Source organism: Plectropomus leopardus, chromosome 17 (assembly GCF_008729295.1).
Source record: "Plectropomus leopardus isolate mb chromosome 17, YSFRI_Pleo_2.0, whole genome shotgun sequence".
Taxonomy (NCBI): Eukaryota; Metazoa; Chordata; class Actinopteri; order Perciformes; family Serranidae; genus Plectropomus; species Plectropomus leopardus.
The window spans coordinates 2860402-3148759 of record NC_056479.1 but is presented as its reverse complement, the minus strand read 5'-3'; the positions used below and the strand labels follow the sequence as shown (position 1 = coordinate 3148759).

General features: G+C 39.6%; 4 protein-coding genes across 5 annotated transcripts; 1 reads left to right on the top strand and 3 right to left on the bottom strand.

Annotated features, from left to right (window-relative positions):
• Nucleotides 1-3723: 3723 nt before the first annotated feature.
• LOC121957056 (hydroxyacid oxidase 1-like) lies at nucleotides 3724-13548 on the bottom strand. Its single transcript, XM_042505561.1, is given in 9 exon segments — nucleotides 3724-3900; nucleotides 4041-4110; nucleotides 4539-4697; nucleotides 8510-8601; nucleotides 8865-9037; nucleotides 9232-9272; nucleotides 9275-9498; nucleotides 9964-10115; nucleotides 13339-13548. Coding segments are annotated over 9 exon segments (1110 nt in total). The 5' UTR covers nucleotides 13476-13548; the 3' UTR covers nucleotides 3724-3838.
• Nucleotides 13549-16152: 2604 nt separating this feature from the next.
• Nucleotides 16153-80921, bottom strand: smg1 (SMG1 nonsense mediated mRNA decay associated PI3K related kinase). The gene is made up of 64 exons (XM_042505560.1): nucleotides 80692-80921; nucleotides 75392-75540; nucleotides 74539-74691; nucleotides 73749-73885; nucleotides 72610-72668; nucleotides 71329-71542; nucleotides 71070-71195; nucleotides 70915-70987; nucleotides 69035-69132; nucleotides 67948-68121; nucleotides 65731-65952; nucleotides 65088-65189; nucleotides 64365-64655; nucleotides 64003-64133; nucleotides 62115-62273; nucleotides 60435-60553; nucleotides 60226-60313; nucleotides 60023-60124; nucleotides 58879-59019; nucleotides 58479-58705; nucleotides 57644-57843; nucleotides 57332-57493; nucleotides 55647-55801; nucleotides 55334-55467; nucleotides 54159-54470; nucleotides 53794-53932; nucleotides 52587-52737; nucleotides 52078-52198; nucleotides 51521-51766; nucleotides 51016-51167; nucleotides 49509-49644; nucleotides 48850-48994; nucleotides 48519-48657; nucleotides 47689-47907; nucleotides 46322-46502; nucleotides 44964-45125; nucleotides 43664-43881; nucleotides 42564-42718; nucleotides 41724-41946; nucleotides 40409-40655; nucleotides 39028-39257; nucleotides 38659-38904; nucleotides 38352-38490; nucleotides 38086-38195; nucleotides 37147-37365; nucleotides 35827-36020; nucleotides 34540-34712; nucleotides 33144-33423; nucleotides 32639-32911; nucleotides 32230-32464; nucleotides 30220-30431; nucleotides 29927-30083; nucleotides 29045-29234; nucleotides 27530-27810; nucleotides 26414-26623; nucleotides 25461-25598; nucleotides 24963-25115; nucleotides 24679-24858; nucleotides 23526-23753; nucleotides 21716-21927; nucleotides 21534-21634; nucleotides 20377-20553; nucleotides 18968-19074; nucleotides 16153-17424 (listed from the first exon to the last, which is right to left on the bottom strand). Exons 1-64 carry the CDS (start codon nucleotides 80766-80768, stop codon nucleotides 17347-17349), a joined length of 10962 nt encoding a protein of 3653 aa, XP_042361494.1. The 5' UTR covers nucleotides 80769-80921; the 3' UTR covers nucleotides 16153-17346.
• A 17964-nt stretch (nucleotides 80922-98885) lies between these two features.
• On the top strand, nucleotides 98886-131721 carry fbxl16 (F-box and leucine-rich repeat protein 16). Of its 2 annotated transcripts, none has more exons than XM_042505651.1 (7): nucleotides 98886-99223; nucleotides 118192-118906; nucleotides 122837-123079; nucleotides 124078-124343; nucleotides 128781-128865; nucleotides 129191-129254; nucleotides 131416-131721. In XM_042505651.1, the coding sequence occupies exons 1-7, from the start codon at nucleotides 99195-99197 to the stop codon at nucleotides 131562-131564; spliced, it is 1551 nt and encodes a 516-aa protein (XP_042361585.1). In that variant the 5' UTR covers nucleotides 98886-99194; the 3' UTR covers nucleotides 131565-131721. The 2 variants fall into 2 exon arrangements, with proteins under 2 accessions (XP_042361585.1, XP_042361586.1); XM_042505652.1 differs by lacking the exon at nucleotides 98886-99223 and adding an exon at nucleotides 115120-115197.
• A 9040-nt stretch (nucleotides 131722-140761) lies between these two features.
• LOC121956082 lies at nucleotides 140762-240649 on the bottom strand. The gene is made up of 11 exons (XM_042504171.1): nucleotides 240415-240649; nucleotides 219646-221217; nucleotides 164910-165323; nucleotides 161488-161616; nucleotides 154881-154962; nucleotides 152035-152172; nucleotides 151277-151394; nucleotides 150429-150524; nucleotides 148389-148485; nucleotides 147637-147688; nucleotides 140762-145548 (listed from the first exon to the last, which is right to left on the bottom strand). Exons 1-11 carry the CDS (start codon nucleotides 240467-240469, stop codon nucleotides 145383-145385), a joined length of 2919 nt encoding a protein of 972 aa, XP_042360105.1. The 5' UTR covers nucleotides 240470-240649; the 3' UTR covers nucleotides 140762-145382.
• Between the last annotated feature and the right edge of the window lie 47709 nt (nucleotides 240650-288358).

Below are 288358 nucleotides of genomic sequence, written 5' to 3'. Positions count from 1 at the left end.
ATTTGTTTTCTCATTTTTCTTTTTGCCAATTTTCCATTATTTTTGTTGTTACTTTTTACTTATTTCTTGCATTTCTTGAATTGTTCTTGTTGCCTATTACTTCCTCACCATATTTTGATAGAAATTAGGCCAATTTGCTCTGGTTTCAAAGGGCTAATACAATGACTGTTTTTTTTTTACCACATAAATCTGTGGATTACTGGTGCAATAAATGTACTATGTGTCATCCCGGTTAAATAAACAATACAATAAATAAATCATATAATTAAGGTACTGAAAGAGACAAAGACACAAACAGGATCAGACTGCAATCTACAACAGAATAGTTATGAGGCACGTGTGCATTATCAGAATGTGCCTGATTTCATCTGATGTCAAATTAACAAAGTCTTCAATCTAGAATATTAACCCCCCCGCCACCAAAAAAAACCCAAAAAATCCTTAAAATTATAATTATGTAAAAGGATTTTGAATATATAATTTCTATAATTCAGGATATCATAATAATAATAATAATAATAATAATAATAATAATAATAATAATAATAATAATAATAATAAAAAAAATAAAAATAATACAAAAAAGTAGAAAAACAGTTCTCTGGAAATTTTCCCCTAGCTTTTAAAAATATATTCTGAACAAACAATTTTTTTGCAACTTTTCCCCATGTTTTCTTTTTTAGCTGTCTTTTTTAAGAAATTGGTTTGGGGTTCAGTTGAAAGGTTCAAAAAATGAAAAACACTTTTGCCAACTACCTGGCTCAGTTATTACAGCACTAACACAGCACAGCTTGCAGTGAGGATGGTAACTTAAATATTTATTATTGGAGTCAACACACACAAAATCTTCTCATCATTTCCTTGACGACATCAGTCAGTTACAGTAGTAGAACAATCATGATATTCAGGCACGCACGAACAAGGACGCATAGATGTAGAGTGGCATTTTTTAATGTGAAAAAATATATAAGACATATTTAAGCTCGTATATGAACTATTTTGATTTACATGACAGAGCTGTTATTACATAATTCACACATCGTGCACTGTAGGTTGGTGTGGATGTCTCAGCCTCTGAGGAAAGCTTAACACGAGCAGTCAGTAACACAGATTTATCTCCCTTAATAAAGTCATGTCACTTTGACTCATCAGTGGAGTCTAGTCTCTTCCGTGACTCAGTCTGCAGCCTTTACGCCACATTATCATCACACATGAGCCAGCTTCAGGAAAAAGCAGAGTGGATTTTTTTATTTTTTACATTTGAGTGGCTGTGAGACGAACAGCACATCTGACACCGGTGGAAAGCACGGGGGGATAAATCCATCCATAATGAATGGAGCACAGGCACATCCTCACAGCTCCCATCACCATCTCTCAGGAGATAGTGACGGTCTCGCAGGCAGGGTGCAGGGATGGTGATGATAATGGTGTATGTGTTATCAGATTATTATATATATATAGTATATATATAATCTATATAAATCGTATCATCTTTTTTCTCTCTCTGTCCTGTTTTCCATCATTACGCCAGGTCTCCTGATGGCCTCACAGTGTTAATGGGAGGTGGTGGGGAATTTTCTCTGTTTATATACACATTCATCTTAAGGGTAATAAAATTAGTTCCCTCCCACATGGTATTAGTGTGAATAGATGGATATGTTGTGTCACAAAGGAGAATGTGCATGGTTTGTTTTATGCCATGTACTGTGTCACTGTAGCCCATTTTATGCTGCATGTTTGAGGCGGGAATATCGGGCTGTTATGCCACCTCACTGTTCTGTATAAAAGGTACGATTGAGTGATGGGGAGATGGCATGTCATCCAAAAAAATTATAAAAACATCATAGTAGAGTATGCTGTCAAAAAAACCCCCCAAAAAACAAAACATTAATATATCATGGTATAGTATGTTTTTTTTTTTTTTTTTAAAAATGACAAAAACATCATAGTTTGTATGGCTTCCTAAAAATGATAAAACTAGTATAGCATGTAGCCTGAAACATGATGAAAACCAAAGAAAATAGTATGTTGTCTGAAAAATGATAAAAACATCAGAGAATGTGTCAATCATAAAATGACAACAGCATCATAGTTTTTATGTTATTCAAAAACATCATAAAATCAATCTGCTACACTGTCCAAAAAGTGAATAAAAGTCATAGAATGTATGTAGTTTAAAAAAAAAAGATGTCATTCAAAAACTGATGCAAAAAAAAGCTTAAAATGTCATAGTAAAGTATGTCTTCAAAAAATAATAATAAAGGCATAGTATAATATGTTGTCCAAAACATAATGAAAATGTCACAGTATAGTATGTCATTTACAAAAATGATTAAAACTTCATAGTAAGGTATGTGTTAAAAAACTGGAAAAAAGTTCATAGTTAAGTATGTTGCTCAAAAAATGTTAAAAACATCATAGTATAGTATGTTGTCCTTGTTAGTATGTTGCCCATAGTATAGTATGTTGATTAAAAAAGTCACATTAAAATATATTTGACAGATTATGGAGGGAGCTTGTGGTCCAAATAAGAGGTGAAAATGTCACAGGCAATGATGAAGGGCAAAAAGTGACCAATGAGTGTCTGCTGGTGATGTGGACGGGGACACTGAGAGGTTGGACAACAGTGTTATCACTCCACAAGGTGGAGCTGGTGGGACATTCCAGAATTGGAGGACAAATTAAGCATCAAAACATGTGAAAAATGTCCCTGTTTTGTAATTTTCTGTCATGTTTTGTGAGAAAATGGGTTATGAGGTATCGACAATTTGTTTAGTCCAGCTCAGGCATAAATGGTGCACTTTTTTATGATTTTCTTTTGTTATGGATTATGCTTGATGCAACCCTGTTACCAATACACAGGAATCTGAAAAAGTGCATTCTGTGACCTTGTTTCAAATGTATTCTTTACCACAACTGAAAAAGTCACATTCATGTTGAATCCTCACTATTAACCCTTTGAAACCAGAGCAAATTGGTTTTATTTCTTTCAAAAACATGAGAAGGCAACAAGCAACTTAACAAGACATAGTCCAAAAATAAGCAAGAAATTAGTAAAAAAGTTTTAAAAAAATTAAAATCCCTGAAAATATGTAAAAAAAAACAAAAAAAAAAAACAAATAAATATTTTTTAAAGAATACCCAGAAAAAAAAATTACAATTGGTTCAAATAAAAAAAAGTATTTATTGCTGCTGAAGCACACTATTTGCTGGTCAGTTTCATGTCTTCCTATGGATACACAGATAAACCAGTCATAGAAAACCGTAGAGGCTTGGCTCTCTTTCCCCTGCCCCTTTATTTCACAAGTGGGAAGACATGGATGAAAATGAAAACACAAGTTTGTTCCCCCCCAAAAAATTCAACATCGATATTATTTTACCTGACAAAAGATATGGTTGACACAGATTAAAATCTGTTCAAAAAGGTACTTTGGCCTAAATGTTCTGTAATCCTTTTTTTTTTTTATTTTAGGGCTATATTGTTAGATTGGGAAATTAGCTTGGTTGTACTGTTCAGTACAAAAAATCATGGTGATTTTTTTGCCTCTGCCCGGGACACAGACCTGAAGGAAGCTGGAGAGGACTCACTGTAGCAGTGACAAACTGCTGGTGGTAAAATTTTGGAGTCACGAAGGACATAAAGAGAAGGCAGACAGACAGACAAGATGACTGAAAAACATTTTTAATTTTCTTTTATCTTCAGTCATTTAAAACATTCCAGTCTTACATCAGATTTGATGATATTTAACAAACAAAGCCTAAATACAAAAAAGAAATGAAATGAATTTGGCAAATGAATGAGCAGTGAGCCAGCGTGAATGTATGACTGATTCTTCTCTCACATCCTGGAGAACTCTCTCCTGACCAGAGCCCTGCTCACCTCCGACACAGAACGACAACCTGCACACGCACGCACGCACGCACACACGCACACGCACACGCACACACACACACACACACACACACACACACACACACAGAAAAATAGTTGATAAGTGGGTATTTACACAAAGTAAATGCCATGTGTGTGTGTGTCTTACCTGACAGGGCCATAGCCAGTCGCAGCTCCTCCTTTAGCAGTTCCAGAACCTCAGTAACTCCCTGCTCCCCCTATGAATAAGAACACACACACACACACACATACACACAAACACGTTTGCTAAGCCGTCTGCCATGTTAGAGAGTACTTTGTAAATCACACTTACAGAATCTGAACTGAAATCTGACTACCAAAATCTGATGTCCAAAAACACACATAAAAAAACAAAAAACAAAAAAACCCCATAATAATAATAAATAATGTCCATTTGAAGTTTGTTTTTTTAAAGAAAATGCATAATGTTATTCTTTTTATTATTGTCATTATTATTATTATTTTAAATCAGAATTAATTTTCACTCTTGCATGCAAAAAATTGAAATAATAATTCTAGAGCTAGTGGCGGCACACAGATTGTAACACTTCATGACATCAGAGTGGTTGGGGGTGGGGCTCTGTGATTACGACCAATGAGACTGCAGATGAGTGCAGAACTTCACCTGGCAGGCGAGGCCCCACAGCACTGGTCGACCGATGAACACAGCCTTGGCTCCCAGAGCTAAGGCCTTCAGGACGTCTGTCCCTCGCCGCACTCCTCCGTCCATGTAGACATCACAGCGTCCCTGCACAGCTTTAACCACCTCCTCCAACACATCCAGCTACACACACAAACACACACACACATTTACTTTACTGTGTATATATATTGTCAAATTAAGTAAAAGTTACTATGTTCAAAAATAAAATCACTTATAATCAGCATCTCTGTATCCATGGCCTTCTGTTTCATATTCCTGTGTGTCCAAAAACTGCGAGAAAATAGATTTTTTTAATTTTTTTATTTAACCTTTATTTAACCAGATAAGAAGCCCACTGAGATCAAGATCTCTTTTATAAGGGTGACCTGGCCAAGAGGTCAGCAGCACATGCTATGATAAACAAATATAAACAGACAAAAAAAAAAAAAAAAGTTAAGACACACACCTATTTTAAAAGTGCAAACTAGCTCACAATTTCAAGTGCAGGAGTTTTAGACACAAACGGCAGTTTAAAAACACAGGCACTGTTCAATAGTCTTGCATTGTCTATTTTTTAGGACAGAACAAAAGGCTCCAAATGAAACAAGTTTTGACAGTTTCAGTTCAGTGTGGAGAGTATTCCACACAGAGGGGACCGCATAAGTGAACGCTCTTTTCCCCAATTCAGTTCTCACACGAGGAACAGACAGATGAAAAACGTTACAAGAACGCAAGGCATAGTGGGTTTTAGTTCTTTGAAGAAAAGCACATAAATACATAGGAACTAAGCCAAGAAGAGCCTTGTATATCAGAGTCCGTCAGTGTGTAGACCTGCGTACAGTCAGATTTAACGTACAGGTCACAATGATGAGTGAGGCGACTATAACAAAGTGACAAACCTCAAGGCACAGAATCAGAATCAGAAATACTTTATTGATCCCAGAGGGGAAACTGCCTACAATGACAGTATTCAAGGACTGTAGGCAGTTTGAGGAAGAATTCATATACAGCACATCACCATTATCAAGTAAAGGAAGAAAAGTTGCAGTTACAAGAAGTTTCCTTGCACTGAGGGAGAAGCAGGATTTATTTCTGTAATAAAAACCAAACTTCACCCTGAACTTGGTTACCAGGTGTGTGCTATGCACTTTGAATGAAAGCTCACGATCAATGAGAAAACCGAAGTACTTACAATTTGAAACAATTTCTATAGGTTTACCTTGGGATGTTAAAAAAGATGGGGTATTCCCAGGTCACTGACTTGAGTTAGCGAAAACCATAAGTTTGGTTTTTATCTGCATTTAAAACCAACGTAAGTGTTTGCAGACGATACTGAACCACATTAAAAGCAGATTGTAAAAACTCCTGAGTAATCGATGTTGAACAGGTTGTTAATATAAATGGAGAGATAAGATGGGTCCTAAGACTGATCCTTAGGGAACACCTTTAGAAACCTCCAAAAAAGAAGAGGTGGATCCAGCCATCTGAACACACTGTGTTCTGTTCAATAGATAAATGGCAAACCGGGAAGCTGCTTGTTTAGATATGCCAGTCTGATGCAGGACATTTATTAACAAACTGTGATCTACAGTGTCAAATGCCATTTACAGTCCAGAGTCTCAATAGCTGTAACTGTGCTGTGCTGCTTTCTAAAACCAGACTGTAATGCAGGTTGTCAAGTTATTTGAATCTAAAAAATCTTTCAATTGATCGCTAACTATCCTTTCAAAAACTTTTGCTAAAATACACAATTTTGAAATTGGTCTGTAGTTATTTACATCAGAGCGTTCACCCCCTTTTAACAGGGGGAGAACTAAAGCAGATTTCCAGACTTTTGGAATTTTATTGCTGGTGAGACTTAGATTAAAAATGTAAGATAGAGGCTCAGCAATAAAATCAGCAGCTATTTTAAGACAGGTGGGAATTTTATCACGACCAGCTGATTTGCTGGTGCACAGTTTCTCCAAAACACTCTGAACGTCGGAGGCAGACAGGTTTAAAAGGAAAAGTGCAATCGAAGGGTCTGCTCACAGTCAGTGGGGCTAAAGGAGCATTTTCACTCGTTGAGTCAGACTTAAAATCAGGGTGTAAGGAATCAAATAAAAAGCCTGCAGAAATAAAATGTCCGTTAAAATTCAGCATAACTGTTTTGTCAGTCAGGGTGTGAGAATCTTTAATTAAAAAGTTTGGAAGATCACTTGCTAACACCTGGCCAGAGGAAGATTTTATGACATTCCAAAATTTCTTTGGGTCATTAAGGTTCTTGGAAGACTCAGAGAGAAAAAATTCAGATTTGGTTCTCTTAATTAAAGATGTACATTTTTTTACGAAGTTGTCGAAAATGAAGCGAGTCTGACTCCGTCTCAGTTTTTCTCTCCCTTGCCCATGAAACATCTCTTTGTCTAAGGAGATTACCAATCTCTGGAGAAAACCAGGGATTGTTTCACCCCTTTACTCTAAATTTACGAAGTGGAGCATGTTTGTTTATCAAAAACAGGAATTCATCATAAAAGTATTTCCATGCCAGCTCCACATCATCAAAGAGAGAGTCTGCTCCACTCAAAGGAGGCCAAGTCGTGAAGAAAACCTTGATCATTAAAATTATTAAAATCTCTTTTTATCTAGTAGTGGAGGCTTAGACTTAGGCAGTTTGGTGTTTCTAAAAGCTGCACTGACACAACGATCACTCAAATCATTAGCAAAAACCCCTACATCGGTGTACTTGTAAGGAACATTTGTTAGGTCAAGCAACGACGACCTTGTGGGATTTTTAGAGTATCAATTAGTTGTGTAAGGTTTAAGGAGTCACAGATAGATTTAAGATTATCTGATGAGCCTATGAGAGTGATGTTATGCCCCTGAGTGAATTCAAGCTTCAAGGTAAGAAGTTCGTATTGCTTACAGATGGACATGGAGGACAGGGGGATAACATGGAATTTATTTTTTATATAAATAGCCACGCCTCCACTTTCCCTACAGCGATCACAACAGAAGACATTATAACCTTTGAGATATCCTTGTCAGAGACTGCTTTGTAAAGCCATGTTTCAGACAAAATAAGAATGTCCGTGTCGCTTGACTGGATCCATATTTTAACGAAATCCAGTTTTGGGAGGAGGTTCCGAACAATCACATGAATTATGCCGAGGCCTGATCTGGCTCTAAAATCATCAGGAGTACCAATATTATGTAGAGCAGGGCCTGGATTGGGCTGAACATTGCCTGATAGTAAAAGTAAAAGCAGGATAAAACATTTTCGCTTTATATTAAAAGATGACACAGTGTTTTCATTATTGGACTTGACAAGTTCAATAAGTGTGGTTTCTGTGGGAGTAAAAAAGTTTTTTAAAAACATGAGTGCACAAAGATACCTTTGTCTGATGTGGTTTTAAATGGACTCTGGTGGGTTTGGTGATAGTGATTGCTTGGCTGTTTCTGGTGAAACAAAAGGATCTAAGACCTGGTTCAGAGGTGAGTCTCTGGTGATATGATCACAACTGGTTAGCTCTAAATACAGATCTGAGCCAAGACGCATTTCCAGTCCAACCACACACTGTGTATTTGGCATGTTGTGATGTGGCATTACTTTTTTAACATATTATACTATACATATTGCCATATTATAACTTTTTTTTTTTAGTTATTTCAACAAACTATACTATGACTTTTTTCGACATATTCTACTGTAAAACTTTATTCAGTTTTTTTTAGTTTGTAAAAAAGTCATAATTTGCAAAAAAAATATGTATATATATATATATATATATCATAGCATGTTTTAAAAACTAAAAAATACAAAAAACATCATACCATAGTATGTCTTAAAAAGCAAAAAATGTCATAAAATAGTATATTACAAAAACTTGGAAAAAAAAAAGTTGTGGTATGCTAATGCTTGTATAGTATGTGATAAATACTTCAAGAACAACAAACACGCACACACACATACGAACCGTGGCAGGAACTCCATCCAGTTGTCGAGCTCCGTGATTGGACACCAGGATGCCGTCAACACCGTAGTTTAGAGCTTGGACAGCATCCTCACCTGAACACACACACACACACACAAACACACACACACACGCAAAGAAACAAATAAAGAGTTGTTGGTTGATTGTGATTTTGGTTTTAATATTTTACATTAGACATTAGATATGTCGGCATAGCTGATAATTGGCAAGCTAGAAGTGAGGCCCTGGTGACATAACTGAGCTTTTACCAACAACTATACAACACTGACTTTAATCAGTGGGGTAAACAAAAGGTGTGTGTGTGTGTGTGTGTGTGTTTGTGTGCGCACGCACATACCATTAAGTACTCCTTTCACAATCACAGGAAGGCGCGTGTGTTTTTTCAGCCATGTGATGTCGTCCCAGCACAGAGTGGGGTCTATTGCTTTTGCAACATAAACCGCCAGACCACTGTCGTTGCCATAGTTTCCCTCAGAGAACGCCAGGGAGGCTGATGAGAAGTTAGACATGCTGGACACACACACACACACACACACACACACACACACACACACACACACACACACACACACACACACACACACACACACACACACACACACACACACACACACACACAGGTGATTTAGCATGGGGCACACTCTGTGGTTTCCATGGTGGAATTTGGGAATTTGTTATTTCCCCGTGTTGTTTCTGGTTCCTACCTGGAGGTGCGAGGGCAGTTTAAAGCGTTGCGCATGTCGTCCCATCTCTCCTCCCCAGGTATGGCGTGTCCACGGTAACAAAGATGGCCTTGTAGCCCGCCTCCTCTGCCCGGCGGACCAATGACAGTGTGAGCTCTCGGTCTTTGTAGATGTAGAGCTGCAGCCACAGGACGCCGCCTGCCGAGGTGGTCATTGCTGACATCACTTCCTCTATGGTGGAGGTGGCCCAGGAGCTCAGCATCATCCCTGTCCCCACTGCTCGGCATGCTGGGTAGACACATAATATTTCTGGTGTTAATGGTGCTTTCTGGAGTAGTTAAAAAAAGGAGCTGCAAGGAGCTAACTTAAGATAGATTCTATCTAGAATCTTATCAAATCTTGAACATGAATCCTTCCACAGATCTAGATGACTCAGATAACTTCCACTGTAAAATCTGAATTATTCTCTCAGTTATTTTCATATTCTAGTCACTGTTATGTCTGTGTCTGTGCAAGTTCAATTCTATATTATGTTGCGTGCATGACGCTAATTCGACATTATTCAATATTGTCTTGTCTTTCTATTTAATGATATAATCAAAAGATGCTGTTATGCTATTAAAATTAGTTTCGTTCTGTCTTCTCAAGTTACACTCTGTGTTCACAGTGTTTGTGTCTGACAGAAAACTATTTTGATAATTGTCATAAGTATATATTTTCTATATTGTTTTACAGAATTGTGTGTGTGTGTACCTCTCGCTGTAGCTGTCTCTCCGTCAGGATGAGCCATCCTCTGCATGGCTGTAGCTGCAACACAGAGCGGCATGCTAAGCTTCTGTCCCAGCACGGAGACAGAGAGATCCACTGAGGACACATTCCTCAACACCCGCGGGACAAGATACCACCTGCACACACACACACACACACACACACACACACACACACACACACACACACACACACACACACACACACACACACACACACACACACACAGTGGAACAACAACAATAAACCAAACTTGGCATGAGGGTTAGGAGATACTGACTGAATTTTCTTTTTGGGTGAACTATCTCTTTAAGTTTCACGGGGTTGATTGTGTTGAATGGAGCAGAAATCATCCTAACTTTCTGTGTTATTAACTAAAGTCTGCAGTGTGGAGAGAAGCTGTATTCTATTTGCTTTATCATATTTTCGTGTATTCATGCTGTACGAGTGGTTCCTGCTGCATCTGTTCAGTGTTTTACATCTGCAGTGACACTGTGGGAACACCGTGAGTATCTAACAGCTGGGGACCAAACCGTCTCGTGTGGAAAAAGTTGGTTTTAATCCTTTGAAACCTGGATCAGCATCAGTTTTCTAGTGCCGCGTTCAGACAACTTCCCCAAGGTCTTTAACCCTTTGAAAACTGAGCAAATTGGATCAATCTCTTAAAAAAAAGAGGGAAGGCAAAAGGCAATGACCAATTCCCCACAAAATGTAAGAAATTAGTAAAAAAAAAAAAAAAAAGTTTTAAAAGTAACTTTATGGGAAAAAAATAAATGGGAAAGATGTCCAGACAACTTTAGTTTTTAGAATCATATATTTAAAATGCTGTTTTAGAACAAAAAAATGTTTATTTTAACCTTTTGGGTTTACTTTTTTAAATTAAATTTAAAAGTATTTTTTATTTATTTATTTTGAACAAATTTCTTGCGATTTGTCTTGTTACATTTTTTTAATAAATCAACCAATTTGCACAGATTTTAAATGGTTAACCCCCATCAGTGTTGAGGTGGGTAGTGAGCTGGGTTTGTAAATGGTTTGCCTTTTATTCTCATCAAACAAGAAGTCGTGATTTACATCAGTGATGTGTGATATGTTTGCTGAACCAATGGAATTGTAATCATAAAGCTCAGCACACGCACGCACGCACGCACGCACGCACGCACGCACGCACGCACGCACGCACACGCACGCACACACACACACACACACACACACACACACACACACACACACACTCTGCAGTTTGCCATGAGCCATAAAAGTTTATCAAAACTGTAATCAAAGCTTTGATCTCACAGCAGAGTCATTAAAACAGTTTGTTTTGTCTGTGTAGGAGACGGTCAGGCTCGGACACTGTGGGACTCTGGACTTGCTGCACAGTTGATGAGTGAAAATCCTGAGCAGAGATCTGTAATCATTAACCTGCAGGACGATTCATCTGCCCTGACCTTTTTTTATTAATTCTTTGAAACCTGGATTGACATCACTTTTCTTGTTGCTGCACTCAGATGCTGTTTACAGATATTTACACCTCTGAACCCCAAGCACACTGGTGCGATTTCTCTCAACAAAAAGGCCACTTGGAAAGAAATGTCCTGCAAATTGAACAGAATTAGTTCATTTAGAAATATATTATTTATTATTGTACTTTTATTTTAGGAAAAAAATGTCCAGAGAACTACATTGATAAACATGATAGTTTTACATTATAAATTATCATACAGAATTGTCTTAATATTGAAGCAGTTTTTACGTCATTTCCTTGTTTGGCTGAAATGGCCTTGAAAAAAGTGCTAAAATTGTACGTTTTAAGTTTAAACGTAGTCTGTTTTAAACATAGTTTAAACGCCTTTCTAAACATAGCTTAAAACAAAATAATAATTTAAACAACAGTTTAACACAAAAGACAAATACCTTTTCAGAATTATTTTTCAAATAGTTTTCTGTCTTTTTTTTCTTTTACTAATTTTCAGTTCATTTTCTTGTCACCTTTTCCCAATTTCTTGCAATTTGGAGGACATTTCTTGCCAAATTGCTTATTGCCATTTTAGCCGTGTTTTTAAATAAAATCAAACTCATTTTAAAAGGATTAAACTCTTGGAAAGGCGTCCAAACGTAACACAAGAAACTGATCTCCATACAGGTTTCGAAGGGTTAATCGGGACTCGGGGGGTGGGGGTGGGGTGGGGGGGGCTCAGCTCAGCTGACATGGCTAAAGACGGGTTATGAAGGCCGGAGCAAAGCCAGAGGATTGTGGGTAATGTGGTCACACACATTTATATACACATGCAAACACTCTTAGAAACAAAGGTTCCAATAGAGTTCTTCCTGGAGGACTGAAGATCTACCCAGAACCATTTGTTTCTGAAGAACCTTTGTCTGAAGAAAGGGTTCTTTAAGGATTTTTTTTAGGACTAAAGGCCTTTGCACACCGAGTCTGTTTTCTTTCGGATTTATTTTTTTTAATCATCCAAAATAAAACCTTGACACGCGGAAGCACACTGAGTGCGCTGCATTTTATTGTTCTGTTTGTTGTGAAAATTTGCAACATAAGACAAAATAAAAATACCTATTTTTTCCCTAGCTCCTCTCCACTGGAGATCTGTCTGTCTCCACCCTGTCCCTGTGTCTCGTATTCGGCTGTCCTCTCTCTGTCTCATCACTAGATGGGTTTCCATTAACCCTCAAATTGTGAAAAATGAAATTGAAAATATAAAATACGTTAATTTCGGAAAAAAAAAAAAAAATGCAATGGAAACACTCTTTTTGTCTTTTCTAGGTCACATGATGCTATGGCTATGAGCTTGTCAGTAGGAACTGGCTCCCTCATGATGCAGCAGGAGCTACAAGAGCTGTTATTGCATTGTAATAATTCTGTAACATCATTATAAATATGCAATAATTATAATCGGAAAATTGTTTATTTCGCTAGCTTCTCTTTTTTTCCCCAATAACATTTCCCATAGCTTAAAAAAATAAATAAATCTAAATCTTCTTATATCTGGCAATTTATGGAACAATTACCTCATTTCCTTCTTTCTCGTGCTTTTGAAAGACACTGCACCAATGTGCTCAGAGTTCAAAGTTGAAATACTCGTGAAAAGCATTAAAGAAGAAAAGTGATGTCACTGCAGGTTTCTAAGGGTTAAGACCTGCGCACACTCTGCTTACACCATATCCCAAATAAATCCCAACATTATCTGATTGCTTTTTTTGTACTTTTTTGGGTCTTTTTATGCATCAGGTCTGAGGCTCAGTGCTGTTTGGTGGAACCTTGTGGAACCTAAAACAGTATGTCCTACAGAACTTCTTAATGTGTGTGTGTGTGTGTGTGTGTGTGTGTGTGTGTGTGTGTAGTACCTTTTAAACGCAGCCACATTGTCAGCCAGTGTGTGTTGCTCGTCAGCTCCTGAGCGGTAGTAATCATACACAGCTTTGGGAAGAACTTTCTTGGCTTCCCTCTCAAAGTCCTCGACACACACACGCTGCCCCGACATGTCCGTCCACTCTGGTGTGTCTCAGCGTCTGTCCCTGGGACACACTGTGACACACTGTGAGACACAGACAGTGTGACAGGCAGCGCAGGACGAGCTGGGATCAGCAGAGCTGCTGGAATCATTAACCTGCGGGAGCGTCTGCCTCTGATCAGGACTCCTGAGGGGTTTCTGCTCTCACCTGTTTACACAAGATAAAGTGCAGTTATGAACAAACCCAGAGGATTGTGGGTATTGTGGACCTTTGCATAAAGCATGTGGTCAGATCTTACCTGTTTATGAGACAGAATCCTCGTTGCTCATGTATTCATTTCACATGCAGTACAAAGTGCTGTGTAATGTTTCAGCAGAAATAAAAGCTGTGTCAGAGTCCGAGTTAACCCTTTGAAACCTGAGCAAATAGGTTTGATTTTGTCCAAAAATACTGGAAGGTGGCAATGAGCAACTCAAGAAGAAATGGCCCAAAAATTAGCAACAAAACTGTAAAAAGATAAAGAAAGGTATCTAAAAAACAAAAAAAGAAAAATAAAACATGAAAAAAGTGGGCGGGGAGTTAAACAACAAAACAAAAAAACTATAGCAAAACAAGGAAATGACAAAAAAAACTGCTTAGACATTATGACAATTCTGTAAAACTATTTAAAATATATAATTAAAACTTCACAAGAACTTCATAGTGCTAGAAAACAACCTGAAAATCAGCAAAAACAAATAACCAAAACACAAACACACACACAAAAAACAGGAAAGTAAAACAACAAAAACAACAGCAACAGAACAATTATCAATATAGTTCTCTTGACATTTTTCCATAACCTTTAAAAAATATTTTTTTTAATGTAAGGATTCTGTGCAATTTGCTAATTGTCTTTTTTCCACTGTTTTTGTACATATAACTTTTCTTAGTTTTGTGTGTTTTTACTAATTTTCATGTAATTTTCTGGTGCTTTTTAAAACTCTTGCTATTTTTTGGTTCATTTTTTCTCAGATGGCTCTATGCCTTTCTTTTTTAAAGAAATCAAGCCACTTTGCTCAGGTTGCAATGAGCTGAGATGCAGAAGAATAGTCCCATCAGGAGGTTCCAGCTTGCAGCAGCTGTCTCACTGTATGTCTCCATGTTGCAGCTTCTCCCTGTGGCACCTCTGAATGATATTTGTACAGAAACTGGTTATATAACTGCAGCCTGGAAACTGTGCATACATCAGTTAATGCCTACATTTACCAGACCTGATGTTTGCCCTCAATGACAGTGTTTGTCAGTACAATGATTTCCTCTGCAGCCGTCGCTCCCAACCTTTGGCTCAGGTCCAAGGGCTCACAACAATAATATGAGGGCTTCTTTTCTTATTATTTTGGAAAATATGACTATTTTTCCACTTTGGGTTCTTTAAAAATCCTACATTCTGAGAGGGCAAGCCAACAATAACCAGCTTTTCTAACTTCTAACCTCTTTAACCCTTTTAAACCTGAAAATGGCTTCTACCAAAAACATGGGGAGAAAGCAAAGAACATAGTTATTATAGATTTAATTAAAACTTGTCCCTTAATCGTGCTACATTTTTTGGAGTTGAAGGAGTAGTAGTAGTAGTAGTTTAGGATTCTAACAGCCTGGAGAAAGATAAAAGTTATGGTAATTTTAATTGTAAATATCATTTTCTGGGAAATTTTCCCTAGAGTTTTTTGTACAACTTACAACATTTTTTAGCAAAGTTGCTCCTTTCCCCCATGTTTTTGAAAGAAATCAACAGCTCAGGGTTCAAAGGTTTAAATACTGTAAATGCAGATCAAGAAAATGCATGATGATGCAGGTTGAAAGAACTCAACATGCAACAGTTTTCCCTCTCATGTTTAACCCCTTTAAAACTGACAAGAACAAGAATTTTGTAAAAAAAAAAAAAAAAAAAAAAAAAAAAAAAACAAAGGAAAGGACCAGAAGAAAGGGGCTTAAAAGTAGTAATTCTGCAACACAATTATAAATATGTGAATATGACAATTATAAATACTGGATGTAGTGGATGTTTTTTTTTCAAGATTTACTAATTTCTTCCAACTTACAGAACATTTCTTGCAAAGCTTCTCATTTCCTTTTCCCCACGCAAATCAAATTTGCTCTGGGCTCAAAGGGTTAACTACACCTGAAAGGCTCCTGAAAGCAGCACAAGAAAAACAATGCTGATCCAGAAAGGGTTAATTAGTCGGTCTGAAAAGCGGTGATTTATGTAAAATACCATGTAAAAGTGTTATTCTGACCAGTTTAAAGCTTAGTTCAAGGTATTGTAAAACAGTTAATATGTTACAAGTATATTTTTAGATTTTAGCTTAGAATTCTAACGAAAAAAACAAGGAAATAAAAAGTATGAGATAATTAAAAACTTTTTTAAAAAATTATAAAAAATATTTTTTGATAGCTTCAGTTGCTATAAAATACTGATTAAATGTTAAAAAGGGATTACTGTGACTGTTCACAACTCATGTCTACGCCACAGCCAGATTCTGTGACGAGCACAAATTGAGGATGCTTTATTTTGATCTAGAACAATGTTACCAAATGTCATCTTTAATTCCCTCTATAAAAGCTGTAGAGATGTATAATAACTGCAGATTCATACTTGTGAGTTTTCTGATTTACATGCGGTTGATGTCATCAGGTCGATCTAAAGATGTTTGAGAAAACACTAACTACGTCTCAGTTCCACGTTTATTTGGCATCCAACAAAATCCAATAAAAGCTTTAAGAATTAACATTTTTCACCATCACCAAAAACAGAATTTCTCCCACTAAAAATGTAAAACTAGAAGGTCAAGGTTAATAAAATGCAAGCATTAGGGCTGGGGAGTGACTATGTATGAGGCGAGAAACAGCTCCTGACAGGCAAAGTCAAAAAAGGCAGAAATCTACTTTCCTACAGTTCCGTCTGAAGGACTGAACAGAGTTACAAACACAGACTAAAGATGCACGCCGAAGAAAAAGAATCAGACGGAGGTCCTTCCTCGTCCAAGAGACTCCACCTTTATGTGTCCGCTCCGCGCTCGCCGTCCAAAACTGTTTTCACAAGACGCGACGCTTCAGTTTTATCCACAAAAGCACAAAGAACCTTCCTGAGAAAACCACTTTATCTAAATCTTCAGACACGTGTCAAAGTCTTTACTGTTTTTCAACCAAAGTACAGTTTGATTCCCACCATGATCTCTTTTTGTTTCAGGTGGGTGTCCGTGTAGCCGCGAGAGTCCCGTTGAACCTTCGTTCTCGTCATTGCTGCCCAACCGTGGAACCCCCTGGCCAATCAGAGCCACGACGCCATCCAGGAAAAGATAAGAGAAAAACAAGTGTGGCCATGGTGACGGCCCATCCGTCTGAACCCCGGTGAAGTCCCATCCACAGCGTGTGGGCCGTGTGCTTCAGAGGGAGACGGCTCACTTCCTGCTTCCTCCTGCCCTCGGTGGACTGTGATTGGCTCAACAGGATGCAGTGATGTTTATGGGTACAACTTGACAGTGAGCTATGCAGGTGAGGGGGGAAGGTATTTCTAAGTTGAGGGTGAGGAGGCCTTTTGCCCTCCTCCCCCCCCTCCCCCATTCGGCGCTGCTTAGCCTGGTCAAACCCCAGAAAGGAATGCGGGGGGGGGGCTGCAGGCCCACTAAGCGTTGTGTTAGCCCGATCGCCGGTGGTTGGGGGAGTGTGGTTGCAGCGGTGCTACGAGGACGCTGCCCCAGTTTGGGTGCCCAGGAGTTTGGGAGGGCGGACTAAGCCATCCGCCTCCCGTTTCCTCCCCCCAGTGTGGCCCGGTGCTGCTGTTCCGACACCCCAGACCCGCTGGACTCTGGTGGATCTCCAAGCCTTTCGCTGGACCAAAGACATGAAGCGGCATGGCGTTCACACCCAGGCGGTCCAGCCCTCATACAGCTGGGCCAGGTTGTCCATGTTGGTAGCCTCCTTGATGACAATGTCCACCTGCAACCAAACAGCAGGACAGCTCAGGAGACATGTCTCACAACTTTAAGGTCTTTTTACACAGTGATTGCGCCGAAGAGCCGCTATGAAGTCCGATCTTCAGAACATGACCTGACATACAACTTCTTAAAGAATTTATTTAAAAAGATTTAGGGCCACGTAACTGTCAGTCAAGTTGCACTTACAATTTACACCCATGTCTTTAAAGACATGGATGCACCCAAGGTTCTTCAGTTATGGCCCAAAATATGTTTTATGAGGTCACCGTAACCTTGAATTTTGACCTTCAACCAAGAGATTGTAATCAGTTCATTCTTGAGTCCAAGTGGCTGTTTGTGCCAAAATTGAGGAAACTCCCTCAAGGCCATCTTCAGATTTTGCATTCATGAAAATGAGACAAATGTAAGGTCACAGAGGCCTTGACCTTTGAACACCAATTTCTAATCAGCTCAACGTTAATTCCAAGAGAATGTTTGAGCCAAATCTGAATAAATTCCCTCATGGTACTCTGAGATATCGCTTTCTCAAGAATGAGACGAATGTAAGGTCACTGTGACCTCGTCTCTCTCATTCTTCTGAGCGTGATATCTCAAGAAAACCTTGAGGGATTTTTTTTTTTTTTGAATTTGGCACAAACATTTGAGTAGGCTCAAGGATGAACTGATTAGATTTTGTAGGTCAAAGGTCAAGGTCACAGTGACCTTACATTCGTCTCATTCTTGAGAAAGCGTTATCTCAGAGTACCATAAGGGAATTTATTCAGATTTGGCTCAAACATTCTCTTGGAATAGCTCATCAGTGAGCATAAGTGAATGTTTGCGTCAAATTTGAAGAAATTCATTGAAGGGGTTAATAGGAATGTCCCAAATGTACGACAGACAAAAACATAATGCCTCCGACCACGGCTATCGTTGCCGCAGAGGCACAAAAACAATTATTTAAGAACAGTAAATATCAGATACTTTTAGACTTTTCCTTAAGTAATATTCTAATAGGTTACTTTAACTTCTACCAAGGTCATTTCCTGGTCAGAAATCTGTACTTTTATTCAAGTAAAAGTACAGATAAGAACACTTTCCCGTCGTTTTGGTCCTGTTACTACCTCCACTGCGTGCTTAAAGGCGCGTCAACTCCACCCCCAACTTCACGATTATCCCTTTTACATAGAAAGGCAAGGATGCATAATGGCTTAACATTTCTGCCTTGAAGAGGGAGTGTAAATGGAGCTTGTGTCTCATTTTCAGAGGTCATTGAGTACATCAGAAAGGCAACGCAACATGTTTGGGAATTTGCGAGCATATGACCGGATAAATGACACTTGGATTCCACTGAGAAAGTTAATTGTGAGTTTGTTAACAGATCTTCTGATCGAGTTTTTTCTAGTATTAAACCTGGTCCCCATTTACTTCAATTAATCAACAATGTTTGCTGTTTTTGGACTCTTCGTTCACCATAGATATGACATAATTTGAGTTAACGTGCTATAAATAACTTAAGTACTCCCTTAAATCCGTCATAAGAGCCAGTGTGTCTCCAGGGTTACCTGCTCTGTGACGCTCATCCTCCTGTTGGGATCGATGTCTCTGCCCTCCAGCTTGGCTTTCACTCTCTTCCACACGCTGACAGCATACGAGTTCCTCTCCTGGACAGCTGCAACACAGCAAGCAGAGGTTCAGAGCCATGCATTTCACCACAATCACTTCACTCACAGGTCTGAAATCCAGGTTCAAATAGATCCAAACCAAGTCTCCCTCAACCATCTTTAACTTAACATTTCTGCTAAAGATTCATGTAAAAAATGTTAAGTCTATGAGCCAGGTGAAAACTTGCAGGTGGGGCCAACGGGAGAAACACTACAGAATCAGTTTATTTAGTGGGCTGCATGCTCTGGAATAAAACCCAGAAGCTAGGGGTAGGGTATGTGCAATTTCCTTATTCTTCATTGTAATTGTTAAATTGTTGTCTTTCCCTTTATCTGTCGAAGTGTATATTGTTTGTCTTGCGGGTTTATTTGTTATCATGTATTCCGTAGCTGCACTCAGCATTTTTGCCCTACACAAATTTCCTTTGGAGGATTTTGTCTTATCTAATCTTATTAAAAAATCCATGATTAGGATACACCATTGTGACTCAAATACATGCATGACTTGACTATGTATTACAAAAAAACCCAAAAACAAAACATGGAGCATGGCTTCATTCTCTGCTCAGGACGCCATTACTTAACTGAATGCATAGAAACTAGTGGTTTACTGCTATAATAATGCTGTAAATCCAGTATAGAATGAGCGCCACAGTGGAGCAATGGTTAGCATTGTCACCTCACAGCAAGAGGGTCCCCGGTTTGAACTCAGGGTGAGGAGACCCTTCTGTGTGGAATTTGCATGTTCCCGCTTTGCCAGCGTAGGTTTTCTGCGGGTTCTCCTGCTTCCCCCACAGTCTGAAGAAATGCAGGTTTATTGGTGAATCTAAATTGACTGTAGGTTTGAATGTGAGCGTGAGTGATTGTCCGTTTCCTTGCGGTGTAATGGTTGACCTGTCCAGGGTGTCTCAGCTGGGATGGACTCCAGCTACCCCGCGACAGAATAAGCCATAGTTGAAAATAAATGAATGAATGAATGAATGCAGTTTGTCACTCCTTTAACTAATGACTTATGCTGGCCTGTTCATTTGTCGAAAATATCAGGTGCCACATCACTATCAAACTATTTATCTCTGTCTCTCTGTTTATCATCTTGCTCTACAGAGGGTTTTTTTTTTTAACAACCTAATTTCAAGGTCATGTGATGCTGGAAGTCAAACGTGATAAATCCTGCGGGTGATACACACGTAACAGGTACTGCTTTGTAGTGTTTGCTACACTACATGTATTGCACTGCATTTAATTTGTGAAAAAAAAGATTCCCAGCTGCAGAGCAGTGAGCAGTGACTGAAGATGGTGAAGAAGAGTACCTCGTCCTGTTTTGGGGTCTCGTACAGCCCTCTTGGGGCTGGGGTTGAGGCCTTTGTTGTTCATCAGCAGGGTGCTGGGTGGGGTATCAGTGGGGGTTCCCAGGTTCCGAGGCAGAGCTTTGCGTGCGTTCTGGGACATTGAGTCTGGCTGAGTCTTTATCCCACTGCATTTCACAGCTGCAGTCAAACCACATATGAGAAAAACAGTTAATTGACACACTTTGATCAGCAACAGATTAAACGCATCTAATCTATCTACATTTTATGTACAGGGTTTATACACATTTTTACTAATACATTTCCATGACTTTTAGGTTAATTTTTGAAACCATACATTCTCTGAAATGACCATTACTATATGATAGTCTTTTAAAATATATATATATATATAATAAAAGAATGAATTCAGAGCAGGGTTAGAACTCATTATTTAAATATAACTTATGGAATATTTGTTATTTATTCGTTATAACTTTTTAAAGAAAACATGCCCTGCAGACCTGTGGTTGCCATTTTTAAGGGGAAACAACAACAACAACAACAACAACAACAACAACAACAACAACAACAACAACAACAACAACACAAAGTGGGTTTGGAAGGCAAAATTTTCTCCATTATATTTTTTTCAATTTTTTTAAAGAATAAAGAAAATCATGATATATATATATATATATATATATATATATATATATAAAGAATAAAGAATATCATGATATATATATATATATATAGAGATATATATATATACACACATATATATATCTTCCAAACCTATAGGCCCACAGGTTTGGAAGGCATGGTGTCTTAAAAAAATATTGGTCATTTTTTCCTTCTTTAAAAAACTTTTTAAAAAAAATTATACTGTACAAATTTTTTTTGTGATTTTAAGGATGACGTGCATTTCAAACCCTGGGGCTTGTGGATTCGGTGGATTTCCAATGGTCCTTGAACACCTTATGTGTTATTATACATGTCTGTGAAACAAAATTCCATGACTTTTTCTAAACTTTTACAGTATATTTAGATGTCTATACCTTTTCCAGGCCTGGAAATTGCTATTAGCCAATTCCATGACTGAGTTTTTCATGACCGTACGCACCCTGTCTTATTTTAGGCATGCCCTGTGCACTTGGCAGGTGGCTGCAGTGTCTTACCTGCTGCAAAGCTCGTCTGTGCTGCAGAAACAGGACTGGCACACTCACTGTCTCTGTCCGTCACCAGTGGGGAGGCAAAGCTAACCAGGCCGTTATATACACTGAGGTGAAGCACACACACAATATTAATACAGGGAAATTAAATGTGTGTATGAGAATACAGTATATGTGTGTGTGAGTACCTCTGGCTCTGGGAGTGCAGCTCCTTCAGAGTAGCAGGAATCTCCTCCAGCAGTTCCAGCTGCTCCTGGCTGCGCGGCTGCCCGCTGGCCTGCACCACCGTGAATAAGACCAGCTGGATGTTGTCCTGCCACGCTTTGTACTCCAACAGGAAGTGACGCACGCTGCCCTCATATGCCACCTCTTCGCCATCCGCCAACGCCGCCTCTTCATCCTTTATGACAGAGTAAACACAGACGATGACTGAAACAGACTCCATCCATGATGGGTCACCATCAAACTAAACTGCATGAAAAAGACAGCAGGTATTGCAACACGTGTCTGACACAGACTGACGCACTTTATTGTGTAATTTAATTTCAGATTGATTACATTTATTTTTTACCCCTTTTCTGCACTTTTTCCACACACACACACACACTAACACACACACACACACACACACATATATATAAAGAATTAAAGCACGTTTTTGCAGAATTATGAAAAATCATGTGCATGTGTTAAAAGGTAACTTTTGAAGTAAGTTCATGTGAGGCATTCATCCATAGACAGTGTATTATAAACAGCAGAAGTCAGTCAGCACGCCCCCAGTTTGAAGAAGACAGGAGACTGAGTTGACTAATGTGCTGCTGTGGACGGATTCAGCAATAAAACTTATTTCAGCTGAGAATCGCTATTTTAACACTTATGGTTGAATAGGGATGGTAAATGAATTTAGAGGAAGAAATGAGGATTTGTTATTTGGCTGATATTGAAAGTAATTTAATTAAATTTGTTTTTTACTGCCCTTTTTATGTAGCCTGTGCATTTTTTTGTTTAATAACAAAAACAGATATTTTTTTAGTACATATGGATGATGCACAAAGATTAAATTGGTTAACATACGAAATATTTACATTAGCTCATTATCTGGAGAAAGCATGGGAAAGGAAAAAACAAGCTCTTTTTTGCAAGAATGTTGGTCAAATATTATTTTGTAACTTTATTTTATGTATTTTGCTGATATCTGTAAAACCAGAAGATGACAAGTGCTTAGTACTATGATGGTGTCTTGTAATCCCATGGGGTGGGCCAGATTGGTATGACACAAAAATACAAACAAATAAACAAACTGACTAACTATTTCAGCCACCTAAAAAAAAAAAAAAATCAGTATCAGTTTAAGAAAATGCTATATTTGGAATATTTTCACCAATATTGGAATATTTTTACCTTTCTGTCAGAGATATGAAGTTGTGTTAACACTCTCTTCAAAGCCTCCATTGAGAAAAACAGTGATTTAACATCACTGAAAACAGGAGCTGCTGGTCTACTGCTGCCTCCATCAGATAGTTAGTTGGTGTTATTGTGTGGCTTTGGCATTTAAAAAGGGTTAGTAGATTCAACAAAGTCACGGGATAACACAAACTAGCTTACTGATTGAAGCAGTAGACCAGCAGCTCCAGTGTTCAGCAAGCTAAAATTTCTGATTTTCTCAATGGATTCTGCCTTTGAAGAGAGCTCAGATGGGGAAATGCAGCTGCGGCTTTGGTGGGACAGGGCTGTCTGACGCTAAGATAAAGCAGCAAGAATCCTCTCAATGTAGTGCACATCTAAACTGACATTTTAGAATTCTGTTTTAGGGTGGTTACGTTTTGCTGCTACCCCAGTCCACAGCAGCACATTGCTTTAGCTTCTGAGTCAGCACTCCTGCTGCTTCTCAATGCAATTATCTACTGAATGTAACACTCTGACTATTGATAAGCTTGCACACATCCCCACTTCCATAAATCCAAACTCTTCCTTTATGTTACTGGGTCCTGAGTGTACCTTGGACATGGCTCTGAGCAGGTGCTTGACGTCGGCCAGTTGGCGGTTGTGGTTGGACAGGATGGTCTTGATGGAGTCGACCAGGAGCTGCAGTGTCTCTCCACAGGACTCCAGCTGCTGCTCCCGTTCCTCCTGGGTCCTTCGCTCAACGCTCAGCTCATCCTCCAGCTGCCTCTGGGCACAGCTCAGCCAATCAGGACTGCCAATGGGCAGGTCCAGCACTGGACTCTGTGGTACAAAACAGCGAGAATAAGGTACCGTGTGGAGTTTCTGACCTGCAGTTGAACTGCTGAGTGAGACACCATTTTTGTGTGTGTGTGTGTTGGTTGAATCTCAAAAACACACAATGTTTTGAAGAGAATATGCTGATGCTTTTACTGCAAAGAGGACTCCAAGCAAGAAAGATGACTTTTAAAACTTGAGCAAATCAGCTTGATTTCTTTAAAAAAAAAAAAAAAAAAAAAAAAAGGCAGAAGGCAATAAGCAACAAAAGAAAAATGACCCCAAGATGAGCAAGAAATTAGTAACAAAAAATACAAGAAACGTACCTGAAAATGAGTAAAAATTAATATAAATAAATAATAACAAGAAAGAAAGTAAAACAAAACAAAAAAGGATATGGGACCTGGAAAAGGCACTGAAAAGTCTAATAATTTTGTGACAAAATTTTAATATATACTTAGGATCATTGGAAATACAATTTTTCCTAAGCTTTCTTCTTTTTCCCTAGATATTTTTTCCTGGCTTTTTTTACAACTTTTTTAATCTACTAATTTCTTGCAATTTGTGAAACTTTGCTCATTGCCTTTTTTTCATGTTTTTGAAAGAAATTTGCTCAGGGTTCAAAGGTTTAAAAACTTGTGAAAGGCATCTGAGAGCATTGAAAAAAAACTGAAGTCGCTCCAGATTTCAAAAGGTTAAGAGAGGTTCTGTTTTCATTTTAGAACATTTTAGGAGAAAGCAGAGCAGGAACTATTGAAATTGATCTTCCAGTGACAAATAACTTTTACAAAGAACAAAATGAATCATCTATTTAAAATGAAAATGTTGAGGATCTCTAAACCTGTTGCCTCTGATGCAGTTGCTGTTAAGTTACAGCGTCATTGTGTTTTTTACAGGACTATAGTGTGTAGAGGTCAGAGGTCAAACCCACCAGTCTGTGCAGTAGCTGGAGCTCCAGTGGAGACACGGTGCTGCTAAACTGTGCAGCGTAGGAGCAGGTTTGCTGGCAGCGTTTCAGTAGCTCAAACAGCGCAGCGTCCATGTTGAGGGCCTCGGGGGATCGGGTCCGAAGGCCTTCGAAGTTCAAGATGGTGGAGCACAAGAAGGTGACCTGGAAGAGGAGGCTTTTCTTCACCACTGGTCATCCATCAAATGTTAGGGCTGGTAAGAAAGAGCCCAGTCAAGTAAGATTTAGTAATGGGCCCTTAATTTTACCTGGCTGGTGCGCTGGTTCTCTCTGGCCACCATGGCACGTCTCTCTCTGATGGTCATCTCAAAGTCCTGCAGGACGGGGGCCAGTGCCGGGTTGGCTCCACCGGCCCACTTCAGGCGCTGCTCGATGCTAGCCTCCAGCGACGCCAGCTTCTCCTGAGGACACCAACAGGCAAATAACATAGAATATTAAAATCTTATTTTACAGTCAAATTACAGCTACCTTTAGAGCAATAAATACATAAATAAATAAATAAATAAAAGATTCCATTTTCCCACATAATGACTTCTGGAGGAGATGAAGATGTGTAAAAGGTTAGCTGCAGTGTTGTTGTTCACCCATGTAGGCAACTTTTTAACAATAACAAATATCCATATAAAGAACACAATCAAAAGTGGCATTTTTCTGAACTGTTGAAAAAACCTCAAGACATCTAACTGATTAATTGATTGGTTCCTGTCGATTAAACACAAGGGGCTGTATGAGGGTGCGACACAGACCTGAATGGCGACAATGGATCCCTCATCTTGACTCAGCTTGTACAGCTTCTTCTTCATGTTGCTGAGGATGACGGAGCGAGGAGGGATGCTGACACTAAGAGGCTGATTATTGGGACCCAGAACATCCTCATGCTGCCACTGGAAGAGGAGACACACTGAGTTAGACCTGGAAGAACTAGTGCTGACATTATTATTATTAACTTTTTTTAATCAAATTTTTTTGACATTGAAACATACAGCAATAACGAGTGACACAAATAGTGCAATTCAAGTGACGACATGAAAAAAAAACAGCATAGGACAAGAAAAGCAGGGCAACAATTTGAAACACTAGACAGTTAGATTGTGTGTGTGTGTGTGTGTGTGTGTTTCTGTGTGTTTTTCTGTGTGTGCGTGTGCGTGCATGGATGGGGAAAAAGGGGAGTCAATAGTAACTATAGAAATTACTAACTAAAGGAAGAAAACATGAGAAATACTATATGAGCAAAGAAGGACGAGACGGTCTTGGGGGAGGGCTGAGAAAAATAAATGAACTAATAATAATAATATTAAAAAAGGAAAATTAAAAAAGAAAAAAAGGGCATGTTCTTTGGGAGCATCTCCGACAGGATGTCAAGTTTGGAGAACGGGGAGGGGGGATCTGCGGCTGGTCAGGACAGCCATGGCAAGGAATTCTGTCGTGTTGTGTTTAAGCAAGCAAACAGCATTCATTCCCTTTATTACAGGTCCATCCTAACTTGCACGTGTAGCTCACAGCTATGCTATGTTGTAAATGCTGTCAATCAGCTGCTAACACACAAATGTTAACAAATAAATAAAAATCTCCAGCCTTAAGGTTGTACTTATATGCATAAAAGGTGTTTTTTGTGGCTGCTGGTTATCTAGGCTACCACTGGAATCAATAGGTTTGAAGTCAGGTTATTGGAGGCATCAGCACACTCTTGTGTCCGTACCTGAAACATGGCGATGTGCAGCTGGCTCCTCTGCAGGCTGGCCTTGGCGGCCTCCAGGTTGGCGTCCAGCCTCCGCAGCAGGTCCACTTTCTTCCAGGCCGTGTCGTAGGAGGAGGCCAGCACCGTGGCTCTGTTGAGCAGCAGCTGGGAGACCCGGCCCGACGCCAGGCCCTGCTCCACCGCCTTCTTACACAGCTCGTCCAGAGACACCTTCAGAGCCAGAACACACCGTGGGTTAGCTCATCATCAGGTCATGGTCAGATATGTGGTACACATTAGGTACACAAGCAATAAAAGGGTCTATTTGTAAGATTTTCCTAATTCTTACAGGACCACAAGTGACTTGCGACCATGACAAGTTTGTTAAAAACTGTCTTTTTGTGGACCCTTTTTTATGTGTTAAAAGCAATTTAAATTTTAATGTTTCTGGCTGTGTTAAATGGTGTCATTTAGGCAATTCTTATTTCAATGGGCCTGCGCTCTGGAAGGCATGTTTTCTTTAAAAACTGCCAAAAATGTTCAGAGAAAAAACAAACTGCCCAAAAATTTTTAGAGAAAAAGAATATCATCAAAACATTTTAAAGTCCCTAAAATATTTATAAAGGGAAATAAAATAAAAAAAAAATTAAAATGTGGCTTTTTATGCCCTTTAAAAAAGCCCCAGTGTCCTCAAATATTGGTTTTAACTAACTGCACCTTATTCTTGCAATGTGTTTCGTTTTATTGTATGTTAAACCTACGTGTTATTTACATATTGTCAAATAAAACTGATTACGTGGTAATTTGTCTTATGTGCAGACCTTGAACTAATGACTAAGGAGAAATCTGGACCCAATGGCTGGAGCACTTAAGAACCATTGAGTTAGTTTATCATATTTCCAGTACAGTAGTGAAAAAGTGACCCAGAATGTTATCTAATGATTTACAGTATAAAAATAAAAAACACACCATCTTTTCCTCACTCACTCACATACTCACAAACACACACTCTCTCACTCTCTCTCTCACACACACACACACAAAAACACACACACACACACACACACACACACACACACACACACACACACACACACACACACACACACAGAGACAGACACACACTCTCTCTGGTACCTTGCTCTCTGCTCCAAAATCTTTGGCCTCCACCTGGGCCACTACATCCAGGCCCAGAGCAGACAGGGTGCTGCAGAGGGCCACACCCAGCGCCTGGCTGGGCAGACCCATGAGCATCTGCCGAACAAACTCCGCCGTAAAGGCCTTGATGGGGCGGGTCATCTGCTCCTCACTGACCACCGCCACGCCTGACCCCGTGGCACTGGGACGCCGGTACAGAGGCTTCCCCAAACCAACTGGTCCATTTGTAGGCAACAGGTCCTCAGCTGGGGGACACGTACCTGAACACAAGATGTGGCACACACTCGTCAGACAGCAGCAAGTAAAAAGCTGGCCAGTGAAGCTCCAACACTGATGGTTTTTGATCATGGATATCACTGAAATTTTCATTCTCAAACAGCCAAGCCCAGATATTAAAATTTCTCTGCCTCAGAAACACTCCTGTACAGTTTGATTCGGTCTCAGCAAGCAGATATTTAAACTGGGTATCCCCTGGGGTTCTCAAAGTAAAATTTAAGACTTTTTAAGACCTTTTTAAAAAATACCTGAAGTGAAATTTAATGCCAACTTCAAGGCTATACTGGCAAACGTTTAAAGGATATAATACTAAAATCTGTTTTGGTTTTTTAGCCCTAAAAATAATTATTTACCAAATAATCAAATTTAATAAAACATCTTATTACTACTCACATTCATATGTGATTTATGTGGCTTTGTGAGGTGTGGGTGTGTCTGTACTCTAAAAACATTAAATGAAATAAAAGATCGTTACATGAATAAACCAAACCTTTCTCAATGACCTAACTTAGCACCTTCCAGTCACAAAAGCTCCAAAGTGGACTGAAGCTGACTCAGTTAAAAGTAACAGACATAGCCTGAAGTAGATTCGGATCAGAAAGTGCAGCAATCCACTCCTGCTGTGAGGTGAAAGTGTTTCAGTGGGCGTCACCAAATACAAGAGACTACAGTTTTTGGAACTCTGCTCTCTATATATGTGTCTTTATTTACAGTCAAACATAGAAACGTCACATCTGAAGTTGAGCATAATGAGCACCAAAGCAATCTAGCAGCATCAAGTCAGCCTAAATAGAGTGTGATATGATTTTATGTGAAATCCATGAATATTTTGATTTGCAACTGTATAAATTTAGTAGTTTAATATTTTGTGAAATAAATAGTCATCGGGTCATCATCAAGATGCATGAATGTCAAGAACCCCGTAAGGAGCTGTCAACGTCGCCGCATCACCCCACAGAGCAGAGAGCCGGTGTGACTGCGGGCAGACGGGAGTCAGATGTGTGCAGAGCGCCTGCGTGAAAACACTGACCGTCACCAACTTTCTGATAACATCCAAAACACAGCAAGGACGCGTAATGAGCAACATTACCGTGAAAGGACAGAAACATTTTTTAAGACCTTTATAAATTAAATTTGAGACTTTTAAATTCAAGGCTTTTTCAGACTTCCAGGAAGCTGTGGGTACCTTGTTAAAGTGTGGCAGTGAAGAGCTCTTACCTGACAGAGTCTGAGCGAAGGAGGCGCACAGCCTGAAGAAGTCCCTGATGGTCTGCAGTCTCTTGAGGAAGAACACCTCCTCCATGAGCTGCCGCTGATTCAGGCTGTCGAAGAAGTGGAGCTGTGTGGCTCGAGCTTCCCTCAGAACATCCACCTTCCTCCAGGCCAGAGGCACCTCCAGAGAACTCAGCTGAGGAGAACAAGGAGAAGAGGATGTTTGTATATGGGTAACCATAACCTTTATTCAACCAGGAACTGTCACTGACAGAAATAATTCGGACTATTGGATAGGGTAAAAGCAAATTGATATCACTCAGGTATATTTTTGACCACACCTCCACTGTATCAAGTTCAGTTACAGGCCAGTATCCTTTAGTAAAAACTTCATTTCACAGAGAAAACTCTTTTCCTTCTTCTTTTCCATGATGAAAAAGAGAGTTTCTTCTTTCATTTGAGCTATTCTGTGTTTTCAGAGCCTTTGTACAAAATATTCTGTGGGTCTTGAAAGAAGACTCAAAATGGCCAAAAAAGCTGGCACAAGCCACTTTCCATTATATAATAGGGGTGGCACTCAATGAGTTAAATGATGCGGTTACTGAAAAGTGAGACTTATAATTTCAAATGGCTCAAACACATGTCTACTTGTTTTGGTCAATGGTTTACCTTTTGGATTACATTGTGCTCAATTTTGACTCTTTTTTGAATATTGCCCTGCTTTACGATGAGTCGACTGATCCAAGTTTAAACTTCTGTTTAAATGTTAGGGATATTAGTCGTTAGAACACAGAACATTAACAGGCTTGATGCAGGATAGAATATATTGTATGTCATTTGCAGCCTATGATTACGTGTATGAAATCTGAAGGCAAGCTTGGGTGCTACCTTCTCTGTGAGCTGTCCAAAGGCAGTCTCCAGCTGGGTGAACATGCCGTCAAAGGCCACCAACAACATTTGACCCGCAGACATCTTTGGTGTGTCCTGGCTGGGTCCGTCCATGCTGCGGGGCTGGATCAGCTCAGAGTATTGAGCACGCAGCATCCTGGGCAAAAAAAAGACACTGATTTTAGACATCACACACACTTTGGATTTTAAACATTTGCAGGTTGCTATCAGTTAAGCCGATGCTGCGTCTGATCAGATTCATGACAAGAAGAATTCAGTGCGCAGCTGCGTACCTGGTGATGTGGAGGCAGTGGCTGTGCCCGTCGTGGTCCAGGCCTGTGGTGGCCTGCAGACTGTCAACCAAACCCTGCAGGCCGAGCCCATCAGAGCTCTGCTCCACCAGCTGCTCCAGCTCTGCCAGCATGGACTCCAGGGTGGGTTCTCCTTTCACCATACAGCGTAGAGCCTCCGGGAAGATGATCTGACGGAAGTTGGTGTTCAGCTCCTGCAGTGAACGAGGAGACGCAGCAGTGTCAGGAATTCCTTTAACCTCTTTTTCCCCAGTGGAACATCCGACTTTAATAACATGACATAAAACTGTATGTAGATCCTGTCTGATACTGGATTTAAGAGGCCGATACTAATGTTGGGGATTAAAAAAAAAAATTAAATCTGATATTTTGAGCTGTATCATATATATATATATATATATATGTATAGCAATTATAATAATGCAATTATACAATGCAATCATCACTCAGAATGATCATCAAATACCTGTGACAAAGGCAGGATATTTTACAGTTTAACAATAAACTTCAGTGTCAAAAAATGGCATCAGTGCACTGAAACAATACATTTATTTACATTAAGCATCTTTTTTCTGCATTATTAGGGCTGTGCTACATAAGGAAATAGATTGTCTGACGATAAAAAACTTGTACTGTTTCATAGTATGCCATATTCTTAATTTTATTTATGTCATCTGAACGCTTGGCATCCGTCTGTGTGGCCGAGGGGGTGTCTACACAATGCACAGCACCAAAACAAGCAAACATGGAGGAGCTGGAAACCCATACTGAATGTGGGGATTTAGCACGAGACACTGACATCGACCGGCCAGCTAAAAACCAGGAGGAGCTCGTACCTAAACAACGCAATCTCTCTGTTGTTTGGACGTGGTATGAGTATGCAAAGTCAGACATAGCACCAGGTGTAGGTGAATATACAAAGCACTCAATGTATTGCAGCTTGTTTCACGTGTGATGTATAAAATGACTTGATCTCCAACACTGAGTATAAACTGCCTCGTTCATCAGCATGAGACTCGCTTCGCCGTTTTGTTTTTCCCTCTCTCTCCTACGACTCTCTGCCTCTCACAAGGCGGGTTTCCATTAACCCCCAAATTGTGCAAATATAAAATATGCTAATGGAAACAGATCTATTTAAAAAAAAAAAAAAAACAACTCCCATTTATTGCAAAAAAGTTTTTGCGCTCTCAAGAGGTGGTATTTCATCCGATTTGAAAAGGTCATATTTCACAAAAGTGCCATGGAAACACTTATTACTTTAACAGGTCACATGATGTACAACAAAAAGTCAATCTGCACAGTTAGCCAGTTTATCAATAGCTATGGCTATGTGCTTGTCAGTATGAACTGGCTCCCTCAGACATGAGTGTGGTGGCTGCGATAGGAATAAAACTGCTAATGTTTTGAAAATCCATCATCATGCTTCTTGGAATGTTACGAGAGGAGAAGTCGCAGAATATCACTCGGTGGAAACGCAGTCATCTCAGTGTTTTACTGACAATTCAAAATATTGCTGTAAGTTTTGCACAAGTCTGTCATGGAAACCTGCCTGCACACAAAAGAGCAGTGCTTTTGCAGAGCTCCAGTCTGTGGCTTTTTAGTTGCATATTGCTACCATGGAGCACCACTATGACCTGCAAATATCATTATTTAAAATTCTAACAATATTTTATTCAGTTTATTATAAAGGTAGGTTATGTAACTTTATTTTTTAAAATATTGGGATAAATACTGTGCATTGTGATTTAACCGAAAAAATACTATTTAAAAGCCATATCGCCAAGCCATTTACATTACCTTATTCAAAATAAACTTTTCATGTCGTGCATATCGGACAACATATTTGCTGATGCCCATGCTGGTTGATAAATTCCACTGACATATATATCAGCCACACTCTTGTAAGAAGCTTCTTTTTTCCACAGAGAACAAACAGGTTGTTTCTAGTTACAGATACGGCCTGATATTTCTCTGTTTTGAGGGAGCACCTACCTGCAAGCAGGTGTACACAGCGTTGGCCAAGTATACAGCCTGGGTGGTGGCTGAGGGTGCAGGCAGATCCAGGTCATGAGGCAGGAGAGGGCAGCGCTGGAGCAGAGTTGCCAGGGCGCTGACGTTTCCAATCATACTGCAGAGCTCCTCCAGAAACCACGCCCCGTCCCGAGATACCAGGTCCACCAGCTGCTCTCCTGCACTGGCTGCTGCTCCCTCCATCACCAGGTTACGCCTGGAAACAAACAAAAAACACTCAGTGACTTCCTCCTGTTCACTTTCAACTTTCATCTTTCAGTTCCACTTTCCAGAAGCACCACATTTCTTGAAATAATTGGGCAAAACAGCTACTTAGGAGTCGCAGTTGAGAAATAGTACAGTGAAAGATGGAGTGAAAGCTGTGTTTGACCTGCAGAGTGTGCACAGAGCTGAGGTGATGATTCCAGCCAGGCTGAGGGAGCCCAGCTCTCCATTCTCCCGGAGGAAGACTGTGATGCAGTGCTCGATCTCCTGCAGCTGCTCCTCGCAGGCTGCAGCAGTCGTGCCCTCGGCCTTCAGTCGCTCCGCTTGGTGCATCACGCGCTCGTTGGTGTCGGCCACTTGGTGCTGCAGAGCCAACTCCACACTGGACAGGAACTGGCAGGAGGCAGCAGGAGGCTGGGGGGCAAACAGCACCTCATATCTGTGGAGGGAGGGGGAAACAAAGCTTAGCTGTGAGCTGGATAAATCACAAGAGAGTTTAACAGCATAATGTTACTGATAGAAATGTTGTGGTCTGGTCAATGAATTATCCAGAGCAGTCACTGTGGTCAGAACTGTATTGTATTGTATGTACCAACTGGCAATGGAAATGGTGTAAGGGATCCTCATAGTTTGTATGATACCGTAAAGAAAAGCCTGCTGCAGCTGCTTACTGTCTGTAAATGTGCTGGCAGTGCTCCACTGTCATGTCTCTCAGCAGCTCCTCCAACCAGGCCTTCCACTGGTGGGCCCGGTGGAGCAGCAGGGTGGTCCTCGGGTACAGCAAAGCCACTGTAGCGTAGCTGTGCAGCTGTTCCAGGCAGCCGCGAAGCGCCCCACGGCGCTGCTGCAGCAAGGAGCTCACCTCTGCCTCCAGGCTCTCGCACTGGCTGATAAGGTGGGCCTGGCCCGCATTCTGCAGGAAGGCTGTAGCTGGCACATAGCTGGGAGGACCTGAGAGATGGACAACCAAGGACATCATGTAAGGAAACTAAAATACAACAGTCAATGTGGCATTTTCACAATACATTTTTTACCACACCCATTCAGAGACATCAAATTTAAGTTAGCCTGAAAAACAGCAGCCTTTACATCACATCTTGCAAGGAATGTGATGGTTTTTTTTTTTACAGGAAGAGGGCAGTGTTGTTTCAGCAAAAACACGGTTAAAAGGAGACACTATGAGTGAAAAGTCCCAAAAATTGAAACTAACAGATTTCACCATGAAACGTTCCCAGTTGATAACTTAAATGAAGACAAATATTTTTTGTTACAAGTTTTCTGACATGTTATGATTTTTATGCAAATGATTTATTAATTATACACTGATTTGGATACATTTTCAGAATACAAATCTGAATAGTGGATAAAATTAGATTCAAAATTTCTGCTTCATTTTGATTTCATATCAGAAACAATGATTTTTACAGAGGGAGTATTTTATTCATAAAATGTATATATTATATAACACAGTATATAATTATAATTATAATTATAATTAGTTTTTTTACATGCTGATTTCTGGCTCAGAGTATGAGGAAAAACTAATTTTTTGTCTTAAAAGAGGAAAAAAACCAAACACAATACACAAGCGGGTAACAGGGTAAAAATAATTACAACTTAGTTGATTACTTACATTGACATTTTTTGTGTTACAGGTTTTCTAAACTTGTTTGCTTAAATATGCATATAAAGAATTATCTAATTAAATATGTTCTTTTGGCAACCATTTCCAAACAGGAATCTGAACTAAAATAAACCTAAATATGTATTTTGGAAATGTCTTTCCACTAGTCTGAAAGAAGAAAAAAAACAACCAGTGTTGTAAAACCTATTTTCACCTGTAGTGTCTCTCCTAAATGAATAACTGTCAAATGTTGTCAGTCCTTCTTTAGACTTAAAATGTCTCTGTAAGACTAAATAAACCCAATAAACACCTAATGGTAACTTACTAATTAAACACACCATATAAGAAACTTGACGTGATAAAAATGAGTGTTTCTTTCAAATTGCTTGTTTTTAACCTGTTCATCTACTGATCCTGCTTGCATCGTTTGCAGTGGGACCCACCGAGATCTATGGGGCTGCTGATGTCCTTCAGTAAGCTGGCCAGCTGCGTGGCCTCCAGGTTAGAGAATGCTGCCTGGTACTGGGAGATCCACTGGTCCAGGTCAGCCAGTTTGCTCTGAATGGCCTCCTGCACGGTCCGCTGCCGCGACTGCAGCTGGGTGTGTTCAGAGTACCTGAGACCAGGAGAGACATACTTTCTCAGTGTGGTGCTTACTGGGCCTCATGCAAGAAACAATACAACAACTATTTTCTCTTATTTCCGTTTGTATCCAGGATTTGTAATTATTTTCTTAGTACCCAGTGATTTTCTGGACTCACCAATCTTTTCTTATTTTTGCTATTCTGTTGCGTAAGAAAAAAATGTTACGAGTGGTCGAGAGCCCTCGCACCAAGAAAAGAAAAAAAACATCTCATCTTCCACAAGTTGTTGCCCAGCCCAAGGAAAATAACATTTTTATTTTGAGGAAAATTTAAAAAACGCACAAATATTTCAACAAATTTGGATTATGTTTTGTAGTAACTAAAATGACTGGTTTATTAAACTTTAGGGCTATAGAACCATTACTATACTTTGTTCATTGAGGCCCACTGCTGTAATTTCAGTTACTGTGCATCCCTCTGCTGACCAGAGCTGGAATGTAACTAAGTACATTTATTTTGGTACTGCACAAATCTTAGGAATTTTTACTTTACTTGAGTATTTTAATGTCATGCCACTTTCTATTTTATATTGTGCTTTTTACTCCACTTCTATTATTAGATAAATATTTTAAAAATCAATTTCCGATATAAACTAAATGAAAGTGTGCAAGTGCCACTAAAACAATTAGTAGATTAATTATAAAATAAATTGGAAGCTATTTTTATAATCCTGTTAGTCATTTTTAAGGCTTATCATATTTACTGTGTATGAGGACTTGCTGCTTTTCCTTTTGATATTTTAATTATTCTGATTTCTTAAATTAATTTTAAACCTTTTTGCATGCATACCTTTACTTTTCAATACATTTCCCTGAAATCACATTTACTTTAAGTTTATTTAACAGAAAATCAGTAAATCTTACTCCTGCTGAAATTCTTCTTACAGCCTTTTTTAGTGTCATATCTCCAGTCTTTGTGCTAGACCACGGCCTAAATCCTGCCCATATACAGTGTTTGGGGCCAGGTGTTTTATACTGTATCATTGTAATGCTCCCTGCAGTTAAAGAAGGGAAACTGGATACACAAAAACCTACAAATAGTTGCTTCCTAAAATGTGAATGGAAAATGACTTGTTCTGTGTCAGACCTCTGCTCCAGAGTGAGGATCAGATGGTCCGGATGGTTCTCTGCCCCCTCCAGGAAGGCCATCTCCTCTTGAAGTTTGGTTTGTAGTTTCTCTCCCTGACAGAGCAGCTCCTGCAGGACCAAGTACTCCTCCACAGCCTCCTCCACTTGTGGCAGCACTGCCAGCATCTCGTCACGATTCTTAAACCAGTTCACCTGCACACAGACCATCGATCACAATCAAAATCCTTAGAAATGCTTTGGATCTGGATCACTTGTGTGCAGTACTTTAATAAATCCTGGCTTTCCTTGCTGTCAAAGAAGCTGGACATTAAACCCTTAGGCACTGTTTGTTTTTGATAATTCTAGCTGTGTTCATGCGAATGGCATACATTTTGGGAAGATTGTGTACTTTTGTTTGATCTTGTCATTTCCAGCTCAGCTCCGACAGTAAGTGTAAACAAAATTGTCACATTTGTACTGGTAAGTGAAAAAATGCGCCATTTGAAGGGCTGGGATTTTTAATTGAAATGGTCATTTTGACAATTTTTTACCTGATGATGTCATTTTGACAATATTTGGCATATTAAGAAAATACATGCTATTTCCACTAGGTGCACTGTCTCAATCAGTGTTTCTGCTAATCACTGACATATACACTGAATCTACTTTGCACATAGAATATTCAAAACAATTCTGTGTGTGTGTGTGTGTGTGTTTGTGTTTGTTTTTTTTAAATCAAAAAACATAGTGGCATTATGACAAAAACCTGGCATTTAAAGGGTTAACATTCTGAAAATTAATGAATACTTGATATTTATTATTAGGGCTGATGTTGATTAATTTATTTATTCTGATTTATTACATATATTTAAACCTTTTTGCATGCATACTTTTACTAATTCAATACATTTCCCTGAAATCACATTGACTGATTCAGACTGATGTTGGGTAAAATAATCTCAATGAAAGTAGAAAATCATATTAATGTATTATATTTTTTATAGCTAGTGCATTTTGTGTGCAGAGCTGTATAAGTGTGAGTATTTGACACTGCACAACAAATTATAACATTATATATGTGTGTGTGTGTGTGTGTGTGTGTGTGTACTTGTTTTTGCTGTTTTCATCTAAAAACCTAGTGGCATCATGACATTTGAAGGGTTTAAGTTCTGAAAATGAATGGATATTTTAGATTTATAATCAGGACTGACTTTGGGTAAAATATTGACTCAATGAAAGTATAAAGATAATATTAATGCTTTTTGTTGTTTTTTTTTAATTCTGCATGTAATAACACACTGAGTGTGTGAGTGTGTGTGTGCTCCTGTCATGCCCTCACCTTGATCTCAGCCACCCTGGAGGAGAAGAGAGAGCGTGTGATGTCTCTCTCCATCTCCCTCTTGCTCTGCTTGCTGTCAGCCTGTTGGCCTCCTCCTCCATACACAGCACCTGCGAAGCCCACCTCCCCCCCAGCGGTCCAGTCCACCAGGGGATCATAGACGAAGGCTTCCAGCAGGGTCAGCAGGGTCTCTCTGCCCCGACGCATCATCTGAACCACCTGAAATGACACATCTGACTTCAGCACTTATTCAGCAGAGCAGCAACTGCCTGCAGGACACAGCAAACGCCTTTCTTAGAGATCGAGACCAGATTTGAGCACCAGTATGAGATTGGACTGGCCATGTGCACGAGCGGAGAGGGAGAGCGCTGTGCTGCCATCAGCAGTTATCCGCTATTCATTTTTCACTGCGCAAAAATGCACTCATGGCGTGAATGTGTGTGTAAAAAGTCAACTGCATGTGTCTCATGGTCACTGCGAGAGTTGGCAGCCCTGTCAAGTTACTATATTCAGAATTATTGGGCATGTCACACAGGTGCTCCGTGTAAACACCAGATCGTATAAGAGGACATCCCATGTAAACAGTTGGCCCCAAAATCTTCACTCACATTGATTTCAGTCAGATTGAGAAAAAGTGTGCACGTAAACACAGCTACTGTTTCTTCTGGAGAGAAAGAGACCTCTGTGGTTAATTTAGCTCCTGTAAAAACCTCCTGAACACTTACGGAATTCTAACCAGGAGAGGTTTCAGCTGGTTGCAATCAGCAATTCATTTCTAGATGCCTCCAAATCCCCCTAAATCCCCCATACTTCATCTTTAAGGTCATGCCTTGAAGATATGTAAATATAGACAATGAAGTCCTAAATTCTATGTATATACACAATGGGGTCCAGTACAGTGAGACTGGGACCCAGTTTCATGTGAAATAAGACAGTAACCTGTTCACAGGACAGCCTGAAGATGCCCTCCACCCCAGTGACTCCCAGAGCCGTCTCAATGTTGTGGGTCATCCTGAATGGGACCTTCTCTGGCACCCGCAAACTCTTCCCTGGTGACACACACACAACAAGAACACCAGAGCAGCTCAATAGACGTATGGTAAATGAATATAGCTTTCTGCAATAAATGAGACAGAAGTTCATTTTCTCAATGCTTTTCTCATTAAACTGACACAACACAGAGAAGCTAAGCAGTTAGGACCGACCTTTCTCAAAGCATACGTTGTAGTCGATGTGCACCACCTCTCCAGTGGTCATGTCAATCAACACATTGTCGAGGTGACGGTCACCGAGGCCGATGATGTATCCCACCATCGACATGACAGCAGTGGATCTGGCGTAGGACTGAAGCACAAAATAAAAAAAAAAACAGTTGGAGCTAAACAGAACACTGATAGTGGATGGTGACAATTAAAAAAAACGATAGATGAAATGAAAAGATATTGTCATAGTAATAAAACATTTTTTTTAATCAATACTGGTTATTTTCAAAATGCTAATAGTCGTGGTTACCTGAGTGACCCTCCACCACTCGCTGGGTGTGGTGCAGGAACACCACAGCTCCTTGGCCAGCAGGTTGGAGGGCGTAGCTTCCATTAACTCCTTCAGCACCTCCTTCATGACACTGAGAGGCCAGTCTCGTCGAGTCACATCCAGACTAAGCCCAACTGCCTTCAGAGCCGGCCCGATGCGGCTGTAGTAGAGCTCACTGGGGCGGGGTACCGGAGGCACTGGCTGCTGCTGGAACGAGTCCTGGGCCTGTCAGGACAAATAAAAAACACTTTGGTTTAGCTCGGACTAAAAACTGTGTGGTTATAACAGGCCTGTGAGGTAGTATGTTTACTTACTACTTTACAGTGAAGCATAGTAAAGGGATGTTACCTTCTGAGCCTGCAGCACAGCCTCTCTCTGCTGCCAGCGCTTGTAGAGGCCAAAGAGCGGCGTGGCTCCGTCCACCCACTGGATGAGTCCTGATCGGGTCCCGAGTGGGGTGACAGAGTAGTGGCGGGCGTGGAAGTGCGGCTGCTCCTGCTGGTTGATCTTAGTGAACATGGTGTTGACAATTGACAGGAACTGCATGATGCGCTCATCCAAATGCAAATCCTCAAGACCTGAAAGAGACAACTTTTTAATCACTGCTTCACGACTACTGACATTCTACAACTATTAAATCAGATACAGCGTCAAGCATTCAGAAGGAAAATGGCAGCATAGAAGAACGACAACATGTGGAAGACAGCCACGTGTGCAGCTGCAGCTACAGCTCCGCCTCACTCCTTTTCTCATCGAAAATAAAAATGTTTTTTTCCTGAGGCCAATGTATTTTGTTCATTCTGTGCCAATGATGGAAGAACTATGTGGTTCCTTTACTTAAATAAAAGTACTAATACCACACTTTGAAAACACCCTCTTTGAAGCAAATGTCCCGCAATAAAAAAACAGGGATGCATGATATTGGATTTTTTGCCAATATCCTATGTGCAACAACTAATCTGGCCGATCACCGATACAAATATCAATATATCCACTTTTTTTCCCATCTAATTTTACTGATCATCAAGTCTCCTCTTTAGTGGCATTAGCATCATATTATGCAAACCCTTATTGTGAAAATTGATTAATCATTTTAGCTTTACTTGTAAAAACTGGTTGGTAATTTAATTTAGAACAAAGAAAAAATGTACTTAAAAGTATTAAAAGTAAAAGAATACAATGCAGAAAAATAAATAATAATAATAAATAATAAAGCAACCAATATGTTCATCAAAATAGTTTGCAATTAATATTCTATCAATTGGCTAAATGGTTTATCAACTATTCATTTCAGTTTTACCTGTATAAACTTTTTGCTAATATAATCTATAACAAAACATCACATTTTATAAATGTTTCTGTCTTTATGCAAAAACGTTTATTTGTATAGTAACTTAAGCTTTCAGATAAATGTAGTCAATTAAAATATTTCCCTCTGAAATGTAGTGGAGTAAACGTATAAAGTAGCATAAAGTTGTAGTAGTACAGTGCTTGAGTAAATGTACTTATTTACATTCCACCACTGTTAATTGCAATGAAAGCGCCGTGTATTTACACTTGGCTACAAATGCCAGCAGCATGACGAGGCCGTGAGTGTCTTTACCTGCAAAAACAACTGCTATTCCTGGAAGAACATTCTTTTTTTGTGAATATACGGTATTTTGTTTCTATGTGACACAGAGTTGAAATATTTCCCAGCGATACTTGCTGCTGTGAGCTGCTCTCCTACCTTTAAAGAGGTACGGATAGTTGCGTCCGTCTGAGCCCAGGAACAGAAGCTTCTTGGGTTTGGTCTTGGTGGGCAGGATGGTGATGGTGTTGCCTACGCTCTGTATGGTCACGGCGTCTGATGCCGACACCTCGCCTGGCAGGGCCATCTCTGTCGTGGTCATAGACACCAGGCGGGGACTGATCTCGTCCAGATGGAGCAGATAGCTGGCTCGTTTCTGAGCGCGCTGCTGCAGGCTCATCATGATCTGACAAACACACATGTATTTGGAAAATAAAATTTACAGCGTAAACTGTGTTTAATATAATGTTGTCAGTGTCTCTGTACCTGAAGGCAGCACACAGGACAGAAAAGGCAACATGTAGTCTACTCCATAGATACAGAAACATAGATACTGCATTCCCGGTTTGTGGTGCGTCTGCACTGCGTGAATTGAGTGATGCAGATTTCACTACAAAACTGACTAACTCGCTTATTTTCTTGAAAAGCATTTTGTTATAAACATCAGAAAGTGAACAGGAAAGTGGTCACTTGTTTGAATGAATTTCAGTTACTGGAGGCGATCTAATCAGCTCTATGACAAAACTTCAATCTTCTGAACAGCTACAACACATGCAGGGACATGCAGACTCCGACTTCTGAATAAGCAACATCCAATGATGGAGTGTCACAAAGTACATTTATTCAAGAACAGTACTGAAGTACAATTTTGAGATACTGGCACTTAACTCAAGTACTTGCATTTTCTGATACTTTAAATTTCGTGCAATTTGATTTGACTTAATTTCATACTTTTACTACAATACATTTCATGAACATTACACTTTTTTTTTTACTTTCGATTTGCTACAGTTAAACCTGTCAGCTTTATTATTACACGTGTGTGTAATGTTTCTGCTACGCTAAGCAACACTATTACCAGACTAGAAATACGGGATCCTCTAATAATGTTCAGGTCTGGCGTTTGCAGCCTCTTTGGCTTCACTGTGAATTATGAGGACAATGGCGAGAGAGTGGTGGATAAAAAAACTACTGTATAAACTGAGCTAATGAGCCGCCGCCAGCTACAGACTGTCCATGGCAGCTGAGTCGGTATAACAGTAACATATACGACACCCCGAGCTGAAGCTGCAGTGACAGACTCTCTGGCAGCTGACTCACTCCCTGGCATTTTTGTTTTGCTGTACTGAACACCGAACTGAACTGTGACACCACTGCACTGTACTGAACTGTTAATGAGACTAGATCCATGCAGATGCATCTTTGTGAAACCCTGAGTGAATTATAGGCAATGCAGGTGCATACAAACACACACCTGTTTGAAGGGCAGCCAGCTGCTGGCGGGGTTGGCGGGGTTTGTGGGGTTTCTCAGCCGCTCCAGGGCCGAGGTAATGGCATCACCGTATGTCTGCTGGAACCAGGTCTCGTGTGGCGTTTCGGCTGGAGCGGCTGTGATGCTGCATACGTGATCCAGGGCGAAAACCACGGGACGCATGAGAGCAGAGTGCTTCTCACGCATAATAGCAATCTTCTCATCCCTGCAGCACAACAAAAACTGTAAGCAGACTTGCAAGCAATTATTACAGAGTCCAAGCACCCCAACACATTTTGAACTTGCAGGCTCACTGACCTGAGGCAACTGAGAAGCCAAGATCTTAACACAGATCTGCATGTACAGACAATCCTCCAGTGACACCCACCTGCACTGTAGTTTAGTCAATTTTTCCACTTCTATACATCAGTGAAGGATAGGATAACATTTTAAATAGGGATCTTTCAATCACATTTTTTTTGGCTCCCAAACCCGATCTGAGTCATTTAATATCTGCTGAAACTGAGTCCAGATCTGATACTAGGAGTATCAAATCTGGACATCCTGCATCATGAGCAGCATTGAAGCCCTAAATAAATAAAAACCACTTGCAGGGTTGACTTGTTGTTTTACATCATGGGTTTAATGATGCGAACAAACTGAGTCAGAATAAGGGAACATATACAGTCATAAGAGAAGGCAGTGCTCATGATCTCACCTTTTCAGTTTTATCCAGATCCTCATGATTTATGAATCAGACCATAGACTCAAAGGCTACATGCAGACATTAGTGAAAAGTCGACTTAAAGATCTGGAAAGGGGTTCAACTCCTGAGTGACTCACCTGCGCAGTGTGTTGTTGTTCTGCACTCTCTTGACCTCATCCTCCAGCTGTTGGATCCTCCGCAGGACATGCATGTGTTGCTGCTGTAACACTCCCAGCCACAGTTCGTCCCACAGCAAGGTCACTCTCCTCAGCTCGCCCACCAGCTGCTGGACCTGAGCATCACACAAAACCAGTTAGCAGCTTCTTAAGACTTTTTTTTTTTTTTTTTTTTTTAAATTTAAAGGCACAACATCGTCCACCAATAGTTCTGTTATTTATTCTGATTTAAATTCCTCTCACACTGTTCTTGATTGACAGCTCCCAATGGTGGACAGTGACAAAGTATATTTACGTAAGTGCTGTACTTAAGTGCAGTTTTTGATGGTCAGAAAATGCTGTTGTCTATCGTGACAGAAAATCGTCCTAGATGTGGCTCAACATACGACATACAGTAAAAAACAAACTCAGATGATAAACACACAGCATGTGTTCCTAAACACAGTAAAAATACCTAATACATATAACTTTTATTTATATATATATATATATAGAATATATATATATATATATAGTAAAAATTACAATATACTACTGTGTGCAAAGTAGCATAGTGTTTATGTAGATGTGTGGATCATTACAATTTATTTAAGATTTTTATGGTAGTGAGAATGAGTTTTTATAAACATATTCAACTAAACTGGCAATGTGTGGATCCTGTCAGAACGGTGATGTCAGGGTTGCACTTTGCACGTGTGCATTGTCTTCTTCTATGGTGTGTCATTACAAAGTTACACCGCCAACTACTGGCCTGGCATTCATACTGCAGTGTTTTTCGGTTGTTTTAGCGGATCCATGTACACAAGGATCATTCTCACAATGTTATCATGTGAACATGACATTAAAAAGGCAAAGGAAAGACTTTTCTGCTTTTAGTCGGGCCATTCTCGTCTCAACGTGGCCTAAGTAACATGAACACATAATGTAATGTTGTTACTCTGCTCTCTGATATTACAGGTCATTTTTGACAGGGAAGAGTTTTGACACAATCCCTTCCAAAGTCAGCTAGAGTGAGAATGTAGAAAGTCTGTGAGTAAACAGTGCAGAAGTTAACTTCTTACCTGGAGCACCATGGTCGGGTTGGCTAAGGACAGCTTCTCCACGATCTTACTGTAGCAGTCCTGCATCATGGCCTGGTCCTGACTGGAGCAGAAGGTTGCCAGCTCCTCTGAAGCTCCTCCTTGCCCATCACTCTCCGGCTGCTCCTCCTCCTCCCCGCCCAGGCTCTCTGCCTGCATGCTGCCCAGGAAAGTGGGCAGTGCTGACGGCAGTTTACTCCCTGCCAACACATCATCATCAATTAACACATCTACAGTATTTACATTACTACACAGTCATTTGCACTGTTGTTAAAACTACTGAATTTTTATTTTCAATTGAATTTTTATGGTCAAAACAAATATGGCCGTTAGCATCAAAGCTAGTCATGATAAATGATCAATTATGGATAAAATGTGGACAAAAATACAATCAATATTGGATCTGTTAGTATGGATTTATTATGCAAAGTCCACGAAAAGACACACGAGTTCTGGGCTGAATAGGAAAGCTTCTGTAAGGGCTACAATCGCACTACGAGTAGCATTGTAATGGCATAGTTGCAAGCTTCCAGCAGAAAAAAAAGTAAGGAGCTAGGATTTATGGTTAAAACTTTCTGATAAAATAGTGATGGCACCATAAACTCAGAAAGAAAAACTCAAAAAAGAAAGAAAAGTTTACAAACTATTAACAGAAAAAGTTCAAATGAAAGTGTGTGGCATTACTTTCTGACCTTCCTGCAATCGCACAGGAACCTCTGATTGGTCAAAAGACTCTTGTATGCAAAAACATAATATGGCTGTTAAAAAATACATTCAAAGCAACATTCCAATAAAGTTCAAATGTTTTTTTTTACTTTTCGTGTGTGGCATTACTTTCTGACCTTCCTGCATCCGCACAGATCTGATTGGTCAAAAGACTCTTGTATGCAAAAACAAATATGGCTGTTAGCATCAAAGCTAGTCAATAAAATGACAATTAATGGATAAAATGTGGACAAAAATACAATCAATATTGGATCTGTTAGTATGGATTTATTATGCAAAGTCCACGAAAAGACACACGAGTTCTGGGCTGAATAGGAAAGCTTCTGTAAGGGCTACAATCGCACTACGAGTAGCATTGTAATGGCATAGTTGCAAGCTTCCAGCAGAAAAAAAAGTAAGGAGCTAGGATTTATGGTTAAAACTTTCTGAAATTATTTATAAACTATAATACTTTTATATTTATAAACTATTATTTATAAACTATAATACTATTTATGTATTTTTTTTAATCGCATGCCACAAGCTAGGATCCAGAGTTAACAGAATTGAAGAATACCTGCATTCTGAGCCTCTCCTCCCAAGGAGAGGGAACCCACGATGGCTGGGTACAGGATGAGATGTGGGGAGTCCTGGGCCACTCGACACAGCAGGCTGCATATGCTCTGTCGGATGTACGCTTCAGGATGGTTGAGGCGGGAAAAGAGCTGGGGGATGATACCTGAGGAGGACACAAAATTGCAGTAGAGTTTAGAAAAGGCAGCAGTGAGGGCTGGCTGATGCTGGAATGGAGCCCGTGTACAACTCTGAGTTTCTGACCATATCAGAAGTGTTAACTACTGATCGGGGCAACCTGGGCAAATTGGCTTTATTTCTTCTATTAACATGGGAAGACGGCAATTATTAACTTAAGGAAACATCACCTAGACATTAGAAATATATATATTTTTTTTTTTTAAAAAAAAAGCACCAATAAAACAAAAAAAAAGAAAAAAAAAAATCTCAAACAAATAAAAGTAAAAGAAAAATGTAAAACAATAAAATGCTCTGAAAAAATATTTTTTCCTGTAAGAACAATTTTAAAATATGTATATATAAAAAAATGTTAACTATATTTCTAATTATCATAATATGTATATATAATGATAATTAGAAATATAGTCAACATTTTCTCCTAGCTTTTTAATTTGTTTTTTCTTTTCTTAATCTACTAAATTCTTGCATTTTGCAGAACCTTGCCAAGGTGTTCTTTGCCTTTCTCCCTATGTTTTTGTAAGAAAACAAACCAATTAGCTCAGGGTTTAAAGGTTTAAAGACTTGTAAAAGGGGTCTGAATGCAGCACAAGAGAAGTGCTGTCAATCTAGGTTTCAAAGGGTTAAATATGCTGCCCCTTCTTCTTGAAATAATTTATAGAAGGATCTGAAATTTGTTTGAGCTGATTACCATGGGGGGATTTAAGTAACTAAGACTGTTTTAATTCTTGACTGATACTTACGAAATAAGGGAATATAAATAATTATAGAATGGACGCATATTCAGACTTCATGAATGCTTCAAAGGTAATCAGTCACAAATGTTTTTTGTATACTAAAATTAATTGATTGATTGAATTGTGAATCTAATCCAGTGACGAATCTCACTATGGACATGGATTATCTCCATAGTTACAAAACTTCAAACGTTAATATCTGTAAGCAGCACAGAACAAGCTCAAGCAGGTTGCCGTGGTCATTAGTAAACATCACTGTGTGCAGGAATTTCACGCATTTTAAGTGCTAGATTTGCAGGAATAAATTAAAATTATATGAAGTACTCGCAATCCTTGAGTCCCTGACACAACACGCACACACACACACACACACACACACAGGACCAGAACCCTGATATATGGCTACTTATCCTGCAGGATGACCTACCCCTCCATGGTGCTGTAGGGGTGGAGGCTAAGCCCAGCTCCAGCCCCTCCCTCAGTTCCCCAGCATGCTTCACCAGCAGACGGAGGAGACGTAGGGTTGCCATGACAATCACATCATCATTGCTCTGTTTGTTGTTTTGACAGGACAGCAGGAGTTTAGGGTCATCCTCGTCTATAGGGACCTAAAACGCACAAGAGACACTCCTGATAAGTCATTAGGCAGCTTTCCATTACAGATTTGACTTAAGTGATATTTTCGAAATGTTGCTAAAATACAATTATGAGATGACTGCATTTCCACTCTGCGGCTTCTTCTCTGGCGATAACTTTCCGGGAAACACGGTAATGTTTGATCATACATAGCAGGTTTATTTTTGTTGCAGCCACCGCACTAGCTGTCATTATTTCCAATCCAAGGCCACGTAGGCCTGTTATGTGAGCAATAATGAAAAGGAAAGCCCCTTATATGTGGGAGTGGGCCACATATAAGGGATTTCTGGGAGGTCCACGATTTCACAGAGGAATTGTGGATTAGAAACTTCTGGATGCAGTAACATCTCTAGCCACTCCTGCTGCATCATGAGGGAGGCAGTTCCTACTGACAAGCACACAGATAGCTTCATGTGACCTGTAAAAGTCAAAAAAGTGTTTCCATTGCAGTTTTGCGAAATATGGCTTTTTCGAATTGCATGAAGTACAACCTCATGCAATAAATCTGAGTTTTTTCGAAATTGTGTTTGTGTGTAGTGTTATGTGTGTTTTCCCTTTGGCATATTTTGTATTGGCAGTTTCAATTTGCACAGCTTGTGCAATTTTAAATTCAACAACAACGGTGTTTAGGGGGGCCTGAAATCAAAAAAATCTGAAACTGGACTCCAGAGTGTAAAAGTTTCTGAAAATGCCATTCCTTTTGTCGTGGTGTAAGCTGGCAATGTGCAGATCCTGTGACAACAGTGACAGGCTGCACCTTGTCCATGTGCATTACGTTTCAGATGATAGCCATGCGTGAGTAGGGCGGCAACAATAACAACAATGGCGGACTACTGAGTCAGGGTGTTAGTGCTGCAGACTCTACTGAGGTTATTAATGCAGTCGGCTCTCGTGCATGTGTTTCCCCATGTTCTTCTTCTTTGTTACCGCTTTGTAGTAGAACGCCTTTATGCAGAGGCGCGTGGTGTTCTTCTATGGTGTGTCATTACAAAGTTACACCACCAACTACTGGCCTGGTAAGCATACTACAGTGTTTTCAGTTGTTTTTGCGGATTCATGTACACACTAAGATTCTCACAATGTTATCATAAAACACAACAGAAAGACTTTTCCGTTTCTTGAAGGGGCAGCCTCGTCTAAACGTGGCCTGAGTCTAACCTGTCCAGCGTTGAGCTTAAGGAAGGTAAAATAGGCCTGGCAGGAGACCCGGTAGAGGCCAAAGATGCGGTCCACCACCCGTCTCCAAACCCGAATCAGACCATCTGTGACAGGCTGTCCCGCCTCCGCCAGCCAGGGGCACGAGGCAGTGAGCTGCCGCCAGATCACGTCCACCATGTCGTCCTCGTCGTCTTCCTGCTGTAGAGCCATGTCCTCATCCTGGCACAAAACAAAACAGCAGGATCAGAACAATCTGCACCGTTCAGCAATGAGCTGTTAATAGAAGCCCCGATAAAGATGGAACGAGGTGAACAGCTATCATTTTCATTTCGGAAGACTCTCAGGAAATTAAAGGATCAGACCCGCTGAGGTGTGTACGAGACATTCCGAAACCTGAGAAACATGTTTAATTCTTTTCAAAAACATAGGAAATAGGCAAAAAAAGGGAGGGGGGACATCCAGAGACTATATTTATGATCATTCAAATTATATATTGAAATTACGTTACAGAATAAGTATGCTTTTTAAAAAAATATTTTTTTTTTGGGGGGGGGGGGTGGCCAATTCCTGGTTTTTTTTTTTTTTTTTGCTCATTCTCAAGAAATTTTCTTGCAACGTTGCACACATTTCTTGATTTTTTGCTCACTGCCGTCTTCTCATGTTTTTGAAACAAATTAAGTAGATTTGCTCAGGTTTCAAAGGGTTGAAAGATGGAGTGCACTACCCCCTCTTCTTCTGTCTGGGTGTGAGCCAGTTCCAATTAGAGAAGGGAATTTTTATATCCCAGGATAAATCTTTGACATTTTTATTATCTGTTCCTGCGACTCTACCTGTATGCCAGTAGGTCGACACATGGCCTGTCCGAGAATGCTGAAGATGGTGTCCTTGTCTTCTTCACTGGTGGTTGCTGGCAGCAGCTCCTGGATCTCCTTCTTCTCTCCTGGAAGGAGAGGCAACCCCTCCCCTTGGCTGGAGAAAAAAAAGAAGAAACATTCCTTCAGTGTGCCGTTTCTAGAGCTGATGGACGATTGACTGAGTGACTGAATTCAATCAACCTCTCTCACAACAAAAGAACAATATCAAGTTCTCAATGGCTGACTTAATTACAATACATAATACAGGCGAGGCTACTAACACATGCAGTACACGCAGTACACTGACCTGGCATTATCCACCACTTTCCTGCCCCAGCGGTAAGCCCAGCTGGCCAGGGCTGCCCAGGACTTGGCCATCTCCGGAGCCAGGCTGGTGGAGAGCTGGTAGAGTTGGCCCAACACGAAGTCTGGCTCCCCGACGCCCACGCTCACTGCACAGGGACCAACGTTAAGATGGAGCCAGAATCAAACAACACTGCTACACTATTTGACTGAAAAATCCTCTGTATCACAGCAAGCGTACCAGACACTGATAGTTTAGATGTTAATGAATTCATTCGGACATATCCGGTAAGTGCATGTCTCAGGGTATGAGGACTTAAACGTGTGCTGACTGTGGACACACTGGCATAATTGTGTCTTAAGGACCGATCACACTAAGATGCATCGCTAGAAGAGCATCACCAGCACAACCATTGTTTCCCTATGATACAGCTGCTGTGTGACGCGTTTTTCTGGCAGTTTTGGGGCACGCATAAATTTAAAGTCGCACCACTCGTCAATGTCATTTTTGGTCACGCACACAAGCCCCGCTCCACAGGCAATTCCAGCTGTTTTTCCAGATGTGCTTCTAACGTGTTTTTTGGAATGGTGGCGCCTGGCATGTTGCGTCTTGGTGTGATCATCCCCTTTTAAATCGAGATGAGCACATGCTGTGGGTGTTACCTGATGTCTCAGCGACAATGTGGGGGATCCCCTGGTCCTCGAGGGGCATCTCCAGCAGAGCAGCGATGTTCCGGCTCAGAGGTGACATGTTGCCCACAGTGTTGGATGAGTTTACTGCTCCTGACCTCTTTACAACCTAAATCAAAACATCACTGGTCATTAAATCGTGTTATGTATTTCCTTCATAATCCCACCGTCCAGTACACACTGAGTGTGCAAGGAAACCACAAGACCACAGATTTATCGGCTGATATTCGCCTTGTTGACGGCTCTCTGCCTATGGGCAAATAAGATGACATTCACTGATGGCAGTGGCCAATGTTTTTCTGTTGCATCACATCAGTTTGGCGCAAACTAAAACACAGGGCTCCTGACTAACAGTGTCCCGTCATCACGGGAACAATAGTAACTGTTTTGGGGCGACCACAGTGAAAGGAAGCAGTAAACTCACTATCAACCAGTCTTTTGTTTTTTTCTTATAGAGCTATGTTGGACAACAAATTAGCACGAGGAGAGCTAGTTAAATTTGGCTTATAGCAGCTGGTGGCCGGAGATACAGTAACTGCTAACAGCGGTCACACTGAGTTACATTATGATGTGTTGAATCTCTTTTCAGTAAAAAGAAAAAAAAAGTACTGGGTGATGTATCGTGATATGAGACTAGCTATAATCTTAGATTTTGGATGTTGTAATATCATAACTATTGTCTTTTTCTGGTTTTAAAGGCTGCATTACAGTAAAGTGCTTTAATTGTTGGAATTTACCAGACTTGTATTATTTGTCTTCATGTAATTCGTCATTATATCCACATTACTGATGATTATTTGGTATTTGATAAAAAATATTGTGATTTTTTTCCATGTCTCTTACACTATGTTATCATGATTAGTTCAAATGCAATCATGTACAATTTACATTTTAGAGAGAAACTTGAATAAATACAACAGTTTGAGGGAGAAATTTGTTGTTTTCACAGCAACAAAAAGGTAAGATATTAGAGTGGGAATTATGACTTATAATACTGTCAATAGTAAGTGTTTGTTTAAGATGTTTTTATATGAAATGTCATATTAAAGGTCGTTCCATGTATTTGACTGAATCTGTGCCTATTTAAAGGTAGTACAATGAGTGTCTGGATGACCTTAAAACAGTTGTTTTCTTTTTTAGTGATGATTCTTTTCTTTTTTCCCCAGCACAAAAGGAGAAATAAATAAAAAATAGAATAAACAAACAAAAAAAAGGTAAATTTGTTTTTGTTTAAACATTGATATCTTGATATCATTAAAATCTTTGCATCATAGGAACTAAATTACAACAAGCAAAGCAATTTTAAAGTTTGGCAGCTAAATATCATAAATTAGTTGGTTTTTTTTTTTACTTTTACAAGAAAAGTAGAGGTTACTTTTTTACCAATAAATATCTAAGTAATTTCATGTAAATGTCTCCCATTTAAAAAACACTGAAATTTGAAAACGTAAACGTAGCACTTTACTGATAGGGAGCATGCCTGTTTAAGCTGAGGTGTCATGTCCTTCCAGTCAGCCAGCAACCATTTGCAGAGTGTCAGCAGCGAGCGGCACGCGGCGCCTTCGTTCTTCCCCACGTGGCAGTAGGACAGGGCTGCTCTGCTCAGCATCTCCATGGCTGCCATGGACTGGCCTGTGGACAGAGACACTGCTTAGAGGAGACTGAAGACAGTCTTAGCAACATTATGAAAAAAACTGCAGAGAAACTGAGGACACCTGGCAGTCAGCTTGGATCAGCTTTAATTTCTGTATCAGCACACATTTTGTGAGCCGTGTGCCACTTTATAAGTTCACAAGAGTTTTCTTTGTCACTGATCTGCATCATGATGCTGGGTGTGTGCTGGATGATGCAGGCTCGATCTCTGTCAATAATCTGCTGTGTGTCGAAGTTGCTCCACACAGATGTGATGGAAACTCTCCTTGTTAAAATCACTACTCTACCCCTACAATAAAAGTGTGCAGCTTTTGATGTGTCCTGTTCCTCACCTGCAGTTCTCAGGACTTTGGCCTTTTCGATCTGCAGCTCTGGTCCCCACTTCTCCCCCAGAGTGCCCTCCAGGGTGAGACGCCTGAATGCCTGGCACAGCTCGTCCTGCTGCTCCTCTTCTTGTGTCCCGTCAATGCACTGGCTGAGCAGGCGGGACGCCAGGGCGATGTTGCCTTTCTTACGAGCAAATTTGACAGCAGTCAGACAGAGCTCCGTGAGGTGGCCGTCGATGGAAGAAGAGTAGCCTGGACAAGAACGGAGATGGCAAAATCTCAGAGCCTCATGTGGATGAATACAGGGTGTTTTCATGGGCCTCTATCGCCCACAGAACATATCAACCTTGTTTTACTGTTTGCTCATTGCCTGCAGTGAGATCAGACCTGTGTTAAGTCAGTGTTTCCCATTAATAACCAAGACTATGGTGGGCCGATGTAGTCTAATTTGTACCGCCATAGACTCAATGAATGGAGCTGGACTGTTTATTAGGAGCGGTATTAAAATATATACACTGTCGGGTTAATTATAGCGCAGCAGAGGCAGAGACGACTATGATTACCTTTGAGTTTTTGGAGGAGCTGCCTCTGGAACATGGTGTATCTGAGGGCCTGAAGGAAAGGCTGCACATCCTGCTGCTTACAGGAGCTCAGAGCCTCACTGCTCAGAGGAATCACACAGTCCTGCAAAGAGCAAAAACACAGGGTGGAATTCAACTTCAGCTTCTTCACTTCGCTCAAAATAATGGTGAAGTTTACTTTGTTGCCCTTTTTTTGGATCTTTTAATAATAGGTTAACACTGAATTTGTACAAGCCAAACAGGGCATTTGAAGCAATGCACTACATGAGTTTGCAAGCAGCGCCATAATTCAACAGTGCTGTTATTTTGTGTTTGGAAAAGCATCAAGGATCTTTAGCTGTGCTCTTTTTCTCTCGCCAAAAATTTACGTTCTCTGGTGTCCAAACCAGTAAACACTTTGGAAATACATTAAGCAAGTCGTACAAACTTTCCTAGTGTAAATGTATTCCATTTATATCACACAGAGTCAAATGCAAAGTGTGTGTAAATACCTCTTGTCCGGTGAGTGTGTTCTCAAGGGCGGCGGTGCAGTGGAGCTGCAGGGTGGGCAGGGTGGGCAGGGCATCAGACAGAGTCAGTGTGGACAGGCGAAGAGGCCCCAAGCAGATCCGGCCAGTCTGTTTCAGACAGCGCACCAACGTACTGCAACGTCACATCACATGATTCATTAAGAGACTGCAAAACTGTGAAAAACAAGCTGTGCTCACATTGATATTAAAAAAGCAAGTCCAACAAGGCTGTTTTCTTTAATTTACAGAAGAAGGCTTCTGAATATTGACTGATTTTTCTTTAAAAAAAAAAACTGATAGCCCGTCACACCAAATAGTTGTATTCAATCATATCTGACCATAAGGGTAACCTGAATGATTCCTGAGTCCTTCAGGATCTGATACTGGTTTCTGTTTTCAGTGCACCTCAATATCTATGACAGGAAGTTAAAAACAGGGCTCGCACCATTAGCGTGCGCCTGGGGTGCGTCAAGTAGGCTGAGCCTGCTCAACATTTCACAGGTATCCCAGCCGGCAGATACAGTAGATCCGCCGCTAAATTTCAGCGGCAAGAGTGGTGTTTGTGTTGCCACGGACCACATAACCCAAACAAACACAAACCAAGTCAAGTGAGATTAATAAGTGAAGAGAACTGATCAATGTCCCTGTAGCAGGATTTAGGATCAACTTCAATTTCATTTCTTCTTAAACCACATTTAAGAAAAATGACAATAAATCTATCTTGTACCTTGTCATTCTATAATCCTTTACCAGCTCTCAGATCTTCTGCTGCTGGGTTTTTAAATACACAAAATTATATGCAACAGAAAATAGGCAGTGTAGCTTTTACGACACTCCAAAATGATAGAATACCCTTCCAAAAGCTAGAAGAGAAGCAGGCTCTGAAAACATTTTTAAACGACAGCTGGAAACCTATTCATTTAGTCTGGCTTTTGATTCATGCATTTCTTGTAATTGTTATTTTAAATCAACTCTTTTTTAATATCCTTCCCAGTCTCTGTGCTTTGACTTTTATATCTTGTTCATCACCACTTGTCTTTTAATCATCTAATCTTGTTGGTTGTTTTATTTTAAGTGTGTTGCATTTTTATTGTGAAGCACTTTGAGCCGCGTCCCTTGAATGAATGTAGTAATCTATAAAAACAGTTTATCATTAATATTATGAGCGAGTCTCCGTGTGAATACTCACTCTGGATTGGCTGTGGTCCTCTGCTCCTGTTGAACTGCTTTGGTCATGGCGCTAACGGCACTGCGGAGGAGCTGCACCTCGATGGCTCTCTGCAGCTCGGTTGGATCTGGGCTCATGGACGGCAGGAGCCTCTTCAGATCTGACAAACACACAACGTGTTTCAGGCCAGCCAGCAACTTTCTTACTGTTTCAAGACACCTTACTGTCACTTTTCAGATCCCGGTCATTTTTTTTTCTTTTAACTAGATTTCTGATTTCAGTGCCCCCCAACCCTTGCTTTCAACCACAGAATGTCAGGAAGATACTGATTCTTACCATAAAACTGCTTTATTTAGCGTTTTAACAGGTTCCTGTCCCATACTCACCCAGCTTGTCCTTGCTGCTGGACAGTGAGCTGCAGTCCTCTCCTGGCAGCAGCTCTAGCTGAGTCCCACACTCTGCCAGGTCTCCGTCCTCGAAGCGGCTCAGGGCCTGGATGTAGTTGAAATCTGTCCTCAGGTTGATGCTGACTGGGTTGGTGGAGTTCTGTTTGAGGGAGTGGACGGTGGCCTGCCACTCCTTCACAGAGGCCCAATCACAGAGCGCCACGTAACACTGACACGCTCTGTTGGCCAGGAAGTTAATCACCTCAGGAGAGCACTCGCTGGACTTCAGCAGCACCGTCTTCCTGTTGTCACCTTTTCAGAGGAAACAGCCCCAAAAAAACACTCTAAGCAGCAGACCTATGTTAAAGCTACAAAACTATCAAAAACGATTCATAAAGAATACTTTCTTGCCATGTCAAACCAATAAAGACACACTGAGCCAAGGGTTCTCAAACTTAATAAACAAAGGTCCAAATCTGATTTGTATTCAAGGTCACAGGTCCAGAATGATTGGTGATAAGGTGACAAGTTTTTGCTCAGCAGCCAGGCCACTGGCTTAAGTAGCTCTCTCTGCTGTCACTGATTTCACAATCAACTTTGTTGATTCATTGGAAGATTTTACCTGTCTGAGTTTTGTTGTCCTCACCTCTATATTCTGAATATATTGCTTTTTGAAATGGCTGTGCTTTTTGTCATAGTGGCATCTAACATTTCCACTCATCCACTCGTCCACACAACTCCAACTGAGTTTTGAATGGACTCCTGTTTGCTGACCCTTGAACTATGACACATGATGACTTAAATGTGATGATGTCAGACAGGAAAACAATCATGTTTAAGGCTTAATCTTGTGCCAGGAGCGCTGTAACAATCTCCAAATAGACAATAATCTACAAAACTAACAATTTATAGATGAGTATAAAACTTTTTTCCCCCCAAAAAAAGAATTTTACACTTCATTACATTGTATTATTGCATTCCTTATACAAAGTGTGGGCTGGGTCTGGATTGACTTGCCGTACGGTCCAGATCTGGTCCAGATCCAGACCAGAGTCCAGACTTTGAGCTGATATGTTGATACAATATAATGACTAGTGGTGGTGAACCTAATGACCTGAGAAACCTGTTGTTATACTGCAGCTGGACTGCATTAAAGGTGGATATCAGCTGCTTACCGTTGCTGGTGTGTTTGGGGCTGCTCGTGTTGCTGGAGAGTTTGAGCAGACAACACTCAGAGCTTTTGATGCTGCAGTCCATCCCTGTGACCGCAGACAGCTGATCCTGATACTCCAGAGCTGCCTTCTCAAACCTACACACACACAAACACACACACACACACACACACACACACACACACACACACACACACACTTGCTACTTAGTAGAGGGCAACCACAAATGAACTACAGACACATGGCTATAGATGGTTTCGTTTGAGTGTCTGGCTGAGCAGTGAGAATGTCTGGGTAAGGTGGCGGCGTTGCTTACCGTCCCTCAGCCTGCAGGGCGACTGACGACAGCCAGCCCAGACTCCTCCCTGTGGTGAGGAGGCTCCAGGCTGCCAGGCCCTGGATGGCCTCAGGACAGCGCAGCTCACACAGAGCCTCCACCAGCAACGTCAGAGGAACCTCCAGCTCTGGACCCTGAGGAGCGCATCAAAACATGCTTTTCATTAGAGCTGGGTAGATATCCAGTTTGCTGGTCAGGTCTAGTGAACCAGCTTAAACCGGTTAGATTTTACGCAATCCTACTGATAGGTATATGTTACTATGTCACATTCTGACAAATAAACTTGAAATTTCTACCACACGGTTATATGCCTTCGCACAGTCAAGCTAAACTCACAGTTAACATCCCTGTCTGTGAAAACATGGATGCTTTACACACAGGTGGTTCTTAAGTTATGGATAAAACATGTTGTATGAGGTCACAATGACCTTAACCTTTATCCTTCCCCAACCAGATTCTAATCAATTTATTCTTGATGGATGCCACTGATTCCATAGGCCTTTTAGTTTCATATGATACCAGTATCATGACTCTCACTTCAAAATTCACCCGCTTACAGCCTCTAATACTGTCTGTAAACATGGCTTGAAATGGTAAGAATTCACATATTATATCAAAGTTGAGTGTCTCATGAAGTATCTACAAAAATGTGAGTAAAAATAAGTGTTTCCAACTATTTTGAGAATAACAGCATTTCTGCAGACTGTGTGGGCGTGGCACATCAGGTTTTGATGAAAACCTTCTTTGATCCCACCTGTCAGGTGTTTTCCATCTCCATGGCGACAGCCATGGAGCAAAGCATAGTTTGCGTGGTACAGCTCAGTCTGTTTCAGCCCTCTGACTCTGGCTGAGTTCCTAAATCCCAATCTGGCGCTGTATACTAAAATTAATGCGTTAATGCTGACAGTCCTAATACAAAATCTTAAAGTTTGAACGGGTTCAGTGGAACATTCACTGTGACAGCTGGAGTCACATAATATAGTAAAGAAGCTACTTGCACTAATGACAGATCAGAAATGTGCAAACAAAAGCCAGAGACAGCATCATTTTAAGCTGCTCTGAGTTGTACATTCAATTCTAAGCAGAGGAGACAAGATAATGCTGGTTTGGAATTGGGGTCGACAGATTATTGGTCTGGTGAATTATTATTTTTATTTGAATTTCCACTAGACTTTATTTAAAAAAAAAAAAAAAAAAAACTTGCTGTATTTGATATTGAACGATTTTGATTAAACATTTACTAAAGGCATATATACAAAGCTTTGTGTTGGAGTTTGTTGTATTTCAAATTATAAATATTGACAAAAAGTATATTTTTAATGTAAATGCATATCGGTTCTGAATATTGGTTATCAGTCTCATTAACTACTAATAATTGGTATCGGCCCTGAAAAAAAAACAATATCTGTCAACCCCCTAGTTTGGAGTCCTACGGCGCACAGTCTCTCTTCCTCTGTGCCGCTGCATTGTGTTCACAGATGACTGTACCAAAGAGTAGTGTGAAAGTCAGGAGCACTCACTCAGCAACAAATCTGGGGACCAAAACATTCCCAGGAGTACACTGCATAGCACACTGACCAGCAAAAAAACACAAAAACAACTGCTCAACTTGACACTCTGGTCTCCGGGGGCAGCCCAACATGTAACAGTATATTTATACTGACCTGTGTGCTGCTGTTCTTTATCTCTGTGAGCAGGTCAAAGCCGTGGCGAATGGTTACTGCTGGTTGGCCGGACAGAAGACCGACTCTCATCAGCGCCAGGCGGATCCTTGTCAGCCAGTCCTGGCACGTCTGACGGTTGGTGTAGAAAAACGTCCTGATACCCTGAGACACAGAGGAGGAGGGAGGATTCATCACATTATTGATAAACAGGCTAATGATTATAAAGGTAAGTGGTTGCCAGTCTGATGCCCATTTTAATAATAATTTTAAACACTTATATCTTTAACCAGGGTGGGGTGTGAGACTGCACACCTTTGGCGGGGCAGTGAGAGCATTGGCGCAGCCCTCATAGGCGTTGTACATAAGCTTCTCCAGGTTCTCCACATACTGAAGCAGCAGAGCGAGACGGAGCTGATTGGAGTGGTGGCCATCCCCGTCGCCTCCAGCACCGGCCCACGCTCCAACATCCTGCTCTGGGTTCAGACTGTGGGCAGCCAGGCTCCGAATCATACCTGACACACAGGGACACACAAGAATAAGAATACCAGAAGGCTGCAGTGCACTGGGGGCAGCAACATGTTGGTTCATGTCCAACAGTGTTTCCCCATCTCTTTTTCTTTGTTTTCAGTCACCTCTCTACTGTCTATCGAACATTTTCAGAATAACAAAGTTTTTTTAAGTTAATAAATTAGCCTTTTTTTCATTTTTTTTATTATTTTGTTTTTTCAAAGTTAACATACAACTAAAAATGGCATTGGAGTGAAAATACAGTTTCTGCTAGTAATGCATAGAGAACATTGTTTGACAAAATAAAAAAATACCCTAAGTATAAGTTGTCATACATGTTTAGCATCTCAAACAAGTTTACACATATATTTTTCACAAATAAACTTATATTATTGAAAAAAAGAAAAATAGGAAATCAAAATAAAAAAAGGGTGAGAGGAAGAGGAGAATAAATTATATAAAGAGAAGAGAGGAAAAGAGAAACAATAGTGTATGGACGGGTTTAGAGGGACCTTGAGGAGAAAACCATGGGCTTTGCACAAGGCATGCCCCATGTCTACTATGTCCTTTCTTTCCTCTACAAAAGCCTGCCAAAGCAGTCTGAGGTGAAACTCAAACAAACATGATCTCATCTCGTTACCTTCAATGGTCTGGAAGGTGTCCTGAGCTCGGCCCAGCGGTGTTCGGAGTTTGGACAAAACAGTGAACTGTGCAGCCTCCCACACCGCCCACTGCCACAGCACCGCCTCCGTTTTCAGCAGCACCCGTGGAACCACACCTGGCCTGCTGCCGTCTGCCCCTCCTCGGCCGTCCCGTTTCTCCAGCCGCTGGCAGCTGTAGTACAGACGCTCAAGCCAGGGATCCTTGCTGTGGATGGAGAAATATGGATTCCAGCATGAATAACATTACTTATAGCATTACAATTTGGCAAACAGTATGATGTTACAGGCTGAGTAGCCATAAAAGTTGTTTTTTGCCAGTACTGTTTTTTAATTATTCCCAGTGAGGAGAGAGTGCATGTGGCAGTCTGTGACACATACCCTCCGCGGTGCAGGATTCCATACAAGATGAAGCTGATGAGGTCGCTGAAATCCTGGGGGTGGAAGGTGCTGCTCGGTGCTCGGCTCATGTGGTGGCGGATGGCCAGTGAGATCTCCCTCATCTCAGGGTGACTGTGGTTACTGTGGATAAACATAATCACACACACACACACACACACACGATTAATAAGTCACAAGGTCTGTCTGTGCATGTGAGTGTGTGTATCTATCTAGATCTAATTTTTGCAAACTACTGGACCAATCAGCTTATTATTTTGTGAGTACTATTATTTTGTGGTGATACACAATTGAAAAACCTTTTTAATTGTCTGTTTGATATCGTCATTGACAGCTGAGTCCTCAATCCTCTTAACTCACCACACTGCTGCAGGCCTTTAGTAAATCATCTTCTACATGCCAAAGTCAGGGTCTATCTTAGCTGGTCTTATAACTGTCTTGTTTTTATGGTTTACTTACAGCATATATTGGCATACTTTTTTAGTTCTTTCTTATGGTATTCCAGCTGATGCAACAGGAGTGTTCCCAAAGGAGTGAATTTTTCTTCATTTATTTCATACACGCATACATGCAGATTTTCTGTGGTGTCACTCGAATATCAGACGTTTTTTGCAGGTCCGTGAATGCGAGGCAAGGTAGCTTTAAGACTTTTAAGATGTTTTTAATAAAAATTTTATACCAATGGTTATTGTAACATTAAGAATGACCCGTTTGGTCAATTTAAAAAGTCAGTTCATCTACTTAAAACGTTAAAAAAAAAAAAAAAAAAAAGAATTCTTCTATTCTGATCTGCATGATGTCAATGTAAGAGGCAATGTAAGAGGCATTCAGTAAGTAAGTATTCAAAAATACCAATTTTTTACCAATTATTTTGAGATTTTACAATATAACATCAGAAAAAAGATGAATAATATCCTTCTGGCATTTTTTTTAGACCTTTGAAAAACTGATTTAAGACAGTTTATGCTAATGAAAGCCTTTTTTGATAAATCAATTTAATGTCTTTGAAGACTTTTTAGGGATCAGCGGGAACCCTGCATACAATATGTCAAACAGATTTGTTGCTGCATGTAGAGAAGAGATCCATTTTACTATAGATACCCTCAAGACATATTATAAATCTTACCTCAGAGCCACATCAAGGGGGATTGTCCTGAGCAGCTTGCCGTAGGCCTGCCTCACCCTCACTGCTGAGTGGACCAGCTGGACTCTGGACACATCCACACACCTAATGGACAGAACAGAGCGGTAAGAGAGCAGCCTGCTTTACAGATCACATTTTAAACAGTGCCTGAGAGCAGTGTGTTAGTGTGTGTGCATGATGTTCACCTCTGCAGCAGCTCAGTGGATAGAGATGAAGACAGGACCTGCAGACTGTGGCATGTCTGAAGGCAGATACTCTGATCTTCATTCAGACCTGTCCAGAGAGACATGGAGGGAAAACACTTAATAACAGATGATAATAACACAGCCTGTCAGCCTGTGGAAGCAGAAGGTTACAAAGGCCTTGCTGGAAGCACTGGACAGACTGGGCTCACCATTAGCCAGCAGGCCCCTGCAGAACTTGTTGAAGGAGGGGAGGGAGAAGAGAGGACTGTAGGTGTCGGACTTCTTCATCAGCACAGAAACCTCCTGAGCCCAGGTCAGCAGCAGCCTCCTGTCAAACCAACACAAACGCATCACAAAAACGCATCCAGGAATGTTTGGGTGTTTGTTTGTTTTTTTTTGGGGGGGTCCTTATCAGCTGTGAGAGTCCAAGAACAGAGGGATGGCTGTAAAGCCTTCTGAGGCAAATTAGGATTTTTGATAATGAGCTTTCCAAATAAAAGCATTTGTTGAAATATGGGTTCACTTTGCATCGTTACATAGCTACTAGTCACATAAACAGTTGCTTCTATGGGGCTTGTTAGCACACTGACTGTCTTTTTGGCTCAAATTAAAGGGTAACCTCAATGTTTACCAACCTGGACCCTGTTTTCCCATGTTTTTCTGTCTAAGTGACTTACGGGAACGACAGTTTTTGAAATTACATACTAAGCAAGCCAGTGAAACACGCTGCGGATAACTGAACATCATTAATTTATGTCCACTAAAAGTGCTTGTTTTTGTCACTGACAGGCAGATTGTTGTAAAGGTGTCTGACCAAATTAATGAAAGGATCCCTACTAAGGTCTATTTTTTTTGTTTAACCAGGAACAGCCCCAAAATTGCAATTGTCAAACCCACCAGACTTCATTTAAATAAACAATTATTTTATCATTGTCAAACACACTTCAAAGTCGATAGAGGCAAAATAAAACTCACAGGAAAATCTTGGTTCATCTCTTTTCTATTTCAACAAACACCACAAACACACTTGTTTGTGCTGGAATAAACTTAGTTTGCCCAGTCAGATGTGAAATTATGCTGACTCTATACACACTTAAATTCCTTTTTATTTACAAGAAGGCCGGTGTGTTCAACGATGGGAATTTTGGGGCTGTTTCTGGTTAAACAAAAAGGGTCTTACTTTTTTAACAAAGATATCTATCTCTGTAGGTGTTCTTTTTCAAAAATGTTGACAGACACTTAGAATAACAATCGGAGCCTGTTAGTGGCAAAAGCTAATTTTTAGTGGATGTAAACTGACGGTGCTCGATTGCATGCAGCAGTAATATTTGAGCCTCTTTCGTAGCTGCTATCTGCAGCAGTCTCACTCAATACTGGACCAATTTAAAAAAATGTAATCACAAAAACTTGAGAAAATATGGTCCAGGCTGGGTTATACTTTACTATTTAAAACATCTAAAAATGTGCTTGTGTGTCAAACATTCCTTTACTATGTCTTTCACTCAACTTCCATGCCAATTACCAGTTACCTTGATGTTTTAAATACTTTTTCAAGCTCACGAACATGGATTTTTGAGCTTTTTTTGCACAAATGCATTTAAACAAACTATGTAAAGCAACTAGTATATCATTGTCTTAAAATCGTATAACAGGTGTGCAAAAAAAAAAAAAAACAAAAGGTGTGTTAATGGTGCCAGGTGTGCATGTGCGAGAGAGGTCAATTAAAAGAACAGCTCTCCATGTGGATCATTTGTTCATGTCTATTTCGTTGTTGTGCGCTAATGAAACTATGTTAGTAAAGATGATGTAACTGTTAAATATGTGTCCTGTTCAAATATAGTTCAGTGTTGAGATCAGGTTGAATTTGTTAAATTAGCATGATGTAGCACCTGGCCTCGGGGTATAGGTGCTCCTTCACCAGCAGACCTCCCAGTAGGCTTAGCAGCGTGCTGAAATGTTTCTTTGTTGCCGTGGTCACGGTGCTGATGACGGCGCCATCAAACAGGGAGGGAGAAGATGACAGGCTGGATGAGATGAAGTGATCGTGTCTGGACAAACAGAGGAGACGCCAAGGCTGGTTAGGAACAGCTTCAACAGGTGACTGTGGTTCAGAGCATTTACTTAACCCTTCAAAACCTGGGCAAATTGGCTTGATTTCCTTAAAACTAACCTAGCAGAAATGGACAAAAACTTAGCAAGAAATTTGTATAAAGTTTCATGAAAATTCCCTGAAATTAGAACAAAAAAAACATGAATATTTAAAACAAAAACATGAAATAACCTGAGAAAAGTCAAAGATTAAATTAAGTATGTATAGTATGTATATATATTAAGTATATAATTAAGTAAAATTATGATCAGGGCATCTAGCTTCTGTACTTCAGCTGGCACACAGAGCTTGTGATGCCACAGTCAGAAAAACAATACATGTGGTTTGTTTTTCTTTGGTCTGCATTTATTTTAACTTGAAAAACAGAAGGCACCTCAATGCTGTAAATCTGTGTAGAGGGATGGGAAAATCCATATAACCTTAGGGCTGCCTGCATTAATACCTTAATCACCCTAATCTCTTTAAGAGGCGGCACCGGGCTGAGTAAGCTACAAACGATGATACTGGTATTATATGAAACAAGCAGACCTGAGGAATACCAACCACATCATGCTGGATTCTCAAGTAAGGGGGCAAAATAATGCTCAGAGAAAGGCTAAAGTTTGGCAATTAAAAAAAACGCATGGCCATCTTTCAGGGTTCAGATATCTGAATGAAAATAGTTCCTGTGTTTCTGTATAGAACTGCCTATTTTATGCTCATCCCATGCAGGTTTTTGCTGACATTTAGACAGTCTGTTCAGAATTGCATCACCATGTCAATACTAACCACTTTGTAATGCAGAAAAAATTAAGTAAACACAAGATCAGTTGTTTTAGGTTGGCTTTTAATTGACCTTTATTTATATATATATTACAGTCTGGGGGACAGTTTTACTACTTTCTTTATCATTTTATAATTTTAACGTATTTATTCGCTTTACTTTCTGTTTTTATCCTTTAATTTACCTCTTATTTACAGCTTGCATATTTTGCCTGATTACTCATCTACTTATGTATTTATTTATTTATTTGTAATGCTACTATCATGTGATTTATTAATCTCTTTATCTGCTTCCTTATTTATTTACTTTTTCATCTTTTGTCTGTTGGTTTTATCCTGCCTCTGGTGTTTCCTCACTTATGGTAGCGTTTCCTCAGGCCGCGGTTTTAAGCACAATTCTGCACTTGTGCATGCTTGTGCGTGCTTGTGCGTGCATGTGCGTGTGTGTGCGCGTGCGCGCGCACGTGTGTGTGAGTGTGAGTGTGTGCGTGCATATGTATGTATGTATGTGTGTGTTTTGGATTGCTCTTTAGATTTTGGTTTTATTGTATAAAGCGCTTTGTGTTACAGTTCATTTGTATGAGAAGTGCTATACAAATAAAGTCTGATTGATTGACTGAGTCTGAAAAAAGTTGATTAAAATGTGATTAAAATGCAATGAATATGATTCACTATTTAAATTCTAGGATTAATCGCTATAAAAAAAATCCTAAATTGAAATTCTGTCTGTAACAATGCAAAAAAAGGATGTGAGGACTTTAAGTAAATGTATTAATCTAGCAGCTTCTTCTGCAAATACACATATGAAACAAAGTGAGGCCACTTGGTCTAATAGGTGAGTAAGAGTCAGAATGTTGTGGTGGACAGCAGAGCTGCTGCTCACAGTACAGGTGTGCATGTATTACCTTGTGCAGTGGGAGTACAGGGTGTAGAGGACAGCATACTGGATAGCAGGATAGTAGACTGCTAACTCAGAGTGGACCAGCATCAGGTTTTGACTGAGCAGAGCGAAAACCGTCGGAGACAACGCCCACATCTAAACAGATGAAACAAATTTCAAAATGAACATATGACAACATAAAAGAGCAGATTATCAATTTATGCTGCTCAAGCTTTTTATCAGGACAAATTTGTGACCGAGCACCTTTGTGTTAAAGAATATTATGTAGGAAAGGGATACCTTCACTCTGACTGTGGCATTTTTTTTTTTTTTTTTTTTTTTACAGTTTAGTACTATTTAGTGATCACTAAAAACGCAGTGGCTCACCCCGATGAGAGAGTTCTTGGTGTTGCCGATGGTGGTGAGGGTGCTCAGGTTGAAAATGAGGATGAACTGAGCCTTCTCCTGGGGGAGAGTGAGGGAGGCAAAAGCAGGGTGCTGGATGCTGGGGCAGGGGCTGCCGGGTGTTGGGGCCCTGCCACTGGGCTCCAGGGTTGCCATCAGGCTGGACAAGGCACATGCCATTTCACCCAGGACCATCTTATAAGCTGCCTCTAGTGTTGGAATGTTTTTCAGGCTGAGCAGCGCCTGGTACACACCATGAACAGCTGACATCACCTGTGAGTCCACACACACACACACAAAGAGAGGTTAGCAAACGTTTGAGAACATTATATTGTTTCATTTCATTTGATCAAAACTATCGTCAACCACAAATAGAGCAGCCTTCACCCTGACCAAAAGCCAGTTTTCAATTATCCCTCTCTTTACCACATGACAGTGTCCCTGTGCACAAGCTCCAAAGAAAAATGTTTATCTCAGGCCACGTTCAGACAAGAACAGCCTTACTAAAAAAGGAAAAGTCTTTCCTTTATATTTTTAAAAATCCAGACGGTCTTCTGATTTCCCTTTTTGAATGATAATTACAGATAACAGCCACCTGCTATTTTGGCTGTTGGTTTGGTGTGTTCTCTGATTCCAGTTTGGTGTGTCTGGGCCTTTACATGTAGGAAAATGAGCTTTTCGATTAAGCAACACACGCTCGCATACCTCTTTCTCTCGATGAAAGCGAAGCTTCAGCAGCTGGGAGTCGGGTGCCAACAATTTTTCAACAAAGGACGCAGGCAGCTTCGTGTTGATCTGGTCCACAATCTAAAACCACAAGCATAGTCAAAATGACTGAGGAAATGTAACAGAAAAAGGTCTAACAGAGAAGTAAAGCTCAACTGTTCTCTCTGTGTGGAAAGGCTCTCTTGAAACTGTATGGCTGCAGGAATTCCCAGGCCTGAGAGTTCTGCTTGACAGAGATATCTTCTTCTTAGAAATTAATATTCATACTAGGTGCATTCACACAAACATGACTGAAGCTTCAGGCATACACTTGTCAACCTTATCTCTCATCTAACAAAGCTGTGCAATTGTTTAGTAAAAAGAAGAATAATACTCAAGCCAAAAATGTAAATGGCCCCAGAACAAACTTTCCTCAGAGAATAAACATAACAAAATAAAAATGAAATTAAAAAAACAAGGCTGAAAATTGTAAAGTAAGGTCCATAACAATTGGTCCATCTTGCACAGCGAAACAAAAATAACCAGATTTGTCTGGACCACCAAATGACAGAGACGAACACTGTGGCTGAGATCGACATAAAACTAACTACAGGCGTGATCGAAATCTTAAAGTGGCTGTTACCAGAGTAACGAGGCTGAGCACTGCCAGGTTGTAGTCTGGACCGCAAGCCCGGCAGCAGTCGAGCTGGTCCAGGCCGTAGGCGAGGACGGCCTCCATCAGCTGACCACAGGGCTCCACGCTGGCCAGCAACACACCGACACACTCATTCCCTGCTGTGAGCACCGCCTCAGAGAACTGAACCTGCTTTGCCGTGGTCACACAGGCCAGAACCCGGTTCAGAACCTGAAGAAAACACACAACAGAAAGGAGAAATAATCCTGATACCATAATACAACTGGTATGGCATTTACAGTCACTGATGGAATGTTCTTAACTTCATTTGATATATTTTATATATTTCTACCACTGAAGTAGCAGTAAGGGAGATTTTAACTGATCCTGGCCTCTTATCGTGCCTCTCACGTAATCGTGCTTTCTACATTTGGTTGCAGCAGAAAGAAACAAATGTATTCATGCAAAAAATGTTTTTAAAAAAAAGGTTTTGAAAGACATTTCCATAACCTAACAATATTTGCTATAGGTCTGTTGCTTGGGAGTACAGATAGTACATAGAATACCCAATATTAATCTTACATATCCAAAAATGTGAGAAAGGTTTAGACAAATTAAATGGAAGTATTGTTGAGACCACTTTAAATCGAATTAAAGATATAATTCGCAATGGAAATACACACCAAGTAAACACATTGATGTCAGTTCGAAATGACAAGTAAGGTAAAATGACACTGGTAATACTCTGAACAAAGAACGAAGAAAAAATAAAGTAACGAGCATGCTGGCTACCAAGGCCTCAGTTTAACGGTGCAGACTCATTGTATGATCTAAATGCAAAAAAAAAGGGCATTACTCAAACATTGGTCTTGTGTTGAATTCTGTTCCCCTGTCAAACAGTGTTTTCTTCCTGATGAAATTATGTTTCCAGTAGCACTAACTAAATAACTGACTAAATACAGACTAAATAACATTTAACGCCTGGAACACACTGCATGCGTGAGAGTCGTGGAACCTGTTCATAGAGCAACCGAACTGCCTGCATAAGCAGCGCTGGTCAGGCGCGTCGCAGCTGTGGCACATCTAGAGAAACAGAGGCTTGCTGATTTTTTCTGTGTGCTGTGGTCAGCAGAAACAGACAGTGAAAATGCTGTTTTGGTAATTATACTGACTCGAGAACGCCTTGTACTACAGTTTCAATGTCTTTATCAGTCACAGACATAAGGATATACAAATATACTGTATATCTGTTCTACTCAAACTCTCCTGCTTCCATTTCAAAATAAAAGTCTTCTGACAACATCTCTGCCACAGAATCCCATCAGTTGTTGACACAAGGTATTTTATTGTGAAATATTTGCAGGGCCTTATTATTGACAATGCAAGAGCTGCACAACTTCATAAATGAGCGGAATATGTGCTTATAAATGTTGAAATACAGAACTCATAGCAGCAGGCAGCCGTGCAGATGCATCACAGCAAACACAATGTGAGTGTGGACACCGCAAGCGTGCAACACGCTGCAGTTTGGAGAGGTTACCATCACACACTGCTAACCCATAAAGCATGTTCCAGGTGTAAGACCCATCCAATCTGAATTAAAGATGTCTTGTGTGATGTACTTTTTAAGGTCTTTTTAAAGTAAATGTGCTTTTAAGACATCTGAAGACTTCTTAAGGACCCCTTGCCACCCTGTAATACAACACCAATGTTTACTTGAGTGCCTTCACCATTATGGTTTGCATTGGCATCCCTAGTTTGCAGCTATTCTAAAATGTGATAATTAGCTAAAACTCCATTATGGGAACCAAAACAATAATTTTCTCACATATCGGTCAATATTATATCTATCTAAAAAGAACATTCATGTTTATCTTCCAGTCTTCTGAGTACTAAATTGCCTCTTTGTGTCTCCTGAAACAGTTTTCATGCAGAGCTGCAGAGGGGGTACTGTAACACAAAGAATGTATTTAGGGCTAAACAAGGCTCTAAGTTTGAAGATCACCTCTTTATTTGTCTGACACAGACTGCTGAAGCCCCATATTAGCTTCAGTTGAACTTCAAAGTGACTCTTACACGCAACAAAGAACACTTTTGTATCTAACACTGTCGACATATTAGAAAGGGATCTATATTTCATCTTAAATAAACATCACGTCCCCAAGGAGTTGACTACTGTTCAGTGCTTCTCTTACAACAGTAGGGTGTGTTAGGTGTGGTTCTTACATCGGTGACATAGGCCTCGGTGATTGGTGGTCCTCTGAAGGGGCTGAATCGCTCTCCGATGCTGCGGACCACCGTGCTGAAAACCCTCAGTAGAGCTGCCAGCTTGGGCAGTGACACTGAGGGAGGGGGGATGTCTTCATCCAGCACCTCACCTGACATCACATGGTTCAGATCCTAAACAGACAACACACTCAGTCAAGTCTTTGACAAAGTCCCTCACCACTTCTATGGGACTATATTTATTCTTGAATATCATTTAAACAAGATTTCTTGTTTAGTATTACAGTATTTTGAGTGACAATAACAAAAATGTTTATTGGCTTTGTCTCAGTTCAAATATTGAAAATATTGATATTTAATTTATAATTTTGTCCCACTATATATAATTTGTTGTCCTAGCCTGTAAAATCATTAAAATTTCCAAAACTTGACTTTATGATACTTGATGACTTAACTTGCATTTAAGCGCGGCTCGCTGTGGCTCGGTTTAAAGGTGTGTTCACACCAAATGAGATGTGAGGGATTCGCACTGCGACTTTACATACAAAGTCAATGCAAAGACACGTATTCATGCCAAGCGGTGCAATGGACGCGTTTGACACGGTACACATCAATCATGTCTTCACATCCATCGTGCAAATTGAAATTTCTTAACTTGAGCAAGACTTTGGTGTGACGCTGTGTTGCGAAAGTATATCTGTGTTAGGATCTAGTTGAGATTCTCCTAAAGGACAAACCGTGTCGCTTTCTGTGGACACACTGAGCTACACTCAGCATCAGTACTGTACTGAACAAATAAGGACGTGAAGGGCTCAGAGATCAGTGAGCAAAGCTAGAAAGTTACATGGTCAGCTCTGAAAATACACTGTGTGTTTAGATCCGGCTTTCTGTTGTATTTCACAGCTTACCAAGTTAGCCGTTACCTGCCTCTTCTTGCCAACACAAGCACAACTAACAGCTGTGTTTTTTGCGAGTTGCAAAATGCTCCAGATAATACCCCGGTGGACGTATACACATGAGTAACGCGACACAAAAAAATGTATAGCGTTTACTGTAAACACGGCATAAGACTCTGGACCAACTTCACCTCTGCATATGCCTCCATGTCCTCCAAGAACTGTCCCAGCAGGGTGGTGGAGAAGGTCAGGTCTGCCACCCAGAACTGCTCCAGACTCTGCAACCAGACTGAACACAGACAGAGAGAACAGAGAGGCAGACGGTTAGGTGCCTGACTTCAATTACACTTTCACACCTCATCCACACAGGCAGCGTATTATGCTTTCAACATGACAGCAGAGCAGCAGCAGGTTATGTTCAGACACAGTCCACCTATGTTGGTCACCAACATTTTGGTAGCACTTACAACCCAACACTATATTACTAAATGAATGTGTGTGTGTGTGTGTGTGTGTGTGTCAATAAAAAGAAAAAAAACTGAATCGCATTGGAAAAACATGCTTCAGGTCACACACATCCTCCCTCCAGGCAGACAAGATCTATACAATCAGCACAGATTCATGGTGGACACCCAAAATTAGTCACCAATTCTTGATATGACCACATATCTCCCCTTCTGTTCCTGAGATATGATGTTGAGTGATGCCCAGAAAAGCATTTTTACAAAACATTATGACTTCAAAGTAAAGTTACCTTTGACCTTGATATGATATAACATTTTGTCACTTTATTATTATATTAGACTTTTGGGTCATAATTAGCATGTATGTGAATGCAACGGCCTGAAAAGATGATTTGTGAGATTATAGTGACCTCTGTCCACCAAATTCTAATCAGTTAATTCTTGAGTCCAAGTGGATGTTTGTGCCAAATTTGAGGAAAGTCCCTCAGGGTGTTCTTGAGATATCACATTCAGGAGAATGGGATGGATGTAATGCCACAATGACCTTGACCTTTGACCACCAATATCTTATCAGGTTGTCCTTGACTCAAAGTGGACATTTATGCCCCCCCAAAAAAAATCTCTTTAAGGTGTTCACAAGAATGAGGCATACCAGGATCAGTGGTGTTGACCTCTGACCTATGATCAACAAAATTGAAACAGGTCATTGTCGAGTCCAAGTGGACATTTGTGCCAAATCTGAAGAAATTCTCCCAAGGTGTTCTTGAGATGTAACGTTCACAAGAATGGGATGGACAGACAACCCAAAAACATATAATGCTTCCATCCATGGGGACAGCCGGTGAAGAGGCATAAAAAATGGCTGAAACGCCTCCTCTGTAGACAGGCTGTTAAATGCAATTGTTAAATCAACTCAATAAATTCATAAACTGTTACATTCATACTGTTAAGAAAAAAATGCGCCACTGAAACTCATTCAATTGCAATTTTTGATCCCACAGCCATCAAAGCATAAAAACATGCATTCTATTATTTCTGGGTGTCATTCTGGTCTTTTGCCTTGGAATTTGACATTTTTACTATATATGGAGAAAATACATGCTATTTCCACTAGGTGCATTGTCACAACCAATGTTGCTGCAAATCAATGACATATACAAAACTGTGATCATCATAAAAAAATCGAGCATGTAGTATATTGAAAATATTTTTTTTCATCTAAAAACAGGGTGGCATCATGACAAGAACCTGGCATTTAAAAGGTTAACATTCTGAAAATTACTGAATATTTGAAATTTATGATTAGGACTAATGTTGGTTGAAAAATGAACTTAATGAAAATCATATTGATGTATGTGTTGTATAATATTTTCTAAAGCCTGATTTTGAAAAGCACATTTTATGCACAGGGCAATACGAGTGTGTGTGTAATATTACAGCGAGCCCAAAGGGTTAGTTAAGCCACAGGCAGGCGGCACAAAAATAGACCAAATTTCAAGGCGGAAAAGAAGCATAGTATGAGGTAGACAGACATATCAATCCAACTTAATTACCAGAATACAGTGCCAAAAAGTTTTCAACCTGAACCAACAAGAAATCCAACTGACCTGAAACCTGCTGAGTGAGTGACTGCTTCTGTGTGTGATCAATGTGCCATCCCACCAAGATGTCCACTGTGTCCTGTGGAAGAACAGCAAACCCCTAAATTGACCCTGTGTGCCACTTACATGAGCAACAACACGAATCACAGCTGAACACTTACCCGAAAGTTAGTGCTGAAGACATGCGGGTAGCAGCGAGCCACCTGAAGAATACACTTTACGCTCTGACAGAGTAGCTCTGGTGTGTCCACGTTCTCCAGGATGGACTGCAGATTGCTCATCACCAGCTGAAACACACAAAACACTCAGTTCATGAAATCATCATGCTCCATCTTTATGAATCTGGCCACAGAGTATTTTAGGAACAAAGCCCAGCCCGGAGCTGTACGGAAATTAACTGGCGCCTCCATGTGCGATTACCTGCATGACGTGAGAGAAGGCCTTCCTCTCTCCTGCAGCCTCCAAAGCGCGCTGTGTTGCCACCAGGTACAACAGCTTCACCTCGTCCCGACTGCTCGAGGTGAACTTGAGGAAGAGCCACTTGAAGATGCGCTCAGCCTCGTAGCTGAGCACTGTGCAGAGGAGACCCAGACAGGCTGCAGCGTCCTGACGCAACTCCCACAGCAGCTTACTGCTACACACGTCAACAACACGGGGGAGGAGACTACATGTTAGAGACTGCAGGGCATGTGGGACGAGCAGAGCAATCATTGTTGATAAAACAGGGGCTGCAGTGAAGGTTAAAATGCTGCGTTCACATGAAATCTGGCAGATGGCAGACCAGCAACACCTCAGGGACGGCACGGAAAAAAAGGAAAAAATCTGACGGAATGGCAGGATGGCAAAATACAATACGCATGGCAATATGTTGCTATGGTGATTTTTCAAAAAAATTGACTAAATGTTTTAAGTAAAATGATTTCATGTCTATTATTTCATGTCACTACTGAAGTAATTTACATGGCCATGAAAGGAAACGTTCTCTTCATATTGTATTGCAAACTTACAATGATCGTTAAATTCCCTCCAAAAGTCATTTATTCATTCATTATTCTGCCATTTGTGCACTTGTCTTGTAACATTAAAGTAGGATTTAATTTTTTGATCATACAATTCTGGGTGCTGCTGCACCAAAATTATTAGCTTTTCGTCCAGATTGGCCATGTTTTCTCCTTCAAAATTCAGTTCAGGAGTATGCCAAAAAAAATTTAAAAAATTAACTTTGGACAACAATGCCGTCTGCTGTTGCTGGTTTTCTCTGCCGGCCTCGCCTAATTTACCGACCTGCTGTCGTTCACTCAAATGACATCCGGTTTGCCATCTGCCAGATTCCATGTGAACACAGCAGAAGTCATGGTGCTTTTGAGACAGAGGTGGTGCATATAGTAAGGACTGCACTAACTGAGCACAGTCTGCAGACCATCTTGTCATGGCTTAGACAGATGCATGTCTGTTTTGACTGAGAATTAACCTCTTTTATTCATTGGATATCTACATCCATGTGCAACCGGACAGCACTTTGCTGAAATCATTTTTTCATGCAAATGTTTCAGACAGACACACTTCCTCAGAACAAGTTTGCAAGTTTTGCATTATCAAAACCTAAAAACATACAACAACCTATTCTGACCTCTTTCTACAGTACGTCTGTAATGCAGCAGCCCTGACCCAATCAACCTAAAGCACGCCCCCTTCTCTTACCTCTCGTTCAAAATGTCATTCAGTGTGCTGAGGATGGTGTCCAGCTGTTTGACCAGGGTCTATGTCGCAGAAAATACAGAATAACAAGACAGGAATGTGTTAGTCAACATTTTCATTCTATTTCAACACTTTTCATTTAACCCTTTAATACCTGAGCAAATTTTCTTTAACAAAGATGGGAAGAAGAAAATGAGAAAGGAAAAAAGAAATGACCCAAAATGAGCGAGAATCAGTAAAATGTGAAAATTACACCAGAAAATGAGTAACAAGAAAGTGAGTGAGTGTGAAAGAACACTGTTTGGCCGTCAAGGAACTCCCCTCACGGGAGTGTGAGAAAGGGGTGTGTGTGCAAAGAAATTATCTCTATTTAAAAGAAAAATTCTGATATATTTCATCCTGGCACTTTTCCTATAATGTGGCTATAATATACTACCTTTGCACCCACCCTCACCGATAGATTCACGAGAACTCATGCAAAACAATGTACATCAGGACAAGCTCTGCAGGCCTCCTACAGTTCAAATACACAGTTTCAAATATATTGGAATTTTACGAGAATAACTCCAAACACTTGTCTGTGAGTCTGACCAAAGGTTAACATAGAAAGAAGCTGCCTGGATCAGCCATTATTGCTAACTGCATAGGCATCTACCACCAGCTTTTTCTCTAAAACTGTTATGTTGGACCGCAGTGAGTAAGAGATTTTTTATTACAAGGTCGATGGTTTGACTGATGATCAGTCATATATATCTTAATCCCTTATACAAAAATGTATTTTTTGCATTGTAATCAATCTTTTTTCTTGTTTTTTTAATCAAATGGAGAGGTAACTAGTTGTTGTGTCCAGGCTCTGTCTTTGCTCTCAGATGATTTGGGGGGAGGTAAAACACAGTAAGCGGGCTTTCATTACAAATTTGTGGAAAACTTGAGTCTCTAGTCTCAAGACTGGAGTCGAGTCTGACTCCAGTGTATTCAACACAGTCTGAGGCAGCAGGTCAGTCACAGCTGACACCCGAACACTGAAAAATATCTCAAATGTAGATCCCAGGAGATTTTTAACAGTATTTACTAGGTCTGATTTTTATAATGAATTGGTTTTTGGGGAAATGGGAAGATAATCTTGACACAATGTGACTGACCACTTTGCTCTCGCCATGGCTGATGAATTCCTTCAGCTGTTTGAGGGTGGCCAGCCTGCGGTCGCGATCATCCTCCCTGGAGACTCGGCGCAGGAGGTTGGCCAGCCGAGACTCCTCTGAGTGAGCCATCCCTCTGTCTGCAACAAGAACACGGCCTGTCAGTTACTTATTCTCTGTACCATCACATGCTGCCATGTGCAGCTTCAGTCTGCTCATTAAGTGCTGAGCATCACATATGCCTTGACATCATGAACATATATCTTAGAATGCTAGACATTATGGAGGACTGAAATTGACAAAAGCTGATCCATGCACCCTGATGTTGATCAACCAATAGGTGAAAAATTGACAACCCCATTGCACACAGGCCAGCCCCCCTCATTTGCACAACTGGGCATTTGGAAATGTTGGTGGAAAAGGAAAAAGACAGGCAAATATCTTTGAAGAGATAAATCGAGGGGGAGGAAAATAGGGAAAATAATACATAAATAAATGCAAAAATAAATGAAATGAAATGAATAAATAAATACATTTAAAAATGAATAAATAAATATGTAAAATGGAAAATAAGATAGGTAATTAAATAAATAGGGCAATTTCTATGCAAAGTGGAAAATAATAATAAATAAATAAATAAGCAACTAAATATGAAAATGAATTAATTGATAAATAAAATGGAAAACTAAATAAATATTGTCATTTTTGGCATTTTCATCATTTTATTAATCATTTATTGATTTTTGGTTTTGTCAGTTTCAGTCCTCCATAAGACTTTTGTCAGAGAGCTTACCCTGCGATTTCCTCATGTCCTTTGAAGCTAAAGCACGGTTTCCATGCTGAAAAGGAGTCAAATCCGTTGTCACGTCATTGGGCCTCAACTCTTGCCCCACCGACTTCCAACCAAATGTAGTATCACAGACACCTTGTCCAGCTTCGTATCCATCTAAGGGACAAAAAATTGGATGGATTGGATCACACCAATTTATCACACAGAAAGCTAGGACAGACACAACAATGTCTGACTGCACAAAGCAAACAACGATTTTTTATTTTTTTTTTTATTCATCTTTGAAACTTTAATTAGAGTTGCAAAAAAAAAATACAGTTTGTAACAGGTGGGACTGACTCACTAAAGCATGACAGTAATCATACTAGCATTTATCCAGCACTCCTAACAAGGCTAAAGTCTGAAATGAATACCATCAGATTAACCGAGAAGCTGCAGCACAGGGGTTATCATCATCTCTTATTTTATTAAACAAGGAAACACATTGGAATGAGCCACCATGTTACTTTGGATTTTATGAATGATCACCACACAAGCACACTTCATACACCAGATGAGCTGTATGACTTTGTCAGCCTATCTAATAAATCATGAAAATGAGACTTTACAAGTGGATTCACAGGTAAAAGTGGGGGTAAGAAGGTAAGGTAAAAGTTAGTGAGCTAACTACTATGCTATCAGCTGTGCGATAAAAGCTCATTATGAGCAGAAAAGGCTGTTTTTTTACAGACAAAATGTGTGTGCGGTTTTTGTAGTGGCTTTGAGACCTGCAGCTACACTGTACTTTTACTTTTGATCCTGATATCAGAACAAACCAAGAAATTGAGTAGTAAGAAATTGAGCTTAGAGGCCTCACCCTCTTCCTGGTGTGTATCTGCAGCAGCGTAGGCATCGCTGGGCACGGCGGGCTGGTCAGGGCAGCTGGGGGGCAACACGTCGTACAATGCTGCTGAACTGAGCTCTCTGGACTTCACTTCGTCCTGGCTGGATGACACACTGTCAACTCTGAAGACATGGATAGACACGTAATGAAAAAAAAGACAAATCATAAAACTGAAGCGACTGCACCGTTTCACATTGCATTTAGCTTTTAAGTCAGAATTTTACCAATTAGAATATTTCACTCTACAACCAAAAGGGGTGAGAATCTTTGAGATCTTGCAATTCAGTGTTCACTTTTGATTCTTCGTGATTTAACTCAAAATCATCCATGACTCAAAATCAATTCAATAGTTAGTCCACTGCATAGTTATATGACAAAGGCAGTTAAACTGAGAGGTCTCAACGTCTGACCAAGCAAATAAACGCGTTGGATTATGCTCGTATTGATTTCAAAAACGTAACTGCAACAGTTTGCAGGAAGGCTACAATCTCTTGCCTTCACGACAATAATCAAGTGAAATTGATTTTTAGGTTTCGGTTTATCAGGACAGTGTTTCCCCTACGCTTGTACAGACCTGGTGGGCCACCAGGTCAACAGGAACCCCTGCCTGACCAAAAAACACTGCTTTATCAATTATCCATTCAAGTGTTTCCCCTGGATCCATTCTGTAGTGGCACACTATGTGAGCAGCAGCCGTGCATCACAGTGAGTCCATGAACAAGGCAGGTGTCTCTGATTAGTTCATGTGTGCAATAACAGTGAAGGGGAGTAAAACAAACCACAGTCAGTACATTTCCATGCACAGTTTAGTAGAACTATGGTCATAGTTCAGTTAGATCATTTGACTGGTCTACTGTCCTTGTCCAAGTATAAAAGCACCAGAATGGATTTATTGACGGAAGTATGTCCGACTCCACCACGGCAGGTGGACATATGTCCCCTTTTCAGCTGGTTACAATAAACTTCTATCATTTATACAGTCTGTGATGTAGACTGCATCACAGTCATAACTGTTTATTTATAATAACTAAATAACGGGGTATAAAACTGCCTTGTCACATGCATATAATCAAATAGTGCTAAGCAAACTCTGCCTTCACTGATTAGTTTTAAACCACCTAGAAAAAAACAATCAACATCAGTTTAAGTAGAGCCCTTTAGAATATTTTCATGGCTTTACCTTGCTGTAAGACAGCCCTTAACGACAGGGATTTGAAGCCATTATATCAACCCTTGAGAGGATAAGGGGTTATAGACAGTGAATGAATATAAAATGCTACCTTTCAAGTTTTATGTCCCTTACCCAAGCTAAAATTAAAAACACAAGTCCCTCCTCAGTGCTTACTTTTTTTTTTTTTAAATGGCTGACCTGTTTTGCAGCACAACTTAGCCACTCATACGTGACAAGCAGTTCCTATCTGTAAACACAGAGGGAGGAGGAATTTAAGTCCAGTTTCAGTCAGACTAGCAATTATTATTCTTAATAATTGCTTTTTCTAACATCAGTTAAACATATGGTTTATGCGGCAGTGTATGTGACGCTGACCTCTGCCTGTTTTGTTTTTTTTTTATTCTCATCTTATTTTGCTATGTTCGGGACATGGCTGGGCACAAGGTGCAGGTGAAGCCAGAACATGATAAAAAAGGTAGTAACCAGGTGCCAACTGCAAGCAATATACATCCAAGAGGAAGCTATGGAAATAGCTGTCACAGCGCTGAAAAAAGCAAACAAAGCAAGGCAAAACACCATGCAGACAAAACTGGGCTCGGCTTTCACTTTCATTTTCCCTGGCAATCCTATTCACAAACAGCGGCCCACAATTCCTGTCTTATATCTTTAACCCTTTGTGTCTAATCAAGTGTTGATGGTACTGAACATAAACGCAATACATGTGGCCTTAGCGTAAGGCCTGTGCCCACCAAGTAGCCGGTCAAAAATGTAAAAAGTTGACAGGATGTCTGATGAATACTTGGTTAACAAATTTAATATTCTTCTGCTGTCATCTAACTGCAGGCTATTTCATTCAGTGCGTTTACACGCACAGTTAAGTGGAGCTGCGGTTATATTTATATCTATTAGGCCATTTAATTGGACTAGTCGCTATATTGTCAGAGGTATGTCCGACTCTGCAACGGTAGGTAGAGATATGCCCCCTTTCAGCCAGTTGCTACTGGACCTTCTTCCAGTTGATCTATTATGTCACACACCACACAAGTTAGCAAGCACCAAATGAGTCGCATGTCAAATAGTAAAAAATGAAATGCATGATTCTTGCTCTAGCACTCGTCATGTTGATACCTTCATCTAGTTTTGTTATCGTCCCTTCTTCTTTTTCTGTTATTTTTCTCCGCTTCCTTCTATGAAATTGTGCTGTTCAACTTCCGCGTCAAAGCCCCTTGCAGGGACTATGGAGCATGCACAGAACACTTACGCCAGTTCAGGTCCAGTTGAAGCTTATACATTTAAGATTAAATAAACCCCTAACTGCTTTTTCTATAGCCCCATTCCCACTGCACAAAAAACCCCACAAACACTCAGCTTTTTAATGCGAGATGCAATGATGTGCTGTCACTAATTACTGTCCATTTCCTCCTAAGCAGCGCTAAAACACAGATTCAAATACATCTGCACCAAGTTTGAAAGAGAGACTTGCTGGACAAGTAAGAAATAAGTAATGAGAAGAAACCACTGAAAAGTTTTCAAAGACCTCCATTCCTGCTGCTGTCTGCTGTTTACCTGTTCTCCTGCCTGTCCATGACATCGCAGGGATGCACCAACAAGACAACATACGCAATCACACACAGGCCAGCTGACAGAAAGGCTGGCTCGCTCTCCAGTGGTAAATTCAGCAGCAGGAAAGATATGGGCTCATTTAGAGCAACACAATATGATACCATTCAATGACTAAAAATGGATTTAGTAACTTTTTATTAACTTTTTTTTGCCAAAATAGACAAAAGGAAAATGCCTATTTCTATGTAGCGGTAGTGAAGATAAAACAATGGAAAAGCATGATACACTGACCTACACAAACATTTAGTTTATATAATGTGTGCAAGGCTTGACACTGACTTTTTTTTCCCAAGGAGCACATGTGCTTCTCGGTCAAAAAAAAACTAGGAGCGCATAAATAACTTTAGGAGTGCAATGAAAAAACTTTATGCACATTCAAAATGTTTCCCACATATGTCAACAACTGTACCCTTGTAAAAACTGTAGCACTACATGTACAAGACAGAAACATTCACACTTTACACACAAAATTAAGCAATGAAAATATGAAATAAAATATGAAATAATAAACTGTCCAGCACTGAATAAGAATTAAGAGGTCAACTTTGACCAGTTTTAGGTAAATGTAATACATTGTGCTAATAATCCCTCTCGTAGTTTTACAAAAGAAAAATGTTTTGAGTACTTCTTCTAACAGCTGCAAACTGCCTACCAACATTCCCTGTTAAAGAAGGAGTGAAACTTAAAGCAGAGCAATGTGTCTGGGACCCCAGGCTCCTTCAACGCTAGGAGGACAATTTGCCGTTAACCTATCAATGTAGTAAATGGTAAATGTAAGTGGACTGCACTTATATAGCACTTTTCTAGTCTTCTGACCACTCAAAGCGCTTTCATACTATTTGTCACATTCACCCATTCGCACACACTCACACTCTGATGGCTGAGGCTACCGCAGATGGTGCCACCTGCTACTTGGTATCCATTTATATGCAGCAACGGGAGCAATTTGGGGTTCAATATCTTGCCCAAGGACATGTTGACTGGAGGAGTGAGTAGGGCTGCAAAGGCTGGTTGGATTTTAATTTGTGCATGTATGATCACAGGAATATAAATTGGTGCATCAATATATTGGATGTATCATTGCACCCCTAGTGTTCAACTGTGACCCTGGAAACAGTGGCATAAGGGGAAGTTATACGCAGGTACACAGGGTATCCCCCCTCTCTTTCTGGCTGTTTACAGTATACCCACCTTTCGGCCAAAAACGTGGAAAATGTTTGGAATATGATTATATGAGCATAACCACTTCCTCCTCCTGTAGTCTATCAATATTCATAGTAATACATCCACCTCATCAACTACAACTACACTATTGTGTATGTTTAGGGCCTTGTTGAAAATGATTTACAAATGGTACCCAGCCGATGTCCAGGGTTGCATGAACCCAGTAGAACCCAAGGGGCTCACACAAAAATGAGCTATGATGCCTGTCTCAAGCTGCCCCACCCTGCGTCCCCAAATTTGTTTGTAATAATATAGGCAAATTTGGTCATATTCAGATCTGTGTAGGAATATTTGCGCAGTCAGCATACAGTCAGCACTAAAGACAAAAAGGTATTGTTGTCCCAGAGCTTCAGGGTCAAGACAGGGTGTCCAGGTTTGCTACAGATGCAGGACCATGACACTCAATATTGCAATCAGTGGTACATTTTACAAAAAAAAAAATTGCAATTCACTAAAATTTTACAAACTCTTGTCACAAACTGAACCTGGGGCCATTTGGGGCAGTGAAATAGAGACTGGGGCCCTTTTGCAGTTGGTACCCCACTAAAAAAGGAATGCTTTAACGGTTAACGTTACACTTGATGTTGCAAATGTCGTGAGGGACGTGAACACATGTGATGCTAACTCGAGAGTCTCATACTTCAATACCACCTGTGTTGACTGCTTCAGTCATTTATCAGCAGTTAAAAAAAGTTCGAAGAGCAATAATACCAGATATTTTTATGTTTTCTATCCGGAAGTTTTCTGGAAAGTTGATAGCGTTACAATAGGGTGGCGTCTTTCTCGGCTAACGTTAACTGGCTAGCGAAACAGTATCGTGGTAATGCTAACTAGCTAAACTAATACAGCTTATTAAGAATTTATATCACCTTCTGATTAATCCAAAACCACTCACTGGGTTCATCACAGCGGCTCGTGGGGCGTCATTATTGTTTTTGCTAACTGGTATCGCTTGCTGTCAATTAACAGTAGCAGCAACGTTTAACGTTAGCTAATCAATGCAGTCTAAACAAAACGAGCTAACGTTAGCGCCGGGCTCAACGCTCAACAGCGTTTCTGCTTAGTGCGCGCGTGACAAGCTAGGGCAAGATTACGATTTAGACGACATTTCCACAACTGAGAACGTTTTGTGTTAAAGTCAAGAGACACAAAACATTTCCCTCCTATGTGGTCATCATTTGATACATCAACACAGCACAGGCCCACAGAGTCACCGCTTTATTTTAAGCAGCTTCCTCGGGAGCAGAGCACCAACCTGGGCTGCCAGTCATTCCAGTGTGGCTGCAGTTTGTGGGCGCCGCTGAGCCGAGACCCCGAGGCTTTACGGCTCATTACCTTTTAGCGAGCTGCATGACCCGCTGGCCGCGGTAACCGTGTCGCTCCTCGGGGTTACTTTTCACTATTATCTTTTGTCAAGTCTTACAAAATCGGTTAGCAACTCGTCGTTGTGGTTAGCTTCTGGTAGTGTTTCTTCTTCTTCTTCGGTGAAGTTTTACGGCAGTTGGCATTCCTTGACGTCGCATCACTGCCATCTTCTGGAGTTAACTCCCATAGCAGCGACACTCAATTTAAGGCCAAATCTTGCTCCCCTTTAGGGTACCGGGTGACCCCCCAGTCATTTTCAATTCAAAATAGAAGTAAAGTCATTCACACTAGGAAATGTTTGTGTACTTTTAGTATACATAAGGTCCCAGAGTGCGTAACATAGCATCAAAAAAAGACCATGGTTATTGAAAATAAAAGCGCCATCGGAGGACCCCCCACACCCCCAGCAGAGGTCCTAGCTGAGATCATATGTTCTATTCTAAAATCCTAAAAACATTCTACAATCCTAGCAATGTATTAAAATCCTAGAAAGTTCCCTTAATTCTAAAAACATCCTAAATCCCTCTGAATATCCTAAAATCCTAAAAACAGCCCAAAATTCTCAAAATGTCCCAACATCCTAGAAACACCCTAAAGTCCTATAGAATGTCCTAGAATCCTAGAAATGTTCTAGAGTCCAAGAAATGTCCTAAAATCCCAGAAAAGTCCAAAAATCCGAAGCATCCCAAAGTCCCAGAAATGTTCTAAAATCCTAGAAACATCCTAAAGTCGTAGAAATGTCCAAAAATTCTAGAAACAACCAAAATCCTAGAAATATCCTAAAATCCTAGAAAGATCCAAAAGTCCTAGAAGCATCCTTAATGTCCTTGACATGTTCTAAAACTTTAGAAACATCCTAAAATCTAGAGACATCCTTACAACCTGTAGTGTCCTAAAATCCTCGAAACACTCCACAGTCCTAGAAACCTCTTTAAATCCTAGAAACATCTTCAAGAAGAATTGTCCTAACAGCATTAATCATAGAAATGTCCTGAACTCCTAAAAACATTTATTGGGTCGTTGCGATTGGCCCCTGGCCTCCTGTCATTTTGCAAAAGTGGCCCCCAAGCAAAGCAAGTTGAGTATCCCTAACCGACAGTGACCACTTGGTTTGTCGTCCTTTTCCAATCAGTGCTGTCCTGTTTTGGAAACTATCCAACTTCTCTGCCTTGTCCACTTTCACCATAATACTGGAGGCTTTTTTTCTGCACCTGTTAGCCCTAATCTTGTTGTTTCCTCCATCATGTCCTTTCTCTGTGATTTATCGGTTATTTCCTGCAACTGACAAACACGTACGCTTAAACTGGTAGGCGAAAATGTCCACAGACACCAATTTTCTATGTAATGTTTACCATTGAGTTTAATGTGTTTTTAGGAAATCTAGTCATAAACTTCTTCTTGTCTACAACTGCAGTTTCAAAGAAGTTTGGACAATGGGGAAAAACATGAATAAAAACAGAATGCAATGATTAGCAAATCCTTTTTTGACATATATTCAATTAAATACAATAAAATGACAAGATATTTGACATTCAAACTGATAACCTTTTCTCTTTTGTAAAATATACACTTATTCTAACTTTAATGCCTGCAGCACATGCCTTTATTTTAATTTTTATTTTGTAAAATTTTGTAATGCCCAACAATCCAGTCTCCCAGCTGTTATATTTTTATAATGTGCCACACATTTTCAACAGGAGACGGGTCTGGACTGAAGGTAGGCCAGTCTGGTACCTGCTCCCCTTTACCACAAAGCCACGCTGTTGGAACGTGTTTAGAATGTGTCTCATTGTCTTGCTGGAATAAGCAGGGATGTCTCTGAAAAAGATGTGGTGTGGATGGCAGCATGTGGTGCTCCAAAACCTGTATGTGCATTTCAGCTTTCATGATGCCTTCACAGATGAGTTACCCATGATACCATGGACACTAACACCCCCTGTAACATCACAGATGCTTTGAAGTTGGTGGCTGGTAATAATCTGGATGGTCCTTTCAAGAATCTAGTTTATTGCCGTGTTTCAACATAAGAGGAATTTGCTTTGGTGTTTTGGTGTATAGACAAGAAACATAAATATAGAACAGAAAATAAATAAATAAATAAATACAAAAAAAAAAACTGCATTCATGTTATGTTAGAACAATCAGTATGATGTCTTCCTCACTGTGAAAATTCACATAAACTGCCTCTCGTGTCAGAAAAAGAACTCATTTTATAAAACAAGTTGCTTACTTGACATCATAAATGCATCAACATGGTGGGCAAAAGTCAACGTTTGGTCTATGGTATAATTTTTTGATCATATATAAAGTGCTATGTTTCAATAAAAAAAGATTTTTATTCTAATTTTTGATAATTTCATGGTTGATTTTTTGTGATGATTGGGTTTGATGTTTTTTTCTAATTTGATTTTTTTGGGATGTTTTTCATTCTACTTTTTTAAAACCATTTTGAGATTTGGGGTGTATTTTTTCCCTATTTTTTTTTTGATAATTTTTAGGGTGTTTTGGATGTTTTTTTCACTATTTTAATTTTTTTTCAGTTTTCTTCTTTTTTAAAATTTTGAGTTTGGGTGGTTTATTTTCTTTTTTATTTATAATTTTGCTGTTTGGGGTGTTTTTTTTAAATAATTTTGAGTTTTTTGGGTGTGTTCTTTCTTTCTTTCTTTCTTTCTTTCTTTCTTTCTTTCTTTCTTTCTTTCTTTCTTTCTTTCCTTTTTCTTCTTTTGTTTTCTGCATCAGGAACTTTTACTCTTTATACTTAGTAAATTTTCCTGATTGAACATACTTTTACATAAGTGACATTTTCAATGCAGGACTTTTACATGTAGAAGTGAATTTTTGCATGGTATGGTGCATGGTGGTATTAGTACTTTTACTTAAGTAGATGGTCTGAATACTTCTTCCACCACTGTTAATTTGTCTTTTTGTCTGTTTGTCTGTTGTCTGTAAACAGAAGATACAGTGACGAAACTACAGGTGTGTAGCTGAGATCACAATGAAGGTTGAGTTTGAAGATGGGTATAGTCCAAGTCATGGTGCTTGAAGTAGAGGGTAGGAAGTAGGGCAGGGGCCATTGCCCCTCCACTTCATGCCTCTGGCCCCCATTCATTTTAAGCTGCAGATCTCTGTATCAAGGCTGGATTGATCCCAACGCAAGAGTTTAGCTTAGTGGCCTCATTAGCTGCTTATGTCGCCTATTGAGAGATCTGCCACCGCTTTTATCCTTTCACATGTGAAGGAGTGAAAGGGGAAGTCATATGGCTCCCCGAGTCTGTAAAACATTTCACTCACACATAGAAAACAACGACACAATCCTCCGCTGCTTTCTCTGTATCACGGCCCTGCAGCACTGAAAGGACTTTGATTATACTAGCGATTCTTGTCATCCCATGTTAGAGAGGCAAATTATTCTGTATTGGCTCTTACTTATTTATACGTAACATAAAGAGTCATTTACTTAATAATGCTGTTGCAATGCCTTTTTTTCTTGTTATATTTAATCAGGATGTTGTCAGTAATCCTTATTCTGAGTTCTCAATGTATGCAAGTATGCACATCCTCTCAATGCCCTTTAACAGTGAAAGACACTTTCACCTCAAAGTCATGACTGACTGGTAAGCAGCACTAAAAGGATCTAGGCTGCATCTCTGCCTGTCACCAGCAGAGGGAATCAGACCTCAGATAAACTCCACTCCAGGCCACATCAGTGGAGATCTCTTCCACCTGCTACTCAATGATTCAATCAGTGCAGGGCCCTTTCTGACATTTTGGTGCCCTGGGTGAGATATCAACCGGTGCCCCGGAGGGCGTTAGCTTTTAATATAATAATTAATAATAATAGCGGCATGGTGACGTTGTGGTTAGCACTGTTGCCTCACAGCAAGAGGGTCCCTGGTTCGATCCTGGAATGGGGTTCGGTCCATGGACGGGGGCCCTTCTGTGCGGTGTTTGCATGTTCTCCCCGTGTCTGTGCGGTTTCTCTCTGGGGTCTCCGGCTTCCTCCCACATTCCAAAGACATGCAGGTCAGGTTGACTAATGACTCTAAATTTCCCTGTGAGGTGTGACTGTGAGTGGGAAAGGTTATCTGTCTATATGTGTTGGCCCTGCGATAATCTGGCGACCTACCCAGGTTGTACTCTTCCACTCGATTGACAACTGGGATTGGCTCCAGCCCCCCGCGACCCTTGCAAGGACAAGCGATTATGGAAAATGAATGAATGAATGAATGAATTAATTAAAAAAAAGTTTAAATGAGCAAAAAAACCAAACAAGGACATGACTTTAAAAGTATTTAAATAATTAGAATAAATAAATAATAAGATATTTTTGCAACATAATTTTACATATATAAGAATTTTCCCATTTTTATAAATATATTCTTTTAATTACAATGTTTTTAACAGAAATCCAACCACTTCACTCATGTTACAAATTTTTGAAGTGCTTGTGAAAGGTGTCTTTCACAAGCACTGAGTATGTGTCACTGAGTATGTCCATAGAAAGATGATGTGATATGGTCAAAAGCTCCAGAGCAGCTAGGCTACTAAAGAGACAATGAGGTCAGCGTGTCTAAGTTTGAAGGTGCTATCAATGTAAAGTCCAAATTGCAGGAAGCTCCACTTTGACTTCCAGTATGCATGTCATCTTTTGAATTTTTTATCTGTGTAAAAATGTCACTTAAGAAAACATAAAGTACCTGCATCCTCTGCATCATCCTCTATCTCAAGTTAGCTCTTATTACCTTGTGAGTGCCACAGAGCAAACAGTGACAGCGTGTTATTCTGCTGTTCACTCCACAGCCCCCCCATAGTCCCTCCATCCCTCCCCTCTCCTCCCATTCTCTCTGTTTATCTCTCCCCCTGCTGGCTAATAATACCTCTGTTCAAGCCCAAGCATACAGGCCTTTGATGGAGCCGGCCACTCCAGGCTGCCGTGCGTCAGCCGTGACGTCAATGCATACAAACACACAGGGCTCTGTGTGGAGGAGAAGCCTGCTGTGGGTGGCTTAGCTGGGCCTGCTAGCTGCTGCCTGTAGCCTCGCTCAGTGGCAGTGTAAGAGTGAATGGCAGAGAAAAGACAACAAGTCATGAATGCTGGGAAGGAGGAGGGGTGCAAAGAGGAAGGAGCATGAGTGAGAGGGCTGATCAGGGTTGTAATGAAGTGTCTGCCATTTTCATACTGCAAAAATCTGACACTGTGTTTCTGTTATTGTGATGAAAGGTCCAGTGATTTGGGTTTAGGGGGATGTATGGGCAGAAATGCAACATAATGTAAAATATTTTTGTTACCTTAGAATGAGACATTAATATCTACATAGCAAGTGGGTTCTCGTATATGAAAATCGTCTGTTGCACCGTCATGTTTCTTCAGTAGCCCAGAACGGACAAACCAAACAGTGGCTTTATATAGGCCATTCATGTTTTCGCATTTTCATGTCGCCCACCAATATGATGCGTGGGACACACGGCAGCACTGAGCACTGAGCAGCGCTGCTCAGGTGCATCTTAGCTGCTTGTCAGTCGCAGCATATCTAGAGAAACAACTGGCTCCCCAATGATTATTATATGGACTCTATGCCACCTTTTACAACAGTTTAAATATCTATATCTGTCACATAAATGAGGAAGTACAAATATATTTGATTTACTCAAACTTTCCTGCTTCTGTTTCAAAATAAAAGCCCTCTGACAACGACTCTGTTGACAGAATCCCATTAGTTGATGACACAAGGCATTTATTGTGAAGTATTTGCGTTGTTGTTGACATTGCAGGAGCTGCAGGACATCATAAATGGGAGGAATATTTGCTTTTTTATTGTGGAAATACAGTACTCATAGCAGCAGGCAGCTCTGCAGAAGTGTCACAGCAACAATGTTGCCAGCCTGGACATAAGTGTGCAACATGCAGCAGTTCAGCAATGCTGCTGTCACACACTGCTCACTCATGCAGTGTGTTCCAGGCATAAGAAGCCCATCTGCAGTTAGCAACATTGGAAAAACCATCTGTTGCTTTTACACAGAGATGGCGCTACAGAGCCACGAGGAATTCCCCTCTTTGTACCATACCTGCACTTTTACACAGAACTAAAGGGTGGCAGCACAATGGCATCCCGATAACAAAAGAGGCATGACGAGCATGATGTTTGACAAGAGCGTCCGTCCCTTGAGTGACATATAACATACGCATCAGCAGCACTTCCTAAGCAATAACAAAGGCATTAACCCTTTGAAACCTTAGAAAAGTGACCTGACTCCTTTCAAGAACATAAGAAGAAGGCAAAAAGAAATGACCCAACATATTGCCAACAAATTACCTAGAAATTAACTGAAAACTTGCAAAAGAAAAGAAAAAAAAACAACAAAAAAGAAATTACCTGACCCCTAAAGAAGCACAAAAAAGATTTTTTTTTTTAAATCTATAACATAATTTTAAATACATAATTCTAAAAAAAAAGTGTGAATACTGTTTTCAGTCATTTTTTTCCTGTTCTTTTTATATTTTCCAATTATTTTCTCTTTCTCTGACTTACTTCTGTTACATGCCATTTTTCTAGTTGCCTTTTATTAATTTCTTGTATTTTTGCAGGACATTTCTTGTCAAATTGTTCATTGCCTTTTTGCCATGTTTTCAAAATACATCAAACCAATCTCATTGGTTTCAAAAGGTTTAAATGCTTTTGAAAGGTGTCTGAGTGCAACACAAGAAAAGTGATTATGATCCAAGTTTCAAAGGGTTAATGTGTAAATCACAATAATTTACCGTCTCTGTTATATGGCGGCTGATTTTTTCTACTGCTAGGAGGGTAACGAGCTCCCGAATCTCACTGTTATCCCAGTTTGTGGGCATTTCGAACCACAGTTCTTCCTTGAATCAGCCGCTTCGCTAACATCTGCTTTTAAATTCTCCCACGCATAAGTTATGCTTGTGGACCTCGATGCAAGCCCCTCGGTCCTAATTGCACACCCTCTTGTGTAATATTGCTTAATTGCGGACTGGTAGACGCGTGTGCGATTTTAGAAATCAGAATATGTTTTGACACATGCCATGTTAACAGCTTTTGTCAGCTCATACACTTTTAGTATGAATCCTACATGCTGTTTTATTAATGAGACGCCTAGTCAGGTAGTTTATGAGAGGAAGGGACCTCTGTGGCTCCCCATGAAAACCTCCTGAACATTAAACACTGAAGGAATCCTCACCAGGATAAGCTTCAGCTGGCTGCAATCTGCAGTCCTCACTGCTGTACCACTAAAGTCCTTAATATTGCACACAGTTCCTTTAATACATTTTGTTTTCATTCAGAGTTTCAATTCATTTAGAGTTGATGACTCTTTCGTTGTCCTTTGCAGTGTTTCATTAAATGTTCGGTTATTAATAATCACCAACACTATCTACGTATTTATTCATAGATGCCTCTAAGAACAGTAGCTTGGTTTCCCACGTGACAGCCGCAGGATGTTGAGTCATGGTTTGTGATTCATTCTTCCTTTGGTCAGTTGTGCTACATGATATCATAGCGGTCAGGTCAAATTTAAAAGATGAGAGCATTTCAGTAAATGTATTCAGACCTCGTCATTTTTTCACATTTTGTTACTTCGCAGCCTTGTACTAAAATAATTGAAATTTAACAATAAAACAAAATAGAGATTTTAAATTATTGCAAACATCTTAAAAAGAAAAAAGAAAAACATGAAAAAACTTGACATTGACTTAAGTATTCAGTATAGTATTTTATTTGACACTCACAGTGGTCTCTGAGCCACTCCTGTGTTGTCTCAGCTGTGTCCTTAGGGTTGTTGTCCTGTTGGAAGGTAAACCTTTAACCCATGAGTTCCTGAGTGCTCTGGAGGAGGTTTTTTCATATAGTATATCTCTTTGCTTTGTTCCATTCAGCTTTTGCTCAGCCCTGACCAGACCCTCTGTCCCTGCCTCTAGAAACCAGTTACAGTGGCCTCTGGGCCTCTGCTCTGGGAACCTTTTTTTTTATTGGTGCAAATGGACCGCACTCAATGCAGACAGAAAGCGGGTTTCCATTTCAGAATTGTGAAAAACAATTGCAAGATGACTGTGTTTCCATTGAGTGATCTTCGACTTCTCCTCTGGTGATAACATTCCAAGAAGCATGGTGATGGATGTTCAAAACATTAGCAATGTTATTTCTTTTGCAGCCACCGCACTAGCTATCATTATTTCCAATCCAAGACCATGTAGGCGTGTTATGGAGCCATAATGGAAAGGTAAGCCCCTTATATGTGGGAACGGCCATGTATGAGAGATTTTTGGGAGGTGATAGTCCACGATTTCACAGAGGAATTGTGGATTCAAAACTTCCAGATGAACCACTCAACTTTTCAAGAGTTATGTGATGCAATATCACCTCTTGTAGCTCCCGCTGCATCATGAGGGAGCCAGTTCCTACTGGCAATCACATAGATAGCATCATGTGACCTAGAAAAGCTAAAAAAAAGTGTTTCCATTGCAATTTTTTCGAAATATGGTTTTATTGAAATGGCATGAAATATCACTTCATGTGAGCGTCAAAACTTTTCTGCGATAAATTGTTGTTTTTTTCAAAATTGGCATGTTTCCATTAGACTTATTTTATATTTGCTATTTCATTTTTCGCAATTTGAGGATTAATGGAAACCTGCCTGGTGAGATACACAATACATAGAAAGAAACAGAGGTTTACAACATATATCATGATGTGCACATTCAGTCAGAGATCAGGGGACAGACGAAATGATAAAACTAAGCAAGACAAAAAAGACAATAATAAATAATACCAATCCAGTTATTGTTGCAAAATTAGTTATTCAATTAAAACCTGTCTGTGTTTGTGTGTGTGTGTGTGTGTGTGTGTGTGTGTATGTCTGTAAAACCTAGGAAACCTAGGAAAAAGACATAGAGAAGAGTGAGGTGTTGAGTGTACATTTTGTACATTTTCTGCTGTGTTGTGTGGGCCTCCTCTGTGTAGGATGCGTTATTACATGAGTTGTATTTTAGTGTTTGAGGACATTGAGAAATATTGTTGCAGATTGTTTCTAGTAGTTAATACTGGTGGTAACACTAGTCATGGATTGAAAGAGAGATAATGTCTCCTTTTTATTACAGAAGCTTGTAGATTTTTTTAAAAAGGACTATTTTGAATGAATAATTGTTTGATAGAATCAATTTGTGGTAAAAGCATGTTTTTTGATCACTGGCTTTACTCGTAACTGTATAAAATATGTAGCTATTGTGACGTCACCTATTGGTTTATGAACTCCCATTTTGAAGCATTGAGTTTGGCATTGGTTTTCACCATCTTGTTTTTTTTTTTTGTAACCAAAATTGATTGTTTTTGGACGAGAAATTGAAGATGTGGAGCAAGGGCTAGATCTGACTGTTTTTTTTTGTACCAAGCTGTAATCATTTTTATTTCTGCTGTAAAGTTTGACATTTTAACATCGGGGTTTTTTAGGGATTTACTCACTCCTGGACTTAGCCTCTCTGATGGTGGTGGCTAGCGATGTCTGCGTTGTGTTTGGATGATAAGGCAAACCAGACAAGGATACCTTTGGAGGATATCGTCTCTGTTTATTCTGCCAACTGACAACAGGCAGGACAATTTCCCTTGGTAAATATGCCCACAAACTTCACCTCCTACACAACTTAAATAACACAGCAGTATTTCAGCATGTCCACGATGTTTAAGCTATCAGCCAAACTTTCAAAATATGTCTTAAACATGGAAATGTGGGACAGCAATGCAGCGTACCTCTCCCATGACGCACATCAGCAAAAAGGGGAGAGGCCAATGTGAGACACGCAATATACATGGGGACCCACAAAACTGAATGGAGGGGTACAGGAACTAAACCTCGAACGTTCCACATATTGACTTTGGATGCCTAACACATCAGGTAATAAATATTTATACAAAGATTTTGTGTAATTATGATAAAATAAATTACAAAAAAAGTCACTCTGTTACGCTTTAATCCTGTTACACTTGGAGGAGACATAGTCCAAGTTCAAAAGCAGAGCACCTATATTTTCTTCTCATTTCTTGGTGGTTTTCTTGTGCTTTTTCATGTGTGTGTGGTTTTAGCTCTGCAAAGAGATAACAAATACAAATATAACTTTAAAAAATCTCAACAGAGATAGTGTGCATCATTAGGCAAACGACTCCCAAATGTGGAATTCAGCTTAAGCATTGCACACAGCATGGCTGAGGTAAAAAAGAGAACAAAAGGGAGGAAGATAGTATTTAATGCCTCTGATTAAGCTGAAGTGATTCCACCTGAGGGGGGCGTGTCCCTTCCAGCCAGGAGCGCTTAATCTGTTTTTCCACTTCTCAGGTGAAGTCTTGTGATCCCTATATATGGTTTTCTGACAAAGAAAGCGCAGTTTTTGGCATTTATGCACTGACTGCATTTTTCAGCCTCGGAGGTTGCCGCCTCTCGCCCAATGACAGCTGGGATGCCCCCCCACCCCCCAGCGATCCTGAACAGGATATGCAGTTATGCATAATGAATGACTATTTTTTTAAGCATCATGGTTGCATATGGCTTTTTTATGTTTCATCACTTATTTTATGTCTCAATGCAGTCACTACATGTGATGCAAGGTTTTTGTTTGTTTTTGTTTTTAATCTCAACTCAACATATTCTTACCCAACATGTTTTAATGTAATAAAGTATTGAACAGCCATGCAATAGGCTGGCGACCTGTCCAGGGCATACCCAGCCTCGTGCCCAATGACAGCTGGGATAGGCTCCAGCCCCCCCATGACCCTTATGAGGAAAACTGGTGACAGACAATGTATGAATGAATGACTGAATGTTACGTATTATATTGTATTGTATCTTAATGTATTGTAATGTATCGTATTGTATGGCATGGCATGGCATGGCATTGTATCGTATCACATCGCATCGCATCGCATCGCATTATATCGCATCACATGGCACCGTATCGCACCATATCACATCATATCACATGGTATCACACTGCATATCATATGATATCATATGGTATTGTGTCATATCGTATCATGTCGTTATCATATTTTAGGATTCCTGAATGTAAGTATTTTGGGGGCCCAATCATATTAATGCTTTGCAACTTGGTAGAACATATTCCATGTTCTTATAAGAGAAGGTAGGATAAGTGGACGGTTGGTATTCACTTACATTATTATAATCCTTCAGATTTTTTTTTTTTGTTTGTTTTTTCACAGGATCAGAGCCCCCTCTCTGACACACTATTCAAGCTTAGTCACATCACACCAGTGTGCGAGGTATGAGTAGAGTCATCACAGAATATGATTATCATAGAGTTTACACAATAACATTGAAGCAGATTCATCTGAGAAAAGCAGCTACAGAGCTGCTGACCCCTGCTGTGATGTGATAAAGATGATATGATGCTACAGTGTATGAAGGGACAGCTCCCTGCACTGACTCCAAGTCGTGTTGGATGACGGTATGTCTGTCAAAAAACTGAACTGTTGAATCAGGAAAAGTCTCTGGTAGGTTTTACCTCTCCTCAAAGTTCCTTCCTCTAAGTATTTTCTAATAAATTTAAAGACAACTGATAAATTTTTGGATCTTGATGCATTTGAAAAGTTATCTGTTCATAATTGCTCTAATTTTCATATCCACTCAATGAACTACCCATTTGCATCAATTGCTGAGTGTCATTACACACACACACACACACACACGCACACACACACACACACACACACACACACACACACACACTCAGGTTCCTGCCTAAGTAACCGCACAGTTACTAAGAGACTGATTGCAAAGAGGCAGTGTTTCCATGGTAACGCTAGTGGCTGAGTCATCTCCACCGCAGTGCGTGCTCTCATACGAGCACACATGTGTTGGTCTGTTTGTATATAAGTGTTCATTCATTCACCTTCACATCGTTTTGAATAGGATTATAGAATTGTTGAAACCCAAATAATTGCATGTTTTCATAAACAATGTCAGTGAGGGGACAAAGCCAGTGGCTGATGCTGTGAAGCAGTGTTTCACTCGTCTCTATACGTCCAATAGTTTCCAGGGGTAAGATGAGCTTGAATTTCTTTTATTTATTTCTTTTACATTTTTTCCCAATTAGAACTGACAGTTACCTACATCATAAAATAAACATTTTTTTAAATTTATTTAACCTTTATTTAACCAGTAAGGTCCCATTACGAATCTGTTTTTCAAGGAAGACCTGGTCAAGACAGTTAGCAGTGAAAACACAAAGCTGGAGACGGAGACGCATAGGAAGACAAAATACAGTTCACAAGCACTAAAATTTGTATCAGATGAGTACATTCCATGAGTCAAAAGAACTTTTATGGGAGTCATTTGATCAAAAAGTCATACTAAAAACATTGACATTCCACAGAATCTGCTTCTAAGTCTTTTTGTTCTTCAGTCTTTTTCATTTTAGATTTAAAAACATTTAACAACAACAACTCCTACAGTTTCGAGTCATTCTGTAACAATTCCAGACTGAATGTGTAGAAGACCCAAAAGCCCTTTTCCCAATTTCTGTCCAGGTATTTGGGACAGAGAGCAGGGTAAAATTGAGCATGTGATGTTTGGCGCAGCGTCTGCAGTGATGCAGGTGTTGCGCTGGACCATCCTTGTAAAGAGGGAGCTTAGCCTGAAGGTAATACTATCAATATACCGGTCCATCTACGTCCCAACCCTCACCTATGGTCATGAGCGCTGGGTAGTGACCGAAAGAATGAGATCGCAGATACAATCAGCCAAAATGAGTGTCCTTTTAAGGTTGGCTGGGCTCAGCCTCAGAGCTAGGGTGAGGAGCTCAGACATCCAGGAGGAGCTCGCTGCTCCTTCACATCAAAGGGGGCCGATTCCAGGCATGTCCAACTGGTAGGAGGCCCCAGGGCAGACCCAGAACACACTGAAGGGATTATATATCCCATCTGACCTGAAAAATGCCTCAGGGTCCCCCAGGAGGAGCCGAAAAGTGTTGCTGGGGAGAGGAATGTCTGGAGTGCTTTGCTCAGCCTGCTGTCCCCATGACCTGGCCCCGGATAAGAAGATGATGGAGCTCTGATTGTTCAAAGGAAACGCCACAGGGTTCCTAAAATAGACTAAAACATCCCAAACACTGTCATTCTTCATTAGACCACAACTTGCAGAATACTGGGAAAGTGGACCCTATCAGCTGATTTAACTTGTGTACTGTGGGCTAGTCCTTTTTGTCCTTTTTGCACTGTGAGGGCATTTATGGGTGCAGCATCTGAGTCCAAGACAAATTTTGCCATGGGGACAAAAAAGTATATTGTATCGTATTGCATCGTATCATATTGTATCATATTGTATCCTATGAATCTTGAATATTGTTGTCATATTGTTGCTTTGCTACGTAATAAAACACATTCTATGTTCTGATAAGATAAGGTAAGATAAGATAAGATAAGATAAGATAAGATAAGATAAGATAAGATAAGACAAGATAAAATCAGACAAAACTGTATTAATCCTGAGGGAAATAGCTGTGCAGCAGTTGCAATACCAAATCAGATGAGTGCAAATACAAAGCATGCAAAAGGTTTACATGGACTAAAAGAAAGAAAGCAAATTTGTAGGAAATATAAAATACGAAATATGATAAATTTAGACCAAAAAACTAGATAACAAGAAAGTACCTAATATAAGAACTATAGCTGACAGTAAAGTGCAAACAGTAAGTTACAGATAGGTGCAACCAGCATGTGGTTTTGCATCTTCTTACATCTTTGCCTGATGCTTTATAATTGGCTATCTGCACTATGACATGCAGGTACAAGCAGCTGTCCTTCACATATTGACATGATGGACAAGAGCAGATGAGACTTCACCTTGTTGCCATCACAACAAGGTGCTGCTTTTAGTGTTTGTGCAGCAGGTGCATCTGAGAGTAATAGGCTAAATGGATGAGGGACACATTATTATAACTATTACCACATACACACACACACACAGAGGGCATAAAGAACAATATAGAAATAGATGGGTAATCATAATGCTACACTGTAGAAGCTGCAAAGGAGTGAAAGCCCCCTCCCCCTCTATCCATAACAAGGAGTGTTCCTCTTTCTCCACTAGGAATCCCTGCATTATTAATACTATAGTATGTACACTATGGTGGGTATTTCTCTGCTTTTTTAAGCTTTGCTTTTCACTTGACATTTTTACGCCTGCATTTATTCATGCATGCACACAGGGTTTCATTCTTTCATTATCTACAAGGTAAATGCATGAATATAGCTTAATTATATATGTGTGTGTGTGTGTGTGTGTGTGTGTGCGTGCGCGTGCTTGGTACATTATCGTGCAACGCCCTGTGCGTTGTGCTTGCATGCGTGCTGTCCGCGGATGCTCTTTGTGTGTCTGTGGGTGTATCTCTTTGTGCCGAAGGGGGTGGGAGGCTGAACAGGCGGGTAGGATTCTATAAATAGAAAGCTCTCCAGCTCCCTACTTCTTTGGACTCAGAGACACACACAAACACACACACACGCACACAAAGAAAGAGAAAGAGAGAGAGAGTCAGAGGCGGCTGCGCTATGCTCGCCTGGAAGATACAGAACAAACAGAGGAGGAGAGGCAGTTGGCCATGCCGTCACTTCCTTATCGAGGTGATGCCCATAACAGGGCAAACCCCCGGAAGGAGCTTTATGGCAGTGATTCCCAAGCTCCCCTTTCAAATGATTCAATGTCTACTTCTGACCTCACAACACAGGTTATGGACTTAGGGTGGACATGCACTAAGCACTTCAACAAACACTATTTGCAGGTCATTTATACTCTGCTGCAATCATCAGCTATTCAGGCTAATGCCATTTCTTAATAACTGTCTTTTGCTTTACATTTTGTAAGGCTGTACTTATATTTTGGTGCCTTCTTCAGATTTTGTCTGTGATTTTGGCACAAACATGAACAACATTTCCTCCTCTGAATAACCTACCTTGCTGCTGTGGTCATTTAGATAATAAACTGCCATTAAACATATCTTCATCTCTGCCAAAATATCCTTTTAATGTCCCCACTAAAAAAATGCAATGGGAAAAAAATATGGTCTATTTTTTTGTATGTCATCAGGGCTATAATAACAGAAATATTTTTAATTTGTTTAATTTTTTTAATCAACAGATCCCATATTCATTTCTTAAATACTGATATAATTTCTTTCATTAAATATACATTGAAATAACATCACATATAACAACAGTGATTATTCATCTTTTTTGTGTCATAAATTTATTATAAAAGCATCCCTACCTTTACCATAAACAGTAAAAAATGAACTTACATACTAAATTATTTAATCATTTATATAATAGATCAAATTAAATGTACCATTTAACAATAATCAATAATTTGAAGCAGCTTAATTATATCTTAGCAAATCACTTTTAATGACATTAGCTTAGCTGCACATTAGTCTGAGGTTCCAAGAATCCTAAATTTAGCTTTTTCAGGAACCTGAGTTAATTTGGTAGAAAAAAGCCATGTGTTTGTTGCCAAATGCTGCAAGAACCAGACAAAAACTCATAGTTGCCAGTTTATTAATTCATCTTTTTATCTGCAAAACAGACATCTTAATGACTTAATATAATTCTTCAATTCATAGTAAATTTGATCAAATTATCATCTATTAATGATTGTGAAAGTCATTCAAGAATATAGAAAAATAACCCCTTTAAAATCTGTGGCTTCATGTCTTTCAAAAAAAAAAAACACAAAAAGACCCAGATGTTAGCAAGAAATTATTTAAAACTACAAGAAATTAAAATAAACAAAAACAAACAAACAAAGGAAAACAGGAAAGCAATGAGGAGATTATCTGAAAAAACATTACAGATTATATTAATTTTATTAAAATATTATCTCTTTTTGAAAAATAATTTTCTAAATGTAAATCTACTCCTTTTTTTTTTTAATTTGCAGAACATTTCCAATTTTTTAGGGGTTTAAAGGTCTCAAATATACTTGTGAGCAGTGTCTGAATTCAGTGCAGAAAAAAACCCCGTAATCCATCCAGGTGTAAAAGGTTAAACTACAGGCTTCAAATATAGCACTGATTTGTGTTTCTGTGTTATGTACAATTTTATTCCTCATGTTGATTACTGACTCTGGATCACGGCTGACTCATTTTTTTTATTGCCTAATAGATCTATTGATGGGCCATCAGGACCAGAACTGCAGAACAACTGGATTACAGCAATTCAGTCGTCATAATGCGCTAAAGGATAAGTTAGGATAAGGATGAGAAGGGTAAGATATGATGATTGTACGATGAACATGGCTCTCTCTTTGATTCAGTGTTAACTCTATCAGTCCCAGCATGGAAATGATGGCATTCTGCCCACTGTTTAGATGAGGTTGTTTGGTGTATCTTGTAGTTAGTAGTAGTGTCATTTTGTGCTGTTATATAAACGCAAGCATACGCACATCAGGTTTGTTTGCATCCCACTGGGTGAGGAGGCTGTAAACGGTGTGGTAATGATTTATTTTACGGCCCAGAGTTTCCTGAAAATAACCACTTGAATTTGGTCCAAATATAGGTTAAAATAAAACTTTTCTCAAAAGAAAAGCTTCCAAAGTTTACATATTTCACATACAGTATTTGCATGTTCATGTATTGACATGCCTGACATGAATAAACATAGACATTTTTATTGCACTTTATCCATTTGTTGCCAGTGTTCTAAAGTGGGTTCCAAAGCTATGGATCTAAATTTTGCATTCAAATAATATATCATAGATTCAATTTGCAATTTATTACGTCAAATGTTTCTTCACTTTTAGTTTCATATCTTGAAAAAAGAAAATGTGCAATATATTCATATTTGGAGAGATGTGTATTTTAATCATCTTGTAGCTTACGTGTTGAAAGCTTAAGTCCATTGAAATTGTACATTAAATATTGGACGTTGACATGTTACTTAAGTCAAAGTTAGTAAAATATACTTAAACACAACGTAAAATAATCCAATGCAGAAAATTTAAAAAAAAAAAAAAAAACCCTCCCAAACTTGTGGCTAACATTACCCACAGGTTGCAATAATGTTTAAAGAAAACATTTTGATCTAACATTACCCACAGGTTGCAATAATGTTTAAAGAAAACATTTTGATCTAATGTTCAAAGAACGTTTTGATGTTTATCTTTCAAATTATGTCGTTATAAGGTTAAATGCGGACTAACACATAATGTTATAACTGCAGCATTTGAGGATGCTTTGGTGATGGTGTTTTATAAAACATTTAAACAATGTTACATGAGAACAAAGGAAGAACATTTTCAAAGCAAAATTTAGAACATATTATTGAGGCCTGAGATTACAGACTATTTTTTAATGAAAATGTATAATATAATGTAAAATATAATTTGATGTGTTAACTATATATATTATATATATATATATATATATATATATATATATATATATTGATGTTTACAAAAAACATTGCATTGCATGCATTGTACCGTTCTCAGAACATTTTCAGAACCACAAATTACTAGCTGGGTAAATAAATAAATAATTGTTACATCACATAAAGGCGTACAAGTGAGTTTTAAGAAGTGATTTCAGAGAAGCTGCTGGTTCTGCAAGCCTCACTTGAGTAAATGTACATTCCACCATAAGTCAAAAAGTAATCAAAAGTTGCAAGTTAAGTAATCAAAAAAATAAATACATCACTTTTTACTTTACATTTGAACGAGGTTACTAGTAGTCTGTAACCTGTTAGGCCCTACATTTCTAGAGTAATGAGAAGAGGGGCCCTTAATAGGCTGCATTTAACCCCTAAGAGACCCTGTGCATGCACAGTGTTGCACACACACGTGCACGTAGGTAAAGCAGCAAAGAGCGCTTCATTTACAGTATGAGTGCGTCTGGGCTGCAAGAACAGTCACACGCGGCTGCTCGGGTTACATAAGAAGCAGACAGAGTGGCTCTGTGCACAGCTCCGCTCCAGCTGCCCTATCCTATCTCTTTAAATGAGACAGAGCTGCTCCGCTCTGCGCGTGTGTGTGGTGTGTGTGAGAGTGTGTGTGGAGGAGAAATTACGAGACAGAGAGAGGGCCACTCTGTTGTGGAGGAGGACTAGGCGATCGAAAACATAACATATTGGATATATTCGCTTTCGATTCGAGCGCCTTTAGGCAGCGGAGGCTGTGGGTCGCTTCTCCCGGACTCTTGGTGATTTTGGACCCGGCTGCTCTTCGTGTATCTATGGGCTCGGTGGGCGCATCTCTCGCCTCCCGATAGGACATAACGGGCAGGGCTGCCTCTCTAATAATTATTTATTTCGCTCTCTCTGCGCCGCAACGTTGGGAGAAACGTGATCGAGAGGCAGAGAACAGCGCGCCGATCATGGATTAATGCTCCGTGTGAATTTTCAATCTGAGAGGTAAGGGATGCTGAGAGAGGAAGAAAAAAAAGGCCGGATGAGGAGGATGCGTCCATGGGTGCAGGATGTGTGTGTGTGTGTGTGTGTGTGTGTTTGTGATGGATGATAGGGTGTTGGGTTATGGCAGCAGCAGCAGCATCCACACTGCAGTCAGGCTGCCGCGCGCAGACGAGGCGGAGGAGACTGCGGAGGGTGCGGGGTGCTGAGGGTGCATGGCGCTGGGTGTTCCTGCTCTTTGTGTGCACGGTGGGGCCTTTGGGAGACGGAGCTGATCAGCCGCATCGAGCTGCGTATTATTAACAAACACAATGACGTCAGCGTCTCCCGGTGACGCAACCTCTTTCGTTCTGGTTTGTGCAGCAGTGTGATTTCTTTTCATTTCAGACCCTTTTTTTCTATCCAGGTGTTTTCTGTGGTTCTGATGCTCTGTCAGCTTTTTTCCTCAGTCACTGTGAGCTGCATGATGCGTGGAAGATTATAATCAGCCTCTGAAACCTGGACCCAGATCACTTTTCTGGTGTTACCTTTTAACATTTACGTATTTAAACTTTTGAAAACTGAGCAAATTGTTTGATTTCTTTTGACAAAAATAAAAGAGAAAGGATTATTAGAAAATAATCCCCAAAAATACGGAAAAATACCCAGAAAACTATATTTATAACTATAATAATTTCATATTTAAATTATGTTGCAGAAAAAAGTAATTGCATGTATAAAATAAATACACATTTTCAGAACTTTTTTGTTGGATCATTTCTTGTATTTTTTTAATTAATTAATTAATTTTTTTTTTACTTTTTTTTTATCTTCGGGTAATTTTTTTGTATTTTTATTTTGCTATGTTTATTTATTTATTTGTTTTATTTTTGCCAATTTTGGGGCCATGTTTTGTTATGTTGTTATGCTTTTCACAAGTATCTCTTCACATGCCTTTCACAAGTATAAACTTTTAAAAACCTAGCAAATTGGTTTGATTTATATTTTGAAAATGTGTGGACAGGAAATGACCAACTTGGCAGGCAATGTCCCACAAATTGCAAGAAATGTTACCTTTTTTTTAAAGGGCAAAGGATTATTAGAAAATTATTTAAAAAATAATAATAAAATGGAAAAATATCCAGAAAACTATATGGATAATTGCAATAATTATAAAATTATGAAATAAAAATATTTTAAAATAAATTAATATTTTTTTCATTACATTTCATTCTTTTTATAACTTTTTTTTGCCAATTTTTGGGCCATGTGTTGTTATGTTGTTGTTTTTTTGTTTTTTTTATTGGAATTGGAATTTGTGTACAGCATACAACACAGCATGCTTACATCTCTTTCTATTTTTAACATTTAAGTGGGAAAAGATAAAATCAAGTCAAAAATAAACTAGAAGTATATGTTGCAAAATTGTTCATACCGGCAACAGTGATACCACTAGTATGTTATGTTTTTGAAAGAAATCAAAACAATTTGCCAGGTTTCAGAGGGTTAATGATCTTTATGTAGCCACTTAATATAATGTCCCCTTTTCCCATAAGTGGTGTTAAGGTGGGAGTCATCTCTGTGTTTCAGGATCTCCTGTAGATTTCCTGTGGGTTTGACCAGTGTCAGACTGCAAAGCATAACTTTGTAGTGACCGGCCCACTGGTGGTGCCTTGGGGGCATGTGGGTGCTACACATCCCATACTGTCATTCATTAGAGATTACTGTTTGGTTCTGCTCTGTAACTCTTTCAAATTCCACCCCTGTAGGCCTGTAACTCAGGGCTTCTGTAAGAGGCCTACATATAGACCTGTAGTCTCCAAGCCCGATCAAGTCAAGTCAGACTTCATGATTTCATTTAATTTGGTTGCAGCAGGTACACAAACACATTTATCATAATTACATTATGCAACAAACTAGACAAATCACAGGGACAAACAGTAGAAATGTGAGACTACTTCAAATGAAGATAAAAACTGCTGAATGCTTAGTACAAGCAATCTTTAGTGCAAATTCAGGCTACTAATTAGTGTGCAAACAGGGGCCGTAGACTTTCAATACTTTTCACTCAAACATCAAGAGCTGGACCTTAAAAAAAATTAACGACCACACTTAATAGCCATATATTTTGCTTTTCAACTGGAAAAAAAGTTGGTTTGGGGGTTATTCTTTATCAGAGTGGAGGAGCAGCTCATTCACAAACCAAACACCTAAAATACCGCTGTTTTGACAGTGCTTTTGGCGTAAGAAAAAAGCCAAAAGCCGTTTTTCACCTCCGTATGAAATGGAGAGCGTAGGGTGAGAACACAACTGGAGAGCACCTGCTACATCACTTGAGAACATGGCCAAAGGAACATGGCCAAAGGAACCTGGCGCATGTGCATGAAATGCAGCAGGATGGCATCAGGTGAAACACTGCTGCTAACAATGTAATATAAGGAGTGCATGGGTGCCTTTAGGGTGGGCGGGAGGGGTGGTGGATGGGTACAACTAATCCCGGACCTTCGTTCTGGAGTCCGGTGTTTGCTTCCCATCTGAACATGAAGTTTTTTTCTACACCTTACCATGTGCCTCCTTCTCCTTGTTCTAACCATCCATGCCAGCATGTGTGTTTGTTGACATCATGGTAGCGGCATCCTGGAATGTAAAAAGCAGAAGGACACCTGGAACTTAATATGTAGATGAAAACGCGTTGCAGGGACCATTTTTAATGTACGCTTTCTGCAACCCAACCCTGGGAATTCCTCTCAAAAGAAATAGAAACACAGGCTACTTAAAGATCTAGTGTGTGGGATTTAGAGGGATACACTGTAATACATGTTTAATTGGTGTATAATCACCTGAAAATAAGAATTGTTGCTTTTCGTTAGCTATAGGAAGCAAGGCCTCGTTTATGGAAATCTCCATGTTGCACCCATAGACTGTATATAAAGATGGAGGACATGACAGCTCCCCCAAAGTGAGCCTATTCAATCTGGATTGCCCCCTGGTGTCTGACTGCAGTGCAGGTCTTAAGACCCGCCTCTCCATGTTAGTGAATGGTCATAGGCTGAACTAATAAGTCAAAGTACACACCAAATAAATTTTTCTCAAAGATGGTTTCTGTCTCTAAAGTAGTTGTCATCTCTTGGATGTTTGTTCAAGTGTTTGTTTTAAGTTTGGTTTTAACAAGTTATTAAATTACACAAAAGGGGGCTTTTCCGCCATAACTGACAGCCGTGACAGCCAATCCATGCACTAGCATTTAATGGAGCTGCTCATGACTGGTCAAACAGGTGTTTGGGCGGGAACTCCCCCATCACTGATATCGCTACAGCACAGATGCAGAGCTCCCAATGACATCACCCTCACAAGATGGCAACGCTCGTATCCGGGATGTGTGTCCAGCTCTCAGTGCTTTCATACCTTTGTTTGATGTTTCTGCTTACAGCCATACAGGGGTCATGATAAGTCACTGCTTATCAAAACCCAACATTTCCATACTTTAATGCTTCACAATAAAAGCTTATAAAAGTTTTTCAAACCTCTTTCCTCATTTTTTTTTCTTTTCTTCTTAGAATTCTTGGGACATTCCTGTAAAACTGAAACCATATCAATGTCCTTGAGTATGGAGGAATTACAGTGTCATTAGGGGGAAGTATAAAAAAGCAAAGGGCATAAATCTGTCTACTCTCATGGGATACGCATAATTGTGTGCAGCTTGATAGGCTGGTCATACCAGCATGTCCGGCTGGTGGCCAGCTAAACCATCAAAGACCAGCGAGAACTGGGTCAGGACTAAAACCATACTAGACCAGCTAAAACCAACTAAAAAACAACTACCAACTTGTCCCTCAATATATAAATGGAGAGAAATGGTTCAGTTAATACATCAAATGGAAAACTTCACTTATAGAATGAGGGGAAACTTGAAACTATTTGAAAAAAAGATGGTCTAAGTGGTCAGTGTATGATAATATTTTTAAAGAGTAATGAACTGAAATCACTGGATTGTGGTTCTTCATGTTAGGGCTGACAGTCATTTAGGGAGCACTACATGAGCCTTACCTTGAATGAGGCTCTGTATTCTCTGTTCTTGTTCTTTTTTTCCCTTCTTTTTTTGTCTTTTCTTGTGAACAGTTGATTAATTGTATTGTTTGTTCTGTCTTAGCTGTCCATGCCTGATAGAGGAAAAACATGAATTTATGAAATACAGAAGGTAGATTTTCAAAGATGTGAAGTGTGAGGTCAAAATAATAATTTAAACCTCCTGTAAATTGTGCAATTACTTATGTCAATTGGTTGTCATAGTGTCTATTATTAAGATGAGGCTATCACTGGGTGATGCACCTAATATATCACTGTTTATGTAAAAAAGAAAAAAAATTATATATTTAATTTATATATATATATATATTGTCATCACTACACAGGTTAAATAATAATGCTTATGTATGACAAGATATGATAACAATAAACGTATTGAAAAAACAACTACCAATACAAGCTGGTTTTTAGCTGGTTTTTTTCAGCAGGGGGGTTTGTGGTGGAAAGACGGAGAAGAGTGACGGTGGACGAGCTCAGAGTGCACAGGTGTTAGCGATTGACGCAGAGGAGAAATTAGGAGTGTAAGAGCCATTTTGTTTGTGGTTTGATTTCTCTTGATGTTTTTGTTGTTTTTCTTTGTTTGCTTTTCTACCACCACTTGGGGGCGCAGTGTGCCAGTTGGCTGCTGGTCCTCGGGTCAGAGTTTATTTAATCAGTGAATGAATGGACTCAGGTGTTGCTTGAGGGTAGGAGCAAACAGTTTTAGAACGTGAATAAGAGGAAAAAATCGTGGAGTTTTTTTGTGGTAAAATCTGACTTTAATGGAAAATAAGTGGATATTTGGCCCACTTTATTTTTTGTTATTATATTTACATTACGTTTGTTGTTAACTGGAGCGAATAAATCTACATTAGTTTTGGAACACATTGGACATTTCATTTTCATTCACGCGTCAAACAAATGCCAACAAGCAACCAAGTGACTTTTTTATTTTTGAATGGGAGAGAGTCACTACAAGGAGTAAAGTTGCTAGAGTGTAGGTTTCAGTTTGTCTATGAATAATGCAGCTCCTCAAGACCCAAGCAGTGGTGAAGGAAGTGCTGCGATCATTTACTGCTCTGTACAATCACTCTTGTTACAAGTGAAAGTCTGACATTCAAGATTTCACTGACAGCAAGTACTTGAATCATTCAATTAAAAGTAGAATGGCTCCTCTCTTAAACTGCATGTGATGTAAATATATATTTATATCATATTATTGGAGGATTATACTGTCACTTATAATTTTAAACACACAAGCTGCATTTTCGTGTTACAGGTGATTGAGGTGGAGCACATTTGAACTTCTTTACTGTGGGATAGTTTCATATACAGCACAGTAATATATCTTAGAAAAACGATCACATGTTTGGTTGGCAGGGCCCCACGCTAGCTCTTAAAAACGGGCCCCCGGGTGCTTAATATCTGGTCTGTGCTGTGCACTCACTCAGACTGCCTACTCTTTCACACCGACCCTGAGGCTGACCTCTTAGACTGAGTCAGAGAAGAGCATGTATTCTGTGACACATGGGTTGATTTGATGTATTTGGGGCACAGTCTAAAGAGTACAGTAACTGCAGTACAGTCACCCAGAGAGGAAGAACCAGACTCCCTTTAACAAGTCATTGATGAGTGATGGGGGATGCGTTATAAACTTTGTGGAACTCTGTGAACGGCAAATTCTTAAGTATTTGCTTATAAATTTGTCTGCTGCTGGTGTGGGGGGTTACACATAAGCTCTGTGAAGAATACAGTTTTATGATACTTCCACGTTTTTTTTCAGCATGATAATCTTTACAGACACTTTTGTTTGTTTTTGCTGATAACTGCACACACCCATTAACCTATATATGCATTTCTCTATCTTCCATCTCAATTTTTTTGTTGGTAATCTCTGATTATTTGGTTCACTTATAAAATGAATAGTTCATTTGACTGGTCATCAGTCACTCGAATGCACTGTCAGCTGTCGATGAGCTGTCATCTGTTTGCTGCTCAGTTGGTGTGACAAATCTTTCACTGTGCAGAGGATTGTGGGTCAGAGTAGCCAGAAAAGCATGCTGGTTTGCATACTGCAAAATCCTACCGCATGTAGTAGCACATCCTGGTATTTTTTGCATACTGCATTTCACATTCTATGTATAAGGACATACTAAATCTTTTTTTTCCATACTATATAGTATGATAGTGTGGGTACTGGAATGCACAGTGAGTCACTCCTCTCCCATTATGCATTTGTAGCAGTTATTATAACATGTTGTTGTAGACCTTTCTGAAAACAGAGTGAGCAAAGTTCAACCTCATTTTTTTTGTAAAATGGAACTTGATTGTTCAATACTTTAAGAAAAGGAGGACCTAGTAATTCATAAGAGACAACAGAGTTCTATCTGAAACCAGGTCAGTTGGATTTCGGTTATGACACATCAGCACGTCTGTCCACCTGGTGTCCTCACTGTTAAATATACATTAAAAAACAAACTTAATGTCACTACAGTAGTTGTGTGTGTTTTCATTATTTTATGGGTTTTATTAATGATTACTGCATATAGGAGTCAATAGTCCAAGAAGACAGCCGATTCTAGAACATTAACTGTCCAATAAAAACATGGACCTTGTGGAGACACGTCAGTTAAAAAAAACTCCCATTTATCGAAAAATGTTTTTACGCTTGAATGATATTTCAGCTGAGTTGAAAAAGCAATATTTTTAAATTATTATATTTTTTCGCTTTACAGGTCACATGATGCTCAACAAAGAGTCACAGTTTATAAATAGCTTTGGTTATGTGCTTATCAGTAGGAACTGGCTCCCTCATGATGCAGCAGGAGCTACAAGAGGTAGTACTGCATCACATAACTTTTCAAAAGTTGAGCAGATCATCTAGAACTTTTGAATCCAGAATTCCTCTGTGAAATCATGGACTATCACCTCCTAGAAATCCCTCATACGTGGCCACTCCCACGTATAAGGGACTTGTCTTTCTTTGGATTGGAAATAATGACGGCTAGTGTGGTGGCTGCAATAGAAATAAAGCTGCTAATGTTTTGAAAACATCCATCACCATGCTTCTTGGTTATCAAGAAAGGTTCAATTGCATAACATTGTGAGAGAAGTTGCATAACATCACTCAGTAAAACAGCAGTTATCTCGCAATTGTGCTTAATCATCATTTCGAAAATATCGCTAAAGTTTTGTGCAAATCTGTAATTGACAACCGCCTCATGAGACTAAAGTTGATCTTCTAAAAGGAATTATAGTTTGAGCCAAACCGTTTTGTAAGCATTTGTATGCTTTTATTAGAGATGCTGACAGTATAGAGTAGGGACATGGAAATGCAGAGAGATGAGCAATGGCATCAATGTTCAGTCTGCCTCAAGCTGGGTATGGTTCGCAGCTTCATGCCATGGAGGCGCCCTTTAAGCCTGACAAGTTTTAAGACAACTTTTGAGCCAACATGGAAGAGAAGCTCTTGAACTGATGAGAAAAATGGAAAGTCAGAATAACAATTACATGAAACATTGCACACTACATCTCCTGATGATGCCATAAACAACCTTGAGTTAAGGCTGTTTTGTCCAAGGTCAAGAATTAAGTTGTGATATCAGAATTATATCATCTATTTAACATTCTACAGTGGAATCAGAAGCTTTCACTAGAACAAATATTCAAGTAAGCTCTATTATGATGAACTGACCACCAATTTGATTTTTTAGAATACTATTTTCTCACTTGAAATAATGCCAAATTTTAATTTGGCGGTGCAATAGTTGAACTAGTTGATGAACAAACTACTAGTTTTGAGTTTTGACCATATTCTCCTCAGTGACAAGTGGTTGCTGGGAAATGCATGCAGGTATATTAAAACTACAAACCAGAGTTTAGGTGTACGTATTAGCATGCATTCTGGTCTTTGCTTTAAAGCTAACAGTAAAGCTGTTTCAGTGCACATTACATGACTCCTGTGCTTATCACCTGGTAAAGGGTGACTACATGTTGAGGGCTTTGATATCTCTCCTATTCCATAATCTACTGATGGAAATAAATAATCAGTTATTGCTAAAAATGTCTTCATGTGTGAAATATTTGTGGGTTTGGGTATTTCTAATATGGCCTTTACTCTATACTCTTCAAGAACCTGATAATGTGTGTGCCCAATACAAGATGACATTTTATAACAGCTGAGCCAGCTGTTCTCATTCCAAAGTCATCAAATACAGCCATTTTTGCAGTGCTTTTGGTGTAAAAACTCGACGCCGAAAGCTACTTTTCACACCTGCAGTATACGCCAATGGACAGCGTCAGGAATGTGGCTAAACAGAACTGTTAGTGGTGTCATCATAAGCCAACATGTTTTCATTCCAAATGGTGCCGCTCTGTCAGTGACCTTCTGTGTCTACTTATGACATTTTAGGTGTTCTGCATCAACTGTTTTACGCTCCGGGATGCCATTAAGGTGATGTCAACAAAGGCACATGGTGGAGTGACACAGCATGGTCCTTAATTTTATAAAACAGTCACAATGGTAAGAATTAGGCAACAAAGTAACAAATGGTTCAGACAAAGGAGACACATGATAAGGTGAAGAAAAAAACTCAAATCCACAGGAGAAGTGAACTCCAGACTTTCCAATGAAAGTCAATTGTTTGTGGGACCCATCCACCTCCCCACCCACCTGCCCTATAAGTGCACTCATGCACCTTATATCACCTATGTTGCCAGCGGCGTTGTAACCTGATGCTATCCTTCAGCGTTTCATGCACACGCAACTGGTTTTGTCTGTCTGTGCTCTCAAGTGATGCCGTCCATGTACGTTAATGTCCGCCTGCATATAAAAACAATGCCACCGGCTCTGCCGAGCATGTTCTTAACTGACGCCAGCCAGCTGCATCCCAGTTAGACACCAAAGGAGGCTTTTGGTGTCACTCTCATATGCCAAAAGCACTGACAGAGTGGATGTATTTACAGAGTTTGCAATGAGAACGTGTGCTATATGCAGGTGGATGAAGAGACTTCTGCACAGCACCTGCTGCAGCAGTATGATATTGAGACACACTCAGTTGAGAACGTTGCCGGGCAGAACCCGTTGTGTCTGCATGGTACACCTTTGAACTGTATCAGGTTAAAACGCTGACGGTAACAATGTTATTTATTGAGCATGAAGGTCCTGATACGGCGGGTGAGAGGTGTGGTGGATGGATCCAACAAACAATGTGATGTTTTTTTTCTACACATTACTATGTGCCTCCATCCTCTAAACCTGAACATGCGTGTCAGCATATGTATCTGCTGGCGTCTCGTCATCGGTTGCCATGCACTTTTGCTGCCTAAACATAACCACGTACAGCATAATCCCACCATGTGCTTGTGTTGACATCCTTGAAGTTGCATCCTGTAATGTCAGCAGAAGGATACCTAAAGTGTAATATATAGACACAGAAGTCCACTGCAAAGCAGCAATATGTGACGACTTGGGATGAGAATGTTTTGGCGGAGCCTTCTGTAATGAGGCCTGATGACCCGTCACAGTCAAACCCTTTGAAGGACCACTGTGTCAGTCTGACAACTAGAAGCAGAGGCCAAAAATAAATCATCCACATTTTGTATCAGAATAAACTGTCCTACTGTAAAACAGATCTTTGAGGTAGTTACTGTATGTAGGGCATGATGAACTCAGAGATGTCTCAACATCATTACTCAGTGTACTCTTGGGGTAATCTTACAGCAGTAAAAAGACGTCTGTTCCAGGTAAATGCATACAAATATTGACTTTCTTTATGTGATGGAACAGAAAGAGTGCGCTGCAGAGATCATTTATAGTACAGTGACTCATACTGAAGTCATGATAGTGGAACGATTTGCTACAGAAAGAAAGCAGGAAAGCACAGCTGGATTTTTCTACAAATAGGTACTGCTGTTTGCTTTTTAACAGGATGTTTAAGAAACTTGCATGTGTGTCACATGGCACTATTATTCCTCGAATCAAGAGCCGTTTAGCTGAATGGCAGCAGAGCGAGTAGCCACCACTGGTTGGAGTGTTGAACCTTGCAGGACTCCACTCATATCTGGACTGTAGAACTCTGATCAGGTCCAAACAATCAGGCCCTACCCACATGAACCCACAGTTTCTGTCCAAGCTCTACCTGAGCATCAGTTTTTTGTTTTTTTAATATGAAAACATGTGTTACATGGGATGCCCAGTGGCTCAGTTGGTGGAGCAGGCACCCCATATACAAAGGATACTTCCTTGCAGTGGCTGCAGGTTCGATTCTGGCCTCGGGCCTTTGCTTCATGTCATCCCCTCTCTCTCCCCCTTTGATGCCTAACTGTCCTATCAAATAAAGGCAAAAAAGCCCTCCAAAAATCCATAGAAAAAAAAGCAAAACATGTATAACATGCAAAGGGCTGGCGTGTTTCCTGGCACCACTTCTTCTCTTCCTTCTGTTAGTTTGTCATCTTGTGCATGACAGGTTCAGCAAAGCATGCGGCGCCCCTCAGTGCCTGTAGTATGCACGGCGACTCATGGTGATGTAGCATGCAGATGATGATCACCACTCTCTGCTGCATGTTACGCACATCTCTCCCGCTGCTGGGGAGGCAGAAGCAAATACTGCCATTTTCCGTCCCTCCCTTGCATGTGCTTTCTCTCTCTCTTCTCACCATGCTCAGCTGCTTCATCACTTTCTCTCTCTCTTTATTTCTCTCTCTCTCTCTCCCTCTTGATTCAGTCAAGTAAAACTCCTGCCAAAGTACCATTTAACCCTTTGTAACCTAAGTAAATTGATTTGATATCTTTCAAAAAAGACAGGGAGATGGCAACATCAACTTAACAAGATGTAGCCCAATAATTAGCAAAAAAACTAGTTTAAAAAAAAGGACACATGAAATTACTTGAAAATATACAATAAACAAGACCCAAAAGAGTGCTGAAAAAACAAATTTGGATAGTTGTCTAATAATCTTCCCCTCCCCCTCCCCTAAAACTAAATTTTAGGTAGTTATTCTCTGCATCTTTAGGGACATGTCTTGCCAAATTGGTCATTGCCTTTATCCTGATGTTTTAGAAAGAAATCAAACCAATTTGCTTTGGTTTCAAAGCGTCAAAAAGTTTGTGAAAGGTGTCTGAACCCAGCACAGGAGAACTGATGGCTATCCAGGTTTCAAAGGGTTAAGCACGAGATAGTTCATGTCATTTTAATTTATAAATAAATAAATGAAGAAATCAGGGACAGTCCAGCCTGATTCAAGCCCGAGGGAAGCACAGTTTTTCTCTGACAGCTTAATGTCCAGTTTTAACCACATATGTGGGTTTAACTGTCCAGACTAACTTATTGCAGATTTGGAAAGAATTCAGACTAAAATCAATGTGTTTTTCTGCTTCTTAACAATGAGACTGATAAGTCCGAGTTTACAGTATAAAGGGCCCCGGGGTCAGAATTGAATGTCGGCTGCCCCCTGTCAAAACTTTTCACATTTCACACGCCTTTTGGTTTATCCAAAGACAACTTTACTGCTGTATTAGAACAGCTTTTCACCATGTTTACTCCAGTCCTCTCCCTCAGGACTTGTCCTGTCACAGCCAGCTGTCCTTGCACTTTGTCGAAGCAGAGTGTCAAACATCCCTTATTCGTCTTTCCATTTTATGGAAAATTGCAGGCACTGCCTTTGAGGTTATGTCCTCCTACATGCTTTAAAGGGGACATTGTTGCATCTATGAGTCACATTGAAGGGGTTTTCCAAAATAAAGTCTCTCTGACATGATACATCTGTATTTGGGAGCTGGACTATTTAATAGGAGCACTGTTGAAATGTATATAATGTTCGGTTTTATGTATATAGCATCAACTTGTCAGATTTCAGTAGTTAAATGAGAGCAACAACAGCCATGTAAATAAAATAAAACTATGTTCTTGATCAGATTTTTTGCATCACTGATAAACTGTAGGTCCCTGTGTATAGTAAGCTTAGTAGAAAACTCTACTGTTTATGCAATGGATCAACAATTAGATAGAATTTTTGTGTTTTGTTTAATTGATCTGATTATAGAGTGACACTACTCAAAGAAGCTGTGAAAAGCACTTTTCAGCAGATTTTAAGCCGAAACTCAGAACATAACCTGCTTGCTACCAGGTTAATTTTCCAGAATAAATTACCATGGTGATCTAGACAGGTTGTAATAGGGTAAACCCTGGCTTTACACTCAACATACTTCGCTAAACCACTCAGATATGATAAGATTGTTCTTTATTCGCCCACAATGGGAAAATGTGCATTATTACAGCAGCAAAGGGATATAAAATATGAACAAGATAAATAAAGCAAAAAGAATAATATATAACAGTATAAACAAGGTGCAAAACTCAACATTAAAAAAATAATACATTTACATCAATTGCACATTGTGATACGTTGCATGTGATTATAATAATAAAAAAGATAATAATACTGATTCATGGTGCAGCCCTCCAGTCTATGATGCACTGTAAGTTTGTTTACAAACAGTTTAGACAGCATGCCTTCCCTATAGTGATCGGTAAGCTGTAAAAATATATGCCTAAATTCTTGATTGAGTTGATTGAGCAGCAGCCTTTCACTATTTCTGTTTGCTGTCTTTTCCTGCTTGAATAATAATGACTGCATTGTGCATTCACATTGGGGGGGGGGGGCTTTGTGTATGGTTACATCATTTCAGCTCCATTCCTCATTTCCATTCATTACCACGCATAATCACATTTTAACATTTGCATCTTGCAAACATGTACCTCTGTGGCCTGTTATTGAAGGCTGACTTAACACTGTATTCATTGACACATTGAAGGTCAGACAGGCACAGCTGCACAATAACACTGTTATCTCACCATCTCATTATTAATGCCATGATACAAAGAGGGATTACACACCACAGCGACTGAGCTCCAGCACTGCATCAAGTGCTGATTTTTCTATTTGTTCAGTCACTTATCTAGTGCTAGCTACAATGTGTTTGACTTGTTTTTTATGGGATCACTATTATTTTTTCTAAGAAATGAACCACATTAACAACTTTCTACCCTAACAGTGCTGTTCTACACATAACAGCAGGCTCAGATCTTGACCCCGTCATTATACAAGCACAAAAGAAAATACTGAAAATGTACGTTTATATCAAGGTTACTAAAGTGACAAAGTACATGAGCTGAATTTGTGGTCACGAGGTGGGGGAGATGGTGGATGGTGTGTCAACGGCCAAGCTGCAGACCACTGTTCAAGAGCAACAAACAACAACCTTTTTTTTTTTGTGAATTATTGTCTTTCCGGCAGCTTTTTTGCCCCTGAACACTTCTCTTCCCAATGGTTTCCAACTGGTGTTTTTAAATCAGTCATTTTATCTCTGCTTACTATCTTGCTATCACAGTTTCACTTGTAACTTATCATGGATGTGGGCTTTGGATGTGTCTACAAAGAACACTCTAGGTATCCTCCTGTGTCTGCTGTTGATGTTCTGGGATGCCGTAACCAACACGGATGTCAACAAAAGAATTTTGCTATTGCCTTATCCTGGTAGCAGAGGCCTGCTTTCATCACCAACCCAGCCCCCTGTCGTCACCCCATCACACCGTCCTCTCACTAATTGATAACTTTGTGTGTATGCAGGGAGCAGGGAGGTATTGTGGATTGAGAGGTGGCACAATTTGGTGAGTGGGTGTGTCCTAGCACCCATCCCAGCCGTGCCACCATTTTTGAGACTTTTTTTCATTCCAAGGAGGATGCAGTCATGCCAAAAGTGTGGGTTTAATTACTCTTAAAGTATCTTTATTTGATATGTTAGGGTATTTCGGTAGCATTGTATACATTTAAATTCATTTATTTCATTTTTAAAAATATTTTTGGAGATTCCTCAGTGTACACTATACTTTGAGAACCAGTGCAGTGACAGACAAAGTACTTTACACTTTTCTCTCTCCTTCACTCACACACTGATGGTGACAGAACTGCCAATAGCGTGCATCTGGAGCAACCTGGGGTTCGGTATCTTGCTCAGACACTTGAACATGGGGACAGGAGGAGCCAAGAGTCAAAACAACAACTTGCCCTTACCTCCTGAGCCACAGATGGCCCAAGTCAGAAGGTCCTTGAGGGACAGAGTGGCTTGAGGACTCTTATGCTGTTGGTGGTGAAGGTGATGAATTCAGCCTTACCAGCAGTTCCATGAATCACTGGATTCAGATGGACGGAGGAAAAACAGAACCAAGTGATTCATGCAGCTCTGTTTCACAGCACATGTTGCCTCACGTCGGAGGTATTTTTGCAGTCAAACCCAACATCACTATTTGTAGTAAGCCTGTGTTGGAGGGGACGTGTTGTTGTGGTCATCTTTAACCCCAGGCTGTGTGTGAGAAACATAGTGAACAGTTTGTTTAGCTCAGTGACAGAGCTGTTAGCTGACGAGGTTCAGCAGGGGAGAGTCACCTTTACAGAGCAGATGGGACTGCTCACTCTCAAAATATATATTGAATGAGTGTTGTAACAGGGCTATTCTCATGCACTAAATTTAAACATAATGTTTTATTGGGGCCCTGTTTTAACATTAAAGTCCAATTTTTCTTCACTATGTATTCAGATGAAGATCAGTGCTGATTTATTATAGTAATATGCGTGGTCAATAAGCCACAAAGAAAAGAGTCTGGGGTAGTAACTGAATTATATTACTGTTACTATTCATCATAAAAAAAACACAGCCATTCAGTTTTTTTTACAGTACAAGTGAAGGCAAGAGGAGGGACATATAAATAGACAAAAGAGATTGTATAAAGTGACACAAAGACATAAAATAAAAGTACAGGCAGAGCAGAACAATGAGAAAACAGAATTAAACAAAACTAAAGAAAATAAAAAAGGGGATAAGACAAGCCTTCAGTTTGATGGGTAGTCATGCAGCATACTTAACAAAAATACAATATGCTATAATTGAAAGCTACTCTTCAGCACAAATTATACATACAGTTCGACAAAAAGGATTGACAATTTACTCAGATATCACGTGAGCTATCTGACAAATATAATGTAATAAAGACATTAACATAAAAACTAGGGCTGTCAGTGTTAACATGGTAATTGTGATGTGATTTAGGTCCGTAATTAAACTCGTGTTAATTGTCAGCCAAAATTCCCATCTTTAAGAGACTGTACTGGGCTGAGTTTTAAAGCTATAGTGATGATTCCAGAGTCATAAGAAACTAGAAGACCTGATGTAATACCAGCTGCTAGCCCCTTCTTATGGGGATGGAATAATGCTCCAAAATTAGGTTACATTTTGGCAATGTAAAAACAGCATGGCCATTTCACAGGGGTGCCTTGACCTCTGACCTCAAGATATCTGAATAAAAATGGCTTCTGTGGGTACCCATGAGTCTCCCCTTTACAGATATGCCCACTTTATGCAGTTTTTTGCTATCATGTGATTCCTAATCTAGACAGTTTGGTAATAATTGCTTCACCTTGTTATTGTTGATTTCAAAACTGTTTTTCAGTACTAAACAATGGAATTGAAAACGTGATTAAAAATGCAATTACTTATGATTAACTATAAAAATTCTGCCAATAGTCACAATGAAAAAATAAATAACATCTTGACAGCCCTAATTAAAACACATAATTATAGGTGCATGGGTGATGGTATGAACAATTTACTAGATTTTTAAGCATATTTGAATATGTGGAGGCTGTATTATAAATATAGTGTGCTCATTGGAGTAAATCTGCCATAGTTATCAGTAGCAGTGTTTGTTTTACAGTGTAGACTGTTAGATTTGTGGGGATGATGAGGGTTTTATTGTGAAAAGCCGGATGTAGCTTGTGGTGGGTGTCAGTCAGCAGAGCTCACAGATGCTTCAGCATCTCTGCCTCCCTGCCTGATAGAGACTCCACAGCCACATGACATAACGGACGGAGGAATGGTAAATATAGATTTTGCTTTAACTATGTATTCATTACCTTACAATGAATTTTATCTTAGTGTGCCTGTGACATCTTATCTTCTGTATCTGTGTCCTGATGGCTTTGCCTGACACTGCTTTGAAACATGTCTGCTTTTGTGAAACAGTGCTCGCTGTAGCCGGCCTAGCTGACAACATTGCCGTATTATGTAATGGATGAACCTCTGTGATGCTACAGCAGAGGCAGAGCCAGTCTCCATCTGCTAAGGGACCGACACCAAATGCTTCAGAGTAATAAAACGTAGAATGCTGCTGGATGTGGTCATTCTGAAAAAATGCTCTTGCCAACTCACAGACAGCATGTGAATGTATATAGATGTATGGGTAAATGGGTGTAGCAGGTGGTAAATAGCGCAGCTGGTTGCATCAGCGGAGCGGGACAGAGAGATGGTGTTTTGTGTGAAGCCCTGGAGTCAGCATGTTACATAAGTGAGCGGTTTGAGCCTGTGAGCTGTCCTCCTGCTGCTGATACAGTGAGATCACAGAGAACAGGCTCGATGAGGCCACGGGCCGCAGCATTCATTTACACTATCATGTCTTTTCACTTGGATACAACGTCCAGCTTGGCTGAATGCGAACCACAAAAGCGAAACCGCCTATTCAAACAGCGTGCTGATAATAGTCACAACATTGTGACTCGGCTGACTGCAAACTGATTCTGAGTCATAAGCCAAATATTTCTTTGTAAAAACTGCTCAAATATAATCATTTGCTAGTCTTTTCTTTTCTATATATCATTATGAATAGAATACTTAAAAGAAAAAAAAAAGATTGGTCGGACAAAATAGATTATATTTATTGGGGGCTCCATGGATAAAACCTATTGCCCATGCAAATATATATCATTATATGCACGCATATCTTGAGATAGTACATTTTTTTTGAAAAATTAACCCTGCTGTAAAAAAAAAACAACAGTTAAAAGCCAACTTGTAAAGGTAACTGGTTTTAATTGGTTTTAGCTGGTTGAAGATGGTTTTAGATGGTCCTGACCCAGTTCTTACTGGTCTTTGACGGTTTAGCTGTCACCAGCTAGACATGCTGGTGTGACCAGCCAATCGAGCTGTGCACATTTATGTTTTTTGCATAAGCATAACAGGAGACTTAACTGATTTATGTCCTTTGCTTGTCATACTTCCCCCTAATGACTGATCTTTCTCCATACTCATTGATTGGGTTTCAATTTTACAGGAACTTCAATGGATAAACCAACTAGTACAAGCAGGAAGCAGGAATGACCAGCTAAACAATCCAAAATGACGCAAAAATATACCTTAGGATGGTCAACCACCTTAACCATTTTAAGATGGCAAAGCTTTTGTTTTGAGCAGGGAATTGACACACATGAGAGTGGAAATTCATGCGTAATCTTGAAAATATTAGTTTGACAAAACAATCTTAATTACAGGTCCACTAAAAGGCTTTTTTTCAAAAGCTTATAACCACATCTTGAAGTCTACTCAAAGTCTGTCTAATCAAAATAGCTTTGTTAACGTCAAACACTGTATTGCAGACTTTTGTTTTAAAGCCCAAGTTTCGTATTTTGGTTGTTGCCATCTCGTTTCTCTGGAGCCAAAAATGACAATCTATGGACAGGAGTGTTGAGCTAACCCCCAATGCTATCTGCTAGCTTGTTTAGCATGATTCATTAACAGCAATAGTTAACAGTGATAATGCTAATTTTTGATAGTGAAAAACAGGCTTAAAATCATTACAACACAATGCACTTGCTGGAAAAACTGAACATCTGACTCCTTACAGGGCCCTTTAGTGCAAACAAACGCTGAAAGAGACTTTTAGGTAACAGACAATCAACTTTCATGAGCTGAAAATACATTGACGAGGAAAATTAGCTAAAGAGACCAAAACAGTTTTTTGTACCAGGCTGTAAACATGTTTATTCCTGTTGTAAAGTTGGGCATTTTAATATGTGGGTCTATGGGGCTTCATTTTTCAGCCCTGGAGGTTGAGTATAAAACAGTGGATAAAGTTTTTTTGGTTGCCATGGAGCTGGTATTAGTGTCATCATGTGATATATGATGGCACTGAGGCCTCACTGATTGGTAAACAGGTGGCAGCAGCAACAAAGTCTGGGCCCTATGCATAAGCAGTCGCTGTGGCCCTCCCTCTCCTCGTACTTTTTTTTTTTTTTTTTAACAAATTCAGTTTTTCTTTCTCTCTTTCTTTCATTCTTTCTTTCCTAGAATCCTGATTTCCCTCTCTTGTGGAAGACATGACAGTGAATTTTGGTTCTCCTGCCGCATAGGCAGTTACTCAGTTGCTTCTAGCTACAGTATATTTAGAGAGGAATTCTAGTACAGGTGTGGACTAAACCATTTTGTGCATTTAAGGGGTGAGTGGGGCTTTAAAGAGTTTCACCAGTTTTTATTTATTTTTTAAATTTTGTTATGACACTTGTGAAAGTGAAAACAAAAACAAAATTATTATTCCAGGCTTTTCAATGGCCCCTGGGGCCAGCTATGGGAGGGATCCTGAAACTAAGATGAAGTATATCTTTTAGCACACTGTGCTCAAATACTTTTATCCAAGAAATTTAAATTTGTCTTTCTTTAACATCACGAAAATCTTTCAGAGCAAAAAGTATAATGATAGAGCAAAGGATTTTTAAATATCAGTCAAAGCAGATACTTTTTGTGCATTTTAAAGCACACAGCATTTCCTCTTCCAGCTTTTTCAGTTAATTAATTTCAACTTCCACCTTTTCAGTTCAGCCTCCTTACGGTTATATAATTTAGTTTCCAGGTTTTCAAGCAATGCAGTGCAATACATCTGCACTTTAACATTCCTGTACTTTCAGCAACGCTTTGCAATGTCAGCTGTTAGCATCACACACATTTTCTGCAGGAAATGCTTTTTGCAGTTAATCTTGCCTTAGTCAAAAAAATATTCTTGTGTTTTTTAACAGTACACTTCACTTTTTTCTCTTTTCTCCAGGTTCCCAATGTTGAACATGTCCACCCCCAGCGAGCTGAAGTCTCCCTGCGTGACTCGCAACGGTATGGTAAAGTTGCCCCCCAGCCAGCCCAACGGTCTGGGCAGTGCAAGTATCACCAAGGGGACACCTGCTGCCAAGAACCGTCTGTGCCAGTCCTCCTCGGTACCCTCGATCCTGCCCCCTCCGCCGTCCTCCCTCCCCTACCATCACCACCACCACCTGGACGGCCCTGGCATGCCCAACTCAGCAGCCTCTCTCCTGGGCTCTGACATGGAGCCTGGAAAGCCTCTGATGGGCTTGAAGCCGTCCCTTCGTCAGCTTCCCCCTCTCACTCTACCCAAACCTATGCTGCTGGAGCGCCAGCTTGTCCTGGATGAGAAGCTGCTCAACCGATTGCTCTGGTACTTCACCACAGCTGAGAAATGTGTGTTGGCGCAGGTATGCAAGACATGGCGTAAAGTGCTGTACCAGCCCAAGTTCTGGGAGGGCGTGACACCCATCTTGCATGCCAAGGAGCTATATACCCTGCTGCCCAACGGGGAGAAGGAGTTTGTCAGTCTGCAGGCCTTCGCCCTGCGGGGATTCCAGTCTTTCTGCTTAGTGGGCGTCTCAGACCTGGACATTTGTGAGTTCATCGACAACTACCCGCTGTCCAAGAAAGGTGTTCGCTCGGTCAGTCTCAAGAGGTCCACCATCACAGATGCTGGTTTGGAGGTGAGTCCAGATTTGTTTGAAAAAGACTGAAGTTATTGGATGAGAATTTTCCCTGAGTTGAGCATGGTGGGCAGTAGAGGGTGCCTGAGAGATTACAGCATTCCTACAGTCCCTTGCAGTCTCAATTAAGGCGGCAAAGGCCGCGTTTCCACCAAAAACTTTAGGTAAAGTACCTTTAGATCCTTACGTACAAACTTATACCTAAGTGCAATATCACTTTAGCATTTCCACCGCAGACAGTACTCTTAAATGTAAGCCGAATTGTTGTTAATCACTGCTTTGTCCAGTTGTTGCTTTACTTCCTCTGATGATGTAGAGTAATATCTGCATATCAGGGTTACATGCTGACATTTTCAGAACAAAAAAAGAACAGCCTGGACTCAGAGTTTCTCAATGGGATATTTCAAAATAGTGGGTTTGTGCATTAAGTCTTTGTCCAGCAAGAACAGAGATGTAATGCTGCCAGGGTGCACAGATATGCCATGGTTTTTCCTCAAGTGAGGAAACAGAACATTTGCAGATCACATAACATGGTAATAATGTCATCTCAGAGAGACAATTAAATCAAATGAAATGGTCAGAGTTATCACATTGAAACTTAAGGTTTGTTGATAGATTCACATTGTTAACTCAGTCAATGACTGACATGTGAGAAAACATTTCACCTAAAAAGTTGCCAGTAGATGCCAGCAGTAGCCTTTGAGCGGCACAGTGAGTTAAATCATTTTTTGTCAGTCTATCACTGCAAACTGTTAACTTGTAGAGATGAAGAGGCAGCAAAACATCCTTTTATTTTTAGTGGTTACTTTAGTCTTGAAAAGCAGCCACAACTCACTCAGAAGCAACAGAATAGGTTCTCTATTGACCACTCAACGGACTGCAGTGTTTCCAACTCCATTTTTTAGCACTGGATCAGTGTGCTTGGTAGGGTTGGGCTGGTGTGAACATTTTCATACAGGTTTTATATTAAGTCAAACAACAGACTGGCCCAAATTTTACCAGGTGTCCCACTTGACTCAGCAGTCGTTCCTCAGTTTAACACGATACCGTGTCCCCGAGAGAACATGAGTATCTAGCTGTCACGAAGCACCATGCATCATCAGAGCTCTTTGTCCAGACTTATTTAATTAATGTGCATCTCTGTCACTTAATGTTAACATACTCAAAACAAACCACAAAGCCATCAGCCGTGCACTTGAGATCAGACTAATGTAATGAATCGGCCAGTCCTCATCCACTGCGGTGCTTTCAAAGTGAGCATCAGATATAAATAGTAACACAACATCCAACGAAAGTTTAGCTCACACACCTGCAGCCAGTAAAAACAGCTCTTTTGTGGACTTTAGATCCAAAATGTTGTCATATTGCCAACAGCAACGGCCTAAATTGCACACAACCTGTTGGACACTAGTTGCCCCACTAGTAAGTATAATAAACATGATACTTTACTAATCATATCGTCATATTGCTTATTATTAATGCAATTTGACATGGATACAGCGATGTGGCAGGCTACTTTTAACATTGCCAGGATGTGCCATAATGATGCTAATAGACTGATTGCAATAAGTGAGAGGAATAACAACAGTGTTACCAAGATACAGTGAGACTTTAATGTTTAAGGTACTTCAGTTCAGTGTCATCTCTTATGAGATGAAAGATGAAAACATATATTTCCCAGTTAAACCAGTTACCTTTTAATCTGCATGTATGTGGATATGTTGGGTAATTATCCAACATAGGTACCTGTTATTTGTGTTCTGGTAACAGAGCATTTTAATCAGCAGTGTTTGAAACATTTGATGACACTATGATTTTTGCTCTACTTTTATTCTCATAATGTCTACCTTCATCTTGTTTTATTTCACGGGCTGGAACAAAAGAGGCATAATGCTTGCAGAGTGTTTCTCAGATGGCTCTTCATACCTGCTAGGCTAGGCTGCTATTCTGGGATGAGTGGATGGTTGCCATGGAGAAAGCTGGAATTGTTGGCTGCATGAACTATATATGGACTTTCCTGTTACGGTGTGCTGATTTGTGCATTACCATTTTGTTGCACCTCTAAAGGGAGAATTCCATTTCTCAAAAAAAGAGAAAGGGAAGTCAAAACCAATTGCAAAAAAAAACAAAAAGTAGGTTTTAGTCTAATAGCACAGTATTGTTGAATAGATGTCCATGCTCTGAGAGGATGGACCCCCAGTGTTTAATATAAATGATACTGCAAAATAATTCAAATTGTATTATGAAATGGTATTTAATCCTGTTTCTTTTCACACACTAAAAAAAGTTTCTATGTTGTTTATATGTCATTCCAGTAGTGTTATTTCAAAAAAGTCTTTTGGAAAGTTTATGTGTTAGTTGATAAAAACAGGCAAGAGCCAATGTGATAAAAGACTAAATGAAAAAAATGACAAAAATATATGAAAACAGATAGGTTATGTAACATTTCATAATAGTGAGCTAAGTCATTTGATATGTTTTTCTTTTAAACATATCTTTTATGTATTTCATTATTTCACAATATTATGGTTAGATTAAATATATTGTGTATTGTTATGCATATTAATAATTGTTTATTTAATACAGTATTGAACACATTAGCTCTCTGTGTAAGAGTGAACTTTAATCATTAATGAAGAGTAAAAAAAACAACAACATATATGTCATATATTTATATAAAACATTTATTTATTTTTTAATCTACAGTGTTTGTAACTGATGTGTCTGTGAATTATCATCTCCGGTGAACCATTTAATTAGACAGAGGGTTAATTTCTCCATAACTAAGAATATTTAGGCACAATCTGCATTTCAAAGCAAATACTTTGCATTTACATAAAAGCTTTATTTCCCAAAAAAATTCAAAAAAAGCTCCACTGATTTACAGTCTTCTTTTTTTGATGTAAGTCTAGAAAAAAAAAGTCTTCTTAGGCTGAATGAAGTTGTAGTTCTATGGAAGTTGTAGTTCTATGGTTGGGTCACTATGTCAACTTGGCTTTAGAGTACAGCACACTACTGAGGGCTTGGTTAGGCTTATAGGAAAGATCAAGTTTTAGGTTAAAATAAGAACATTTGTTATGTAATGTTTGTTGTTGACGTCAGTGCACAACCACTGTGCGTAAATTACAATGTGTTACGTCAAAAAAAGTCAGTATAATTACATGATGTCAGAAAAGTTTAATTATTGTATTTGTCTGACTTTAACTGGACTTAAAATACATGTAAACATTTTAGTCTGACTGAAATCGGACTAAATCGAATTTCTTGAAATCGGACTAACACACCCAGACAATGTGATTGGAAGATGAGTTATTAGGTCATGTAAACACCTCAGTCAAACTTCAACTGGATTCGGCATTCTGTACGTGCTCCTTCAGTGGTTAGTGATAGGGACCGCAGCTCAACTAAACTGTGCATGTAAAGGTATTGAGTGACTTTTAGTTTCAGAGAAGACACAGACTGCAATCTCCTGAGTGAAAGTCCGGTTTTGTTTGCCCCATCTACCTTTCCTCCCTCTCTACTGCCCTACTAGACTTTCTCACTTTTCGTCAGTTCCTCCCAGTATCAAGAACTGCCCCAAATGGATATAGATTGGATTTAGTTGAAAGCCTGGAGCATCTCATGATGCTTTGTGGTGCCTTTGGCATTGGCATATTTGACAACTCGTGAATAAGATTATGCTGCGTATACACCCACTTTTCCACTGGTGCTTGCATTGTAACTAATATAGCATCAAGCTGCTAAGACACATATGCTGACTCATTTTAGATAATATTCTATAGAGATAATTAGTTGGGGGTGGAAAACTGAATACAGCTGCACATATTGATGATAACATTGTACAACTGCAGACATGAACTCTGAGTGGGGTTCCTGTGTTTCTACATCAGCAGCTGTATCAGTGAGTTAAACTGTTCCTCTCTGTTGCAGGTCATGTTGGAGCAAATGCAGGGCCTGATGCACCTCGAACTGTCGGGCTGCAACGACTTCACAGAGGCCGGCCTGTGGTCCAGTCTCAACGCCCGGCTAACTTCACTCAGCGTCAGCGACTGCATCAATGTGGCGGACGACGCCATCGCTGCTATTTCACAGCTCCTGCCCAACCTATCAGAGTTGAGCCTGCAGGCCTACCACGTCACAGACACAGCCATGGCCTACTTCACAGCCAAACAGGTAGGACGGCTCATGAGGAACCGGCACAGTTCTCTACAGCTCACAACCACACCTTTATTATCATTATTGATCTCAGGTGTATTTGAGTTGACACACAGTATGGAAGTAATTTTTTGCTATTAGTAATCCTAAGGGCTCACTTTTGTACAACACACACTTGCATCTCTCAGCGCACAAAATGCGCCTTTTAAAATCAAGCTTTAAAAAATATTATGTTCATATTATTTTCTACTTTCATTGACTTATTTTGATTTTTTTGTCGATTCATTCATTTTGAACATGTAAAAAAAAGCAGACAGATAAAAAAGGAGTATTAATTACAGACAATTAAAAACATAAAGCCAAAGAAATGGTCAAATACATAATGACTTTGGTTAAATATTCAAAAAGGGGTGAGGAGAAGAAACAACTTAATTTCACTTCATTGGGTTAATTTTTGAAACCAATCAGTCCTAATCATAAATATCAAACATTAATTAATTTTCAGAATTCTAAGCCTATAAATGCCAGGCTTTTGTCATGATGCCTCTATATTTTTAGATGAAAAAAACACACACACACAAAAAAAATATTATCACTTCTTTATTTATTTATTTTGTATTTCAATAGCTTACCAAATGAACAGTCCAGTTAAAATCAGTGCGTGGCAGGAGATGTTTTAATGGTGGCAGGCTACCACATATAACTGAATCTGTGGGAAATCCTGTATTGAGCCTGCATCAATGAAAGGTTTTAATCTGATTTATTTTGAGATTTTTATTAACCAAGGTATGGAGGAGGTTGGTTGATAAATGAAAACAGAGGATGCCACAAGTGCAGCATTTTCAACAGTTAGAGGTCAAAAAGAGTCATGCAGAAGTAGATCTTTGCCCTGCATGGATTTAAACTTAAAGGCCTATGATCAGCTCATCCTCAATAATAATAAAGCCGCCTCAGGTTGTTATCAGTTTCCTTTTATTCACTTTCATAATCACACCAAAACTACCTTCCACCCGCAGGGCTACACCACCCACACTCTGCGGCTCCACTCCTGCTGGGAGATCACCAATCACGGTGTGGTCAACATGGTGCACAGCCTCCCCAACCTGACTGCCCTCAGCCTCTCCGGCTGCTCCAAGATCACTGACGACGGTGTGGAACTGGTAGCTGAGAATCTGCGTAAGCTCCGCAGCCTGGACCTGTCCTGGTGCCCTCGGATCACTGACATGGCCCTGGAGTACATCGCCTGTGACCTGCATAAACTGGAAGAGCTGGTGCTGGACAGGTCAGTGATGCTTTCCATCCATGTTTCTGGTTAATTAAGTAGTAACCTTTAAAGCAGGGGTTCTCAAACTTTATATCCAAGGGTCCAAATCTGATTTCTATTCAAGGCCAAAGGTCGGACACCTTAAGTGATAAGGTGATACGTTTTTGCCCAACCCCCTAGGCCATTGGGAGAGAGGCTTCAGTGTTTATAGCATAACTTCATGTGATGTAAATACGTCTTGTGAGTGATGGAAGTGAATGACGTATGTTAATAGCGTAATGTTATATTAAACAACAATGAGTCATGGCTTCACCCGGGACACAAACTGCAGTCTCCTTGGTTAAAAGTCCTGTTTTGTTTGACCCGTCCGCCTCTCCTCCCTCCATCCGATGATGACTGACTCACTCTTTATACTACATCAGTTGCTCTTAGGCTTTGTTGTATCTCCATTTTTCCACTGCTCATACCTTTGTGTTGGTAATCTGCATTACCAGCGCACGTACTGACGCCTACGTCGTTACCACAGCAACCCATGCAGATAGGTCAGTACAGAGCGCTGATGTGTGGATGCAACAAATCCGATCTGATCTCTTGCAAATGACAGTGCAGACAGTCTGTCTTCAGGATTTGCCTGCAGTCTGAACGTAGCCTTCAAAGAATGCTGTGGATGGGGTACACTGAAGCATCTCATTAAGATGCTCAGTCGTTCCTTTGGTATCAATATTACACACAGAGGCTTGTGACAAAGCAGCAGTGTTTGACAACCTTAGAATAAGAACAGGTGGTGTATGTAGGTGTTTCCAATATTATGCCCCTTCATGTTAAAACTATGACCTCAATAATCAACAGGAATGTAGACATCAGAGTATATTTGTTTATGTGTTTGAGCGACATGTTCTCACTTCGAACTCATCACATGGTGCCACTCTGTCAGGACCTTATCTCATCTACTTATGACGTTTTCTGCATCAGCTGTTTACACTGTTACAGTAATGTCAACAAATGCACATGGTGGGATGATGAAGCCTTTTGCTATGATGTCACAGCATGCAGAAAGCAGCATGTACCTGTACCTATGTTCACACAACTGCATGGACTGTCAAGATAGTTTGGATTAGGTAACAACGTCATGGACAGTTAGATTTAGGAAAAAGAGGCACATGGTGAGGTGTAGAAAAAAAAGCCCACACACACACATCCACACAGAAAGCCAACTCTGGACTCCTGGTCTGTTCTCATGTGACGCCGCCCATGTGCATTGTATGTGGACATGCTTGATGCCTTCCGGCCATCTGCCAGCATGTACAATAACAATGCCACTGGATCTGTTCAACTGTGTTCTCGACTGTGGTGCTTTTTGACGAGTGAGAACAGGCTGGTTTGAGTATATATAAAGGTATGTGTGAATGAAAACATGCGGAAGCAGAAGAAATACAGTAAATTAAAGTTTGCATGAACCTCGATACACTGTAATGATTATAATTAATCTTTGAAATGTACAGTGCACACTGAGGACAATACTGAGAGAGTCCATACAGACTGGTCATCAGAGCACATTGTGGCGCTGCAGATGGGAAGTGGTTGAAAATAAATCACAGTGTGATGTGTGTTCTGAGGAAGCGGAGCTCTGTAATGATGAAGATGGTACTTCTGCTGAGCTCAGTTAAAAACAGTCGACTCGCTCATCAATTCTACTCACAAATGTTGCCGTCTCTAGCAACAGGGCTGCAGGCTGCAATGCAGGGACAAACTGAACAAGGAATTTATATCCAAATGTTGACTTTTTTTTTTTTTGTTTAATTCCTTTTCAAAAGCAGTTGATTTGTTGTACCCTTTGAAACCTGAGCAAACTGTGGCTGGGGTGGCATTTTGAACATCAAACACTGAATTGTCCTGCATTCTGGTAAAAAAAAAACATGTCCAGAGAACTATATATCATAATTATATATTTAAAAGAGTTATAAGCAGTTTAACAAGTCATTTCCTTTAGTAATAGTTTTAGTAGTAGTAGTGTCTTTGTCTCCGCATTTTTTTCTTTCTTTCTTTCTTTCTTTTTTTTAATCATTTCATGGCATCTGTTTGTGGCATGTTGATGGTTTGTGATTTGTTGGTATTATGGAGCATCTTGTGTGATTTGTTTTAATGTTATGAATATAATTGAATAAAAAAAATACATAATTAAAATAAGCAAAAAGTACTCACCTTATGAACTCATCATGAGAACAAGACGCAGCTGGAGCAGGCGGGCACTGGCAAAAGGGGGAAAAGACAGGGACTGGCTGAAAATGGAGACGACAACTGTGGCGTGGGCCACATTGGAGTGGAGTGTTAGAAGCTCTGTTTTAACCCTTTGACACCCATTCTGACACCTTTAACACGCATTTAAACCTCTGAAACCTGGTTAATTAATTGGGTTGATTTCTTTCAAAAACAAAAACAAAACACAATTAGGCAAGAAATGTCCAGCAAAACTGCAAAAAAAATTATTAAAAGATGACAAGGGAATTATCAAAAAATAAGCTGGGGGGATGATTTGATAGATGAATAGATAGATAACTAGATAGATAGGGATAGATACATACATAGATAGATAGATAGATAGATAGATAGATAGATAGATAGATAGATAGATAGATAGATAGTAATCTATCTACTAATTTCTTGCCATTTTTTTTTTTTACCAAGTTGCTCTTTGCCTTTGTTCCCAGGTCTTTAAATAAATTTGCTTAGGGTTCAAAGTTTGAAATACTCATGAAAGGTGTCTGAATGCAGCACAAGAAAACTGATGTTGATCCAGGTTTCAAAGGGTTAAAACCAGCGTGTTAGTGAAAAGCCTGGAACATGTTTTGCCCTTTATTATTTGTCACTTTATTTAAAAACCAGTGCTTATATCCATGTCGGGATCCTGTTGGAATGATGATTCATTTTCAGACCTGACTGGTCAGTGCTCCGGCTGTTGACAGCTTTTGATATGATCCTGTGGATCCGGCTGACTAGCAGCACAGGTTACCATGGTGATCTACCTTGGTTTAAGAAGAACCAGCTTCATGATACCAGAAAACCTGAGTTTGGTCCAAAGATAGCTGTCTGACTCACTAATCTGTCCTCATGGTACGAGCCCCCGTGCTGTGGCATTGCAACCAAGCTCAGTTGGTGTTAAGGGGCACAGTGTGCTCCGAGCAGATATTTCCCACACTGTTACACCTTCAGTACCATCCTGAACAGGATGCATCTGTGGGTTCATGTTGTTTATGCCAAATTCTGACCATGTCATTTACATTTTGCATCAGAAATTTGGATTCAGCAGATCAGGAGGCAAAGATTTTCTCTGTCACTGGAGCCTCAGTTTCCTGTTTGACAAATGACATGTCCCAATTCATTGCACATATTTCTCTTCTGTACACTGAGTGCACTATCTTAAAATGTGTGAGGTTGTAGTTTCCAATTTGAGTAATCGTTCTTCCGACTTTGTTGTGTTCATGAGTTTTAAGGTCGTAGAGTGAGGCTGATAGCTGTTTCCAGTTTATTTGTATTTTCATATATATATATATTTTAATGTATTTTATATATTATATTTCTTTATTCAATCTAGGTCACTCTGCCTGGACAGCAGTTATCATTAATACCATATTACACTTTACATGTGATCAAAAATTGATATTTCATAGTGAATTAATAGTTTCCTACCATTGACCAAAAATTGTCTTTTGCCTGCCATGTTTATGCATTTATGACGTCAAGTCGGCAAATCATGTTCTAAAATTACGATGGTGTCAGTGTTAGTACTGGCCTGGCATGCTTTAGAATTTTGCTTGCTGTGCTTTCTGCAATTTCTGCTGCCCTGAAACGTCAGACATATGTTACAACTCAGCAACTCGGGTAATAATGACCTTTGAGGGCGGTTTATGTGCTTGTAACTCGTTAACAGGGTGAATATGAAATTTCCGAGGAGCTCATGAAGGCAGTATTAGTTTGATCTTTTATGTACTTGGTTATGTGTGTCCGGGCTTATTTAGGTTATTATCACCTCTCCATTCTGTCCTTTCTTCTCTTCACCGCTCACTATTCTCAGTAATCTTCACAGACTCTTGTGCCCCATCTCGCACCAACAGCTATTCTATGATAACATTGATCACTTTAATCATTTTCGCTGGATATATGCTACACAGTTAAAAGGCCCAATTCCAATTTTTTCCTCTCATTTGGCACAGATCGGATATGTATGATGCACTTGAAAGCAGTTAAAAACAGAAGCAAACATGCTGTTAGATCACTTTTTTTTCTATTTCTTTCATGTTTGGCCTGAGCAACATTTGACCCTTTACGTTTTGCACTAATAGGTTTAACAGGTCTACAGTACATAGTACAATTGGCCAGTGAGTGTACTGATTTTGGCATGAAATGAAAAAGGCAAACTGAAGTGAATTTATTCTTGTGTGTTGTGTTACCTTTCAGGTGTGTGCGGATCACAGACACCGGGTTGGGCTACTTGTCCACCATGTCATCATTAAGGAGTCTTTATCTGCGCTGGTGCTGTCAGGTAACACAAAACACACACACACACACACACACACACACACACACACACACACACACAGACACACAGACACACACACAGACACACACACAAATATGTGAGGCAGCAAGAAAGGAGTTCAACATTTGTAATTTTTTTTTGCATTCTAGACAAACAGATGTTCCACTATTCATCATTTATCAACTGTGGTTACAGTTGTGAAAAACTGTTTGTCAACGTAAACAGACAATATCTGAAAAACACAAATATCCAACATCAGATTGCCGTGGAATTTACAAAGTACATTATTATTATTATTATTATTATTATCATTATTATTATTATTCAGGTGCAGGATTTTGGGCTGCAGCATTTGTTTGGAATGAGGAGTCTTCGCCTACTTTCTCTTGCAGGTATGACTTTTCGCTCCATCTCCACACAAAGCTCTTCCTGCTGTTGACATGAGCCCCAACCTTTCTATAAGCCATTAACACTGAAATGTTTTAAACCAGAAAAACATTAATATTTTAAGCCTTTGTTGTTCTCATATGCATTAGATACTGTGTAAAGAAGCAAGAACATGTATGATCATGTACATTTTAATATGACTTTCTTTCTCATTTGTTCATGATACAAATCTTGTACCATTGCGGCTGGCCTATGAATGTGCTTCAAATTACACTGTATCTGTATTATATTGTGTCTGTAATGAGCAGATATAATGTAACTCAGCTCTGTTCTTTTTATTTTGGAGGCTTTTGGTGCCATCTAGTGCCTGTTCCACTGACTCAGAATTACAGGGCCCAGATGACCACTTCCAGTTTATACCAACTATGCACAAGAGATATCACTTGATCTAATGATCAGATTGTGATGGAATTGCGTAAATAGACCCCTGACCTTCCATCTGCTGTTACACTGAGGACATAATGGCAGATAGGTCATTTAGCATTTTGTAGCTGTAATTAAAATGAAAATCTGATCTAGGAAATGCAAATCTTCTATATTTGCTTATAGAAAGTTGATTCACTTTACAGCTAAGAGTCGTTAAGAGTTTATCATTTATTATACATTTATTAGCAAATCCACAAAAATATAATATGAAACTATGAAACATTTTCTAATTCCAGCTTCTGAGGATTTTCAGCTTTTGGTTGTGTTTTATGATAGTTCAGTGAATATTTTTGATTATGATATGATATTATATTATATTATTAACATTTTCTTGATCCGCATTTGATTATATCATGTTTTGATAGCTATTTTCGCTGACATTTTTATTTTCTAGACCAAAGATTTAAGCTGTACTTGATAACTGTAATATAAAATAACTTTTTTGTTATATGTGCTGAAACTGTCACTGTATCCACACTGACAGTGTGCATAAAAATTCATGTTCAGGAAATAAAGGGGAACATATTAATTTGTGGCAAACTTTTAAAATTACAATTCAAAAACTCATTAAAATTGGGCTTGTTTGGAAGGTTTCAAGTATTCTAAAGTAAAAAAAAAGCCCAAGTCCAAGTGAAGTCACGAGTCACTGGTGTTTTGTTGCAAGTCTTTTTTTAATCGTAAATTGAGTCTATAGTCATTAGATTTGTGAGTTGAGTCTGCATCAAGTCCAAGTCATGTGACTAATCCACATTTCTTCTAATCAGTGCACTAAAAATGCAGTGTGAGAAATAAACAATGCAACAATTTGACTGCAATTTTCAAAAATATCGAAGGGTGGCAAGCAACTTAATAAGAAATGGCCCCAAAATTACCAAGAAATGAATAAGACATTACAAGAAAATTACTGGAAAGTAGGAAAAAAAGAAAAATGTAAAGTAAAAAATGAACATACGAACAAACAACAGCAAAACAAGATAATAACCTCAAGAAAGTGCCAGAAATATTATTTTTTTCTAACTAAAATTATTTGCTTTTTTTCCTTTTCTTTCTTTCTGTAACACACGTTTAAATACATATGAAGAGATTTGTAAATATAGTTTTCTGAACATTCTAATTTTGATCATTTCTATATCATATATATATACTGTATATATCTGTTATGATATAACATATATGGTATGATTTGTGTTTTGAAGAAAATCAAACCATTTTTTTCAGGTGTCAGAGGTTAAAATGCCCGTGAAAGGCATCTAAATGCAGCACAAGAAAACTGATGATAGTCCAGTTGTTAAAGGGTTAATGGAATAAAGAAGAAAATAATCCAAAAGTAACTGGTGCAAAGTGGTAATAAGGGAGATTGTTGGTGGCACTGCAGATAACTTTTGTAACCTTTTAATAATGATGATGATGATAACTATAATAATAATAATAATGTGTTATTTGTAGGCACTTTACAAAGCAGAGTTTTTTTTTAAAGTATAACAACAGATCAGTGTGTAAAATCATTCTGTATAAAGCTTTAATGTGACCACGTTAAGCTGAATAGGGATCAAAATGAATATGCAAGTTTAAAAAGGAGTGTTTTAAGATAACAGAAAGAGAGTCAGTGTTACGTATGGCTGGATCCTGTCCCCCAGCCCTCAGCTGACTGTTGTCCCTCCCTCTGTGTCTTCCTGTCAGGCTGTCCCCTGCTGACCACCACTGGTCTGTCAGGCCTCATCCAGCTGCAGGAGCTAGAGGAGCTGGAGCTGACCAATTGCCCTGGAGCCACGGCTGAGCTCTTCAAATATTACTCCCAGCACCTGCCCCACTGCATGGTCATCGAGTAAGACCACTGACCCACCCCACTGACCAACCGACCGACCGACCGACCGCCATCCTTCTACCTTCCTCCTCCTTACTCGTCCTCACTCTTTTCTCAAATGCTAACCGGGAGACTGAACTGCTCCCACCGTACCACACCGTTCCTCATTACCCCCCCACCCCCACCCCCCTTCCACCCCTCCCGCCCGTCTTCCTCCACACCCCATTGAGTAGACTGACCCACAGGCGGACAGAGAGGCAGGAAGGCAGACGATGGTACATGCCAGACCCAGAGGATGATGGGATGGCGTTTGAGCTTCATTTAAGAAGATGCCGGAGCAAAGAGCTTGGTGTGACGTCTTGTCTGACAGCAAGTTTCTTTTTCAGAATCAAGAAAAAGGTTTTTACCGAGGGGAGCTTCTCTAAAGACTATGATGATTTTTTTTTTTTTAAAGCAGAACGCATACTGAAAGGAGCGCATATCCAGATGCGGCGCAGGGGAATTAGGAAAAGGGAACTTTTGTGTTTGAGCTGATACGGTGGAACTCACACATGCGCTCATACACTGTAAACACACTCATACACATACTGTATATGGTAAGTGAAACAAATGTACAAGACCATGAGTACTGGCGTTTCTATTTCCATCACTCTCTGTAATATAACTGCTGTTATTTATTTATTTTTTTTCTTAGAAGGTATAAAAGGTTAAGTTTCCTCTTTTAGAGAGAGACACCAAATGCCAGCTGGAGACACAGGAATCAGAGAGGACTAAAGATGTTCAGGAAGTGGTTGACAGGGATGGAACTTCTCTCTCTCTCTTTTTCTCTCTCTTCCTCTGCGTGTGAAGTGTGTGTCATGGACTCACAGGTTCCCGTCTTTTTGGGATACCGCCACCTTTTTTCCATTTCTGTGTCTTAATCAGAAATACAAAAAAAAGGAGAAAATTTGAAAAACAACAGTTTACATTTTTTGTTTTTGTGTTGGAGTTGATTGGCTCATTATTTCACTTTTTCCCCTCATTTTTTTGTACGCATATTATTTAATTTACAGATCTGGAGGATAAGCTGTCGTAAACTGTGAATGTTGTGTTTTTAAAGGGAAAATGTGTCGCTGAGGCAGCGCAACATGAACAAGCAGTCAGTCAAATGGAAAGCAGAGTGTGCAGAAAGCATCTGACTTTATTGTGTGAGAGTTTATGCTGACGATACAATGCTTTTTCTCTCAAATAATGACTAGGAAATAATCATGAATGGGAAAACAAGATGACTGTGGAGCTTAGAGTGACAGTGAATACTTCATATTTCTGGACTCAAACTAATAAATAACTCAGTTAGCAGGGGGAAGTTTTGCAAGCAAGCTTTCTGTTTAATCAAAATTTGGGGGTAAATCTGGTTTTTGGAGTTCTTCTTTCCGTTTTTTAAAAATCTGATAGAAAAACATAATGTTTAGTGTTTGAGTTGTGTGGTTCTAAAGCTGCTAATGCATTGTGTGACCACCTTGACGAAGGTGGGGTTACTTCAAAAAGGGAGGCATTTCATTCAGTATTTAATATTAGAGCACTACAGACCGGGATCAGAAATAAACAGGAGCTAAGGGCAATGTGTCAGGTTTTAAAGGATCATTAATTCTGTGGGAATTTGACAAATTTTCCTACAAACCCAGAGTCGGAGATACTTAATAGTGGCCCTTTTGTGTTGATGTTTGAAGTCTAGCCTAGCTAAGCTCAACTAATGGATGTCAGTGGGATCAAGTAAGAAGTACTTTTAGTCCATAGCCCCACAATTGTCAGCAGGTCTAACTACACTAAATGTTTGACTACAAACTGAGAAGTGAGTTCATATCAAACTTAAAACAACAAATAGCCTTCTAAAGACAGACCAGCCTTTGGGACTGAATGAAATGTGGACAAAAATCACTATCACAAAATAAGCTATACAACAACCTGTCACTGTTCAGGAGTATGCTTTTGTTGCTTTTCAATCGTTTGATGTAACATCTGTCTTGTTGAATGATGCGTTTTCTCTCTATAGTTTACAGAAATGTGCAAAGGCCTAAGTAGTGATGTCCACAGCATTAGTTGTATTTGCTGACCTCACTTGATGGCACTCCTGGTTTAAAGAAAAGGGATCAAGGAATGGCAATTCAGTGTGCTTTCAACCCTTTGTTGAACAAAGAGTACCATCTAGTGGGCTAAGAAAGTAAAGGTAATAGTTCATGAAGCTTAACTCAGCCATTGTTACTTTTAAGGTGTTCTTAGTCCCCTTCTGTTGGGCAAGTCGGGGGGACACAAGCCCATCCAGAGTTGAGCTACTAGCAATGATGAACAGAAATGGTGTTCCTTTCCATGGCATGGTATCAATGGATGCCTTAAATGTTTTGTAGTCTCAAAAGATACCTCTGCTTCTGCTAGCTTAAACAAATAAGTGTGCCACAGTCCCTTAAACACAGTAATATCAGCCTCAAATTATTTTCTATTATTTTCTTGTGGCTGGTTGGGCAATTGTATCAGGGTGGCCATGGACACCCACTAAGGGCTACCTGGCAAAGATGGACATTATGCCTGACAGGTTCAACTGATTGTCTTAAAGCATATTTCCAATTTATTTAAATGCAACTTCAACCATTGGTTTTATGACTAATAATGACACCCTAAGAACTAAGGTACAACAAAATATGAAGAGACTTTAGCAGTCATATGATCACACAGGTTGTAAACAAACCATTAAGTTAGCCAGACTTATTTGGAAGAAAAGTTGAAGGTGAAAGCTAAACTTATTAACCAAATCTAATTTGTAATAAATCATATTTTTTCTCAAATCTTAGATACCACATCCATAAACTGAGCTAAGCTAGGCTAAGCTTTGTTGCCTTTGTACTGCTAAACTGATCCTGAAAGTGTGTCTGACTCTGGGTAACAAGGCAAAATAGTAAATTTACCACAAATCAAAGTATTTATTTAAAATGGAAATAATTTATCGATGCTACTAAGGGAAAACTTTAAAGCTACTTTAGAGTAGATGTGTTTCTTTCCCGTGATCGTCTGATATTAAAAGGAAACGAATGAGCCCAACAGTTAGCCGCTGTGCCGCTTTTTGCCTCTTGTGTGTCCTCAGATGTGCTGACTGCCAACTGAAGGGATTGGATCAGTGTCAGCCAGTATTAGGTTGTGCCAAATGCATCCGCAGCAGCACATAAAATGTGGCTGGTTGCCTCTCGCTGACTACACTGAAACGGACTGAGCGTGTACTGTACGTGCACGGCGGACCATGCATGTTTTTAGTTGGTCTGCGTTGTGTCTCAAGAAGGCTCATTTCAGAGGTTGTTCCGAATCTCTTCATTGTACATAAGTATATTTATTTATTTATCTATTTATTTAAATTAATTTGTGTCTTATTTACGTGATTTATTTATTGAAGAGACATTCTTCTGAGGATTTTGTTTTATGGAACTTGCTTCAAATTTGGGCCTGAATTAGCTTATGCATTGATTGTTGTTTTTTTTTTTTTTAATTATGATTTTCTGACATTTCAGACCCTGCAGTGAAATAATGTACTTATTACACATTTAACAACACACTTTTAGACACCAGTGACAATTAACATCATTAACACTGACTTAAAGTTTTTAAATCTTCATAATGCGCAAGAGTATATTTTCCTCTGTGCAAGTATGTGTCAACTTTGTATTGCTGTCAGATCCATCATTAAGAATAAGGGGGCAAACAGTGGTGATAAGTTATATTTACTGTCATTGTCCTGAATGTGGAAATACAGAGTATGATATACATAAAAGCATTTGAAGTCTGAGATTGACCTCTGTCATTGCTAAGCAATGTTTACACTGTCTACTAACATGACAAAGGGCAAGATCTCGGAAGATGAGGATTCTATGGAAGCTCATTTCTGACAAGAACAATGAAAGAAACACTAAGTTAAACAAGCTTTAAGCATGACCCAGCAAGCTAACTTTAGCACTAGCTCTATGCTTATTAGCTGTGGTTTGTTAGAGCATAAAGGGAAACTTAAGTGGGCTTTTTTTTTGGATTTTATTTTCCTATGTTTTTGTGTCCAGGTTATCCATTGGAACAACTGTTTTGGAAATTGTTCCTGTTTTGAAGGAGACCATTGCAACTTAAAGTGCAGAAACAGGCTGTAATGTAACCACTAGGGGCATTTGGCACTGTCAATTTACACCCACGAAAAGTGTTTTTTTTTTTTTGCCACTGACAGGCTCAGATTGTTATTTTAAGTTTCTGACAAATACTATGGAAAGGATCCTACAGAGGTCGATCTTTTTGTTGAAAAGTGATTTTTTTTAAAGCACCAGAAACAGCTCTGAAATCGCCATAAAATAAAATAATTTTATTCTCGTAAAACACACTTTATTCAAAGTCAGTGGAAATAAAATAAAACTCACAAAGCCATTTTGGTTCATCCTGAGGTTTCTTCCATTTTTTCCCCTGTGTCAGGGTTGTTGTTTTTTTTTCTGGAGTTTTTCCATAGGCAATTTGAGGGCCTAAGGGCAGAGGGATGTTGTATGCTGTAAAGCCCTCTGAGGTAGGTTTGTGATAATGGCCTATATAAATAAAATTGACTTGACTTGACTTGACTTTACACTGTTTATTATAAGTTTGACAGCATTATGGAGAGACAGAGCTTTTTGCCCAAGACTAAAATTAGTTTTGTTTAACTAGAATCAGACCCGAAATTGCCATCTCCAAACAGATCAAGCTTGTTTAGAGCTAGCATATTTTCACAACTAACGAGGATTTTTTTTTTTTTTTAACTAAATCAAAATTAGGGTCTGATGAAACAGTTAAAAGGTAAATCAATATCATCTCTATAGGTTTTATGTTGTTTCTGTTGACTGAATGAAGTGTGTCTCACAATGATAAAATTACTGTTTTTTTTTAAATAGAGTCTGGTGGCTTTGGCAATAGAAGTTTTGAGACCATTTCTACTGAAGTAAAAAGGATGTTACTCTTTAACAGGAAAAGTCTATCTCTGGGATCCTTTCCATAATGTTGCCAGGGTCTTAAAATAACAATCTGAGCCTGTTAATGGCAAAAACAAACACTTTCCGTGGTAGTACATTGACAGCACCTTCACAAATGCCCTAAAAGTGGTTACAGCCTGTTTTGTGGCAGTTAGCAACCGCAGTCTCACTCAAAACTGGACTATTTTCAAAATTGTTTTACTCCATAAGTCACTTCGACATACAAACATGGGACAGTAGGGTCCAGGATGAAAAACACTAAAGTTACTTTTTTTTTACCGCTTTATGATGGGATGACACATACAAGACAACCTGAGGATGGTAAGCGTGCTGACTTTGTTATGACTGTAAAAATCCACATAAGTGGATCCTCGTGAATGAAAACACCTTACTCAAGAATGAAGGCCCTCACATGGAGCAACATCAAGTGTTTACAACTGCATTTCTGCCAGCATGTCAGTTCCAATCAGTTCAGTACGCACTGTTTTGCATTTCCATTGTAAAAACTTGTGGATTGTACCTAGTGCCCTTGGAACTGGCCCCATTTTTTGTCAAAACTCGACTTGTGCAGTGTTTCTAGCTCCACCTGTTAGTACCAAATCTGTGTGCTCGGTACCCCAAGAAGAAAAACTGGGATGGTTCCAAAGGTAACAAAAGTACCATTCACAACTTTTCACAATGGAAACGCTAAAAAAATGCATATTGAGCTGAACTGAACTGACCTGCTGGTGGAAACTCAGCTTATTACTGTTCCCCCTGGGACTAGTTGCACAGTAACTATACCAAACCTGTAAAGAAGACTCTCATTGTTTGTACTTTGGCCAACTCTCAATTATCATTAATTTGCTGCATCTGGTACAATGTCATGTAAGTTTTGTTTTTTGGGGGCTTAAGACTAAAAGGCCTTGTTATAACGAAAAATGACAATATTTAAAGTTATAATTTTGTTTTTAATAACTGAAATAAATGGTTTCCATCAAGCAAACTTAAAAGTCATTTACTTTGTTTAGTTTGAAGCATCAGAACAGCATGCAAAATTATTAATGTGCAAAAATCAATCAGTAATATGGAGTTGTCAGTAATAAATTGATGGATCTCTAATTGGTCCCTTAAACAGGTTCTGCACAAACTAATTCTAATGAGCTTCCAAAGGATTCTGATATTAGTTTACATATTATGAACTCTGACATACACAGTCATGCATTTCTCAGTTACAGACGACTAACAATAGACCTTTCTAAGGTACATTTTCTAAGGTAAATAATTCTGTTTACTTCTCTTACTGTCTACAGTCTTTGGTCTACATATGTCACCATTTTGTTACAACCCTTGTACAGCACAACTTTAAGTAAGCAGTAAAATAAATACTGACAGTTTACTGATAATATTGAAACTGGCAGATTTTGTGTGCTCTTTCAGTCTGAGTGTTTCTGGCCAAGTGCCTGTGCGGATCTTACTTTGACTAAAGATCTTTGCACTGATTGCCAGTGGCTTTTGTGTTTTGGTACCAGCACATGACCCTTTTAAAAGAAAAAAAAATATTGGGCCTCATGCAGCAACAATTTCTCTTGTATTTCCTCTTAATTTTCTTTAAGAAAAAATAAGACAAGACAACTTGAGATGCACCAAACGTTTATAACTATCCAAATTTGTTCTTTTCCAGATATACTGAATGATGAATCCCACTTGATCATAAGTCACCTACTGGCATACTGTAGGTAACATTATATAAGGACAGGTTTTGTGGCTTGTGCAAATATTCTGGCGCATGCCCAAAAATTGGAAAGGTGCCACCCAAGAAAAAGAGACTGTAATAGGAAGAACTTTAGTGTGAAATTGACGTATATAGGTCAGTTAACTTAAAGTAAATGTGACACACAGTAACTGAACTTACTGCATTTAGGACACAGACCAAATATAGTAGGTGAGTATTTCTTTAGCTTGCATTTGTAATCAAACATTCATCATAGATACAAAATTCATGCATTTAAAAAAATTCATACATTTTCCTCACTTTGGGCAACAATTTTTGGGGTGTAAAAACAAGATATCTTAGCAAGAGTGCTCTAGACTACTTGGAACATTTGCTCTTACCTAAGAGAATCTCAGAAATCAATGTGTACTAACAAAATACAAATAAATGTGGATATGAACAAAAAAGAGCCAGAGCCAGATGTGTTGAGGTAACAAGTGGTTTTGATATCTATCAACAAGGACAATTAACTGATGCTAAAACTTCAAATATAAGCCTACTCCCAATAGACCCCCAATCCCTTTCACTAGCATGCAAATGTGGCACCACACTTTGACCAATAAAGACCTGTCTCAATTAGAGGCCCAGTTACCATGCACTTCATTTTTCCACAAGTTCTTTGGCTGTACAAAACCTGGTTGTTGGCTACCTGCTGGAGATAACCTTAGTTAGCTGCTTAGATCACACATGCAAATGTAAATGTTTAAACTTTTGTCAATATGGACATGCTACACACATGATTTGCTTGTTAAGATTCTCCACAATTTTAAAGAAGACGGCATTACTGGCAGGGTAAACAAAAGAGACTAAAGACAAAATGATTTAATGAAACAATTTTATTTCCCATCTTTGCTGAGTAACAGTTTCATATGAAGAAAATAAAAGTGTGTCCTATACAGACATCTGTCTAAAATATAAGCCTGTTGACTTCAGGGTTTTTTTCTTGTTTTGTTTTGTTTTTAAGCAAATAATAGCTGGGGCTATTAATTTAGTTTTACAGTATGCCAGTATTTTCATGAGCAAGGTGAAATGTTGCAAGTAGTTATGCAACTACAGACAATATGTATCTTTTGACATATTACTCCTAACTCAAGGTCTCAACCACATCAGCTTACTCTAACACCTTTCCCTTTAACATAGAACTGGTTCCGTTTTCAGTCACCCCTCCTAATTTTGAACTGTTTAGAGTCATTCAACCCAAAACTAAACTGATTCAAAACCTGAAAAAGTTGGTTCCCTGTTAGTAAATTGACCCAAACATGTAGGACAGTGGGCAGAGACTTGATAGCAGTTTTAAAGAGCTTTATTGAAAGGTCCAAACTTGAATGGAGTTGGAGGCTGGTGGTGGGCACATGGAATGAGCAGGAAATCTGGATGTGATCTGGAGCAGACTGAGAGCTGAGTGAGGCAGGTGAGTGAAAAAGGGAGATAAACCTAAACAGAGGCAGATCAAGCATTAGAGTAAATCTAGAAAATATAGACTGAACTCTCTCTAAAGAGACTTATGTTACCAAGCAGGGAAACAGACAATCTGGCAGTGAGTGAAGAAGAGCCGGTAGATATACTGCTGCTGGTGATTAGTGGATGGGAGTCAGCTGTGCAGGTGATCAGCCAAAAGTAGGACGCCAAGCCCAGACACAGACAAACAAGGAAATAGACTGACAAGTACCACACAGGGACACAAGTGGAGAGAACATAGGGAAGACAAGGAAAGGCAGGGGGAGAGGGCAGCACCCTGGACCAACTCTTAATGAAACCACTGCATGCTCTGTTTTCTGTTAATTTCCAGTTAACTTCTCCATCCTCTCTTTTCAACCCCTAAAATATGACACGCCCACTGATGTCATCATGGTTCGCCCTTCAGATCAAAGAAAACCCTCTATTGTTTTGATTGAGAGCTGAGCTGAGAGCCAACTTCTCAGGCTCTGAACCAATTTATTTTTGGTCTAAATGCCTCAAATGCTTCAAAATTAGGAGCAAGAACTGGAACAGAACTGGTTCCATCTTGGTGGAAAAGGGGTATTAGAAGTATGGCTGATTTTATTTTTGAAAATATCCCTACAAACTTGCAATTCATCAAATTGCCAAATCCTCTGGAACAAGTGCAACTTTACTGTGAAAATCTAGATGGCACACAGTGACCCAGGATTGTTTTGAGTCCCCTGATAGTAAATGGACTATACTTGTATAGCGCTTTTCTAGTCTTATTGACCACTCACAGTGCTTTAACACTACATGCCACATTCACCCATTCACACACACATTCACACACTGGTAGCTGAGGCTACTGTACAAGGTGCCACCTGCTACTCAGTAATCATTCACACACACTCACACTCCGATGACGCAGCATCAGAAGCAATTTGGGGTTCAGTATCTTGCCCAAAGATACTTCGACATGTTGAGGCCCCGGAATATTTGCCCTATTTGTAGTTACAGCCTTAGATGTGATGAAGTGCAAAAGGCAACAGAGTGAATCAGTAGGTTTATTACAATGACTCCACACTGAACTGAGAAAGTGACAAGTATTTAATTGTAAATCAACAGTGTTAACAAGTTTGACATTAATACTATAAAAATCAATTTCATACAGGAACTGTTAGTACATGCTGAGTATAAAATACACGGGCAGGAGGCTGACACAGAGGCTCAGGATACAGAGCAGAGCTGCGAGGGACGAGGACAGTAACACTGAATGTCTGACAGGCCGTATGAATCAAAGTGAACTGTGGCTGTGGACGGTTTGGTGTCATGGGTGGCTTCAGACGGACATTTTGGTCAGCAGACAGTTGAATAGTTTTGAGGATTTATCTTCTGTTCTTTAGTTGCGTGGAAAAAATGCAGCAACTGGATAAGGTGAGACCAACACTTAGCCTGATTATGCTCAAGTGTGTCCACTATTACTGCACTCTGTGTATGCTAACATATTAGCATATGCACATATTATGTGTGGTTGTGTTATAGTGAGAAGTTTGATTAGCTTCTCTAAAAGTTTATTTCTCTCGGCACCACAGTATGCAAAGAAATGGTGTAAAGCTAACAGAATGCCTGCAGCTTGTTTAAAACATTAAAAAAATAGTTTACTTCAACCTCTACAGTGTGTCTGGTCACATATAGCAAAATAAATGCTGAAAATGCCACACTATGTGTCAGGATCCCAAAGTTTCCCCTTTTTCCACTATCTCTGCTGATCCCTCACTTCTGTTTTCACTTTTGTCCTCTTAAAGCTCAGTTTATAAAAAAGTTTTGGGAGTTTTGAGTTCTGGATTCTTTCCACTGTTAGTATTGCATGTAATCACATAGCAGCTTTTAGGTATTTTTTCTGTTTTTGCTAACAGAGGGTAACGGTATGGAGACATTTTCACTCAATATAAAGTCAATAAAGAGTGATGGATTGTTTTCCCCTTTGGGGGTGGGGGGGTGGGACTTCAATACGCTGTCTTTGTAGCTTACTGGGATGTTCCAGTTATTGGTAACACTTGTGCATCTCAACAACTCTCACATCTGCATTCAGTCAAAATAACTGATTTGTGTCATTTTAATATTGACAAGATTGTTGCTAAAGGTTGGTTAGGTTGGTTTGAGGCTTCACTGTAGCCGCAGAAGACATTCGGCTTCATTAGAACACAATAGAACACATGCTTTTATCACATGCCTTTTACTCCCCTGAAGAAACTCTGAAGTTCTCTCAGTGGTTTTGTCTTTAGTCCTTATAGTTAGGTAGCTGCAACAGCAATAGCAACGCACCACCAGAGGTCTGCATCAAAATAAACACTAATTACCAGCACTTGTAAGGCCAAACATGACTTAAACTGACTGTGCTGCCAATTTAAGACCCAAACAACACCTTTGACCTAAAGCTTTATTTGCTTTATTTCATCTATTACCTGCTAGGCTAATGCCATCCATTGACAAACACTTTCGCTCAACCAAGATTCACAAAAATACATAAAATGACCCTGGCTTCTTGGCATCTCATAATAGTACATGGTAGCTGAGTGTATTGTATTAAAGAGCCAAAAAGTCTGAATAGGGCAGAAGACAGGGTGATGGATGGGTCAAACAAAAACAGGACTTTTACCCAGAAGACTGCTTTTCTTGTCTTGTGTGAAAAAAAAGTCACCATGACTTCTTTTAACTGAGGTCACTGTACAATGTACTTACATCCCGTACATAACAAACACAGTTACTATGTCGCCACCGTGTAATTTAACACATTATATGCAACTAGCATGTAACACTGTGATAAGAGGTTGTGGTCATTTCATATAGTTTTGTGTGATTACCTAGCTTTCGCTTCATCCAATGGTCATTGCAACTCTACTTGCATATGACATGGGGATGAGAAAAGATGCAATCATTGCACCACGTCAACGTATAGAGCCTATACATTAAAACTATAATTTTGTCAAATTCTGATGATTTCTTACAGCTTGAAAGCAAATGTTCCACGGTCCTGTACTGGTCTGCAGCCATTCAGGGTTTTGAAATTTTCATAACCGGGTTAAACTGGACTTGTCTAGAACTGTCTGAGTAAACATTGAACACTGTTTTTAAGCTACATCCTTCCCCGTCTAAAATGTCTATGATAAAGCCGGTGAGGAAAATGTTATTTTCATAATGCATGATGACAAAACCAAGGCACATATAGTCAAACTTGACAAATTATACATATAATCCATCTCCAGCTGCTCTGTGGCCACCAGTCTACTACTGGTAATCATTGTAAATGTAGAATGTAAAACAGAAAACATGCATGAACGGATTTCCTTGGATTAAGAAAAAAATGTTAAAAATGCTTTTTGGAGAATCTGTATAATGTATTTTGAAACTCAAGTAGATTAATATCATGTAAATTATCACTTAAGCACAACAGATGATCAGTTAATACTTAACTGTGTGTAAACTAATGATGGCCGGCAGTAAACAAGAGGCCATTACATATAATACAGCACAAGTTTAACGGTTAAAGAGTAAACTGGAGCTGACTGAACATGAAATGACAATGAAGATGTAACAGGCCATGCTCGCACTAATGTGGATAAACCTTAATATGCACTTTTTTTTTAAACAAATGTCAGTCTTTCCTCCATTTATGACATTGTTATGAAAAGAGGAGTGTAACCAGGCTGAAAATCCTGCCTGTGCTGCCATCTAGCAGTTGCAGCGTGCTCTGTTCACACCCCGTACACTACAGCACCTTATTGTGCAATTTTTCTCACACAAGTGGTCACAAGTATAATGTACCACGTCTGGCCAGACTCAGCTGTGATGTGGTTGGTGATGAAGCAGGTATTCCTCCCCAGAGAGATACATCAATGACAAAACACAGTGTATGATTGTGTGTGATCAGCTCCACTGAAACACCCAATATGTTTGATGAGACAGAAATAAGCTTTTTCCTGTTAAGACAAAGTGGAGTTGCGTTTTTTTTTTTTGTTGAAACAGTCACACCATCCAACTGACACACCTCATCTGATGATGGTGTCATGGCACATTTTTATCATTTGTGAAATTACATTACTTTCCCATTTTTAACCAGGTCTGTGTTGCCATGGAGTGGGGGGTGTGTGTGTAGATGAATGGTGCTTGCCCCCTTCCCCATGTCAGCTGCAATGGGAACTCCCTGTTCAGAGTCAGCTCACATACTGAGTCACCTTTGAAACGTTGATACAATACAGTTTGCATAACTGTACAATGCCAACATGTGCTTCTGCTAACTGGATTGGACATGAGCCACAACTCTGAGCTGACAGTGTAGTTATGTTGATTTCTTCTGAATGATGCTGTTTTTTCATACTGCCATGTGGCGCTGTCAAGATGGGATTTACTACATTGGAAGTGCAGCATGAACACTTTTTGCACAGAAATATAATGAAGGGCTTTAGTGGCTAGATTATAAAAGGTTATTGCATGCATAAATTGGTTTAATAAGAAAATCACATTGAAGCAATACAGTGAATTTTGTATGAGGGTCATAATGCAACAAGTGCAGCAGCCACTCAAAACAAAAAAATGATCATTCTATCTCTGAATTCTTCCTGGCAATATTCTTGAAACAAATGAAAATATTGAATTTTTTTCAGTTAAAGCTCATTGTTTTTAATGAGTAATGAATGCAAAAAAAAAAAAAAAAAATAGGCACGTCAGGGGATGTCAGATGCCCGTCCAGTGAGTTCCCTCTGGCTATGGGCCTGCGCAGCTGCAGTTCTGACAAGGTAACAGGATAAAATTCACTAAAAATACCACTAATTATAAAAACACATCAGCTATCCTCTCCTAACCCTAATGTAACAATGAAATGTGAAACTCACACTTGATTATAATCTTGCAAAGTTAATGGTCATACCTTCAACACTTAGATTTTACATCGTGCACATACTTGAGTTACTAAAGACTCAAAATAAACCCTCGCTATCATTGTCTCCACTGGGTGGAGTACTGAGCACCACTGTGAGCTAAATATTCCCACCGGCGCATTATGTACTCAAGCAATGACATAATGACTAGTTTTCATTTGTGAAAAGTCTGAGGACACCTGAACATTCCACCCACATGCCGTAGTTCCAACGTGTGATGCTGACAGCATTACGTAATGTGCTGCTCTAACAGCTCCCACTCTTCTGTTTTTTTCCCATTTTGGTTGAAAAGACCTGGGCTGTCTGCATACTTTTGGCCATTTGTGTACAATTTATATAGCAGATACCGAGCGTCTTAGACACCACTGGGAGACTTATTTTTGTGTTTCCTCTCACTGTGCTGCCTGCTCTCCCCTGCCCTGTATATGTCAGAATCCTCACAGAAAATACATGAGCTCACATTTGTTTCACATAGATCCATATCTGATGCATTTCTTATGTCTGTGTAAAAACTCTGAATTTCTCATTTTAAAACAATCCACTAGTTTGTCCCATACTGAAGGAAAAAAAAAAAAAGGAAAAACGATTTTAAAAAATTCTCCATCTCATTTTTTATGTTGGGGGGAAAAAAAACATAAAAATAGCTTTCTTTTTCACATCTCTCATTCTGATTGGTTGAGGAGAATCAGCGTTCCTTTGGGCAGGTGCACAAAGAAAGGAGGCTGATGCAGGGATCAGAGGTGGCTCTCTGACTCCCATTTGTCAGCAGTTCCGTTCTCCACCGGCCAGGGGGACAGTCCCAATTCACTGAAGTTCACGTTGCTCTCGTTGAGCCGTCGTATGCGGTACGTCTCATAGTGGATGTTGTGTGTCACATCTTTCAGGTCCTGCAAGTGAGACCTTTGTGGAAAAAACAAACAGAAAAAACAATCTGAGAGAGATTAACAACTTGATATTCTCTGACTGATTAATCTGATTCAGACCCATATGTAATTCATGGAAGTCCCAATGGACTAAGCTGTTAGGGGCTCCTTTTGTAGCGAGTCATACATTTGAAATTTCTAATATATCAATCCCCCAGGAATCGATCGAAGAATCGCAAGAATCAACTGATCCCAACTTTATTTAGAGTGTGCAATCAGTCTACCACATATGCTCTCATCAAAGGCACCAGACTCCATTGACTAAAACATTAATTTTACATCGCTACACACAGGAGCTTGAGCGATTGAGTGATTTCATTTTTCTCAGTCTGAAAAAACATCCTTTCATTCCATAATGAGTTAATAATGTATAAAAAACTTGTCACGGTATGGTAACAGAGGTTAAAGCAGCCACAGCTTAGCTCTGAGCATGAAGTGCTGATTCTCTACTGACCAATCAGACTGCAGCATCTCTAGCTCCACCTTTTAGTACAATCAGTGTGCTAGGTACCCCGGGCAGAACAGTGAGGAACAATTTCACAACTTTTTGCAATGGAAACACAAAATAAACGCTAACTGCACTGAACCGACCTGATGATCATTAGAGTCATTTTAATGTAGATTCTCACAAAGTTTCTTGTCCCTAACCTAACCACCTAACCAGTAACTTTTTTCGCCTAAACGTAACCTCAGTAACTTCACATTAAATACCTGACTTTTATTAAGGACATGCCAACTGTGGGGTGCTAATTCACAGGATATTATGAACTGTTGTAAGGAGGATACATTGACTATGAATAAGTATCTTATACAACCCAACTTCAAAAAATTCCAACTATCCTTTTAACTTCCTGTTAAGATTGCTGACAAAGCTCTTTCTTTCTCTTGGGTTATACATGGAACAAACTTCTCCAGTCAAACCAAGCAGACTCCCAACGTGGTCATAAGCCTTCTCAAGGTGCCCTTGAAATTTTGAAGACAATCCCAGGGGAATAGATATCACAGTGCAAACCAAACTGCTTGACTGTAATCTACATTTACCAGTAAAAAAAGATGAGAGCTGAATCGTAAAAGGTGTTTTGTATCAGTGGATTATCTCCCTCTCACTGCAGTTAGTGGAGAATAATAGATTTGATGTTATGTAAGAGATAATCCTTGATGAGCTGTGCGGTTCAGAGGACGGTCTGCAGTACTTTTGATAATCACATGGCTCATCAGGGATCACTCTCTTTAATTGTAATCTTTGTAAACATCGTAACTAACATTCATTTCATGCTCTAGCATACAGGAGAAGCTGTGGCTTATAAGGATGAATTTATGAACTTTGAGGACACACCGTCGGATCTTTTCACACATCTCAGGACAATCAGAGCTGGATGTCTTTTGTATGTGGCAATAACATGGAGAACTGTAGATTTTTTACCACATCAACAGAGACAGAAGTTGGCCATATACAGTATAAATATGCTACTCAAATGACACAATTCATATGACATATCATCCATCAACATCTAAACATAAGACTAAAGATAGAGATTTTTCAGTAAATATAAAGATAAATTAAACTCTAATTTCTGGGGATAATATGGTGAACAGAAAGCCAGTTACACTTGTGTTTTCTTGTCATGTAATGTTAGAAGTGGTTTGTGGGAGAGTTCAGTAAAACAAATCACTAAAATCTTTGGCACCTTCATGAGCAAAAACACACTATGTTAACTTCTAGGGAAAATACCAGAAAAAACTGAGAGGACAGACTCCTATTTGTTCTAATAATGAGGGTATTGATAAACAAATACATAACAATAAATTGGTTAAAAATGCCCACTTAAATAATCATAAATGGAGAGATCTTGTGAATAAAATATATGAAATGCGAACACAGCTATGAGACAACAAATCAAATACAGAAAGATGGGAGAAATGCATTAAATATATGACATAAAATCATATTTTTCTTTTTTCTTCTCTATTTGTCCCACCTGAATGGTTATATATAAACAGTAACAGCGACTCAAATCATGTCTCTTGTGTGATGAACTGTGTAGAAATATTCAGTCAAACTCACCTGATGAGTAGATCTCTCAGGTTGGCAAACTCACAGTGTGCCACATTTTCAACTGCGGAAAGAGAAAGAACTTTCTAAAGCAAAACCATTAACATAGAAGTGAGCTCATTAGAAGAGTAACAGGAGTGTTTTGGACTATTCAGTAATAATAATTAGCCTACATTAGAAATGAGCAGCTGAAGAAGAAGTTACCAAACATTTGCAAAAAATTAGTAAAACCTGCAAGAAAGAAATAACTGAAAAAAATAAAACTGATAATTGTAAATATACTTTTCTAAAAATTTTCCATTGCTTTAAAAAAAGTATAAATCTACTAATTTCTTGCAATTTGCAGGACATTTCTTGCCAAGTATCTTAATGCCCTTTTTTCTCCACGTTCAAACCAAACCAAGTAGCTCAAGATTCAAAGGTTTAAATACTTGTGAATTAAGACTTTGTCTGTAATAAGACCACCTAGAAAGACTAGACTGTGTTGACTCAAGCTGTTTGCACACAAAAAACAGCATTATACAATTTAGATGTGATAATGTAGACATTGTAACATGCACACACGTGTCCAGGGGTTGTATAAATGTTGCCGTCACAAGTTTGTGTTGTGGTCAGAGGCAGCTGCTGCAGTCGTTGAGGGCTCTGTTGTACCTAATCGTGTGCTTTGCCAAAATGAGATCACAATCTGTGCACGGGAACTGCAGGATGTAAATGTTATTGCCAGGTGTGAATGATGTCATGCTGATGTTAAACTGAGTCTTTACCTTCAATGATTCCCCACTTTGTTTTGCGTCCCAGCACCTTGTTTCCATTCACCTGGTGCTCCTTGTCTGTTCCCACCACAGCAAAGGGAATGTTTGCCTAGAAACACAATGTCAGCATGTTTTAGTCCTTTCAGGCTTCAGAATGCTTCATTCAGCCAGTATGACACATAAGATCTGCAGGCTCAACACACTCTGAATAAATGACTACAAACACTAGTCCCTTCACTGTAAAAACAATTATCTTATAAAAGAGTTAAACATTACGATGCAGTATTATTTTCTGACCATTAACTGTGATGTTCATTTATAGTATTTACTCCTTTATTTCAGCTCATTAGGGTGATTTTAGACAGTCGCTTGATTTTATAATTATAATTTCATAATTCTCTGGTGTTGGCAATCATTTCTGATTTATGATCTGTTGTTGACATAGTCAGCAAGCATTAGCTGAGTGAGCTAACTTTGCATTTTTACTAAATTGCGTGAATGTCACTGTCAATCTGAATGTCATGGCAAACCCCATTCAAACTCTCACATTGTATGTAGAGAGAAAAGGAAAAAATAGTGCAATATTCTTACTGAAAAGTCAAATCCAATTTGACTGAAAATTCTGAGCTGGGTACAGTCCTAAAAAATATGCTGACTTCTTTTAACTTAATGCGCTTACGTCCTTATCCTAGTTACTTCATGTTACTTACTACATCACACATAATTACATCAGTTTACAACTTACTTAAGTCCCGTATGTAAGAAAAGTATTTTTTTAACCAAAAACATGCCATTTTTCTAAACTTAACAAGTATTTTTGGTGCCTAAACCCAACAATGGCTCCATGTTATTTCAAAACAATGTGTCCTCAGCTTAATGCAGTTTTAAGAGGTCATGGTCATTTCACATGTTTCTGTGAGATCACGTTGACAAAATCAGTTCCCAAGAATCAAGCCTAATTGCTCCTCATGGCTGTTACATTCGTGAATAACACTAATCGTGTTCCCTTGCTCGGAAACCCTGGCATCCATGTAGATGTCTGTCAGGCGCCATCCACCCAAACACCATTACAGACCATGTAATCCCCCCCCCCATTGGCAACAGCGCTCCCTGATCGCAGTGGCCCCACCCAGCAGGACAATGCAGCATGCCACACCATCATTAAAACTGCTCAGGGATGGCCTGAGGGACATGACAGAGAGCTCAAGGTGTCAACATGGCCTACAAATTCCCCATGTCCCAATCTGTTGAGCATCTGTGTGATGTGCTAGTACTCCAGAGTTACCCTCAATCAACGGTGGGGCCGTCATGGACTTCGTTATGTCATGTCAAGGCATGGACACTGGATTTCTGGAGGGTCCTGTGGTGTCTGGCATCGGGGCATTGGTGGCATAATCTTTGAGTCCCATGGGTTGTGTGGTGGGGCATCAGCATGTCCTACAGACACTCATTCAGATTGGGATCTGGGGGATATAGAGGCCAGGTCGATGCAGTTTTTGCAGTGTGGCATGGTGCATTGATCTGTTGAGTGGGCAACTGCTATTGAGAAGTGCTGCCCCCATTAAGGTGGGCACTTGGTCTGTTTTAGTGTTTCGGTGGGTGGAGTGTGTCCAGCGGCATCCATATGATTGCCAGGACCCAAGGTTTCCCAGCAGAAAACCAATATTATTCACTCTGTCTGTCATTTATTTGAATGTTTTGGCTGATTGGTGTATGTACCCTGTTGCTTGCAAGTTCCCTTCAAGTGGGGTGCCCTTGCAGACTCAGACTGAGGTCAGTATAAACTAAAATAAATCAGGTTTCAAAGTTCTATTTTGGCGAAGAGTCCCTGTGCAAGACAGGACAACAAAATAAAGAAGAGAACTGTAGTGTGCAAACTGGATACAATAACACATTAAAAATGTTTCTGCTTAAGCTCATACTGATAAAAAAGGCAGCCTGTGTGTGATTGATCTCTGGGTCAGCTGTCATTTGATATTCATTTTCATTCCCAAATGAAGTTCTAGTAAAATGAAGAGTAACAGAAGACCGAATCAGGAGTGGAGATGTTACCCTGATCCTGTCGTTGATGCTGCGTTCCTCTGGATCCTCATCGTACTCTCTCTGGGGGTAAACGTGGATCCCATTGGCTGCTAAGTCTTGCCTTATCTGTCAAAAGGTCAAAACACAAAAAGTTCAGGGAGGAAATATTAACTGGAGCACAGGCATGATGACAGGTGGTGAAGTGAACATTTACAAAAGCACTAGCGTTCCTGCGGCTTAAGGCAAGTTAGATTTAAGACTTTTTATGACTTTTTTAATGCTGTTCGGACTTTAATATAAGACCAATTCTCTAATGTTAAAAACTGAACATGGACAATTTTATTCTGCCCAAATGTTTATTGTAACATAAATGCGACTTTTTTTGTCTCTGAAAAGGTAAGATTATCTTTGTCAAATGTTGTCTCTTTAGCGTAGTCTTACGACAGAAGTGGGAAATATCTGGCATCTCTGACCAGTTTTCTGGATGCTTTTGTGTTTTTCAGTCTGCATGTGAGATTCCACTGCTTGGATTCCCATCATGACCATTTTAAGAAAAAGAATTTATAAAATTATTTAAAAAAAAAAAAATTATTTTCAAGATTTTACAATGCAACTTCAGAAAAAAAAAGATTAATAAAATCCTGCTTCCCATGTCCGAGTGTTCTTAAGACTTTTGAAAGATTCATTTAAATCAATTTAATACCAATTCAGTCTTTATTTTATGATTAATTAATTCAATGCCTTTTAAGACTCTTTAAGGATCCATGTGTACCCTGAAGCAAGGAACCAGATTTTGTTTTTTGACACAAAAGGGATCTAAAGAAAACAAGCTTTAGTGGTGTTTGCATATGTGTGTGTGTGTGTGTATGTTTCCTCACCCTCTCTTTGAACTCCTGTCTTTCCTCGATGGTGAGTGTGTCAGCTTTGGCGATGACTGGCACGATACTCACTATCTTTCCCAACCTCTTCATGAACTCAATGTCGATGGGGCGTAACCTGTAGACAAGCACAGAACTCTGCTCAGTCTATGGCAAAAGTGCCCTAAAATTGTTAAAAAAAATAAAATATATTCTAACAAACAAATTGCTGGTGTCATCAGTCTATTGATGGCAAGTCTGTCAGACTGTGATATGTGTTACCTGCTGCAATCTAATTTAAATTCAACCTGGTTTGTGAGTAAAATATGTGACTATAAAATCTAACATTAGATAAATTATCAGCCTGGCTGATTATTGGGGCCAGTATTTGGCATTTGGCCGATTACCTGTAACGGCGTTTTTTTTAATAATCACTGATAAAATTAATTCTTCATAAAGTGCAAAGCAAGTGTCAGCATAGTAGACACTATGACTTTGTAAAACTTAGGGAGAACTTTTATTAAATGTTTTACTTACTTACAAAAAAATCAATGCAAAGAACTTGCTAGTTTTATGTTGGAATTTGTTATATTCTAAATTATAAATACGGACAGAAAGATTTTCATTTTTATTGTAAATGCATATCAGCTCCAAATATCGGTTATTGGTCTCATTAACTACCATTGGTCTCTAACACTAGAGACCAAATTAAACCAGTGAGTATGGTGTCAGTGCAGAGGTGTGATGCTGAACCCAGCAGAGACAGAGAGAGCACTGACCTGTGTCCGGTGGCAGGGAGGAAGTAGATGCAGCAGTGGACTCTGCTGTCTGGTATTCTCCTCTTGCGGTTGATGTGCAGCTCCTCTCTCAGGTATTTCTCATACTGCTCATTGACGTGCTTCACGATGGGCTCCCAACTGAAAGAGGAGCAGCGGAGATGAGTCAGTCAGCAGTATTCTGAACATTTCTTTTAATCCAATTCTTTCCAAAATGTATTCATAAAGCACATTAAAAAACAACAGAGTTGACCAAAGTGCTGTACATCAATAAATAGCTTAAAAATATTATCAATAAAAAATTGCATAAATATCGTCATATATAAATAAATAAGACAAAAAATGGTCTAAAAAAGGGGGCACCTTGTTCCAGAGTCTAGGATGCCATGACAGCAAAGGCTTTGTCTCCCCTACGTTTCAACCTTGCTTTTGGGATGACAAGGAATGATTTGTCAGCAGCCCTCAGTGACCGTGACTGAATACATGGCTGTAAAAGGTCAGAAATGTAGGAGAGCCAGCCTGCTCAGAGCTTTATCAGCAAACAGAAGGAGCTTATACTGTATTCTCAGGTGTACTGGGAGCCTGTGGAGAGACGCTGGTACAGGCATAATGTACTCTCACTTGTTTGCAACAGTTAGAAGTCATGCAGCAGCATTTTGAACCAACTGCAGGGATAACGTTAGCATTATTCTATTATTTAATTTTTGTCAACCATTCCCTTAAGTCTGTTGTTTAAAGCCTATTAGTTTCTATTGAAGGCATGCATGTTTATATGTGGCTCAAATATGTATATATATATATATATACTTCCATTTTAACAAATCATTTACTAAAACAACTGGAACTATTTTCAGCAGTGGATTATTACACATTGGTTCCCTAGTGAGTGTTAGCAGGAGAATGTATGTGGGATTACGTTAAAGCCTCTGGTGGCTTGAAATAGTGAGAATGCACATATGATACCAAAGCTGAGTGTCATGTTCTAGTATATACAACAATCTGAGGGGAAAATAAATGTTCCAAACTATTAGAAAAGCGAGTTAAAAACAGCTCATTTTGAGGATAACAGCATTTCTCCAGATCGTCTGTCACTCCCAAAGTGTCGTGCTCTGGATAACTGAATGGTACATTCCAACAGTGCTCCTAATTTACCAACACTCCAGTTTGTGTCAGAGTACTCCAGCACTTACGAGTCAGTGTTTCTGAACGCATCCTATTGAAATGAGCGTAAAGAGATTTCAGTTTGACGTGTTAAATTTGTATCAACTGATGTCTGACTTTGAATTTATGATTGTCTTTATCCCTATTTTGTGATATCGATCTGGAATAAGCACGCCCAAATCAACCCAGCTTCAGGAAACTAAAAAAAAAAAAATGAAAAAAAAAACTAAAATGACAATATTTCAAATTTTTTAATCATTTTTATGCTTTTTCTTAAGCATATCAGACCCTAAATTACATATTAGGAAAGTTTTTGGGTGACTTGGGTTCCCAGAGGCTTTAATATGAACTACAGTGTGTGTGTTCATGGTAATGAAGGAACAGGTTTTTTAGTGCAACAGTGTGGCTCAGTTTTTATTCTCCAGCACTGTGGATTTAGAATGAAAGGCTGACTCTGAGGTTTTAGTGCTTCCTCTCAGCTCTGAGGCTGTTTGAGACGCACTATTTACAACCATATTAGGTGAAAAGAATCAGACTCTGTTGAGGACAGGGCAGGACAATAATCCATAACAAACAGGCAAGACAACTAAAGAGATGCATGTGGCCAAGTCCTAAATTCAACTGACCGAGTGCTCCACTGCTGCAGACCAGACTGAAGGCAGAGAGCCTCTCAAAGAAAAGCAGTGGGTCCAAGATTTCAGACACTCGGTGAGAATATGACACCAAATACAATATATGACGACTTTGTTGGTGTTTCAGCAGCCAACAAGATGACACATGTCCCAAACTCCAAATTCTTTCTCAATACACTGTCTAAAAAGTCTTAACAGGGAATAACAAAAAAGTAGTAAGTCAACACCAATATTAACAGTTAGCCAGCTAACACTAAGCTAACTTTAGCGGAATAGCCTAGTAATTTTTTTACAGACTTCTTTTAACAAATAAATATATAAATTAAAATTAGGATTTTAAATTTAATATATTATCACTAAAATGGTATTGCATTTGGAAAAGAGCGCATTATGACTTGTTTAGAACTCGAAACTCAAAGTTTAGGACTTGGGACTTGAATGCAAAGACTTGAGACTATAAGGCTTGTATAACTTGTGACTGACAACACTGTCCTTCCTCTAATGTTTGGGTGTCTTCAAATAAAAACTTAATTTCCCGTAAACTTTGTTGCCTTCCGGTTGGGATTACACCAACTTTACTAAACTAAATGCTATGGTAGCCAGATTTAGGCCAAATTTAGATAAGAGCAGCCCTGCTAAATTTGGAAAAGTCTTTTCTTTGGGTTTTAAGAAAAATCTGTGTTCATATGAACATTGTGAGAATGGTCCTTGTGTACACGGATCCGCAAAAAAACCAAAAAAACACTATAGTATGCATGCCAGGCCAGTAGTTGGCGGTGTAACTTTGAGTTGACACACCGTAGAAGAACAACGCGCTGATGCACAAAGTGCGGTTGTGACGTCACCATTCTCACAGGACCCACACACTGCCTGTTTACACAGCGACAGAAGGGAAGGCGTTTTCAAAATATTACACTGTGTAGCCCCAAACTGCAACAAAAGTTTAATGTTTCATGCAAGAACTGTTGCTGTGTAAACAGCCTCTTAGAAAAGCATCATCTTCTTCTCTGCCTCCATCCTTCTGTCCACTTGTGTCTCCGTCCTCTCACTACTCACCAGTTCTCGTTGTTGATCTGGTCTCCAAATCCTGGAGTGTCGATCACTGTCAGCTTCATCTTCACCCCCTTCTCCTCGATCACTACACAGAGAGGGAAAGAGAGAGAGGGGTTACACGTGCATTCGTTACAATTTATGCCATTAAACAGGAATCTGGACAACAGGTAAGAGGAAAAATATGTTTTTTTGATTTATTTGGGGCTGAACTGTTCTTTAAAGTTAGGTCATGGCTATAAGAATGTCATAGGAGCAGTAGTTTTAGGCTAGGTTTGGGGGAAGAAAGGGTTAGGATTAACTATGGGAATGGTAAATCTTTGTAAGCACTGCAAAGCAAAGGTGTGATAATGAGATCAAAGTGATACCTGGACTGAGTCTGTGTAACGCTCGCGTGTGTGGCGAGGTGCGGATGTTTGAGGGAAGCTGAGCAGCAGAGTAATGACTATCATTTGAGTCCATTTCCATTGTTGAGTAAGCACTCAGGAATCACATCAGAGTGGAAGCATGTGAGCAAACATCTGGAACCTAATCATTAAGACTCTCACCAACCTGCAATAAGGTAACACTTTGTGGCTGCCTAAACCAGTCAGCCTGTCAACGCAACAGCACAGCAACTGGTTTCACTGGTTTACACAAATTTTACTGGAAAGAAAAAAAAAAATAGAAAAACACATTCCTGTTTTGTTTGTTCAACATACATGTCACAGCTGAAGTGCCGGTTATGTTGATCTGAATGCAGTTTTTGCTGTTTGTAACAGCTGAGTTCTAGCTGAGGTCTGCATACGATGTACATGAACGGGGCTTTAATCCGTGATATAACTTAACCCTTTGAACACTGAGCAAATTGATGCAATTTCTTTCAAAAACATGGGTAAAAAAAGGCAATAAGCAACTTGGTGAGAAATGTTCCACAAATTGCAGAACATTAGCAGATTTAGAAAATTATTTTTAAAAAGCCTGGGAAAAATTATATTTCTAATTATTATAATTACATATTTTATGTCAGGTTATGGAATTATTGCCATTGTCTTGTTAATTTTTTCTATTTCTTGTCTTTCGTTTGCTTATTTTCATTTTCTTGTTAAGTTTCTCATTGCCTTCTCATGCTTTTACAAGTATTCAACCAAATTGCTTAGGTTTCAAATGGTTAGATATTCAGACACAGGGACAGTTTGGTTAGGGTCACAAAAAGCGTGCTTGCTGTGGACCTCAGTGCAGAGATCATGTCTACAAAATGAGGGTGGTGTGATGAAGAGATGAGGAAGTGAGGCTCGCCTCCACAGAGCTGTAAGAACAAGACTGTCTCTGGATCTGTGCTTCTCTTTAAATGTCAGCCCCACGAGCTGATATTTAACCCTTTATCACAGGCCAAACACTATATGCTCATTCTGCTGTGTTGTGTACAGTATACAGTTATTATCATTACTTAATAAGTCAAGGCAATAAACTGTTTAGTGATCTTTCCATTTCCCTCCACAATTTGAGGTACAAACTGAAAGATATTTACAGTCTCGGGGCCTCTGGCTACCTGCTCCTGTCTCTGTAAAAATACTTCTAATGGAAACTTCCCAGCAGCTTCAAACCTGGAATAAGACATCTAAAGTTACTAACTCCTCAACGTTTCCCAAAAATCAGTCTGAGGCCATGCTGACCTCACTGCCTATAAATCCAGTAGAATTTGGGAAGTGAAAAACAGTTGTGACCCCTCAAGCAACTGTAAAGCCCATTAGAAACCTAGTAAAAGGTGTGTGTGTGTGTGTGTGTGTGTATGTGTGTGTGTGAGAGAGAGAGAGAGACAGAGAGAGATCATCTTCCTGGCTTTACTGCATTGTGGGCTGACTCTAAGTGTCAAATAAAATCTGAGACACCTCTGAGCGAAGACACTGAAAAGACTGACTGAAAAAAGACTGTCACCAAACACATAAAAACATTCACACAACAGATGGAGAACAAACTACTGTAAAATGTTTGATTAATATTCATAACTACAGAGTTATTCACAGATCAGTTTACCATTATTTAGGTAAATTATTGTACCAATAATAGCACAATGATATGTAAATATGGTGCTTATATATGTGCAATGCTTATAGCTCACCAAAACACATTTCACTGAATCTGATCATGTGGGTATTAAACATGGTTTAGAGCAGGCATGTCAAACCAGTCCACAGGGGGGCCGGTGTGGCTGCAGGTTTTGTTTCCAACCAAGTAGCAGCACACCAGACTTGACTCTTTTAATCAACTGATCTCCGTCTTCAGACAGTTGATTGGTCAAACTGTGTGCTCTTGGTTGGTTGGCACACAAACCTGCAGCCACACCGGCCCCCCTGTGGACCAGTTTGACATGCCTGGTTTAGAGACTGTCACATTTCTTCATTCTGACTGTTTGTAAAATAAAATGTCACTCTGAGACACAAACAGTTACTATCAAAGGTAATTCAACTGCATACTGAGTTAAAGGGACAGTTCAGATATTTTTTAATGGGGTTGTATCAGGTAGTTAGTTAGAACATAGTCAGTGTATTACGTACAGTAAAATTATTTGGAAGAGTCGGCTGGAGCCTACACAGAGACTAAGTGATGTACTGCTGTGGATGGGGGCCAGCAACAAAATGTATTTTAGCCCCCTATAAAAAAAAGAGAATAACACTTTAAGTGTGTGCTATGTTTGGAATAACTTCATCGCTTCACCTTGCTGTCAGACTGTGATTTCTGACAGGGAACTAAAACCGTTATATCCCTCTACACAAAGCCAGACTCCGCTGAGAAAAACAGTCAGTATGTTCACATGCACAGTTAAGTAGATTGGGCCATTTAACTGGACTACTCTCCTTGCCCCAGTATACAAGCATTGAGGGAGAATCCATTTATTGACAGAATTATGTCGACTCCTCCACAGTGGGTAGAGATATGCTCCCTTTCAGCTAGTTGCTACTGGACCTTCTCCTGGTTGATCCAGTATGTCGCATACAAAACATGTTAGCAAGCAACAAACAGGTTGCATATCAAAGGTGTAGGGACTATGGAGCATGTGCAGAGCACTAAGTAAGTTCAGGTCCAGGCGTATACATGAAAGAGTAAATTGATCCCCCAACATCATTATCTAGGTGTGTTAAGCCTCATTCCCATTGCACAAAAAAACCACTAACACCCACTAACATCTGGCTTTATAATGCTATGGGAATGCATATGATCAGCATTCACACCCAGGTCAAATGACTCTGCAGTAGACACACGTCTTTATCGCCTCCAGTTTCGGCAGCTCCTTAACCAACGAGATGCAATGACATGCAGTCCCTAATTACAGTCTGTCTCCTCTTAAGCAGCTAAAATAAATTAGATAAAATGAGATAAATAAAGAGAAGAAACCACTGAAAATTTTTCAGAGACCTGCTGCTGTCTGCTGTTTACGTCACAGACAGAGGGAGGAGTTCTGTCTGTGACGTCGCACGGACACACAAACAAAGCAAAAACAAAACAAAACAACACACACACACACACACACACACACACACACAAAATACTTACAAAAAAGACTTGTGTGGTGTGTTCATGGGTAGTGGGAAATCAGTATTTTGTGGGTTTACCCATATTTGAAAAACCAGCGTGCACTTGTTAATTTTGATGGGAAAGGGGTATTAGTCCGATACATGTTTACATGTATTTTGAAAGGCCAATTTCAGCCGGACCTTCACAATAATTAGACTTTTTCTAACATCATGCACACATACTGGGTAAAATGTGTTACATTCTGTGATCTAATTATGAATAAACTTGGTTTCCAAATGAAACATGCGACCGAGATAATAAAGTGCAACATACCTTTTGGGAAAAAAAAAACCCCAAACAAGTCATGGTGAAAGCATGGATACCTTTTGGTGCTGTACATTTCATATGCACTCTACACTTTACCTTCGTCGGACACACAATAATTCAGCTTTAACTAACATCATGTAACATAATGAATAATAAAACATTGCTGTACACAAGAGCTGCTCACTAAATCTTTGGATACTCACCCTTTGGATGACATGCTGTGATTTTGCTTCTGAATCATGGCCATATTTAGGCTTTTTGCTGCAATGCTGTGCTCGTTATACCTGGCCAAACTTCCCCTGAGCATTTTCTTTTTCATGTTTTCAGTTTCACAGTGTGCAGAGTTTAAATGTGACAAGCATTTACACACGAGCTGATCCGTGTGAGAGTGCAGGGGAAGATGTTTATGGAGGATGTCATGGTCGGCAGCCGCTTCACATTCTTTGAGTCACAGACGAAAGAGAGCATTCCTCCAACAGAGAGAGACAGACTGCCTGTGTGTGTCTGTGTTTGTGTGACAGATAAATGTTTCACGTCTTTCACCTGATGTTTTCTTTGGCAGCACACACACACACACACACACACACTCACACACACACACACACACACACACACACACACACACACACACTACTTGTCTCTACTGGTGAGGATTACACCCCAAGTACTTGCTGAAATGTCCCCCAGTGCTGCTGACAGCTTGCAGTTGTGATTTTCACCACTTTTATAAATGAGTTTCTCTGGGAAGTTGAAAAAAATAAAGAATCGAGAAAATAGATATACAGCCACATGGTTGGATGCCTCCACATATCAGTCAAGTTGCACTTACAGTTTACATCCATGTCTGTGGAAAGATGGATGCTTCAAGATCTATACAATTAGCACATATTCGAGGTGGTTCTTGAGGGCTGAATTGTGGCCAAAAGCATGTTTTATGAGGTCACCACGGTCAGAAATGAACTTTTTTGTCCACAGATTCCAAAATCTACCAGCCACTCAACAGATTACCATTGTTTTTGCAGCTGGTAAATGAAGCAAATCTGGCAGCAACTTGTATATTTCACCAGCACTTGGCTGGTGGCTGGTGCTAATTTCTAAACCTGGAGGTCACCGTGACCTTGACCTTTGACTTTCTACCACCACATTCTAACCAGTTCATTCTTGAGTCCATGTGCATGTTTGAGCCAAATTTGAGAAAATTCCCTAAAGGCCATCTTTAGATATTGCATTCAGGAAAATAAGACTGATGCAAGGTCACAGTGACCTTGACCTTTGACCACCAAATTCTAATCAGGTTATCATTGAGTCTAAGTGAATGTTTGTGTCAAATTTGACCTGTGACCATCAAAATCTAATCAATTCATGTCTAGTACCAGTGAACGTTTGTGCTAAATTTGAAGAAATTCCCTTGAGGTGCTCTTGAGAGAATTAGACTGATGGGGTCAAAGTGAATGTTGACCTATGACCACCAAAATCTAATTAGCTCTTCATTGACTTCAGGTGAATGTCTGTGCAAAATTTGAAAAATTGCCTCAAGGCTTTCTTTCGATATCAAGTTTACAAGAGTGTGCAGATGCATAAAAAATAATTAAAATTTTTTAAAAAAGTGAAACTAAGTTGTTACATCCAGTTTGTCTTGATTGAATGTCGCAAATTAATCTTCTGAAGAGGAAAACTGACAATGATTTTCTCATAAAAATGCAAGTTGTATTAGTGTAACTTCAGTCAGGGGAAGCCTGAAAGGATGCCACTATTGTAAAAAAAATTATCCAGAGAGCACTGGGCAGACAGCACAGGGGCGTGTTTAGGGCCCGCCCCTCTGGGAAAAAGTCACAGGTCTTTATCTTCTGCTGTAAAATGAATATAAATTACATGAGCTCATACAACTACTGACTCTTGTGTGGCAAATGTACCTATTTCGCCAAAATATATTTATAATTATAGTTATTATGTTATATGATTATTAATATTCAATATTCATACAACAGAATAATTATTACTTTTTAACCACCTATTTTTTCAGGTTAATTCCTTGTGTGTTTTTTGTATGTGTGTGTGTTTTTACGTTTTCTTTCCTTTTCTGCCAGTTTTTGGGTATTTTTCTTTTACTTTTTACTAATTTCTTGCAAATTTTTGGATCATTTCTTTTTAAGTTGCTCATTACCGTCTTCTCTTGATTAAAAAAAAGTCATGCCAATTTGCTCAGGTTTTAAAAGGTCAATGATGAAAAGACAAATAGGTTTTCACAACAGGACAAAGAGGGTGTTAAATGTGTTTCACAATAACTACAAAAAATATATCGTCTGAGAAAAAAGAAATCTTCCCTGTTGAAGCAATACAACGCAAGACATTTTGAGTGGACTGACCCTTTAAGGGAACACAACGTTTTCTGTGTTTAGTCATCCAGATGGGATATGCTAAGTGTGAAACTGATATATTTTGGATTTATCTGACAACAGGTAGCCCATGCAACACTTTTAAAATCTAGAAAACGTTTGTCCCGAGCTGAGATTCCTGGTCACAACACAAGAAGTGAAAGGAAAAGTGATGTGAAAGAGGGATGTGAGTGCTGTCTGCTATTAAATCATCAGTCACAGCCTTTCCACTCTGCTCTGCCCAAAGCAATCAGTTAGAGGCAGAAAGAGGAAGAGAGAGAGTGCAGACAGCCATACTGACAGACGGGGAGGTCATGTCATGCCTTCAGGAGCCTCAGGAATCACAACACATTCTCTGTGTGTGTACCTGTACAAGGTGTGTGTGTGTGTGTGTGTGTGTGTGTGTGTTTACTCACTGTGGCTGATTGAATGCAGCTTCACTGTTTTGAAGATCTTCTCTTCGTAGTTGGGCATGCAGGATTTCCGGCTGACTTTGGACTTGAAGAGAGTGTTGACCAGTGTGGACTTCCCCAAACCACTCTGACCTGCACACACAGAAAAATGCATTTAATGTCTTGTTGCACATGAGAGTAAGAGTCGACAGATTATCAACCTTGGCCTGACCAATTACTGGGGTCTATATTGGACATTTTACTGATTATCTATATCAGTGTTTTGTTGTAATGCTCGCAGATTAAATGAATTAATTAAAAAGGGCAAAGAAAGTAACAGCATGGAAGGAACTCTTACTTTGTAAATGCTCAGATTTTTATTTAATTTTTCAATTTGTTGGTGGTAACTTGCTGTATATGATCTTGACTATTTAAGTGTTGATTAAACCTCTGCTGAAGGTATTTAAACAAAGTTTTGTGTGTTGGGCAAACATGTTTACAGCCCAGCTCCAGATTCACTGAGGTGGATCTGTGTACACGGGGATCTTTTCATAATGTTATCATATGAACACAGATCTTTTTTAAACACACAAAGGAAAGACTTACATTTTCAGTAAGGCCCTTCTCGTCTAAATGTGGCCTAAAAAGGCACTTATTAAGTGTGTGTAGCATGCTGTCTCCAGTCATACTCACATCTTCAGTTCACATCTCACTCACATCCTCTCAGTTCCACATATTATTCAAACAGTTAAGAAATTCACAGTAAGAGCCCTCCGCTTATGGTAAGTTGTAGAAAGTGTGTAAAAACAAAGTGAACAATTTGCATGCTTGAATTAGAAATAATTATCAAGAGGACACTTCCTGTTTTCAATCAAACGGCAGGGGAAGTTTTTATCATCTGTGTGTGTGTGTGTGTGTGTGTGTGGCAGGAAAGAGCAGACAGCTCCAACTCTCGAAACCACTTCCTCCTCACAAAATCATACTTCCTCTTCCAATACAAAAAACAAACTACATTTTCTTAAAGAGGAAGAGACCCAGTGACCCATCACACACACACATACACACACACACGCAGTGAGAGTAACAAACTTAAAGTTTGCATACATAAGATTTAATAGCATATGCAGGACAATGATGTGGAGTTTCTTATACCTGAAAAAGGAAAAACATAAGGAACCCTGTGACATTTGGGTGACCTGGTGGCCATCACGTCAGTCATGCCATTGGTCAACCTGTGAGCTCACCACAGAGGAGAGCTTTGCTTTGAGTGGCTCAGAAGCAGATGACCTCTCTGTGGAGCTCTGTGATTGGCCAAAGCACAGCAGGGTGGCTGCTTTGAATCAGCAAAGATTTAAGCAGTTGGCAAACGCACATGCACACAAATTAGCTATGCAATTTTACAGCCCAAGCCCGACCTGGCCCTGGACCGACACCAACAAGCTCTCTCTGACGTGTGCGCTCTCTGATACACACACACACTAAAACACAGTTAACAATGTGCTATGCTTTGTTTGTGTAAAACATAAAGCTGGAAAGATGTGACCATGGGTGGCATGAGGTGAACTTTTGACAACATGTTTATGTGTGCGACCCAATGAGGAGATTTATAAAGCAGCTGTTAGCATCACAGCTAAGTCACAGAAGAACAGCGTCCGTAAATGTCCGCAAACTGGGAAAAGAAAGAGCTTCAGGAGCTCTTTACCCTCCGAGCAGAGGACCAGATCAGCTTTCATATAACAGAGACGGTAAATGATTCTGTTTGATGAGTTATGCCTTTATTGTATAAAGGCACTGCCAACGCATGTGTCTTATGCCACGCCCATCATGCCTCCTTTGATGGTGGGATGCCATGATGCAGTGTGTACTCACACACAGGAGCGGAATGATGCCGCCATTGTTTGGTTCTGTGTAAAAGTACAGGGGCGGTATACGGGGGGACTTCGTTGCTCCTCTGTGGCTCTATAGCGCCATCTCTGTATAAAAGCGGCTAATGTCATATTGGATAATATGTGAATCAGAACAGATTCCAAAGTGATCCAATAGTAATTTCCTCTCTCTGTAGTTGTCATACATACTTACACTGCATAGAGCTTTGATCAGGTCTCAAAACTCAGGTCCAGCCCTACATGAACCTGCACAGTTTCTGTCCAATGCCGACCTGAGCCCGGTCCACAGTGGCAGAGCTTGATTAAAAACCCAATTTGTACTGTAAAAATAGACCTATAATATCTTACATTTGATAGATTATAAAATAAATATTTTCTAATATTGAAACATGTATTACAATCTGGGGGCTAGTGTGTTTCCTTACACCACTTCGACTTCTTCACATCTTTCTGTTTGTCTGTTATCTCATACATCACATGTTCGGGAAAGCAGGCAGCGCCCCTCCATGCTTCTAATACGGAGCGGCGATGACACATGCTGTGATGGTGATGCATATCTTAATCACCACTTTCCGCTGCATGTTATTTACACCTTGGTACACCTTTACACATGAGGCAATTCTTGGTTTGCTCCCACACTACCTACGTGTTCTTATCATGCAGGAAAGTACCGGCCAGTATTTATCATTTTCTCAGAACCTCTTTATGCTCTTTGTAACAAATGCTTAGACAGAAACTGGGAAAAGGGTTTTGGGGTATTCTGCACATTCAGCCTGGAATTTGTTGCAAAATAACTCAAGGAGCTGGTGTCGTTAAATGTTTTTAAATCTAAAATAAAAACGAAGCAGATTCTGTAGGATGTGTTATAGTTCTCTTTTAATACTAATTTTGTCTTTTGTCTCCCTTTGTGTCTCTGTCTGCAGCTTTGTGTTTTCACGGCTGTCTGTCTTGGCCAGGTCTCCCTCGGAAAAGAGATTCTTAATCTTAGTGTGACCAACCTGGTTAAATAATGACTGCAATTTAGTAATGACTGCAAACTTATTTTAAACTTGATTTTAAATCATTTTAAATAATCTTTTTATCACTGCACCTCTTGTCTGCACGTCTGCTATTTTAATGGTGATTTTCATTTTCGATTTTTTTTTTTTAATAATTTGTTATTAATTTTACCTGTTTTATCTTATCTCTTCACTCTTTTATTGTAAATCTGTATCCTTTATTATGTTTTTATATTTTATTGCTCTGTAAAGCACTTTGAATTGCCCTGTTGCATGAAATGTGCTATACAAATAAAGCTGCCTTGCCTTGCCTAAGTAAATAAATAAATACATTTACATCTCTTCCACTGCTGGAAGAGGCAGAAACAAAAACTGTCAACCAAGACGCCTTGCAATCCTCTTTTCTCTCTCTCTCTCTCCCTCCTCTTTCGCTCCTTTTCCCTCTTGATTCAGTCCGTTTAAACTCCTGCCAAAATGCCATGTAAGCACAAGATAGTTCACAACACTTTCATAAAGTTATTTGGAGAGAACCCTAATGGAACAGGCACTGTGTGAGACTCACCAACCACCATGATGTTGAACTCCAGGCCGGCCTTCATGGTCTTGCGCCTCATCTGGTCCAGTACTGCCTCGATGCCCACATAGCCGAACAAGTCCGAGCCTCGGATGTAGCTCATCTGCAGGCCAGGCACAGACTGGCACAGCTCCATCTTCACATCCGCCTCCAGCTCCATCTCCACCTCTTTCTTCATCTCTCCTTCCTCCATTCCTTTCTCCTTCACTTTCTCCTCCACCTCTGCATGAACATCGACACCATTCTCCTCTTTCTCTGTCGTGGAGTTGTGAGTATTCTTGCTGGCTGGTTGTCCTTGGCACTTGCCCTCATCTTCATGCTCTTGTCCCATGATGCCCCTCTCCTTCTCCTCTCTCTCCTCCATTGGGCCGAGTGGGTCTGTCTCCAGCTCTCCAGCAGTTTCTGTGGGTACACAAAGAGAGAGGAAGATTAGTTTAGACACCGTTTACACTGATGTGTATTTCTGGAGGTTCATGTCTGAAGTTTGGATTTGGATACAATATTTCAAATTTTGAAAACCTGATTATGCACTGCAATGTTTGCTTAAAATCATTCATAATACTGCTGCGCCACAAAAAACGCATTTTTACACTCAGCTCAGAAAAAACAACATGAGCCAGGATCAGGTCAGGATTAAGGATTGTGCAGCATTGTATTTATTAATGTTTTATTGTGCACTGTCCCTGACTAAATACATTTACATTACAATACATTACATTACATTGCACCAGATGATAGTCAGCAACAATCATCAGTATCTTAACAAAAAGTGTTCTGTGGTGGACAAGCTATGTAATGAAGAAACTGCTTCAAAATTACCATTAAAAAATATTAAATACAAACGTGTGTGTGTGTGTGTGTGTGTGATAGGTCCACTTCTACATGCAAAGGCATGTCCTGCGCTCTCAGTTCACTATTTTGCACCCTCACTTAAATTTGCTCAGTAGGCGCACGGACTGTGTGGGTGTCTCCATGCACACCTTTTATTTTGGTTCATGTATGTGCAGCAGCTCACTGTGAAAAAGGCTACACAAAGGTGAAAATAGCTTCGATCTGTGGGTGTGGTGAGTATTAAATACTTTCACAGTCGGTCACGTCGCTGGTCTCTTAGCCCTGAAAGAGCTGTGCTAATTGCAATTGAACATCGAAACAACAGCTGACTGAAAGCTTCACACCACCACAAATGTGCAGAGACAGATGGAGTATGATTTCCTATTAGGTAGTTACTACAGTAACAAACCCCTATCATAAAAAGCATAATATCTAGTCTGATGGTGTCTAGACAAAGCGAACAGTAGAATAGTTGAATGTGCAGACATTAAAAAAGCAACACAGAAACATCACAGCTATAAAAGTCACATCTGTATACTATAAAACAATCACACACACACATGCTCATCCACAGGTGACAGGGAACTATACATGGTTCTCCAAGGCTATTAGTAGCATGTTCACACACACACACACACACACACGCTGTTAGACTTAGCTGGTCTTTATGTTTTGTCATACTGAAAGTCTGCCCTTCTCTTATCTGTGTGTGTAGTCTGGTCTGTGCAGTAAGAGGATTGGACGGCACTGACAATCCCCATGATGAGAACTTGCACCTGTATGTGTGTGTGTGTGTCTGTGTGTGACTTACAGATACTCTTGAATGCAATAATAACACAGTTGCCTGAAACCAGCATGACGGAAGCTAATGTGTGTGCGTTTGTGTGTGTGTGTCTGTGTGTATGTGTGTGTTTTGCATGACTCGACAAGCTGTGCAATTTTACAGGGCCTTACTCTCACAGCACACATACACACACACACACACACACACACACACACACACACACACACACACACAGAAGCCGTTGGTTAGTGTTAGTCCACATAATTTAATCAGCTATAAATATCCAACTGTACAACCATTTGGAACAGAAACAGAACTAATCCCCATGAGTCAGGACAGAGAAGGGCAGAGTGACACACACACACACACACACACACACAAAAGTCTGTCTGTTTTTTAAGCATCATGAAATGCCACATGTAGGAAGTAGGAAGTATTTTACTTTTAAAAATAATAAGAATAACAGAGTGACTTTGACCTCTAGCCACCGAATTCAAATCAGTTCATAAGTTACTTTAAGTGGACGTTTGTGCCAAATTTGAAGAAATTCACACATGGCATTCTTGGGATATCTCGTTCACAAGAATCAGATGTACACACAGAAAACCTAAAAAAACATTATTGTACAGTCGTACTGTAAACAGAATCTATGTTTATCTATATATATATATATATATATATATATATTACTCATTTGCTCATGTGTGATGCACTTTTTCTAAAATGTATATTGGTGCTCTAAAATTATTCCATGAAAGATATGAAATTATATTCTGATGATATCCTCAGGCAAGTTTTGTGGTAAATGATACTGATATGTAACTGTACAGCTCAGGAGAAAATAATGGCATTTCTGCAAACCAGTAATGCATGACATTTGCACATTATCACCATTTCTAAAGTGATGCAGTATATAAGCTGACTTTGTCACCAGGCGGTGGAGGGGACGGTGGATAGAGTGACACCTAAGCAAGATGCCTGCTGAGCTGAAGACCACTGTTCAAGTCTAACAAACAACAAAACAAATTTTAATTTAGCAAGTTTTATTGTTGAGTTTCCAGATGCTTTTTAGGCACCAAACTTGGGTGTCTAGTGGTGAACTGTTTGCTGTTTTTCCAGCCAAACTGAGTATTTTAAGCTGAAACATTATCATTTTCTTGGGGTTTGTCCTGCGCTTTTGCAACATGCATTTCAACATAACCACAACATAATAATGTACAAATGTAATAAATCTGTAGTTTGCAGTAACGTACAATGCCAACTTTTTTTTCCTGGTGATTGAGTTGAACTGTAAAGACGTGGACACAAAAGCACAAAAAATAATGTGGAGACCCAGACACATGTAAGAGACAAAGTAACCCAAAAGGTTTGCGTAGACTGGAGATGCATGTGAAATGCAAATAGTGTGTTCAACCACAGCGGGAAGAAACTGGCAGAACCCCAGGCAGCGTTTGCTCAGGGTGGCAAAAATACAAATGAAAGGCCAGAGAGAGGCAGACATAAGGAGACTCTCTGTCTTTTCTGTCTCATCCAAGGCAGTCTCTACAAAGCGCAACTCACACTTCTAGCAGTAATGCATTTGTAAGGTTCTGTAAGAATAAACTGTCAATATAAATTATTTTTTTCTGTCTGTCAAAACTATTTATTCTCATTTTTATTATCAGGTGGTTTCTAATATTTCTTGATGGGACAGCCATGCACTGGAATGGACAGTTGAAGTAACACATAATGAAGAATTCTATTAACCCTTTGAAACCCGAGCAAATTGGTTTGGTGTCTTTCAAAAACATGGACAGAAGGCAATGAGCAACTAAGCAAGAAATTGTGAAAAAATTCGTAAAACGGGTGACAACAGATGACCTGTAAATTGGGTTATTTTATTTTCTATTCTTTTTAATAAGGGGGTATATTATTAGAAAATTGTTGAAAAACTAGAACGTCTAGAGAATTATAACTATCATCATTATACATTTGATTTTATGTTACAGACAAACACATACCACTTTTTTTTACTTATTTTCAGCAATTTGGGGGTTATTTTCTTGTTTGTTACTATATTTTTTGTTGCTAATTTTTGTGTAATATTGCTGTAAGTTCCTTCTCATTTCTTTCTTAATTTTGGGCCACGCTTGATAAATTGCTCATCACCTTCTCCCATGTTTTTGAAAGAAATCAAATCAATTTGTTAATTAGAGAGAAAAGACCTGAAAATAAGCAAACGATTAAAGTAAACGATCGAAGTAAAACAAACAACAAAATGACCCGAATGGTGCAATTTTTTTTTTTTTTTTTTTGTAACATAATTTTAAACATATAATTATAATGATTATAAATATAGATTTCTGGACATTTCCCTGTAGTTTTTTGATAATTTTGTTACCCCTTTACCCTTTACTTTATCAGGTCATTTTGTCAGTCACCTTTGACTGATTTCTTGCAATTTGCAGGACATTTCTTGCGAAGTCGGTCATTGCCTTTTCCCCCATGTTTTTGAAAGAAATTAACCGATTTGCTCTGGTTTCAGAGGGTTAAAACGTTTTTTTACTTATGATATATGAGTGCATTTAGAGTATAAATCCATCATTATAATATTTATAAACGGATTAATAGCAGAACAACAATGTTTATTCATTGTGTTCATACGTTATATAAAGAAAAACAACAAGGCCGAATTACTGTGCAACATTCCTGCATTGAACAGGCTGTTTAAAAATCTGAATACTTCAGCAAAAATCACATCTGACAGGGGAGGGGGCTCTCCATGAGTTTTTTTTTTCCTCAGCGGCAGTTTGTCACTCACAGGGTGAATAATTGATCCATCGATCCTTTCACAGCTGATCAGATGACATGGATGGATAAGAGTGACTGTTCGTATTCCAATAGCGCTCCTAATAACCAGTCCAGCACCAAAAATGTTTATGTACCGGTGGATGATATAGTTGTGGCCATCCGCAACAAATAAATTAATGTGTGGGAAACCCTGTGATTGCAAAGGGCCCAAATGCTGAAACCTCACAACTTAACATGTTTTAACCTGTAGTTTTCAATGTTTCCTAAACACCATCCTCTAACTACATGTCTAAACAACGTCATGACAAAGATCAGACAATGACAAAGAAGCAGATCACCCACAGGACCATGCAGCAGCAGCCTCGCCCACTCAGCTCTTTGGAGGTGTTAATGCTCTCATGAATATCAAATATGAACGTGGTGTTGGTTAAATAGAGGGGAGGTCATCGGCCATCACATGTGACAACATTTGGGCTCAGAGAGTGACTGTCCTCTCAAACAATAGACAAAATGTTTGCATTAACCAAATGGTGTGAAGCCACAGTAGTACATCAGCTATGATGACAGCACACTGGGATAGGATCAGCAGGATGACTGGGAACATTACTGTATTGGGTCAGTGGTTTTACCAGAGAAATATTGAAAGTGACTGCAATATTCATGCATCATCCCTATCGAGACAATCCTATGAAGACTCTATACCTACAGAAACTATACCCATATCATACTAGATTCAACCCTTTGAAAATTTAGCAAAAAGGGGTTTTTTTTTTTTTTTCAAACTTGCCTATTCTCTGTAATTCACTTTTGTTGAACTTTTATGTATTCATTTGTGATTTTATGCAGTTTTATTGCTGCTGTTCCTTGTAAGGTGACCTAGAGAGTCCTAAAAGGCACCCATAAATAAAATGTATTATTACTATTATTTATTATAAGAAGCGATGACTGACTTAGCAAGACATTGTGAAAAATTAATTCAAAGAGTGGTAACAAATGACCTTAAAATTAGTGAATTAGAGAATTTGTTTGTTTTTTAATATGGTGGTGGTGAATTGGGGGGAGGTCAAGGGAAAATGTCCAGAAAATTCTAATTATTAACTATAATTACTTTATTTTCAGCACTTTTGGGTTACTTTTTGTTACTTGACCTAAAATGATTATTATTATTTCTGGGTGTATTATTAGAAAAATTATATTTAAAAAAATTACCAAATGTATATATATATATATGTGTGTGTGTGTGTGTGTGTGTGTGTGTGTGTGTATGTATGTATGTATGTATGTATGTACATATAACACTATATACACACATATAACACACTATACACACACATATAACACACTGTATTTATTTATTTTTTTATTTTCCAGAAAACTCCAGTTGGTATAATTATATATTTGAATTTATGTTACAGGAAAAAAACAAACTCTCATAATTCATTTTCAGCATTGTGCAGAACACTGAGGCCAGTTCAGGTGTGACTGAGGCATATACATGAAACAGTAATCTACCCCTAACAGCATTATCTACGTGTGTTGGTCCAGCTTCAAGTAATAAGATTTAGCACGATTTCAGTGGGACTAACATGTATACGTGTATTCTAAAACTCCAGCTTTAGTTGGACTGATTCAACTTTTTCTAACTTTATATAAACATATTATATATATATATGAAACTACTGATTTTAGTAGTTTAGTAATGAATGGAAAAAAAGAGAAAAGTTCAAAACCAACCTATTTTCTCACCTCATCATGAAGCACGTGTAACTGTTTGTCTTCCAAAAAGTCAGACCTGACAAGTTCTGAAAGTGTGATTGTGCCCTCAGAACAGGGATTTAAGATGTTCTTAGCCAATCCAACAAGCACTTTGTTCGAAGCAGACACAAGCCTAGTCAGACTCTCCACCATGACATGCCCGAGCCAAACCCAGCTCACTCAAGCCTCGTCAATAACAGACCATGATAGCCACAGCAACTGAATTCCCCCAGGGCTTTTTAAGTCCCACTCAGCTTGACCTGACACTCCGCCTGAACTTACTCCACATGATGAGTCATGATTAACAACGGTGTGTGGAGTTCAAAAAGGAATTGGAGCATTTAACAAAAAACAAAGTGAGTTTGGAGTGAGGAAAAACTCTAAAGTAGACAGATTTAGTGCTGAGCCAGCAGAGCTCACAACAAATAATCTTGCAGTGAACCTGCTGAAGTATAAAGCATGAATCGACATATCCACAGGTACTTAGAGGCACTATTTACACTGTAGCTACACATACAGATATTATGCACTAGTCGGGAGTTTCTGAATTTTCGTAACTCTGTACTTCTGTGACTGAGGCGTCCTAAGCAATTTCTGTATGCCTCATCTCCACTGAATGGTTTAGCTTGACTCGACTCGAGTTAGCATCTGCACTTCTTTGAGTGAGGTGTATGACATAGTTTTGCTAGCTGACAATCCTTAAAATTTTGATTGAATTAATTATTTTTTTTTAAAAAATGTGGGTGCTATTGACAGCTGCTTTACTGTTAAAAGTGGCTGACGATACTAAAAAATGTCGGGTTTGTGCATAATGTCTCATGTCACACAAGTGACAATTCTAAAGATGCAATGTGTTAAAGGGATATTTTGCAGATTTTCAACCAGTTTTATAGCATAACATAATGGGTAGTAGGTGTAAATTGCGCAAATTAAAATAGTGGATATAAAATGCGCCTACTGGAAATACGTACATTTAAAAAAAGAAAAAAAAAATCCCATCCCATTTATCACAGAAAAGATTGCAAAACTGCAATGGAAACAATTTTTTGGCTTTTCTAGGTTTCGTGATGCTATGGCTATGTGCTTGTCAGTAAGAACTGTCTCCCTCATGATTGCATCACATAACTCTTCAAAAGTTGATTGGATCATCCGGAAGTTTTGAATCCAAATTTCTCTGTGAAATCATGGACTATCACCTCCTAGAAATCCCTCATACATGGCCACTCCCACGTATAAGGGGCTTGCCTTTCCATTATGGCTCCACAACACGCCTTTTGCTCAAACTACAGATTATACTTCTGCATTTCCATAAACCTCACTAACATGAACACAAGGAGTAAGGACGCTCTCTTAATAAGACCAAATCTGATTTAACGGTAAAACTGAGCAGCGCTGATTAAATATTAACCAAGGTTCCTTAAATGTATTGCCCTTTTTTTCCCACCTAAAAAACTTTAGGAAATATATTTTAGTGCACTCTTTAACTATAATTTAAGAATTTATGAACAGGAAGTGTGTGCCATGCTGTTTCCTATATTGTAAAATTAGAGGCTAAAAGAGATCAAACAGTAAAAGTAAGCAGTCTGATAAAATATAAACCAAGATTCTGTTAGTGAGTTGCATATTTCTCGCCTCAGATGATTTAAGAAACATGTTTAGCTGGCTGTTTAACTGTAATTTAAGATTGTTTGTTACCAATCTGCCACCATATTGTTTCCTGTGGAAAAAAAACTGGCTTGCATTATGTCACCCACCAAGAGGGGTGTTTAATGGTTGTGGTGCAGCGTATTCTGGTAGATGCAGAATTTCTACCTCATGAGCAACTATGTCAACCATGTCAGTTTCCTTATGTTTTCTCCGGTCATGTAGCACCAATTTCAAAAGTATTTGCTTCTTTCTACTACAGAGACAGCCCAGGTTTACCAAAAAAAAAAACCCAAACAAACAAAAAAACATCTTTCCAGCAGTAAAGGACTTCTTTAATTCCCACTCAGCTCAATTAAAACCTAGACCGAGGTAGTGCCAACAAAAGTACTGAGTACTATCCACAACTCCATCTCTCTGGTGTTCTCCAATGTCAGGATTTTTTTTAAAATACCATTTGGTCAAAATAAGTTGTATAGAACGGCTTACTTCTATTTATCTTAAAAAACAAACAAACAATACGATACTTCCAGTTTATGTCAATTTAGTTCAGCGAGTAGTTTTGGCAATACTGTCTCTGATTTATAATGACATTGTACTCATCAAATGAATTGCTAAGAGATGTGGGGCAACATTACAGCACATTAAATCTGCTGCTGAGGCATCGAACACGAGCAGTCAGATGATCAGACAGGTCGGAAACAAACAAACCGTTTATCCAGATTATGTAAACTTCTTAATTTGGAGGTCAAACTGAGTCATCACACCTGAAATGTCATCACACCTGACTGCATGGAAAAACAGTTTACAAAAGTACAGTAGGTGAGTTGAAACAGAGAGATTGTGTGTAAAATTGTCATGGATGTTAATAACAGTTTGGGTAATCATGTAATAAAGCTGCTTTTCATCTTCATTTTCTTCTCTCAAACAGCTTGGGCTGACCAGATGCTCTAATTTCTCTGAACTTCTGATGTTCTGTAGTAATATCACAGTGTTCCCCTAAACACTGTTTTGGTGAGAATGATGTTATCATATATACTGTAAACCAGAACCAGTAAAAATAAGATCCAATTCTTAATAAACCAGATTATCCTTTAATTATCCTTTTTTTTTTATTATCCTTTTCCTATGGATTTTTAAGAAGTATTTGGCATTGACTTAAAAATTTACCTAAAAATGAGGCCTTCTTTGGCATTAAATTGACTTCAATTATTCTTCCAAAAGTCTTAAAAATGCTGACATGGAAAGTAGGATTTTATGCATAGTTTTTTTTCCTGATGTTGCACTATAAAATGTCAATAATTAATAAATTACCAATAATAATAATAGTAATAATAATAATAAGAAGAAGAAGAAGAAGAAGAAGAAGAAGAGAGAAAGAATAATTATTTTTTTGTTAAAGAATTTCCTTTTATTAAACTCATCATGATGGAAATCCAAGCAGCAGAATTTCACATGCAGATTGACAAATACAAAATCGGCAAGAAAACTGGCCATAAATACACAATTTCCCATGTTCATATTTTATGGTACAATAAACATTTGTTCAAATAACTTAAATTTGGTTATTAGAAACTTGGCCATAAACTTATTTCTGTGTGGCATTACAAAAAAAGTCTTGAAAAGTCTTAAATCTACTGTTTTTTGTCAGTCTTTTGTTGGGTGGTGCTAGAAATGCTGCAGACTGTTGATTGGTCAGCAGAGAATCAACTGGACTGAGCTGTGCTGGTTTAACCACTGCTCACAAAGTTTCTCATACATTAGTGAACTATACCTATACAATAAAATGATCTTTGCAGCCTGTAGCATTTCAGTTTACAATTTAATTTTTAGGATATTTCTAGGATTACTGGCGTTTCTAGGAATTTAAGACATTTCTATGATTTTACACTGTTTCTCGGATATACAGACATTTCTAGGATTTTAGTTTCTTTCTAGGACTTTGGGTTGTTTATAGGATTTTAGGACATTTATAGGACTTTAAGACATTTCCAGGATTTTAAGACAAATCTAGGATTTTAGCACATGTTTAGAAATTTAGACGTTTCTAGGATCTTAGGACAGTTCTAAAATTTTAGTACATTAAAACAGAGCTAGGACCTCTTTTTGGGTATGTGGAGGATCCTCCACTAGCCCTTTTTTTTAATAAACTAGCTCTATTTTGATAGTGTTTTATGCACTTTTATGTATACTAACAAAAAATCTCCAGAGTGAATCCCTATTTTTATTGTGAAGTAGAAAAACGGTTGAGGGGCCACCTGGCACCCTATCAGGGGCCAGATTTGGCCTGCGGGCTGTAAATTGAATATTACTGGTCTAAAGGGTCTGAAAATAACAATGCTTGTGGTCAATAGGCACTATACAAACAATTAAATTAATAAAAAACAAGCTTTATACATTAAAATATGTCATGCATGAAAACTGATCTTCATTTAGTTTGCAGTTATGCAGTTCCATGACTTACAGAACATGTTGAAAAAGTGGCATTTGGATGAAGTGAGTGACTCAGTTAATTGAAAATGTGCCTGATATTCAAAAGCAGCGCAGTTCTCAGTTGAACATTCGTTTAAAACCAAAACAAAGCAGAAGTTATAGTACTGCCTCAGCCGTGCAAACCACAGTGCGCTTCAGTTTTATACAACATGTCTGTTGTGTAGGATGTGTTTGATTCAACAGTTGGTAAGAAGCCAGCCGAGGCCTAAAAACCCTCACACCCCCATCCTGACCGCCAAAGTGGACCAGTCCTGTCAGCTTTCATTGTTAGCCCTGAAGACTGAAAGTACCCCATTGATATCCACAGGGGATGAGACACACACATACACAAAATAATCCTACCTTCTCTCATTCACCAAAGCCAGATGTGTGACTCTCTTGGAAGCGAACGGCTCTCTGAAAAGACTGAAGAAAGTGTCTCTGCACTCTAAACTCCTCTTTCTGCAAAGTTAGTCCGCCTCAGCACTGATGGTCCTGCACTCTCTCTGTCACAGTTTTCCCTCTCTTACCGCCTCTCTCCCTCTCTCGCTCTTTGGTTCTCCCTGATGGCAGGACGAGTGTGGGGAGTGGAGAAAGGGTGAGGGACAAGAGGAGAGAGACACAGAGAGAGAGAGAGACAGAGAGAGACTGAGAGAGAGAGAGAGAGAGAGAGAGAGAGAGGGAGGTTGTTGGTGGCTAAAAGCAGCTCCAGGATCCATTCACATGCAAATGGCCCGAGAAGCTTCCACTAATCCCTGAGAGGAGAAGGACTACGCCTCCCCACTTCTCCCCCATCCCTCCTCAACCTCCTCCTCCTCCTCCCCCTCCCCCGTCAGAATCATTTACCCCGCCGTGGCTGAGCTGTCAGTCAGTGGGATGGAGGCACAGAGCAGCTCCAAGTGGCTCTGTGACTGCCCCATAAAACCAATTAGCTGAATTCAAGTGTGATTCCTTAAAGAGACATCATTAGACTGTCTCCTGCACACACACACACACACACACACACACACCTGCCTCCTGTTTTTTATCACTTCCCTAGCTTGACCTTTTCAAATGTCTATTTTTGACTGTTAAACATTTTTGTTATTGGTTTACAATCTCCGAACAGCTTCCTCTTACTATCTGTTGAAAAATATGCTGATAAATTAATCTGGGGCGAGTTCAGTTATTACTGAGAACTCTCAGCCCTGGGTTCTGCCTGCAGGCAACATGTTCAGGCAGTCCTGACCATCTGATTAGTGGAGGTTATTGGGAATGTCTGCAGCCTGAGTAGAAGACCTGCAGACACTCAGTCAGCCCCCCTAGATGCTGCCATGCTAAGACTGCAACAGCTGAGACAAATTCAACCAATCCCTGTGAATCCTGTCCAATCAACACAACTTCTCCCCAAATGTGACTAATCATCACAGTTTCCTGGGAGTTTCACCACTCATCGTGGTCCCTAGCCAAACTCAACAAACTCTTCTCCTTGTTTCTGGTTGTGAGGATGCAAACATGTGCAACATAAACCTCTCACATTTACCAACAAAAATAAACACTAAAGACAGTGAAAAGCAACTCCCTGATGCTCTGAGCAAAAAAACCAAACAAACAAACAAACAAACAAAAACAAAAACCTTGCCAAACACATTTCTGCCTCAAAACATAACCGGAGAGCATAATAAATAATAATTGAATTGTATTAAATTAATAATATGAATTACTTAACCCTGCTTTGCATTCAGGAAGAGGCAGAGACAGAGAGAAATGGGAAAGCGATGTGTCAGGGGAGAGAATTGGGGAAGTGTGACTGTATTTGTAAATTATTTCTTTTATTATGCCATCAGACACTCACGTTCACACTCATATAACTGCTTTTAAGTCAGGAGCACAGCTCGGCGCCGTGAGCAGAAGAATCTTATCTGATTTCCAAAAGTGCACTGTACTGCCAGGTAATCTTATGACTAGAAACATTTTCAAATGACTCACCTACGTTAAAATGGTTTGAAGCAATATCAGGTAATTGATCAACATTTCCAGTTAATTTCACCTCTCCCCTCCAAAAAGCTGCTTTGCCACATCTCATCATAGCATGCATGTACCATCATGCACTGGAACTGTGCTCTCAGTCGAGAAGCAGCAGATCAGCAGCAGCTATTCTCAGAAGATACTTCAGAAATCAAGGATATTTAGAGCCACATTGAGAAAAATGAACCAAAAATATATATGTAATGTGTTTTAAGACGTCACATTATATATTGATATGAGCTAATTACCCACTGAAAATCAATAATCTCACATTTAGTTGAAAAAAGTCTGTCAAAACCATTTTCACTGGGATTCTACATTTAGATTCCTCATCCATTGGAATGGACAGGAAACCAGGAAACCCAGTAAGTATCCTGACTAAAAAAATGCAATTCATTTATGAGAGAATTAAATGTAGAAATCCATCACTACAATATTTTTTGGGGGTGTTAAAAGTATATGGGTTCTGAATGGGTTATCTCTTTGAAAACAGCATTGAAGGCTGGAACGCAGGGACAAATTAGACTAAGAATTTATTTCCAAATGTTGTTGACAATTTTATTTTTAATATTACTATGGCTAACATAGTTTTTAACATAGTTAATAAAACTGTTGGTATAGTCAAAACCTGTTGACTTATTTGTTAAACTCTTTGAAACCTGAGCAAACTGGCTTGGTTTATTTCAAAAACAACAACAAAACAAGAAATGACCAAAGAATTTAGTGAAAAGTGCAAGAAAATGACCTGAAAATTAGTAATAAATAAAGAAATTAAAGTTTGAAAGTTATAAAAACAAAACAAACTAACAACTTGAAAAAAGTGCTTCAAAATTATAATAATTAAGTCACTTAATTTTAAATATGTAATTTTACATATCATTTTACATAATTTTTTCCACTAACTTTTTTTTTTCACCTTAGACATTTTCTCCCTGTTTTGAGGTGTAGGATATTTGTGCCACTCTGAAAACTGGGTGTTTATTTAATCTTTTTCTGACCATAACCAAATAGTTTTGTTGTATTAACCTATCCGCCGACCCCTCTGTATCACGGTACTATGCAAACGGTTGCCCCGGGCAACATAATAGTTATGCCAGGGCTTCTGCCCAGGAGGCATGAATTGCCAAGTGGGGATGAGATCACATTGAGCCTTTGGTAAATAATAGGAGTTGGTTGTGCATACAGAAATATCCTGCCATGTGACCTACATCACTGCTGGAGCTAAAAAATATAAACTATTAGTCAAAATTATTGTTATAATTATCAAAATATTTACCCATTATTAACAGTAAGAAACATTTCCTACAAGTTGAATCTAAATGCACAGTCATGATCTTTAAACACTGATGTTATTTTGCAACTTCTTTGTGACAAGCAGCCTTTACAGTAATCAAGACTGTTAGAATTGTGCAATGTAAAGTTTGTTAGGAAACCCAGAAGACTTCACTGCTGCATGTTCGTGCCACTCAAAAGTTAACCAAGCTGATGAAACTCGGGAACAGGAAATTCAGCTTTACATAGAGAAAACTCAGTAACAGACTCTGAAAAGGCAATGTTTCTCTCTTTGAGGTGACTCAAAAGTATCTCCAGTTGTTATTCTAAACTTTTCCTCATTCCCATGTTAGTAAAAATGTCCCATCTGCAGAGACAAACTGTCAGTGAATTGATTCCAAGTATGACTGTAAGCTGACATATTGTATTCCTCTGTATCATAGAGCTCTATTGTTGTCCAAAACTATTAGAAACAAATCAGTGAGCCACATCGTTGCACTTGCTGACATATTTGTTTTGACTCAGTCCCTCATACACCACCCTGCTGCTGGAAACACTCTCTAGATCACCAAATGTTTTTTTTTGTTTTTTTTTTCCCTAGTTAATCTTATAATAAATTTTTCTCAATCTATCTTCATTGGTTTTATTATTATATTTTCCTTATTTTTATGTCTCATGTGTAACTGTTTTAGTGTTTACATCTGTACTGCCTTATTATCAGCTTGTCAGTCATCTGTAAAGCACTTTGAATCTTTCCTGTATGAAAGGCATCATACAAATAAAGTCTCATTGATTGAAATGTGTATTTATCCACCACTGAAAATAGTCCTAAACAAATGCACTATTTCCACGGGTATGAGCAATTTGTACCTGACAAAAAGTGCCCACTTTCAGCATATTCCTGAACTTTTTGTTTGCTTGTCTATTTATGAACTGTTAATAAGTTGTATGGCTTAAGTAAAAGTGAATGGGCTGAGTGCAGCATAGAGAACTGAGTGACAATGAACCATTCATGCGATTTGTCGATAATTTATAAGAAATAATCAATGCATTGCAGCAAAATTCTATGAGAATTATATACATAACACAGTAGGCTTGGGCAGTGTGTAATATTTCATACCTACTTGCAATTTTACCAGGGTATTCAGTATATGACTGTAAGTGTGCAGCACTAACATGCTATTAATCCCCACAGTCTCTCTGTCATTGCTGGTCACCGGCTGTTTACAGATCTGTAATTTCTCTGTCCACCACTAGGTGTCGCTGTGTCTTTCAGCTCAGCTGGCTGTTCCACCATTAGAGACCAGAGACTGAGCTCTGGTGGTGCGTGCTGTACACTACGAACAATGGGATTAATAGAAAGAGGAGCATCTGTCTTTATGATAGCACTGAAAAACATACCTCTTGGATTTCTAAATACCATGGTATACTGTAATACCGGCCAAGCCTTAAACATAGTGACACAGCATTAAACAAGCTGTAACTGCTGTTATGCTGCCTCATTGTTCTGTATAAAAGGTACTATCACAGAATGGAGGGACAGAATTGTCCCGCCTTTGAGCTGAAGTGTATGATCTACATTCACTCCTGCTTCAAATGAATGCAGTAGACACAAGTATTTATCTCCTCTGGCTCTGATTGGCATTGATGAAAACACAACACACAGGTGAATGTACTACTTTGTGCTCCTTAACTGGCGAGATGCAATGATGGGCCACAACTAACTATTGTCCGTCTCCACCTTGTTAGCACACTAATGTGCAGACAAATTTGGATTTGTCTGCACAGAGTTTAAAAGAGAACACTGAATAATTAAGAGATATATGAGGGGAAGTAACCATCATGAAGTTTTTACAGACCTCTGTCTGTTCTTTCTACTGTGTACCTGTTCTTCTGCCTGTTCGTGACATCAGATGGACAAACCAAAACAACCCACACACACATGCCCATCTTCGGTAGAGCTGTGTAAACTCTGCTCTACTGGCAATGGGAAAGCAGTGTAAAGCCTACTTCTAGCAGTTTTACCTATGATTAAAAAAAAACTGCATGTACGCGCTGATTTTGTTGGAAAAGTGGTATAACAGAGAAGATAAATAATTGCTATTGACATGTTATGCCATTGTTGTTGTTTAAAAAGTGCTTCCAATGCATATGTTATATGTCAAACTAGACACAGACGCTGTTGGGTTAAACGTCAGGCCTGCCACACCTCTTTTGATTCCTCACTGCCGGCATGCTGTCTTAAATCACTGAAGCAACATGATGCCGCCATCATTTGATTCTGAGTCCAAATGTAAAGGCAGTGCACAGACGGCACTACATAGTGGCTCTATAGTGCAATCTCTGTGTAAAAATTATGGTAATTCTTTTTAACAATTATTGAGATAGATAGTTGTTCATTCAACACCACACATCAAATGCTTATTCATAAACTGCCAAAAAAACCAAAACAAATACCAACCCAAAACTACAATATCACCACAATGAATGTGTTAATATTAATCTTCAATGTGAAAAGAATTAGCCTTCCAACAGCCATTTCATTTGTTTGCATTGTAGTTACTACTATTTTTACTAAACTTTGTTCCCTGTGCTAAGACACCCACACACTCACAGCTGACAAGCATGCAAACTAGTTTTCACATGTTCAGATCCTCAAGTGCCAACCCTGAAACATTTTCACCACAGAATAACAAGTGCCTGACCGACAGAGTAAATAAAGCAGCACATTAAAAAGAGTCTGGCTCTGAGGACTGTGGACACGTTAAAAACTGTTTAAAGGGCCTGAAAACAGGAAGGAGAGAGAGCTGTTCTTTACCTGGTGTGGAGACACAGCAGTCAGCAGTGACACACATATACAACTAGGCAGGATGTCATATCACTGCCTGTGTGTGTGTGGAGGGGCGTGGCACTGTGTGTGTGTGTGTGTGTGTGTGTGTGTGTCAGAGGATGATGCATTTCCTGGCCTGTGGGGGAAACTGTTTCCTGGTTAGATCTTCTGCTGGCAGTTTAACTGAACAATAACATACTGTTACATGACAAAAACATTATGTGTGTATCACCATGTGTTTTTATTCCTATTATGTCACTATTTCCATGCAGGAGCCATAAACAACAAGCAGGGGGCAAAATTTAAACTAAACTAAAAAAAAAAAAGGGAACTTATGAAGACCATGGAATTCTTCATAAGACATGACACACGTCACCCCTACTCTCAGTACCACAACATTGTTTTCAGGAAGGTATGAAGAGCATACTCTGGGCACAGATGAAGCTGCAATGCATCAATATTGAAATATAACGCTTTATTTCTTAGAACAACATGCTCCATCATTTTTCCAACCCACTTCTGATAAAACCTGTTATGTTTTCACCAAAACTGTGTGCATGCCACTGTCCAGGTCTAAAACTTTGCTTTCACTCGCCTCTGCAGCAGTTGCTCCTCTACTTCAACAATCTGATTTGATCAGCTCTGATCAATCTCACCACATTCCACTGACTGATCCAGTTCTCCCTCCAGCAACTCAAACTCAACAAACTGCCTCCAAAAACCTCAAAATCAGAGAGGGGATGCAGAATGTTCACAAAAGGACACAAACACACACACACAACCTCCCCATTTGATGTCACTCACCACCACACATAGATCCTCATTCTGTGGGAAAAACTGCACTGCATGTGTGAAAGGAGTTAGGGGAAACTTTGTGGCTCCAGAACGGGCTGTGTGACTCAAGTATTGTCACTTTTCAGCTGTATCTGAAAACTACAGATCTGAAAATGGAAAAAATATGGTGTTAGTCTAAGTTGGACAGATCAAGTGAGTTTCATCCAAAGTAACATTTTAGGGAGGAATAGTAAGACAAAGAGGTAATTTCACATGACAGTGGCCTTCACTCTAGAGGATGACCACTTGATTTGTCTAATTTCTACTTGATTTCTTTATGGCTTGTATAGACCGGAGGTATGCAACTAAAAAGAGCGTCACTCTACATATAGGCAGGTGAGTATTAAGATAAGAAACTATCCTCTAACCCTTTGAAACCTGGAGCAACATTATTTTTCGTGTGCTGCTTTCAGGTGTTTTACACAAGTATTTAAACCTTTGAACCCTGAGCTAATTTCCTGTGATTTCTTTCAAAAACATGGGATAAAGGCAATGGGCAACTTGGTATGAAATGTTTCACAAATTGCCAGTAATTAGAGGATTTAGAAAAATATAAAAAAAAAAATATAAAAAAGCTAGAGAAAGTATACTGATAATAGTAACCATAATTATATATTTAATATTATGTTACAGAATTATTATCATTTTTTAACACTTTTTCCAAGTCTTGTTTGCCTCATTTTAAACTTTAAGAAATTATTTATTTATTTATTTTAAACACATTTTTATTGGCTTTTGGGAGTATGCAAACTGCCACACAGCATAAAAGAAAGACAACAGTAAAATGAAATGAACACATACCCATATGCATACATAATCACATATATAGACACTGACGCACAAACAGAAACATAAAAAAACAAAACAAAAACATGTAGTTGCACAAAATAAAGAAATAAAAGCCAATTGTGATTGGCTATCAAAAGACGCAAGTAGATGAATAAATATGACTTAGTTCATTTGGAGTTATATTAAATAAGGTGGGGGGTTAAAGTTTAGTTAAAATATATTTCATGACAGGATTCCAGATTCTTACAAATTTATCATTTATTTTATTTTTATTTATTTTATATATTTTTAAACTAATTTTCCGGTAATTTTCTGTTATCTTATACTAACTTCTTACTAATTTTTGGGTCAGTTTTTATTTCGACATTCATTGCCTTCCTCCCATGTTTTTTGAAAGAAATCAAACCAATTTGTTCAGGTATCCAAGGGTTAATTTGAGATTAGTTATTTTATTTTTTATACTATTATGTTGCCAATAAATGGACCGTGTCTCAGTTAGCTCCTTTCCTGTTCGTTTTTGCTGCAGTGATAAATGTAAACATACGTTTGTCCTGTTGTGCCCATAAATGACAGCGAGCTGATGGGAGGACTTTGCTAACTGAACACTGAGAGGTGACAGCATTCCTGCATCACCCACATTATATGATTCCCAGACACTTCACATTCCCATCCCACTCCTCCATCCTACACTACAGAAACACAGCTGCTCAATGACTGAACCCTGTGAATATCGTGAGAAAATACTGATCCCCAGAGACTAACATAAAACATTTAACATAATACACCAAATAATGTCCTTCCACTAGTTGTGTCTGTCCTAAACACCACATTGGATACACATGAGAGAGACCTAATATCACCTAATTCAATTCAAGTTTGACACAGTTCAACAAAAACCTGCAGTACTTAGTGCAAAACTATCTTACAATGAAAACACCATTTCACACAATGTTCAACCAACTACTGAGGTCAGTTTAATTTAAATTTTTATGTACTCGTAATTAGACAGGTAAACATGATGGATTCATTATAGGAGTAGATACAAATTAGCTAGTGCTGGCTGATACCATACAATAAGTCAAAGACCAGCCAGCTAAAGGCTTGGGTGGTATCACTGTATTACGGTATATTAAGGCATTTAGAAATCCCGAAAGCATGTTTTTCAATACCGTAATAAATAGCGCTTCTCTTTCTATTAAACTCATGGTATGTAGTGCACAGCATGCACCACCAGAGCTCAGTCTCCAGTCTCTACTGGTGGAACAGGTAGTTGAGCTGAAGGACACAGTGACATCTAGTGGTAGAAGTTACAGGACTTTCAACAGCTGGTGGCCAGCAGGCAGAGAGACTTTGGGGAATAACAGCATGTTTTTTACATCTAACTTGGTGAATTAAGGATTTATTTCGACCAAACCAGAGCTGGTGATTGTTGGAACAGTGGACTTACTGACTAGATTACCAGCAAGAGTAACCAAGATGGTTTGAGTGAGTTTTATTTTGTTTCTGTCCAGTTTGAATAAACTGTGGTTTATGATGAGTTAATAAAGCAATTAAGCAATAAGTAGCTCAGTAGTAGTAGCTCAGTTAATTAGCGGGCGTCCCATGCACAGAGTGCTTGCCACAGCTGCTGCAGGTTTGATTCTGGCCTCGGCCCTTTGTTGCACTTCATCCCCCCTCTCTCCACATTTCACGCTTAACTGTTCTGTCAATAAAAGCAAAAAGAAAAAAGAAAAAGCCAGCAAAAATAATCTAAAAAACAAACAAACAAACAAACAAAAATCAAAGGCAATTAAGCCTCATCAGTCTTCTGTGACCGAGAGAAAGTTGGACTCAAAAGATGTACAGTTGAATGTCTCTGTTTAATAGGCGTGAGAATATTACTTTTCTAAACACGTTGTGAGTGTCTGTTGGGAATTTATCAGTCTGAAAAAGGGGTGGGGGGTTTTAACGCTGCCCACTGAAACCATTATATAACTTTTACCTCGATGAAATTTCAGGAAGGTAGAAAGATATGAAATATTGCATTCCCTCCAAGCTTACTCAGTTACATGGAAATTTTCACATTTAGCTGTTTTAAGCTACTTGGAATGAGAAAGGAGAAGAGGCGGAGGAAGTATTCTGATCCTTTACTTTAGTAAAAGTAGCAATAAACCAGTGTAAAAATACTCCACTACAAGTTCTGCATTCAGAATTATACTTAAAAAAATGTAGGAGTATTATCAGCAAAATCTACATAAAAGTAAAAGTAATCATTCTGCAGCCCATGTTGCAATATTCACAAAAATTAACGCAAATTCAATTCAATATTTGTAGTTTTCACAGCTCACCAAACTTACTTTCTTGTTTCTGGCTGTGACGATGCAGACTTGTGCAACACAAATGTCTCACATTTACCAAAAAAGGTACCTCTTAAGATAATGCTTGGCAATCCCCTGATGTTCTGCACAAAAAAAAAAAAAAAAAAAGTTTTTCCATTGCGTGCAACATGCTGGTAAAGCACAGATACTTTTCTATCACAAAAAACACCCGGACACACTTGGACAACAGACAAGATGAACCCCCATGACAGTCGCCTCTGGTTTTGAATAACCAGAGGCGGTCATTGGTTTTTTTGGTTATCATGTCGATATGATATATATATATATATATATATGTATGTATATATATATATATATATATATATATATATACATATATAATTTATTTATTTATTTATTTTATATATATGCTAGAAGACATATCATGAGCATAATAAGCAGTCAACACACCATGGCTGAGTATTTTCACTTTGAAATTGCTGCATAACAATGACAGTCTCAAGAACACAGACTTCCAGGGTTTATTACAAAACAAATGTAAGGAACCAATCCCATAATGCTGCAGAGAAGGCGTATTTTGCAAACTAACTTTCCCTTTCACTTCAACATGTCAGAGCTGGCAATGGGGAACAAACTTTATCTGGCATTAGCAATTCCATGCGTGCTGTTAAAAATTCATCTGAGAACAAAACTCCATAAAGCAACACAATTTTACTAAAAAAATAATGTCTGCTAATATCCAATTATCACACAGTCCTTTCATAGACACACACACACACACACGCACACACACACAGAGGTTAGGAGAGGAATGTGGAGTGTGTGCCTCCCTGCAAGTGTCAACATGCAAACACAAAAGAACAGGCTGCAGCCAGACGATACCACTGGTTCCCCCCCCTCCGTTTCTGTTCTCTCCATCTCTCCATCCACACAATCCTCCCAGCTCTCTGCTGGACGAGCACAGTCTGCTATCATGCTACTGTTTGTTGTATTTATAGGAAAAGTCCTAAAGTCACGATAAAACACACATTCTTCAAGTTTGTGCGATGGCTGAAGATGGGACATCAGATTGTATGACTTAATTTACAAAGCAACACACATACACACACACACACACACACACACACACACACACACACGTATATATAAATGATGACATGGATGCAGACAAACTGTGCGACATCTACAAAATACAGATTTTTGTCTGTTTGGTCCAACAAAAACATAGTAGGCTTTACGATCTAACTGTTAAATGCATCAAAGGAGGTGTTTAAGAATCTCAAATTATGTATAATCCATGTAAGGGCTGTAATCACACTAAAAGTAGGTGAGGCCAAGTTATTGTTGTGCAAATCACAAGTCCCAACACCTAAACTTTGACTTTCGTGTCTTTAACAAGTTTTAATGCACTCGATACCAAACGTAACATTATCTGAACAACAGAGTAATAATATAATACATTTACAGAAATCATGAATGCTTTTGTTACAATAAATTTGTTGGAAGTTGCTTCGTCTCTGTATTACATATTGCAATTTGTTATTTGATAACCAGCCACAGTTTTTGTTTGCTAACAAAATTATCTTTGGCGCCCAGTAACATAATGTTTGTTCTCCCATGGTTCTCTGCTGCAACCTGGTTGGATGCTGTCAGATTGGCTCAACCAAAGCAGATCATCTTGGAATTAAGTGTCACATTTTTAAATAACATTCTTTGTAATCTTTGGGTTTGGAGGAAGGTATCAAATGTTTCCAAGTCAAAAGACTCAAGTCCAAGTGAAGTCACGAGTCATTAGTGTCCAAGCCAGGTTACAAGTTTTTTTTCTTTTTTTTAATTTTGTCAATCTTAAGTCATCAAATTTGTAGTTCAAGTCTGACTCAAGTCAAAGTCATATGACTTGAGTCCACACCTCTTGGTCTTTCACTGCATGTGTAATTCATTGTCATAGACTGTTGTGGCCTGTCTGAAAGCAAATATGAGACATGCACACACTTATCAAGGCTTATTGCCTTTAGCTTGAGCTCCCATAACATAATATGGTCAGCTCAGAGCTGAACACACTCTGAACTCCTCCAGATTCATCTGTGGTTCATTAAGTATTGAACAGAATAGGCAATAATTTTGAGACTAGAACTGAGGGTTAAAAAGTCAATGGGCAACATACCAAAAAATGTCTGGAAATTACAAGAAATTAGTAGATTCAGACATTTTTTTTAAAAAAAAAAAGCTTGGGAAAATGTCCAGAGAACTATGTTTCTAAAATTATATTTTTAGAATTATTTTTGAAAGAATTACTATAATTTTAAGCAGTTTTTTTCCAGGTCGTTTCCATGTTTTTTTCCCACTTTCCTTTGTTTTTTGTTTTTGTTTTTGTTATTTGTCAGTTAATTTTTATTATTTTCTATTTTTTTATACTAATTTCTTAATTTCTAATTTCTTACTAATTTCTAGGTCATTTCCTCTTAAGCTAAGAGAGAAATCAAGCCAACTTGCCCACTTTCCAAAGGGTGAATGTGGTTCAAATGTGTGGGACATAATAAAGAGGGAGCTACCGCTCTGCAGGATGGTGGTGAATTCCATAAGGGTTCAGTGCTTCCCCCAAGTGGTGAAAAGGTGTACACATGAAGTCACACACAGACCTGTCAAGAGATTGGAGCAGAGATTGGAGCAGAGACATACTGCGGTGAAGGGCCGGTGAAGAGTGTGGGCTATTTATTCAAACTATGTGAGAAACTCTGTGAAGCAAAACTAAACTACCTGACTGATAAACGCAGAGAACAACAGCAGATAGAATCAAAATCTCCTCTCACAGGAATGTTTTTCTCAGCGTACTCACTCCTCCGATTAAATGCTCTTGCTATAATTAACCCTTAGGGCCCGCTTTAATATTACACACACTCATTTTGCTCTGCGCACAAAATGCGCTTTTAAAAAGATTATATAATATTATACATGAATATTATTTTTTACTTTCATTGAGTTAATTTTTTAATTAACATAAGTCCTAAATATAAATCAAATATTCATTAATGTTCAGAATTTTAACCCTTTAAATGCCAGATTTCTGTGATGATGCTTCTATGTTTTTATAGTCGAAGAAAACACAAAAAAATATATCATTTTCAATTTACTACATGCAAAGTAGATTTTTTTCATCAATGTCAATGTTATGTCATGTCAATGATGAGCAGAAACATAGACTGTGACTGCACCTTGTGGAAATAGCATGTATTTTCTCCATATGCAAAATGTGGTAAAAAAAAAAAAAAGGAAAAAAAAAGAAAAAATTGATGTCATCAGATGGAAAATAGTAAAAATTACAAATTCTGAGGCAAAACCCCAGAATGACACCCAGAAATAATACAATGCATGTTTTTATGCCTTGATGGCTGTGGCATCAAAAAATGCAGTTTGAATGGATTTCAATGGAGCATTTTTTGCACTTAACAGTATAAATGTAAAAAATGTGTTTACACAGTGTATTTTAGACTTATTGTAGGAGCTGAGCTGGAAAATTCCAAGATTATTCCAAAATGTATGCCATATGCATGAACACAGCCAAAATTATCAAGAAAAAAAAAAGAATGAAAAACGCATAAAATGCGCCAAACAGTCCCCAAGCGTTAATCAGAAGATTTGTTTGTCTTCTTTAGAGCAGCACATCATATTTATGACAATGCACATGTGAAGAACATACACAGACTGTTGAAAACACAATTATCTTATCAAAAGGACTCTGACAAAAGATTCAACAAGGTTGTACTCAACGTGATGGTGATCATGGTTAGTCAGTCTGTCAGTGCAACACGTCGGCCCGCTGAAAGACATCTTGACGACTGCTGGTGCTTGAGCTGACCTCCTGACCTTTCCTTTGACACTTTGCACAGTCTGAGTGCTGTCCCATGTGAGACACACGTCTCCTGTCTATGGACTACATATGGTGTCATCCATGTCCATCATTGGGCACACCCCCTAACCTCTCTGTCAATCAGAATATTTTCATCCACAGTTTAGCTGAACTACGGTTTTAGCTTGATTAGGTCATTTAATGGGACTATTGTCCTTGTCCCAGTATACCAGCATTTGTTGATGGAGGTATGTCCACCCTCTTTCTAAAAATCTTAAAACTTATTTTCTTAATATCTTAAAATCTTTTGTGAATGTTCATGGTCACCAGTGTTATGTACTCAGTTGATGGGGGTATATAATGCATTCCTTTGTATTCGAGTTTCTCCCAGCAACATTCTATCAGTTTTAAGGCCCATCCCTGTTTGATTTTTGCAATCTAAGAAGGTTAATGCAGCTTCACTCTGCAAATTGGATCTAATAAACTTGGGTATGACATCAAGTTTGATGTATGCAGAGTGTGCAATGACCTACTGATTCACAGGCTACGATATACGTCCATCGATGTCAATACACAAGAACAAACGTCATCAGTGTGCGTCATCCATCTACACTGCTGTAGTGTGGAGAGAGAAATGTAAATAAAGAAATGGAGCGCTTGCTATCGCAGCGTTTATGTGTCCAAAAAAGTCAGAAGAGGAGGAGAATGTGGATGCGGCTGTGGCTACAGGAAGAAAGACGAACTTGGCACAAGAGTATCAGCATCTACTAGCATTTCATGCTGTATTTCTATTGGTTGGTTCGTAGGTTGTTACAGCAGTCACACAGTGAGATGGTCGTCGCAAATTTCTAACACTGTCAGAATTTAATCCCAGGCTGTCTTTGATCGTACAAACATGACAGTGGCTGTCCGTGAACCTCTCTCACTGTGCGACGTACCACCTTTTTAGAGCCACGACCAAAGATATTGCCACATTTCCTTCACAATGATCATCTTTTGTCTGAGATAGCCCAATAGCACAGTGTAGACTGAGTTTCAGATTCATAACTGAAATATATGTGAAATAAGTGTGTTAGTATGTAATTGAATAAAAAAAAGGTTACAATCTGCAGTGATACTTGGATTGAAAAAAGAAAACAAAACGGACCAGACGCTGACCCAGATGCACTCTCAGGTGCCAACATTTGCCACCAATTGATTTAAAGTGAACGTGTGCCTGACCCTAGGGTCCTCCAACACGAGCAGGAATTTATTAACTTGAGATATTACTTGTGCTATGATTTGCGGTGACAAAAACATGTTTAGGTCGGTGCAATGACTAATGCAGCTATCACATTGCTCTTAATGAGCTACTTTGTACCTCTGCAAAAAACTGTCCAGATTCTTTGCTGCCTTGCTCTTGAACAGATGTTTTTTGTGGCATTCAAACATCTACTACTCCACTCGCCCCTGTAAGTATTCATAGCAAATATTTGTACGACAGAGTCTCTGAGATGTTCATTTGCAACCAAAGCCGATATTAAAGGCATAGTTCAGCAGCCACAGTCACATAATGTGAAGACTAGAGACAGGTCCTCTATTATACTGAAGTCACCATCACAGGGAGGCTGAGTGTATCACAGCATGCTCTGAGCTAACTGAGGGAAAACATTCACAGCAGGGATAAACCAAGCCCCCAGAAACAGAGTGCACTGTGGAAACATCGGTGCAGAGGCTGAAACCAAAACTGCACATCATGCAACCAGTTAGGACTTTTGCCGTGCTTATTTATTTCACTAAAAACAACTGTCAATACTAAAAAACTAAATTCCATCATCTCCCCACACATTGAGAGATAACTGATCAGATACATACATGGCTGAAATGATCCAAACTAGCAGATTATCTATATTGGCATTTTGTTTTAATTATTGGTAATAAAATTAATTAATTAAAAAGTGCAAAGAAAGTGTCAGGATTTAATTTTTTTTTATTTTTTAATTTAATTTTCCCTTGACTTTATAAAAATAAAAACATTGCTGGGAGCTTGCTGCATATGATGTTGAAGTTTTGATGAAACATTTGCTAAAGACATTTGAACAATTTTGTGCTGGAGTTTATCATACTCAAAATTCTAAATATTAACAGAAAGATGTTCTGTTTTACTGCAAATGCATATCAGTTCCAAATATTGGTTATCGGTCTCAATAACTACTAATATTCAGTATCCCTACAATATGCTTTACCTAACTATGTAATGCCTTCAAAATGCATTATGGATGTGCTCTTCATAGAAAGTGTTCCTGGTTATTCCTTTAGCTGTCAGATTGTGGTGGTTACTGCGAAGCAAAAGCAACAGAAACACACAGATTCCACCCCAGAAGCCTTTTCAAGTAAGGTGAACATTGAGCCACTGTATGTCCCTCTCTGTTATACAGAGGAGACATACCTGAGCCTCACCCTTACCAGCAAATCTGATTTGATGTTACAGGAAAACAAGATGAGAATGACAGCGGTCAGATACAGGAAACACATGTGGTGGATGACCCCATGTTTTTTGGCTTTGAACAAGCTATTGGACGCTGTTTCCACTGTGTGTGTGTGTGTGTGTGTATTTGTTAATGTTTCCATGTGTTTTGTGTGTAGTTAGTTTTTTTGTGAGTTTGTGTGTGTGTGTGTGTGTGTGTGTGTGTTTGTGTGTGTCTTTATCACATTGTGGGCACCTGTTGGTGTTAGCCCACGCACAGAGTGGGGACTGAAAATATTGTGGGGACCAAAAACCAGGTCCCCACAAAATAACCGTTAATTCAGTAAAAGGATGGTTAAAAAAATGCCCTAACAAATTTTCAGGGGTTACCCCATGATGCACATTTACCAACATAAGTGTGCTAGACTGTGTATGACTGAGGCAACTCAGTGCTGGCCCCCAATGGTGGAAAGCGGTATTGCATCCACACACACTTTGATACACACTGGACTAAAGTAGACATATAAGCAGCCATCTGAAGTAAAGACTTGCTTCTTTTAACTTATAACAGTTAATTCAGTTGCATTTAAACATTTGAAACAATTAAATAATTTAATATAACTGATTGTGATATAATTGCAATACAAAGTGTCATTGGCTTCTTGTTAACATCATATTTAGAGAACCGTTTGAGGAATTCTTTTCAAATGTTGCAGACATATACACTTGGGTGGTAGGATCAAATTGTGATATTTTGGAGGTCAAAGGTCAGGATCGTGGAGTCTTATATTCATCATTTTCTTGTGAATATGATATCTAAAGCATTTAGATATACCAGCCCCCTATAGAAATTAATTGCCCAGGGCTGATTTAGACCCAGCTAAAGCATTGTTGTGTGACCTTTGGCATCCATTTTCTGTTTTTTCATGTTTTTCTTTCCTCACACTACTCGCTTGGCTGTTCAGTACGGCTCAGTATTATAGAGGACCAACTCTGCCAAAATTAAAAATAAAAAAATAAATGAATGAATGAATAAAAAAATATCTACAGATACATTCCATATATAAATAACTGAATACATAAATCAGTTAATACCTAAATATATATGCCATAAATAAATAAATCACCTAATACCTAAATATATGCCATAAATGCTATTAATTTATCTATTCACTCAGTTGACTTGCGGCACCATCTGAATGGCAGCCTGTAACAGCAGCTCCTGCACACCATTGAGCTTTTCTTTTCTTTACTTTCATACTTTTATACTATTTCTAGTTTTCCTACTTTTTGTGTTGTAAAATTTTCTTTTCATCGGGAGTGCAGCTTCCTGCTGTTCGCAGAGACGTGGCTAACTGTGCGAGTTAGCACAGTTAGCCACAGGGCTGCTGAACTGCGCGGCTTCACACTCCTACGGGTGGGAGAGTGGTAAGAGGAAAGGAGAAGGGCTGGCAGTGTTTGTTAATGACAGATGGTGTAGCCCTGGGCACATCACTATCAAGGAACAGCACTGCTGCAAGGACATTGAACTATTGGCCATGAGCATGAGGCCTTACTACCGGCTGCGGGAGTTCACACATGCCCTCGCAATGGTAGTGAACGCCCCCCCCTCTGCTAACGCCAGTGCAGCCTGTGATGTCCTGCTCTTGGCAGTGAGCATGCTGCAGACACAGCACCCTGATGCCCTCCTCCTCATCTCTGGAGACTCCAATCATGCCTCTCCATCCTCCTCTCTGCCCAAATTCACCCAGTATGTAACATGCCACACCAGAGACAATTAAATACTGGACCTGTTTTATGCCAACACCAAGGAGGCGTACCAGTCACACATCACATGCTCACATTCCTCTTCCTCCCCTGGGCCGAGCCAACCACAATATTGTGCACCTCCTGCCTGTGTATACAGTAAACCTCTTGCGCACAGGCAGCCTGCTGGCAGAAATGGTCTGAAGAAGCTGAGGAGGCCCTGAAACACTGTTTCAACATAACACTATAGGATGTTTTCAGTGACGCCCATGGGGAGGACATTGACAGCCTCACCCACTGCCTAATGGACAGGAGCATTGTGTCAGTGTACAGCACCAAAAGTAACAGCATATTAGTCGGGTTTTCCACTGCAAAATCTAAATAGCCCTGACTAACAGTGTTACTTTCTGTAAACATCAGCTCAGCGCATCAGCTCTGTAACAGTCTACTGATTTGAAGTGGGGTCGCCTGCGTCGGCTTGATCCGTGCATTGCTGATCAACCAATAGGTGTCTGTGAAGGTTCTCATTCATCCAAGTCATCGTTCATCGACTGTAGTTAAGTCAGGTCAACCGGACGTACAGTTTTCTTGAAGACGTTTCACCTCTCATTGAAGAGGCTTCTTAGGTAGGTGAAAAGCTCAGCCAGCATGGACAGCCCCCTCATCTGCATTACATTTCTTGGTGCGTGCGTGCATGACATAAATAAATAACTAAATAGCATTTATAGCATATATTTAGGTATTAAGTGATATGTTTATTTATTTATTTATGGCATATATCTGGAGGTATTTTTTACTTATTCACTTAATTATTTATTTTTAATTATGGCAGAATTGGTTCTACATACAGTATGAGGCTCTGTATCAAAACTATTTCAGTAGTGGTCTTTAACAGCCTTCCGTGAAAAGACCACGTCACATTTACAGGGAAACATGATATCATCTTCTTTTTTTTTAAATTAACTTTTTATTCAGTATCAAAGTCTAGCAGTTACATTCATGAAAAAATACATTTCCAACATTTCAGACTAATGGAGGATAACGTTTACATCATGGATGTATTATAAGGAAGTCTGGATACAGCCGTGGGGGCGGGGCCTCATTCATTCCTATGAGAGCTGCTCAGTGGCGCATGAAGCAGAGAAAACTCTTTTTCCGGGTTTAGAAAAGTGTAAAATACCTGGATCTACTGGCCCATAGAGCATGTGTGGAAGTGATTAACGACAGCCAAATGCAGCCGAGTGTACCCAAGCATTGACTCCAACTCACTGGCTCGCTCACACAGATGACCCGAGTGCTTGAAGTAGCTTAGCTTATTAGCAACAGCAGCTAATCGGCGGTATAACGACAATGCTGTCGGTTTTAATATTTACATGATTATCAGATAATGGTATATTTATCTCTCTCTCTCCACACACACACACACACACAAATATACATACAACTCATCAGGGGATGATATTGTAATCACGACCAGAGAAATCAAATTAACAGAATCAGAACGTGTCGTGCCCATAAAAAGGTAATAAAAGGTGGTGCCTTGTAATATTGCCCCATGTTTTATTACACAGCTCAACTTAAAGTAAATACTACATTCAGTACCTTTCAGTAACTGTCACTAGTGCTCCGCACTGCTCACTGATAACTGGTAGTTTGAATACAGACCACAGACTGTACATACGGTCTCTGACACAGACACGGTAAGACGTCCATATTACAGGCTTTACAGCCAACAGTGTATGGATGTGTTGTGAAATGGTAAAAATTGTGAATTGTGATTAAAAAAAAGATGAATTACAGCAAAAAATATCCATTACTATGGCCGGTGCAAAGCCTGTGCTGTGTCAGAAACTCTTAGAGTTACATGCGCGTTTATGCGGTAGAGTCCCGCGGGTTCGATGCGCATTCATTTTATGTCTGGAGAAAGACCGAATTCAAAATCTTGATTCGGAAAATAGCGCATTTTATGTCATCTGGAGATGAGGGAGGAGGAGGCTCCTGGTTGTTCAAGCTGGACAAGTCCTTCAGACGCCTCCCTACCTAGATCCCTCTACCGTCCATCAACCATCCGCTACTGTCCCTCAACCATCCGCTGCCGTCCTCCCATCTGCAGCTGTGTCGCAGGACCAGCATTATGAGGATAGCCCAGACTACCCGCTCCCTTGCAGTGCTTTCAAGATCGTCCTTCCCTACTACAGATGGCAAATATAATACCTCCAGTGTGTTCTAGGTCTGCCCCAAGGAAGATCCGTTCTTCTACTCCCCTTCCCTTTTCCATCAACATCACCCCCACCTCACCCACCACCCCCTCGACACAGTGGCTTTGTAAATAGCACTGCAGCCTCATAGCACCTCCACCTGTCCATCTGTGTGGACTTTGTATATTCTCCCTGTGTCTGCATGCGTTGTCTCCTGGTTGTCTCCGCGTTCCCAAAAATATTTACTTTAGGCAGATTGGACACTCTAAATTATCCCCCAAATATCAACCACATCAGTGTTCAATGGTATTTCCATGTGGGATTTCTCCTGGTGCTCAGGTTCCCCCACTTCAATCACATAAAAATGTATCCCCTAAATATCAATCACATAAAAGTCAATGTTCAATAAAGAATTGGCCATTCTTAACTTTTATGTGACTGACTGTTTGGGGATAATTCATTAATATTTTTTGTGGGTTTTCTCCTGGTGTTCAGGTTCCCCCACTTCAATCACATAAAAAAAAAATACATTGAACACAAATTTATCCCAGCAGAAGTCCCCCAGCAGAACGAGGGAGTCCCCAGAAGGAGCACTCTCCAGCACCCCCTCTATGGACTCCAAAAAGGGTGGATACTCTGAACTGCTGTTTGGACCATAGGCGTGATCGGGAGGAATGGCCCCCCCGATCTGAACCCAAGTGGTGTTTTGTTATTGGAGCTTCAACTCCCACCTCCCAACTCCCACCTCCAGGAGAGCTTTGACCATGTCCCGGGGGAGGCGGGGGACGTTGAGTCCGAGTGGGCCATGTTCAGTGCCTCCGTTGCTGAGGCTGCCGACTGGTGCTGTGGCCGTAAGGTGGTCAGTGCCTGTCGGGGCGGCAACACCTGAACCCGCTGGTGGACACCGGCGGTAAGGGATGCCGTGAAGCTGAAGAGGTAGTCATATTGGGACTCCGGAGGCAGCAGACAGGTACCGACAGGCCAAGCGGAATGCAGCTGCGGCGGTTGCTGAGGCGAAAACCCGGGCGTGGGAGGAGTTTGGTGAGGCCATGGAGAACGACTTCCAGATGGCTTCGAAGAGGTTCTGGACCACCATCCGGCGTCTCGGGAGGGGGAAGCAGTGCTCTGTCAACACTGTGTATGGTGGGGACGGGGCGCTGCTGACCTCGACTCGGGACGTTGTGGATCAGTGGAAGGAATACTTCGAAGACCTCCTCAATCCCACCGACACGCCTTCCGGTGAGGAAGCACGGCCTGGGAACTCGGGGGTGGACTCCTCTATCTCTGGGACTGAGGTTGCCGAGGCGGTCAAAAAGCTCCTCGGTGGCAGGGCCCCGGGGGTGGAAGAGGTCCGCCCGGAGTTCCTCAAGGCCCTGGATGTTGTGGGGCTGTCATGGTTGACACAACTCTGCAACACTGCGTGGACATCGGGGGCAAATGCCCTTGGATTGGCAGACTGGGGTGATGGTCCCTCATTTTAAGAAGGGAGACCAGAGGATGTGTTCCAACTACAGGGGGATCACACTCCTCAGCCTCTCTGGAAAAGGTCTATTCGGGTGTACGAGAGAGGAGGGTGCGCTGGATAGTCGAACCCCGGATTCAGGAGGAGCAATGCGGTTTTCGCCCCGGTCGTGGAACTGTGGACCAGCTCTGGAACCTTGGCAGGGTCCTTGAGGGTGCATGGGAATTTACCAAACCAGTCCACATGTGTTTTGTGGACTTGGAGAAGGCATTCAACCGTGTCCCTCAGGGAGTCCTGTGGGGGGTTCTCCGGGAATATGGGGTTTTGGACCCCCTGATACTGGCTGTCCGTTCCCTGTATGACCGGTGCCAGAGCTTGGTCCGCATTGCTGGCAGTAAGTCGAACTCGTTTCCAGTGAGGGTTGGACTCCACCAGGACTGCCCTTTGTCACTGATTCTGTTCATAACTTTTATGGACAGAATTTCTAGGCGCAGCCAGGGTGTTGAGGGGGTCCGGTTTGGTGATCTCGGGATTGGGTCTCTGCTCTTTGCAGATGATGTGGTCCTGTTGGCTTCATCAGGCCGTGACCTCCAGCTCTCATTGGATCGGTTCGCAGCGGAGTGTGAAGCGGCCGGGATGAGAATCAGCACCTCCAAATCTGAGGCCATGGTTCTCAGCTGGAAAAGGGTGGAGTGCCCCCTCCAGATTGGGGACGAGATCCTGCCCCAAGGAGGAGGAGTTTAAGCACCTCGGGGTCTTGTTCACGAGTGAGGGAAGGATGGAGCAGGAGATCGACAGGCGGATCACGACAGACCAGTGCAGAGTCCGCATTACTGCAGATGCCGCACCGGTCTGTCGTGGTGAAGAGGGAGCTGAGCTGAAAGGCAAAGCTCTTGATTTACCGGTTGATCTTCGTTCCTACCCTCACCTATGGTCACGAGCTTTGGGTAGTGACCGAAAGAACAATATTGCAGGTACAAGTGGCCGAAATGTGCTTCCTCCGTAGGGTGGCTGGGCTCTCCCTTAGAGATAGGGTGAGAAGCTCGCTCATCCGGGAGGAGCTCAGAGTAGAGCCGCTGCTCCTCCGCGTTGAGAAGAGCCAGATGAGGTGGCTCGGGCATCTAATTAGGATGCCTCCAGGACGCCTCCCTGGTGAGGTGTTGAGGGCACGTCCCACTGGTAGGAGGCCCCGGGGAAGACGTAGGACACGCTGGATAGACTATGTCTCACAGCTGGCCTGGGAACGCCTCGGGATCCCCCAGGATGAGCTGGACAAAGTGGCCGGGGAGAGGGAAGTCTGGGCTTCCCTGCTTTGGCTGCTGCTATACATCATTTTGTCATCTACTGTAGTTTATTTATTTATTTTTTTTTTTTACGACATCTATTGCACGTCTGTCCGTCTTGGAAGAGGGATCCCTCCTCAGCCACTCTTCCTGAGGTTTCTCCCCATTACAGGATTTTTTGGGGAAGTTTTTCCTTAGTCGATGTGAGGGTCGAAGGACAGAGGGATGTCGTATGCTGTAAAGCCCTCTGAGGCCAACTGTGATTTGTGATAATGGGCTTTATAAATAAAAGTGACTTGACTTGATTGAGGAACTGTTTGGGATAATTTATTAATATAGTTTCTCCTGGAGCTCAGGTTTCCCCACTTCAATCACATAATATCACAATAAATAAAAACACCAATCTAATATTTACTGTTTCTGCCTTGCTGAATAAATACATAAGAAGTAAAAGCACTAGTATCTGTTTAAAGTTAAGTTTGTCAAATTGGCTTGATTTCTTCAAAAAGTGAGAAGGCAATGAGCAACTTGAAAAGACATGAACCAGACTGATGATGCAAGCAGGAAATTAGTTAAATAAACAGCAACAACAAAAGACTACTTCGAAATAAAAATTATTTTTTAAAACAAGAAATGACCTGGAATAACTTCTGTCAAGTCAAGATCTCGCCCCTGCTTCAAAAAGTGGCTAAATGACATCTTGAGCAGATTAGGTACACTCTGTCAGACTCTCACGCCAAGTTTAATAAGATTTAGGGTCAGGAGGGAGAGATCACAATCTATGAACTGATTGTCCTGTTCAGTTGTACTGTACTGAGATTTTTGTATACTTACCATGGAACTTTGCTACCCTATCTTGCACAGGGCCTGCCTTGATCTCCTTTGATACTGGTCCCTTGGACTTAATTTCTGACTCCCAATTTTAGGAATAGTTGCTCTGGGTGATTGCGTTCAAGATTTGACATGTGTACTTGTACATTTTATTTTCTCTGGCTTGTCTGAGTTCTGGCAGTCTGTCTATTTTTTATTTTTTGTTGTTTGCTGCTCTTTTTTGCATTCTCTCTGTTGTATTTACTCGTAAGTTTGTTTCATTAAAAATTGTATAAATACAATAAATACAATTTATTTTAAAAAATGTTCCAAATGGTATTTTAGGCGCTGGTTCTGTAATAAACTGATTTTCTGTAGGGCAAATCATGTGACTTTTATCACTGACAGGCTTATGAGTATTTTTAACATTATTTACCCATAATTATTCATGATATTTATTTATTTATTTATTTATATGTACACAACACCAGCCGAGGCATCAAGAGTGGAGTTCAGGGCTGACAATCAGGATGGCACACTGAAAATTGGGTTTGCAGATGTCATCCTGTGGTTTTCTTTTTAGGTCACAACTTCATCAAAACAAAGCAGCGTCTACTTGTGACCCTTCATGATAACTTGCTCATACCGGCCCTCATGCAGCAACACGGCCTTAAATTTCTCTGATATTTTATCTCTTGGGGCGGCACGGTGGCGTCATGGCGAGCACTTTTAGGGTTAGTCACCTGTCAGCACAGGTAACGCCCCCTAAACACCTCACAGAGAGGTGAAGTCATTTCCGTCTTGTTTCTTTAGTGTTTGGTGAATATCGGGGCAGAAATTCGGAAAGCTGTTGTTTAAATTTTTTAGTAGTAAGTGTCATTTCCTCCTTTTTGGACATGAAATACTTCCGTTTGTTTCCTGAATCTGTCCAAAGGACATTCTGCTGTTTTTCTTGCACAATTGTATTGTGTTCTCCTTTTTTGATTCGACATGTCTGTAATAAAAATCTAAACCGAAAATTGAATTGAAGACTGACGCTCTCAGTAAGTTTCCAGCTGAACGATGAGATGACCTGCAGGACACTCTGTACGTGACTGAGGACAAAAATATGAAGACACACTGAAAATATGAAGACACACTCCGACCTGTCCAGACACATCGAGTTACATAATGCCAAACTCATAGTGAGACAATCTGATGAATTAAGGGACAAACATTTATCATCTGGAGGGTCAAATCAGGGCTCTGTCCTCTGGGGGACATTTGATCAATTCAGCATCCTGGTGTTGACATACGAATCAGGACAGCAACAGAGGACGATGTTAGGAGTCACCTGTCCTCCACCTGTGTCTGTCCTCCACCTGATAGACTTGTGTTGTGAGTTTGAGTCCATCAGTGCTGCAGTGGTCAGTGTGTCTTCTCCATCCTCTGCTGAGGGACATCAGACAGGAAACAAACTTCACTACGTCTTGTGTGTGTTGGGTACAAAGACGCTGCAGTAATGTCCTCTGGAAAAGTCCACTGGTTGTGTCCAGTGATGTCACAGGATGTCCGTCTCTCTGAGGACACTTTCACTTTGAGACCTGAGAAGTGAAATCGCTCAAAAAGGAGACATTTTTAGAACAAGGGGACATTTTAGAGACACTTTTAGAACACTGGGAGTCTTTTTGAGAAGTGAGGACATTTTGGAAAAAAAGTAGATATTTTTAAAGATGTCTGGTGACGGTTTGGAAAGTGACGACGAGGAAATTTTGGATATATTTTACATTTTAGGCAGCTTTATTTGTATGGCACATTTCTGCTTCACAGAGCAATAAAATATAATGAAGGAGTCAGATTTACAATAAAAGAGTCCAGCGATGACATAAAACAAAAAGGTCAAATCAGTTACTAAATGAACATTTAAAATTAAAAATCACCATTAAAAACAGCAAAAGCACAGACATGAGCTGCAGAGATAATTCATCATAATCCAGTTTGAAAATGTTTGCGGTCATTACTGGGGAAAATGTTGTTTGTTTGGTTTTTTTTTTTTTAAGTGAAGATGTTTTGAGGACAGTGAGGACATTTTGGAAAAGAAAAAAATGTATTTAGAGACAGTTGGGAAAGTGACAAGTGAAGATATTTTGGAGATATTTTAGATTTGATGTTTAGATAGATGTTTTTGGAGACATTCTTTCTAATTCTGAGACTGACAGTAATTAAAATTAAAAATTAAGTTGAAGAATCGAATGTGACGGTCCTCACAAGATTAGGAACGCAAACGTGTGTGTGTGTGTTTGGTGGAGGAGGATATGAGGATACTGATGTTGTTGGACAAGTGAGATGAAAAAGAACTCTCTTCTCTCTCCTTCAGAAGCACAGTGCATATCAGAGGTAAGATGTGTGCATGTCTGTATGACGGCTTGAAGTTAATCATTACTCTGATGTGTTTACAACCACAGCAAAAGGGCTAAAGAGGGACAGAGTGGGAGAGACTGACAGCAGAATGACAGCTGCTCCTTTTTTTTTTATGCCTGCAGGGATCCTGGTTGCAAAAATGTGTCAAGTGCGACTGAACATTTTCACTGCACCCGACATATTACACTGGTGCTGTAGACTGTATTGATGCACGCAATGTGGAACTTAAGTTAATAAGTGCGAGTTCCACCCAGAAAGCTGTACACTCTTAACAATATCTGCTAAGGTTAGTACAAGCGGATTAGCATGCGACTTTCTTTGACAAAAATGAATGCTATTTCTTTTTTTTTTTCATTTCTATTTCAATTTTTCTATCTTAATTCATCTAATTTAGATTACATTTTATTTTATCTTTTAATTTATTCTTTTATTCTGATCTGATCGTGTTCAATTCTACTATCAGTACTATTATTTTTGTGTTCAGTGCTAATATTCTAAACAGCATTTACTCTCATTAGTATGGCTTGTTGTTATTTTTGCTCTGTAATTTGTCTCTCTTGTCTGTTTTCTTATGAAAATGCACAAATTCAGGTGTTGATACAAAAGGAGTGGAAGAAGCTAAAATAAAATGTTTTTCTGGGTATGAAAACAACAACATCTGTTATTTAGTTTGATGTGATTATTGTTTATATATCCACTCCTTTTGTATCATTAGTCTGAAATGCTGTTTTTCTTATGAAAATGCACAAATTCAGGTGTTGATACAAAAGGAGTGGAAGAAGCTAAAATAAAATGTTTTTCTGGGTATGAAAACAACAACATCTGTTATTTAGTTTGATGTGATTATTGTTTATATATTCAAAACTCTAAGTAGTGAGTAAAACTCTGGCTGGGGAAAGTACTATTAACTTCGCTGTTATCCACGTATGTTATCCTACCTACAGTGTAAAATCAATCAACATGGCTGTGTTTGGAAATAAATAAAGCAAACAGCTGAACAAAAGGACACGTGCTTATTTCATGTTGGCAGAACAAAAGTGTCAAAAGTGCTGACGCAGTGACAGTGAGGCAGTGAGGGTCAGAGAGTTGATGTGGCTGAAGAGGAGAGCACACACACACACACACACACACACACAGACTGCAAACAAACAGACACACCCAGATACACAGCAGTATGTACACACACAGCTGCACCTCACAAGCACACACACACACACACACACACACACACACACACACATTCACTCACACATACACACACACAGACACACACCAAAACACAGATGTCTTATCTCGGGTATTTCCTCATAGTCAGGAGGAGGTTTATGAGCTGTTGATAGGCTGAGAGGAAGGCAGGTAACTGTTTCTCCATCCGTCTTCTATCTCTCTATTATTTTCTGCTTCCTCATCCTGCTTTCTTTTCTCATCCAGCGGAAGCATAAACACCAATACATGCTGTGTGTTTGTGGTGTGTGTGTATGTGTGTCTGCATTCACGTCCCTGTATGACCGGGTTTGCTGTATGAAACTGTCAAGCTGAGGATGAACACAAACACACGCACGCGTGCCACAGTGGGTTCAGCACTCTTCTTCTAGTAAACAAGACAAGACAAGATATTTATTCCTGCAAATTACCTTCACGGTGCAACATTTTTGTGTCACCACAATTTCTGCAGATGTTAATGAGCCCAGCTGCACTTCATCTAATGAGCAATAAAATAAGAGCTGGTGCCAGGGCTGTTTGAGACTCATTGTACACATGTCTGGAATCAATCAATGCAGAGTAGAAAAAGAAAAAAAACATTTTAACTGTTGAAGTTGGAATATTGGTTGGAAAGACATTTTTCAAACTGAATGTATTTGTTGATGGCTGTATGTGAGGAATTTACGCTATTAACCCTTAAAACTTTCTGGGAGCATCTTGACATGCTTCATATCCCTAAAATCTGTACAACCTAAGGTAAAAGGTTATGTAAGTCAATAAACCATAATAATTGATAAAAGTCATTAAAATCGAGTCATTAAAAATAAATGCAAAAATCAGACTATTTTTCATCAGATTTCAAAATAAAAAAAAAAAAGTTGAATAAAAAATTCAATGTAGAAACATAAACAAAATATTTCTTAAATCGATAATCCCTTCTGAGAAATAAATCTTGACCAGCTTAAGATGGTTAAACTGGCTGACCAGCATGTTTGACCAGCTTAAGGTATGTTTTCACATAACTTTTGATGGCTTAGCTACTCATATCAGCGTGTGATGGACACTCTGGCTGGTTTATCTGTTGAAGTTACTGTAAAATTGAAACCAGACCAATGTCCATAAATATGGAGAAATAAGAAGTATGAAAAGCAAAGGGCATAAATCAGTAAGGTCTCCTGTCATGTGATATCCATAAAAATAAATCTGCACAGGCTGCTCACACCAGCATGTCGAGCTGGTGGCATCTCAACTGTCAAAGACCAGTCAGAACTGGGTCAGGACCATCTAAAACCATCTTCAACCAGCTAAAAACAATTAAAATCAGCTACCAGCATAAGCTGGTTTTAGGCTGTTTTTTACAGCAGAGATGTCCTTTCATTAGACTCTTCCTATCTGGTAATCACCTGCCCTTTATAACTTGTCTGCAGTGAAGTCAGCTTCAGTGCTCCATCTGTGTTTACACAGTTTGAGTTCAGCCACAGTTCTGAGAGTTGGTCCCTCTCATTTTGACAGTGCCAAAAACCCAACGCAACACCTTTGTAGTTCAGATGGACGCCTGAAAATGCTGCTAAAACACCACCTGTGCATCTCCAGTTTATAATGCTGGCCTTCTGTTATACATTTGTAGTATCTCAGCCCAATATGAGATATATCTGAAACCACTATGAGATCATCTGTTTTGTTTTGCCAGACTTTGACAAAGCTCCTTCACAACACATTTTATAACTGTTTTCCTGAGCTGAGTAGTACTCGTCACGACTAATAAACTGACCCTAAAGAAGAACATCTGTGGAGGGAGCCTTTTCTAACTGCAGTCCATGTTTCCCTGCTGAATGGATTCTCTGCTGTGGATGTCAGAGCGGAGCCAGTTTGTCCTGTAAATCTCTCCGTACAGTTTGAACTCAGACACAACCATTATTATACCAAAGAGGATGTCTCACAAACAAGTGTCTGTGCACACTCACTTCCACAGACGTAGGGGTTTATTAAAGATGAGTCAGGCTTGAAAGCTTTGCTCAGAGTGGTACTTGAAGCTTTACAGTTTCCTGTTGATGTGAAGTTAGGTAAAGTACTGTGTGGCCCTGGGCCCGCAACAAACCCCCCCACACACACACACACAGATCAGCACTTGGATAACCTCCAAATGTTTAGTGATTAGGATCACTGTTTAGATACCTCCACCAAAGCCACACAATCCTTTGAATTCCATTTTTTTTACCTGAAAATTTAGAATTAGCATCCAGATATAATAATGGATGTATGTATATATTTTTTGAAAATCGTCAATGTGGTCTAAGAAAAACAAGGATTTTTTACAAATAACAAATTTTGTAAAATTTAAAATGAGTCAGACTCATGACCACTCATGAGTCATTGTGGTGCCATGGAGGACTGTTTGGCATTTATGTGAGTATGTGTCATTTAAAATCGCTTTTAAGGGCTGTGAGACTGGTGCAGGAATGAGGCCTTACAACCAGGAATCAGTATTTGAACACTTCTGGTTCCCTAGTCTTGAAGTCAATGTGTTTTCTGGATAGGTTTTGGTTGGATGCCTAATATAAGGTTGTTAAGAGACTTTAATGTTTTGTTCTACGAGTGGCTAAATAAGACATCACAGCATCATTAACTATTTTGTTCTGGGAATTGTCATATTTAGGCTTCAAAAATCATAAAAGTGGTGTTCATTTGTGGAGTTTATCTTGCTGAACAAAACGTTTAAATATCATAAACGTTTATTTGCCACAGAGCTTATTTACAGCAGCAATGCAAAATCCAATGGAAAAATCTCATGGGCTTTTTGACGAAAGAACCAGAGCAGAGTTAACTTCCATGCTGACCTACAAGTAAACATCTCCCCATAGCACTCTTAGAGGCCATTCTTTAGAAGAACAGTGCAGTGCATTAATCAAGATAATGACAATAACGTTTTATCTGGATCTTTACAACAAACAGTAAGAAAGCAGAATCAATCCTGTATGATTGTTCCCATCCTTTACATCAACACTTTTAGTTTCTGCCATCTGGAATCCTACTTCAACTTCTAGTAACTGCAACCAATAGACCCAAACACTCCTTTATACCCTCTGCATCTCCCTTCTAAACACTGGAGAAAATGTCATTATTCACAAATGGTTCAACTTACAATGGTAGCTTTTTTTTATCTTTATCTTTTTTTAATCTTTAATTTATTTTTGTAATCTTTTTCAATGCAGCCAATGTGATAAAGATTGTGTTGTTGGAATAGCAAACTTTTATTTATTGTTATTTTACAGGTCAATCATTTGAAAAAATGCTCTCAGCAGTCCTCTGATTAGATGATTAAAATATTGTGGCAGTCTCTGTATTTGTAGAGAAATGTTTTGATGCTGCCATCATACGCGATGACTGTCTGCTTGACCGAAACTTCAGCTTTCTTTTTTTTTTTTCAATAAATATGTCAGCAGTAAGTTTCTCCCTTTGGTCAATCATTTCCCAATCATTTCATAATAATCTGAAGTTTTTAGAGATGCACTGATTTATCAGCTTCACATCTGTGTCATCTGATGTTTGCCTTCTTGACAGCCATCAGTCTATCGGCACACAAGGTAACAGTGGTAGATGATGTTTCTCCGTTGTGTCACATCAGTTTTATGCAGACTAAATGTTCTGTTGATATTTCACAATCGTTGCATCCATTCAAGTCTAGAACCATGTAATTTGGTGCTGCAAAAAAAGAAAAATGGGACAGAAAGGCTCCATCTTAACCTTAGTACATCTTCATTCATCAATTATGTGTTATTGAAAGCCTTATTCTTCACATGTTCAGCTGACCTGTATCTGTCACACTCAACCTGCTCTGAACACGAAAAGCCCGCAAAAAAAGGCTCCGGGTGAAACAGAGTTAAGCTACTATTTATGATGTTCTAAAAGCAATTAGTCAGGGCTGGACAGGTTGTTGATGTTCCCTGCAGCCCATTAGGCGGGTGTCACAGATAGAATCACTCTGGAGAAGATTATAAATCAGCAGCTTTTCCACTCTATACTAAATCACGCACACTGTAGCTCTGGAGACGTGAAGATTGTTAGGACAGAGTCAAGCATTCTCGCCAACTGCTGACAGAACATTACTATGCCTGAGGCGCAAGAGGAAGGCCTTTCATACCTCGCTTTCTTTCTCATAATTTCCTTCATTCTTTTACTTACTCTTCTCTTCATCCCCATTTCTCTTCCTCTAGTCTGTCTATTTCTTCCCTCGTTTCTGCCGATCTCTTTATCCCTCTGTCTGTCTTACTTTAGAGGAATTAGCAGTGATTGCTGCCCCCCCTGAGGCCAAGGACCATGTTATAAGGACCTGCCATTGCACATCATGGGAATTCTCTTGAGTGAATCTCCTTGGAGAAGAGATAATCGTTAGGGATAAGGGCAGCTATGTAGGTTTAGGGTGGGGTGGGCATGAAAACGGTCAAAGAGGTTATGAAGTCTGAGAATTACACTCAAGGACACTCTGTGTGTGCATAACCAGCGAATTGGTAAAAATGTTCATTACAGGAGGAGAAGAATAAGACGTTTACTGAAGAGCTCACTCTTTTCAGCAAAGTGTAGGAGTAACCCTGAAAATGGGCTCTCAAGTGTTTACTCACGACAGCTGACTGCTATAAACTACAGAGTGACTTCATATGGTTACCCATGTCAGTGCTTAGAGACCAGCAGTCAATCAGCACCAAGGATTTAGCCCAAATCTGTCCCTTTGATTACTGTGTTTATAATCTGAATTCATTAAGAACTCGTCCTGCCTTGACGGATGTCCTTTTCCCAAAATCTTTATACAATGATTTCATACTCATCATGTGGTTGTTGCTTTGTTCTGAAGCCAGAGGCGGCCAATCAAATAACATCAAAGACTTTTGGGAAAAAGGACATTTTGGGGAAACAAATCTAATAAAATAATCTGTTTATATGATTATTGAGTTTATTCTGTTTAAAACCGGTCAAAGTGGTAACAAAAATAAGCCAGACTGGTGCATGGAGGAAAGTTTGCTGCTGCTGGTAGAGGAAGTAGATCAAAGATAACATGTACAGGTCAATGTAATACCTCTGTGGATGCATGTACAGACAGAGATGATGAATGGAAAGAGATTACATGGAGAAAAAAAAATAATGCAAGTACTTTTCAAGTCTCGTTCAAATTCCTGAGGAATGAAAAAACAACATTCCTTCGAAAGTGCTTATGAGAAATCAGTCTATAGGTTGTCAAATGCTTTGTCATGCCCTGCAATTTCTGACTGTGATGAACAGGGCATCCTTCAGCGTCTCTACGTGACGCACAGATGAAACACATTGTAAGATAAGGTTAATGTTGTGAAACGTTCGCATAGGATGACAAAACTACTTGGTTAGGTTTAGAAAACTGTTAGGGGCAAAAAAAAGTGCATAACATGACATAAATATGCCAAGTGGGTTACATCAGTGTTCAACAAACATTTGTAAATAACATAATGTTATGTTGAAACAACAGGCACTTTACATGGGACACGAACTGTGGCCACCGAGGTGAAATGTCTGTATTTGATGATCTGGAATGAGAACGGGAAGGTACATCAGAGCTGTGCACATGGCTCTGTAATAGACAATTATAACTTTCTGTTGTTTTTACTTCGACCTCACTAATACATCGGAAAACAGGACCAGTCAACATGGGAAAGCAGCATTGAGGCCGGTGAAAATGTTATGGTGGCTACTTTTTATATATCGGTTATTTAGTCTCTCTTTTAAATTTGTTTAAATTTGGAATGATGTTGGAGTGCTGCTTGGATGGAGATGGATGGAATTTTTGGTGGCTTGTGATTGTATTGCACCAGAAAAATGGGTGTACATATATACATATATATCTACACTACATTTTCTGGTGCAATACACCCATTTTTAGAGGTGGACATTTGTGCCAAATGTGAGGAAACTCGCTTAACGTGTTCTTGAGATATTGCGTTCACAAGAATAGGACGTACAGACAAACAAACGGATGGACAGACAACCCAAACACATAATGCCTCTAAATACTTGTGACAACAGTCCTGGGAATGAATCTTGTCTGTAACCTTTCCCACTACAGACAAAAGCCAGGTGTTAGTGGGTGTTGTGGGATTTTTGTCCAGTTGCAAAGGGGCTTTAGATAAGCACTCGGTAGGTGTGTGGAGCTCACAGGATTGTTTCCACAGCTCTTGTGTTTGATTGGACAAGCCAAAGGGCAGCCATGCTGAGACAACTAAACAGATTGGAAACAAATCCAAGCCAAGCCCAGCTGCAGGCGTCTGCTGCTTCTGCACCTAACACACACACACACACACACACACACACACACACACACACACACACAGAGTGACCAGTCTGTACGTGCCTCCAAAGAGAAATCCCTACTTCGCTTCCTTCACACATGGCTGCAGTGAGTGAGTGAGACACATTTAGGACAAGGCCTGTGTTTTTCTGACACTTCAGAACATTCTCTACAGAAAGGTTGGAGCTACCACTGGGACATGTACTAACCAGCCTCTAACAAGCAAACAGAAAATATGTGTGAAACAAGAGATCCCTCAACAGTTATACCAAACAGCACTCATAAAACCAGAGAGGAAGACATCTAGTGAAGGATTTCCTCTGGACTCTCTGCTACTCCGTGTCAGCCTCCTGCTTTCTCTTGCCACCCTGAACACTGCAAACAAACACTGGCTGTCTTTGTCACAGATTCAGTGATATTGTAATTAGATGAGGGATTGTACATGGAGGCAAAGCTGCCAAGAACACATAATGTGATTGCTGCAAATCATCCATTGGACTGAGTGTCTCTGTGATTAATGTACAGAAGAATGCAATTCAAACGGTTACCAGACGCCAAGACAAAAAAAAATGCATTTCTTTATCAGTTCCTGTCATCTCTCTGTTTTCCCTGCACATACCAGCCATCAACAACACATCCATATGTCAATGTTACAGCATGCAACCAGATATGAATAGATTATTTAGCTATGAACAGATGTGAAACAGCATTTGTGAAGTTTCATAGCTTAACTGATTGACACAATCGGCCTTAGGTTCACATCACGTGTTCTCACAGTTAAAACTAAGTCTGACCTGAGCTAGGGTCGCACAATAAAGCAATAAAGATAACTATATTGATATTAATGTACTCAATAGAAATATAACAAATGTTGATATAATTAAACCAGCCATACACAGGGAGAGGGAGAGGCGTTTATGCACATTAAACGCTAGCTGCCCCCTGCCATTAAACAGAAGATGTAGACAAACTGTCAATCACATTGCAGGATCAGAGGTATGTATGCAGACACATTAGCTGACAGGTTTGTAAATAAATAAATAGAATGGTGGTGAGTGAAATAAGTGACAGTGACACAGAAGAAAACACAGTGCCCATGATCAGCTTGCAGCAGGACCAAGCCATCAGTGACAGGAAATATCATTCAACTTACAGTTTACATCTATGTCTGGAAAATCATAGAGGCTATAAACATATCCTCCCCCCAGCAGCACAAAAGACCTACAATCAGCACAGTTTCAAAATGAGAATCGCCAATTCAGTACCTGACCAAATGTCTACCCTTCTCCTTCTGAGATATGATGTTGAGTAATGTCCAAAAAATTGTTCATGCAGAACATTACATGATAACAGTTAACCTTTGACTTTCTGAATATAAAATGACAGCACTTCACCATTTTATCCTGTTAGACATTTGTCTGAAACTGTGTCATAATTGGTTTTGTCATAATGACCTTGACCTTTGACTTTGGAGCACTAAAATCGGTTCATTGTTGAGTCCAAGTGAACTTTTGTGACAAATTTGAAAAAAAAAAATGAGACGGAAAACCTGAAAACATGATGCCTCCGGCCATGACTAATACCAGCGGATAAGCATAAAAAAAATAATAATAACACAATCATACACATATGCATAGCAGCTTTGTATTACAAATGTAAATATTCAGCATTCTCAGTGACCTGTGTGACTCATCAGCACAGAAGTGTTTTGAAGAAGTTTTACCCTGTAAACGCCCTTTAATCTACCATCTGTTGATGTTGCTGTGATTTACTGTGCACTCAGTCTTACCTTTACCTCTTACACCTTTGAAGCACGAGCCTCACTCAGTCATCGCTCCTGATTTCTTGTCCTTTATCTCTCTGTTTATCCCTGTATTTAAAATGGAAGTTACCATTACGGCAGTACTTATGTGTGCAAGCTCTTTTGAGGCCACTTTTTACAAAGTGAGGTCATTTTTTGACTAAGCCTCTCTTCTATAAGAGGCCTGTTTTGGGTTAGAATGAGTCATCTTAAGTCTCTCCATGTTTGCTTGTCAGTGTCTTCATTGCTGTGAATCCTGGCGTGGGTGTGTATATGTGTTCATAAAACAAGCCTCAAGTGTCAGGGTGAGCTAATCTTATTTGGTGCAGGAAACACATTTCAGGGCCCTGAACCAAACAACTGGACAGGAAACGGGGTTCTAATCTGAGCTGATGGGAAGGACAAACTGGTGGGCTGAAACAGCAACAAACAGCAGTGCAGAGGAGGTTCCCTCAGAGAGAGATCTGATTGGCTTTCATGTGTTATGTTCTTGATCACCCAACTCTCCAGTCCTTTACTACAGAACTGTGCTTTTTTATCAATACTGCTGGGACTGAAGGAAAAAAAAGTTCTTTGAGACTGTTGTTGATCTTTCTCCACCACTCCTCTGACTGTTGAGTTGCTGTGAGTGATTTTGGTGTTGTGTTCACAGACAGCTGATGTTTCTGGTATGGCTGTACCCAACTTAGAATTAGGCCAGTCAAATCAGATTTGGCTTTTCAATATGAATATTTCTCAATTGGTTTTGTTTCACATAAAGTTCGAAAATTTTTAAATGGGACTTGACGTGACATTCAGTGTGACAGCGGCATTTCCACTTTACACAGAGATGGCGCTATAGGGCTGCAATAAAGTCCCCTCTTTATACTGCACTGCATATTTACACAGAGCCAAACAATCAAGCAAACATCACTACGCTCCAGTGTGTAAAACAGGCATGACAGGCGTGATGTTTAAAACAAAAGCGTCTACCTCTAGTGTGACATATAATATATGCGTCAGCAGCGCTTTATAAACAATAATAAAAGCATAACACATAAATCACAATTATTTAACTTCTCTGTTATATGACAGCTGATCTTGTCCTCTGCTCAGGGGGTAAAGAGCTCCTGAAGCTCATGTTTGCCTAGTTTGCGGACATTTTTTTCTGCTCTTTGGGGTCGTGGGTCGCACACATAAACATGTGATCAAAATATCACACCTCTGCCACCCGTGGGGGTCATGGTCTTTCTGGCTTTACATTTTACACAGAGCTCTTTACGGTGCCGTTACTACTTCCATTCCCGGCTCAGAGGTGAGACCACTCTGTCCCACCTGTCCGTGATAAGACGTTTTATACAGAATGGCGAAGCAGCATAGCGGTGTGATATTCCTGCCTTGGACAGACAGTGTAAATGTGGCTATAATATGGAAACCTAACGAGTATATAAACCTACCAGTGCTAATGATGGATCGCAACAGCATTTTCTTTTTCAACACTGGATATGAAACAGAAGAAGAGACTGTATCCTATTAACTTGCTGTGAACTATAAATTCACCACTTCCTCACTTTACTGTGCATTCTTTCTCTCCCTCTGTGCCGCTGTCTGCATGTCCACAGCTGAAAACAGGAGCGTGAAAGTCAAGAGCACTCACTCCACAGCAATATCTAAGGAGCAAAACCTCCCCAGAAGTACGAGTTCAAGAGGCAGCCCTCGTTTCTAGGGTTCACTTAGTCACTTGTACAGGGTACTTCCTTTTTCAAGTTGCTTTTCTGTCATACTCAAAACAATCACAGAGAAGCAGTCTTTGGCAGTCTTAAAGCTCACACTCCCTCCAGCAATGTTCATTAAATGTATAGAAAAGAACATTTTGAGAGAATGCTTCAGTTGATACAGGGAGAGGGGAGGCTTTTGAAAAGACGATGATGAGAAAGAAGGCTTTGGAGGAGACAAGGAGAAAGGAGGCCTCAGAGGAGATGTGAAGTAAGAAGACAGAGGTGAGACGGTTCCAGAGGAGACGAGGAAAAAGGAGAGAGGAGATGAGGACAAGATGAGGAGAGAGGAAGCAACGAGGAGACAGGAGTTATGTACCACAAGTGGAACTTATGCAAGAGTGTTTTTCTGATGGCAACTCTCTGTCAAACAGAATGTGTTCATCGGTTGTTCAGTTCAATTCGGTTTAATTTAATTCAATTCATTTTTTTGTCCCAGAGGGCAATTTGTGTTGCAGCAAGTGTAAAAACATAATACAAACACACAAAGTGCAAACAAAATGACACAAAAACATACAGCATTTGACATTAATCTGTACACAGGGTGACTTGCACCTATGCATATTCAAGCTCCACAGGAGCAGACTAATAAGTGTCCACGCAATAGGGCCTGTAATAATTCTGTGTTAAATATGACAGCTGCTAATAATGTAAAACATTTCCAGTGTAGTTTACATCACCATTAACAAGTGATGACAGTCACAAGAATGCAGCATCAGGACCAGCAGCATGAAGGCCGATGCTGCAGTATAGCTCACAGGTACAATATGTACTGTTATTACAACTCTATCATCAACATCTTCATCATCATTGGTGCTACAAGTACAATATGTACTTTTACTGTCATCCAATTATTTTCATCATCATAAACATCAATACCACAATACAATATGTAATTCTACTGTCACCCTATCACCATCACCATCAATACTACAAGTACAATATGTACTGGCACTGTCACCTAATCCTCATCATCATCATCATCAATACTACAAGTACAATATGTACTGTTACTGTCACCTAATCCTCATCATCATCATCATCATCATCATCATCATCATCATCAAAACCACAGGTACAATGTGTACTGTTACTGTCATCTTATCACCATCATCATCATCATCATCATCATCATCAGTACCACTAGTACAATGTGTACAGTTACTGCCATCATCATCATCATCATCAGTACTACAAGTACAATATGTACTGTTGCTGACACCAAATCCTCATCATCATCGATACTACAAGTACATTATGTACTGTTATCGTCACCTTATCATCATCATCATCATCATCATCATCATCAGTACTTCAAGTACAATATGTACTGTTACTGACAGAATCATCATCATCATCATCATCATCATCATCATCAACTCTACAAGTACAGTAGGTACTGTTACTGTCACCCTGTCATTGCCATCAGAACAGTGCCCAAACCTGCTGTTGATCAGATGATCATAGAAAATATTACATGTGAATCATGCATAAAATCATTACCAATATATTTTCAAAAAACAAACTTTTTTTTCTGTCACAGAGAGGACATAAAGTGAGGAGTGAAAGAGGACAAGGGCTTAGACATCTGCTGGTGAGGAATTTATTCCCCAAATCACTGTCATTAAAGCTGGAATCAGAAAAAGAGAGGGACTGGGAGCAGGAGTCCAGACAGGCCTGGGCATGACAGCTAAAGAGAGAGAGAGAGGAGGTCTGAAAATGATTAAAAGAGCAGAGAGGAAGGACTGAATGAAGTTCTTGTGGATAATGACGGTGCTGTTTGTGCTGTTTGGTGGCTTCCTGTAGAATAAATGCTCAGTTGACATGTGGCAGATATAATGAGGAGAAGAGGTAGAGGGGAATGCAGGACTGATGGAGCAAAGACGTGTGGAAAATAGACGCAGAGATAAGAGTGCTTTCCCAGGACGGAGGAGATGTGAGATATGAACAGGAGGATTATCTGTGGGCTCAACAATACTCATCTTTATTCAGTGCATGACAACAAACAGCGCTGGCTGCATTATGACTGTCTGATAAAACAAAAGACATTCATTTCTACTTCAGAGCTCTTCACTGTGAGTTTGATGATGACCAACAGCCTCTGTATTTTTGTTTGTTTCACTCTTTTCCTGTTGTTTTCTTTTACTGTCTGCCTTTTCTTTTCCTCTGTATGTTTCTCTAAGAGCAGAGGAAGGGAGTAGAGGAAAAGGCCCCTGGGGGCAACTTTTTTGTTTTGAGTATTTTATGGGAAACAAATGATGTGAGTAAAACACCGCACAGAGCAAAACAATCATTTCACCGTGAACACCCATTACTGCACATTAGCCTGTTATTTACAAAGTGAACACTGATGACAGCACAGATGGTTGTGGATACTCTGGGGAAAAGTTTCCATTGAAGCTGCACCCTGAAAGATTTTTTATCTCTCTAGAAATTTTATCTATCTATTTTTATTTTTTATCCCCACTCTGAGTGTGACTGAGAACTTCATTAAAGCTGCTCTTGCCAACTACAGCTATATGAATTCAACTCCTCCACCAAAAACTGACATCAAGGTGACAGCAAATGGCCCAAATGCACAACATTTCTTCAACTACATATTAATGCTTCAAAACCTTATCAAATTGGCTTGGTTTCACTAGGAGAAGGCAATAAGCAATGACCAACAAAAAATTGCAAAAAAAATAGTAAACTTGACAATAAAATTGCATAAATAAATAAATGGAGGTTAAAAAAAAGAAACAAGACAACTGCCACATAATTTTAAATAATATATATATTTATACGAATTATGAATATTGTTTCCTGAACATTTTTCCCTTTTTTAAAAATCTAATAATCTCCCAACAGCCAATTTTTTAAGTCCATGTCTTGTCACCTTTTACTATTTTTTAGCAATTTGCAGGACCCATTCTTGCCATGTTGCTCATCACCTTTTCCCCATTTTTTAAAAAGAAATCAAACCAATTTTCTCAGGTCCCACAGGTTTAAATTCTTGTGAAAGGTATCAGCAAACTGATTTTGATTCAGGTTCTAAGGGGCTACAAGGTGGAGGTAGTATTATATAGTGAACAAATATTTGCTAACAGCAGCAGATGCTCTCATCTGATAACACAGTCAGTCTGCACAGCCAAGGGGGCGTCGACACATTACATGTCACCAAAACAAACATGAAGGAGCTAGAGAGCGATATTGAACGTGTGGAATACACCTAATGGAAAGACTGCAATTTCGGGAAAAAAAGTCCTGTTTATTGCAAAAAAGTTTTTTACACATGCATGAGGTGGTATTTCAGGCAATTTAAAAAAGCCATATTTCTCAAAACTGCAATGGAAACACTTTTTTGCTTTTATAGCTCATATGATGTAACACCTGGTGGCAGTAATGTGACTTCGTGGATGCCAACTGCCATTAAACCCAAACAAGAAGAAAAAGTAAAACAAAGTCACATGACACTCTACAAAACATGACTCAGTATGTGTGGACAGAGGAAGAGACCATATCTTTTTAACTCTGATACGAGACAAAGAAATGATGGTGATATTAGATTGGCTTTATTGAGTGGCTGCAATAGAAATAAGCCTGCCAATGTTTTGGACATCCAACGCCATTATTATTGGATGTATGTTATCACGATAGGAAAGTCACATAACTTCGCAAGAGAAGTGGTATAACCTGCTGACACTGACCAGCTGGCTCAAAAGCAGGAGAAGCTACTTCTATTGTTTGGACGTGGTTTGGGTATGAAAAGTCAGACACAGAGCTAGGGCAGGGTGAATATGACAATATACTGAAATGTATCGCGGCTTGTTCTACATGCGATGTGTAAAATAACTATATTGTGAACATCAAATATAAACTGTCTCTTTCTTTTAGCAACCAGACTCGCTTTGGTGTTTCAATTTTCTCTCTCTCTCTCCTACGGCTCTCTGCCTCCCAGAGACACACACTCAAGAAAAGCAGCAGCAAAAGCATCAACGCTTCCAGCCCGAGATGAGGCAGTTCCTTCAAAACAAAAGATCCATCGGTTCTGCTTTGATTTATTTAATTGGAATACTGAATTTAACTTTACTATAACAGTACTTATTACTATTAAACTTGATACTTTACTTTATTTTACATTATAACAGTATTTTAAAATGTTTTTATAACAGTGTTTTATTTAACTTTATTTTGTGCCAGTAGCTACTTTATTTATAAAAGTAGTTAATATTTTGTATTAAATAATTTTGTATTTTAGTAGTTAACAGTAGTTTTAAATGAGATTTAAAAATACCAAGGTATATACCGTGTATCGCCATATGGCGTAAAAATATTGCGATATTATTTTAAAGCCATATTGCCAGGCCCTATATGATAGCATAGTGGAATTAGCACACTGGTTAGCCAGCTAGCAACTACATGAGTAAATTTTACTTAATGCTTCATCAACACAATCTTTTCACAGAGTAGGTAAGCGCATTGTTATTACTTAATTAATGACACCAAACTAGGCAGCTACAGAGAAATAGCAGTTTTGAATGGAGGAAAGAGAGGATCACCTGATCAATTTGTCTGAGGAATAGCTGCGTCTGGATGACACAGAAATTATGCGGTTTGGGAGATTAATCAGCACCCATAAGACAATTAGAAACTATTGTTTTTGACTGAACTCGGCTTTGATCGTGGCTGATACATACATCACCACCCGGAGCTGAAGAGGGAAGGTCATGGTAAATCATCAGTTATAGCTTCAGAGAAAGCAGAACCCTTCTGTTGTGTGACTGAGTCTAAGTGTATTGCTCATTTTAAAAATACTTATATTCATTTTGGGTGCAACCACAACAGCGGGGCAAAGTCTGTGATTGAGTAAAAACCGCCACTTCCTGAGTCAAATTAAAACCATCTAGCAATTATATACGGTCCAGCTATATACTATACTTTGGTTTTGACCTAGTCCTGTTAAACCCTATACCTCAGTCACATCTGCTTAGATCTGAATCTTTCTGACGCCCCCATTGCTGCAGTGGCAGAATTTCATCAGCCTTAATAAAAGTGGGAGTTTTTACAGCTTGAAAACACTAGTTTAATGTCAAACTTTTATTTCAAGGTGTGACAGGCTGTCATACATTTTTAAAAAATGTAGAAGAAAAGGGATGACACCTGTAGCAAACTACGTGGATGTTGCACTAATAATTCCCACAAGGCATCATAGGGTAAGGAAAAAGGTGGGTACCAGTACTTGTTAGTCTTTTAAAGCCTCCAAAATCTCAAAAATTAAACAGCTCTCTTTGCCACTTGAAACGTGACAAGCTTATATGATCGGGATTTTTATATCTCCCTGCCCTGACAAACCAGTCTGCCCAAAATATCACATCAGCAAGTTAAGCGTATCAGCAGGAGTTTTTGCAGGACATACCATGTAAAATACTCACTCACATCCTCTTGTTTATCCTTCCTGTTGTCATGTGAGCTTGTAAATTGAGAAGGCAGCTACGAGTAAAGTTGGATGTTCTGTTCTCTCTCTCTCTCTCTCTGTCTCTGTCAGGTAGGTATTGGATGAATTCCCTGACGAGATTAGATGAGGTGAGGGGGGAAAATCCCAATAGGCGCCTTGAAACAGATGCCTCCTGTGTGTTTTTGAATCTGCACTGGACAAGATTCTTGTGGAATCAGACTTCTCATTGGACGTAATCAGAGTGAGACTGGAACACAGCAGAACATCTATCTGATGTTGATGCACAAATGATTTGCATGGATGACATTAACATAGTTAAGGTATTAAGGGAAACAATTTGAGGTTCACTGTCTTGCCCAAGGAGATTGTGACATGTGGAAAGGAGGAGGTGGGGATTGAACCTGCAACCTGGGGCTTGGTGATAAATATATTCTATCGATTAATTTGAATTTGTGGTTCAAAAATGCAAAGCTTGATTTTCCCCTTCGCCGGTCAATGGTGTGCTCACTATTGGTGGCTCTATTTCATCCTTTTTGATCGCCAGAGGTTGTGCTTAAACACAGAAAACTCTGGTGGTCATCTAGGAGTCACAGAACCGTAGTTACATTCCTAATGTTCTCTAATGTAGGCCTTTCCTATTGTTTTTGTGGCTTGATAGGGTGGTACTCAATGTAACTTGTTTTCAGTAAATGTCGTGCTGAGACAGAAAAGTTGACTCTGTTATCAGAGGAAGTGGGAGCCAAAGGCCAACAGGGAGGAGGTGGTCTAAAAATAGCTTTAAAACCCCTGTTAAAATGCCACATAAGCTTGAAACACAAAGACACACAACATGGGAATGTGTTTGCTTGGATTAAGTTTGGAGCATTGAACGAAATATTGAAAATGATACAGATGTATTGGTTTAAGCCAAAAACAAACATTTAAAAAATACTGAATGTGTATTGGTGTGAGCATGTGTGTAAAATGAAGCTCAATACAACAGGAAACCATTACAATGGGTGTGGCTGCTAGACTCATCTGCTAACCTTGACTTGTCTTCCTTTGCTGACATGAAAACAGAAAACAAACCTTTTTACACACTTGCACCCACACACTCACAAATGGATTCTAGGTGTATCAGTCTTTTGTGTTTTACATGATCTGCTACCCCAAGTTTTTGAATGCTCTAGCTGAGTGTCTGAAAATAATGTTAATTCTGTAAACATTGGAGAACCACCAAAGAGATGACTGTCAGCTTCTACTTGATTGGCAGCCTCTTGGGCTGAAAATTCAGACTTATACAGAAGTTCCAATAACTGCGCTTCCTCTAATGGCCACTTCATTCGTTTTTACTGATGACAAGAGTTTAACACTATATGAAAAAACTAGAGTGTGTACAAATTCACACACACACACACACACACACACACACACACACACAAACACAAAGCACAGATTTAACTCTGATCTGGTTAATATGATGGCAGCTTGTAGAATCAAATCAGTCTGAAAACACTACAAACCTTTCTTAAAAAGTGTGTGCATGTGTTTCTTTGTGAGTAGTGTTTTCTCATATCAGTGGTCATAAGAAGGTACAGATGTTGCATGTTGCAATATTCACATTCAAATACACACACCAAGTACATATAAAAAAAGATGAAGGTAGCTACACATACACACAGTGCAAATGCAGCTTTTTAAGAATTTTCCAAAACATCTTACCTTTCTGGTTCCTCTTCCCCTGCTTCCATGTGGGCATGTGTGTGGTCTCAGCAGGATGTCCATATGCAGATGACACCTCACCATTGCTTTGGACTGCAGGGGGCTGCGTCATAGGTGCCGCTTTGGTGTCAGTACCAATGTTCTGGGAGAAGGAGGCGATCCTCTGTAGGATTGAGCCCACACTATCTCCTGCATCACCTGGGCCATCCTCTACAGACCAAATGCCTCTGGGACTGGCAGGGCTGGAAGGGTTTGGCAGGCTAGGGACCACCTGGACACCTAGGGGCCCTGGAAGAATCTCCAGCTGTGGGCTCTGGGCTGGAGAAAGGGGCCCCGGGGAGCAGCTCATCTGTGGGACAGGGATGGAACCCTGAGAGGGAGTTTGAGAGCGTGGGGAGAGAGGCAGAAAGGGATGGTGGAGGGAGAGGGGAATGGTGTCAGATGAACTGTCCAGGCTGCTGAGGGAGGCTGAAGGGCTGGCTGGGGTGGACGGTGGGCTCATGCTGTGTTTGAGGCCTCCTGTGCTCCTTGGTGGAGGCCTGGGGGGATTAGGGCTCGTGGATCCTCCTTGAGCCATGGTGGCAGGAGTTGCTGAGGTGCTGCTTACTAAGCTGTCCAGATCCAAGGGAAACTTGTTGAGACGTGAAGTCTCTTTGGCCTTGGGCTGAGGGGACTTAAGGATCTGAGACCCTTGCTGCTGGCAGTGGTTTTGGGGGCCACTGTAGCCCTCCTCCCCAAAGGAACTGGCGTGATGAAGACGCCCATTCCAGTTGGCGTTAGCACTGGCATACCTCAACCCTGGAGACATCCTGCCGATACCCCCACCTCCGCCTCTTTGCATACTCACCATTCCTCCTCCTCCATCATGAATTTGGAGGTCTAGGCTGGGCATGGAGCCATGGTTCACCCCCCAAGGCTCTGGGACACTGGGCATCACCCCTGGCCCGTGGTCCATCTCAGAGTGGAAAACACTCCCATGAGAGGAAAACTTCTTCAGGTTGGGGCTGCTTCCCAAGTTGGCACCTCCCTCTCTGTGCTGCTGTGGAAGGTGGGGCTGGGTTCGATGATACTCCCCCTGAGGTGGAGAGCTGGGATATGACCCCGGTTTATTAAGAGGGAGGGGACCTCCACCTCCACCTGAGTACTCGAGGCTGGACGTGGAGCTGTGAAGGCTGTCATTGTCACTGCCTGGCCCAGACAAAATGGAGTAACTGTTGGGGTTTAACCTGCTCTGGAAGGATGCGGCTCTGGTCACTGAGGAGCCGTTATTGTGGATGGCTGACTTGGTTCCTCGGTTGAAGGACAGGCTGTTGCCTACACTTCTGGACTTGAGCACTGGGCTGGGATTGGAACTCAGGCTGATGCGGGAGTGGTGAGCTGTGGGGCCCAGGTTGTTGTTGTTGTAGGCTAATGATGAAGGGGACTGGCCACCTCCTCCCCGCCCCTCACTGGCTTTGTTATGATTGAGGAAGAAATGGGAGGAAGAGGGAGAAACGGGGCTGGAGATGGGTGAAGTTGAGGAGAAGGATGGTATGTCATCCACATCTTCAATGTCGAAGGATCTCTTCAGCGCTGTGGGTGGGAAGAAAGAATACATGAATCATTAATAATATGTCTTAATTCTGACTAATATTCAACCAGTGAGTCTTGCCGTATGTGGGTGGCAAACTGCAATGTATAACTGTTATGTCCTCCAAACAAGTCCAATTGACATGATTGTCAGACTGATAATGTTTCTTGACCAGCTGGACCTACTTTTAGTGAGATATCAGCAATTAATTTGGTGAGAATAACATAAACATTGTTGATAAAAATGAAGACCAGAGCTAAAAATACCCAATTGTTATTAAGTGTATGTTATGTTTAAATTCTCTTGCAATAAGGGTTTCGAGAATGTGAGTCTGGCCATCCATTGTTCTTAAGACGTTTGTTCAGTTGATCAGGCCTAATGTTTCATCCTATTCTTTTATTGGGTTCAATGACTGCTTGAAAGCAGTGGGGACAAATCTGGTCGATGTTGTTGAATGTTCACGAGCATCACATAACCAACAATAGTCGAGCAACGCCAAGCCACCATCCTGATCTTGTACAACTTTCTGTCCAGTAGCTGACCATGAACCATGCCCTCCAGCTTCAGTTTTTCATTGCACTGGCCCTATTGTGGCTGACTCTTATGCCAATCAGCTAAAAGTTTCCAGGCAGTACTTCCGTTCATGAACATTGGTGTTGCATTTCGCACATCAATCTACATATTGTATATTCTGCGTGCGGCTGCATACGCCGAACTGCCAGCCCTGTACTGCGATGGTTCAGCACAAATACCCACCAATAACAGCTTTAGTCTATTTTCTTTTAAATTCAACTCCCAATGCAATGTAGCAGGATTTAAGATTACCTTTAAATTTAAAAATGACAATAAACTTACCTTGTATCTTCTACCTTGTACCTTGTAACTCAACATGGCATTTTATCGTTGACAGTGGACAAAACAATTTACCGTCAATAATAAAAATAGAAAACAACACAGATAATTTGTAGTATGCATGTGCTGCCAGCTGCTATACTTCATGAACAGGGATGCAAGATATTGGACTTTTGCCGATATCTGTTTTTTTCAAGTCATACTGGCATACTGGTTTTTATCAGGTCATACTGGCAGATTGCTGATACCGATATGTTCACGTGTTTTTCCACTTACTTGCAGAGAACATCAAGCCTCCCCTGCAGTGAAATGAACATGTTACACCTACTCTTATCTTGATGGCTGACTGGCAGATGAAGACTGAAAAAACATTTTCCAAAATCTACACATTCACTGGGCAAAACAAGAAACCTATTTTAACCTAGGTTACAGACAAATTTACAACAATAATGCATAAATAAGAACTTTAACAGGCTCTAATGCTCTCCCTGAGACAATCCTGATGATTGACCCGTTCCAGGTAATTTAAGTTTGCTAATTAAAGCATCATCTTATTGACCCAAAAAAATTTGGGAAAATGCCCATATTTCATTTACAATGCCATTATCTGCCAATTCAAATGACGTGCCAATATTATGGTGAATCCCTGAAATGACACATCTATGACAGAATGTAATGGATGCTGTGTGTGTGGAAATATATGCTCTACACTCTGTGAATGTGCCTGTGTGTCTCTTCTCAGAAGATCATATTAAATCTCTCTCTTTTGGTTTCTGGGTCCTGAATGATCTTAGCCACTTGCCTTTGTATGGGAACAGTGTCCCCTTGCTTTGTTGAGTATACACACACACACATACACACACACACACACACACATTTCCTGCAAGCTGCAAACACAAAGGATGGATTGAGGTCGGGGCTGGAGTCAGGGCATCCAGTGGGGTTTTGTGTTACGAAAACCAACCACTGCAACGTGACATACCATGAGAAGGAGTGGGTGGGTGGGTTTCAGAAAGAGGGGTATATAATTATACTTTCAAAGTGAAAGCCGAGATGTCATCCACAGTCATCCACAGCTGTTACCTACATTATTTGTAATATTTGCAACCGAAAATGCTCTCGTTTGATACCAATGTATTATAGCTCTCCACCTGATCTAACATATTTTTATTGTTGGTTGATTTTATCGTCATGTCACCTTTTGCATGCTTTGATCTGATCGATTCTTGTAAGTGAATTAATAATGAAGTGCAGAACCTATTATTATTTATAGATTCAGACAGATCAATCATCCACCCTGTGAGTTACAAACTGCTGCTGAGGAAAAAATAATTCATAGAGAACTCCACCTGCGCTGTGTTCTAAAAAAACTCCAAATTTAGAAAGGGGAAACAGAATGATAAAAAAGGGACAGCAAGCATTTAAAAGAATAAAAAAAAAAAGAAAGTTTTCGGTCATCATGCACCCATGCACCTCCAGTGACTAACACTTGACAAACTGCTGCTGAGGAAAAAAAGGACACATTTTTTACATTGTTTGTCCATCTGTAGGATAAACATATTATTATACACCATATAAAAATTAGGAAATTTTAGTCTGTGTATGCACCCACCAAATCATTTTGTGATTTTGTGTGTGCCAACATTTCTGAATTAAAAAAAATTTAAAAAAGGACTGTTTTACAACTGGTTGGCAACCTGTTTAATTATCTTACTGTTTGTAGTCCCATTTTAAGCTTCTCATCGTCCATCTGTCACCGCTCCATTACAAGATCTCTGACACTTACTTTATGACTAAGAACGCTGAAGGCCATAGTTACAAAGGTAAAACCTAGGTTGCAATAAACACATTTTCCCTAAAAAGGTGAAATACACTGCAGCACACACAAAGCAGCTCATTCACACTTGTTTAGATGAGGCGAGAGTGAGCGTGTGCATCCATACTGCTCAGCTTAGTGAGCTAAGGTGTAATCACAGGACTCCTCTCATGTCATTAAGTTTCAAACACAGTCTGTGTTGTACAGCCAGACCAATGACCTCTCAGTGACACACACACACACACACACACACACGCACACACAAAAAAACATACACTGCATTCACTGGGTGTATAAATACATCACCGTACACATTAAGGGGGTCATGAGTCAATATTGGAATAACATTATTTTTGTAGTCCATATGTGTTTTTCAGCCATTTTTACAACGGGTCAGAATCTGACATTTTTAGACATACTATACTACAGTGTTTTTGGCCATTTTTTGGACATGCAAATTATGAAGTTTTTGGACTTTTTTGGCCTCTATTTCCAGTTTGTACACTATGACACGTCTCTACAAGTTATAATATGTAGTTTTCAGCCATTTTTACGACGGGTTAAAATTTGATATTTTTCAACATACTATACTATAGCGTTTTTGGCCATATATATATAGCACCTGGGGATAATCCATTTATTGATGGAAGTATGTCCGACTCCTCCACAGTAGGTGAAGATATGCCCCCTTTCAGCTAGTTTCTATTGGACCTTCCTGTTGATCTATTACGTCACACACCAAACAAATTAGCAAGCAGCAAACAGGCTGCATGTCAAACTTTGAAACCATGGAAACTTTTTGGCACTGTACATTTCATACATACTCTATGCTTTATTTGATACCTTTGTCTTGTTTTGTTTTCTTTAATACTTCTCTTGTGTTTCCCAAATTTCTTCTACAAATTTACGTGTTCGACTTCCGGGCCAAAGCCTAGCATAAGGACTATGGACCATGTGCAGAACACCTAGGCCAGTTCAGGTTCAAGTAAGGCTTATCCTTGAGGGAGTAAATCAACCCCCAACCACATTATCTAGGTGTGTTAGTCTGGCTTCGAGAAATTTGGCTCAGTACAATCTCATTCGGACTAACATGTTAACATGTATTTTAAAAGTCCAGTTTTAATCATACTAACACAATAATTTGCCTTTTGTGACATTGTGTAAACATACTAACTGTTTACCTGCTACTCAAACATGATTGGTCAAAAACAAGCTGCAACCTCTGAATGAAGCAAATGCAGAAGTGCCAAAACCTGCAGTTCATCCAGTGGCCACATGAGGCTGCAAGAGTGAATCCCCACAAACAACAATGACAAAAATGTCCAACTTGCCAAAGTTACGCATGTTCAAGAGCAGGGCCTCTTCAGTGACAGGCTGTCTGCGATGCATGACTATGGTCTGCGAGTCAAATCCATCCCTCAACCCCCTCCCCCAATAATGGTCACTTTTGGCTCTAAAAAATCAAAATGGGGACATCTGAAATGGCCGAACTCGAGGATTTAAAACAGCAGTCCACAAACCAATGGTTGACATCATGGTAGCTATGCGCATTATTTAAACAATTTGTGGTCATTACTACTCAGTCTACAGACAAACTACTTACAGAAGATGGAACACTTCAGAGACCAAAATTTTGTCCCGTTGCCTCCAGATTCTGCACATATGCAGATATCTGTTCACGGAGATTAGTTCCTACCTGAGCAGGATCACAGCCTCTGTAGGCTCCAGGCAGGCTGGGGAGGGGTGTGTGTCTTTGTAGGTGTGTGTGTGTGTTGGGGGGAGGGTTGTGTGGACTCGCCTGAGTTCGCTGAGGCTACAAGTGTGAACCTGCCCTCCATACAAAAGATAAGGAGTCCTTGTATCAGGTAATTGCTGGCACCCTGTCAAACGCTGGGGAAATAATTACGGTGGCAGTGGTGCGCTCCATCTCTGCTCTGTTCTACCTGCATGTTAGTGTGTGTGTGTGTGTGTGTGTGTGTGTGTGTTTGAGCTGTCTACATTTGGCTCCACTCCCTCTGTGCTCACAGTTGTGCAGACCCTAATCCTTTTCTCTTACACAATGCCAACTTAATCTGATAAAGAGAGATGCTCAAAGTCTCTCTCTGTCTCTCGCTCTCTCTCTCTCTCACACACACACACACACACACATTAGCGCACACTGTGCTGCATTCTCTCAGAGCCATGACTGAGTTTATGGGAAAGTGTGTGTAGGCGTGTGTGCAGATGTGTGAAGCGTCCTTTCATGGCCATTGCAGGTCAGCTCACTGGGATAGGTGTGTTTTTGTGTGTGTGTGTGTGTGTGGGAGGGGGGGGGTCAGCGTATGTGATGATAGCTCGCTTCCTGTATAAACAGTCTTGCATGTGAGTGCTGTGCTTCATCTTCCCCCGTTATGCTGCATTTGTGAACTTTTGTTAAGTTCAGCGAGCATAATTATAAAACCTAATATTTCTGGGTTTATGATTAGTGAAGCAATCAAAGTCAATTTTATATTAAAGAAACAATTAGTGCATTTATATGGACATGAGTAACCCATATTTAATCAGATTTTTTAGTGTCAGGTGTTTGGAGGAGTATCCCCTCATGTGTTTAAGCATTTAAACACCATATCCCATTTTCAGACACACAGATATATTACCTGGTGTACTACGAAAGAAACTGGGATACCGTTGCATGTCTACACCTTATCCTGGTTTTTGAACACTGTTTCACTTCTGGAGTGACGTAGAAAAAGGGTTTTGCCTTTTGGTAATGAAAGATGTTGGGTATCTTCATCTACTGCTCCCATGTCTTACACTGTGGTAGTGACAGGTTGACACAATTCAAAGTGGTGAGCAGTGTTTTAAGTGAAGCGTATCATTAGCACCCTCAGAAATAACGGTGACTCAGTAGCATGGCTGTGGTAAAAAATAGATTACTGGATAAAAAATATTCTTGAATAAAACAGAAGTACATTTTTGAAAAAGGAACATGAAAAATGCTTGTTCCTTTGAAAAAATACTTTGCTGCTGAAGCTGCTGCTGTGGGAGTATGAGCTCCATGCCGGACACAGTGACAGGGCTAACTGTTAACATCACACAGATAACTTTACCTAACAGGTTTAACAACAAAATCGAGCTGTTTTGGTTTCTTTGTGTGTTTGTTGGGATTGTTTAACCTCTCTGTGCTTGTTGTATGTCGCTGCTGCTGTGTTAGCTTGTGCTTACCAGGTTGATGTTGAACTGATCATTCGCCAGCTCCAGATATGGCAGTAAAAGTTTGCCAATTCAACAGGAAGACGGAATGGCCCAGATCAAATGCAGACCATTTGAAGATGTTTCCAAAAATATAGGAATAATAGGAATAATCCAATTTCAATTTGTTCATGTAAACACAATATTCCAAGTACGGTCATAACCAGGATAAGCCTCATAAATAGGTTATTCATGTCCATGTAATCACACTAAAGCTCCTTTATATTATTGAAATGCGTTCCTTGTGATTCAAGTTTTTTTTTAGCTTACATACACCAAGACAGACACCAATCAGTTCAAGCCATGGTATCTTTGCATTGTGATCAGTCTACCAACTATAGTCCTTTTCATTGCTAGAATATGGATATCTCTTTATGCAATTGCTTTTTAAAAATTGCTTTTTTGGTGTAAATGTTCTCTGCAGCTTTATTCCGACATGACAGAACCAATACCGTAAAGGAGCCTCAATCTCAAGTGAGATTTTGTAGCTGACGCATGAGATGTAGTGTCCCTAATTAATGACTATCATGAGAGCAAGGGAGTGAACGGTACGATGAGTTTTCTGAACTTTTATCATTTATAATAGAATTTTGCTGCATAAGTTATAAAGTCTGACAGTGGACACGTATGGATTGACAAGATGAATGACTGCAATCATATGCAGCTGGTTTATTGGAGGTTCCCAAAAATAGCCAGAAGAAAATTGGGGATGCAGCGTTTGTCAGTTACGCCCTAAAGCTCTAGAACACACTGCCTGTAGTGTGTGTTCTATACACTCTATTTTTAGCATTCTGTGTATTCTATTCTGATCTTATTTTATTTTTACATGGAGGTTTTATTATGTATTTAGGTCCTCTATGTCTTTTGTCAGAAAGCAATTGGTGTATGTAATTTCTTTCTTGTAAAGCACACTGGGCTGCATTTCTTACATGAAAGGGGCTAAGTTATTATTATTATAATTATTATTATTATTAATAATAATTTCAGCTGAGATTCTCATTAAATTAAAGATTAAAATTAAATTATTAACTCACATGTTAGATGTAAAGCAACTGACTGAATACTCATAATGCCATGAATGCTTAAATTATAGAGAGGAAGTGCTCGTCTAATTAAAATGTTTTTGTTCAACCTCATTTTATAAACACACAACTTGAATTACTGTGCATAAACTGTGGTTGCAGGTTGTGTGCAGGTGCACACAAATATACACATTCTATTCATTAAATATTGGTATGCATGTATGAATATGTAAGTGTATGTATATTTGCTGGTGATGAAGTTCACAGATTAACGGATTAGCTGAGAAGGGGTAGGAAACAAGTTTATACTTCCTCCTACTCCTTTTCAAGCATATAAATTGCAATTTCTTGTTGCTTGTTCTAATCTATTCATTAAGCATTGGTTATTATCAATTTTTATTTCTATTTTTATTCTTATTTTTCTGTTTGATTTATACGTTCAAAATAAATAAATATTCTACATCTACTTGACATGAAAAGAGTCTCCTCAGCAACTTAAAATTCTCATTCATGTTTTTTAAGATAATAAGTAAGAAATGTTTTATAAAGGTGAACATAATATACACATTTAACACCTATGCTGCTTCTTCCTTAATGTCCATGTGACATCAGTTCAGACTTGTGCTATTAATGTGACTTAAATGTCTCAGGTGTCACTCCTACAGACTGCTTTGTGACTTTAACGTATTGAGGAGCGTGCGTGAAAGGGGCTAATGTGTCCTCTCGCTCTGAAGTCTGTAAACACTGGCCAGTGAAGAGCTGCAGTTGTTGCAGCTTTTGGCAAAAGGCCAGAACACCAGAGGAAGGAAAACATGGAACAACTGGCCTCCAGTTCAGCTGGTCAGAATCACATTCCCTCCAAGAGGAAATCCATGCTGTGTGTGTGCTGTCCCTATGAACACCAAATGCCCTTGCTATATTATAAAAGATGATGGAGATTCTTTAAAGCAAAATGTATTCTATTCTACTGATTACACAAACTGGTGAAGTAAAATGCAGCACTTCCTGTGCAGTGTCTTTTTTTGTTTTAAGTATAAAAAGATGAAAACATGCATTGAATGTAGCACAAACAAAACACTAACTAGACAGCAGCATGGCACTTTGCATCTGTCTGAGTTGTCTGTGCTGAGGGGGCGTCTACACAATGCACAGCACCAAAACAAATAAACGTGGAGCAGCTGAGAAGTGATACTGAACATGGGGATTTAGCACAAGACGGTGTCGCATTTCATTTTCCCCCTCTCTCCTAGGGCCCTGTGCCTCACACACACACACACACACACATACATACACAAACACACACACACAATGCAGGGCTTTTGCAGAGCTCCAGACCGTGACTACTGAGTCACATTTTGCAACCATGGAGCAACACTACGACCTGCAAATACTATTAACATATGACCTGCAGAGGTGTTTGCTTGTTTCCAGCTTACAGTGAATAAATCCTCCTATATATCCAAAATATATATATATATATATATATATATATATTAATATTTATTACATCATTTAGTGTTAACAACACAGCATACCCATGGGTAAAGTTACAGTATGTTGTAGTTGAAGTGTGAGAAAACTGAGGAAAGCATTCTGTCGATTCTTTACAAAACTTGGCCCTCTGATGAGTAACCAGCTACAAGCCAGTAAGATGTGTTGATCTGGGAACCAGTTAGCACTGAGAGGATGGGAGACTGTCCTGTGGACACACAATGAGGGGGATGCTGAGTTTGGGCATGTCCATGTCCAATCCCCCCTTGTCTGCACATTCCACACAGGTAGAACCCTCTGACAGACAAGACAGCATGTGTAGTGACACGTGCGAACGCACACACGAAAACCTGCAGTTATGTTTAGACAAATGCATACTGCAGCCAACACAACACAGGGCAGACACTCTCTCTCAGCCACACACACACACAAAAACCCACACACGCACGAAAAAACACATTAAGACAACTTCCACTTACTAAAACCACATCTGGAAGACACATTCCAAGCAGACCGTCGCAATGTTGTAACACTGAAAATAACACAGTGCCTGAGGACTCATAAACATGCAAAAACACACGTGCGCAAGCACACACACACACACACACACACACACACACAGAGAAAGAGATGTCTGGCTACTATTTGCCTCATAAGCACCTGTTGCCTGAAAAATATTGGACAGAGGCTGGAGTCTATTAAAGGGACAGTGTGTCCAAAGTTTAACTGCCAGCGCTTCACGCCTGTTTAATGAAGGAAAGATGTTGTCACTCCAGGTGACAGGCAGATGTTGTATAAAGTCACAATTACCCCTTGTTATAGCCAGGCATTATTAGTCAAAAAACCAACAAATGTGGATGACATTGGTTTTGTTGTGCACACAGCAGTAAGAAATGAAATTTGTAAAACTTAAAAGCAATGTGTCCTCCCAAGAAAATGTTACTCAGAATTAGACATCTCTACATACAGTTTTTATAATGAGAAGATAATAATGGATGAAGCTTTTAACAGCCACCTTTCAAACCTGCAGGGCTGAGCATGTGATTAGTTTCCATTTATTCCGTTTTTTGTGAGTTCTAATGACATTTAAATCATCTAAATATTTGTCTCCTTTAGTCTTGTTTTTGTCGTGAATCATTTTTTTTCTTCTAGAGCTGAGGCTACAGCTGTTGCCATCTTTGATGTGGATGTAACCATAGTTACAGGTGTTGTTCTCATCTATTGTGAGGTTAGCAGAAAGCCACGAATCTTGCACTCATTCTTGTGGGCAATATCCACCAAAGCGTTTTTATTGAGGCAAACGTTTTTTTCAATGCTTCAATGGTTTTTGTCGATGCACTACAAACACCAGCTGCGTGACGATGCGCTGAACATCTATTCTGCACTTAGCTCTTCCTATTCTGTGTTGTTCAGAACACCAGGGGGGTATTCCAGAAAGGAGGTTTAACAAACTCTGAGTCTAACCCTGAACTCTGAGTCGATTTACTCTGAGATGGGAAACTCGGAGTACTTGGTTCCAGAACAGCCGATCTGAATAAGTTCAATCAGCTCTAAATATGTGAGTTCAGCGCGTGAACAACCTAAATAAAAAGCCATCATCAATGGAGACCCGATACCTCAATTCACCATGGCAACCGCTGAGAAACAGAAACCAAGCTACTTTACCCCATAGAGGTCCTAATGCTGCCTACGCCGAATGTTAGCCCATATTTAGAAAGAAAAGTAACACAGTTGCAGTAACTAAGGAGAGAAAAGCCTCATGGGAGAAAATCGCTGCCTGTGTCATTTGTGTCCATGCGCATGTTTGAATGCACATGTCTATTGACTAAACATTAACCACACTTTATTAAAATCGTAGCATACAGGTGAAAAAGTGGTGGATTGAATACATTTTGATTTACATTTAGGTGCAATCCCAGAAGGGGAAAATGCACTTTGAAGCAACTGAAAATGAAACATATAAAAAGATCAGAAAGATGAGGCATATTTCACTCAGGCATGATTGCAGGCTGACCTCACTTTGGTTTTATTCATATTTTACGTGAAACAGAGTAAATATTCCTTCAGTTGCTATTTCAACATGTAGTCATTTAAACCCCCAACAGAATGCTGTTTTAACACATATATGTCCTCTCGCCTAATATCCTGCTGAGTAAATGATCATTTAATATTGATACAAAGCTCAAACCGTCAACACAATATTAATTTTCTTCATGGGAATGAGAATTACTATAATGATTGTGTATTACATTATGGTGCATACAAATGTGGGGGTAGTACTTTTATTCAGCTGACTGATATTTGATTATTGATTTTGTTTACTGTCTTTTATTGTATGGTGGTATTTTAGCTGTTTGGATGTTTGGATGCTTTTTAAATGTAATTTATTATTGGGGTTTTGTTTTATTTTATTGTTTTTAATATATTCATTTTATATTTTATTTTTTAATTTTTCTTTATTTTATCCACACTGGTATCATCGATTTGTAGACTAAAAATCTTGGTCTTGTGTAAATGAAAATTCAATAAAATACTAATTATTTAACTTGAGTTTGACTTGATTCTCTTTCTGGAACATATAGAATAGAGTTTTTCCTCATCTCAGGGTTAACATACTCAGAGTTTCACATAACCTGCTTTCTGGAATACCAACCAGGAGTTGACAAATGAACTGTTCATCAACCTTAGTCCAATTATCAACAATGCAAGAGAAATATTTCAATTATATATATATATATATATATATATATATATTTGTGAGGGAACTGGGGGTTTACTGGGTTTTATTTTCTCTAATCAACCCACGGGTTGGTGGGTCCATCCTGTCTCCCTGTACGCTTCAGCCTTCCCCTTATCCAGAGCAGGTACTCTACCTTGTGCCGGCATGTTTACTTCTGTGGATATTCCATACACAATCCCAGTAATGAGTCCTAAAACCCAGTAAACCTCCAGTTCCCTCACCTATAAGTCAATGAGTTTTTTTTAATGTTTTTTTTTTTTTTTGGTTAGATGTCTAAAATAAGGTCTGTGGTTAATACAAGCTGAATAGACTTTCACTTTGTGGCATTTTTGTTTTAAAAAAGGTGGTTGCTGACAAGTAGCTAAATGAGACTACAGAACATCATCACACGGAGCCGCACCAAACACTGCTTTACAGCCTCGTAGTGGTGGCAACACAACAGTAGTGCAGTTTGTTTATTTACATCTGGCAATCATGTTTAGGCTTCAAAAATCCTAAAAGCGTTCATTTGTAAAGATTATCTCACAAGACAAAACGTGTAAGTATTATAAATATGTGTTTACCACAGAGTTTATTTTCTGCAATAATCCAAACTACAGGTCGACCAATATTGGGTTTTTTTTTAGGGCCAATACCGATACCAATTATTAGAACTTAATGATACCGACGATACTTGGAACTGATATACATTTACAATAGAAATGAAAATATTTCTGTTCACATGTAGAATTTGGAATATTTCTCACACTCCAACACAAAACTTTTAAAATGCTTTAAGCAAATGTTTCAAGAAAACTGAAACTTTCAACATAATTTTCAGCAAGTTCACTTTTTTTACAAAGCTCAGTGAAAATTCAAATAAAAAAAATGAATGACTAAAAGTAGCTCCCTGAGGTTTTATAATGTAAAAGTTCCTCCTATGCTGACTTTTTTTTTTGCATGGATTGCATTCTGCCTTCCCACACTTTTCCGATTACTAATTTTAATTTAACTCAGAATTCAAATAAAATGCCAATACAGATAATCCTCAAAATGCCAAATATCGGCCCCAAAAATCGACCAGGTCGACAATCTATTGAACCCTAATCTAAAACCCAATGGAAAAATCCCATAGGCTTTGGATGTAGGTATAAGGGCAACATCAGCTTCCAGGTTGGCCTACAGGAAACCGTCACCCCTGGGCCGCTCTATATCAGCAACCAGACACAACCAGCAGCACGTCAAGTAGATACATAACTACAGATGACATGGTTTTGGGTACTTGAAGACATGGCTTAACTAATTAGCACCTAATTGGTGTACATGTTTTCAACCATTCACCAATCAGCCATGGGAGCCTTGTTTCCAGCAAATTAATATATTCGGTGAGCATAGTTCAGCGCAATTAGATCACTAAGGTATACAGGCGTGCAAAGGGAACATTAGAAACTGAGATCATGATACTGAATTTGAACCTTTGGTATTTTGTTCTTCACACTTTCCCTGCAGTAATGGTTTTGTGCTCGCTCTCCCATTGGTTCATTAGAACTGATCCAGTGTGTCTTAAGGGCCTGACAGCCCCAGACATGTCTGAGTACCAGGCAGCCTGCACTGATGTCGTGCCAAGTTCTGATCTATTATGGAAGAATGACTTGGCACCAAGACACATCGAGTGCTACCTGTGTGTGTGTGTGTGTGTGTGTGTGTGTGTGTGTGTGTGTGTGTGTGTGTGGGTGGGTGCGTGCGTGTGTGTGTGTGCGTGTGCGTGTGTGATCATGGGCTCAAGACAGTGAGGGATTTAGACTGGTGAGGTGAAAACGCTTGTCCGTGAGATCAGGGGAAAGTGTGTGCGCAACATGTGAGCACATGCATGTTAATATGCACAACCTATGTAGCTCACCGTTGTTTCATTTTGTGTTAATGGCAAATAGAAAACACAAACTGATCAGTGTTTTCTGTCAGTGTGTGTGCTCCACTGCGTTGATGCAGACTGGAATGTACCATGTCATGAGCAAAGACAACGAGCTGTGTGTGTGTGTGTGTGTGTGTGTGTGTGTGTGTGTGTGGTCACTGGGTCAGTAAGTCATGGGACCCCCCTCTGATCTTAGCAGGGTTCGCGCCCTGCTGTAGTGCAGTACCAGGATGTGACAGGGCTGGGCGGGTAGCCCTCAGCCCCCGTTGACCTCTCCTAATCTCCCATGTCACCCAAGGGCCCCAACGCTCCTGTCTCTCCCTCCAATCAAGTAAACACCGTCCGCTGCCTCTACTTAGTCTGCTGATTAGCACAAGTGACTCTTATGTTTATCCCCATCTTTAAAAAATGAAATGGACTCCAGAACATGGAGGAATGTACCCTCACACTCAAATGCAATTAAACATCATTTCCAGAATAAGTTGGGCTACTCAGAAATGCCATCATGTAGCAAGTTTCCATTAACCCTCAAGTTGCGTGCATTGAAACTGCAAATATAAAATATGCCTAATGGAAACATGTCAATTTAAAAAAAGAAAAACCTCCTATTCGTTGTTTTTACGTTTGCACGTGGTGGTATTCTCTTCCCTCTCTTTATCACTTTCTCTCTCTCACACACACACACACACACACACACAGTGTTAGTTAAGTCAGCTCAGGTGCAGATGGTTGATTAGATTCTATAGATATGATTGATCGCCCCCCCGAATCCCCACCCATCCAGGTCCTGTCACTATCAGTCCAAGCTTTGAATATTTGCGAGTAACTGTCAATAAAACTTCAAAGCACCAAAAATATTTGGGACAGCTCTAAAAATTGTAGTAACTCAGTAGGAGAAGCTCAAAAAGTATTAATTTAGGGAATTAATACAAAATTTTGCCAAAAAAAAAACCCAAGTGATGCCCCTTACAACTATAAGACAAGCTTAGCGAAGCTGTGGTAACACCACAGTCACCTCTAAAATTCGACCAGTGTGCTGCATTCACATCCTGGGTACAGACAGCATGGGAAGTGTGAAGTTTGCTGGTAGTTGTTGGAGGGTAAAACAACAAAGGACTGTTGTTTGGTTCGTTGCCAGGGGTTTTTAGACTGAACAACTGTACCTAACAAAGTGGACACTAAGCATACATGTCTCACACTACACACATTTAAACAACACAGTAAATGCAGTAATCAGGTGTCCTTTACTTCTAAAATGCATCCATTGTGCTCCATAAATCAAATTTAAGGCTCTGACTCACTACTCGTACATTCTGTAGGTTTTTCAAAAATATTATACTGAATAATTCTACAAAACTCTGAATGTTTTGAATGCCAGTATTATTCAATGATTTACCTTTACGATGGGGAAAAATATTTTCTACTCGTTTGAGTGAAGACACATATGAAACTCATTTTTGTTCCTTAAATCACATGCCTTCTACATGGCGGCTCCAATCCATCTGATTAAAACAGAAGTGGGCACTGGAGATGAGACACTATCTTCCACACAGCATTCCACAGCTGGCAGGCCAGCCCAGCATCAACAATTGCTCCCCTGTTACCAAATCAAATTTAGATCCGTCACGTCTGATGACCTCCTTCCATTGGGGGTCTCGGCCCTAAGCAAGTTGCTGGAAGAACTGGGTTCACTGCCACCAACACAAGATCATATGGAGCCTTTATGATTGTTGAGAACCAAGTAAGTTGTGTCTGTGGCACAGAAGATCAAATACTTAAATCTGGCCTCCGTATGTTTGATTCACAGCATAAACATATTCAAGTACAACCCAACAGCAAAAAAGTTGGGACACTGTGTATAACGTGAATAAAAGCCGTATGCAATGATTTGCAAAACCCAATTTGATCTATTTTCTATTGAATACAGTACAAAAACAAGGTTATTAATGTTTGATACACTACAACATGTTCCAAAATAGTTGCGACAAGAGCAACAAAGACTGGCAAAGTTGCGAAATGCTAAAAAAAAAACAAAACACCTATTTGGAACATTCCACAAGTAAATGGGTTTATTGGTAACAGGTGACAGTATCATGACTGAATATGAAAGGGGCATCCTAGAAAGGCTCAGCTGCTCAAAAGCAAAGATGGTGTGATGTTCATAGTGAAATACTGCATGGGCAAATAGTCCAATAGTTTAAGATCAATGTTTCTCAACCCAGAATTGCAAGAAATTTAGGGATTTCAGCATCTACAATCCATAGTATCTTCAAATGATTCAGATAATCTGGAGAAATAGACTGAAAACCAATATTAAATGCCTATGACCTTCAACCCCTCAGATGCTACTGCATTAAAAACTTGTATGATTGCATAAAGGATATTACTGCATGTGCTCAGGACACACTTTGGGAAATTATGGTGTGTAAACATAGTCTGCAATGCACCTACAAAAGCAAATGCAGACTCTAGCGTGCAAAGTGAAAGCCATACATCAACAACATGCATAAACACCACCGACTTCTCTGAGCCCAAGCTCATCAGGGACGAGATGGACTAATGCAGAGCGGAAAAGTGTGTTGTGGTCTGACGAGTACACATTTAAAATCATCTGGAAATCATGGATGTTGTGTCCTCTGCACTAAACCATCAGGATTTTTACCACTGCAAAGTTGAAGAGCCACCATCTTTGGGGGATAATGTTCGTAAAGGAAGTATGAATGCTGAAAGGTACATATAGGTTTTGGAGCAACATATGCAGCCATTAAGATAATGTTTTTTTAGGGGACATCCCTGCTTATTCCAGCAAGACAATGCCAAGCCATATTCTGCACATGTTTCAACAGCGTGGTTTCATAGTAAAAGATTGCAGGTACTAGAATAGACTGGCCCGCCTGCAGTCCAAATCTGTCCCCACTGTAAATGTGTGGCACATTATCAAGCGCAAAATACTACAGAGACTGTATTTAGGTTGTCAACATAGTACTGCCAGAAAAACAATTATAATTTTACAAAAAGATAATTACGACTGATTTCTGTAAAAATCTTTACTTTTATTTCTTTGGCTAGTTGCATTTTTGAAGAGTAAAGGTAGTGACTGTCCTACGACATTGGTTTCAGGTGTCAAATACACAACAGTTGTGCAAAGGCAGCTACAGTGGCAGTCTGCGTCCAAAGGCCACACTAATTTGTTTAGAGGCACAGATCAACACCTGTCTAAACACAAGAATGTGGAAAGAAAGTAAGAATAAAAGGAGAGGGGGCAGCTTTTGTTGTACTGTCCCTGCAGGGTCCTAGGACATGATGGATCACCCTGGGGAAGAACAAAGTCTGTTCATTTTGACATTCTCACCCTCCTTCACTGTCCCTACACCAAAGACATTCATACAGTAGTTATTAAAGCTTTTCTTCATTCTTCTTCTCAGTTTCTTTTTTTTTTAACCTTTACCTAATTAACAGGGTTTCAAATAGGCCTATAGAGTATTGTTATTGTCACTGGCAGCAGTTTATCACAACAATCACATCATATGTCCTGTGTTTTCCATGTCCACACTGTGACATAGGACCAGGCTTTTAAGGATAATAACAATTAATCTATGATTGATTAATTGGTTGTTTAGAATTTGATCAAACATGAAATTTAATCGATTCATCGATAGGCTATGAAATGCTGTCAAAATATATGCAATATGTTGCTGTGAGCTTTGACTGAAGATTAAATGCAGTTGATATTGTTTGAAATGAGCAAAAATTTCATGTTTTTTTTTTTAATAACACTTTAATCAACTAATGATTCAGTAACTTCATGGATTAATCAATTAACGAAAGTGCCAACAATTTGCAACCCTAGTATTCACTTTGAAAGGTATTTTAAAAAAGCTGTGTTCAAGTGCTCAGAAGATAGAAACCCCTGTTGTTGTGGTTGTTGTCTTTGTTGTTGTTGTCTATAGATTTCATTATATTACTGCAGGAAGGTCTTTTTAATATTTCTATTAATCTAATGATCAACATCCAGTCTCACATCACAATATAGATAAAATATCAAAAAATTGGCATGTCTTATTATAAATGTTGTAAGCTTGGCTGGTGTCTGATCACAGGATTTAGATTTTTTTTAACTATAAAATATTCATATTGGTATTTCCTTCAAAAATCCACTACCAATTGCTCTAAATTATTTATTAATGGGCCTTGAGCCCAACAGGGCACAGTCTTCCCAGAGAGCATATTTTGTTCCTGTAACATTTACTGCGCTCATTATTAAATATGGACCGCAGTTCCCTTTTTTGTGGCAAAATTTAGGTAGCTGGGTTTTTTTTTTTCTTTTTTTGTTTATTTTCTTTATGTAGGTATGTTTTTGAGTTAATTATCTAGACATTTTCTCAATTTTCCCTTTACGTAAAGCCTAAGTATTCATTTATTGTGTTATTGGAATGTTGAATACTCACTTTTATGAAAACTGTTAAAATTGTTAATACGGGCTGACAAAATCACAGAAAAAAAGGACTGTGCCTGCAAAGTTGATGTTCAGCAGAGGAACTTCAAAGTGTGGACTGACACAGAAACGAGCAGGAGAGATCGAACAGTGACGAACAGCCAGCTCATTCACAGAGCTACATTTACTGCCTCAAAAAGATACTATTGTCCGCTTATGAGATGCTCTATCTCTCTCTCTCTCTCTCTCTCTCTCACACACACACACACATACACACACGCACACACACACACACACACTAGGAGCTCAAGGCTTTGCTTCCACTATGTTATTAGTGCTGCTCTCTTACCTACCCAGGCTGTTTTACATCTGACTCCAGTAATTATACTGTAAGTCTCATTTAAAGGCACACTAAACCAAACATTATGAAGTGACTCAATCTATTTCTTCTTATGAAAAAGACAAAAAAAATCTTCAACCTCTGCAACTTTGTTCAGAACACCAGATTTTACTTAAATGATTTATTAATGGGCTGTAAATGTAATCCATACATTCCTGTGGCTGGTTTTTTAGACCCTCCCTAAAGCTACAAATATTTCTTCCTTAAACCTCCCTGAGTGACACTGGGAAAATGCATGAAATATTCCTCCCACATGATGTGTTCAAAGATCACCAAAAAAATCCATTGATAATTTCTGTTTTTACAGTTTCTGGTTGTGAAAAATGGTGTTATTTGGCAAGCTTTGAAAGGCATGTTTTCTTTAAAAATCCCCCAAAAATTTAAAAGAAAAAAAATCAGCAAAACTTTAAAAAAAAACAATTACCCAAAGAATTGTAAAGACAAAAAAGTCCCATATTTTAAAGAAAATTAAATTTGTAAAAAATTTTGAAGGGAAAAAAATGCCAAACATCTTTAAAAGTAACCAAAATTTTGAAGGGAAACAAATCACACATTTTAAAAGAAAAAACATATATAATAATAATTACCATAATTATCATCATTTGTTGAAGAAAATATACCATTACAAGTTTTATGCCCCTCCCCTAAGCCAAAATATTAATTAAAAAATATAAGAGTCCATCCCCAGTGTAAGATTAATTTGTCATGCCTTTCCCTTTTTGCAACACCCCCTCCCCTCTCATAAATAACAAACAGTCTCTAATAATGATTTTTAAAAAACCCTGGATCTAATAACCATTCAATCCATACTTATACTTGACTAACTGTACTTAATTCCTTCCATTTTTAAGTAATTCAAATCCAATTAACGCCCCCATAGATAATTATCATTTACAATGTTACATGTTTGTAAAGTCAAAAAGAATGGCCATGGGACCGCTATGTCGGCCTATTTGAGTTTTCCACCATGTGTAAAGGCTCAAAACATTTATATGTTTTCATTTCATTGTCTATTTTGAACAATCTATAAATACATGGACTAATTGTTCCAGCTCTGTTTTTAACTACAAAGTCAAAGAATCTGATTTTTATTGCAGGTGGTTGTTTGCGGTGTGTTATTGCGCACCTGTCAGCAAATAGTCTAATTTTCGGGAAAAGTAGTCCACCTAGCTCAGAAAGCGCATTTAGCACCGTTTAGCCCCCGTACAAACACGAGTTTTTAAACAGAGAAGGTGAAAGAGCCTGAAGCTACAACTTTGCTTTAATTGCATGCCAACAAAACAGGCAGCAGTAAAGTAATCCAATATTACAGCCTACATACCTTCAAAATCTGATAAAATCCCTTCGAGGTGGTCATTGACGGAAAGTTCCGACATCCTGGCTGAGTGCAGAAGCTCCGTGATGCCGCTCCGAGCCGAACAAACAACGGAACTCGACGCAAAACTTGTATTCCCCGATAAAACAGAGCTGGAGTGATGTTTGCAGGCAGACCGAGCCGTGTCCCTCGCTGTCCTCTCGGTGTGTGTGTCCTCGATGTCTGTCCGAGCAGACTCCAGGAGCACCGGCGTGTCTGTGGCCCGGCCCCCCTGCCCCCCTGCTCGGCTGCCCGCAGGCTGCAGCCTGGACCCGGGGTGACAGGGGGGCGGGGGACGGGCGGCACGAGGGCGGAGCCGCGTGCAACACCTGGAAAAAATCCTCTGCCAAATTTCTCTTCTTGGCTGTGTTTTCCCCCGGCCGATGTTGCGTCCAAGACTGTTTCCCGTCGAGATGTGTGTCCCACTATCTGAATATCAACCTAACCCTTGAGTTTTTGTTTCTTTGTTTTGTTTTGGGTTTTTATTTGTTGTTGTTTTTTTGTTTCTTTGCTTTTTGTTTGTTGTTTAAAAAAATACTTTTACACTTACAGCACTTTACGTTTGCATCACTTTACGTTTTATTAAGAACCCAAGTGTGTTTTATTTATTTCAGCGCTTATTTTTACTTGAAGCTCTTAAACAATTATGTTTTCTGTGGTGTTCGTATTATTATTATTATCATTATTATTATTATCTGAAATGCATTGCCTTTTGAGGACTTTATCATACTATTAAACTCATTCAACTTTGCCCATTTATCAGAACTGATGTGAAATTTGATATTTTATGGGTCTCATTCTCAGGTGTGAGGTAATGTGTCAGTAGCACCCCCAACAAAATTTCAATGAAGGAGCCCCTGCAGCTTGTTTTACCTACAGCTATGAAAAGTGGCAAAGTGACACATGTAACGTCCCAAAATCTACAAAAAAGTCTCTTGGAGCCACACCCTAAACCTATCTGGAAGTTAGCCATTTTCAGTTGAATGCTCAATTTTGGTGTAATTTTTGGCCATTCCCAGTTTACATATTATATTTATTTTTTTAGCCATTTATTTTTCTTATATTTTTAATATTCCATTTTTTTTACTTATACATATATAAACAAATGCATCATTTAGAAATTTAACAGATTCAAATTCAAATTAGGTTTAATTATTGATCCCAAACAGCAGCCAGAGAGAAAACAGGGGTCTAGATGCCCTCCAGGAAATTCTGAAAGTCAAAACACATTCTGCTGAATTTTTATGCACCAAGTTATGGTGAAAATGCCTTTTTTATTTAAAGTAAAACACAAAATTCATCCAATTCATTTCTTTCATGCAGTAAAGCTCTCAGGCATTCTGTGGTGTTCAGATATGAATTCCCCTATATCGATCAGCTTTTTATTCAGTGTGGTCTCTGCTGAGTCAACAGTAGGCCTACATGTAGACAAAAGAGGACAGGATTTCTTTGCGCTAGAAGACGACGGAAAGTCGGTGAAGGTGAGGACTGATATGAGTCTTTGACTGTGCTTTATCATGTGGCAACATGTTGCACCGTTTTATATGAGATAGGAATAGAAAATCAAGTTGGTATGGACCAGACAAGATGTGATTATGGAAGGACTTTGCCTGCTGTATTTTTCTGCATTCCAAAATAAACCTCATCAAAGTGTTTTCCTGCCTGATGTGAGTTCTTGGATTCTACAAAACAGAACTGGAACACAAATCAAAACCAAGACACCTTGCGGACTAAGTGGTGTCGGAACTATGATGTGTTAAAATGTCCATTATAAATGAGTTCTTATGACTTGACATTATGAAACTCATTTCAGAACTTATAAATATGAGTTCCTCCACCTTGAGGTCTTTTATTTATCATTCATCATTTATATTCCCTTTTTTTCATTTTTTCTTCTTATTTGAAGGAAGGAGGAATAAATGTTAGTAATAAAATGTTTCAACATATATTTAAAGGTATAGTTAAAACAGACTTTTCTGAAAGACAACATTCCTCATCATAGGAAAACTATAATCAGCCCCCCCCCCCATAATTAGTCTTGATGTCAATACAGTTCTTATTGTACAAGTAATTTCATGTGTCCTTGTGACATGAATAAAGAAAACTACAGTGTGTTTGTTTTTTGTGGCATGTTGCTTAAGTTTAACCTCATTCACTGTAACAAGCAGACACTCTGAGCAGCTCTCCAACACTTCTGGGGGTAGTCGCAGTGTGTTTGCAGTCAGGTAGCCTACTAAACCCCAACTGAGGGACACACACACACACACACACACACACACACACACACACACACAGACAGACACACACACACACCGCCTTCTGTTCAGATCATGAAAAGCCACTGTGGCATTAATCCTCCCTGGTTCAGAGCCACAGGGCTAATGAGAGCCCCCCGACCCAACAGGAGTGTGTGCGTGAGTGTGTGTGTGTGTTTGTGTGTGTGTGTGTGTGTGTGTTGTGGTGGCTGTGGGAATTTAGTCACATGGGTTTGGCTCCTCTCTTTCTCTCTCTGCGGCTGCTTAATTGCCCTGTTTCCTGTGATATGCTCGATAGTTCCAGACGGTGCATCTGTGTGTATATACATGTGTGAGTGCGACTACAACTGTGTGTGTGCGTGCATGTGTGTGTGTGTGTATACTCGTGCTCTGACTCGCCTGAAGGACTCTTCTTGCACAGTGCTTGATGTCTGCAGTGAATTGTCAGGGCCAAAGAATTCAGGCACCACATACCAGAGCCATTTAGATAGAAAGGCTCATAGACATGGTGAAATGTGATACATGAAGACTGGCATTAGCTTTAAGGAAAACTCTATTTTTTTTATAACTTTGGTGTTATTTTACAGTTCTTGCCATCCTGTCTATTGAATATGATATCATTCACTAAAGAGTGCAAGTGTGCATGGGAACCACTACACACCGCAATGCAACATTTGAATGGGCAAAGAAAAAGTTTTTAGATGTGGAAACAAAATTCATGCATAATAAAGTGACATAACAATATAATTAAAGCGATAAATACATACTGTGAAAAAATACATTTTCACAGTGGATTTACTTAAATAATTAATTTATTTTTCCCCATAATATTTCAGGTGATTATGCTTTTTAGTGTTTTATGAAGTTTTTTTTTTTTTGTGGAAATAAAAGTTTTCATTCATTTAACCAGTCCAGAACGCAATTATATTCCAATTTTAAAAATGTATTAGAATAATGGATTTGTACTCTAAATGCACTCATAAGTTATTAACATATAAAAAACAAAGAAACAAAAAAGATTAGGATACTTGTAATGTGTGTTTTTTCCCAGTCCATTCCAATAGATGGAGAATCCTAAAAACTAAAAACTGAAAACTGCCTAATAGTAAAAAAAATGACAATAAATATTATTATTTAGTTATTATTTGATTTTCATGAATATATAACTCATATCAAGGAATGAATTGGTGTTTCAAAACACATTGCATATACATTTTGTATTGTATTTGTCATCAAGACTCAAAATACCATAAATTGCAAAAGTCTTTTCAGAAAACAGTATATTGAAAACCTCCAAAGATGAATATTTTGTGAATATAATCATAATTTGCATTTCAAACTGATTAAATCATCAGAAAATTAAATCAAAGCAGTATTTTCCTTCTTAATTTTCCACTGACATTCATATCCCTTGTCTATTCCCTTGACATATTGTATATTTTTGTAAAAGTACTGAGTAAAGGGTGTAAATCTTTCATATGATTTTTTTGACATGTGTAAGTAAAATATCATCTAATGTTTACTTTAAACACAGAATACATTTTATTAAGAGGATTTTTAGACTGTAATTTGCCCTGCACTTCCCCCTCTTCTTACGGTCGACCATGTTTGTTAAAAAAAGGAGGCGTGATTTTACACAGTCCACTTTCGATGATGTGTGATTGGTTGACAGACATACCATCGAGTAACTTTGTGTGTTTAGGTGGAGTCAGATGACAGTACTCATAGATGTAGACATCCTAGAAAAGTTATGTCCATTGGAGTGAACAAGGGATCGGACCAGTTTAAGGAAGAGAAAGGGATAGAACAGTTTACCAGCTCTTTACTCAAACGAGGATACAGGAGAAATCAGCTGTCATTGGCCAACTTTTGCCTCCAGTGCATGCTGGGATGGATTGCAGTCAAGAGGGAAGTGGCCGGAATGAGAGTCAATGCTTTCAATTGGAGGAGTCGCAGTGTCAGACTATGGTACTAATGAAGGAGTTCAGCTATCTTGGGGTCTTGTTTAAGAATAGGATGAACCAGGAGAGATAATGAATTGCTGCCATGTCGGTAGACAAAACTTTATAGAATGTTCATGCATGGTGAAGGAGATGGGCCTGAAGGCAAAGCTCTCAATATACCAGTTACTCTTTATCATTAACCTTACATATGAGCTTTGGGTAATGGTTAAAGATCTCTAAAGCAGCCAAAATGACAACTCTTTGATAAGGTGGCCGGGCTCATCCCTACAGAAGCTAGGAAGAGAGCCACAAAGCCAGGTTTAGGTAGAACTACTCTATATGAAAAGTATGAAATGACTTTTGTTATGATTTAGTGCTATGTAAATTACATTTACTTGACTTGAGGTGCTCTGGTAATCTGACGAGGATGCCTCATCCTTGTTTCCCTTTGGAGGTAATCCAAACAGGTCCAGCTTGGAAAAGAACAATGTAGAAGACCCAAGACGATTTTTGGGATTATATATCCAATCTAATGTGGGACTTGAGTATCGTCTGCATAAACAAAACATGTTTATCGTATACTGTGTAGTACACATATTACAATCAGTTTTATCTAATGCACGGGAGGTTTCAGTAACTCATGAAGATGGCAATTAATGAAACTTAAACTCCTCCCCTTCCCTTAGTAACCACCAGGACCTTTTGGAAAAATAAAGTGATTGGTGCGCTCAGACACTGATGAGTGGTCACTCTTGTGTGGACCCCTTTTATTATTGAAGCTGATTAGACAGCTGGATTCTGACATGACACTCCTTCCTGGAGCACCTTTACAGTCCATAAACAGCTGCTCTGCAAACTTGTAAAAGATAATAATAAATTCCTAACCTCACACACACTGCATTCATACTGTACATGATATATGGACTGCATTCATTCAAATGCCTTCACACATTTGTCAGTATGGTGATATATAGAAACATCATGAATTAAAGACTGAACCCAGTGTGCAACAGGCTGATTTTCAACTTTTATGTTCCAGCCTCTCAAAAAGAATTCCTTAGGCTTTTACTTCTTTCTCTGGTTGCAACTGATGAAATGCTTCCAGCTAAAGTAAGGATACATTCAAAATTGGAAGCTGAATTTGCTTTTTTGGCAGTAGTAAATATTTTAGAATCAAAACATGTCACAATTTTCTTTTTTACATTCTTAAATTTAACAAAATACAGATTGATGTATTTATCATAAGCTGGTTTTATACCTGCAAGTTTGTAATTGCAATAGTAAAAATGTCTCATCTGACTGTCTAGAAACCTTGGAACTGGCTTTGAAATGCGCATTTTAAACTTTGTTTTTTAGAGACACTTCAAAGAAGTTTGTGGGACATCAAAGAAGTGCTCTTATGAATTTAATTGAAGGTTTGTAAAAGACACTTTTCATCAATCACAAACGTACTGTAAATGCTGCACAGTAAATTTTCAGTTGTCTAATAAACATGTTTTATGTTTGAATATATTTCATTAGAGGTGTAGGAGTCCATTCTTGGTCTGTGTAAAGTGTGTGTAAAAAAAATAATGGAATTACTGACTTTAGGCTGAGACTATTCTCGTGCACTGTTCATACACTTTCACACATAATAATGAGCCAGATCATCATGTATAATTCATGCATTTTAGAAGGCTGTGATTATGTGACTAATACACTGAGGGGAAGAAACAAGGAAGCCCGCCGCGCTGTTCAGTTAGGAGTCATGTTGGGACAGTAACACAGGACTTTCCCCTGCAACCAAACCTCCGTAACTTTGCATTAATTACGTTACTATACATTGAAGATGTAATATCATTCGCGAGGCATTACTTTGACGGATATCATGTGAACTGTTATATGTGCATTTTTATTGGATATATGTATGGTTATATTGTTTTAGCAGCATGTACAGCCAGATTTCATAGAAACACCTAAAATTGACCCAAGGTCTTAATAATGCATTGTGTGGTGGTGAGAATGAAATGTATGGAAATCACTTACTGGGAGCGCCGAATAATGCCAATACAAAGTCAATAAGGATCTTTCAGGATGACTCAGTTTTATTTGAAAAACCCATTATCACAATTTACGATTTGCCTCAGAGAGTTTTACAGCATAAGACATCCCTTTATCCTTAGACCCTCACATCGGCTAAGGAAAAACTCAAAAAAAAACTATAACGGGGAAAGTACTTTCCATAGATACTTTCCCTTACTGCGCAGAGTACATATGTTTTTGTCCCTTATGTCCTATTCAGATATTTTAATCGAAACTACGATCTTTTCCTAAACTTAACAAAGTATATTTTTGTTCTGTAAACCTAGTCAAGTGTTTCACAATAAAAATTCATGTGTTCATAACAGATTTTGCATTTGGCATTTTCATGTTGCCAGCACATTATTTTTGTCCTGAACTAATACATAATACATTGTTCAGAAGTTGTGTCCATTTCTTGTATTTCTGTGACACTGTGTTGGCATGTCATACTTTCCACTAAAGACTTCATGAGCCCCTCAATCTATTCACTAAAAAAAAACTGTGAGAGCAAGTTTGAGTTTAGGTTTATTTCTATTTTCTAGGGCTGTCAATCGATTAAAATATTTAATTTCAATTAATCACATGATTGTCCATAGTTAACTCACGATTAATCGCAAATTAATCGCACACTTTTTATTTGTTCTAAATGTTCCTTAAGGGTGATATTTTTCACATTTTTATTACTCTTATCAATATGGGACTGGGCATATATGTTTGCTTTATGCAATTGTATGTTTATTATTATTCCAACAATCCAAAACAATGACAAATACAGTCCAGAAAATATTCCAGAATAACCTCAAAGGTACTGCATGCGCCAAAAATATACTGAAAGCATCCAATGGTAAACTTAAGCCCAACAAGCAACAACATCGCTGTTGAAAGTTTGTCACTTGTAGAGCCGTCTAGGCGGCAAACTATCAGTGTGGTCTGCCTGTGGCGAGGGGAGGAAGTCTGCGCACCAGCTGTGTGTTTGGCCAGTAAGTGGTATTTGGGACTCAGCGTACTCCAATGGTAACTCACTTCACATCAACAGTAAATGCAATAACTTTGGTCTTGCTGATAGAACCATCTGGCCGGGCTTTATAACAGAAATTGTCATAAATTTTTTAATTTTTTTTTATCGATTTCTGCACACAGAGGTTTCTGTGGTGGTTTGTGTGTTGTGGAGTGCTTGTGTGTGTTTTTTTGTCTTCTGTGTTTCAGGGGCTGGGCGTGGCTTCTGGGTGCTGGAGCTCAGGGCACACTCTCCTGACCTGCTCCTGATCAGTAATCACCGCCCTCATGGCATTTAAGCTCCTGCTTCACTCGACATCAGTGCCAGATTGTTTACACTACTCTCGTGGTATATCTGCCGTCTCTCTCATGAGATTTTTCCAATGTTTTTGTGAGACCTCTTCTGCCTCCAACTTCTCGAACTCCTTGTGTCTTTTTGTCTTTTTGCTTCCAGTGCCTCCCATCGAGCTCCAGCACCTCTCTGCCCAGCCCCTCGCCTTTGTGCTCCGCCATCCACCTTCACCACTCTCCCAGATCCTCACCTCCCTCTCGGATCCTCACCATTCCTCCGCTTCACCAGCCTGACCATCACCTCCTGCCTCACCAGCCTCCACCACCTTGGAAATCACTGTCTCCCTTCCCCTGACACCCACTCCTCCCTTCCCAACCTCAACTCCATTAAAATTCAGTTCATTGTTCACCTAACTCGCTCTGTATTTGCTCTTAGGTCCACCTCATGCTCACGGTTCCTCAGAACCGTAACAGTTTCTTTCTGCTGCCATCATCAACATTACTGCTGCATCATTTCCCAAACTACAAAATGTACGTGCATTAACTGCAAGTCAAAAAAAAATTGTGGCTTTAAAATGAATTTGCGTCAATGCGTTGGTATCGCGTTCATTTTGACAGCTCTACTGTTTTCCTTCACACATGTGCGCCAGAACTTTGTGCATCAGGCGTCTTATTCTCCACAAAGTACTACAAGTATGAGAAACCTTTATACGTTGTTTATGAACTGCAGCAACACTGCAATGAAACCCAAAGTAGATCTTGAAAGAAAAAAATGTCTGTTTATTATGAATAATTCCAAGGTTGGCTTGTTGGGCTCAGTTGGATCTTATCGTAATCTCATGAACTGTTTTTCTTTTTAAAGTGTAGAAATGTAGTGCCAATTATCATTTCCCCCTCAAGGGGTTTCTGGAGGCCACCCAGGGAGATGTTCTTGCATCACTTTCAACAGGCACTGGAAACCTATCATTTACGAGTGCACTGTGTAGGCAGTGGTGTACAGTATTTAGTTTAATGGTCAAACTCTGCTTGACCCTCAGTGTGGGTTAGTTCTAATAGCCCATTTAGAGATCGTTGCAAACTGTGTGCTTTTCATGACACTGCACAAACAACTGGGACTGCCTTTAAGTAAAATGGTTTCACCCTAAACGCCTGACTTCATTTCCCACACAAGTAATCCTCCAGGAAATTCTCAGACTCCAAGTGTGTGTATATATTTGGCCTGACTGGAACTTTTCTTGGTTCAGACTACAGAAACAGCAGTGTTGATATGGGATTAGGTGTCAATGGGTACACCAAGAGAAACATGACTTCATGCCCTTCAGGATGGTGAAGCACAGTGTCTGCAGTGTGTATGTGTCCACACCAGCATGATTCGAGTTTTGAAGATTCTTTTCTGTTTATGCTTAGTATAATTCATATGGATTATTGGTTGCAAATACAGATGCTCTTTCTTTATTTTAGGAAGAATCCATCACCAAATAAAGTATGTTTTTGTGCCTGAATGGGGTGGTTTCCATTGTTTCTCTGTACTGAAGATGAGGTTAGATCCAAAGTGACAAAAAAACATTAAAAAAAAAGGATATTTGGTATACAGTTGTTCATCCACTGTTCAACAGGGTACTTGTTTTGGTGAAAATCCCGCCATAAGAGTCTATGTGGATCTAAACAACGTTCCATTAATATTTGTTTTCAGCTTTGTCAAAAGAAATTCATTGACTGAAATTCAGAAAAACGATATTTATACAAAATAAACTTAGTAAAAAAATGATGTCAAATGTATTAAATTTAACATTTTTACCTATAATTTATAATCAGATACATGGGCAAACTAAGAAATCAAATATCAGATTATCAAGTGTGGAAATTTCCAATGTCTGATGCATACAATAAACACATTACAAGAAAGTAAGACACATTTCACCCCTCCATTTGTTGTTATTGTTTCTCTTGGATTTCACTTTTAGTAATGAGTGGATCTTCAAGCATTCAAAGAAATGTATATTCATTGCAATCAGATTATGTGACCTGCATATATTCAAATTCTCACTTGGAGAAAAAAACATGGTGGACTGTCGTTCCTGTGCACTCCAGCAACACTAAACCCCTACCCATCGCATGGAACATGGAATGGAACATTACATTAGGCAAAAAGCATATAACAGTGGAGAGAAATCAGCATGGCACATTTAGAAATAGACTTTGCCAACTCCCTTCCACCTGGGATCCCCCCACCACAACCCCAAGGCCCCCGCAACATACATCCAAATACATACACACATACAAGCACCTTCACATAAAACTGGGGCATTTATACAGAAGAAAGACACAAATACACACATCCCTATACACAATTATACCCATATATACACATGGACAATCAAATAAACAGAAAAAAACAAAAAAACCCTACCCAACAGCCAAAAGCTGAAAACCAGAAAAAAAGAAGAGTAGCAGTGTGGCAAAGCCAATCCCACCCAGAAATGGTAGACAACACATACAACATGCATAAGCTGCACACACATATATATAAGAAAGATACAACACCAATATAACACTGCAATATATATACACATTGGTCAAACCAGTTGACAGGCCCAGACAATCACAGTTTAACTCAGACAGAACACGAGGCACTACAGTAGAGTATGTATTTTAAATATCAGGTTTGACCAATAAGTAAAGTTTTTTGAACTGGCACAATATAGCCAGGCTGTGGAGAGTTCTAACTGTGCAATCCTGATAGACAGCAAGCCATTCTCTCACAGACAGAGCATGAGGCGTTTTCCATCGGCGAGCAATCTTTTTTTTTTTTGCTGCTGTAAGATCAGCAAATAAAATACGCTTTTCATTTATAGTAAATTCCATAGAGGATGTATCATTAAGCAGAAGCAAGCTCTGTGAGTAAGGAATGTTCTTTATTAAAATAATTGACAAGACACTGGAAATATTTTCCCAAAATCTGTTAACCTCCAGGCACTGCCAAACCATGTGGAAAAAAATGCGGACGATATTATTTTGACAAAAGTCACAGTGTGGATCATCTCTGAATTTCATTTCATGTAATCTCTGAGATGTTAAGTATGACGTTAAGTATGATGTTAAGTAGACAGTGATAAATTTAACCAAATGTTACACCAGTTCAAATCTGTGGAGATATTAAAGTCTCTCTTCCACAAGTTGTTAAATGGCAAAGGTTTAAATAAGGTCTTGATTATAAATTTGTAGAGTTCAGAGAAAATACCAATATCTTTACCTTTGACACTAAGTATTGTATGTAGGGGATGATTATCCAGATCTGTGCCACAAGGGACACCTTGAGCACGCATTACTGCACGCAGCTGCTAATAGAAGAAAAAAGAATGTGCCTGGAAGGTTGAAGGATCTTTGTAAGTCATGGAATTCACAGAGCCCCTGTTGCCCCACACTGTCTCAGAGAATATGAACACCTTCATCATCCCACTGTGGGAATAAAATTGGCTTACCCTCTGCCATATTCTGTGAATGATAAACAGGGTGCAGACATCACTCTGTATCACCGGTGGACAAGGAAATACAGTGAGTACTGCTGGACGGAGCAAATGTCAGACAACATGTAAGAGTAGTGTCTGCGGAGGAAAGATCTAGGGTCAGGTGCGTGTTCATAGGTTTTTTTTTTCTCCCAAAGGTACTATACTGAAAGCTTCTGATGGAAACACGGCTTAATTGGCTCTTGAGGAGCTGCGGTGTGGAAGAACTAACCCTATACTGTACATTTACTACTGCTTGACAATTTACCACTCATTTCCTCTCTGCTCAGACTGCCAACAGCTGTCTACTCTCAGCATATCCACAAACATTTGCTCATGCACACACTCACTACGGGGTTCAGCATGGCGGGGGCAAGAAAAGAATGTCTGCATATTATTTCTTGAGTTTGCTGTCACATCTCTTGACAGTTTGCAAAACTATATAGCTGAAGCCAAACTTGTGTGACTCAACAATATTTTAGCACACCCTTTCACACTTTAAAATTGGTATATGAAAATCATGGAGCTTTCTTCGTGGGTAAACATTACGTATCAGAGACTGCCGGTTTCCTGACTCCACAACTCATCTCAGTTGCAGAGGTGCTAATCTAATCTACTTTCCAGCCTAACCTTTTTAACCCTTTGAAAGCTGGGAAAATTGGTGTCAATTTCTTTCAAAAACATGGGAAGAAGAAAATGAGCAACCTAAGATGAAATGGCCCAGAAATTGACAAGTTAGTAAACAGAACAAAATTTGACCTAAAAATTTGCAACAAAAAATGAAAAAAAACCTCAAAAAACCTGAAAATAAAAACTAAATAAATATAAATATTTTAATATTACACTTTTAATTTAATTAATTCAATTTAATTAATTAATTAATTAATTAATTTTTTTAAAAAATCAAATTAAATTAAAAGGCCAAGTTGCGGACTGCCTTTCCCCCATGTTTTTGAAAGAAATCAAACCAATATTCTCAGCATTCAAAGGTTTAAATGCTTTTGACAGGCGTCTGAATGCAACAGAAGAAAAATTGTTTAAAGGGTTTATCCAGCTCTATCACTCACTTACTGTACTCCAGTTACTAAACCAGTTACTCTACTTGACACTCTACTGACAGTTTGCTGACTGAAAGTCCTTATCCACATATTGTCACTTCCCTCTCATACCTTTCTACCTATACTACTTACCTGTCTGTGATCTGTTTAGTGTAGCCGTTTCACACAGCAGTTAGTTACACACATTGTTTACAGTAAAAAAAAAAAAACAGCTAAGCTCCTGGAAAATGCACACCCACTGCTATGTCATGAAATGCAATTACCTGGATTTGTCTCTGGTTGAAATGACCATTACTGGAGAACTGACTGCAAGATGGATAACCTGCAATTAAATCAGCATCGTAATTAATTCTGACTTATAACCAGCACCTGACTGACAGGAAGATGACAGGATTTGCCATGGGTGTTGACTGCCCAACATTTTTCTACAGATTACTGAAGCTCCTGAAGCCCTCTGGCCTTGCACATGTTGGTAGTCCCACCTCAGGTTACCTAAAATTGCTTTGGATTCTGGCGAGACACTCCAGGTGAAAACATTGTTGTTTTTCATGCACTGGTTAATTTTTGTCATGCTGAACCTCTGCCAATTTGACTTTCTTCTTCTTTGATGTAACACTTTGGGCCTCAATCAAGGAACAATATATAAACAAATGATTTCTTATCACTTTCAGTTTATTCATGTTAAAAACATGAAGGAATGCAATTCATTCCCCAGGTCCAGCAGCGTACAAAATAAATAATATTAGTAAAAATAGACATTATAAATGAATAAAAATAAATAACCTTACCTATGATAAATAAAACACACTTTAAAAACAAGCCACATGTTAAAGGATAATACATAGTAGCAGGGAAAGTAAAAGTGCATTTTTTTTTGTTAGGACCCATTGATTTTTGGGATTCAACGTTTTCTTATTTTTGCTCTTTTAAAAAGTAAGAGAAATTTTTAGATTTTTAGATCATTAGATTTAGAATTTTAGATCAAGATTTTAGCGCACAAACCATATGAAAAACATGCAAGTGATGTTAAAACATGGAGTCGATTTTAGAAAATTAATTGTTATAACTGTGTAAGTCATTTTTCATGGTTCCAGCTTCTCATTTACTCCGTATGTATAAGGACAATTTGCTATTCCTTTAATTTTTTTTTTTTAATGATTTGGATTCATTAAATTTGTGTAAACCTTTTGAATGTGTACTTTTATTTTTAATACTTCAATAAATCTCTCTAAAATCACATTTACTTTGTTTTAAGTTTATTTCACAGTAGGCCTACATCGATTTCACTACTGCAGAAGTTCCTCTTCTTTCAGCCTTTTTTGTTTTTTGATGTCATGTCTCGTGTCTTCATGTGCCAGTCTTTGCACACAGCACAAAACCTGTGCTAAGGGGGTGTTACCTGTGCAGGTGACTTATGATTAGTGGAATTCATCATTCAGCACACCTGGTCAGAGCAGATTTGGATGGTTCAGAGCGTTTGGTGCATCTGGAGTTGACTTCTCTTATATTTTCTCTTACCAGAAAATTAAGAAAAAAAAATATGAGAGATATTTAAGAGATTGTTGCTGCATGAGGCCAATTGTTCCAAAAGAATGGATGCTGCATTTCCTCTGACATTTTTGTTGTGGTCACTGTCTGTCTTGTTTTTCTTGTTTTTTTTTAATCTATAAAGTGATGCACAATAGAATTAGTTTTTCAATTTACTTCCCTTTCTGAACTATGATTCTAGAATAAAACAGCAAGCATGTCAATGGGTCTCCCCCATATCCATCTTTGCAGACCCATTGCCAACATAAACTGATTGGATGGGCATATGCCCTCCTCCATGCAGTTTTTTTTGTTTGTTTGTTTGTTTGTTTTTGTTATCATCATGTTATCATTAAAAATGCTTGCTGTTTTATTCTAGAAACATAGTTCAGGCATTAATCTAGATGCTGTGAGGAGCTACACACTTGTATATCATTATGCAAGATTTAAGATATTTATTCTATCAGTTATTTTTTCTACTGCTCATATTCTCACAGGCCAATCAGTATGGGCAGGCTCCAGGTCACCAGCTGATCCCAGCCTGAGTGCTGTGTTAGCCCAAACACAAGTGACAGGACTTTTGAACCACAGACTAGAAGCTTTTAGTGTATCTTTATTGATAAAGCAGAATCCCCTTCCGAATGAAGCCAGCACGAAAACGCTACAAACTGCAGTTCCTCTAATGGCCCCTTAAGGCCATAGACCCCCATGTTAAAATGCCCAGATTAACAGCAGAAATAGGTATAGCTAATTCCAATATTCATGACAATTGTACAGTGGCGAATTTTTATTTTATTTATTTATTTATTTATTTATTTTTAATAAATCACTCGTTTACATTTTGTTAAGGCCTAAAGTTATGCATCATCAAGGGTGGGATGCTTTGAGTCACAGTCTATTTGCTGGTTGTGTGCTCGGCTTCTTCTGTGCTTGGATTGGAAATAATGATGGAATAGAAATAAAGCTGCTAATGTTTTGAACATCCATCACCATGCTTCTTGGAATGTTATTGTGAGAGGAGAAGTTGCAGAACATCACTCAGTGGAAATGCAGTCATCTCGCAAGTGTGTTTTATCGGCATTTTGAAAGTATCACTTAAGTTTTGCGCAAATCTGTAAGGGAAACCAGCCCAGTAATGATGTTTTATTCTTGCATTTGACATCGATGGACGTATGTCGTAGCTTGCGGTTCAGTGGGTGATGTCATGGCACGGTCTGCATACATCAAACTTGATTTCGCACCCAAGTTTATTACATTGCTGTCGCAGAGTGTAGCTGCTCTGAATTTATGATTGCCGAAATTTCACAGTTTGTAGGAGAATTAAGGGACCTACTGAAAAAGTGGAAAATGGTCATACCTATTTTTTTTGCATGGAAATCTAGCTTTTGTTTTCATGAGACTTTTTTATGTGCTTTTTGTACCTCTAAAGGTAGTTTCATTAAAATATGGAGTTAACTCTGGACCTTAAAACTCAAGCCATTATAGGTCTCAACCTCAGATGTGCATGTGAAATGCAAAACTACAGTAAATATATAGTATAAAACTAGTGCAACTATAGTGTAATTCAACTACACAAATCATTTAAAATATGTAATATTATTATATGTTTTAGAACTTCTAATCCCTCCTTTTCCACTAATTTTTCTCATAAACACCATATCCTGTACGAGGCACAGTCGCAGTGTCACTATACTGCACGGGCCTAACAATGGCAAATGCAACGCAAACAGGCAGACTGGCTACAGAATCAGCTGAGAACATATCTGCTCCCACGTAGATAAACTCTGTGTTTAGTTTGTACATGTGCGTGTTTGTGTGTTCACACTTTAATCTGTCTGGATATCTGGGCTGGTTTTGTTTGTGTATAATTTGTGTGTGTGTGTGTGTGTGTGTGTGTGTGTGTGTGTTTGTGTGTGTGTTTGTGTGCATTACCGGGAGTTGTGTTTCGCCTTCTCCTCAGGTGTTTGTTTCCAGGAGGTCAAAGGTCAGAACACGCCACATACCTGTCCCGAGAGCCTCTCTGGGCTGAACCCAAAGGCAGCTGAGGGCAAAGGTCATAGGTCATCTATTGTCCAACTAGCTTGATTTGACCTGATGGACACGGGAGGTTAAATGTCTGCTTCTGGGCTAATTTTAGAATAAAGTCACAAAATGAACGCAGTCAATGAAGGCCTGCATACAGTCCCACTGTTGTGTGTGTGTGTGTGTGTGTGTGTGTGTGTGTGTGTGTGCCTCCTCATAGTGGAGACATTTAAGTTTACTACAGGAAACTTGTTACGAAAGACTGATTCAAATTAAAATAAAAAAACATGACAAATTTTACAGGCTGTGTTATTGATTTGTCACACTGTAAAGATAATTTTATAAGACTATAAAACAGAGCTGATCCACTGTTGCCTGAGGGGCCTGTAAAAAGACATTCTTCCTTGAAAATACCCCCAAAAGCTGCTATGTAAAGTTCTGTTCTGTTACAATACTGTAAAAATATTAAAACTAAACATTTTTTGAAGAGAGAGCTCTCTGTGATCCTGGGTGGAGATAAAGATGGCTGTGACGCTCATTATGTGAGAAGACTGAAAGGAGAGTTGGATGGAGGCACAAGAGGTATGTGATATAGCTGGTGGAAGGATTTGAAAATACATTGGCAAGGGTAAGTGGCTACAATAAGTTAAGTTGATGAGTGACATGGACAAAACAGTCAGTAGATAATTTAAGTATCTCCTTAAACAGAGATGTGCAAAAGGTAGACAGACGGAGCAGTGATTAACACCACTACTCTGCAATTGAGAAATTTCAACATTTTCTCGTCCCAACTCATGACATGGTGCCGCTCTGTCAGTGAGCTTGCATCCATCTGCATCAGCTGTTTGTGTTCCAGGATGTAGTTACTCTGATGTAAACAATACACATGGTGAGATGAAGCACAGTACTTGGTAACCTATGTGGACTGTGGCGATGGTTAGGATTAGGCAACAAAGTCACAGGTGGTTAGGTTAAGGCAAAAGAGGCACGTGGTAAGGTGTATTAAAAAAAGGCAGACATCAACACGGGAGGCATACTCCGGATTCCTGCACACCCTATAGGTGCACTCGGGCTCCTTGTATTACATGGCTACCAGCAGCATTATTACCTGACGCTTGTCTTCAGCATGTCATGAGCAAGTGACCGGTTTGTTGCTGCCGAGTTCTCAAGTAACACCGACGTGCCTGGTGTCACCCTGCATATAATAACAATGCCAATGTGTTCTTATCTGAGGCCATCCAGTCACATTCTGGTTGGACATGGAAAAGGGCTTTTGTTGTCACTCTTACACACCAAAAACACAAACAGAGTGGGTGTATTTTAAAATTTGGATTGAGAACGGGCTGGATATTCAAACCTTAGTAGACACTCATGGAGATGATTCGGCTGGGAACAGCCTACACATAGAGATGTGTGGTAAGGTCAACGAGGGGAATTAATGATAGATTATGTTGGAGATACAGCTAGAGTTTGGAAAAGGAATGGATAGATATGCCTAGTGAAGGGAGATGACATAAGGGAGTTAAATGGCATTCAACCAGCTTTGTGTTAAACCTGGCTCTTGAGCTGTTGCTCAAACAACACGCTGTATTTCTGCATCTTCATAGCCTGTCACCCTTGCCACCTCGCAGAGACAAAGAGTTTGATCAAGAGATAAATCCGCCCATATCTTTCCTCCTCAAACTCCAACCAAAATCTGATCAAACGGTAAAACAAGGCAGTGCTAATCAAGAATCAAGATTATGTTACAGAACTGCTTGTTTCTCTCTTAAAATGTCTTCACAAACATATTTTAGTGTCCTGTTTAGCTATAATATAAGATCCCCAGCCACCATTGTTTCATGCAGACCAGTCCATATGACATCACCCACCAGCAGAAGTGTTTCCTTGGCACAGTGCATTTATTTCTAACTACTGAGCAAAAGTGAATGCCACTGGTCATGTGGCATGAATTTCAAAAGTATTCGCATCTTATTACTGCATGGATGGCTTAATTTTATATGAGGACCCTCTTTATATTGGTGAAATACTTCTTTATGGGTGAAGTTGAAGGCAGTAACTGAAGTTCGTAAATTGATGAAGGTACATGATATAGCTGAACTAAGTTAAACAGGGTAGCGATAGTTTCCCTTTGGAAACTGGTATACTCGGAATCCTACTAGTTCAAGTAGGATTTGGTATGTGAGAGTAGCTCCTAAAGCAAGTTGGTAAATAACAGGTAGAAAACGTTCAGTGAAATAGCTGGACTTATGTTACTGAGTAGATTAGGTTAGTATCTCCCTAATGTAGGCAGACAGAAAAACTAAGGGTTAAAACAACTAGTGTTTGACTTCATTGAAAAAACCTGAAGATATCTGCGATAAATGGGCCTGATGGAAGTAATAAAAGGTTGACAGCACATCATAGGTGAAGTGTGGGGCACAAGTGATGTCTTTTCTGTGCAACAGGATATTCTGATCATGCGTTCCTGCTTGGGATGTCAATGGTTACTAATTAATATTTTTGATTGGCCATGCATTTTTGTCTATAGGTTAATCCTGCTGTTCCTCACTTTAATGTATGTGTGCAAACTGGATCTGCTTGGGAACACACATATGGCTAGCTGCGGTAATATGTGTAAACATTGTGCCCACTCCACACCCTCCAGTCCACAACAGTTGGTTTCAGTAGTCCAAATGACAGCAGAGATAGCATGATGCTTCACAAGCCATTTATCTCTCTTCTTGGGCATCCCAAGTTGTTGAAACTCTCTTAAGATTAACCTGTGAACATGTCCTAGGCTGCCAAATATGAAAACAAGTAGTTTGCACCTATAACCTATAGCTCTGAGATAGTTAGGAGTGGTTGGTATTTAATGACCTTGGTCATAAAGCACACCTCTAAGTTAGAGTCGAAGGAGCAGGCTACTTCTAAAACAGACACCTCTTTGGACTCTTCGTTAAACACCAGGACATCTGGAGTCTCAGCAGACAGATGTGACAAGAAGCCTGGGTTACTGTTCCAGAACATGGAACATGGAGGTCTGATACACAAATGTTTGTACATTCTCACTGACAGTGGAAAAAAGTGTGATATGTCCTTTCCTATAAGGTCTACAATTCTGTCATGATGTGTTATATTCATTCTTTTGTAAGCATAACAGTCATTCAAGATGTCAGACATCAAACGGGTTTCCATTACAGATTTGCACAAAACTGAATCAATATTTTTGAAATGTCGATAAAGCACAATTGCAAGATGACTGCGTCTCCATTGAGTGATGTTCTGCGACTTCTCCTCTAGATATAACATTTCAAGAAGCATGGTGATGGATGTTCAAAACAATTTCTATTGCAGCCACCACTAGCCATCATTATTTCCAATCCAAGGCCACGTAGGCGTGTTATGCAAGCGATGGGGCAGCTGTGGCTTAGAGGTAGAGCAGATCAGCGTCTAAATGGAAGGTCAGCGGTTTGATCCCTGGCTCCTCCAGTCAACATGCTGAAGTATCCTTGAGCAAGATACTGAACCCCAAATTGCTCCCAATGCTGCATCATCAGAGTGTGAGTATGTGCGAATGGTTACTGAGTAGCAGGTGGCACTTTGTACGGTAGCCTCGGCCACTAGTGTGTGAGAGTGTGTGTGAATGGGGGAATGTGACATGTGTGAAAGCACTTTGAGCGCCCCAAAAAACTAGGAAAGTGCAATACAAGTACTGCTTATTTAAGGGAAAGGCGAGCCACTTACATGTGGGAGCGGCCACATAGAAGGGATTTCTGGGAGGTAATAGTCCACGATTTCACAGAGGAATTGTGGATTCAAAATTTCCAGATGATCCGTTCAACTTTTGAAGAGTTATGTGATGCAATACCACCCCTTGTAGCCCCTGCTGCATCATGCCTGAGGGAGCCAGTTCTTACAAACAAGCACATAGCCATAGCATCATGTGACATAAAAAAGCCAAAAAAAGTGTCTCCAATTCAGTTTTGTAACATATAGCTTTTTTGAATTGCCTGAAATACCACCTCATGCGAGCATATAAAGTTTTTCAAAACTAATGTGTTTCCATGAGGCATATTTTATGTTCGCAATTTCAATTTGTGCAATTTGACGGTAATGGAAACCTGCCTATTCTCTTAGTAATCTGTGCTGTTGTGTGATGCAAACAATAAGGCACCTTAGAGCTGGAAACCAATTGGCAAGGTTGAGTCTAGCAGGGGGAACTTGTAGTCTAGCTTTAAGTAGGAATGTGACAATGTCCTCTGCACGGTGGTTTTAAGGAACAAATGAGAAAATGAACGATTGACATTAGGGAGACATGCCAGTTTTCCACACAGTTTAAGTCCAGTCCAGTGTTGTTGGTGGTGGTACTGTAAATCCATAGGAGTCTGCGGGGTGCCTGTAGGTATTAACAGGTTACTGTGTCAAACATACTGTATATGCCTTGACAGAGATAAAAGGGGTCAGTTACAATTTTGACACACACACACACACACACACACACACACTTGCATGCGTGTGTCAGTTCTGCACTGATAGCAAGTTTTATGATTTATATGAACTGAAACGCCTCCAAAATGATGACACGGAACTCCTTGTTCATTTTCCAGGCATCAATTTTAAAAACAAAAAAGAAAATACCTTTTTAAGATAGTTACATGCCAAATGTTCATGATAATATTTTTTCACATTTGTTCCTAAGTCTTTGTAATATCACAAGTTTGAATAATTTTTTGATCAACGTAAGGGAAAGTTTAAAACACATATACATTAAAAAGTTGGTTTTTTTAAACTAAAAAAGCTGTTGAAAGAAATTACTCCTTTATAAATGATGGTCACATTAAAAAAAAAGAAGAAAAGAAAAATTGAAAAAAAGATTTAAGTAGGTTATAAAGGCATTTATTACACTGCAAGTGTTTAATGTGTAAAATATTACTAATTATGAGATACTTATATACAGCATATTGCTGTATATAAGTATCTCCATTCTCTGAGTTAGTTACACAGTATTGACTGTATAAAGAGTGCAATTGTGCTGCCCTCCAGTGGACAACAGGAAACTCACTGATGTACTGTACAGGCTTCACGACTGGGAGACTTGGAGGTCTGCCTCTGTTTCTTTCATTCTCTCCCTGTTTACAGTAATAATCCTGACTGCTGAAGATCTGCTGTGTGCAACTACAGCATACAAAAACTTAACATTCCTATGTGACTGCAGGCTATTACTGTGCATATAAAGAGTTCATTTACAAAGTACAAAAAGCCATTTTTAAGTTGAGTCAACTAACACTGGTTTTATTTATATTCCCATGAGTGCACAATAAAAAAAACAAAACAAAACATAATTTAGCTGAATTTTAATTTCAAAAAGATATATCTAAACAACCCAACATCAGTTATGGTTGTTGTGGATTTTCTCGCTCTTAATACTCCCTCTGTAGCTGTCAGTGTCATTAGATGCTATGAATTGGTTTATGGTGGAGTTAAAAGCCTTGTGCATATAGACTCCTTTAATATTACCAGTAGAGCGGAGTTGTGTACACAGCTCAGCAGTGGACAAGGATGGCTTTCTGTGTGTGTTTTTTGTTGTTGTGTCATTTTGCAATGTCACAGACAGGCTGGAAAAGAAATCAGTAAACAGTTAGAAAACAGCATGAATGGATACCTGTGGTTACTTTTTTTATATAGCTCTTATTTATTCTGTCTCTCTGTCAGACTTGGTGCAGACTAATTTGGGTCGATGTTTAAGCGCTGCTTGGTTGAAGACAAATGCTATTTTGTGTTGGGGTGTCTTTGCATCTTGCCGGTTACTGGGCCTTAGCTGGCATGTTCACCCGGATGTTGAGTTTTCAACAATGCTGATCAGCGCCAGAGCTGATAAATACTAATACATAGTTATTAGACTCGGTGTGAATGTCAATTGTCCCATTTCATTAAAAGGCCAGATGTTAGTAGATGCAAGCAGGTTTTTTGTGGAGTGAAAAAAGGGTTGTAAAGAGATCATAAGGTGTATTTGGCATCGATATCACATGTCAAGGGGTGTGAAAGCACTGGTATTTGACAACCCTGAAAAAAGCTCTATTCCCATGATATGGGGCCCAAAGAGCAAGCACAGTGAAGACAAATGCTGAGCGGCTAAAATCCGCCCAAGAAATGTAAATCTTTTCTAAGCATCACTGAATAGGGATGGGGATAAAATAATTTAATCATACATCTCTTCTAGACTTTTAAATGTTGCATTTTGCAGGGGGGGTTAAGCTTAAAAAATGCATCCAAATGTATCCAAAATATATCTCTCTTTCATTGTAAGTCTATAGAAACAAAAGACTTTTTGGGCCCCATGGCATCAACTGACAGACCCAGATGGTGTAATTCCAGTTTTGGCCACTATCTAAAGTTGGCTTCAAAGCCCAGTGCTGTTCTTGAGGGCTTGATAAGAACAGGCTGGCTGGTTGTAAACTCTGTTTTCTCTGACATATACTTATCTGTCATTTCAGATGCAGTTTTAATGTTTCAGATTTCCTGGCTCGCACTAACCCCTTTCCTGCCTTTGCCATCACCTTGACCTTCCCTGCCCACTCATTTACCTGCCTCCCATTTCCCTAATCACTCTCATAGTACATATTCTGGCTCATCTCCACTCAGTCTTGGCTAGATTGTCGAGTTTACTTCCTTCCTGGCTTTCCCAGCTTTTGTTCTGCCTGATTATACCTGTCTGACCTACGCCTGATCCACAGTCTGATGATACTCTCCCTGTCACCTTTTTGGAGAAGTTCTGACCTTCCTGGTTTTGACCCTTGCCTGTTTCCTGATTCAGGAAAATGTAAGCTTTTTGTCTCAGCCTGTCTGCTTTTAAGTCGTGCTTTTGGTTTTAAGCTGACCTTTTTTTGAGCTGTTACAAGCACATGCCATCTGTCCTACCCAGTTTCAGGTTCTTTTCTACTCTTGTATTTTCTCGAAGTTCATCCAGAACTTTATGAACTTTAAGAATTTGATGTACTTTACAAAAAAATGTGTTCTACTAAGACAATTGGTGACAGTGTACACAAAATGTACATTAAATACCAACAGTGGAGAGAGCAGAGTCGACTAGTACGCTCTGAGAAAATCTATTTAGTCAAGGTCAAAGGCAGTCTCCAACTCAATTATGCTTTAGCTAAGAGATATAATCAGAGAGAGCGAGGAAGAGAGTGGAGAGAGAAGGAGGAGAGGTGAGGAGATTGAGACAACGGTAAGAGGGGAAGAGAGAGTCATTAGTGCTGTTGGAGAGGAGTCAATCTAGAGGTTGACAGCGCAATTCCTGCTGCTTCTGAGAGACAAGGGGAGATGAAGAGGGAGAGACGGGGACAGGGGTGAGAGGCCAGAGGAAGTAGGGAGAGGAGGGAAAAGGAAGCAAGAAGATAAATGGTAGAAGTAGTATTCAGTCATAACACATAATACAGTAAGTATTGAAAAAACAGGCAGGTTTCCATTACAGACTTGCTCAAAACTGAAGCGATATTTTTGAAATGTCGATAAAACACAATTGCGAGATGACTGCATTTCCACTGAGTGATGTTCTGCAACTTCTTCTCTGGTGATAACATTCCAAGAAGCATGGTGATAGATGTTCAAAACATTAGCAGCTTTATTTCTATTGCAGCCACCACACTAGCCATCATCATTTCCAATCCAAGGCCACGTAGGTGTGTTATGGAATGATAAGGCAAGCCCTTTATATGTGGGAGCGGCCACATATGAGGGATTTTTGGGAGGTGATAGTCCACGATTTCACAGAGGAATTGTGGATTCACAACTTCCAGATGATTAGCTCAACTTTTGAAGAGTTATTTGATGCAATAACATCTTATGTAGCGCCTGCTGCATCATGAGGGAGCCAGATCCTACCGACAAGCACATAGATAGCATCATGTGAACTATAGAAGCCAAAAAAGTTTTTCCATTGCAGTTTTTCAAAATGCATGCATTTCCATCAAGCATATTTGGGCAATCTTAGGGTTAATGAAAACCTGCCTTGTTGTAAGAAGGTGGGTCTTATCTAATAAGAGCCTGTCAGAATGTGGATGCACAGGACAAGCACAGAGTAACATGCTGCTGATGGTGCAATTCTTTTTGTTGAAGCCTTAATAGACAAGAAATGGTAATGCTCATCTGTAATTTTGGTTTAGATTCTGTCTGAGTCTACCTGTAAACCGATTAAACAGAAACCTTGGTTGGCGAAGCAATAAGAGGACCAGCCAGCACAACCATGCGGCAGGTGGTAGCAGTACTGCAGGACACAACTGGAGAGACAGCAGAAATAGAGTCAGGCTGACCAGGGGTGTATGGGATGTCCTGTTCGTAGCTGGTACAGCTGCTACAGTTTAGAGCTGGTCATTGCCTTTTTCCCCTATGGTGGTAAAATAAATTAGAACTGAATCTGATGTCAGTCTAGATTCAAAAGGGTTAACTAGTGTCTTTAATCTCTCCCCCGTGTCTTTTGGTTTTCCCTTTTTAATGACAATTACAAACTACTGCTGCTCTAGATAGTTATTTACTCTCATGCATGCGGACAATGTTTGTGCTACTCGTTCATTGTCTGTAGTCGTGGTGTGCTCAAGTGCAACTTTTTGGCCAAAACAGAGGCGACACAACAGTCGGACCTCAGCGCCACCAGTTCTTTGATCTCTACGTTGTGTCTGGGCCTTAAAAAATTACAGTAGCTCAACCTCACTAACTGATGGACATAAATATTGCTGGGAGACTGAGAGCTGAGGTTTCTGTATGATAGAGAAGTGTGAGCGTGTGTGGGCGCGTGCGCGTGTGAGAGAGAGCCATCAGAGACAAAGGATTAGGTGAATAGCCGCTTCAGCAGAGCACAGAGGAGGAGAAATCATTTTGGCTAATTCCAGTCTGAAACTCATTATGATTATGGTCCTGAGTTGAAACAATTACTTTTCCCCTTTCCATTACTCCCAGTTTCTGCCACGAGCAGTTAGGATGTAGCCTCAAAATAGACAGACATCAAAACCAGTGGATGGGTTTTATATCAAAGTGCTGGTTCCATCATGCCTGTTCAGGTCTGGCATTTGTTTCAGTAGATAGAAAAATGCTTGCATAAAGAACCTTACAGGCGTAAAGGAATAATTCCACATAGGGTAAATGCTCATTCCGTTTCTTTTTAAGGGTGCTTTCACACCAGAGCTGCATACTCCACTTTAAATGAACCCTGGTTTGCTTCCTGGGATCGTCCGGTACGTCTGGGGTGGTGTGAAAGCTCATTTGAACTCTTGTGCCGACCAAACATGTAAACTCTGGTCCTCTTGAAAATGGGGGTCTTGGTTCACTTCTAAGTGAACTCTGGTACGATTAGTTTGTGGTGTGAAAGCAAAAAAAAAACAGAAAAAAAGGATTTTATGTTAGGATACATGCCATTTTAGCAGGATTTTAACTGCTGAATCGATAATAAGTCCATCTGCTGATTATGAAATCTCTCTGCAGTCTCACAGGTAATTGATCCTGATAAGGGCCAGTGCCGCCACTTTCGGCGCGTGCAGCAGCACAGCAGCGTGGGTGTGCTTTTATGTTTTATGCTTGAGGTTGATGTTATTATTAGTTGTTATTAGTTCTTAATACAGTCAGATGCCTCTGCTGAGAGAAGTTTTTCAAAATGTAATTTATTACAACATAACTGCGTTCAACAATGAGATAGGAATGTCACAGCTTGCCTGTAAGTGGGGCGGCATAGCTAACCTATCATTCATTTTGTGATAAAAGCACCAAATTTGGTACAAATATAGCTCAATATATTTAGAAGAAATCCCGGTATTGGGCCACTGCAGATTGGCATTCCCGTGACCATGCACTTTAGCCACCCTCAAGCTGTTGTTTCCATGTTTTCATACTCACAAATATTAATTACATACAAATTATAGTAATATATTTTATCATAATGTAAGCCAATAATAAATGAAAGAAAATGCAACACAATGATGAGATTGCCTCCACATGTTATGATAATAAATGGATTCAACTGCAGCAGTGGAGAGTACAGCTACATATTAACATAGGCTATGTAACAATGCTCAGTAATTGTACTCATTACATTAACTACGCAACTTGAGTTGTTTCAAAAGACCAGTGCAACTGCTGTGTACTCTTTGAGTGATTCTGTTAAGCTATCATGATCATTCATCATGGCAAAACAAGCAGCCATGGACCATGGCTGCCATCAAATGTTAACATCGAGAAAATGTCAGCATTTTACATAATTATCAGGATTATTATCAGGATACTTATGTACTTAAAATGTCTATCATAATGGCCAACAGCCTGTATAAATAGAATTAAAGGGAGTTTAGGTCATTCTGACAAATGGTACAAATGTCAATACATATTGCCTACCACCTCTCTAAAAAGAGTTCAGTGGTGAGATGGTCATTTTGTCAGGGACAAATACATATCAGAATGGCTTACTACCTATATAAATAGATTTATATGTGGAGTAGGTCATTCCAATAGGTACAAATGCATATCAGAATGGTCTACCGCCTCTCTAAAAAGAGGTGGTAGACCAATCAATGGTGTTTGTTAGGTAAAAATGTCAACGAGTTAAACGATGAGATTGTCATTTTGTGAGGAACAAATATCTATCAGAATAGCCTACCACCCATATAAACAGAGTTAAATGCAGAGTAGGTCAAACTGATAGGTACAAATGTCTATCAAAATGGCCTACCACCTGTATAAATAGAGTTAAATGCAGAGTAGGTCAATCTGATAGATAGAAATGTCTATCAGAACGTCGTACCACCTATACAAATAGAGTTATATGTGGAGTAGGCCATTCTGATATGTACAAATGTCTATCAAAATATCCTACCACCTATATAAATATAGTTATATGTGGTGTAGGTCAATCTGATAGGATACAAATGTCTATCATATGCCCTAAGACCTATATAGATAGGGTTTAAGTTAGTTTAGGTCATTCTGATAGGTACAAATGTCTATTGCCTACCACCTCTTTAAAAAGAGTTAAATGATGACATGGTCATTTTGTGAGGAACAAATGTCAGAATATCAGAATGCCGTATCACCTAAATAAGTAGTTTAATATGTGGAATAGGTCATTCTGATAGGTACAAATGTCTATCAGAATAGACATTCATAGATGTAGTTAAATAAGGCTTAGGTCATTTTGTCAGGTGGTGTAGGTCATTCTTTCAGTTACAATGTCAAAGTGGACTGCTTCCTGTATAAATGTAGTTAAAAATGTGCATTCTGTTAGGTTCAAAACGGTTGCCATGGCAACCATCGTCAGCGTTTGAGATGGCCCGATATTCAGATTTGTTTCTAATGTATCCATAAACATGTCTGCCAAACTTGCTGCTTTTATCACAAATTGAACAATTGTTATAATGTATATGGAGCTATGCCGCTCCACTATCTCTGTCATATCACTGCAGAGCTCACTCAGAAGCCGTCATACAACGACCTGATTAACAACCTAGCAGCATGCAGTAATGCAGAGGTGTGCCTCTGTGGAGCCTACATCAGCTGCTGAAAAATGTCTGTGTCTGTGTCAAACAATAAAGTGATTTAAACAATTTGCAGTCTAATAACAGTCACCTGATAATGCCTACAGTCAGTTCGATCAATTCTCTGTGAGCTCTTTGTGACACTAAAGAACATAAATATATACTATAGGCATTAAACTGCTGCATGAACTTCTGTCAGTTAGCTGTGATTCCCCTACATGGGTTCTGATGGTGCAAAATGACAAGCTCGCTGAACTGTCCGTTCAGCGAGTAACCTATTAGTAGAACCTCATGTTTACTCCTCATGGTTTTGTTTGACAAAGTGCAGTGTGAGAGCAAACCAAACCAACCTGAATTGCAACAATGTTGCAATCTCACCTTCCCAACTGAGCCGAGTCCCCCCAACACAACACAGGTGTGCAGGAAAAGCTCTGAATGTTGAACTAATGAGACTGATGCAGAGCAGGTGTGTAAGGAAATCTCGTTTGCTCTGCCCCAGTGTTACCGCACTATCATTGTTTCCAATGTTAGCCTATCTTTATTTTTCCCTTTTCTTGTCCCTGCCCACGTGCTCCAGCTGTGTCTTGTTCTTATGTTTAGTTATCTGTGTATATAAACGTTGTTTCTCGTCTGTCTGTGTTGTGATTTGTGAACCTTGTTCCCTCCATGGTTCACTTCAGCTTGCTCCTCAGTTATACTACATGCTCATTTTTTCCTTATTTTTTGTGATCAGCTTTCTGTCTTCAATCCAGCCTTTTATTATAACCCCTCCTGCATGGTGTGCATTTCAGACCTCTTAAGAACAAATCTGGCAGAGAGCGGTGCAATTCTTTGAAAAACCAGACACGTACTGGACCACAAATCACTGTACATTCTGTATTCTTCACTTGCACTACCATATATGAATGACTGTGTGGAAGTTTGGGATGACACTTACAAAAGCAACTTGCAACAAATATGCATATTTAAAAAGAGAGCAATCAGGATAGCACGTTATGTGGGATACAGGGAGCACACCAGCACTCTGTTGTTAAAGTCACATGCATTGAAATTGAAAGATCTGGTCAAATTACAACTGCGATAATCATGTTTAGAGCAAGAAATAATTCACTTCCGAGCAAATGAAAAGAGTGTGTATTTCAGAGTACAGGGTGGACCTGTGGAATGGGTTGGATGATTGGTAGAAACATAGCATGAACATGAATCAATTAATAAAATGCATACAAAAAATATATTTTTGGCAGGTATATGGATGAGAAAAGGTTGTGTCAGTGGTGTTTCTATTTATTTTGTAACACTGGGGGATATTTGGACTGTAAATAAATCTGGGGTAGTTATTATTTACTTGGGTTGTAAATAAACTGGGGATGGTTATTTGTACACTAATTGTAAAAAAAAACAAAAAAAAAAACACAGATACTGTAGTTTTGTTTTGTTTGTTTATAATTTGTTTTAATTTTCAGTTCTAAATAAAGTGCGCTGTGCACTAGCCTAATTTCTGATCCATGAGCTGAATTATCTGCAGAGGTCTCCTTCTTTTCAAAAAACAAGGACCCAGTAATTTAAACCAGTAAACACTGACTAAAGTAGTCAGTTGTTTAAAGAGTATTTTTTCTGACAGTCTTGTCACAGGATGCAAATGGCCCTATCTAGAGTCAGTGGTCAGTGTGTGATTTGTTCGTTCTAGGCAACTGTAGAAACATGGCAATCTCAACCCGTTCCCATTCCAAACTCGTCAAATAGCACTGCTCTGTCCGTGTTTTTTGGCATACGAGTGTGATGCCAAAAGCCACCTTCTACATCCACATGAAACGTGCACAGATGTTTCAGATGACAATGCTGTCAGACAGAATGTGCGGCATTGTTATGATATGTTGGCCAACAGCTGGAAGGCACCTACTGTGTCCACATGCAACACGGCCGAACTGAACCGACTGTGTGCACCTGAAACACTAAAGGACAGCTTCAGGTAATAATTACCCCAATTTATCAGTTTTGAGATCAATTAAGTATATCTATCTATCTATCTATCTATCTAACTCTGCCAGGAACCACGTAATATAAGAAGCGTGTGTGCGCTAACAGGGCAGGCAGGTGGGTATGTGGAGTTCGCTTCCTGTGTGTGTGTGTGTGTGTGTGTGTGTGTGTGTGTGTGTTTTGTTTTTTTTTCTACACCTTACCATGTGCCTCTTTTACCTAAACCTAACAATCTGTGACTTTGGTGCCTGATCTAACCATTGTGGCAGTCCGTGCTTTTGTGTGAACATAAAGACCATGCTGCTTCATCCCACCACGTGCATTTGTTGACACTGCGGTTAATGGGCTGCATCATCCCATCATGACATCATCCCATCACATGCATTTGTTGAGGTCATGGTAATGGCATATCAGAGCATAAACAGCTGACACACAAGGATACCTAAAACATCATAGGTTGACACTAAAGGTCAACACCATGTGACGAGTTTGAATTGAGAACACGTTGATAGAAGAGGACCCGCCTCCTATAGGTGTGGGCAATACCTCAAAATTTGGGAAACGTTTTCTATCCAGCTGGGTGAAACTACCACTGTAGTTGTCAAAGTAACACTCATTGTATATGCACAGTGCACTGAGGAAACTGATTTGAAACAAGGAATTATTTTGTCTGCCAACCTCACAACCTCCACAAGATATTTTCAGTGTGGTTGATGCACACTTTGCAAAGTATAATCTACCCTATAACAATGTAGTTGCATGCTGCACAGATGGAACTGCCTTGATGATAGGGGCTCCAACAGCTGGCTGAAGGGGAGAGCACCCCACAGCACAGTGTTTCACTGCATGATACACAGACAAGCACATTGCTGACAGAGGAACTGAAACTTTAAAGATTGTGGTAAAAATAGTCAAACCTCACCCGGTCAATTTTGAAGTTGTGTGAGAACAAGACTCACCAGACACTGCCTCTTCATACTGAGGTGCGCTGGCTTTCCTGGGGCAAGATGTTGGTGCATTTCATTCGGCCTTATGAAGTAGCATTGTCTTAAGTTTCTCTTGTGTTTTATCTTAATTTTCTGTTAAGAGAAAATATAAGAGAAGTCAACATTCTTAAATGGTTCTTAAATGGTTTCTAACTGCTCAGACCAGGTGTGCTCACTGATGAATCCCACTGAGTCATAAGTCTCTTGTTAGCACAGGTAATGCCCCCTTAACATTATATAAGGGTATGAGGAGCACCGAGGTGCCTATAGGGTGGGTGGGAGGTGCAGTGGATAGATCTTACAAACCCCAAATTTTAATGTGATAGTCCTGTTTTCACTTCCTGTCTGAATGTGATGATTTTTTTCCAAACCTTCCCATCTGCCTCTCTTGCCTAATCCTATATATGTGCTATCATTTTTTTGTTTTGTTTTATAAAGATATTTTTGGGTTTTTTTCCTTTAATGGATAGAACAGAGTTGGTGTGTAAGGGGGAGAGAGAGGGGACGACGTTCAGCAAAGGGCCGAGGCTGGAGTCGGACAAATGGCCGCTGTGGCGAGAACACAGCCTCTGAGCTACTGGGTGCCACAGTTGTTGATGTTGCCATCTTCTTTTTTTGTTTAATGCAGCGTAATCCCACTATGGAAAAAGCCTCATATATATATATATGTGTGTGTGTATATATATATATTAGGGCTGGGCGATATGGCCTAAAAAAAAATCTCCGATTTTTTTACAAAAAATCCCGATTCACGATTTAAATCAATTATTTTTCACCCCCTACCTAAAATCAATTTGCAGATGACAAAGAAATTGTTCAAAACAAGTTTCAATTTTATTTTGTTTAAATTTTCCCTTCTGGGGTTTAAGTTACACAAACAAGCCACAAAAAAGAGATGGCAAGCCCTGCCTGCCATTGTAAACAGTGACAATGTAACTTTTCAGTAAGCTTTATCTAGTTTCAAAATGACACAATGCACTCTAAAACTAACTTAAAAAAATAAAACATAAAATTATAAGACCCTTTTTTGAGGTTGATAAAATAAAGTGCAAACAAAACTCTCAGTTACCTGAACATGTTTTGCATAATAAAGAGGTACTTGTGTGGTAAACAAAAGTATTTGGTCACTATTTTAATTCCCTGAATCATGTAAAGTAAGCCGTTTGGAGGCAGACGCTCCGCAGAGTCCAGTCATCGCTTATGAAGTGCACCGTTAAACTTAGGTAGGGCTGCATCACTCTGCTGGACCACAGATCGGTTGTTGCGGAGTAGAACGGCACTCCCTCCAGCTCCGTAGCGATCCTTTGGCGTGTACTGTTATACAGCTGAGGCAAGGCAACTTCAGAAAAATGTTTGCTGCCTGGTAGCACGTACCTGGGGTCCAAAACTTTCAGCAGGTGAATAAACCCCAGCTTTTCCACGGTGTATATGGGCACCATATCTCTTGCGATATACATCGCGACTGCATCCGTGACAGCTTTCCACCAGGCTCCTTTCTTATCATACGGGATACAGTTTGTCAATGTTTCCAAGACGGTAGGTTGTTTTTTGGTCGCGGTGCTTGGGCTGCCGCGGTCTTGTTCCTTTCGTAGGGAGCAACACCTCTCCCACTCGGCAGCATGCTTCTGTTTGAGGTGCTGCAGTAAATTGGTAGTACTGCTACCTTTTGTAGCAACAGCCTTTAAACAGACTTTGCAGCGAGGTGCTGTTTGTTTAGTGTCTGACGCCACAAACCCGAACCAATTCCAAATTTTCAATTCCGTTTCCTTTCTTCGGAGTGAGATCTGCACCGCTTGCCGCTATGTTGTTTGTGTATCAAGCGCGGGGGGGAGGGGGGCGTGCACTCTGAACTACGGGAGCCCAGCAGGCAGGCGTTGGTTGCGGATGATGATGAGAAAATCGATTTTCATTAAAACAAATCGACATTAAGTACAAATTCGAATTAATCGATAAAATCGATTTATCGCCCAGCCCTAATATATATATATGTACACAAAAAAATGGTAAAAATTACCCAAGTTACTCAGTGAAGGCTGCTTTATCAGACACTACTGAGGTTGTGCAGGCTGTAGTGTGGCCATGCCTTAGCAGCAACAGAGACTTGCTGGCAGATGTGCTCCATGGTTGAAATTCCCCAAAATAAAAGGTAAGCTGGAAACTTCTTAGAAAAAAGAAATATCTCCTCAGGTAGAAATCCGGTGCTGTGCAACTCCCTTAGCAATGAGACGCACCTGCATATCAGTTAAGTTGCGGTCACGTTATTTTTTCTCCCAGATTGCACTGCGGTTTGCAGTATAATACTGTATGACATTATTAAAATAAAATACTGTTCAGGTCTGTAAATCTATTCTTTAAATTTACATCAAAGTTTTACAGGGTATGCCAGTACAATCAGACCCCACCTGATCCAATGAGAGATGCTATTAATTGATCAGTTTTGTCACATGCATCATATAAGGTACAATTCCAGTCATACTTTGAACCTTTACCTTTGCTTTTGCTGATGCATGTGTGTGTTTATGTGTGGAGGGGGATTATGATTATAAATACAGCTGGGGGGTAAATGTTCTTGTGTCTATACATCTGAAATGACACTTTTCCAACAAATGCACACACACACACACACACACACACACACACACACACACACACATACTTGCACTCCCATGCAGCATTTTTTTCTGCTCAGAGTGCTACATAAGAGATTTGGGGACCTGCAGCAAGTTTATACACTTTCCTACACATTCACACATGCTGTCATGATCCTTCAAGCTCTGCGGTCCCAGAGGTGTGCATTCGCTCACTCTGCACCGCTCGCTATCTCCTGTTGTTGCACAGCACCATGAATGATGATTTGCCTGCGATATGCAGCGACAGCTCTTGTCATGCTGGTGCTTAGCTCGTTAATTTAAGCACAGCGCCATCTCTTCAATTAGATAAGGCTGCTCGGTGTGTCTTCCTGGCGCTGATAATGATCAAGCCTCCCTGCAGGAAGCTGGGAAGCTCCGACTTTGTTTGTGTGTGTGCGTGTTTGTGTGTGTGTGTGTGTGTGTGTGTGTGTGTGTGTGTGTGACAGTAAATTACTTGGTAATTGTGTAAAACCCTAAATCCAAGCCTTCGGTTGTATTGAAGTTTTTGCCCTGCTAGCAGTGAGGATTGTCCAACTCTTAAGTCCAGAGCAAGACACCGTATCCATCATCAAAAGTGTGACTCTAATGAACAGATGAGTTACAAGGACCTCCCTAAACAGAATACAGCTTATCAATTCTGCAGCAGATCCAGGGGGCAGTCAGAGCCAGTGGGTGCACCAGAGGATAATTAGATCCCCATCCTGTAGACCAGGACTCAAGGACCCTGGTCAAGGACTGAATCAACACTGCAACATACATGCGAACACCAGAACAAAAGCTCTGATAGCATCCACTGTAAGGGGTCAGAGGTTATTAACTTGGAGTAAGTGCACAGCCAGAGGGAGGTCAAGGAGGACACTCACATCTGACACTACCATCTTTACCATATTCATCATCTGTTATCACATGATTCAAGTTCAATATTCTGGTCATAAGACTGCTATTGGGTCAACTCCATGATGTGTGAAGACAGAGTGGTAAATGCACTGCACTTGTATAGCACTTTTCTAGTATTTTTGACCACTCAAAGTGCTTTCACACTACATGTCTCATTCACCCATACACACACACATTTACACACTGGTGGTTGAGGCTGCCTTACAAGGTGTCACCTGTTAGACCACTGTTTATGGCCCCTGTGAAACAATATTAATATTAACGTATGCCGTATGCCAAAGACATGCTTAACCCATCTATATTTTATTCATGTCATTACTGCAGGCTATTTTTTTCATTTCCTTGAAAAAACAAATTAAGAGACCAACATTTAGTTCATCATTACTGTAGTTCCAGCTGATTTTCAGTCATGAAACATGGGTGTTTTTTGTCAGCAAACAATTACTGAGTTTCCTGCTGCTTGCTACCAAAAGCAAGCATTTTGAGTCAAAACAAGAAATTTTCATAACCATAGCCAAGAGGTTTTTGTGCCTTAATCTAACCCCACATTAACGACAGCACTGTTGAAACAGAAAGAATCAAAGTTTGAACGTGCCTGCTACATAATATAGCACAAAAAGGTATTCATGGTTTGCAGAAACATATAATGCCAGCAGTTATTGTGGTGATTGCGTTGACCTTTAACATTGTTCCATTGTTTTCTACAATGTCATTTTAAGCATTGCTATCATAAATACATCCATTTCAGTTCAAAAGCTTTACATATTTAACCTTTTGCTAGATGAAGGGTTGGTTTTTGGTTTAACTGGAGTAGAATTACAGAATGTCCCCATAACTCTGCACCACTAAATCAACCTTACTATCACAATTTATTTACATACAGTAACAGCTGTTCAAGGATGTGTGCATGGGTCAGAGTGTGCGTGTGTGTGTGTGTGTGTGTGTGTGTGTGTGTGTGAGTGATTGTGAGAGAGAGAGAGAGAGCATGTATGTGTCCTCTGTAGTCAGAGTCAGTGCACTCCCTCAGTGAAGCGATGAGAATCACCTTGTTTAATATGTATAAACCCTCCTGCATACCACACGATGTTAGTCCATTGGAATATTTATTGTGTGTGTGTGTGTGTGTGTGTGTGTGTGTGTGTGTTTGTTTTCACTTGTGAACTTATCCAACAGTGGACCTTGCCGACACCACACATTCACCAACAGCGAACCAACAGAGGACATGTTGGAGGTCCACACTAGGTCTGCTGTAAATTATGCTAAAATCATGTTTTAGCCAAGCAGTGACCTGCAGCTGGAACCTGAACCTAACCCCTACTCTGTACAGATCCATCCATTTGGAATTGTTGGCTGCTTTATGACGGGCCACATGCATATCAGTGGCAGATCCCTTGGTTGAAATTAATACCCCCCTCCATGAAGACGGTGTCTTCTGTGCAGCTGACTTTGTCTGCAACATGCTTGGACAAACCAGGTTTCTTTACAGAAATAAAAAAGTAACTTAATGTGTTGCGCTTGCCGAAATTACAACAAGGCACAAAAAAATTAAATGTGTCATAGACAGCATTTCACAAAGTTTTTGCAAACTTAACAACTCACAAATCATGCTATTTTTCAGCAGAGTCTGTAGGGGAATCTCTACCTGTCCATCGCATGCCCTCAGATTTTTCCCCCTGCCTCCCCCTCATCTGACTTCCTGGCCATTCTTATTCCAAGCTTGTTAAAAACCTCCGCTTTGTCAGTGTTTTTAATGGAACTGCGTAACGCCAAAGGTTACCTTGCACCTCCACCTGGAATGCGGGTGGACGACATCAGCTGAGAACGTTGTCATCAAATACTGACCTCCACATCCACCTACAATATGCAAAAACAGTCTCAGGTAAAAGTGGTTTGCTTTATTTGTGCATTGTGAACACAAACCGCTGCAGGTTCATTTTACTTTGCTGTTGTATTTTAGCTCATATCACATTGTGCTGGGACACTCAAAAAACAGAGACTGAGCACAGGAGCAAGGAGGAGGATGAAGAGGAGTTTGATCTGCTGAAGACACATCCAGATATAATGAAGAACACATCAAAGACTATAACAGTCTACAACACAAAGAAATGTGGGAGGGATTTTATCTAATTTTCAGTTTATATGAAAGTGAGAAGCTGCTTGAATGCATGTTAAATGTGGACACATTCGGTGTTGTCTGGCTGGCTGCTGGCGTATAATAACAATGCCACTGGTTCTGTCTGAGCGCATTCTCATCCGACGTCGTTTAGCCGTTGGATGCAGAAGGTGGCTTTTAGTAGCACGCTTGTACAATGAAAGCACAGACAGAGGAGACATATCTGCAAAGTTCAGAGTGGGAACAGACTGATTATACAGACTATAGATATCACATGCAGTGAATTTAATCCTGTCAGGACCACACATCTGTATGATTTTGCTCCCAGAAATTTTCATCCCGGTAGACGGCACTTCTTAATACCAACCAGCCAAACATATTTTGGAGCTCAGATGATGACAGAAATAAAGCAATATTTCATGAGGATAAGCTAACAATAGCATTACTCAGTGACCATAAAGCTGTGACGTCACAGCCACTTTCACAAATGAAAGCAATAGAAACAGTGAGGGTAAACATTTCAGCATCAGAGAGTGACCCTGCACTGTGACACATGCTGCTATACAGCAAACATCAGACACGAAGGCCAGCAGGCATGCAGACATGTAAAGTGGTGCAGTGATGTCACAGTTAGACTGACATACCTCCTTGGGCCTGTCTACTGTGATTTATTTTCCCTCCACACACACATGCCGCCATTCACTCAGTACAACACACACACACACACACGCATACACACACACACACACACACATGCACACCTCTGTACATTTGCTCAAATTAAACCTGGCACAGGATCATTCATTCCGGCAATGTCACCTCCGTCTCTCCCTGTCTTCATAATGTATCATGGCAGCCGAGTGCAAATCTCTTACCACTCACAAGTTTCAACGGGTCCAATCCCAATGAAGCTTGGTTGGTTCTATATTTTGATATAAATACAATGTGAAATATAAATGTACAAAAAGCCAGATGAGGCAATTCCACAGACTGGAATTTGTAAGATGCTCTTACCTAGACTTCCATATCTTTGAGCCGTCAAATGTGCCTTCTCCTGTGTGGACCATCACTTGCTCAAATGGAATATTTCAACTTGCAGACAAAGTAAGGAACCCATACATGTTTTTAGGATTGTATGACATTACTTTACTTTACTTAACTTTAGAATGTTTGTAGGATTTAAGGACATATTTGGCAATGAAGGACATTTCCAGGATTTTAGGATGTTTCTAGGATTTTAGGACATTTCTGGAATTTTAAGACATTTCTAAAAGTTTAGGGCATTTCTAGGATTTTAGAAGGTTTCTAGGATTTTCAGACAGTTCTAGGATTTTAGGACATTTCTCAGTTTTCTTGCCATTTTTGAGATGATAGGACATTTCTAGGACTTTAGGACATTTCTGGTAAATCAGGACATTTTAAGAATTTTTAAACATATCGACTATTTTAGGACATTTCTGGGATTCAAGGGTGCTTCTAGGATTTTAGGACTGTTGTCAGATTTTAGATGGTTTTTGAGGACTGTGATGCTCTGCGTAACCAGAGTGAGAGTTTAGGACACACGAGCAAACACGCACACGTGGGGTGAACAATTAACAAAACATCTTTTAATGATAGTAGCAATGCAGGAGGGTAAAAGGGACTGGGGAAATGGGAAGCCGGGGAGCGTGAAGGTGAGGGAAGCAGGTGAGGCTGTAGGGAATGGTGGCTGTAGGGTGGCATGGGAGAGCGTGTGGCTGGTGGTGGCCAAGAGCGAGGATTGTCCATGGCGAGTGAAAACGTGAGACTAGTGGTGGCTGAGAGTGAGGATTGTGTGTGGGGAAGAGGGCTGGGGGTGGCTAAGTCCAAAGGCGAGGGGCTGGGCAGTGAGGCACTGGAGCTTGGTGAGGAGAAGCACTGGAAGAAGCACAGAGACAACACGAGTCAGCATAAAATCCATGAGTCACTGAAAACATGAGATGCAAGCAAAAAACTGGGTGGGAAATAATCTGACACCAGAGAAGAGTGAAGCAGGCGTCTTTATACTGCAGGGAGAGTTGATTAGTGACGAGGTGCAGGTGAGGAAGTGTGCAGAGAGCTCCAGTACCAGGAACCACACCCAGCCCCTGCAACACAGGAGAGAAACAGAAGAAAAAAACACCGTGCACACAAAACACCAGACCACCAGCCTCCACAAAGTACCGGGCACCACAAGGACTTTGGGAAGTTTCTACGATTTTAGGATTTTAGGACATAGGTTAGTTCTAGGATCTTTGGCCATTTCTGAGATTTTAGGACATCTGGATTTTAAAATATTTGTAGGATTTTAGGAAGTTTACAGGATTTAAATTTCTAGGATTTAAGGATGTTTCTAGGATTTTAGGACATTAGGGGCTTAGCTAGGACCACTGGCACTTTTTTTGATCAACAAACTCTATTTGATGCTGTTTTATGCACTCTGGTAGTTTATGGACATTAAAAGTACAAAAAAAAAAATTCAAAGGCTTGGATCACTTTATATTTACTGTGAATTAGAAAATAGTTGGAGGGACACCAGCCAAACTGTTTGGGTCCCACTTTGGCCCACAGGCCATAACTGTTATGCAACAGTGGCCTGCAACAGATGGTGACGCTTATTGTTTCAAGCAGAATTGTTTTTTATAAAACTTGCAGCCCCAACTTACTTTTTAGAGGGAGTGACGAGTCAGCAGGAAATTATGCTATTAAACTTATTTCACTGTGGACAGACAGACACACACCTGGAAAAGATGACAGGCTACACCAACACATAAAAGGCAAAGCTAAACCACCCATTCACACAGACAGGAGGAAGGAAATAAACAAGCACACACTGCAGGAGAGAGACAAGGACAATATGCACCCAAGGGACAGAGAAAGACAAGAGGAGAGGTTGAATCTCCTGGAGGACGAAGATTCAGATCCAAAACATCTGGAATGAAACAGGGATAGTCAGGGGAGAGAGAAGTCCCAGGACGGCTGATGGTTCAGCACAGAGAAGCCTGAGTGCAAACAGAGGACACGGGGGACAGCCAGGGAGGAGAGAGGGGAGAGTGAAAAAGCATACAGATTAGATGCTCATGTACTTGTGGGACACAAAAAACCCCCAGAGGGTTAAAGAGATGCACTCGTTACCAAAGAACCCTTTCAGAGGATTCTGTCAAAAAAACAAAACTAAACTGTAAAATAAATAAATAATTTTAGCACATGTAAAAGTCATGTAAAATGACTTCATGATTCTCCCTTTCTTACAAAAAGGATACTTTGGATGAAAAGAGGTTGTAGATGGTATAAAGAACCTTCTCTTCAAAAAAGCTGGGAAAAAAGATCTGTTCAGATCAGATCAATGGATGAGAGACAAGTCAAGTCAAGTCAGTTTTATTTATAGAGCCCTTTATCACAAAACATGTTTTGCCTCAGAGGGCTTTACAGTGTACGACATCCCTCTGCCCTTAGACCCTCACATCACCCAAGGAAAAACTCCAGAAAAAGAACCCCTGTAACGTGGGGAAAAAAAGGAAGAAACCTCAGGAAAAGCGGCTGAGGATGATGAGGGATCCCTCTTCCAGGAGGGACAGACGTGCAGATGTCGTAAATAACAAATGAAATACAATTGTGGCAAAAAGGAAAGAGAAAGAGAGAGGGGGGAGGGGGAGAGAGGCACAGCAATAATGGAAACAGACACATCATATTACAATAACGATAGGTGTGAAATTATCAAAAGCGCTCTATGATGATGTTGTGGGTGATGATAAGAGTCTCATGTGTATATTGATAGGGAGGTGTCCAAAGGCAAGATCACAGCATCAGCGCAACCAGGACCAAGACCACGATCAAAGTGAGCGGGGGTACAGTATCAGTACAGCCACAGCTCGAGCACAACCAAAGGCAGGGTCACAGCGCCAGCACAGATATCACCACGATCAGGCACAGCCAGGGTTGAGGCCAGGATCCGGGAAAGCTAGGAAACCAGGGAGCAGGAATGCTCCAGAGAGGCAACGGGATTAGAGTAGTGCAGTTCAACAGACCCAAGGTGGTGAGCAGTAAAAAGGATAAGCACTCAATGAGGATGCTAGAGTCACTGATCAGCAATTATGACTTAAATATGAAAGCCAGAGAGCAGTAATAGAAAAGAAAGAAAGAGAGAGGAAGCAGAGCCAGGGTGGCAGGTCTGAGCGGACTCAAAACCAACCCCGCCGGATTGGGCCGCAAGCTCTGCCACCTCCCCCTCCTCCCCATCACACGGACGGGGATTTTAACTGAGCACAAGAAATTTGTACTCCAGGAATATACACACTAACGAAACTAGGGTCACTAATCAGCTATTATGGCTTAAATATAAAGGTCAGAGAGCAGTCTTTGTGAGTGAACGCAAACTTTTAGACCTAGCAGAATGAATTGTTAAGTTTCACTTTCACTGCACCTGATGTTCTGCTGCTCCATCCCATTAGCGCTCCTATTAACAATAAAGCTCCAAAAAGAGAAAATCTACTGTATTTCTGGCAACAGATGTTTTATCTAATGTAATTCTGTCTGCAGTTATAGGAAACAAAGCAATAAAGTCCGAGTAGAGTGAGAGTGAGGGAGAGTGGTCAAATATACACAAGACTTTAATCTGTGACATTATCGTGAAAATTACATACTTGTTAACCCTTTGAAACCTGAGCAAACTGGCTTGAGTGCTTATAACATGATGGGAAGTAGGCAATGAGCTACTTAACAAGAAGATATTACCTGAAAATGAGCAACAAAAAATGGAAGAAAAGAAACATGATCAAGGAAAACAAACAAAAGTTTCTTAAATAAAATAGAGCATATTTTTGTGCTTTTTGTAATAATATAACTGTAATAATTATAAACATATTTTTGGGATATTCTTCCCTTTTTTTAAAATATCATTTTCTATTAATCCCCTAAATTTTGTAAGCCACTTTTCAGGGTTATTTTCACATCACCTTCAACTAATTCATTGGAAATTGCTCTACATTTCTTGTTAAGGTGCTAATTACTTTTCCCCCATGTTTTGGGCATCCTTACTGCATTGGCCACGTCGTGTACACTGACAGACAACACCAAAGCCTCACTTTTCATGCCCACAGGACAGAACACGAATGCCTGTTAGCCGTTAACATAATTGCTCATTTTAAATGGACGCCTGTTAGACAACCCTTGAACTCTGATACATGATGATACGCTCCCCATTTGTCAACGTTGCCATGTCAGCAATGTCAAGCAGGAAAAATTTTACGTTAAAGGCTCAATCTCAGGCCAGGATCAATGTTACCATCTCCAAATAGACTTTCTACAAAACAAAACTTTTTTTTTCAAAGTAGGGAACATACACTTCATTAAATTGTATTATTGCATTCCTACAAGGTGTGGGCTGGATCCAGATTGACTTGCCGTCCTGTCCACTTTGAGAACGTCTGGTCTAAACCCAACCAAGTATTTTTGGTTCCTAAACCAAAAATCATGGCGAAACCTACATTTCCTGTAAAGACACTGACATGAAAACTGACATGTACACAAAGGATGCAAAGGGGACCTAGAGGGTCATAGTTTGAAGCATAGGGCCACTGCCCAAGCAGCTGTATTTGGGCCTGAGAAGGTGTTGATCCAACACATGCACATAGTTCGTAAGAATCAGGAATCTGAGAGAAACTTGTCATGCGTCACTATGATTCTATAAAAGACACTCCTCTGCAGTAAAGATTTGAGTTTGTGCAAATGAAAGAATGACTTTTTTTCATTATTTAACATGAATATGTTTTCACCTGTCTCTCACGACAGCACATCCTCTTCATTGTCCTGACATGACTGTCTCCATTCTCCAAGGTTACAACAAATGTGCAGTCACATGTGTTTGCCTCCCGTGTACTGTACCTCTCTTTTGCTTATTGTATCTTTCAGGGAATCCTAATGTGAGCATTTTAGCCTACAGCGGTCTGGCAATAATCATCCGAGCATTAAATTGCTTTGAGACAGCCTACTGAGTTATCAGGCAGCTTGCCAATAAAGCTCTCTCTATGAATAAATGTATTTGGAAAGGGTTTCCCAGTTTATGTGAAGCAAGCCCAGTCTTAAGCCCTCCAACACCTCCCGGCCTCCAATATTATCAGAACAGATGGAGAGCAAATATCAGCTCATAAATACATTACGTCACGTTGTGGGTGCCTTTTGTCCAAACATTTGACCTCCATAGGAACAAGTTCTAATGTGTATGTTTAATCACATGTTGGTTTGATTAACCTTTTGAAACCTGGATTCAATTTTCTTATGCTGCATACAGACAATTTATACAAGCTATTTAAGTCTTTGAAATTTGAGCAAACTGATTTATGTCTTTCAAAAACACAGTGAAAAATGCTATGAGAAACTTCCCAAAAATGTCCCACAAATTGCAATAAATGAGTTAAAGGAGACAGGAAAATACCTGAAAATTTGTTTTTAAAAAGTTGGTCATTTTAAAAAAAGAGAAACAAGGGATATGTCCAGAAAGCTATACTTAGAATTTTAAATTGTGTTATGGACAAAACTTTTTTTATTCAATTTTCAGCACTTTTTCGGGTCATGTTTGTTTTTGTTTCAATTATATATTATATATCAAGTTGCTCATCACCTTCTTCCCATGTTTTCGAAAGAAATCAATTTGTTCCACTTTCAAAGGTTTAAGAGAAAAGTAGATTCGCTGCATCACAAATTTCCACTTTAACATGTCGTTTTAGTTGGTAGGGACTCCGGAGAACAAAGAAGCACAAAGTGTCTACAAGTTCTAGGCAGGCAGGGAATGTAGTCATGGGGGCTGAAAATCCAGGGGCCAGGTAAGTGCGCAATCCAAGCAGACGAACCAGGAGGGGACAGGCAGAGTTGGGTCGAGGCCAGGCAAAGGGTCAAGAAGCCAGCAGATAAGTACTCACACAATAGCACGTGTGGCAAAACAGAAAATCTCTGGACCACAGAAACCACAAGTAAGCAGACTAGAAAACTCACTCTGTAGCATTGTCAGAAGGGAACACTGAGCAGCCACAGGCAAACAGGAACCAAGGACGCGGAAGCAGGTCTCGAGATTGGAGACAGTAGGGTGATGCATTTACCTGGGATCAGACGAAGCAGGCAGGTCAGAGGAAGGCAGGGTCAGCAACCAAAGATCAGCCTGGAATAAAGTGCTGGTGAGTCCTGGGTGAGTAGTGAAGAACAATCTGGTAACAATCTGGAACAGATTTGCTGATAAATTTGAGTGGTGCTAAGGTATATATGTTACAGTAACCACATGGTCCCCACAGACAAGACTGATGAGACAAAGAAGTCATTCCTTCATTTGGGTTCATTTGGGTTAATATTGATATATAATATATAATAACAACAAAAACAAACATGACCCAGCTGTCATCGGGTGGAAGGCAGGGTACACCCTGGACAGGTTGCTAGACTCTCACAGGGCCAACACATATAGACAGACAACCATACACGCTCACAGTCACACCTAAGGGAAATTTAGAGTCACCAATCAACCTGAACTGCATGTCTTTGGACTGTGGGAGGAAGCGAGAGACCCCAGAGGGAACCCACGCAGACACGGGGAGAACACGCAAACTCCGCACAGAAGGGCCCCTGCCCACAGACCAAACCCCATTCCAACCCGGGCTCAAACCAGGGACCCTCTTGCTGTGAGGCAACAGTGCTAACCACAACGCCACCGTGCCGCGAGACAAAGAACTGATGAATGTCATTAAGGCTTGCCCTAAATCACAGTGTGGGCATTTCTGTCCAAGCGGGTATAATTATTTGTCAACTTGGATAGCTACCCTGGTTTTTGCCCTTTAGGCCGACATTGCTGTTTGTTTTGTCAGCCCACAATTATGTGGTTGCTGCCGCTGGCTGACAGATTTCACTCCACTCAAACAGCTTTCCCAGCCCTTGTTGTTACGTGCAAGGAGGTGCACTGGTGCACTGAGAAGGAGCAGACCCACTGACTGAGAGCTGGTGTGACTGGGCATGTAGAAAAGAGCAGGGGACCAGGAATGCAAAAAAAAAAAATGCTAAGATGGTGATGCTTTTTCTTTGGATGAGCAGGGTTTTATAGAATTAAATGGCAATGGCAAACCTCTAAAATAACCCAAATGCTGTGCTAACAATTAACAATTTACACAGACAAATAACTGACAAGGCAGCAAAATACACAACAAATATTTGGAATCAGATTATGGCTTATATGTTAAATCCACTTCCTTGCAGTAATTTGCAAAAAAATATGTCCTGCATTATTGATAACAATGTTTGCTGTGTAACAACAAAAAACAAAACAAAAAACAAAAGTTCCTGGAACTTGCACATAGTGGCACTTTAATGCCAATATTTAGGTTGAAGATGTTGCTCCAAAAGTAAGAGGGGGCAAAAGATGCCAAACTCAAAAATAAATGAAAAAAATTAATGACTTAATACATAAATTATTCTGCTATTAAATGAATCAAAAATAATATGCAAAATAAATGTAGAAATGTATAAATGTATTGAATAAACGTGCCAAATTGATATTTATTTTATAATTTGCTCCTTTGTATTGATTTCTTAATTTGTCTACTTTTTAGTTTTCCATTTCATTTATTCATTTAGTTAGCTAGTTATTCATTTAGTTATTTCTATCATTTTTAAAAAAAATGTATTTATTTGTTTTGCATTTATGTTTAATTCATTTTTGTTTGTGTAAAATAATAATAATAATAATAGTAATTGTATTTATATATACCTCCATACAAAAGTGGTACTGCTAAACAGTCGGGAAAAAGAATGTTTTTGTTTCCAAGGCTCTCTCACAAATCATGACTGTCAACACTGTTTCCATTCACTAAACAGCAAAAATTTTCATGTCAAATTTGACCCATGTAAAACTCATTTTAAAACTCATGCATTTAAGCACTGCACAAATCTACTGTCTCCAGCTGTGAATCCATTCACCCCAGCAGTGTCAAAATGCATTGATTTTCTTTGAACAAAAGAGAAAAAGAGAGAGGAAAAAAAAAACTTCCACAGATATATTTGAGCCATATCTCATGGTCTTCCTTATCAGAGGAAGTTTGCTCAGTCAGTGACATGGCTTAGTTGCCATAAAATAACCTAAATATGGAACTTCAGTGGTTCTGATGTCACATGTGAATTGTTTCATTGATGTTTTATTGGCTGTCAGCTGACTCCCTGTGGGTGCTGTGAGCAGTTTTGTTCTGTCGTAAGCTGTTACCTGAGATGTGTTTGGCAGCTCTGAAAAAACAGAGAATGGACCGTGAGTTAGAGAGTGGGGAACAGACGCTGTCCGTGGTGCTGAACTGTACTGCTGTAGAGCAGAACAGAGACAGTTATAAAAAGAAAAGTAATAGATGAATGCTGTATTTTGAAAATTCACAGGAAGCAAAGGTGTGTTTACAATAAAACAAACAATTCCTTCTTTAGGTAGTCCAAAAGGTACAGATGACTTTTAGGGTTGTTGTGTGGATGAGCACTTTTTTATCATTCTAAATACATTGTTTCCGTTATATTTTATATTATCTTTGGATGACATATGATAGTTGGTGATAATTGAGCAACATGGCTCAATTAAAGTGCAATGCCTTCAATTATATTAGCCAAATTAAATTCCTTTGTGATTTTAAAGCTGAAATTTAGAGTCCTCTTTCCCCACATGCCAACCAGCGTTTTTGAATTTCAGCCACGCCCACAATGATGACATCACATAAATTAAAGCAACTGCTCAGTAACAAGTAGTGTTGGGGCAAGATTTCAGAATAAAAGCCCGTTATTCGTTATAGCCAGTAAAATGACAAGGCAGTGCTGAGGAAATAGAGACACCTGGTTCTGAATCAAAATTCACTTTAACAATTAAAAGCACATGACTGGTTTTAAAATGCTCTCACTGTAGCCTACACATACACAATTCCTGGAAACATTTACAGGAAGATGGACATAAACAAGGAAGACTTAGCTGAAAAAAAGGTATTAACAATTCTACTTCAAACTATTATCTACCATGCATTAAGTAGACAACAGAGTCAAATTATTCCTTTCCAGAGGAAAAAAAATAAGCCTATGTCAGTTTCTCATTAATTAAGAGGAAATTGTAGAAATGATAAAATAAAGGGTTGTAATATTAGTCAGCAGGGATGTTTAACTTGCTTTTCTTGGGGCCACTTCTGCAAAATGTCAGGGGGCCAGGCACCAATTACAGCAGCCCCATACTTTATATATTAGGACATTTTTCATTTTTTTGGACATTTCTGGGATCAAGGAAATTTTTAAGATGTTTTGACTTTTCTATCATTTTAGAACTTTTCAAGGATTGTTGGATGTTTCTAGGATTTTTTGATATTTCATGACATTTTGACGATTTCAAGACAATATGTGGACTTTAGGACATTTCTAGTATTTTAGGATGTTTGTAGGAGTTCAGGACATTTCTTGGACTTTAGGACATCGCTAGAATTTTAGGACATTTATATGATTTTAGGATGTTTATTAAATTTCAGCACATTTCCAGGACTTTGCGACATTTCTGGGATTAAGGACCTTTCTTGGACTTCAGGACATTTCCAGGGGTTTAGCTAGAACCTTTGTCGGGGATATGGGGGATTCTCCACTGACACTTTTTTTGATAATCAACCTCTATTTTGATGTTATTTAATGCAATTCACCTTAATTTTAAACTAAGTAAGTTGAGCACCACTGGTCTACAGCTACTTTCAAAACCACGCCTTTATTTTGAAGACACCATCTCTCTGTTTCCGGTCTGTGGCGGTCAGTGTCGCGAGCTTTGCGTTCTCCGCTGGCGCGAGGAGCAGCAGAGGAGAGGAGAGGAGAGGAGAGGAGAGAGAGAGAGAGAGAGAGAGAGAGAGAGGCTCCCAGCAGCTGTCAGTGTCTCTTCACCGCGGAGCATCCAGCGGCACGCAGGCAGGTGAGTGAACCGGCGACCAGTGTTTGAAAGCCGGGGAGAATTTCTGCGGTGTCCTCGCTGTTTCTGCTGGTTGGGAATTCCTCCGGTGCTTTTGAGCGAGCCTGAAGCTCGTCACTGAGCCGAAGTGAAGGTGAGGAGCTCGTGTGCGCAGGTTGTCTTCTGTCGAACTGTCTGCCTCTTGGAGAAACATGTGTTACTTTGTGAACTCTTGGCCGTTAGCTATGGCGACCTGTTTCTAGATATGGTGTGTTTTAGCTGAAGTTGAAGAGCTGCTGTGCTGATAATGAAGCAGGGCTTCACGTGCAAGTCAGCGTTTGTGCTGAAGTTGTGTTTATTGCGTCACGTTCAGGTGAATGAAGCCACAGCACGTCATGATGGAAGGGACTTCAGCTCTCTGTGTTTTCTTCATTTCTCTGGCGGGATAAACTGTTAAACCTCTATCATCAGTCTCTCTTGGCCCCTTGAGATAAATGTCCTTGTTTGGAAGCTGTGAGTGGACGTGTACCTGCTGAGCACTGAGTGTTCTGGAGCAGATTCTCAGTGATTGGCATTTGGTGGCCCCCAGTTCAACCCAATCTCCATATTTTTTAATTTCTTCTTCTATAGAAATCTGTATTCAGGTGGACTTCTGATGTATCACTTAATAATAGTGACAGATAAAAACAGTCATCACATGCTCATGAAAGTGTTACCACAAAGAACTATTGAGTTTGGATCAATTATGTTGCTACATTGTAAAATCTACCATTTGAAAAAAAAAAAGTCGAGATGGGAAAATACCTCTTGAATAGACAAGAAACATACAATGGCTGAGGAAGGGATGGTACAGCCTAGCAACCACATGTATTTATAAATGCTTTATTATCAATCAATCAAACTTTATTTGTATAGCACTTCATACAAAATAATGGAGTAGTAGTACCTTCTGTAGTAGTACCTAAATGCCTGACTGAATTTAAACAAATCTTGGAAAGCAACTGCCTTAAATATAAGTATTAATCTTAAATTTTATTCACTTTGTTTCTAGTTTACTTAAAACTTAGTATGGCTGCAACAAGGAATCGATAAAATAGATTACAATCAATTATTTAAAGTGTTGGCAACGAATAAAATGATCAATTCCTTGTGTCGCGTGATTATTACTTCACTTGCTGCGTCGCGGGGCGTCACATGCAGATGGGAGAAGCGGGTGTTTTGAAGAGGCAGAGAGGACGT

Excerpts from the sequence above, each read along its gene's own strand:
- smg1 (XM_042505560.1), bottom strand. The coding sequence starts at position 80,768 with ATGAGCCGTAAAGCCTCGGGGTCTCGGCTCAGCGGCGCCCACAAACTG. Across the intron at positions 64,134-64,364 it reads CCAAGAACTCTCTCATCGGG|ATGTGGGCGTTGTCTCCGAC; the intron begins GTGAGCCACTGC and ends TCATCTGTTTAG. Across the intron at positions 32,912-33,143 it reads TGCCAGCACATTTACAGACA|ATATGAGGTGCTGTTTGCCC; the intron begins GTAAGCAGCTGC and ends CTCCCTCCACAG.
- fbxl16 (XM_042505651.1), top strand. The coding sequence starts at position 99,195 with ATGCTCCGTGTGAATTTTCAATCTGAGAG. Across the intron at positions 118,907-122,836 it reads TCACAGATGCTGGTTTGGAG|GTCATGTTGGAGCAAATGCA; the intron begins GTGAGTCCAGAT and ends TCTCTGTTGCAG. Across the intron at positions 128,866-129,190 it reads ATCTGCGCTGGTGCTGTCAG|GTGCAGGATTTTGGGCTGCA; the intron begins GTAACACAAAAC and ends ATTATTATTCAG.
- LOC121956082 (XM_042504171.1), bottom strand. The coding sequence starts at position 240,469 with ATGTCGGAACTTTCCGTCAATGACCACCTCGAAGGGATTTTATCAGAT. Across the intron at positions 150,525-151,276 it reads GACAGGAGTTCAAAGAGAGG|ATAAGGCAAGACTTAGCAGC; the intron begins GTGAGGAAACAT and ends ACCTTTTGACAG. Across the intron at positions 148,486-150,428 it reads GCATCAACGACAGGATCAGG|GCAAACATTCCCTTTGCTGT; the intron begins GTAACATCTCCA and ends TTGTGTTTCTAG.